This window comes from Schistocerca americana, chromosome 1 (genome assembly GCF_021461395.2).
Source record: "Schistocerca americana isolate TAMUIC-IGC-003095 chromosome 1, iqSchAmer2.1, whole genome shotgun sequence".
NCBI lineage: Eukaryota > Metazoa > Arthropoda > Insecta > Orthoptera > Acrididae > Schistocerca > Schistocerca americana.
Window position 1 is genome coordinate 278213436 of NC_060119.1, and position 288358 is coordinate 278501793.

Here is a 288358-nt window from a genome sequence, read left to right on the forward strand (position 1 = left end):
CATGGGCAATAGTAAAAGCACCTACGTCATACACCAACTTCACTGTCACCACTGCACAACTTTCCATTTCGGAATGACCATTACAAAAACTTGACAATCTGAATGAATAGTCATTGCCAAATTGCCTACTACACCACCTACCTGTTGTGAATGCTGCAAATATAATGTGGCTTACTTCAATGGCTAATTGACAATCCATGCAAACAGAGCACCCCCTCCCCCCCCCCCCCCCCCCCAAAAAAAAGCAACCTTTTAGAACAGCAAAAGTGAAAACTCTCTGTAACATATTTGATTAATCCTTGTGACTCCTATTCCTCAATCTTTGATAATCCTGGCTCTACATTTTTCTTACAGTTTTATCACCTAATTTCACACTCCTGCCTTACACTAATCTCATATCCAACATTTTTTTGCTGCCCCTCAATTCATATATACCTTTCTTTCCACATTTCTTTCTCTTACTTTGGATCCTACACCTCCCCCTGTACTTCTCTCTCAGTATTTCTCACAGTGGTCCTCTACCCTGGCCCCCATCATGCTGAACCCTGATTCCCATTATGCTGAGTAAGTGCTTGAAAACTTCCCTGCATGCATTTACATGTCTACAACAGCATGAACATTACTAACTCCTTCACCACCTGTTCATCTCAGTCCCCATGCTCTTTCAGCATCCCTGGTACCCACGCCAACCATTTTCACTACCCACAGCAGTCAGGCTACTGCAGTACAGAAGACAACAATGCATGTTTGTGACTTAATACCTGGATGGTACTAATTTTCCCAATCCATTTTCATTTTTAATTAATGAATTAATCCATCTTATGTTAGCTCTGTTCATATGTAAGTCAGTTGCTGTCAGGTTATTTATTTGTTTAGTATTTGACTGCGAGTAACTCCAAGAGGTACAGTATACGACAGGTCAGTGGTAGTCATCTTGGTGCCTACTGTCCACTAGTGTGCATTCCAGCTTTCATGGTGGGCGGTTGCCTGTAGGGGTTATAAAAATATTTTAATCAGGTTTTCATAAAATTTTGATATAGAAATTTGGTAAGGAATTATTGTTGTACGCTTTGACTTGCTCTAACTTTGTTTCCGAAATTTTATGAAGTAAAGTTACTTCCCAACTTTATGAACCACCATTAGTGTGAAATCAGTGGTCACTAAAAAATGTTACTACTAATAGAGATATGAAAGTGGCCAATAAGTAGAAAAGGTTGACTACTCCCATTACAGGTTAATCGTACATATGGCAAACATTAATGATGTCATTAACAGACAAATCTCCAAGTGCCAAAGCTGTCCACCAGCCTAATGCTGGTTTTTCAGGTCACTTTGAAATGCCCTGCAGACAAATTTAGGTCTCTACCATAGTTTTCATACGTGTATGAAGTTAATGGGCCTGTTACAGTTTGCCACACTATTTGGTCGGATTCATAAGCTATGGGGAATACGGAAGCAATTGGGTCAAGATTACATCATCTCAGCTGGTTCACTGTTCTTGCCAGAGTTTTTTAATATTATATTTATTATTAGTGATTTTGACAAAGTTTTCAGGAAGATGGCAAGCCTTCATTCAGTTGATACTACCTCTTTAGTGTGAACAGTAAGTTGTCTTTTTTATGGTAACAAAATACGTTGACCATTCCAATGTTGTATACTGGCTGTGCTGGTAGTTGACTAGACCCTATTATGTTCTGATGCAGTAAAAAATGTTTTGTTTTTTTACAAAATATTGTAAGTGAAAGTTGCTGCTCAGCACTATATATGATTTTAGGAGCATTTGGTTTTTGTAGTATGCGTGACAATGCCACTACTCAAAATGGTCAGTGCAGACAGGTGGCAGGTTGGTCGATTTGGGGGGGGGAGGGGACAAAACAGTGAGATCATTGGTCCCATCGGATTAGAGAAGGATGGGAAAGAAAATTGGCTGTGCCCTTTCAAAGGAACCATCCCGGCATTTGCTTTAAGTGATTTAGGGAAATCACTGAAAACTTAAGTGAAGTTAGTCGGGTGTGGGTTTGAACCATCAACCTCCTGAATGTGCTCCAGTGTGCTAACCATTGCGACAGCTTGCTCGGTACAGACCAGTGGCGACCCGACAACAACGGAGGATCAGAACCCCGCGAGTGGAATGAACTCGCCATGCTAATCAAACCAGACTAAGTGTAACATCTGAACCCTTGTAGATAGGTCCTTAACAATACTCTCAGCACGCCTCCCGTGTGGGTGGCTAACAACTGAACACACAACAACTCTCAACACAGGCACAAGACTAGGTCCATGGTGATTGAGCTCCATAGGAGCAATGGCCTGCTCTTCTTACTGCAGCTCGCAAGTAGACATCTCTGTCAGCAAGTATGTCCATATGACACAACACCTGAGTCCTCCATGGCAGGTTTCTGAACCAATTGACTGTTCTGCATATGCGAGCTCATCTGCCTTCGCTCAGGATGACTACTGGTAGGGATATTAAATCCCACCCTCCTGAAAAGGTCACAGAGAGCTGAAAATAGCCAGACTTGCACTGTGTTCTCTGGCCCAGAACTGGAGAGAGCACTGGAGAATCCGGCAGTGGACCAACCACCAAAAGAGGCAGCACCGATGCCCCTGGCAATGCTTGAAGGGTGGAAGGACACAGAGGCTGCAGTAGTGATGGGTCCACTGGTGGCAGTGGTGATGAGCCACCTCCATAAACAAAGGGGAAGGCATCAGGTCAAAATCCTTGGGCTCCACCTTGGCAGGCAGAGACACAAGCCACACTGGGGCCTGAGGCTGCAGGGGACAGGAGGACAGTGAAGGGTGTGGAGGGGGTGAGAATGGTGAGGCACACAGCTGCCAATGGGAGCCCACTCTTGGAACAATGCTGCAATCAACCCTATCGCTCAGCTGACTGGAAAGCCACAGTGGAGCCACTCCAACAGGTCACAGGTCATGGTGCAACTGAGTCACCTGCTACCCACTGACATCCACCACAAACAACTGCTGACCTATGTGGCCCACTATGGCACCCGGCAGCCACCCCAGCTGCTGAACAGAGGACTGGGCCCAAATGGCAGCCGAAGGAGGAAAATGTGGTGGGCCATGGTGGTCCATGGCATACGACTCAGGGTGCAACAAACCCAGGAGACACTGCAGCTGGTGCCCATGCAAACATTCCTCTGGACTGCACACTTTGATCGGTATCACCCAGTACATAGCCAGAAAACTTGACAATGCACTGTCATGGGAAGGTACAGGTATGGACATTTTCATCTGGGTATCGAACGTACCCACAAAGCATATCACATCTGAGTTACATGCAGGGCAGTAGTAGATGCTGAATACCACTGTGGACGCAAAAGCCCTAGAACTTCAGTGACACAAATTGCCTACTGTTATTGGATACAAGGGTCCTAGGGGATCCCTCAATGGCAAAAATAAGTGACAACACATGAATGGTGGCAGTTGATAATGTACAGACCACAACAATTACATGGTGCTGAAAAATGGACCCACTAAATCAATGTGAACCCTGTCCCCAGAGTGCTCCGAGACTGGCCAAGGAGAGAACTGGCGTGGTAGTGTGACCTGGTTGTGTGCACAAGTCCTGCAAGACTATACCAGGTGTTTGAAGTTACAATCGATTGCCAGCCAGTAGACGTGACATTGCGCCATGCCTTCATCTGAGTCAAACTCCAGAGCGACACATGCAACAGCTGGAGAAGGCGAGGACATAAAGGCAAGGGACAACCACTCAGCAGCATTGCTCCTCTGTGGTAAGCATGAGGACCCCCTGTGCAATGTTGAGTCTAGCATGTAGCAGAAAAAAATGTGCGCCATATTGGATCTGCAACCAAAGAGACATGCTCTGACCAAACCACCAGGACCACTGAAATGATTTTCCAGGTAAACGTGTCAGCAGCTATAGTGGTCATGACCTCTTGTGCTCTCAATGGAAAATCTGACACGATTTGCTGCAAGGCAAGATCCAACACAAATATGAGAGCCTCCTGCTGGTCAAACTCTGTATTGGGCCCCATTGGTAGCCACAAAAATGCATCAGAACTGGCTTGCTGGGTGGTGGAGCAGTAACAAATACCATAAGACTATTACTGAGAAAGAGGGCCCATCAGTGCAACCAGTGGGCTGGACCATCTGGCAGCTTGGATCGAGGTCCAAACAAGGAAATCTATAGCTTGTGGTCAGTGATAAGAAGGAACCTCACCCGATACAGAAAGATGTAAAACTTTTTAACCCTGCAAATAATAGCTAGCACCCCCTCCTTTCGCCCTGGTGAGTAGTTCCACTGTACAGCCAAAAGCATCATAGATATGCAAGTGTCATACAGGGATGCATCACAGGCCATGGTCAAAGATTTTCCTGGTGTAAAGGAAGCCAGACAGGTGACAGAGCACAAATGCTGCTTGAGAGACTGAAAAGCATGTTGACAGTCCGCAGACTAGACAAACTTAACACACTTCTGGTGAAACCAATTAAGATGCTGGCAGGCGTGCACAGTCCAGGGAATGAACTGAGCATAGCATAACACAAAATTTTTCTAAAAAGACTGGAGCTCCTTCAGGTTCTAGTGTGCCAGTAGGTTGACAATGGCCTTGATGTGGTCATCTGTAGTGACACAAGAGGGAATGTTTTGAATCGACTGCTCCAAATATTGTTCATAAATTTCTATGACAAGATTCCACAAGGCAAGTGATTAAACTGATAAAGTGTAAAGGGGCTTCTGAGGACCAGGAAAGTCTGAAAAAACTGCGTCCAACAACTAGTGTAGGTTAGCATCGTGCAAGTCAATATGGGAAAAATACTGGTCCCCTGACAACTTTACCAACAACTGCAACTGCCACATAATGGGATGCAAATCTTTGGCACATTGAGCATTGACTGTCTGTTTAAAATCACTGCAAATATGCACTGTGTCATCAGGCTTCTGAATTACCACCAAAGGGGTGCCCCACTGACTCGTCAAAATAGGAGAAACTACACCCTGATCCTGCCAACACTAGAACTCAGCCTTTACCTTGTCATGCATGTTAAAGGGAATAGGTGGGGAGGGGGTGACAAAATTTTGGGAGTGCCAGTGACTTAAGAGAAACATGTGCCTTGAAATTTTCTGACCAGCCCAAGGTACTCTCAAATAGTGGGCTGTAGGACTGCAGTAAGGAGTCTGAATTGTGCACAGGAACAGACTGAGGCACTAAATGTACTTTGTCCACAATATGAAAGCTGGAAACAGAAAAGGAGTTAAGCCCAAAGATATTTTGCACCAACACTGAATTAAGCACTAACGATTTAAGTTTCCATTCCACATTCTTGAAATATGTGGAGATGGTGCATTACACTCACAGTGGAATGCACTGTTTACTGTAAGACACAATTTGATGGAGTGGCTGTTGCAACTCCGGCCATCCCAGGATCTCGCACATATCCAAATTAATGAAGCTGACCCATGTGCCCATGTCTGTTTGAAATTAGTCATGCTGCCCATCTGCAATCAACGCCAGCAAAATGCAATGGAATGACAAGTGTGGTGTGTCAGAGGCAGCCCCAGATTGCAGAGAAAACACCGGGGCATCCAACGACTGCCTTCCCACTCGCCAACTGTCACAAACAGTTAACAAGTACCCTATCAGATGGCATACCCAACACGTGGCCTCAACATGGGGGCAATCTTGGCGAGCACGCAGCAAATGACAATCAGTGCAGGACCAGTGGCTTACCCAAAGAGTAGAAGGAGAATTATGCCAAGGATCTAAAACTGGCTGCAGGCAGGAATTATGATGCTGCATGCAACACAAATCCAACGAGCTTGGCGCAAGCAAAGGCAGGCCACACTGGGACACTGTTGCACTGACATCATCAACAGTGGCAACACATGATGGCTCTATGGGAGGCGAGGCCATCTGCGGCTGCTGACTGTGCACACCTAATTGTACCACCTGTGAATCATCAGAAAGGATGTACTGAGCTGCAGCCAAATGCTCATGTGACTCCACAATTTGGGCAATGTCAGCTAAAAATAGGTCAGACAAGGTCAACACCCAAGTATGAACCTCAGGATCAGGAGCTACCCAGGCATTCATGTCCCAAATTAGTGAGTCTGTATAAGAAGTAGCACATTTGGGCCACTCAAAATAGCACTTGCACAAGAGGCCTTGCAAATCAGTGATCCAGGCTGCATATGACTGTCCAGGACACCTAATGTGCTGGTTAAACTGCAATTGCATTGCTACCATATAGGTTTGATGAGCAAAATACTTCATAAGCAACTCACATAGCTCATCAAAGGAAAGCTTCTCAGGCTCAGTGGAGGGCTTCAGACTTCAGACAACTTCATATAAACCTGTACTGCTGGACAACAACAAGGTGGCCGTATCAACCGGATTGACAATATGCCTTACCTGAGAGTGGAACAAGAACTGGTGAATATAATTCTCCCACCTTTCCATAGATCCATCAAAACTAGGAATCGGCATTAGAGATGGCAAAGGCAGAGAAAACACTACCCTGTGTGTTGGTGGCACGGTGCCGGTGAGGCAAGGGTGCGAAGCAAGTCAGCATTCTAGGTTATCAGCACCTGCTCCTGTTGCTGCTGCTACTGCTGCTTTTTCTGTAGGTGCAACTGTTTCTGCAGCATTGCAGAAATGCCAAGTCCAAGGTTGGCCAAAGTGAACACTGCAAAAATGGGGAAAGAAACGAGAAAAAAGAACGGGGGCATCATGAGTAAGAACGTCGTTTATTGCCACTTCAGTACCTGCAGTAGGTGTGACAACAATGCCACTTGATACAGTTGGTACAGGCACCAACAAGCTAGCAACGACCAGGATCAACCGTAAAAGAGAACTCCATGAATGCAATGAACTCTTCGTGCCAATCAAACTATGAGAAGCAGAATGTTCTAACACACATAGATACATTGACGACAATACTCTAAGCAAGTGGCTGGATAACGAGTTAGTGAGTGAGCACACAACAATTCTTGACACAGGTGCAAGGCTAGGTCTGTGGCAGTTGAAATCCACAGGAGCACTGGCCTGCTCTGCTTACTGTCACTCGCAAGTACACACCTTTGTCAGCAGGTCTGGCCATATCATGTGACACATGTGTGCTCCATGGGAGGTTTCTGAACTATTCCCCTACTATGGGCTCTGAGCACTATGGGACTTAACTTCTGAGGTCATCAGTCCCCTAGAACTTAGAACTACTTAAACCTAACTAACCTAAGGACATCACACACATCCATGCCCGAGGCAGGATTCAAACCTGTGATCGTAGCGGTTGCGCGGCTCCAGACTGTAGCGCCTAGAACCGCTCAGTCACTCCGGCCGGCTCCCCTACTATACCCATGCAAGTTCACTTGCCTCCATCAGGCTGTCCACTGGTGGTAATACTGAAGAGAGCAATCTATTTATGTTTGTTGGCTGATTAGGCACACTTTTGTGTTGGATGTAGTAGTATGACATTTGTTTGTCACAAGTAGACATAATTTTTTACATTTCATTTTGGTAGTATGTTGCACACGATGTTCTTCCATTGCTAAAATCAGGCTTAGAGCAACAATGTAGGGTCAGTCTGAGAGTTTTGTTATTTTCTAGGTTTCATTTCCAAGAAAGATCATCAGTAGTGGCACCTACCGTTAGGAATTTTCACAAGTTTAATCATTCTTGGTCTACTAGGTAGCTCACTGGCTCTTCAAATGTTCATTAAGAAACAACCAAGTCGAAATGGGAATGTTTCCACACTAGTATTTATTTGTTTTAGGTACTATTGAATGCAAGTAAGTTTTTGGAACATTCACAGCCATTTTTTTGCCAATTCTTTACTTTTCAAAGCTATAGATAGTTTTCTTTTGGTTTAGTGAACTCAGACATAAGGAGAAAGTCCCCTCAAGACAAAAATTGATTAGGAGATGACACCTGGCTCTCCTAATTTTATTAAATTTTCTGTCAACATTATGACAGAGGTATCAGTTATGTTTCTGTAATACGGTGTTTCATTTTCAGCAAACTTATCTGATATGAATGTTTTATTGTTAGCATTTGACTGAAATGGGCACACAAACAATTAATATAAAACATGGAAGGCAACTGCAATTAAAACTGTCAGCGGTCATTGGACTATGGCCTTCAACCTCCTACAGGGAGTTTTACTTTGGAAACTGTCCAAAGCTGAACAAATCTACACGGTATCAATGACTGTTCCCTGCCAGAAAATCCATGCTATAGTAGCTACAAATAATGATCTTCCCATTAGCCTTACTAACATTCTCCTTACGAAATTATACTAGTATTTCCATTGGTGGCCTGTGGATGGCAAAAACATATTTTTCAGCTTGCAGATACACTACTGTCATGCAGCATTCCAAATGTCTGTTCAGTACAACACTCATTAACATCCAAAGTGTTATAGAAGTTATCTGACACTGTCAGGGTAGGAGAAAGTAAAATTATAAAAATTTTAAGAACTTTCTATAAAAATTTTTAAAAACCCTCAAAAATTTTCTATATTTTGCCTCAATCGCATTTACGTTAAAATTTTTTTTGCAAAGTGATGACCATCTTCAGATCTGAGAAGAGGCAAACCAAAGTAAAACTGCCTTAAGTAACAAAGATACATAAAAATTGCTATTGGCTTATTTTAAACATTTTTCAGGGAATTAAATACCACATGCAGTATTATAAATGCACTTGCAGTGTGCAACACAGTTGCATTATCCGTAACATACTTATTTTAAATCTTCAGGCAAAATCTGCTATGTACAGCCTAAAATGAACATAAAGACAAACATATTATATACTGGCAAACAAATAAGAACAACAGATAAGAATAAGAGATAATCATTTAAAGGGAGCACTAGTTCATTGAACAAACCATGTTATTTGTGACGCCAGTTGACAGAAAAAGCCTGTACAGTGTCATAAAAATTTTTATGCACTGAAATGTCTTTATATTTAAAAACAAAGATGATGTGACTTACCATACGAAAGCGCTGGCAGGTCGATAGAAACACAAACAATATGTTGCCGCCAAAACACGTTAAAGGTTGGAGAAATTCGGGAAAATTTCGAAAAAACTACATGTAAATGTATTAAAAGGAAATGTCTATATAATTATTTTTGTTACAATTAGTCACTGCAAGCACAGGCTTGCCTATGAAAAGGAAGAAGCAAGTCACAAATGTATACTTTTATTAAATAGCACATGAAACTAAGATGATTGACTTCAAGTACAGCTTACATAGTGTGTTTCACTACAAATGTTTCACTATACTGAATAATAGTATTAGTTTTATGCAGTGTTAACTACAAGCAAACATTTGTAACTTGCTTCTTCCTTTTCAAAGGCAAATCTCTGCTTGCAATTAGTGACTGTATTGAAAATTATTATATAGACATCTCAAATCATAAAAATTTTTATGGCCCTGAACAGGTTTTTTTGTTTCAATATCTGTCATAGATAGTATGCTACAGTCAATAACCTAGACTTTTCTCTAAATAATCATCTCTTATTCTTATTTGTTTGTTTTTTATAATCTGCTTAAAATGCAACACCGAAGTCAGATTTTTGTGAGGCACTTTGTCCTTCTTTTTAGTAGTTCTATGTTAATAAGATATTTGCTTGTAACCATAAAGCCACATCTGTTCAATTTATGCGAGTCCCAAGCAACACTCTGATACGCATAACAAATATGCTTGTATTTCATTTTTGAGAACTGTTGCAGTCTTTTCATGTAAGTATTTCCTTAATGCTTGGTGGGATGTATTAAATACGTAATGGAAGTTGTAGGCCAAAATATTACATGAACCCTCAACTTTCACAAAATTATGTTCTTCCTCTAGCTCTCTCTCTGCTGAGAATTAATCATGTCACATTACTGAACCCTGCACTTGGATTAAAAATAGTAGTTACTTGCAAATCTTCACTAGTTCTGACTGTGGCCTCCTAGGATGCTACCTAACAGCATGATCTTCTTGGTCTTCTTCCTTGTCACCTTCCTCATCTTACCGTATTTACTCGAATCTAAGCCGCACCTGAAAAATGAGACTCTAAATCAAGGAAAAAAAAATTTCCCAAATCTAAGCCGCACCTGAAATTTGAGACTCAAAATTCAAGGGGAGAGAAAAGTCTTAGACCACACCTCAAAATCAAAACAAAGTTGGTCCATTGTAACATGAGACACAATTTAGGTCGAATGGATGAAGATACAGCTACAGTAGTTTGGTTCGAGTCGTAATCTTAACAGCTAAGCTTTACCAAGTAGCCATTGCTATGCGTCAGGCACTCCATCTGTATTTATACGGGTACCCTTCCTTTTCAAGGTGCTTCGTCTGATTTGAATCGATTGCTTATTTTGATTTGATCTGTTAAGTGTCGTTCTCTTTGTTATAGGTGTTTACGTCACTCTAAGCTGAAAACACATTATGGAACTGTGTCATGCATTGTTTGTCACATTCTGATAATGAGTGTTTACGACCTGTTGCCACTTGCAGCATGGCTATCTTTTGTGCATGCTACCGCTGCTTAAAAAAAAAAGAAAAAAAAAAGAGGAATTGTCTCATAAGCGAAACAATGGCAAGAGACTGCTATTTGTTGTTACTTACACTGCTGCTTTCTTTGATAATGATCAACAAGAAACAAATAATAGACTGCATATGATAGAAGATGTTCTGAATGAGAGTTTAGCGAAAATTTTTCTCTGTTTGAAAATCTTTGCAGACGCCTCTTTAGTACATTACATTCTGCACAGAAATTAGAGTCATCTTAGATTTAAAAATCTAGTCAGTTGCCATGCTTCATTTCTGACTGCATCACTATTCAGCATAAGAATAACACGAATATAAACATGACACGATATGTATATTCTGCGTTTGCTGTTGTCTCACTCTAGTTTCGTAGTTTATTAGGCAGACAGGATTTAAATGAGATAGCAGCAAACACAAAAGAATACATGGCATAATGTTTACATTCTTCTACCTTTTCTTTTAATTTATTTACTGACGCAGAGGTTTTGGTGCCAGTATTTATCTTTGTGCCTGCAAAGCATGCCTGTGTAGCGGCATATATATTCGACGGCAGAAGTTAGTTGTGACAGCACCTACCAACATTTTTCAGACCTTACGCTTACTTTGCACTCGATTCTAAGCCACAGGCGGTTTTTTGGATTACAAATACTGGAAAAAAAGTGCGGCTTAGATTCGAGTAAATATGGTACTTTGTAATGAACACCTTGTACTATCAAAGTGCTTTGGATTTTGTCAGGTTTTCTGTCAGATTCTTTTCTGTCACCAAAGCAATGAACCTACTGGAGCTAATATAAGTAACTAGACTTGCAGTATTCCTGAATGTATTCAGTGGCTTGAAAAATTTAACCCCAGTCCAGTCATTTGACTGACTCCAAAAATTGCTCTTCAAACTGCAGCTTGAAAATGTTTTAACACTGGAACTTCTTGGCAGATTACAATATAATAGACAAGAAATCTTAATATATAATTATTGACTAACAGAGACTTTTTGTACGTGAAACATGAAAATACTAAAAAATAAATATATTTACACTTCTCAATGACTTATTTACATTACACATACTTAATATTCAAAATTTTCTGGAAATATACAAAATTTATGCATTTGTTACATAAAACTTATATAATTTCATCAATGGATAGTTTATCACTGTGTTTTCTCTTCACTGGTTTTCCTTTAAAGGCACTTATCTTCTTCTTTTTGCTATCCTTCCTCTTTAACTGCTTTTTAATTCTTCGTTTTGCAGCCTTCTGTGGTTCTGTCACAGCCTGAGACAAACCGAATAAAATATATGTTAACTGATTGTACACCTGATTCAGAATATTAAAATGTCATACAGTGTGCATGGCTTACCTCTTGAGCTCTGATTTTTTTCCTGTCAGCTCGACGTGCAGTTAGTGACATCTGAAGCTTTGTAAAATGATGAGTGTATTCATCTGTACCCACTTTCTTCTTAATTATATCTGCTACTTCTTTAGCTAGGCGACGTAGTTCAGAATTTGAATCATCAGAACTTGTTAGCACACGGACCAGAGGGGGAAGAAGATGATGCAAGTACAACGGAAGCTTTTCTTTCCCCAGATCGACTGCCACAGCTCCAATCCATTTGAAAACAGCCTTTTGCTAGAACATTAAAGGTTTAAGATGGTATATTTTAACAAGTTAACAGGTTAAAACGTCTATATTACATTTCAAACAATGGAATGTAACAATACGAGAGAAGAAAGGAAAGTTGCGACTCACCATATAGCGGACTTGCTGAGCGATAGGCACAATAAAAAGATTCACCCAATCATAGCTTTCGGCCATTAAGGCCTTTGTCAGCAGTACACACACACACACACACACACACACACACACACACACACACACACACACTCATGCAAGTGCAACTTGCAAACACATCTGCAGTCTCAGAGAGCTGAAACTACACTGAGTTCAGTTACATTGTTAAAAAAAGGAGCAGAAAATCACTTACCAGTGTAGTGGATTGTGGTGAATGTATTATCTCATTATTTAAAATTCTTCTCATTCGCCGAATCATCCATACAAGAGATAATTTTGATTTATATTGTTCCTCATCATCTGACATCTGTTGCTCTGAACCAAATACTACGACTTCTGGAACATCTTCTTCCTCTAAATATTTTAGGACCCTCGCCAAATAAACCAAATCTTTAACCACCTGTGAATGTCAGACACACCATTCAGATTATGTAATTTATGAACACAGCTTTATTCATATAGACATTTAGGGAGAAAGATTCATGATTTGTCTGAAAAATCGCAATTCTAAAGAAAACTTGTTTAACCCAGAAAGGTAAGGGTAATCTCAAGGAATTCCTCAAGATTTTACAAATTCTTACATAGATATACTGAATAAGTTTGTTTCTGCTTTGAGGAGTAATTGCTTGAGAGGTCAACACAATGAGCTGAGCTGGTATATTGTTCACTCAGTCATAGATGGTGCACCTCAACATTGGCACACTCTATGATTTGAAGGCCTCTACTTCTTTTGTTTCCAGTACAGGCTCAGACCACCTATCATTTGTTTCTCCAGCCTATATCCCTATCCCATTCAGTCTGCAGTCTGCTTTCATACTGTATTGTAGTCAATTAGTGTTTCTTAAAAATTATGAAATGCCATGAACAAATGTCTTTTGGTTAATGAAAAAAAGCTTGTTATTTAAGCTGTAGAGAGTGGAATTTTGAAGAAAAAAAGGATGTTGCAAAACAGTCTGCTCTTTTATCATCTACAATGTCAGATTTCAAAAAACAAAGATCGTCTTACTGGCTGTGCCTCAGGCAAAGAAAGAAAAAGATGACACCAGGATGAAATTCTCTGTCTCGAGGAGTGCTCATTGCTCACTCAAGTGGATAAATCAGTGTAGAGGACAAAACACTTCTGTGGATGATTTCATGTTGAAGGAAAAGGTCAAGTCATAGTATTAAAAAAGGTCACATCATCATGTTAAAAGTAATCTGTGAAGGGAATGTCAGCAAGGCCAATTCCCTTTATATTGAATGGAGTGATGAACTAAAACAGCTTCTGAATGGCTACAACCCATACAACATATTCAACACAGAAGAAATCAGACCTTTTTATAAATATCTTCCTGATTGCACATTAGGAATCAAGAACAAAAAGGGTCTTGGAGGAAAACTAAGCAAGGACAGAATAGCTGTCCTTCTATCCATCCCATGGATGGTTCTCAGAAGTTGAAACCACTCATAGTAGGGACAACTGAGAAACAACACTGTTTCAAGTGAATAAAATCACTTCTCTCAACTTATCACTCAAACACAAAATCATGAATGACGACATAATTGTTTAATGAATGGCTGACCTTGGTTAATAGTGCTATGAAAAAGGGGATATGCAAAATTTTACTGTTTTTGAAGAACTGGATTGTACGTAACAATCAACTACCATTAGATCATGTCAAACTGACATAAAGAATGCCGTCGTTGGATAAGGGCGTAGTACAAAATTTTAAAACTCTCCACAGCAAAGAAATTCTTTCACTGGTGCTGCTTAGCACTGAAAAATGTGAGAAGGTAAATATAACAGTTTTGACTTCTATAACCATGACTGATGGAAAAATGTCAGCCCTAGCACTCTTTATAACTGCTTCAGAAAGTGCAGGTTTGTAATGCAAAGAGAAAATGTGGAACAGCCATCATAGTTGTGAGAATTAACAAATTTAGTCACATGGAAACTTCTACCTAGCTGTGGTGAGTTAACCTTTGAGGATTTCACTGATGTTGATCGTATCAGTTCCATGGTGTTCTAATTGACGCCGAAATGTTGATCCATCAAGATGAGGACAAGAAAGACAGGGAAGAACAAGCACTAGCTCCAGTTGCATTTAGCAAGGCAAGGTCAGCTGTCCATATACTACACTCCTGCAACATCAGAATGAAACAAGTGGTGACTTCTTCTCACAAGGGAAACTCTCATCACACCCTCCTCAGATTTAGTGGTAAGATGGCTCGGTGGGTAGCCCGCCAGAAACTAAACACAGATCAAGCATGAAAACAGGAAGGAGGCACACTTAACTGTGAATAAATAAATAAATAAATAAATAAATAAATAAAATAAAATAAAACAGTGAACAGTCCAAGCTTAACAAGTGCAATAACAAGAAACAGAATGGCATTGTGGTTAAGTGGCCATGGCGTTTGACTGTAAAACAGACGAGCCACATTCAAAACTCCCTTGTGCCATTTATTTTTTTTAATTTTATTTTTTTATTTTTTTTACAATATTATGAGAACTGTCCATATGGTCACTGAAATTTTCTTCTTTCTGTAGTCTTGGCGCCAATGGCCTTGCTGCAGTGGTAACACCGGTTCCCGTCAGATCACCGAAGTTAAGCGCTGTCAGGCTGGGCTAGCACTTGGATGGGTAACTATCCGATCTGCCGAGCGGTGTTGGCAAGTGGGGTGCGCTCGGCCCTTGTGAGGCGAACTGAGGAGAGCTACTTGATTGAAAAGTAGCGGCTCCCGTCTAGGAAACTGACATACAGTCGAGAGAGCAGTGTGCTGACCACATGCCCCTCCATATCCGCATCCAGTGATGCCTATGGGCTGAGGATGACATGGCGGCCGATTGGTACCATTGGGCCTTCATGGCCTGTTCGGGAGGAGTTTAGTTCAGTTAGTAGTCTTGACCACTGTCATACCATACATTGGTTATAGAATGTGTCATGTGCTAAGAATACATTACCATCACAAGTAAATATGATGAATAGTGAGAGCAGGTGAGATACCACACAGATGCGACAGAAATGAAAACAACAAATAAACGGGTGTGAACTATGTTACAACAAAGGAATTCAAGAGTCGAAACTTTCAAAATCAAACACACCTTCAAAAACGTTAGAAACATCTATTTTGACAGAGCACAGAAAAACTATGTGATTGGGAAACTGTTGCATTCATTTTTGCAGCTTATGTGACAAACTATTATGTTTTCATCATTTTCTTGGGAGTGATGATATTCACATTCATATGAACACCTAAACTGAGCAAGGAGACACGTCTCACTCACTCACCAGTCATACAAACTAGGTGTGTCAATTTCTATCATACAACACACACACTGTTACTAATGCCGTGTACGACACACTAGACATGTTTTCCGGTGGAAGATTTGGTTGACTTGTCGCCATGTCATCAAATGTTTGCAGTTCCCATTTGAAAGCCACTTCCTTTTGCCTAATAATAGAGTAGTTGTGCAGAATAAACTGTCATTATAGGTCCCCACTTTATACCTCGCTGTTGCAAACAGATGTTACATCATGACACAGACCATAGACACAAATTTGAGCACAGCAAACAGTGGAGGGGGGAGGGGGGAGGAGGAGGAGGGGGAGGAGAGGAATAGGTGGGAGGAAGGTTTGATCATGGCTCGCCTGCTTGGCAGTCCAACACCACTGCCACTTAACTATGATGCGTTGCTGTTGTACACTACTCTATATTGCACTTTTTGTCCTTGCACCATTCCCTGTTTCTATTTTGCTTCTTTTCACATTCAGTACACCTTCTTCCCATTTTCATGCTTGATGTGTGTTCAGATTTTCATGGTTTGTCCACTGGGGCCTCTTACCACTAAATCTGAGGGGGTTGCAATGGGGAGTTTCCCTTGTAGCTCACATTACCATTAAAAATTAGCTGGACAATGTTAGATGGAAGTAATTCACTCAAAAGAAAGTCACTACAGTCACTGACTATTTTCCAAAATGACATGTAATGTTTTCACTGGTTTGTGTTTCTTATACTGTATGTATGTACTGTAAGTATACATGCATGTCTTATATTGCACATTATTAAAATAAGGATGAATGTCTACATGTACGTACTACAATTTACTTTCAATCAAAGTCTAGGGTACTTGAATTTTTTTCTCCACCCCTCTCGATTATTTGAACTTTCTCCCTGGTCCCTTGAGTTTCAAATTATCAAGAGTCAGCTATACATATATATTTTAGGATGCATGTACTGTTGATCAAGCACTGAATATTCATCTTCTATAAACAAGTAGTAACTTCCTGACTTTATCATAGTTTCATGTTTTAAACAAAGTAAAGTATGACTATAAGGCAATGAGTGTCCATTTTAAGTGAGGTTCATAATTGTTCCAACAGGTTATTAGAATTGGACATAATAAATGCAATTTCAAATATATGTCTGTAAAGATTTGTCATACAAGTAAAATCATTACACATTAGTTCAGCATGATACAGAAGAATCATGGTAACAACACCCTTCCCAAAGGTAGTGAAAAGTTAACAACTTACAGAATTATTGTTAACAACATGAAAAACTATTGCTACATTTTCACTGTTTATGTGTGTAGCTGTCTTAAAACTTCCTTTTTGTAATAAAGCATGCTATGTTTACTCACAGTTCTCAGATAATTGAAATAATCATGTCAAAGAAATTCACAAAACTTTTCAGATGTGTCTAACAATAAAACACAGTAACTTTTAAATGAACTGATGATTCTGCTAAGTGTATACCTGTTCAACAAAGTCATCTGATATTTCAACAGGTTGCAGTTGGGCAGACAGATCCAATATTAGGGATCTAAGTTTTCCAGAATTGTTCAGGAAACCACAGCCATTATAATTTCCCTCATCACTGTTAGTCTTTTTACATACATGAAAGGCCAATCTTTGTGGGTCAAGTGAACCAAAGACAAAGCCCAGGAACTGTGCTGCCCCCAGACGGACCCACTCATGCTCATGTGATAGCAGCAACTTTGCATTTTCTGAAAAGTGAAAATACATGTATATACAACTATAGAATACAAGACAACTCATAAAACTAGAAAGAGCAATGTTATTTCAGAATATAAGTGCTACCACAAAAACAAATCAGTTAAAATAACTATCTGAAATAGATTACAAGAGCTATTAAATTTACATACACATGGACTGGCAGAATGCACAATTCCAAGCACAGGAAATAACAAAATAGGAATTAAAAACAGTAGGCCCACTACTATCTTTTGGAACAATGGATTCCTTGCTCAGGGTGAAACAGAGAAAGTAACAATGAACTAAGGAAGGGTCTGCCTTCTGCAAGTACACAAATTACTGTTTTGTTTTATTACCCAACCATGTTTCACCACAGATGGGGCATCCTCAGTGGGCTTTTTTTATTTTCCTAAAATATATACATACAGGTTATTTTTAAGTTAACGAACATAATACATCAGATTTTGTTGTGTGTGCACTTTACCTTTTATATTTTACGTTGTGTGTGTGTCCTGTGGTTCCCAACTAAAATCAGCCACAGGACTAAATTAGTACACCATGTCATCTATAAACACGAGGACTGTTAGAAAATCATCTGAATTGAATTTTTTTATTAATTATCCAACCTTTAAAATGTATGTTCTGGTAAAACTCTTGGCATATGCCTGTTTTTGGCTTTACTATTGTAGTACTTTGCTACTCCTTAGCTGTAACAAGTTTGTTTTTATGTACCAAGTGGGCTTTTGTATAGGCTAGCTGAGATGAACCTGTGGACACTGATAAAAGTTCTGTGTGGCTTGGATATGGCGAACTACACAAAATGTTCAATTTTCTAACATCTCTCCTGTTTGCAGATGACAAGGCGTACTAATTTAGCACTGTGGCTGGTTTTGGTTGGCAGCAATAGGACACAAACAGTGTAAAATGCAAGGTAAAGTACAAATACAATTTAAATGATAATGAAATCTGATGTATCATATTCCTTAACCTAAAAATAACCTGCTTGCACGTTTTTCAGGAAAATAATAAAAAACCCACTGAGGAAGCCACAACTGTGGTGAAACAAGGTTGGTTGATAAAACAAAACAATTTGTGCACTTGCAAAAAGGTGGAATCATCTTTAGTTCATTATTATTTTTCTGCAAGCACAGGAACTGAGCTCTAAACTCCAATGTGACAGAGAGAAAGTAGTCTGGTGAAATGAGAGATAGATAGCGGCAGATCACTCGGAACTCAAGTTATGAGGGACCCCATGAGGTATAAAGTAAAAATGTGCACAAAGTTAAGTGGAAGTACGAGGTCAAAGACAGTACATTATAAGTACAATAGAAACATGAGTTCAGAAATACGAGAAACAGTTATAGTAAGACATGAAGATGGATAGAGAAGAAAAGAAAATTACAGGTGGAAAGAACAATATAAATAATGTATAGCAAATAGGGTGTAACTGGGGGAGGTGGTAGGAACTTACAGGACGAAAACATAAAAGGAAAGAGGGTGGAGGACTAACGTAAGTTGATTTATTGTAGGTGTCAGGATGAAAGTGTATGTGGGGGAACAGGTTACCATTTTCAGAATTCTAGACACTGACTGTCTGGGAGATGATCCAAATGACTCATGGGACTTAACAAGCACTCATCTTTCTTGAAATGAGAATTAAGTGGGACTATAGCATGATTTCCTCAGTAAACCACAACTCATTAACAAGGGTGTCCCCTCAATAAAACTCCATTTCAGTTCTTAAAAGAAAGATATAATTCTGCAACAAATTACAGTACCTGCAAAACCTTCAACTTCATACTTCCAATTGTTGCTCTTTAGGAAAGATGGACAATGCTCACATATCTTTAGGAGGGTCTGAAGTACTTGAAAAAGCAGGTGATCATTCCTTATTTCCTTCTGTTCCTTCTTAGTTTCACTATTAGCATCTGATGCTGCAGGAACAACGCGAACAAATCTACCTGGTCGATTATCTTCAAAACCTCTACCAAACTGCTGTAACAGAACTGGCAGCACTACTTGAAAACGGGTTTCAAATTCTTGCTTTTCAGCTTGAACAAATAAGCCACAAAGCTGTGCAGCCAGCTGTCGATGTTTCACCTGAAATAGAAATATGCACTGTACATAACCGAAGTAATTTACAACTCAAGATACAAAAAGACTCATAGATCACACAAAAACTAGAATTTCATTAAGTCATGTAGCAGGCTGGTGGTGAATTGTCACCATACTCTGGAGCAGCCTCATGACTGTGTGTTTTGATGCTTACAAAAGGCAAGGTAATCTCTGTTGAAGATACATTTGGAAACTGTTGCTTAGTTGACAAGTGGAGCAAAGGATGCAATGTGTGTAGCTCTGCTTGCAAAGTGACCAGTGATGTGAAAGATCCTACCCTTTAACACTAAATGCACATTGCTCTGAGTAAATGTAGCTTGAAACTACTGTTCAGGTGTTGGCGACGGCCACACAGTCTCGCTTAAGTCCTCATAAAGATATTAATCAAAATAACATTCAAATTTATGGCCTGAGATGGTTGTCAAAATTATTTAGTAGAAATTGCAGACATACATTTTAACATAAAACTGTTAACTTTTTTCAATTTTCACTGCTGTTATGGAGAATAACAGGGACTAATACAAAAAGTATAGCATCACTAAATCTCTTGCAAAAATTCCATAAAGAATAACTAAAATACAAAGTGCAAACAGGGTATCTGATAAAAATTTAAGCCCGATGTCACTTAAGCAAACACAGCTAAGCATCTACGGAGACCACCAAAATAAGCCAGAGTCCCAAACCCTATCGCTTGTGAAAATTTAAGTCTCTATAACTCATATGTGGAATTTTTGAAGTTTCTGAATCTGTACTAACTGAAAATTGATTACCTTTGAATCGTAGATGTGATTGACTCGATGTACAAAGTAACATAGGTTCTGTGCCCAGTAACTGCCCAAGACAAATAGCTACATCATGCCCACTGTAGCCCTTTGCATCCACAATAGTTGTTATCAACAGTCGAAGCTGATTTATTTACACCTTAGAAACACAAAATCTTAATTTTAACCCAAAAGTCTGACCTGAAATTTGCTCATACCATCAATTGTGCTTTCTGGCAGTGATCAAAATGATGTTAACTGACAAAGAATACTGCACTATTTTAGATCAAATTAATTAATCAAGCAACAAAATTCCTCATTATGTGGGCAAATTAGGCATATAAATGTTATAACTTGCTCAAGTGTGATGCAAGAATCCAAAATGTCTCTGCACTGAATGCTACATAGTGGTATAGGAATTTCTCTACACTGCATTATTTAAATTCATCATTATCAGCCACTTGACATCCACTATGGGATAACGATCTTCTCTGACTTTTCCACACATCCACACTGCTGCTAAATGTTTGGCCCATCTACCATCCATTTAGCTGGCAACATGTCCCAACAGCTTCTGTTTCATTTTCTCTACAATTCAGTCTGATTCATGATTCATATGTTAGTTCTCCTGTCTATCCCAATAATTCCCACCACTTACAGAGCTGCCCTTAGTTTCATTTCCTTTCTTTTCATTTATTTTCCTGGCCATTCACTTATTTAGAATGCAAAAACTCATTACCTGGTTAGTTGACTTTAATGTTAAGTTGTAATAATTTACTTGAGTGTTAACTGAACATTCTTAATTTTATTGTAATCGATTTGCTGTGCTACTTTTGAACTTGCTCCATTAAGATCATAATTTGGATGTTGAAGTTCATCTGCACCATAGGAAAAGTGTATGGTGTCAACGTAAGTGGTTCGGATAGTTTCCATTAACATGTATCATTCTTCTTTTCCTGTTTAATGAGCCAAAAACTTCCTCAGTGGCTGCTGGGATAGTTTAGGTGACACACAATCTCTATGACTGACTTCATTTTCAGCACTGAAATTCTCACTATCCTGATGAAATATAAGGAAAGCTGCTGTATTAGCCTTTGTGCTCCTGAGTAAACTAAAAAATGTTGACATGATGCCTTGTTCGTCAAGGGTTGTCTAGTACAGATTTTGTTGAAACCAAATTATAAGCTTTGACAAAATATATGAATTCAAGGCAAAACATTGTAAAAGTTAGTTAAAATGATTTGTACATAAAATTATACATGTGTCCAACTACTGTATAAAGAAACAGTAATGTGCCATATTCATATGCTGTCTTATGCCATCACTCATCTTTTGCTCACACGTCACAATGTGTCATGAGATGCACATCGTCACAATTAATCAATTACTGCAGTTTAGCAGTTTTCAGAATTTACTTAATCAGTGTGTAGATATTCTATACGTAAGATGTCTTTTGAGGGCTCTCCTGTAGGGCTGCTGAATGACACATTGTTCTGAGACTGGCATGTTGAGAAGAAAAGTTATATCAATATTACTGAATTTCAATTAATCGAGTGTTCTGGCACTTGTAGTATCAGTACAATCAATATTTCCAATTAAATTATCTATTTTCTGAGCCTTAAAACAGTGAAGCTGTTTTTATTGTGACATGTGTAGGGGTAAAACTTCAGCACACATGCAGAACCAATTAAATGCCATTGCTATACATTACATTCAGATCTACAATACTGAAATGTAGACAGAGTATACATCTACAACTACAAAAGTTCAGACTTAACATATGTACACTGAAAATTATATTTTAAGAAAAATATGCAAAATGAAAGATGTTACCTAATCACATAAGATGGTGGAACTAATGACAGAAGTATGTTTGAAAAACATAGTCATGGCATTACTTACACGAAGATTACTGGCAGCGCACTGAAACGTAAATGTGTGTGATATGATATAGAACAGGACATGCAAATAAACTTAAGTTGTACTCTTAGGTCCTAACCTGACTACTACAGTGAACAGTTTTTTTATGAACTAATATCCCAACAAATTCCATTTAGTTCATTATTTTCCACACACTATCTGTGATGATCTGAAACTAGTTTGTACATCATCTGGAATAGGTTCAATCACAGATTTTGTATACTGTTGCCAACTTTCCTTCCACCTTCCTCCTGGACTAATACTGAAGTTTGCCCTATTTAGGTGATATATCCTATACTTATTTACTTTCTAGTTCCCCAAGCCTCTGTTCGATTACTACCATTGTATGAGACCCCTTAATCATCAGTTAGCTAATCACTGGAAAATCCTCCGACCACATTGTGTTACAAACTGGTCTGATATTCACTTGTTTGTTCCCTTAACAACAGCTCCTGTCATTAATGCCTGGCCCTTACTAACTGCTGAGTGTTCTTATACCATCACCTCATCCCTCCACAGGTACTAGGCACTCAACCATTGTACTGACACTGATCAGCCAAAAATTATGATCAGTTGCTTAATACAGTGCTGGTGCACCTCTGGAATGAAATACAGCGATGATTCTGCATGGCATGGATTCAACAAATCTTTGGCAGGTTTCCGGATGCATGGGGGAAACAGATATCTACACACAGCTCCTTAAATTATGGGCCAGTGGATTGTGGATAAGGAACTGGCACTCAATAGTGCCACAGCTGGGTTCCGTTGGGTAGCACAGAAATACAGGGTGGTCCATTGACCCGATTCTATGCAAAAGTTTGTGAATGGTACTGTCAGGTTGCCCAGAGAGTTTTCCAAAACAAGCAGACCTCAAACTCCATATTCATTTTGTGATGCAACATCGTCTCAATGCAAAAAATGACATCTTAACATCGGATCTAAGATGACTCTGAATGCCTGGTCACTGTTGCAGCCCTGCTCCAACTCTGCATCCTCCAGCTACTGCAACCCTCACACTGGGGGTGGAGCATTTGAAGACATTAGCTCAGTTGCATTTAAAGACCTAGAACTGACACCATAATGAACATGTGTGCCATTCCTGTTATAACTGCTCCCTGAATCAGGTGGTCCCAGCACAGAATTTTTCACCATGACCATGCTTGGACCAACCCTGGGAGAGAATGAATGTTGATTTTGGCCAGGTCATTCCCGGGAGATATTGTGGTTTCTTGTGGTAGACACTCTATCTAGCTTCCACTTTGTGGCCCAAATGTCATTATATACCACTCATGCTACCATTCATGCCCTGTTCACAAATTTTACAATCGAGAGAGTGCACCACACATTCGTGTCTGGCAATAGTCTGGAGTATACATTGTCCCAAATCAAGGTCTTTTGTTGCCATGACACTGAAAACTTAGCCACCACCCTCTTCCAATTGGCCTTCAAATTTGCAGCTCAGCAGATGGTCAGGACATTCAAAACTCATATGCACAAAGCCTTTCTGACGAGGTCGGCCAAGGAAGCACTACACAGCCTCCTCACCACGTATGGGTCTACAATCATCAATGGGACCAGTCAGGCCAAAATATTGCATGGGCACACACATCAAACACTGTTAGGCATCCTGTATCCTATGCAGTGTGCTAAGCCAAAGTATATGTACGCCTATGTGCAGGATACCTGTTCTGAATGTGCATGTTTAGGTGTTCCTGTGATGGCCCAAGAGGTCATCATAGGCTATAGGAGAGTATCAGCTGTTCAGCATCACAACTGGTTAAAAGCTCATGACCCTGCACTGAAACCACCTCTGGATGCAACTAGTTTCACGAGCAGCAGCATCGCTGTCTCCGTTTCCAACCAAGGGACTGGCACCTATGTAACCACTCACTGTGCCAAAAGCTGTAACTCTGGGTTGCTCCCTAACTGGTACAAACTACGCTCCCATTACCCCTCTCATACTTGTGCAGATGTATGGACTATAGTTTGGGAGCTTATGGACACAAAACTACTCCCACCACCAGGCCTTTCTGAGACCCTATCATATCACACTAGACGGGGGGCGAGTGTCTGCTGGGGGCTGAAGCACACAATAACCCTGGGTTCGGTGTGAGGCAGCGGTGGGGTGGGTGGACTGCTGTAGCCTGTTGTGGGGTTGTGTACCACTGCGGCTACAGTGGAGACGAAGCCTCTCCATCGTTTCTAGGTCCCCAGTTCAATACAATCCCTGCAATATGTCCTACACTCATGTAACCTTCCTGGCCTCAAGCTTTGCTAGTCTGTCCCCGTCCTACCTCCACCCCTTCCTGCTACCATTCTAGCCTCACACATGCATTCTGTCTCCCAGACTCCCCTCCATAGTTCTTTCCCTCTCTCTGCTTCACTTCTGTCCCCAACAAAGCTCTCCTGATACTGCACCTAGCAGCCCACCATTCTGTCCCTGTCATGTCCCTGCACACTCCTTCAGGTAGCATTACAGCATCTTCCTCCACTCCTTTTTTGCTGTCTCTCTCCTCCCTGATCACACTTACTCTGTTGCCCACTACCCACCCCAACTGAGATTGCTACTCAACTCTGTGGATCTACAGCGTCCCGAGATGCATATAGACAGTCATTTTTCCCTCCCTCTATTTGCAAGTGGGACATGAAAGGAAATGACTTGTCATGGTACAGGGTACCCTCCACCATGCACCGTACAGTGGCCTGCAGAGTATTTACGTAGACGTGGATGATAATGGCTATATGTGTGTGAATTGTGCATGTATGAATATGTATGTGTGTGTGTGTGTGTGTGTGTGTGTGTGTGTGTGTGTGTGTGTGTGTGTGTGTTTCTCTCATTTCATTGACACCATTCCAAAGTTCATATATTCCAAAAGACCACTTTTAAATGTGCCTGTCTGCTGCTCAATACAATCTATAAGTGATGAACAGCAATCTATCCTGATTCACATAGTCGTTCCATTCCAGATTTACCACTGTCTGAATATGTTACTGTGAGTCAGGCATGGTTCCATCACTGAATGCCATAAGTGAATCAGCACTCACAGCCTATGTTCTTGGACCAAAGAGGAAAAGTCAGTTTCATCTGCTGGAAAAATTAAGGGCAGTGCTATCGGAAATGCCAAAAAGACCTTTCAGAAGGTCAGTGCACCTGCCCACAACTGTGCTTTGGCAAGGGATAAAACTGAGGAATTTGATGCTGCTCTATAGGTTCGGTGGGCAATGGCCTTGGATACACCGGTTCCCGTGAGATCACCGAAGTTAAGTGCTGTCGCGTGCGGCCGGCACTTGGATACCCATCCAGGCCGCCATGCGGTGTTGCCATTTCTTGGGGAGCACTCAGCCTCGTGATGCCAATTGAGGAGCTACTTGACTGAATAGTAGCGGCTCCGGTCAAAGAAAACCATCGTAACGACCAGGAGAGCGGTGTGCTGACCACAAGCCCCTCCTATCCGCATCCTCAACTGAGGCTGACACGGTGGTCGGATGTTCCCGATGGGTCACTTGTGGCCTGAAGACGGAGTGCTACAGGTTTGGCACCTTCTTTCATTTATTAGTGCATCTTAAGAAATTCATGGCTGTAAAAGCGTTTTGAGTCAAATGAAGAGGTTATGGCGACAACAGATGGGTATTTTGCAAACCTAAAATCGCAGTAAAGGGTCGGAAGCTGTTAGCTGGAAGACAGTTACACAAAGGGAACTTACCCAAAAGACAACTACACAAATAAAATTATGATCTAAAGCACATAGTTGTTTCATATAATGCAAGCTTTCATGCCCAGTATCTGCATTACTGTTTATACTTCTTCTATGAGCATAAGACTCATCTTCCTGTGCTGGAGACATTACCAGAGTCTTTAATAATTCAGGAAGTAGTTACAGTCTCAAACAGGCTAAGAGTTGGTGCTGTTGTTTTATTTAGCACTATGGTTCACAAATTATCTATTTCAGTCCAGCTCCTTTTCTGCTGAAGTTGCTTTTGTGCTTTTGAATTTCTGTGGCCTTTCTCTGTACATCATTGCAAAGTAATGATTAAATACTGGTAAAACCACAGTGTCAGAGAAATGAATTTGGTGTTCACTGGTTCCAACACATGATCTGCTACTGTTGATTTATCTATCTTACCCTCGCAACAAGTGTTCTTGTGTTCCTTAAGATGGGTGTTATTACTTCTTTTTAGTTCATATGTATCCTTGACCACAAGTGCAAGGGATTTTATGTAGTTCTGCTGTGCCAAGCAGTGGGTGTAGACCCTTCACTGTGTTCAAATATTAGCACACCTTTCTGGTTGGTTTAAACACTGTATCACTACTATGTTTTCAGAATGCCTTGGAAGGTGGTCAAGCCCCTAGCCTGGTTCAGGTTCATTGATGATATCTTCACAATCTAGACCCAGGGCCAAACCCTCATTCCTTCACAAACACCTTCCCTCCCATCCAATTCGCCTTCTCTTCAAGCCAATGTGCCACCTTTCTAAATGCTGACCACCTTTCTGATGGCTTCATCCACCCCCCTGTTCACATTAAAGCCACCAACCACCAACACTACCTGCATTCTGACAGCTGTCATCCCTTTCGCACCACAAAATCCTTCCCATACAGTGTGACTATCTGGGAACAGTGTATCTGTAGTGACAAGAACTCCCTTGCCCGGAACGCTGATGGTTTCACCAAGGCCTTCACAGACAGACACTATCCATCAGAACAGACTTCCCATGCCATTTCCCCTCACACCTCCACACCTCCCACCACCCCCAAGAACTAGCCACAAAGGAGTGCCCCCTTCATCATCCAATACCAACCCTGACTGGAACAACTGAACCACATACTTCGCCAGAGCTATGATTATCTATCATCATGCTCTGAAATGAGGGACATCCTACCCGAGATCCTTCCCACCCATCCTACCATGATGTTCCATCACCCACCCAACCTCCTATCCCAATCCCAATCCCTTTCCACATGGAGCATATCCCTGTGGAAGACCCAGGTGCAAAACCTGCCCAATCCATCCAACCAGCACTTTCTACTCCAGTCCTATCACAGGTTTATCCAACCCCATCAGTGGCCAGAACACCTGTGGAAGCAGCCATGTCATCTATCAGCTCTGTTGCAATCATTGCACTGGTTTTTATATTGATGTAACTACCATCCCTCTGTCCACCAGAATGAAAGACCACCACCAAACTGCAGCCGCAGCAAAGTAGACAATCCTGTGGCATAACATGCAGCTGAACATAACACACTTGATTTCAATGGCTGCTTCACTACCTGAGCCATTTGCATCTTCCCCTCCACCACCAGCTTTTCTGAGCTGCACACACGGGATTTATCCTCACAACACATTCTCGCTCCCATAATTATCCCATTCCCACACCTATTCCCATCTACTAAACTGTTTGTTTGCCACACGCTGTCAATGCACCTGCCCCATCTTTTCCTGCTACTCTCCTTTTTTAGGTTCTGTTTTCTCAAACTCCCATACCCACAACCCTCTGAAGCTATGTCTTTTGGTGAGTCCCTGCACACTCCGTCAGAAAGCAATCATCTTCCCTCACCTGTACACTGCTATCCCTTCCCTACCCCCTCCACCCGAGCTGCTGGAGTTGGTGGTCATGTATGCTTGTGTGAATGAATGGTGTGTGTTTCTCTTTTTCTGATGAGGGCTGTGGCCAAAAGCTTATGTGTAATTGTCTTTTTATTTTGCCTGTCAGCAACTTTCCCTTTCATTCATCCTTATTTGTTGGAAGCTCTAATCTTTTTATAGTGTAGTGCCCTATTTATCTCTTTATCAGAGTAGCCCTTTCTTCTGAAGGCAGCTCTTAAATGATCTAGATCATTCTCTAAGTATAGTGGTTTATAGATACTTTTAGCCTTGTCCATCAACATTTTGGTAATTCTTATTTTCTGTCTGGGATGGTGATTGGAATTCTTATGACAGTATGTAACCATGTAAGTGGGCTTTCTGTAGACTTCATGTCCTAAAGCTACACCAGATATGAAAAAAGGGTGAGATGAAAGTGTTGCAACATTTGAATTCTGATAAAGACATTCTATTACTTCAGCAGACAAAAGGAAACGCTAAGGTTGTAATGACGAAAGAAGAGCACCACAGTAAAATTTGGGATTTGTTACAACCAGGAAGATACAGAAATCTTAAGGTAAAAATTGCAACTTCTGTGCTTGGGATGTTGTGTCGCTGTTAACTACAGTTCCTCTTAATGAGGTAATCTCACAGCTGGAAAGTACTTTTGCAAATGATATGTTAGATCTGTTTAAACATTGTCTCATAGTAACTCACTTTCAATGGGACAAGAAATTAATTCTATGACCAAACTGAAGGTACAGCTATGGGGAACCCACTCAGCACAATTTTCTGAATTTTTACACAGAAAAGTTTGAAGCAGCAGCCATTTATATGACAAAAAATAAACACTCATAATCGTTTCGGTACATGGATGATACTTTCATTATGTGGGTTCATGGAGATAAAGAACTCTCAGAATTTCTAAATTTTTTGAATAATATTAATTCTAATATAATGTTCACTATGGACAAGTAGAAAGAACGTCAATTTTACTTTTGGATGTACAGACACTTAGAAAACCTGACATAAATTTAGGGCATTATGTTTACAGAATGCCCACCCACAAGGACAGATACCTTCACAAAAATTCCAACCAGTATCCCAAGCAGGAAAGAGGAGATACAAAAGCATTGGTGAAGAATGAGAATGAGACAGAGTTCAGTCTATTAAGAGCTGCCTTCAGAAGAAACAGCTACTGTGGCAAAGAGATAAATATGACACTATAGCCTAAAAGGTTTAGAGTTTCTAATGAGAAAAACCAACTAAACAGAAAGTGTTCCTCACATCTGTAAATACTGCCACTCATAGCATCATCGGAGTACTCTGAAAACATGGTTTAAAACCAACTAGCAAGGTGTGCAAATATTTGAACACTGCAATCCCTAGCACTTGCAGTCAAGTATACATACGAACTACAAAAAGAAACATTAACACCCACCTTACAGAACACAAGAGCAATCATCATCTGGGTAAGATGGGTAAATCAGCAGTAACAGATCATACGCTGGGACCAGGGAAGAACCACCAAATTTGTTTCTCAGACACTATAGTTTCAGCAAAATCTAATCATTATTTTGCTAGTATGTACAGAAAGGCCACAGAAATTTGAAAGCACCAAAACAGCTTCAACAGAAAAGGAGGAGGACTGAAATTAGACAAGCTGTTGTGGGTCTCAGTGCTAATAAAACATTCAGCGCCAACTCTTCCCCACAACAAGCCCCATTATGTATGTCGGTGTGACATCGCAATCTTAGGCAATGGTCTAATGATGTCACAAACTGACCATTGTGTGCATACATATGCTGTACTAATTTGAGGCTGTAACTGCTTTCTGAGTCATTACAGCCTCTGATGACATCTCCAGGCACTGGAATACAAAATGTCTTGGACAAAGACCTTATGCCCATAAAACAAATACCAGCAATAACACAGTCTTCTGTTGGAAGTTCACGAAGTTTTCTTCTTGTCCATGTACATTTCACACAAAAAATGATGTCACTTATTATGTGGCCATGGATAAGCATGCTTGTCTGTCCTATACCCTAAGGTTTTTGCAGAAAGAACTGCCACATTTAAAAGCTGACAGATAAGCTACCTTTCTTTTGTACATTCAAAATATATCCTTCAGAATATCATCTTTAAAGTAACCATTACTTTCTCTCTCACAGATTTGAGTATACAAAAGACGTTTAAGTCAAATGGAATTGCTGGCTAGTGGTGTGTGTGAAATGGTTCAGCTATGTAACTATTCATCCACAATAGCATCCACTCTTTGTGTGGTATGGATACTTTTCTTAGGTGTAATTAATTGATGTAGACAGTTCTGATGATGAAGTTTAGAAGATAGTCCAGGTGTAATAAAATGTTACTGGGTTTATAGTCATGTTAATCCAAAGTGTGTGTGGATACACTGCCAATTCTTGTGGCAAGAAGTCTGAGATGATATTGTTGCGTGAACACACCACAAGGGTCTTGATTTTTAAAATATTCTACTTGTTTGAATGTTTACATTATAATGTTAAGAGATGGATATAATGGAGAGGACATATTGTGACTGTTACTTTCCCCGATTTTTGATTTCTTTCTTTCAGTTTTAACCAGCTGCAAAATTTCTTTACATGGATAAATATGCTGTCATGCAGCCACTAATTATGATATATAATTAAACAGTTACTGTCAAGTTGAGACAGAATTGTTCGGTATGATGAAATCATTACTGTGATACGTAGAATAAGGCAACAACATTCAACATTAGCTGTGTGACCTTCATTAATTATTAAAGGAATTTGCTTCAAAATATATTACAAAGTGAATGCAAGTGCTGACTTTCTTGAAGAATCATTCAGTTCAGAATCTAAAGGAGACTACCAATATAAACTGAATAACTTCGTACAAGCTATGAAATGTAGGGGCGTATAAAATATTACCAAGATAAGATCTGCATATCAATCAAATGGTAGTTCTTAGGATGACATCTGTAGTTGCTTTGAATATAAGTTTGCAAGATTTAAGAGTTTAAAGTACAGAATACGAATTCAAACAATGGAAAATCCAGGCTGGGATGTAACAACATTATGGAGAAGGAAAGTAGGCACTCACCATACAGCATCTTTGTTATAGAATAAGGATTCACTTATTTTTTCCATTACACCCTTTCTATCAGAATGTTATTTTGTTACACATTATTGGGAAAGAATGAATATTTATTATTCAACACTAATAGATTTTTTTTTTTTTTTTTTTTTTTGTTACAGTAGTCTGCAATTGATAGCAATCAAACTCTGTATGAAAAAGTAATGCAAACAGTTGGCTTGGACACTGGTGCATAACAGATGCAGTTCCATGAATTACTGTTTGCACGTAACAAAACAGAACAATGTAAAGGACAGATTCCTACTCACCATACAGAGGACGACTTGAGTCACAGGTACACAGAATGGTAAAGACATGATGAACATTTCTAGCACTCTTTTTCATTGTGCCTGTCTGTGAGTCAATTTCTCTTCCATGTGGTGAGTAGCAATCTGTCCTTTCCAAATTGTTGTTACGTTAGAAAATAGAGTAATGAGGTTAAAGAGAAGTATAATTTAACACATGTAAAGCTCAAATTTCATGTTTTGCAGGACTGTATTTTGGCACATATTCAGCTGTTTATAAGACTTTAGAATTTATCAATTACCTTATCACCTTCTTATGTGTACTAGCACACCTTAACATACTGCTTCTTTAAAAACATATAATTTAGGCCTTCAAATTATGGATTCATTACATATGCAGGTTGTTATTTTGAACAGTAACAGTCACTAAAAACTCCATATTACTATTATATATCAAAATATATAGTATATCTAAAAAGAAAGATGATGAAACTTACCAAACAAAAGCGCTGGCAGGTCGATAGACACACAAACAAACACAAACATACACACAAAATTCTAGCTTTCGCAACCAATGGTTGCCTCGTCAGGAAAGAGGGAAGGAGAAGGAAAGACAAAAGGATATGGGTTTTAAGGGAGAGGGTAAGGAGTCATTCCAATCCCGGGAGCGGAAAGACTTACCTTAGGGGGAAAAAAGGACAGGTATACACTCGCACACACACACATATCCATCCACACATACACAGACACAAGCAGACATAGTATCAATAAGGTGCATGTAACACTGTAATGCCAAAGGTTTCTCTGCTGATTTTGATGCCAAAATTCAATCTTATTTACTACAAACAGATGCTACAGAATATAAAAAGTTTGTTAGAAGTATTTAAAAATACTGTGTGTGCACTTTTAACCAAGAAAATTAGAAACATGACTGAACCAGATATTACAAAAGAAGCATGAAACAGAGATGGGAAAACATACCTTTGGTTCCTGAAGCCACACCATGACTATTTCAAAGAGACTATTACGACCACTCTTTCCTAAACGTTCCAGTATTGTCTTGATACATTTTGCAACCATTTTCCTACAGTCTGGTGACTCATCATTTACGAGTTGTGGACTAACAGATATAAAAAACAGTGCACCATGTTCTTCCAGCATCTCCTGCAGGATAAAAACATTTGTATGTAAATGAACGAAGTAGTACTTCACAAGACAATACATCATTAAAATTATGTAACAAAAGTACTTAATGTAAGCTGATGTTTAAAAACCTATGACAGATGTCCATAGAAATTTTTGTCTGTCATTACTGTGAAATACAAAATTTTAATTATGTAAGAATGGGCAGAATGTCTAGAAATTGTGAGTATGAAAGTTTCAATCAGGTCTGGAAGGGCTCTTAGAGAGCCTAAAGGTTTAGGCAATTGCTCAAAAAGGGAGCAAATCTGATTTCAAGTACTGCACAGAAAAAATTTCTAATTGTGATGACATATTCATTACATAACATGATCAGCATATCTGAATGGTTGACAGTGCAATCATTTCACATAACTGCATCTTCAATGATTTCATACCTAATGATCAATTTATTTCATTTCAGTGCATTTAATTCAATTCATTCCTAGTAGTTGGATATTTCATAAGTCCTATACAGCCCTTGTCTCGGTAGCTCAGTGGTTAAGTCTCAGACTATTTTATTTATTTGTTTATTTAACAAGTTCTGTGGGATTATGTGAGCCAAAGCTCCTTGACCATGAAACATGACAGTACAAAGTTTATCGAATGCTGCTTACAAAATCTGTACACAAAAGAATTTAAAACAATGTGAGGAAGTGTATGAATACACAAAATATTGCAGAGAAAAGTTCTCAACTACTGCAAGGAAGTCTGTACAGAATACCAGAAGTGTGTCAGAATGAAACTTTTCAACTTAGGTTTGCATACTTTTCTAGTTCTTCCAGGAGCCTTTTAAAAATGAAACATGTTAAATAGTGCACATTTTTATCATGAAAAGGAAAGTTGCTACTCACCACGTAGTGGAGATGCTGAGTCACGGCAGGCATGAAAAAAAGACTGTAACAAATATAGCTTTCGGCCAGTAAGCCCTTCATCAAAATTCGACGACACACACACACACACACACACACACACACACACACACACACACATACAGATGACTGCAGTCTACAGGCAACTGAGGCCACACTACCAGCAGCAGAGCCATTGCATGATGGGAGCAGTGACTGGGAGGGGTAAGGAGGAGGCTGGGACGGGAAGGGGAAGGGGAAGGGGAAGGGATAGTAGAGAAGCAGTGGCAGATAGTGATGTGCTGCTGGGGAGTGCACAGGGATGAGGTCGATATAGAGGGTGGGGCAGCTATGTGGAGTTGGGAGGTTAGACAGAGGGCAGCAGAGAGGTGGTTAGAGGGGGATGTGGAAAAGGAGAGAAGTAAAAAGACTGGGTGTGATGGAAGGACAAGGGCTGTGTAGTGTTAGAATGGGAACAGAGAAGGGGCTGGGTGGGAAAGGAAAATGACTAATGAAGGTTGATGCCAGGAGGGTTATGGGAATGTAGGATATATTGTAGGGAAACCTCCCACCTGCTTAATTCAGAAAAGCTGGCATTGGTGAGAAGGATCCATATGGCACAGGCTGTGAAGCAGTTGCTAAAATGAAGGATGTAATGTTTGGCAGCGTGCTCAGCAACAGGGTGGTCCACTTGTTTCCTGGCCACAGTTTGCTGGTGGCCATTCATGCGGATAGACAGCTTGTTGGTTGTCATGCCCACATAGAATACAGTACAGTGGTTGCAGCTTAGTTTGTAGATCACATGACTGGTTTCCCAGGTGGCCCTGCCTTTGATGGGATAGGTAATGTTTGTGACCAGACTGGAGTAGGTTGCATGGGAGAATGTACACGACAAGTCTTGCATCTAGGTCTATTACAGGGGTATGAGCCATGGGGTAAGGGGCTGGGAATAGGCGACTCAGCATCACTGCTATATGGTGAATTGCTACTTTCCTTTTCACAATATTGTTACATTCCATCCTGGATTTTCCATTGTTTGCTTAAGAGAGTGGTACGTACATGCATATCCTTCCTCCATTTAGTTTTCACTGAATGAATATTGCAGTTTCTTCTGAATGGGTCAATATTGGCAACAACAAATCTCATGATGGAATACATGTACAGGGATGACAGAGTTAGAACTCCGAGGCATCTCATAAATCACATACACAAAAACGAAACATCCTGGCACACAGTTTTAATCTGCCAGGAAGTTTCATATCAGCGCACACTCCGCTGCAGAGTGAAAATCTCATTCTGGACACATACACAAAGTTCATGAATTAACACCGCAGGTCAGTCTGACCACCATTTTCTGGGTACAGAATATACTGGACAGAGCTGTTCAAAAATATAGCACTTTATGAGATAATAGAGTGAAAGAAAGCAAAGTACACAAGCCATCATTTTCAGTGTCAGAGACAGTGGAGACCATTCTTACACTGAAGATGGCAGCAATCAGTTTCTGCAAAATAGTTTGAATGTTATGTTTCCAAGAAAGCCTTTCATCTACCCACATCTCTAATAATTTAAAATGGCCATCTTCACTGACTCTTCAGTCACTAAAATTTCACTATTACAAGAGTTTTGTGTCAGAAATTGCATTTTGTTGCCTTTTGGCATTAACTTGCTAATTTGTTCTGTGAAAACTACGAGCTGGTTTTACTGCCCACCCTGTCAGCAACATTCACGTTATGTTCCACCTCTCCCATAACAAGACCTGTTGAACTATCAGTCTTTCCTTCTCATCCTGTTGGGTAAGTCTCCCCTGACATAGGGTTCTGGGTGACTTTTCTGAACTGTACCCCTTTCCCTAAACCTCTCCAGTCCTTTTTCTTCACCCCTCTCCCTTCCCCTACAACTCTTCTGTCAGGAGAAGGAACCACTGGCTATGGAAGCTTGTTAATGTTAAATCCTTTTGTATGTGTGTTCCCCTGCCACCACTTGATGAGTAGATTTTTTATGTATCCATTTACATTATATTATCAATAACTGATTATTTTCATTGCTATAACAATACCTGGGTAATCTACAAAAAAAAATTTTGGATCATGTCTTTCATTCGGTGGCATCCCTGTTGTGCTTTACATGACCTCAGGCGGCTTCAAATCACTTCCCCATTTGTTGACCGAAGTACAATATTCTGCTTTCTACTTTTCGTGTATGAACTGAAGCATCGTTCGGCATTTTTCCTAATCACGTAATGTTCCAACTAATGCACAGATATTGGATGCTCCACACAACTTGATGATTTTGTTAAATCAATTATCATTTAGCCCTGACAGTGCCTGTTCATACAGTCCTTAACCAACACCAACTCCATCCCCACCCCTGTGAAATTATTTCCACATGCCAAGTGGGAGAACCTTTGTGAGAAATGTTCAGAAATCATCAGTGAAAACTGTGACTGAAATTTGGGTCAGGCCTGGAGATTTGCTCATATAGCCCAAATGATTAAGGTGACTGCTCACAAAAAGCAGAAAATCTTGATAAAGCCAAATTTCAATTGTCACAACATATTTATTACAAATAATAGCATTTCTAAATGGGAAGAGGTTAGTTTTGAGTTGTCAACAAATTTCATTGTTCCTTTCTTTGATAATTCTGTGGATAACTTCCTCACCCCTTACTTTATCAGTCCACCTTATTTTCAACATTCTTCTGTAGCATTGCATTTAAAATGCTTCAATTCTCTTCTGTTCCAGTTTTCTCACAGTCCATGACTCACTACCATACCGTGATACAATATATTCTAGAGAATTTCTTCCACTAGTTAAGGCCTATGTTTGATGTTAGTAAAATATCTTGGGCAGGAATGCCCTTTTTGCCTGTGCTAGTTGCCTTTTATGTCCTCCTTGCTTCACATGTCTTAAGTTATTTTGCTTCTGAGGCAGCATAATTCCTTAACTTCGTCTATTTCATTGTCATCAGTTTTGATGTTAAGTTTCTCACTATTCTCATTTCTGCTACTCTCATTACTTTTGTCTTCAGTTTATTCTCAATCCTAATTCTGTACTCATTAGACTGTTCATTCCATTCAACAGTTTCTGTAGTTCTTCTTCACCTCCACTAACAATAGCAATGTCGTCAACAAATTTATTTTAAACCTACTCTTGAACCCCCCTTCGTCATTGCTTCTTTAAAGCATAGATTGAACGGCAGGGGTGAAAGACTGCATTCCTGGCTGCTTACACCCTTTTTAATCTGAGAACTTAGTTCTTATTGCTCCCTCTCAGTTCTTGTACATATTGTATATTAGCAGTCTATCCATATAGCTTACTCCTATTTTCTCCAAATTTTTAACATCTTGCGCTACTTTCTATTGTGAAACACTTTTTCTGGGTTGATGAATCCCATGAATGTGTCTTGATTTTTCTTCAGTCTTGCTTCCATAATTAAGTGCAACATTAGGACTGCCTCTCTAGTGCCATTATCTTTCCTATAGCTACACTGACAATCATCTAAGAGATCTTCAATTTTTTTCTGTTCCATTTTTCTGTATATTGTCAGCAATGTGGATGGATTCTACACTGATTTTGTGATAGTTCACACACTTTTCAGTGCTTGCTATCTTTGGAATTATGTGATCAATGTGTTTTAGAAAGTCTGAAGGTATGTCCTGAGTCTTATAGACTCTATTTGAGTAATTGTTTGAGTGCCACCTCCCACAACAATTTTAGAAACTCTGATGGGATGTTATCTCTATCCCTTTTGCCTTATTTGATCTTAAGCTTTCCTAAACTTTTTTAAATTCTTACTTTAATACTGGACTCCTCCCTCTTCCATATTGACTCCAATTTCTTCTTCTATCACACCATCAGACAATTCCTCGATCTCATGGAGTACTCATTGTATCTACCTGCTCTCTTTCCAGTGCATTCTTAATGTTGCCAATCTTGCTTTTAATTTCAACAAATTTTGTTTCGTCTTTCCTCAATGCTGAGTCAGTCATTCTGATGATCATTTGTTTTTCAATTTTTCACATTTTGCCTGCAGGCATTTTGCCTTGGCTTCTCTGGATTTATATTTCTATATGTTTCGCTCCTAAGTGATTTATTTTGCTGCATTCTTGTCTTCCTCAGAACATTTTTAAACTTCCTTCTTTAACCCAAGGTTTCTTCACAGTTACCTTCCTAGCACTTATGTTTGTCTTTCCAACATCTGTGATTGTTCTTTTAAGAGATGCCCACTTCTCTTCAATTGAACTGCCTACTGTAGTATCCCCTTTCTGCTTTCCCTTCTTTGCTTAGCAGGGAAAGCAGACAGGTGGAAGGAGTATATAGAGGGTCTATACAAGGGCGATGTACTTGAGGACAATATTATGGAAATGGAAGAGGATGTAGATGAAGATGAAATGGGAGATATAGTACTGCGTGAAGAGTTTGACAGAGCACTGAAAGACCTGAGTCGAAACACAGCCCCGGGAGTAAACAACATTCCATTACAACTACTGACAGCCTAGGGAGAGCCAGTCCTGACGAAACTCTACCATCTGGTGAGCAAGATGTATGAAACAGGCGAAATACCCTCAGACTTCAAGAAGAATATAATAATTCCAACCCCAAAGAAAGCAGATGTTGACAGATGTGAAAATTACCGAACAATCAGTTTAATAAGCCACAGCTGCAAAATACTAACACAAATTCTTTACAGACGAATGGAAAAACTAGTAGAAGCCGACCTCGAGGAAGATCAGTTTGGATTCCATAGAAATATTGGAACACATGAGGCAATAGTGACCCTACGACTTATCTTAGAAGCTAGATTAAGGAAAGGCAAACCTACGTTTCTAGCATTTGTAGACTTAGAGAAAGCTTTTGACAATGTTGACTGGAATACGCTCTTTCAAATTCTGAGGGTGGCAGGGGTAAAATACAGGGAGCGAAAGGCTATTTACAATTTGTACAGAAACCAGATGGCAGTTATAAGACTCGAGGGACATGAAAGGGAAGCAGTGGTTGGGAAGGGAGTGAGACAGGGTTGTAGCCTATCCCCGATTTTATTCAATCTGTATATTGAGCAAGCAGTGAAGGAAACAAAAGAAAAATTCGGAATAGGTATTAAAATCCATGGAGAAGAAATAAAAACTTTGAGGTTCGCCGATGACATTGTAATTCTGTCAGAGACAGCAAAGGACTTGGAAGAGCAGTTGAATGGAATGGATAGTGTCTTGAAAGGAGGGTATAAGATGAACATCAACAAAAGCAAAACGAGGATAATGGAATGTAGTCAAATTAAATCGGGTGATGCTGAGGGAATTAGATTAGGAAATGAGACACTTAAAGTAGTAAAGGAATTTTGCTATTTGGGGAGCAAAATAACTGATGATGGTCGAAGTCGAGAGGATATAAAATGTAGACTGGCAATGGCAAGGAAAGCGTTTCTGAAGAAGAGAAATTTGTTAACATCGAGTATAGTTTATTTAAGTGTCAGGAAGTCATTTCTGAAAGTATTTGTATGGAGTGTAGCCATGTATGGAAGTGAAACATGAAAGATAAATAGTTTGGACAAGAAGAGAATAGAAGCCTTTGAAATGTGGTGCTACAGAAGAATGCTGAAGATTAGATGGGTAGATCACATAACTAATGAGGAAGTATTGAACAGGATTGGGGAGAAGTGAAGTTTGTGGCACAACTTGACAAGCAGAAGGGACCGGTTGGTAGGACATGTGTTGAGACATCAAGGGATCACAAATTTAGCATTGGAGGGCAGCGTGGAGGGTAAAAATCATAGAGGGAGACCAAGAGATGAATATGCCAAGCAGATTCAGAAGGATGTAGGTTGCAGTAGGTACTGGGAGATGAAGAAGCTTGCACAGGATAGAGTAGCATGGAAAGCTGCATCAAACCAGTCTCAGGACTGAAGACCACAACAACAACAACAACAACAACAACTGTAGTATCCCTTACCGTAATATCCACATCTTCAGTGAACTTCAAATGCTTCTCATCCTTCCTCAGTACTTCAGTATACCACTTCCTTCCACTCTGATTCTCCCATATGATTCTCTTTTAAACTTCAGTTTCCTCCCTTTCGTTACTATATTATGATCTGAGTCTGTATCTGCTCCTGGGCACACCTAACAATGCAATATCCGAATTTGGAATCTCCAGGCCTTTTCCATGTATACCTCCTCCTCTTATGATTCCTAAACAGAGTATTCTCTACTACTAAGTGAAACTTATTGAAGAACTGAATTAATCTCTCTCATTCCAGCTGCCAATCCCACATTCCCTCATAACTCCTTCCCCTGCAACTACTTTCAGGTCCCCAATGATTATTAGATTTTCATCACCTTTTACATACTGAATTACCCGTTCAGTATCCTCATAAAACTTTCTCTAGCTCTTCTTCTTCTGGATACAGCATCAGCATGTATACTTTAACTACTTTTGTCAGAGTTGATTGGTTTTTGAAGCTGGTAAGAACAACACTGTCACTGACCTGTTTGCAGTACCTCACCCTCTGCCCGACCTTCCTATTCATAACAACTCCTGCTTCAATTATACTAATTTCTGCTGCAGTTGATATCATCCTATAGTCATCTGACCAGAAATCCTCGTCTTCTTTCCATTTCACTTCACTGACCTTCACTATACCTAGATTGAGCCTCAAGCAATCCTCACATGGAAAATGTTTATATTGGTAAAGTATGCCAGACACAGTGTATGTTATGGTTGCTGCATGTTCTGACATGAGGGGCTGCATCTCATGGAATGTGTTTTTCATCAACCACAATCTCTAGTGGCAGTTCTCAGCTGCATCTGGTACACAAATCACACCTTCTACTTACTAAAGTTGATACATGTAAAATAGCTGCATTAACTCTGTTAGCAACTTTGAAGAAGAGTGGAGAAAATCGCAAAGAAGATTCTGGACTCATCGACAGTTTCAACAGTGAACTGCAGAGTTTGCATGCAAAGGTCTGTATTGACATACTAACCACAAATACCACAGCACTGTACACACACAACAATGTGAGCACATCAGCAGCATTTTAGAGTTCCTCTAGAAATGAACTACTGCATAGGTGAACACACAAGTTATTTCATGCCTAAGAATCAGATCTTTCCTGTAGCTTTTAGTAGGATTTAGACTTTGATGAAAGCAACATGTCACTTTGAATTCACCTAAATAAATTAGTGTTCTTTCAAAGTTATTCTTCTATAATACCTGCATTCCTCCATATATTCATCACTACAACAACACAAGGAAAGGATGAATCTATAGGTGATACTACTCTACTCCATCATCCATCACTGGGAACAACAGTAATAATTTCTTCTTTCCGTTTCATGACCCATCTTCGATAATTTCATGTACAATTTGTTCCGTGTATGATAGCAATCTGAATATTTTGTATGAAGATTAAAGACTGTGTACCTGTAGTACACACACTGTCTGTGACTGCGGCACAGTTCCCACTCTTCAGTCTGACAGCCAGTCAAAGGGTTTCTTAAACCCATGACTGCTCGCATACAAAGTTATTTCAATGTACAGTGGTTACAGGCAGTTTACCATTACATTCACAACATCTCTCTTAACAGCACTTCGAAATAACCATAGCAAGTGGATAACTGAGGTTAACATCACTCCTATTTTACTAATCTGAATCAGATTCGGCACTTGTGACACACACACACACACACACACACACACACACACACACACACACACACACACACAAAGCACGTAAGAATGCTAGTTGCCGTACGTTCTTTATTAACAGAACTGGAAGAAAGATGGCACTGATACTGTGTGTATCTGTTTTTCCTTTTAGGGTAATAGTGACATCTTAGACTTTCTCTTGTTTCACTTTCTCTTGTTTCACTTCCTCATTGTGTGGTAAGTAAGTTGTGGATATCCACAAAACCTTATATTTTCTCCTGCAAGTGGTGTGGTGTACTAGGAATTGACTTAAGTTTTGTCATGTGTACTTTTGTAAACGAGTAACAAATCTCCTCCTTGGCCTTAAGCCACTTGTATTCAACTTGTACAATATTTGAGAATATATTGCTCTGATGTTCATGAGGTTGAAAAACAGCATAAGTCACTATTACTTATTCTATAAACAAATATTACGATTGCAGATGATCAACAACATCTATGCCTAATTTTGTGCCTGTAGAATGTAAGCACTCCAAGTTTATTCACTTCACCATTTTCAGCATCTATACTCATGTCACTGAGCGTGGTAATACTAGAAGTTAATTCTCTCTCTTTTTCCTGTTTGGAACATATGAGAAAAGGAGGCAGTTATTACTTGGTTTCCCTCCCAATGCAAAAATGTTGTGATCAACTGGCCTATCCTTTATTGTCAGAATTTCTTTTGGAATTTCTCTCCTAAACCTCCACAGACTACTTACTACTGTGGGTTGATGATTAGTGTACGATTTGTTAACAACTGGTATCGATATAAAATAGATGTCCATCATCACGTTTCTGCCTGTATTGTCATTGGGTCGAATTCCTGGTAATCTCATCTCCTGGATCATTAGGTACTTGAAATGGACCAGTGGGCTATTTCCATACTTAGGTGTAAACAATTCTACCTTCACAGAGTGCATATACTTTTATACTGAATTTTGTGGGCTTGTTTGGAGCATACTGCCTGAATCTGAAACATCCAGGAATGCTTCCATCATCTCGTCTATTTTTGTCAATGCTCCTGCACATCCACAAGTTCATCAAATATATAATTTTCTTATTCTGCACTCCCATAGACTAGTAACTGTCAAATTCACAGTTCTTGGAGAAGACAGTCAAACCTCCATTTGCTTATCGACACAATAAAAAAAATCTGGTGCAGTCTTATCAGTGGCTCATACACCATCGGATTGAGGTACTGTGACTTTTATATACCTGTGAGGTATAAAACACCAAGAAAAGCAGATAATTCTTCAAAATCTGTACATGGATAGTCTCAAGTACTTCAGGAATATGCTGCTGCCATTCCGTCTATTTCTTTTTTTTTGTGCATTTTACAATGCAATTAATTACACTCTATGGGAAAAATAGTTGCAGCAATTTCAGAACTGTTTTCAAATTTTGGCTTCCCCTTTACACCTTGAAGCTGTGTCCACAATAGTCTGATGATCAATTTTTGCTGGAGGCACTTTAATACTTGAACTACTTTGTTTTTCCATCCAAATTTTATATATATCATGATTTGTATAACTTCCAGAATTGCCATCGGACTGCTCTATTGCTGTATCGAACTCTCCACCCTCAGACTGGGTGTCAGTATTTGAAGACAAACCATTTATGCGCATATTCTCGTCTAGCGCTTCCCCCAGCCACATCAACAGCTGTTTGTCTGACAAGATTCCTTTACTCAGTCTTGCCTCACTGGCCTGAGACAGTGAACATGAGTTGTGGTGTGTGTGTGTGTGGGGGGGGGGGGGGGGGGGGGTTTGTCGGGCGGGTGGGTTGGTGGGTATGTGGTCTATTTTAGAAGAAGGCTTTTTGGGCAAAAGTTCACTTGTTAGCACTATTTCTGTTGTGCCTGTCTGCGACACAGTATTTCCATTATACGGTGAGTGGCAACATCACTTTATGTTCTTGGTGTTCACCACTGTTTCACTCAATATGTAAAAGCCAATAAGAATGCTTATAAATGACCTAATATACACAGAGTACATCCAGCAGGGGGGGAGGGGGGGGGGGGGAATCACATGTTACTAGCACAAAGAAACAGACTAAAATAAAAGCATAGTGATGATGCAGGAATATGCAAGAAACTGTTCATAATAACTCCCATAAAAGAGAGAAATCTGACAATGTGCACTCTTTCAAACAAAGCTGGCATTAGCAAGCTTTACTTGTGTTTGACTGATGAAAGACTTATGGACAGCAAGTACAGATATCAAAGAAAGCATTCATAGATCAACACTTCAATATCTTAAAGATATTGAAATATTTCAGTGAAATCATGAATGTTATATTTTTTCTCAAGTACAAGTGATGACAGGTTAATTTCCATTCACTTCAATGTGCAACTGTCTGCAATTGAGATTTCTTTAACTGGCTGAGGCCTAAGTCTTGATTTTTTTAAATAGAAGTTACGAAATAAACCATGTAAATGTAAAAAATTCCTGTTGATCAGTGTTACTATAGTATTTCTTCTGCAAGAAACTTTCAAGGGAAGATGTCCTTTTGGGGAACTCTGTGGAAGTTTACCATTCTGTTACAAGACCACAAATGCAATAAAATTTCTTTAGGCAACCCCCAAAACCAGATAATAAAGGTTTCTGAATATTTTTCGTTGATGTCAGAACACTAGTGATGTATTGGGAACAGGGGCATATATATTAATTTCAATTCACTGACTCAGTGATTGCTGTACTTTCAACTCTTGTATTTCACGTAATTTAAAATCAGTGAGGTTTTTTGTTTGTGAATGTAATTCATGTGGAGAGAAGTTTCAAAGTCAGAATCTCTAATTGTTTTTATCATAGGTGAAGTTAAAAACGTATGCATGCAGACTGAAGCAACTAGTGAAAATTTGTACCAAGACTGGGATTCAAACCTGGCAGGCTAGGATTTGAATTTGAGTCTCTTACTCACTATGCGGGCGTGCTAACCACTATGCCAAGCTTGCACAGTGCCTTTGCACAACTGCACGGACTACCCTAGCACGTCTCCTTCCTCAGTCCAAATTCCCGTTCACACTTCAGCCCATTTGGTATTCCCCCTAATCTCGAATAGCATTGCAGAGGCTTTCCAACTGTACTGGAATAGCACCTCAACATCAACAAAATGAGGAACAATGCCACAAACCCTGACATAGGTGTTTGAATCAAATGAAACTGTATACTTGTGTGATCGCTCTTGTTCGGGAAAGTTCTCTCTGTCAGCTGTTGCACTATCAAAGAGAATATGTATCAAATTGGATGTATCACGGACGTTGGAATGACAAATTTTTTTAACATATATACACTGTCATATAATTAATAAAGTAGTGGATATGTAGTATGTATGTAGACTGAATCAACAAATGAAAATTTGTACCTAGACTGGGATTCTAAACCAGGACTCCTGCTCACTAGGCAGATGCACTAACCAATGCACCACCTGGCAAAGTGCACAATGGGGGATGCTGCCTGAAGTCCAGGCAAATACGGTTCCGGTCACCACATTTGATTAAAGCACCTATGCCTGGGCTTCAGGCAGGATCCCCCATTTTGTTTGGTGCTGAGGTGCTATCCAACACATTTGGAGAGCCTCTGCAATGCTGTTTGAGTTTAGTGGGGATACCAAGGGGGCTGAGGTATGAAAGGAAATTTGGATTGAGGAGTGACACATGCTAGTATAGTCAGTGAAGTTTTGCAAAGCCACTGTGCCAGGGTAGCTTAGTGGTTACCCCATCTGAATAGTGAGCAGGAGAACCAGTTTCAAATCTGGCCTTGGTATAAATTTCCAGTCATTGCTCCAGTCTGCATATCTCCATCATAGATGCTTGACACTTGGAAAGGTCTCTGGAACCACATAGTTTCATTTGAAGTTAAAAATGTCTTTTTTAAATTTTGTTTTTGGTGTCATTGTTTATTTTGTGCTGGTCGTTTTATTTTAGAGACTTATCACTGTAATGTCATCTTTTCTATGTGGCTATGCATGGTTAATAATTTATTTTTTGTGTGATAACAGGGTGTATATGTATATGCAGACAAGGATAAAACAATCCCGAATTTTTCCCAGTTAAAAACACACTTTCTCCCGGGTGAAAACACTCTTTTTTTGTGTTAAGTGACAGAACTGTAAAACTTATCAATTCTTTGAAGGGTTATGGTTTTATAGAAGAGCTTAGAATTTCCCAGCACTTTATAAAACGAAACTCAGGGTGAAAAAAACACTTTTCGGAAGATCTTTGATGTGCAACAACATGTACACTGCATATTTTCGTATTAACGAAAGTATAAATTCAAAATCTACCAAACACCGCATGTTACTCTCCGAAGCATTTAAATCAAGATTGTGATGCGCTTTTGTATGTCAATCGTACCTCATGTCATGCGATCTCGCCAGCCAATGACAGCGGATATTCAGAGCAGAGATGTAGTCAGCAAATAGCAACATCACTGTTAAGTAGCACGAACACACAAACAGGAAAAGTTCATGGTTTCAATTAATATACATAGTGTTGCTATAAGAAAAGCAAAGCTTTCACATATAATATTAGTCTCTAACGTTAATAAGCTGCAAGAGAAGCTAAGATTTCACATATAATGTTTATCTTTCTTGCGCGAGTTACACTTTACGATATATCACACAAATGTGCATGTAAAATTTTTTTGAACAACTACATAAATGTCTGCTCTTCTGGGTTTGAAATTCTTCTAAATCACTCGTCATCAAAGAGTTGATTTTTAAATGAGAGTTGAACGCTCTGAGATATAAGAAATTCATCGTACATTCTCACACATAGTTGAATTTGTGTAAATGGAAATTTACTTTGAAAATAACGCTTTTCAAATCACCATTCGCAATATTTTGCCACGACCTGTTAGAAATAGGTTTGTTTCAGCAGTTGCCAGGGAGCGCCAGATAACAGGTGCCACCGCGATTGCGCAGCTACGATGACGTAGGAAGCCCGGATTGTTTGTACGTGTAAAACATTACAAGTTCTTACATTATGTCATAAAAGAAATAAGACATCATAGGATACTCCAAGAGCATTGTAATTTCGTGAACAATACTAACGTGCACATTTAAGGTGCATACTTAAAGTGCACACTCGTATGTCCAGATGCCCAATGAAGTGGGCCTCGACCTGATATTAAGCTTCTCAGATTGGTTTTTGGGATGTAAATTTTCTTGGGGTACCAGTACTGTATTATCCCATGTTTTATTCTTTATAATGGCATAATGCCATATGTGCTAGAAGATGAAAACATGCACTTGAAATGCAGCGAACAGTTGAAACTAGTTAATAGTGTGGCATTAAACACTTTGTTTCAAATACATTGACCACCTCAGTGGAAAAGATTAATAAAAGCCAAATTTCTTTAGCAAACCGACAAAAATAACTTCATTGTTCTGTGCAAGGCGATTAATGCTTGACTTGACAGGAAATAAAATAAAAACTGAAACTAATAACATATTTTAGCCTTCTGTAATTAAGTGAACGTATTTTAATTCACTTGATAGCTCCCAGCCACAGAAATCTGTTTTGTTTTCATTTGACGTGAGAGCAGTAAACGAAGAGGACACAGCAAAATCACTAAATGTAAACATGGGTCACGTGGAGACTACCCACTTCCCCACTATAACTCACACTGCTCTGCGCATCAGTCCCGGATCTATGATATTTCCGAACCAGGGTAATATTAGATAGTGGTGCCCCCCCCCCCCCCTTGAGCGTTTGACATAGCACGTCAAAACTTTTAAAAAATCCAATTTCCAAAAATATATTCATTTTGTAGCGCATATCTTTCTGAAGAGTCTGATACATAAAATATATGTGTTTGAGGAAATGCAAGACATGTTATTTGGTCTTAAGTATGCTACAGTGCAGTGTCACGCCTCTTTACATAGCATTCCTCTAACGCACGTCACTGTATTTCGCTCTGTGGAACTGAAATGTGTACATTTTGTAAAGGATGCCATCAAACTATATTCAGGACAGTTGAAATTAAAATTTCCTGTGGTGCCTCTCCTGCTCCCAGTCGGCCAGCCTGACATCCTGCCCCTCCTTTTTCTTTTTTTTTTTAAATACTGAACGGGATTATTTGTAATTGGGAGAACAATAACTCTTCAGAAAATTTGCACTCTTTATTGCCTATTAGCTAATAACTTGCTGTTTTGTGTGATATAAAATTAGGTACAAGATACATAAAACCAGTAAAGACAATCAAGACAGTACACATTTCTTCAATCCTTAGCTCCTAGAATTTTTTTCTCTCTAGTTTTGTTACAGCTTTACATGGAAAGCTTTCCTTTCTGCAAATGGGTCTATTACCTCCTCTAAGTTTGTCAAACATTTTGCTACATGAAAAATCGAAATGTCGTTGTCTAATACTGAAAAAGCTGTTAGTACAAAACTTATTCGCCGGTTAACTTCACTAACCCAAGACATGTTTGGTTTCTCGATCTGATTATGTCTATTTTGTCACTGTCTGTTAGATAAAACAAAATAGGCCTTTCTAATATTGCAGAAATTGTAACACACACCAAATAAACAAGACTGTTTTGGCACAAGTGGTCATTTTTATAACACGAAAGAATATAATTCACTAAGCACCGATATCAAATGCCTATTAGGCCTACTACAAGCAAAAAGCTTTATGTTAGGAAATAGTTTCACATTTCATTCATTTGCTCCAGTTTCTCAAGCATGAGATCGAAAAGTAGTAGTACAAAATTTTATATAAATTTGAAATTGTCATTTTCTTCCACAATTTTTTGTGATGTCCCCATTTCTTCTCCTTCCTCGTTCTAACAAACAATCTTGTCACCAGTAATTCTGTAACTATTCCTGACATTGTAAAAACTTATTTGCCGGTTAACTTCACTAACCCTGCCAGAATCACCGGTTTGGTTACCCCGCGATTATTCTCCTGCCAGGCACTGTTTCATGTTGATGCAATGGGTTTTACACACTACTTCCAGAATGGAACTTACGCAGGTGCTAGCCAGGGACTGTAAAACTGGCCCTTACTAGTGTAGCGATCTGGCCAAAAATTTTCTGCCAAAATTTCGTTTTCTTCAACACACTGAGAAGACAATACGTAATCTTTCTTACCAGTTATTCCTGTTAGTCATTTAATTCCACTCTCGTAGTCTGAATCTATGGATTTCGCTAGTAATTATAACAACGCTGATCACCCACAAACCCAACCAACCACATAATCAGACAGTGATTGGCATTCATCCGTTCACTTTACTCCGCTCAGCTCATATAGCCCTGTCACCCTTTATCTGCAGGAAAGTTTATTTCTAGATGCGACGAGGATTCCCTTGACAGAGACATCCTGTACACTATGCATCATTCAAAAATCGACTATCAACTTATCATTAATTCAGAAGTGTTCAAAAATGTTCAGAAACCAACTGGGATGCGTTTCAAAATCATATGAATAAATTATCAACCAACGTGCACTGTCGGTTTGCATTAGTATGAATGATATGCACTCTGGAATGTTGTGAGACTTGTATCCACAATGTTTCTAAATTTGAATAACCTGTCTTCTTTGTTGATGGCTGAGTTGTCACTAAAATGAAGCATTCTCAAAATTAAAATAAAACCGTCTCTGGACACAGTTTTGCCAAAAAATGGCACGTTCAACGCCTTCCTGGACCAACAGTCACTAATTTTCAACTTTCCCACACAAGCCATAAGCAGACAAATAGCAATGAGACCAGAGGGTTCCTCAGATACCATTTCTTTTCATCTTGACAATGAGACTGCACTGATTCTGGAGGGATTTTGCCTTGGTGTATAAACAAAATCGATTGGTTTCATCTGCAATAGACTTCAAACTAAAAACAAAGGAAAAATGACAGAATGCTGGGATTTTGACCCAATTCACATTTGTGTCCTACAGCTGAATCATCAAAAGCATACACAAATGGACAAAAATCATTTTTCTTCCAGCCAAATATCTCACTAAAATGTGCTCCTTCGATAAACAATTCATTCTCTTCACAGAAACTTCAGATTCTGAAGAACTTTAATTTATTGTAGAGACAGACAGATGTGTTGTGCCAGCTGATATAATTGGCTCAGGACAGGTACTTTGAGATTCTCTCAAAGAGTCATCACTGTCAAAAAGTTCATTCTTAGTCACTTCTAGGTAGAATGTCCATGATTTCTTCCTCTGTCCAACTGTGACAGCATCCCATATTCACAGTCAAGAACAAAATCTAAACAACTACACAAATAAGATTGCTGCAGCAAATGCACACACAAGCTAAATGTTGGAAAGCTACTGAGCACACAAGACGGAAATACGGAAACTTCACCGCTCCACCTGGCCACTAAGTACCTTGTGCATTAATGAGTCTGGAGGCCACAGAGACCCAAGCAGCTTGCTCAGTGACACTTGAGGAACAAAATGAGACATTCATTAGTCAGAAACTCATTGCCTTATAAGATGACAATGCTATGAAGGTAAATTATACTGATGTAATATTTTTTGCAACATTCAAAGTTACTAAGGGTCTTTAATATTATGATGTTTCAAAATCAAAGAATAATCAATAAATCAATATTGCAGTCAGAGAAGGAGCGCCTACTTAGCAGCCACTGAAGAGGAAGAACCGTGGAGAAATGACAGACACACAAATTAAAATGCAAAGTTACATTCTCATTCTGATTTAAGGGGGAAAAAAACCATAAGAAAGAGACAAAAAGAAGAAACAGAAATTATACAATGTACCATTGCTGAAGGGGAATAAAAGTAGCTGTGAGATACAAGGTGCATAAAAGGATGTAAAAAAATTACAATGCATCACTAACTATACAGATTCTTTTTTCCAGATGTCTTTCTCTCTCAATAAAATCCCAGTAAAAATGCAGAATTCTATGTCATAAGCTCCCACAACTGCTAAGTGTTTCCTTAGCACAATGGCAGCATTTCCATTCCAGATGAATCTGAGTAAGTTATATAATTACGGTGAACATGCAAGTTGACAAGCATACCTTATTTACTAGAATCTAAGCTGCACCTGAAAAATGAGACTTGAAATCGAGGAAAAAAATTTTCCCGAATCTAAGCCGCAACTGAAATTTGAGACTCGAAATTCAAGGGGAGAGAAAAGTTTTAGAACGCCCCTCCAAATCGAAACAAAGTTGGTCCATTGTAACATGAGACATAATTGAGGTCGAATGGATGAAGATACAGCTACAGTACTTTGGTTCAAGTCGTAAGCTTAGCAGTTAAGCTTTACCAAGTAGCCATTGCTATGTGTCAGGCACTCTGTCCATATTTATACGGGTACCCTTCCTTTTTCATGTGCTTCGTCTGATTTGAATCAATTGCTTATTTTGCTTTGATCTGACGAGTGCCATTCTCTTTGTTATATGTGTTTATGTCTCTCTAAGCTGAAAATGCATTATTGTACTGTCATGCATTGTTTGTCGCATTCTGATAATGAGTGTTTACGACTTGTCACCGCTCGCGGTATGGCTTGTTTTTGTGTGCGCTACTGCGGCTTACAATTTTAAAAAAATTGTCTCATAAGCGAAACAACGGCAAGAGACTGCTATTTGTTGTTACTTACACTGCTGCTTTCTTTGATAATGATCAACAAGAACCAAATAATAGACTGCGTATGATAGAAAATGTTCTGAATGAGAGTTTAGTGAAAATTTTTCTCTGTTTGAAAATCTTTGCAGACGCTTCTTTAGTACATTACATTCTGCACAGAAATTAGAGTCATCTTACATTTAAAAATCTAGTCAGTTGCCGTGCTTCATTTCTGACTGTATCACTATTCAGCATAAGAATAATACGAATATAAACATGACATGATATGTATATTTTTCCCTGTTTGCTGTTGTCTCACTCTAGTTTCATAGTTTATTAGGCAGACAGGATTTAAATGAGATAGCAGCAAACACGAAAGAATACATGGAATAATGTTTACATTCTTCTACCTTTTCTTTTAATTTATTTACTGATGCATAGGTTTTGGCACCAGTATTTATCTTTGTGCCTGCAAAGCATGCCTGTGTAGCGCTACATATATTCGACGGCAGAAGTTAGTTGTGGCGGCACCTACCAACATTTTTCAGAACTTATGCTTACTTTGCACTCGATTCTAAGCCACAGGCGGTTTTTTGGATTACAAAAACCGGAAAAAAGTGCGGCTTAGATTCGAGTAAATACAGTAAATAAATTAATAGACAATCATTCAATTCTTGCACACATTGTCAAACAAAGACAATAAATGATATATTATCCATAAATGATAAGTATTTAGAATGAAATAGTAGTATTGGTCTCAAAAGATCACCCACACAAGCTTCCTATTTTAGAATAAGCACATGTGACTTTTTAATGAGTTTAGCCTAGAGAAGGCTTTACCATTATGATTCACAGCACATAGCTGCTCTTTTCAGAAACCCTCATTAACTGGCTGAACTATTCCAACCCATGGAAAAAAATATGATGATACATAGACAGCGAAAATGAATTTTTCATTGAGTACTATTAGGCACCCTTTCAAGAGCTTACACAGTATCTTAAAACAAAGAAAAATAGCATTTTGGTCTTACCTGTGGAAATGATGTTACAATCATTTCTAACATTTCCAGAGCAGACTCACGCCCAGACTGGATTGGATATCTCAGTTGTGCAAAACAGAATGACAAGTGGTGATCAAGCTTCTTTCCCAATGGGTAATGCATAATGTACTGATGAAAAACCTAAGACAAAATTAGTATACTAAACAAGGGCCACATGAAAGGAGAACCATATTAATAAAGAATTTTTTTAACAGTTCTTAGTAAAACATGTGTTTCAGGTAAAGTGTAGCACATAGTTAGTTTTGATATCAACGAAATTTTGTTTTTGTCTAATTGATGTGTCCTGAAAAATAAGTCAAACTGATTTGCAGAATAGTTTTGTTAATGTGGCTTGTAATGTATGTTTCACTTGAATGGGTAAATTGGAGCAGCACACGATCATAACATTGTGTGTATTGCATGGTTTTATCTCCTAAATAATTCATTGAAATCTGGTGAAAGTTTATAATGAACACAAAATAAGTCTTACTTTTCTGAAATAGAGGTCCACGACAATCCAACATAGATTAACTCAGAACTAGTATCAGAGGAACGTTTTTTTCAAAATGTTGAGAAAGTTCACAATATGGATTAAATTTAATGAAATGGGTATAGTTAAAGGCATATCAGAAGAAATAGTACACTGCATTTTATATGATGAATTAACAGTAAGAGGGATTCATGCACATTTGCTGAATGGCAGCCATAAGCAAAAATGAGTATAACATTTTTTTTTAGCAATGTTTCGAACAGATTCAAATGAATTCATTTCATTAAAACAATGAACAAAAGAATCTACCTACAAAGATGTTTTGGTAGTGGGCACAACTTGTAGATTTTATGAACAGATTGTTGAAACATTCATATTATTAAGTGGACTTGGCAGTTTTAAGTCACATGAAAATGTTAAGGTAGCCACTGCAGTTCAGTTTTCAAAAACAAATTTCAGGGAAGTATATATATTCAACTGGGAAAAAAACAATTTAACTTGCAAGCAGTCATAATTGTGTAAACATGAATTGCATTCCAACTAGTGTAGTCCAGTAACAACAGCTACAATAATAATAACAACAATAACATTGCATAGGAATTCGCAGACTGTTTTATGATTTTTGATTACAATGTCAACTGATCAATAATTTTCACATCAAAAGTTCTGACATTTCCAAATGGTCAATATTGCAAGTGTTCATAGATTATTATAAATTATTTATGTTTATGAATATTTCAGGACGGAAACACGGAATGAAATAAGGACGACCAACTACCCCCCCCCCCCCCCCCTCTGAAGCCAGGTAACAGGTGATGCACAATCAGAAAATCACACTAGCTTGTACCTTTTCTTCATTGTAAACACACACACACACACACACACACACACAGACAACTTCTGCAGATCAGAAGCAAAAGAATAAAAGCGTGGTAGCTGTTGTGGCTATCTGACCTGTAAAAGTATCGATCTGGCAACTAGCATTCAGCAGGTGAGTGGTTGCCATCTACATCTACACAGATACTCTGCAAGCCACCTTACGGTGTGTGGCAAAGGGTGCCCTGTGCCACTGCTAGTCATTTCCTTTCTTGTTCCATTCACAAACAGAGCAAGGAAAAAAACAACCACATATCAGCCCTACTTTTTTTGTATCTTATCTTTGCAGTCCATACATGCAGTGTATGTTGGTGGCAGTAGAATCATGTGGCAGTCAGCTTCAAATGCCAGTTCTCTAAATTTTCTCAACAGTGTTTCTCAAAAAGAACATCGCCTTCCCTCCAGGGATTCCCGATTTGAGTTCCCAAAGCACCTCCATAACAATTATGTGTTGTTCGAACCTGTCGGTAACATATCAAACAGCCTGCCTCTGAATTGCTTTGATATCTTCCTTCAATTGACCTGGCACAGATCCCAAACACTCAAGCAGTACTCAAGAACAGATCGCACCTGTGTCATACATGTGGTCCCTTTTACAGGTGAATCACTTTTTCCTAAAATTCTCCGAATAGACCATAGTTGACCATTCGCCTTCCCTACCACAGTTCTCACATGCTCATTCCATTTCATATCACTTTGCAACATTACACCAAGATATTTAAATGACTCATCCACATTGACTTACATTCTCCCAAATTTGGAGCTAGCTGCCATTCATCGCACCAACTAGAAATTTTGTCTAAGTCATCTTGTATCTTTCTACAGTCACTCAACTTTGACACCTTACCGTACACCACAGCATCATCAGCAAACAACCACAGATTGATGCCCATCCTGTCTGCCAAATCATTTATATATATACAGAACAAAATCAGTCCTATCACATTTCCATGGAAAACTCCTGACGATTCTCTTGACTCTCATGAACACTTGCTGTCAAGGACAACATACTGGGTTCTATTAATTAAAAAGTCTTTGAGCCACTCACATATCTGTGAGCTTGTTCCATATGCCCGTACCTTCATTAACAACCTGCAATGGGTCACCATGTCAAATGCTTTCAGGGAATCTAGAAATATGGAATCTGCCTGTTGCCCTTCATCCATAGTTCCCAGTATATGATGTGAGAAAAGGGCAGCCCGAGTTTCACACGAGCTATGCTTTCTAATACCACGTTGATTCATGGACATCAGCTTATCAGTCTCAAAAAAGTTTAATATATATGCAAACTTATAATATATTCAAGGATTCTTTACTCACTCATTGTCTTCTGTTCACACTTTAAAAATTTTTTTTTCATAATGTCTTCACTGATGTCTGAGACTGCCAAGAGCATTAAATTTCACCCACCGTATTTCGGTTTTAACATGATGGTGTTTTCTGACCTACTGTTGTTAAGGCAGAACAAACACATTGGAGTCAAGCAAGTAATGAAATATTTACGATGAACAACAAATTTAATTATAAACTATGGCGTTGTCTCTAACCAGGTGACAGGAAAATGTTTTTAGCAAGTCCTTATAATGGCTGAAAACGCAGCCTCACTACTGTGAAGCAATAAGTCACTGACACTATATTCTGAAAGACACAGTCCTATGGTGCACTTGGATACTCAACAAATTGTACTGACTTTAAAGTGGCAATTTATCTTTGTTCTAGGCACTATAATTATTAAGTTCTTGATCTAACCTTCCAATTTAACTATTTCGTGGGTGCACTTTATGTAGCAACTCAGTGAAGATAATTTTTTTATTATCCTATGAGAATTGTAATCGACTAACAATGTTTATTTTTTGATAATTTCATTTTTGCGATTTAGGACCAAAACATCTGATACACATCACAATAACATACGTGTGTGTGTGTGTGATCCCACAACAAACAGAAACTGATAGTTGTAGCAGTTTTCATATACCTGGTGCAGTGTACTAGCGCAACATGTCAGGTATAGACAGAGGTGGTAAGACATATTCCCAAAATTATTGGGATATCCCTAATTTGGCGGTAAGTATGCTTTACAAGGATCACAACTGACAGATCAATTTTGTGGTAAGTACACTTCCTAAGCTCCTTCCAGAAACTACTCTGATGGTAAGCATACTTCCCAACAACCATTAAAATACTGTTGTTTGGTGGGATATATAATTCCCACAGTCATGAAGGCTATTATACACTGAAGAGCCAAAGAAACTGGTACAACTGCCTAATATTGTGTAGGGCCCCTGAGAGCATGCAGAAGTGCTGCAACACGACGTGGCATGGACTCGACTAATGTCTGAAGTAGAGCTGGAGGGAACTGACACACTGAATCCTACAGGGCTGTCCATACATCCGTAAGAATACGAGGGGGTGGAGATCTCTTCTGAACAGCACGCTGCAAGGCATCCCATATATGCTCAATAATGTTCATGTCTGGGGAGTTTGGCGCTCAGCAGAAGTGTTTAAACTCAGAAGAATGTTCCTGGAGCCACACAGTAGCAATTCTCAATGTGCAGGGTGTCGCATTGTTGTGCTGGAATTGGCCAAGTCCATCTGAATGCACAATGGACACAAATGGATATGTCATCTGTCAGAGTCATATCTAGCCATATCAGTGGTCCCCTATCTCTCCACCAGCACATGCCCAACGCCATTAAAGAGCCTCCACCAGCTTGAACAGTCCCTTCCGACATTCTGGGTCCATGGATTCATGAGGTTGTCTCCATGCCCGTGTGCGTCCATCTGCTTGATACAATCTGAAACAAGACTCATTAGAGCAGGCAACATGTTTCCAGTCAACAACAGTTCAATGTTGGTGTTGATGGGCCCAGGTGAGGCGTAAAGCTTTGTGTCGTGCAATGATTAAGGGTATATGAGTGGGCCGAAAGCCCATATCAAAGATGTTTCATTGAATGGTTGGCATGCTGACACTTGTTGACGGTCTAGCATTGAAATCTGCAGCAATTTGTGGAAGGGTTGCACTTCTCTCACATTGAACAATTCTCTCCAGTCATTGATGGTCCTGTTCTTGCAGGATCTTTTTCTGGTCGCAGCAATGTTGGAGATTTGATATTTTACCAGAGCCCTCATATTCACAGTACACTCATGAAATGGTTGTACAAAAAATCCCCACTTCATCGGTACCTCGGAGATGCTGAGTCCCATTGCTTAAGTATTGATTATAACACCATGTTCAGATTCACTTAAATCTTGATAATCTGCCATTTTAGCAACAGTAACCGATCTAATAACTGCGCCAGACACTTGTTGCCTTATATAGGCATTGCCAACCCCAGCACCAATACTGCCTTTTTACGTATCTCTGTATCTATACCAGTTGCTTTGGTGCTTCAGTGTGTTTCTCAACAAACAGAAACTACAGCTGGTGCAGCAGACTGCCACTTGATGCCAGGAGCGTACAGAAGTGGTAAAACATATTCCCTCAAATGCTGTAAAGAAATACATTTAGTAGGAAGTATACCACCACGGCCCACAAAAGGGTTAAAGCCGCATTTAATGGGAAAGACAGAATACACTGGTTTCTGCGGCATGCTTCGTTTATGTAGTTGACATTACACAGTTAATTTGTAAGAGGTATCATCTTTATTGTGGAATGAGTTCATTTTACAGGAGATTTAACATATTTTCCATTTAAATATGATTGCACACTGTCCATTCATAGATGAGTGTTTATTAGAGTAGAACTAACTTAGTTCAATAACACAGGTCTCAGAATAAAAATTCTCTACAGAATAAGTAATATTTTCAGCCTGCTTTCAAATATAGCTCTGGCCCTGCCAAATATTTTATCTCATTACAGAAGAAATGACAGCGAGTCATGAACAGCCAAGTGCACAGACTATTACCATAACTGCAATGTGTTTATGGCCTGTAATAAGCTCACAGAAAGTAATTTAAGTGATTTGCTCCCAATTGGTACTTAATGCTCAATCCTAATTCACACAGTTGCCATTACAAATGGCACTGACATAGAGCTTAAGAAAATAAGCCTGTATTTAGGAAGATAAAGATTTAGGTCCACAATTTACCAATTTATAGTTTCCTCAATTCACTTGATGTAGATGCAGAGTAGTCCCTTCTGTGTGACTGTATCTTTAGTAACCCTGCTAGACCTGGAAATGAAAGATATGAATGAATTGGTGTGTGTCACCTCTCCCATGTCCTGTGAGAGTGCTTGTTGCGAGGGCACTATTGATATTGCCAATGGGGGTCCCTTCTTCAGTTGATGTTATCCAACCTGCCTCTGAATGTGGACTTCGACTGCCATGACTTTTTACTGTATGCATACTGTTATGAATTTTGAACTTTGAGTTTCCAACACTGCTGAGCTTAAACCCTCCTCTGACTATGGCAGATATACTTACCAGTATTGTATTGTATTGAACTAGGGACCTAGAAACAACAAACAGGCTTCATCCCCGCCGTAGCCCTCAGTGGTTCACAACTCCACAACAGGCTAAAGCAGTCTACTCACCCCACCTCCACCCCACACCGAACCGACGGTTATTGTGTGGTTCAGCCCCCAGCAGACCCCCCCCCCCCCCCCCCCCCCCCCCCCCCCCCCGGGAACATCTCGCACTAGATGAGTGTAACCCCAATGTTTGGTAGAGTAATTATGGTGTACACATACGTGCAGAAAGTGTGTGTGCAGCAATCGTCGACATAGTGTAACTGAGGTGGAATACAGGGAAGCAGCCCACATTCATGGAGGCAGACTGAAAACTGCCTTCAAAACCATTCACTGACTGGCCGGCATATCAGATCTCGACAGTAGTCTGCCGGGCAGATTCGTACCGGGGACCAGCACGCCTTCCCGCCCGGAAAGCAGTGTGTTAGACTGCACGGCTAACCAGGCGGGCTATTACTTACCAGTAACTGATTTCTTTCCTGCATTTACGGGAATACATTGTACCAGAATACATTGTACCACTTGTGTATGCTCCAGTCATCTAGTGGTAGTCTACTGCAGTTTCTGTTCATTTCTTTTAGGGCCATGGAAAGTATGCTTACCCCAATTTAGTGGTTTTTACAAAGCTTATTAGCAGGTATATAAAAATAGTGCTGCAACAATCTGTCTGGTGTGTGAGATCACAACTGCTGTCACGGTGGGGGAGGGGGGGGGGGGGTTGGATGAGCTTCGTTTCTACAGTGGGAAATACACTTACCAACGTAACAAAATAGTTCACAAAGGTGCCTTGGTATACACATACCACCACACTTTTTGGTCCAACTAGTTCACTACTGTAACAGTAACAGGCACTGCCAACTATTCCAGCATTTCCACTATTTAATAAGGCTCAAGACAACTGGGAAGTATGTCAAAGACTTCTCACACTGCATTTTCAGGCAAGTAAGATTAAATGTCCAAATCATCAAAGGGGCTTCTTGTTGTCTATGAATCTTCAGTTATATTGTTTGGCTCAGAAGTTAGCTCTGTTGTCTGATCCCTGATGTTACAGTTGTGTGACATTCTATTTATTATCTGAGCATTTTTCCCATAAAGTGGATAGCTGGAAAGCTAGCAATTCTTGCAACATCAGAAGTCGGATGGTGTAAGTTATGTACTAGGATTTGTAAGGACTGAGTTTAAAATGTAAATTTACATGTGAGTGGCAAATCATAAGTGGAAACTTTAATACATGATTTAGTGATTCACTTAGCCCCAGATAAGGAGGTCCACACACAATCTTTTAAGAGAGTCTGACCCCTCCCCGGCTGAAGTCTTGCAAATTGCGTGTGTAGTTGAAATACTGCAAATGGTACAACAAACTTCTTCACCAGACTTTCACATTTGTGGCCCAGAGCTGTAGCTCCTGTATGAGTCTTTACAGCAGTAAACAAGTTCAGTTCAGTGGTGGCAACCAGGCCACATTATCCACAACTCTGGACTACTATCAGGTGATATTTGTGGCAATAATCTTTATTTCCAAGTTCCCAGGACTGCTTCTTCTTGAATCCCAGATGAGAACATCCACATTATGAGGGTGAGTTGTGTCACATTTTGGAAGTATGCCATAGGATGGCAAGCACCACACAGTGGCCCCAGCTGTTTCAAATTAATAACATTTCAAGCACTGATCAGGTGATGGCTCTGCATAAAATTTTATTACAGGAAACACTGCAAGATATTCCAGTGGGATTCACTATTACTAGTGGTCAGGAGACTTTAAGCAAATCATTAATGCTCAAGCTGATACTGATTCTTATCCCATGCCTTGTTCAGGTGAACTCTTTTCTAAACTTTCAGGAGGTAAACTATTCTAAAAAACTGATATCTTTGAGACATATTTCACTGGCTCATGGAACATGCTGTTCAGATTGTATCAATATAATAGGATGCCTTTTGGCAAGCCTGTCACACCATCTATATTCCTGAAAAATTCTTGAACAGGCTTTAGCAAAGATTCCATACTGTGTAGCCTATCTCAATGATATGCTGGTCATAAAGCGTAAGAACACTTGTCCTATCTCTGTCTTGCTTTTGTGATACTTACACAAAGTGGTCATAAGTGCAACTCTTCCAAACGTTCAATCTTTCAGCCAGCAGTTACTTATTTAGGTTACATCCCCAGTGAAAGGACCTTTGACTCACCACACATGCACAAAAGCCAATCAGAATATGCCTGTGCCTAAATCCATCATGGGCCTTCAGTAATTTCTTGGAAAAGTGAATTACTATGTACAATTTATTCTTCACACAGCCTCCATAGCAAATCCATTAAAATGTCTCTGTAAGAAGCGAGTCTCTTTACACTGATCCGAAGAATGCCACTATGCTTTTCAGAAATTAAAATTGGCTCTTCAATCAACACTCTGCCTTGTGACTTACAAGCCCAAGTTGCTATTTGTATTGGTAACAGATGCATCCCCAAATGGTGTCGGTGTAGTTCTCTCACATAAGTTAAATGTTTGTACCAAGAGGTAAATTGCATTTATATCAAAGACACTATCTCCAGCTCAGAGGCATTATTCTCAGATTGAGGAGGAAATGTTGGGCATCACCTTTGGCGCTCATTAATTTCATATTATTTGTACGGTTGCAAAGTTCATTTAGAACTGACCATAAATCACTCTTGACAGATTTTGAACCCAATGATAAATTATCAGAGGGTACTGTGCATTAGCTTCATTGAGGGGCTCTCTATTGGATGAATTTCTAATATTCCAGACCACTATCACATTGCCACTTAGCATTCTAACACGAACGTGCTTGTCTCACCTTCCAGCAGATCCAAAACCTGAATTTCACCACCAGAAAACAGTCTGTTTTCAATTAATCAACTGGCGCAATCCCTCAACAAGTTTCCTATGAATTCCTGTACATGGTTAAAGGGTCTAAGCACGATCCACTTATTCAATAGGTCCTGCAATATTTTCAGCCAGATTGGTCTCCCAAGCTCTCAGGTGCAGATCCACTGGCAGCAAAGTGTGATGTTCCTTACAAAAGATGATGAATGACACTGGATAGTGGTGCCATCCTCCCTGTAATGTCAGATGCTTCAACTGATACGTCAATCCCATTGGAAAATATTCAGGATGAAGCAACTGCCACACAATTACATCTCACGGCCTTTTATGGATGACAATGTGAAACAGGAGTTGCAACTGTCTGCCACTTGCCAGGCAGACCAGCTGGTCTCATCCCAGTTTTTCCCACCATGGTCAGCATCGACACAGCTGTGAAGTCATGTTCATTTTGACTTTGCAGGACCTTTCTTAGGATTTACATGGTTAAGCATTGTGACTCTTTTTTTCTGCTCCCTGTATGTCATCTGTCTCCCACAGACAACAATGGCAGCCACAGTGGAAGCCTAGGAGCAGATCTTCACAACAGATGGTACATTCCACATGCTGATGGCAGATCCTTAACTGACAGTGAGCAATTTAAATAGGTTTTACATCAACAATGAATTTAAACACCTTTTTCTCAGGCTCAAATGGGCTGTCAGAAAAGCTGGTTCACGCTTTCAAAGTGCAAATGCTAAAATCGACTTCATTGCTAAACACACCTTCCTCACTTCTTCCAGGTCCACACTTGTCAATGGTTGAAGCCCAGCAAAGGTCTTTCATGGGCAACCCTCACAGGATATTTCTGAATCTCCCTTTTCCACTCAAAGAATATGAAGCAGATCCAGCTACACCATTTTGTGTGGGTGCTCCAGTACAGGCAAGTACTTTTAGGCAAAATACAGGGCGGATCTGGGGGATTTGTGGTGGAACAACAGGGGAGCCAGGTGGCTACAACACATAGGATGCTTGCCAGCACCTCAACCAACTCCGGCAGGGCACCATGGTCAGTGGCCTCCATCACTGCACCATATCCACCATCACATCATCATAGCTCCCTGGATCATAAAGGATGGCCACCTGTTCCTTCATCCCCTTGAGCTACAGACACTCCCATGGACACTGATCTCACTTCATCGATAGTTGAATCACTGGATCATGTGTGCCCTACAGAAATGTCTCTGCTCACAGAAGTCTCTGGATCAACACCTGAAACTCTGGATTCAGCACAAACATCACTCGTGATCCCAGACATATTACAGGAGCTTTCAATCTTGACACTGTTCAGCTCCGGGTCATTACTGCTGCATTGTTCTCCCACGGATGCAGGCAGGTTTATGCCCTATATGATGGTTCAAGGAGGGGGGGGGGGGGGGATTTAGTAACTCCAGCAGGTGTGCAAATGGAAGCTATGGATGTATTGATGCTTGCACTGAGGGCACTGCTGATATTGGCAGTCAGTCACGTGAATTTCCATAGTGGGCAAATATAAGCCCACCCAGAAGTGGTCTCTTCCTCAGTTGCTGTTATCTAAAGCACCTCTACCTGTGGATTCGCAACTGCCACGACTGTTTTCTGTGTGTGTAGTGCAGCTAATTGTAAACTCTTGGTTTTTACCACCATTAGGATTAATGGAATTTTGATTACTAAATACGTGCTTATTGGCTAAGAAGTGCTTGGATTGTATTCAACTTAGTCCAGAATTCTCTCATATTAATTTCAGTTGGGACTCAGATGAATTTTACTGTTTGGTCTGTGGACTAATAGACAATTTTAATTTGTTGTAGCAGAAGTTACTTGTATTTAATTCAAAAGTAAGGGTTAAAAACTATCCAAATTCTTCCTACATCTTTTACCTGCTGAAATGTTGATCAATCAATAACAGAATTCATGTAAAAAAGACATTAAGTTCAAACAATCGTTTAAATCACCAAGAGCACTGGTTTTGGAATGAAAATGCAAAAATGGAGTCTCATTCAGACAGAACTGACCCTGAGACACTCACTGTTTTAACCTATCTATTACAGCAAGTGGTTTTAATGAAAAGTCTTAAGTAAATAATTGCTTTGCAGTATGTTACACTTCATATTGTACAGTATGGAAAGCTCTGGCAGAAAGTAAATAATTTAGGAGTATAGGTAACAACTCATTGAAAGCAGAGGCTTTGAGTCATTGACAAGTACACTAAAGACTGAAGTTTTCTGTCTTATTTGTGTACCTGTTGACAGTTCAATGCCTCTATTATGCGATGAGTGATAACTTAAACTCATAAATCACTTACACTTCATATTGTGTGTGTGTGTGTATGTGTGTGTGTGTGTGTGTGTTTTTCCGCAAGAAGAAAATGACTAGGACACTTCACAAAATATTTCTGGGATTGGGTCCACACAAAAATTCTATGGTACTGCATACCACAATTCTGTTACATCATTGCCACATCCTAGGAGCAAATTGTTACAAAGGATATATTTCACGTGTACTCCTAGCAGAACATCTTAAAAGTAGTATTAACTCATATGGGCAGAAACAAACAAAATAGGTAATGAAAATGGCAGTACTTGGAATCAAATACATTAAATCACACTTTATTTCTCACCTGTCTTGCCTGCATCCGTACGTGGGAATGTTCAGATGTTATACTAAGAGCAGCAACTTTCTGCATTACTTCTGGAATTTCAGACACAATGAAACGGCGTACCAGAATTGCTCTCAACAATCCAAATGCTGTTGCCTGTCGCTGATAATCATGCATATCCTTTTCTGCGTACAGTAACAAAGCTTTCAGCTGGTCAGAACTCAAGATATTTTGTTCCACGTCACGAACCAGCACTGTCACTGCCTGAAAAGAAATTACATGATAAACACTATGTTTCCTCAAATCAATTGTAATTGTTTCTTAAAAAATATTTTTATCAACATGTTAAGAGGGAACAAAGTCAATGAATTCTCAAGCTACACTGTGTTCACTCCATATAAAGTATCAGATAGAAACTGCCGTATTCCACTACTAGTGCACGTAAGTGTGAGTGCGCCATGTCTGGATCACCATGCATGTACGCTTGATTCGGCTGCCAACTGTATCAGCGTGGGCCAATGGCTGCAGGCCACGTACACGAGGTGTGCATGTGGCATGGTTGCCATTTGTACCGTTTTTATTATTAGACTGCAAAACCAGGCTAAAAAATTCCTAGTTCATAAAGCTGAACAGACCTTTATAATCCCTGAAAATTGTCACTGGAATTTTCATCTTCTTCTTCTTCCTTCTCATCATCATCCTCTTCGTATATGTCTTCACTACAATTGAGAGCATTACTTATGTCACACTTCTTGAGAGATTTAACAATAATGTCTTCTCTCACTCTAGACCTTGACTGTTTTATCCACTGATGCAATTGTTTGATTGTAGATCGTTTTAAAGCTCCCTTCAGCATCAAGTCATGTTGGGTTTCATCCACCATTGATTTGTTCCATTCCTCTCTCATATACACTCTAAAACACTCTAAATGGTTCATTTATTGAGACATCAACAGGTTGCAACTGTGAAGTAAGCCCTCCCAGAATGACAGCAAGCTCTGTATTTCTCTGTCTCAATTTCTCTTTCACAGAATTTTTCAAATGACTACTAAACTGATCTAGCACAAGGAGAGAAATCTTTTTCAATAAAGCATGTTTCCTTCTCTCCCATACTCTTTTAATCCATAATTTCATACCAGCCTCATCCATCCAACCTTTATCATGTACATGAACAATAACACCTGGCGGTATTTATGAAGGCTTTGGCACTCTTTTGCACTTGAAAATGATCACTGGATTAAATTTAGTGCCATCAGCACAACATGAAAGGACAAAGACATAGTGTATTTTTTCATGTTCACTTGTTTCTACAGTTACAGTTTTAGCACCTTTCATGGGAAGAGTTCTGGTACTCGTCACACCAACACAGAGGAGTTTCGTATATATTCGGTATTTGGCTTACCTCCACATTGGTTTTCTTTTGATGTTGAATAATAAAGTAATGGAAACATAATATTTTCTCTTCATACTCTTGTGGCATTTTCTGAGATATTTTGGTTCACATGCTAAGTCCATGATGCTTCATAAACCTGCTTCATCAACTCCATCCTCAAAGTCTGTTAAGTTCCACTGTAGCACTAGCTTTTGAGTGCGTATTTGAATCATTTTTGTCTTCATTCCAATGCCATTTTGATGGTGTCATTGAATCCATTTCAATACGTCATCATCTAGTTTGGCCATTTTTATACAGTCCTCTATTTGCACGTTTAGTCTTCCTCATTTTTTTTCAATTCTTGCCCTCCAATTGTGAATGGTTTTTCTGTTGGTGGAGAGCTGAAATGCCACTCAGCAGCTTGTTTCCATGTTCTTCTGCATTTACTATTACTTTCAATTTATAGCCCGCATTATATGAATACTTTTTATTTTTTCCATTATGAAACTAGCAACTAACAAAAAAATTGTACCGTTACCGATAACATAAATCACTTTCAATTCAAGTTCACTGGCACTGTAGACTGCAATGAAGCATCATAGGCCTGACAGTGTTCTGGGTTTGTGATGGTGGGGCAGGAGGGAGACAGTGTTAGCAAGCTTGTGAATCCCCACAACTCAAGGTCATCACATCGGTGCACTGCTGCTGCCAGGTGAATTCAATGTTGTCAGACAGAGATAGGTTTCTCATGGCATCAGTAGCCATAGACTGTGGTCATGTGTGCGTGAGTTGTATTTGCGTGCGTGCGCACGCGTGTGTGTTTTAGACAAAGGCCTTGTTTGCCAAAAGCTAATGTCCTGACAGTCTTTTTGTTGTGCCTATCTGTGACTCAGAATCTCTGCTATGTGGTGAGTAGCAAGGACAACATCAACTACAATCGCAGTGGGCATGGGATCTACAAGACTGGACCATGGATTAAACTGTCAGGAAGTTTCATATCAGCACACATTCTAGTACAGATTGAAAATTCATTCTGGAAGCATTCCCCCAGGCTGTGGCTAAGTCATGTTTTCACAACATTGTTTCTTTCAGGAGTGTTAGTTTTGCAGGATAGCTTCTGTGAAGTTTAGAATGTAGGAGATGAGGTACTTGCGAAAGTAAGGCTGTGAGGGCAGGTTGTGAGTTATTTTTGGGTAGTTCAGTTGTTAGAGCACTTGCCCGTGAAAAGTAAAGGGCCCAAGTTTGAGTCTTGGTCCAGCACACAGTTTTAATCTATCAGAGTTTCATATGAGAGCTGCTCCACTGCAGAGTGAAAATTAATTCTGGAGGCTTTACAGTTTTTACAGGCTTTCAACAGAGAAGACCCCACAATTTGTATACAGAACAAGACCTCTAATCCCTTAGCTAAATTAAAATTGTGGTATATGACCAGAGGTGAATGTGTTTAGAACACTCAACAGTAAAATAATTTGTCTCTCATTTTTACACATTTCTTCACAAAACTTAGCTTATTTCTTTAGCATCTAGCATCCTCTCTTGTCTTGCTGTATCATTTAGCAGCTATTTTGTTTTTCATAATCAGCAGCATCTTCTTTCCTCTTCCAAGACAGCATTTCAAACTACCTTTTTTTGACAACATCAATCAGTATAGACTCCATGTAGATAACATCATCATCATCATTTAAGACTGATTATGCCTTTCAGCGTTCAGTCTGGAGCATAGCCCCCTTATAAAATTCCTCCATGATCCCCTGTTCAGTGCTAACACTGGTGTCTCTTCTCATGTTAAACCTATTACTTCAAAATCATTCTTAACCGAATCCAGGTACCTTCTCCTTGGTCTGCCCTGACTCCTCCTAACCTCTACTGCTGAACCCATGAGTCTCTTGGGTAACCTTGGTTCTCCCATGCGTGTAACATGACCCCACCATCTAAGCCTGTTCGCCCTGACTGCTACATCTATAGAGTTCATTCCCAGTTTTTCTTTGATTTCCTCATTGTGGACACCCTCCTGCCATTGTTCCCATCTACTAGTACCTGCAATCATCCTAGCTACTTTCATATCCGTAACCTCAACCTTGTTGATAAGGTAACCTGAATCCACCCAGTTTTCGCTCCCATACAACAAAGTTGGTCGAAAGATTGAACGGTGCGCAGATAACTTAGTCTTGGTACTGACTTCCTTCTTGCACAAGAGAGTAGATCGTAGCAGAGTGCTCACTGCATTAGCTTTGCTACACCTCGCTTCCAGTTCTTTCACTATGTTGCCATCCTGTGAGAATATGCATCCTAAGTACTTGAAACCGTCCACCTGTTCTAACTTTGTTCCTCCTATTTGGCACTCAATCCGTTTATATTTCTTTCCCACTGACATTACTTTCGTTTTGGAGATGCTAATCTTCATATCATAGTCCTTCCATTTCTGATCTAGCTCTGAAATATTACTTTGCAAATTTTCAATCGAATCTGCCATCACAACTAAGTCATCCGCATATGCAAGACTGCTTATTTTGTGTTCACATATCTTAATCTCACCCAGCCAGCCTATTGTTTTCAACATATGATCCATAAATAATATGAACAACAGTGGAGACAGGTTGCAGCCTTGTTTTACCCCTGAAACTACTCTGAACCATGAACTCAATTTATCGTCAACTCTAACTGCTGCCTGACTATCCATGTAAAGACCTTTAATTGCTTGCAAAAGTTTGCCTCCTATTCCATAATCTTGTAGAACAGACAATAACTTCCTCCTTGGAACCTGGTCATATGCCTTTTCTAGATCTATAAAGCATAGATACAATTCCCTGTTCCACTCATAACACTTCTCCATTATTTGCCGTAAGCTAAAGATCCGGTCCTGACAACCTCTAAGAGGCCTAAACCCACACTGATTTTCATCCAATTGGTCCTCAACTAATACTCGCACTTTCCTTTCAACAATACCTGAGAAGATTTTACCCACAACGCTGATTAGAGAGATACCTCTGTAGTTGTTACAATCTTTTCTGTTTCCATGTTTAAAGATTGGTGTGATTATTGCTTTTGTCCAGTCTGATGGAACCTGTCCCGACTCCCAGGCCATTTCAATTATCCTGTGTAGCCATTTAAGACCTGACATTCCACTGTATTTGATGAGTTCCGACTTAATTTCATCCACCCCAGCTGCTTTATTGCACTGCAATCTATTGACCATTTTCTCCACTTCCTCAAATGTGATCCTATTTCCATCATCATTCCTTTCCCATTCTACCTCGAAATCTGAAACATTGCTGATCGTATTTTCACCTACATTGAGCAACTCTTCAAAATATTCCCTCCATCTGCCCAAGGGATCCACAGGATTCACCAGCAGTTTTCCTGACCTGTCCAAAATACTTGTCATTTCCTTCTTACCTCCCTTTCGAAGACTGCTAATTACACTCCAGAATGGTTTTCCAGCAGCTTGACCCATAGTCTCCAACCTGTTTCCAAAGTCTTCCCAAGATTTCTTCTTGGATGCTGCAATTATCTGTTTGGCTTTGTTTCTTTCTTCAACATAACTTTCTCTGTCTACCTGAGTTCTAGTATGTAGCCATTTTTGATACGCCTTCTTTTTCCTTTTACAGGCTGCCTTGACTGTGCTATTCCACCAAGCTGTTTGCTTCATCCTACTTTTACACACTACTGTTCCAAGACATTCTTTAGCCACTTCTAGTACTGTGTCCCTGTACCTTGTCCATTCCTTTTCCAATGACTGTAATTGACTACATTCAACTAACTGGTACCTTTCTGAGATCGCTGTTATGTACTTGTGCCTGATTTCCTTATCCTGAAGTTTCTCCACTCTTATCCTCCTACATATGGACCTGACCTCCTGCACTTTCGGCCTCACAATCCCAATTTCACTGCAGATTAAATAATGATCAGTGTCATCAAAGAATCCCCTGAATACACGTGTGTCCCTCACAGCCTTCCTGAATTCCTGATCTGTTATTATATAGTCAATGACTGATCTGGTTCCCCTGCCTTCCCAAGTATACCGGTGAATATTCTTATGTTTAAAAAAGGAGTTTGTGATTACTAAGCCCATACTGGCACAGAAATCCAAGAGTTGTTTCCCGTTCCTGTTGGCCTCCATATCCTCTCCAAATTTACCCATAACCTTTTCATACCCTTCTGTTCGATTTCCAATCCTGGCATTAAAATCACCCATGAGCAGAACACTGTCCTTGTCCTTTACTCTAACAACTACATCACTGAGTGCCTCATATAAGCTATCCATCTTATCTTGATCTGTCCCTTCACAATGCGAATATACTGACACAATCCTAATTTTCTTGCTAGACACTGTCAAATCTATCCACATCAGTCGTTCGTTTACATACCTTACTGCAACTACGCTGGGTTCCATTTCTTTCCTGATGTAAAGCCCTACACCCCATTGTGATATTCCTGCTTTGACTCCTGACAGGTAGACCTTGTATTCTCCCACTTCCTCTTCTTTCTCACCCCTTACCCGAATGTCACTAACAGCTAAAACGTCCAGCCCCATCTTACTTGCAGCCTCTGCCAGCTCTACTTTCTTCCCAGAGTAGCCCCCATTGATATTAATAGCTCCCCATCTCATTACCATTTGTTTGCCAAGTCGTATCTTAGGAGTCCCTGGTTTGTCAGTTAGAGGTGGGACTCCGTCACCTCCAAAGGTCTTTTGCTCTGATTGTTGCCAGCACCATATTTAAAGTACCAGGGAAGCAGGTTGCTAGCCTTACTTGCCCTGAGTCCCATTGAGTTTTACCCCTAACGGTTGAGGGACTAACCGGTGGATTTGGTAGTCTTTGCCGTATGAGCACAAAGGTGACCACGACTCAGAATATGTCCGAGATGCTCAGCCTTATTCCAAAGTAACTGGTATCCCGACTGTCGGGACCACTTACTTGGCCTCTCATACGTTGCCCGTGGTTCATGAACTAGGACATGACTACAGGAACCCATCAGCATAATTAATTCTTATCTATCAATATTTATCTCTGTAAATTCCAAAGGGTTAGATGAGGTGAGGTACATACGATTAAAGAAAACAAGAAGTGAGTGCTCAGATCACAGATCGTTCAGAAGTAATGGATAGAATCAACTCTTGTTATGAGTAGGTTATTTTACCCAAAATTCTAACCAAATCACTCAGAGTTGATTTCAAGTATTCAGCCAATCTATGTGACATCATAGTTATAATCATGCAGAATTCCTCCCAAGCATCCTTCTGTATGGCTCATACATTTTGTGCGATAGGCTATTTTCCTATGTTAAAAATATGGTTTGGGTTGTTGTTATTCTCATTCACTGTAACATTCAGATAGCATTTATGGTCAATATTCTCATAAAATATCTGTTTTTTATGTAATTAAAGCTTAAAAATTATTATATATCAAAATTTGGTCACATGATTGAGAATGCTGTGTTACTGGCTGAAGCTAAGGTGATGTCATAGACTAGAGTAAGACAAAGCTATATATGTATCATAGGAGTTGTGAGGTCTTTACATACATTTTTGCAAAAAGTTTAGTTATTTAGTGAGGGAAATCTCAATTACAACTTTCAAGTAATAACAGAAAGGAATTTTGCGAATGCTGATAATGGAAACCTTACGGAAGTTGATGTGTTTATGGTCCACCCATTTAGAGCAGCAATATTTGCAACAATGGACATTCTTTTCACTGCTCCCTAAAACATCATTAAACTCACTTAAAACTAAGGAACTGTAGAACCTTTGCAGATGGATCCTTATATTATAACTAGATTGTCAGCTATCATTCATGAGCTACGACCAAAAACATGATAAAATTGTTCTTGGCAAATCTTAGTGCTGATTTTCTCTATAGAAGACACTCAGCAGAAAAATACTATGAGCAGGCACTCAGTGGTGCAACAGGTAGTGCATTTGACTGTGGATAAAGAGGTCACATGTTTGAATACTGGAAGGGTTTTATATTTTTAAAAGTTTTATACGAAATACAAAAAGAGCATTAGCAAGAACTGTAGTATTTGTTTCAATGGTGGGATGTATTATATATAGCTTCACATTAATCTTAGTCTGAGAAATGGACACCAGAGGATAAATGAATTTACTCTGCAGACAAACAATTCACTTTTTTGGAAAGCATTGCTAGCAGTGAAGATACCACCATATGCCCACAGTACAATGAGGTTTAGGACGATGAGATTCTCTATACGGAGAGATATAAAGCACATACAACATGCTACTAACACAAACAAAAGGGCTGTGATGTGTGCATAAGCTAATGTCAGTGTCTGAAGCAGTCTTACTCCATCTTTATGTAAGATGATGAAACTTCGAAAGTTTAAGAAATAAGGATCCTAGCTCTACAATACAAAGATAAAAAAACATTGTTTCTAATAAAGCAAAACGTGTGGTCACATTAACTAGAAAATATCTTTTAGCATGTCATTATCATCATCATCATTTTTCCAACTCCAGTTCCCCCGGTGTTGTGTATAAGCACTTGCCATATCAAGTGAGTCGTGCTTCGGTAGCTCAGATGGTAGAGCACTTGCCTGTGAAAGGCAAAGGTCCCGAGTTCGAGTCTCGGTTGGGCACACAGTTTTAATCTGCCAGGAAGTTTCATATCAGCGCACACTCCGCTGCAGAGTGAAAATCTCATTCTGGAAACTTGCCATATCGTTCTGTCTTCATAGATCTTTTGTTTCAGGACAGCTTCCGATTTGTGTCCTTTCTCCTCCACATCTGATTTTACAGTCTCTATCCAGTGTTTTCTTGGTCTTCCCCATGGTCTTCTTCCTACAAGGCTCAGGTTGAAATACCTTTCGGCAGGTCTTTGGCTGTTCATTCTCATTATGTGCCCATACAACTGAAGCTCGCATTTCTTTATGACACTGCTAACAGGAACATCAATACCAACTACTTTTCTGTTCACCTCATTTCTGATTTTGTCCTTTCTAGTTATTTGATGCATAGTCTTAATGAATTTCATTTCTGTTGCCTGAATTCTTTGAGGTCTTTGTTTAGTAGGGTACATGTTTTTTAAACCATTTGTTAGGATGGTACAAAATATAATTTTTCATAATGTGGGGCCACAGTCATAATATATTTCGTTAAAGTCAGTACCACCATTAGACTGTTTTTTATTTGCCGTGTTACATTTACACGATCATAATTTCGACTTTAAAGTGCCATTATCAAGTGTTTTAATGTTATACAGTGCCTAAGATGGCATACTGTCGTATTTAAAATACTCTATTGTCTCCTGATCGTGTAAATGTAACACGGAAAATAAAAAACAGTCTAATGGCAGTACTGACTTTAAGGTGGTACAAAATAGTGTTGTCATTCGAGATCATGCTTCATAGGTACTTGAAATGTGAAACAGATTCTTATTTGGCTCCTTCTACACTCCTGGAAATTGAAATAAGAACACCGTGAATTCATTGTCCCAGGAAGGGAAAACTTTATTGACACATTCCTGGGGTCAGATACATCACATGATCACACTGACAGAACCACAGGCACATAGACACAGGCAACAGAGCATGCACGATGTCGGCACTAGTACAGTGTATATCCACCTTTCGCAGCAATGCAGGCTGCTATTCTCCCATGGAGATGATCGTAGAGATGCTGGATGTAGTCCTGTGGAACGGCTTGCCATGCCATTTCCACCTGGCGCCTCAGTTGGACCAGCGTTCGTACTGGACGTGCAGACCGCGTGAGACGACGCTTCATCCAGTCCCAAACATGCTCAATGGGGGACAGATCCGGAGATCTTGCTGGCCAGGGTAGTTGACTTACACCTTCTAGAGCACGTTGGGTGGCACGGGATACATGCGGATGTGCATTGTCCTGTTGGAACAGCAAGTTCCCTTGCCGGTCTAGGAATGGTAGAACGATGGGTTCGATGACGGTTTGGATGTACCGTGCACTATTCAGTGTCCCCTCGACGATCACCAGTGGTGTACGGCCAGTGTAGGAGATCGCTCCCCACACCATGATGCCGGGTGTTGGCCCTGTGTGCCTCGGTCGTATGCAGTCCTGATTGTGGCGCTCACCTGCACGGCGCCAAACACGCATACAACCATCATTGGCACCAAGGCAGAAGCGACTCTCATCGCTGAAGACGACACGTCTCCATTCGTCCCTCCATTCACGCCTGTCGCGACACCACTGGAGGCGGGCTGCACGATGTTGGGGCGTGAGCAGAAGACGGCCTAACGGTGTGCGGGACCGTAGCCCAGCTTCATGGAGACGATTGCGAATGGTCCTCGCCGATACCCCAGGAGCAACAGTGTCCCTAATTTGCTGGGAAGTGGCGGTGCGGTCCCCTACGGCACTGCGTAGGATCCTACGGTCTTGGTGTGCATCCGTGCGTCGCTGCGGTCCGGTCCGGTCCCAGGTCGACGGGCACATGCACCTTCCGCCGACCACTGGCGACAACATCGATGTACTGTGGAGACCTCACGCCCCACGTGTTGAGCAATTCGGCGGTATGTCCACCCGGCCTCCCGCATGCCCACTATACGCCCTCGCTCAAAGTCCGTCAACTGCACATACGGTTCACGTCCACGCTGTCGCGGCATGCTACCAGTGTTAAAGACTGCGATGGAGCTCCGTATGCCACGGCAAACTGGCTGACACTGACGGCGGCGGTGCACAAATGCTGCACAGCTAGCGCCATTCGACGGCCAACACCGCGGTTCCTGGTGTGTCCGCTGTGCCGTGCGTGTGATCATTGCTTGTACAGCCCTCTCGCAGTGTCCGGAGCAAGTATGGTGGGTCTGACACACCGGTGTCAATGTGTTCTTTTTTCCATTTCCAGGAGTGTAGAAATATATTTGAGGCTGTCCCTTGCCTGTTGATGGTCATTTCTACTGTTTTGTTTTACTTATTTTTAGTCTGAAATTTTTGAATATGTTGTTCCAATATTTAAGGTTCTTCTGTGCTTCAGCTTCTGTCTCTCCCCATACTATCAAATCATCAGCAAAAACCAGGGCATCTGGTTCACTGTCTATTTTCTTGGTAGATTTTATGATCTTGTTTAATACTATTACAAACAGGAGTGGTGACAAGGCACTTCCTTGTTCGAAACCTCTCTCTGTCTCAATGCATTCTGATCATCCGTTGCCTATCTGGACACAGCTGTAACACTTTTGGTACAGCATCTTGACTTTGTCGATTAGGCACTTTGGCAACTTTAGGTCTTCCAAACATTCAAATAGATATTTCGAGGAACACTGTCATACGCTTTTTCAATGTCCACAAACCAAATCACAAGATTTGTTCCATATTCCCAGTACTTTTCTGTCAACATTCTTACTGCAAAAATAAGATCCACAGTACCTTGGTCTTTCCTGAATCGATGTTGTTCTCCATCGAGTGAAGGTTCTACTATCTTTCTGATTCTCATTTCTATGATCTTTTCTAGCAGCTTCAAAGTGTGTGATAGCAGCATGATACCTCTGTAATTTCCACATTTTTGTCGATTGCCTTTTTTGAACAGAGGGATGATGACTCCTTTACTCCAGGCTTCGGGGATTTTGTTTTCTTTCCAAACCACTGATAATACTCTATATAGCCAATTTAAGCCTAATATACCAGCTGCCTTTATCATGTCTGAGCTGGGACCATCAAAGCCTGTCGCCCTTCCTTTCCGCATGCTCTAAAATGCTGTTTCTACTTCACGCCGTGTTGATTGGTGTCCGTTAGTTTGGATTTCTTTAATTACTCAACAGTCATTTATGGTTGTGTTCTCCCTTCTCTATTTAGCAGCATGCTGAAATACTTTTTCATTTCATCCCTGATGCCTTCCTCTGTTCATATTAGGTTACAGTCATCTGTTTCCAGGGCAAGGATATTTACATATTCATTTAGTTTGCTCTTTTGTACTTTGAGTAGTAATTTCCTACTTACCTGACAGTCTTCCTCCACCCTTTTAGTAGAGTCTCCCCAGAATTTTTCCTTTTCTTCCTGGATCAGTCTTTTTACAGCTAGTTTCTTTTTCCAGTATTCTTGAGCTAGATGTTCAGTTGCTAATTCATTTTGTCTATCATCTGTTTCCTATCTTTTACTGCTGTCTTTACCCAATCATTCCACCAAGGTGTTTCCTTCTCTTTTGGTATGGCACTCGTTTTCCCACAGAGGTCTGCAGCTTCTCTAACAAGGATTTCTTTGAATAAGGACCAGTCTTCTTCTATTCCCCTTTTCTCAGTTTTGGGTAACATGGCTGCTATTTGTGCTTTATACTTTCTATTCTTTTCCATGTCCTTCAACAACAAGTTTTAATCTTTGGCATTCCCTTTTGTTTAAATTTTGGCACCTGAACATCTTTTAGGTCAGTAGTTAATAGCCGGTGTTCGCTATCTAGGCACTCACTAGGTGTGACTTGAACATCCGTAACAAACTGACCAGCTTTTCTATCAGTGATGATGAAGTCTATCACAGTCTTGAGCTAACCACCCCAGCATCATGTTTTTCCATGTAATGTGTGCAAACAGTGATTGCAAATGTAAAACATGTGAAAACAGCAAGGAAAACACAAAAACGTTCTATTTCTGATCGGTGTGGTGAAATTTTTCAATTGTGGTTTGGTTTTCATATGAGAGGGCTGTCAAATCATTTTATAAATAAGTTAAAATAGTCTTTCAGGTTTGATTCGACCCAGTGATCTATGGACATCATCTTATAAAACTCGATGGTCTACCGCTCTATCAACTGAGTTACTGAATAATTTATGTAAAGTTGGGTAAAATGACAATCTTCACTACGAGTTTAATTTCGTTGAATGATGCTATCCTTCCGTGCAACAGTAGGAAAGCATATCTCAGAGGTAAATTGACAGCTTCAAAGTGAAACACATTTTCAATTAATTTGGGGAACATGTGTATCGATGTAAAGGCATTTTGCCAGTACAGTGCAACAACATTTTATGCATCTTATCATTCTCTGGAACACTCAAAAACAAATTTCAGGAGTTTTTGTAGATGTATTTGTACACTGTGGTACGAGGTGCTATCCAAAATTTTCAGGACTGGTGCAGCCATTCGATGAAAACCTTACCTTTGGACTAATGGTCACCATCACTCTCAAAGTAGTTCCCATCCACACGTACACACCGGTCCCAGTGCTTCTGCCACTGGTCAAATGTTTTCTGGAAGTACTGCTCTTTGAGGGTGTTTATCACCGCCAGCAATGCTTCTTGAATTCTCTCTAGAGTGTTGAACTGACGGCCTTTCAACTAGAGTTTCAGTTTTGGGAATAGCGCAAAGTCGCAAGGTGCCAAATCTGGTGAGTACAGTGGGTGGGGTACAACCGCCATGTTGTTTATTGCCAAAAGGATCCTGATGAGCAAGGACATGTGACAGGGCGCATTGTCGTGATGCAGCAGCCAGTTCCCTTGACGCCAAAGTTCAGACTGTTGTTGCCACACATTTTCATGTAGCCGTCGCAAAACGTCACAGTAGTATGCGGAATTCACTGTTTGGTTGGGCGGGATGAATTCTTTGTGCACAATTATGAATTCTTTGTGCACAATTCCCTTGGTGTCGAAGAAAACGATGATCACGCTCTTCCCTTTGCTCTTCACCTATCTTTATTTTTTGGGTATTGGAGAGCCCAGGCTCTTCCACTGGGACAACTGTTGCTTCATATCTGGGTCATAACCATAAACCCAGCTCTCGTCACTGGTGATAACCCGTGACAAGAAGGTTGGATCATCACAGATGCGGTCTGACAAAGGTCCGCGCACACTTCGACACGCTGTGCCTTATGATTGGCAGTCAAAATCCTTGACACAAATTCTGCGGCGACACGATGCAAGCCCAATTCATCAGTCAACATTCGTTGACATGTCCTATAACCAATACCCACTTCATTCGCAAGGTCTTGAATGGTTCGACGTCAATCTGCACGAACCAATTGTTGAAGTTTGGCAACAATGTCTGGTGTTGTCCGGCTAACGGTCCTTCCAGTGTAAGCATCATCTTCGACGTCTGTACGGCCGGCCCTGAGCCGAACATGCCTCTCAAACACATGCATACGGCTCATGCTCTGCCCCCAAACATTTGTTGAATCATTGCAAGGGTCTCCGTAGCACTTTTCCCGAAATTCACACAGAATTTGATACACACGTGCTGTTCTGTTCACGGATCCATCTTAAAATCGCCATACACCAAACACACAGTATTACGGAAATCACTGTGGACACACAACATGTCCTCCCAGCTGAATGCCAGTCCGCACACTGACTCATCAGATATGCAGCTCTTGCCACCTAGTCGTGCGAAGTTCTACTACTCCTACTTTCCATATGGCAGCACCAGTTCTGAAAATTTTGGATTCCACCTCGTACTACACATCGTTTGTATGTAACCCATTTTCCAAAATGTAAATTCCAAAACAAGACATCAGTGTCAATTAGCATTATGACAATAGGAGCAGCAAGATAGCCAGTGACGTCACAAGACTCTAATGGAGCATTTTAGTGGGCTTTCAAATTATTTGAATTTCATTTCCATTTCTATAAAAGAATACTGAAAATCAAGAGGAGAAAAGCATATTAAGAGCATAAAATAACAGAATTAATCATTTAAGACAATTTTCTGAAAACTGTCAAATACCCTATTGTAATACAGATAAGATCCTTCAGAAAGCTTTTTGAATAAGTGAGAAAAATGCTAACACCAACAAATCAACGTGAAACATTAGCATATAACACAGTTTAAAACAAAAAACTGGTGCCAACTTTATGCTTCATCTTTAAAAATAAAATTCTGGGTAAAGTTCTGCAAGTCATACAATGTCAGAGGTAATACTATAAAATCTTGCCAGAAAGACACGGTGGAAGGTAAACAAGTAATTTTACGAAAAGAAAATATTATAAATGGAAAATATACACACAGTATAAAGTAATAAACAGAATGTATTCTACTACAATAGAAAATCTGTCGAGAGACACATAAGAAAGCTGCATTACCTTCAGAGGTAGTGATGAGTGACAATTTTTGGAAGCAGGAATAATCAAAGAAAATTCTGAAAAAAAGTTTATTTTTATATTTCTAATTTTATATGTGGAGGATAATCTCAGGATCACAAATGAGAACCAAAAAGAGCCCCGGCTTCTCCTACAGTTGTGGTGGTGGTGGTGGTGGTGGTGGTGGTGGTGGTGGTGGTTGTTAGTGTTTAACGTCCCGTCGACAACGAGGTCATTAGAGACGGAGCACAAGCTGGGGTTAGGGTAGAATTGGGAAGGAAATCGGCCGTGCCCTTTCAAAGGAACCATCCCGGCATTTGCCTGAAACGATTTAGGGAAATCACGGAAAACCTAAATCAGGATGGCCGGAGACGGGATTGAACCGTCGTCCCACAGTTGTGTTTTTTGTTCACTGTCACAGCCTGAAGTTGTGCAAGTAAACTTTGCCCTCTTATTATAGTAAGCTGACACTACCACCCACTGTCAATAGACTTACTATAGATGTTGCTACAGAAAACATTAATGTCATAATTCATCTTGATTATCCGAAGTGTACTTCTGTTACAGGCAATACACAGACACAAAATTTAAGTGCTTTGTTTAAGAATATGCTAGCACAGTGATTTTATGACCTTGTAGTCAAAATATAAGTTAACTAAACAGGCAACATAAAACTTACCTTAAATGCTGCTGCTACTAAGTCATAATTATCTCCTTTGCTTATTCCCGAAACTGCATACTTATGAAGAATAGTAAAAATTGATGTAGTCAATTCTTTCCCATAAGTTTTAATACTAGGCAGATCCATTTTAAGGATCCAAGACAAACACTGAAGAGCTTGTGTGCTTCTCTGTGAAAATAAAAATGAAATTTTTATCAAAAAATGGGAGAATTAAAAAAAGGCATTTTGTCAATATTCATTATATGCTTAGCAGTATTGGTTTGCCATTTCAGAAGTGTGTGCTTGAATGTAATCTGCATAAAGCATTGTTACTTATTAGAAGGAGTATAAACATAATATGTGCTATCATGACAGGACAGCCCATCGACTGGAGGTGACTATTTTGTAGACTTCACAGACTTCCATCGTGCTGAGATGGATGCATACTGTTGTGCAACTCTTCAATGTAATTCAGTTATCTTAAAGACCAAATTGCTTTGATTTGATATTGAAATGGAAACACGAAGAAATACGCACATGATCATTGGACACCATTATTCACTGAAACAGAAGCTGGCAATTTTGCACCATTTCAAAGTCCCTGGTTGGGCAGGAAGTGTGGGAAATTCAGATAAGTGGATTGAGCTTACAATTTTCTGTCTCCAGTACAATTTTTTGATACATTTTGCCTAAAACTGACTGATGTGTTTTGAATGCATAGGAATAAAACATTAAAATTAATAATAGTGAATTATACATAAAAGTGGCTTCAGATCCAGTAGGATACAACTGGATTTCTTTTTTAAGAAAAGGGAATGCTGTGATTCATAAATAATTACGATTTCTGCGTAAGGAGAAAAAAAAATTCTTTCGTCCTTTATATTTCAAAACAATCACTACACATCTTACTTCAATTTGACATAAATAGTACAGCTGTCTCCACCCTGAAAATCTTTCCACAGATGAAAGAAAAAATAGCTAAAACTATTAAAGGACCATCCAGGGACTGATATAATAATTTGTAATATGGTGCTTAACTAATGATTTATTGAGTGGTACCATTTTGGTGCAATTACACATACTATTCTGATATAACTAAACATAATTTATCTCCTGATTACAGACACAACAGCATTCTCGAAGAAAATGCCTGTTTAGGAAGCACATAAAGTATGCCACAGCAAACAGTATGGAAGTACTATCCTGCTTTTTCATCAAATGAATGACTATTCTAGTTTCTCATAGCCTCCTTGGACAGTACTGGAAATATTCATTTAGAGCACACTAGCTGGTGACTCTGCATCTGCCAGTTTGCTCTACTACAGAAAGTGGCTGTCTCTTCAAAGCCCTCTAAGTAGTCTTTGACTTGCTCAGTGCACCCAACGGAGGTATCACAGTTAGTAGGAGAAGGCACATTAGTCACAAACTCTGATGTACTTTTCACTTAATTCTAAATGGCTGTATTATTAGTACATAGGGTATTTCCAATTTCCTCTTTCAAATGTCTTAAATTTGTAGAGAATTCCGCACAGGTAATGATCTGAACTGTATACCATGTCGAAATATGAACTCCTCCCCCCCCCCCCCCCCAACTTGCTTTTTATGGAGGGGAGATTTCTTATATCAAACAACAGTTACTCAGTATTACTGGTAACATGTGAAAGAGAAGTTAATATTCTTCTTTTTAAATATGTCTGTCTCTTTCCACAGTCTCTATCTATTTCGAAGCTTTCACATTTGTGTCAGTGTTGTGTACATCTGCCTGCATTCTAACTACTGGTATTCACAGGTTCATGTGAATAATCCTCACTCTACAGCAAAGTGTGTGCAGTTATGAAAACTGCCTGACAGATGAGACCTGTGTAGCAGAACCTGGACTCTTGTCTTTCACAGGCAATGCTCTTATAAACTGAGTTATTCAGGGATAATCATGACCTGGCTTCACAGCAACAATTTGGCCACCAATTTTTGTACCTTCCAAAATTTTTTATCTTCCAAAATTTACAGAAGCCCTGCTGCATACCTACCACGATTAGCTTTCCAGGGAGGAAGAGATGATTGTTTGGGCTCAATGTTGTACTATCAAACTGGTTTTAAAAGGTGAAACTCATTGGCGTTACTAACTCTTCATAAAATCATGGATGCCCAGATACAAAACTGCTGAACTGACGAAAACATAAGAGCACACAGACACTGGGCTGAAACTTTATCATATCACTGGCATTTCAAACTGATAGAACTGATCTAGGCTTGAAATAAATGCTCGTAGTTGAAGCACTTATCCATTGAACCATTGGCAAGTTTCCTCTGAGATCTGTACTAAAGCTGCCAATCACACATGGCATCTATAATACTAACCAACTATTTTCGGGTAAGGAATCCAGACCCAGTTATAGGATGCTTACCTAATGGTTTCCTGGAGACAACAAAAATTTGATTTTCAATATGTCATATAAACAGTCACCTAATTCAAAGTGACATAATCTACTCAATGAGAGACAAAATCTTACTGAAAGGTTCAACACTGTAGGATAATTACTGGTATTACAGTTATAAACTGTATATATATCTTGAGGCAATGTCATGCACCACTTGCAAATATCAAGATTATATTCATTCAGTATCTGAGAATGAGAGCATGAAGTGACTTGCAACAAACTTACACACAATTTCAAACCTTCACTAATTGATATCACAGAAAACACAGCAGAATTAAGGTGTTTTTTGGTAATTTGGTGGAAGTACCGATCATTTCACTAAACAATGACAGTGGAACTTCAATCCAATGTGATATTACTTAGAGTGATGTTGGAGGTAATGTGTCAATATGGATGCAGAAATCGTACAAAGGCCGATTCATCTGTATAACTGGAATGTGCTGTTTACAGCTGAGATTCCTCTACAACAAAATTTTATCTGTTTAAAATAAATCTCATACACAACTGGAAATGTAATTTTGTCAATAAAGTGGTAATGTCCTTGGACAGTTACTCTTCTTTCGCTCAATGTGTATATTTTAGAGAAGTATATTTTAGATAGATTTTCTTACATTCATTAACAAAGAAAAAATTACTTCACATTTATTTCAGCTGAAAATAAGCAGGGTGGATAGGATATGTAATAACAATTAACTATAAACCTAGCAGCCCATCACTCACAATGAAACTGAGGATGTGAAACTGAGGATGTGAAACTGAGGATGCATCTACTTACTTTTGTAAAAAGCAGCTCTTGCATGCATACAAGGAGTGTTACACATTCACTTCACTCAAATTACTTTGTTTAAAATTTAGGGAAACTAAACTGCAGAACTTTAGGATGTGAAGATAATTTTGTGAGATTAGCAGAGGAGTTAATAAGGGCAAATGGAATACTTCAGGATTCTTAAAGTGTGAAAAAAATAATGAGAATCGAACAGAATTAAGATCAGGGGATGTTGTACTACAGAGTAGGGAGGAAACTCAATTTAGAGTTCAATGGGAACAAGAAAAGTAAACACAACATTACATGTACAGGAGGAATCACTGACAGACTTGTTTTACTAAAATACTGGAAATAATTTAAGACCATACACCAAACATGATAGAACCTAAAGAAGTCATTGGGGAAAGAGATACATTACTAGAAGTGCTAAAGAAGAAAATTGATTTGGTAAGGAACAAATAGAATTAAAAAGGAAACTGACTATAATCTATCAGACAATAAAAAAACTATAAAGATGTGGCAAACCTAAATTTTTTTGAATTGCAAATTACCACAGACTTGTAAGAAACAGATTAAAAGTAAGTACAAAGCTAGAAATAAAGAGACACACCAAGAAAAAAGTGAGAAATGTATCACTCATTCAGTTATTTAAACAAGATTCATGTGTTTATTTACATATACAAGCCAACTTCAGAACTTTCCTTTATGTAAGATCGCTTCTGCCACATAGGTCCGATTTTATAGATTCTAGCCTTCTACGGTTCATGTTGTTTTTGGATAGTTTTCATTGTGTCAGTTCTGTGTATTGTGATACATTGCATTTTTTTGGAACATTTACATGTACCACAAAAATCTCATACTATATCGTTAATTGTGAACTTAATTTGTGCCTTTTAGAAACTTTTGACCACAGTAGCCTTGTTGAACACCAATAATTCCCTAATTTCATTATACATTTACATAAAAAGGTATATTTTTGAAAATTTTCAGATGCTTGCAAATGTACGTTTTCAAGAATTTCTGTAAGTAGTGAGTGTTGTGGCTAGCCTATTTCATAGTAAATAGGCATTTTTGAATTACAATTATTGTTAATAACTAACTTAATCATGTCACATTAGTTTTCTCTTTTAACAGAGTTGTATATTGTCCACAATAATCATAAGTTAACACTATTGTCAAATTTCTTAGTGATATAACCTGGAAAACAATTCAAAGTAACTGTAAATTTTGTACCACACTTTTCTGTTGTTATAGTATGTACCTATGTACCTCATTTTGACTGTTAATCACTGCAGTTCTAAAAGGCCGCTGGTAATGTTTGTAGCATATCAGACCCATAAATTAAAGAGAATCAGCAAACTTAAAAGTTATTTGTTTACCATTCTGTAAAATATTGCACCAGCCATAATGCAGTCACACTGTGTGAGCTTTTCCCTGGGAGGAGACAATTAATTTTTGTTTGTAAGCAACTGGAAATCGCCCTGACTACTGCCAAGCACATGGTATCTGCTGAAAATGGGTGTGTTGGGAGGGCTACTGAGTGTCATATACCACAGATACCAAAGGTACCACAAATACCAGCCTCTTCTGTGGATACTGTCTCTTCTGAAGGAAATACAGGATCTATCACTACATGTCCACATAACTGTAAGTGGTGTGTCAATAGTACATCTCGGTATCCTCTACAGAGGAGACAGGTGCCTGGGAAAACTCATGCTGTTACAACCATCTCCAGTTTCGAGATATTGCCTTCCACTGAAATAGAGCCAGTAAGGCTCACTTCATCTGTTGTGAAAAGTGCTGAGTCCTGTGCCAAGGGAGGCAAACACAGAAGGGTAGAGATCTATTAACCATCAGCAATTTAAATGTGCAACAACTGATGGCACCACTTTGGGAAATGGCAGCAATGGACGGGAAGGAACATCATGAGCACTCAATGTGTAGCCGGAGTCTACATTCAACATGTTGAAGAGGCTATTTGGGCAGCCACTGAGGCAACAGGGCATAACCAACTGCAGTAAGTGATGAACATTGGGACAAATGATGCCTGCACCCTCGGCTCTAAGGTCATAATTGGATCATTCCAGTGGCTGGCAGAGAAGGTTGAGAATACGAGCTTTGCTCACAGAGATTCAAGGAAGTTCACAATCAGTAACATTGTCCCTAGGACAGATCATAGCACCCTGGTTCTCAGCTGAGTGGAGCTCTTGAACTAGAGACTGCAAAGGTTCTGTGACAATGTAGGCTGGTACTTTTTGGACTAGCACTATAGAGTTGAGAAACTGTAGGATCCCCAAAAATTGGTCGATGTGCGTTATACATCAGAGAGGTAGATGACAGTGTGTGGGATGCACATATAGGTTTTTTCGATTAAGCAACTCTCCATCCTGTCTGGAGATAATTACAGCTGTACAAGACCACAAAGTATCAGTGTAAGATTCAAAGAAATGTCTCCTACAGACAAGAATATCAAGATCATTTGCAATAAAGTGCCAGAGCTTGAAGTGCTCCTAACATCAGTGAAGCTCACAAATTACTAGTTGCAGAAAGGATGGTTAAAACTCACACTGATTGCAGAGAGATTTTTGAGGAAAATTTACACATGTATTGAAACAATATGCTAATGGGAAATGGAGATGGTGTTTTTGTTGCAGGAAAAACAAACTCAAATCTACTGAGGTAGAAACTGAAGCTGCATGTGAGATTGTTTGGCCAAGGCTCAGTACCAGGGATATGCATAAAATTGTACTTGAGAAAATGCATGACGCAAACCTGTATTAATCTTTTGTTATAATTGCTAATGGTTTTGGCAAAATACTATCTTCTTAGAATGAACAAAACTAACAAAACTGACATGTCATAATGCATGCTGACATGGAAAGTCAAACAAACACACCTGACCTATTTGAGGATGTCCAAATTGAAACTGGCATCAGGAACCATGAGACAGTTGCAGTAACAATGATTATCAAAGTACAAAGGGAAACTAAAACAAGTAGAACTTTTAGCTAAGGACAGAGGCTCCCAGAGGACCTACAGCTCATGGTTGACCATGCAATGAGTAGATATGTACCCAGTAGAACAGTCCATGATGGGAGGGATCCTCCATGATATAAAGTGACTGTAAAGAAATTCCTAAGCGAACAGAGGCTACTGTATAACAGGTTTGGAAAAAACTGAGGGCTACTGATGGAGAGACACTGAATGAAACAAATTTGGCTGTCAACAGGGCAATGTGTGAAGCCTTCAACGACTACTTTAGCAGAATATTGTTGAAAGATCTTCCATGAAACCCAAACAAATTCTGGTCAGATGTCAAGGCTATAAGTGGTACCCAAGTTAGCATCCAGTTACTTGCAGATGAGACAGGAACTGAAACTGGGGATAGCACAGCAAAAGCACAGGTATTTAACTCCACTTTCAAATGTTCTTTTATATAGGGAAACCCAGGAGTACTGCCCCAGTTTAATTACTGTCTCACTGAAAAGGTAAGTGACACAGATATTAGTGCCAATGGCATTAGAAACAGCACAAATCATTAATATAGAATGAGGCTCCAGTGCCAGATGGAATCCCTATCATATTCTAAATGGAATTTGAAGCTAGCCCGTCTTTTAACTATAGTCTATTGCAGAACTGTAAACCAAAAGCCATTTCTAGTAGATGGAAGAAAGCTCAGATCACATCCATCTACAAGAAGGGTAGCAGAAGTGATCCATGAAACTACCTCCCAATGTGCTTAACATTCACTTGCTGCAGAAACGTAGAAAATATTCTGAGCTCTAATGTAATGAGGTATCTCAAACACAATGAACATGTCACTTAGCACCGATTTCAAAAGCATGCGATTTCCTCGCATGGCATACTGAAAGCTGTGGATCAGAACAGACAGATAGATACACAAACTGGTGCTTACTTGGTAATAAATATACAACCAGTCGCTTTTTTACGATTTATTCAATCATGAAAATGTTTTCAAGGCACTATAGACTCATCTTCAGATGGAGGTGTCACAGAAACATTATCTTGTGGACCAAATTTCCGTAATTTCCACCAGCAACACCAGCAATGCACCTAGCTACACTTGGTCCACAAGATAATATTTCTGTAACACCTCCATCTGAAGACGAGCCTGCAGTGGCTCGAGGACATGTTCATGGTTGAATAAATCATAGAAAAGCAACAGGTTGCATATTTATTACCAAATAAATGCCAGTTTAAATCACAGTCGCAGTTCGTCATCCACAATGGATATACTGAAAGGTAGATACATATTTCTTTATTTCTGAAAAGCATTTGACTCAGTGCCACACCTATGCTTACTATCAAAAGTATGATTGTATGGGTTATCAAGCAAAATTTGTGACTAAATTGAAGATTTTTTGGAAGGGAGGATGTGGCAAGTTTTCTCGGGTGGAGAATCATTGACTAACTTCAGGTGTGTACCAGGGTAGTGTGATGGGTCCCTCGCTGTTCAAGTTATGTATTAACGACCTTGTTGGCAATAATAGTAGCAGCCACAGACTTCTTTCAGCAATAATAGTAGTAAGTACAGACTTATTTCGGATGGTTTTGTTATGTATAATCAACTACAGTTCAAAAGAAAGAGCACAAGTACTGATTCAGATCTTGATAAGATTTTAAATTGGTTCCAAGATTGGAAACTTGCTTTAAATGCTCAGAAAGGTACAATTGTACTTTTCACAAAATGAAAAAAAATGTAGTACACTATGATTATAATATTAATGAGTCACAGGTGGAATTAGTAAACTCATACAAATACCTTGCTGTGAGAAAGCTTTTGACAATGTTGACTGGAATACACTCATTCAAATTCTAAAGGTGGCAGGGGTAAAATACAGGGAGCGAAAGGCTATTTACAATTTGTACAGAAACCAGATGGCAGTTACAAGAGTCGAGGGGTATGAAAGGGAAGCAGTGGTTGGGAAGGGAGTGAGACAGGGTTGTAGCCTGTCCCCGATGTTATTCAATCTGTATACTGAGCAAGCAGTAAAGGAAACAAAAGAAAAATTTGGAGTAGGTATTAAAGTCCATGGAGAAGAAATAAAAACTTTGAGGTTCGCCGATGACATTGTAATTCTGTCAGAGACAGCAAAGGACTTGGAAGAGGAGTTGAAAGGAATGGACAGTGTCTTGAAAGGAGGATATAAGATGAACATCAACAAAAGCAAAACGAGGATAATGGAATGTAGTCAAATTATCTCGGGGAATTAGGTTTGGAAATGAGACACTTAAAGAAGTAAAGGAGTTTTGCTATTTGGGGAGCAAAATAACTGATGATGGTCAAAGTAGAGGGGATATAAAATGTATACTGGCAATGCCAAGGAAAGCGTTTCTGAAGAAGAAAAATTTGTTAACATCGAGTATAGATTTAAGCACCAGAAAGTCGTTTCTGGAAGTATTTGTATGGAGCGTAGCCATGTATGGAAGTGAAACGTGGACGATAAATAGTGTAGACAAGAAGAGAATAGAAGCTTTTGAAATGTGGTGCTACAGAAGAATGCTGAAGATTAGATGGGTAGATCACATAACTAATGATGAAGTATTGAATAGAATTGGGGAGAAGAGGAGCTTGTGGCACAACTTGACTAGAAGAAGGGACCGGTTGACAGGGCATGTTCTGAGGCATCAAGGGATCACAAATTTAGCATTGGAGGGCAGCGTGGAGGGTAAAAATTGTATAGGGAGACCAAGAGATGGATACACTAAGCAGAATCAGAAGGATGTAGGTTGCAGTAAGTACTGGGAGATGAAGAAGGTTGCACAGGATAGAGTAGCATGGAGAGCTGCATCAAACCAGTCTCAGGACTGAAGACAACAACAACAACAACAACAACAACAACAAGACTCTGTAGAGGTATAAAATGGTATGAACGCGTAGGCTCAGACATAAGTAAAGCAGATGGCAAACTGCAGTTCATTGGTAGAATACTAGGGAAATGCAATCAATCTATAAAGAGGCTTCATACAAAACCTCATGCGACTAATCCTAGAATACTGTCAGGTGTGTGGGACACATTCCAAATAAGACTAATACGGGACAGTGAATGGATACAAAGAATGGCAGGATTGTTCGACTCATGGTAGTGTCACAAAGAAGCTGAATGAACTAAATAGACAAACACTTCAAGACAGCTGAAACTATTCCATGCAAACCTCATTAGAAAGTTTCTGGAACCAACTTTTGTGATGAATCTAGGAATACATTACAGTCGCCTACATATCACTCCCACAGGCATTCCAAACACAAGATTGGACTAATTATAGCTTTGAAGCAACCATTTTTCATGATCCATATGAGAATGGAGTGGGAGGAAGTCCTAATAGCTAGTATAAAGGAAAGTATTTTCAGTCATGCAGTTCACATTGATTTTCAGAGTATAGATGTAGATGTATAACAGTGTGCAGCACTTAAATCTGGGCAAATTTCAGTTTCAATTTCCTCCCATATCGTAGTTCCACCAGAGGTCACGACTGGTGTTCTAGAAAGCCATAGGCATTTAGTAAACAGTCATAACCTCAAAATGACCAAGATGTCATGCCAAGTGTGGAGTACAACCGAAGAGCTGCGATTATCAAAAGTCTTTATGCTGGGCATTCACCCTCTGAAATAGTTCGATTCTTTGTGTACCAGCGATCAACCACTTGCAATATTGTGGCCAAGTATAATGCTTTGGAGAGGTCTGTGGGAAGGTTCCACTAACCTGGCGAGGAAATCTCATTCAAGGAAACATGTCACAAACTGCAGCAGTCATTGAAAAGGTTCAGGTGCTGATTTTAGAGGACCCAGGTAAATTGCTGGGAATTGGCATCAGTACTGAAATTCAGCGAGCAAAGAATGTGGTGGATGCCAGAGGACAACCTCATATGATCCATTTAGTACAAAACTGGCTCTTGGAAAACGTTGACATGTTATAGTCAAATGAGTTCTGACCCCCGAACAGCCCAGATTTGAATCCCCTTGACTACTATGTTTGCAGGGTAGTTGAAAGAGTTACCAATAAGAAGAGGCACCCTAATGTCGCATCTCTATTCACAACTATCGATGCAACATTCACAAATATGGACAGCACTATTTTAAAGAGTGTGTGTGATTGCTTGAGGATAAGATTGAAGACAGTTATTGTGGCTGGAATGGCTTACATCGAGTAATGTTACTCTTCAAAGATATCACTAGTTATATGTAAAGGGATTTTCATTTTCATTTGTATTTTGTTTCGATAAATTTGTGTTGAGGAAAAGAAGTTTCCATTTGTCTGGATTTAAGTGCCGCACCCTGTAGGGAGGGGAGGATTTGGGGAGGGGGGGGGGGGGGGGGAGGGAATTACTGGGTTTTCATCAGGCAACAAGCTGTCTTTAGAAGTAAATTATAGCACTATAGACCACAAGCAAATTTTGAATGAAGTCATAAAATGGAGCAATGAATGGTTCAAATGGCTCTGAGCACTATGGGACTTAACATCTTAGGTCATCAGTCCCCTAGAACTTAGAACTACTTAAACCTAACTAACCTAAGGACATCACACACATCCATGCCCAAGGCAGGATTCGAACCTGCGACTGTAGCAGTCCCGCGGTTCCGGACTGCAGCGCCTAGAACCGCACAGCCACCGCGGCCGGCTTTGGAGCAATGAGTATGGATGACTTTTCTGCCTGGGATTCATAGACTTTTGAGAAGCCTTTGACCCAGTTGGAACAATGTGTACTGACAGCCCTTGAGAAATAAGTCAATGAGGCCATCTAAGTGAATGTACCAAAGCATACATAGGTCAATGTGGCAGTTTTTTTATACTTCACCAGGACAATGACAAATTTACAACTGACAGAAGAGTTATGCAGTCATCAGCAAAACTATTCTCAGCACCCATAGGGGGAGTTTTCATGTTGCTAAACTGGGAACACAAATAGAGAGAATATGTAAGTGGAATATACCTGATTCACCTTCACTTTGGTACTGACATTTTGATTGCCTCTAGTGCAGATAATCACCATCTAATGTATGAAATTAATACAAAATGTCTGAAAAAGTAGGAATAAAAATGAATAATAAAAACATAAAACAAGGTTCAATTTCAAATAATGGAATGATGTAAATACTGGAAATGTTTGAAGCTTTTTATGGAGGAAAATATAGTTTTATTTTAGCACCGAATGAAGGAAGCAATGTATGTGTGATTTGTAACTTGTCACACACACACACACACACACACACACACACACACACACACATACACATGCGCGTGCGCGCAAAAATGGACACAATTGTAGGGAAAACGAATGACAGACTAGGATTCACTGGTAGAATACTAGGGAAGTATGATCACTCTACTCCTGCAAACAATGCTACAATATTGCTCACTCGCTCGCTCACTCACTCACTCACGTACGTGCGTGGCTGAGTGTGTGTGTGTGTGTGTGTGTGTGTGTGTGTGTGTGTGTGTGTTACTCCTGAAATATTTCTGCCAAAAGTTTCCTTACTGTATTTAACAGTAACTTTCAGGACGCCAGTAGCCATGTTTCTTAATGAAATAATGGATTCAAGAGGAGACGGAAGAGACTGGAAAACGATCTGAAGTAATAGCTAGAAGAAAATTGGAAAACATCAAGCAATTTCTGTCCATTCACACAGAAGTTTTCATCAGCCACAAAATTGGCAATGCAACTTAAAAATGTATGACACCAGGTATAATCATTATAGTTGTAAAAATGATGTGGTATGAAATAGGCATCATTATCATAACATAAGTACAAACATTTATGAACTGAGACTAATTGATTACAGAATAGAGATTTTGCTGAAGACTTGCATTAACAACACTTCACGGAAATTCCTGTATGGGAAAATAAACTGCTTGACAACTGTTAAGGAATATAAACATTGTTCGATAGAAATAACCACAGGCAATAATTTACAACATGAAACATAGTACATAAGTAATAGAGGCAGAGTGGTATACTTATAATGAAAAATGGTACAGATTTCACCACAAAGAAGGACAACAGACATAAATAACTTTTCTCCCAGTATAAAAGTTAATATTGGATTATCAGTAAGGAATACATCCTCCTCAAGCATTAATGTACATTTTGCACCTGTTGTTCATGCTGGCTACCAAACAGTTACTGAGTCTTTGGGGGATATTATCCCACTGCTCTCCAAAGGCGGTTTTTAGTTCTTGCACGGCTCAGGGAGAAGGAGCACTTTAAGAAACATGTCTGCCAAAAGCATCACATGCATGGTCCACAGGGTTTGGTCAGGGCAGTAGGAAAGCCACTTCATAAGTTCAATATCTTCACTTTCCATTGTGTCCGAGACCACAGCAGTCCTGTGTGGATAGATACTGTCATCTACAAACAGAAAGTTGGGACCTACCGCACCCCTTAACAGATGGACATGATTCAGGTTAATCTCCTTGCAGTATCACTATGCTGCAATGGCACCTTGCACAAAGACATGCACTGGTGTTTGGCTATTGTGCATAATGCCTACCACCACCATAACACACAGGCTATACTGATGACATTCATGAACATTCTGTGCTGATGAATGTATGTACCTACCCCCCCCCCCCCCCCCCCCCATCTTCACACTAACTGGTGGTCAGAATGCCTTGTCGCAGTGAAGCAGGATTCGTTGGCGACTGGTACCACTGTTGCTGACCCCAAACAACACAGTTCCCACACCAAAAGACTTTCTTGACAATGGTGCGGCTGAAATGGGATGCATTTAACATGCTTCTGAGCATACAAACCAGCCTGATTTAATCACCACAAAATGGTACTGGCAGAGACACATGTATTGGTAGCAGTTGAAAGATCTGCAGCAATGTGGTGGTCCGTCTATAACGACTGCCATTCTTTCACATATAATTTCCACCTTCACTGGCCTTTTTTAATCCCATGATGACACTTTTTGATGCATTCACTAGTGTGGCCACATTAGCGACATTTTGACTAGTTTTGAGCCATCAAACTGCTCATCCACAATCATAAGCACTAAAATGATGTCTTGCAGACATGCTGCCATACCAGATGGAATGTTTCACTAATTGGTTTCACAACAGCCTTTGTCAAACACCGTACTGCATGAACTGTCAAATGCTTATGGAGCATGTGTGCACAGGCTTTGGTGTAGTTAAAACTTCCTCCGATCTACCTCTTCTTTTACTAAAATTGGTTGGGCATTCCATAGCAATTGCTGAATGTTCCATGGCAACTAACAGTTGTTTTGAAACAACTAACAGTTGTCCCTGAGCAAGTGACAGTTTTCCTTAGCAGATGACCATTGTTCTGTAGCAAGTGTCAGCTGTTCCTTAGCAACTGCCAAGCAGTGTACATAAAACAAGGGAAAAGCAACCACTTACCTACAGAGGACTTATCTGTGGTGCACAGAAATGTATAATATAAAACAGTTAACATTAGCTTTCGAGCTCTCGCTCTTTTTCTTGTGAGAGTACTCATATTACACACACAACCACCCACACGTACATGCTCATGGCAGTAGTGTGTCTATGAATTTTTTTCCTGTATTTGACTTTAAGAAATTCTGAACTATGTTTTCCTTTGCATGTAAAGGGCTCATATAATCCATACATGAGTTTTACATAACTTTAGTCGACACTGGAAAATTTTAGGCATAATACAAACAATGAAAGCTCCGGTTATGAAGTCATTCTTCTTCAGAATACACATACACATTGTTTTGGTGCTGTGATAGTAAGCTCTTGTTTATGTGGCTATCTACTTCCCAATACCTCCAGTACATATAAGTCATTATCTTTGCTCAGTCCACTGTTTGGTAACTAATATACAAACTTTTATTTCACTCAAGAGAAATAATACAAATATTGTCGAGAGTTATTTATGGAAAATGATATGTGTGAGCAGTCAACCAACATGGAAACATGATGAAATTTACTGTTGTAGATATTTAAAATATTTATTACCTTGACATGCTGAGATCTCAAACAGTCATGTAAAATAGAAACCATAGGATCCAAAAATTGCTTATAATATTGTGACTTCAGCCTCTCCTTTTTTAGAAGTATATGAAACAGTCTAAGACCAAACTCTACCAGCACGTGGGCATTAGCTTGTGATGAAGTCTTTGCTTTCACATTTGTAGCCCCAGACCGGCTTCTAGGTGCTTCAGGAATTAAAAATGAATCTGGCCTCTGAATTGATAATTTTTCTTTCTCAGTTTCAAAAATTTCTTCCTTCTTTAGCTCAGGTGACAGCTCAGGAATTGACTGTGATGTGACTCCATACACAAATATAACGAGAGATTCAGCAGAGACGAAATTATTTTCTGATAATCCTATTGCAACTTGTCGCAAGCACTCAGAAACCTTGTTCACAATTTTGTGATTATGTGATTGAACCAATACCTGTAACAAAGTACATATATTTATAAGCATGAAAAGAACCTAAAGTAACAAATGTGCACAACAGAGAACAAGAAAGTATTTTAACACTTTGGAGACCAGCCACTTAGAAGAATACTGGACCTAGTAAACTGGCCATTTATGCTGTTTTTTAAAGCATTACTGGCACATACATGTTTGATGTATCTTCAAGAGTAATACCCAGTAAAAAAGGGCCATGCTTCGATATTTATTTTTCATATTTACTTTAATTGTTTGACACATTAAAATCTTAAAATAATCATGACATGAGGTATATTTAACCGCCCAAGGAAAAAGTGCTGGTTGAGTTATTGAGAAATTTCTTCCTCATGAGTTCCAAAATTTCTTGCTCACTCAACAAATATGACATTTGTCACAGAGCCCCAGAAAGCTGCAAAACATAACAAGTACCCACACAGAATTAGAATCAATGTGATCACATTGGCTCAGCCATCCACAATAGCAGTCATTATGTCCACTAAAGTCTCTTCTGAAATAATTCTAGAAACTGACAACAGATGGTAGTATCAAACAAGGGGCAACCTGTGAGATGTCCTTACATTGTTCTCATATGAAAATGAGTCCCGCATCGAGAAAATCATGGTCCGACCTATATTTTGGTGTAAAGTCTTTCTAACACAAAATTGTAGCCTGAGCTATGCTTTAGCTTGGTGTCCACAGTGTTAAAAACATTTAAATAACTAATGCAATCATATTTACCTCTTTAAGGGGCAACAACAGATCAGTGAGACATTTTTCACTTATACACTGCGACACAATATGAAACATATCATAACTTTTAGTAGACTTCGCCTCGAAAAACCTTGCAGTAATCTGTGAAACAGATTTTTCCTCTGCAGAAGCTCCAAACAAATCCAATTTGCAAAGCTGGGAAAAAGAAAACCATTATTAGAGAAACAACAAACAGACTGGAAGTTAAATACAGATTATAAAGGTTGGAATATTCACTAAAGTACTACATGCTCTGAAGAAAAAAAAGTCCTCATTAGTTTTACTATTGTTATTGACAATCTCTAAATGACATTGCTATGAATTCAATAACTGTGAATGAATGATAAATATGTTAACTTATATTTACAGCTATGCTGGGTTTATATTATTATTATTTTTTCTTTCCTTTCTCAGACGTTATGTCTGGTTAAAAATGGAAAGTGACGCGGACCTTGACCAAGCATGAGTTCCTTTTAACTGTACGGTATATGTTACATTGCATTTAGGAACTTTCGGGTAATTGAACATGTATCAATAATTACAGATTTCTGTAGTTGTATATATACGTTTGGATGTAGCTGTGTTGCGTTGATGTGCTGGTGGATATTGTGTGGTATGATTCCTGTAGTTGATAGTATAATTGGTATAATGTCAACTTTATTCTGATGCCACATGTCCTTGACTTCCTCAGCCAATTGGATGTATTTCTCAATTTTTTCTCCTGTTTTCTTCTGTATATTTGTTGTATTGGGTATGGATATTTCGATTAGTTGTGTTAATTTCTTCTTTTTATTGGTGAGTATGATGTCAGGTTTGTTATGTGGTGTTGTTTTACCTGTTATAATGCTTCTGTTCCAGTATTATTATTATTAGATTTTTATTTTTATTAACTGTTCTGCAGACTATCTCAAGTAATGTAGTTAAAAATAAGGACATGAAAGTTTAAAATTGATGCTTGATACCTCAAGTATGGACTGAAGACAGTTATCTACATCGCCAGCCCGGAACATATCTTTCATTACAACAAGTACTGAATGAACAGTGTAAACAAGGACATGCACTTGAAATCCTTTTGTGAGAAGTGATGACATTTCAGATAGTAAGACACTGAGGTAGGATGGTCCAAGTGTCACCATGATCTTCTGGAGAATTTCTCTTGCAATACGACGCACACTGTCCATACGAGACTTCAGGAAAGTGCACAGTCTCATAAAAATCCTGTACAACAATCATAAAAAAAAGTGTTACATTATCAAGAATACCACATAGCAACATTTACTTATTTGGGCAACAGATGAGGCTATCAAGTAAAAAAAAAAAAAACCTTTATGGCTTTGGGAACACGATATTATTTCAAGTCTGAGACCTGGAACATGAACTAACTTTTCTATTGCTTAAATGGTGAATTAATTTAGTTACTAAAACTGCCACTAGGAGGGAAGTAGATTGTTGCTGGACCTCCTTGGTTCACTTCAAAGCTATAAATTATTGTAACCGACTAAATACAGAGACCTTTTTATTGGACATGAAGTACACATCAAATGAATAAAGCCAAAACAAGAAGAAACTATTCAATTTTGCCTGCTGCTTTAAAAAAAGTGTGTGTGTGTGTGTGTGTGTGTGTGTGTGTGAGTGAGAGAGAGAGAGAGAGAGAGAGAGAGAGAGAGAGAGAGTGTGTGAGTGAGTGATTACTAAAACATTACATCCAATTCTTCTTTCCTTCCTTCTTTCTCTAGGAGGAGGAGGAGGAGGAGGAGGAGGAGGAGGAGGAGGATAGGGGGGGGGGGGGGGGGGAAGGGAAATGGCAGCAAGAGAGGGGAAGAAAACCAATGTGCACTCCGTGTGCATACCGGGGGGAGTCATTCCAGATGTGGAAAGGGTCCTTCCGGATGCAATGAAGGGTACAGGGTGCTCCCATCTGCAGGTGGTCGCTCATGTCGGCACCAATGATGTGTGTCGCTATGGATCGGAGGAAATCCTCTCTGGCATCCGGCGGCTATATGATTTGGTGAAGACTGCCAGTCTCGCTAGCGGGATGAAAGCAGAGCTCACCATCTGCAGCATCGTCGACAGGACTGACTGCGGACCTTTGGTACAGAGCCGAGTGGAGGGTCTGAATCAGAGGCTGAGACGGTTCTGCGACCGTGTGGGCTGCAGATTCCTCGACTTGCGCCATAGGGTGGTGGGGTTTTGGGTTCCGCTGGATAGGTCAGGAGTCCACTACACGCAACAAGCGGCTACACGGGTAGCAGGGGTTGTGGGGCGTGGGCTGGGCGGTTTTTTAGGTTAGATGGCCTTGGGCAAGTACAGAAAGGGCAACAGCCTCAACGGGTGCGGGGCAAAGTCAGGACATGAGGGGACCAAGCAGCAATTGGTATTGTAATTGTCAACTGTCGAAGCTGCGTTGGTAAAGTACCAGAACTTCAAGCGCTGATAGAAAGCACCGAAGCTGAAATCGTTATAGGCACAGAAAGCTGGCTTAAGCCAGAGATAAATTCTGCCGAAATTTTTACAAAGGTACAGACGGTGTTTAGAAAGGATAGATTGCATGCAACCGGTGGTGGAGTGTTCGTCGCTGTTAGTAGTAGTTTATCCTGTAGTGAAGTAGAAGTGGCTAGTTCCTGTGAATTATTATGGGTGGAGGTTACACTCAACAACCGAACTAGGTTAATAATTGGCTCCTTTTACAGACCTCCCGACTCAGCAGCATTAGTGGCAAAACAACTGAGAGAAAATTTGGAATACATTTCACATAAATTTTCTCAGCATGTTATAGTCTTAGGTGGAGATTTCAATTTACCAGATATAGACTGGGACACTCAGATGTTTAGGACGGGTGGTAGGGACAGAGCATCGAGTGACATTATACTGGGTGCACTATCCGAAAATTACCTCGAGCAATTAAACAGAGAACCGACTCGTGGAGATAACATCTTGGACCTACTGATAACAAACAGACCCGAACTTTTCGACTCTGTATGTACAGAACAGGGAATCAGTGATCATAAGGCCGTTGCAGCATCCCTGAATATGGAAGTTAATAGGAATATAAAAAAAGGGAGGAAGGTTTATCTGTTTAGCAAGAGTAATAGGAGGCAGATTTCAGACTATCTAACAGATCAAAACGAAAATTTCTGTTCCGACACTGACAATGTTGAGTGTTTATGGAAAAAGTTCAAGGCAATCGTAAAATGCGTTTTAGACAGGTACGTGCCGAGTAAAACTGTGAGGGACGGGAAAAACCCACCGTGGTACAACAACAAAGTTAGGAAACTACTGCGAAAGCAAAGAGAGCTCCACTCCAAGTTTAAACGCAGCCAAGACCTCTCAGACAAACAGAAGCTAAACGATGTCAAAGTTAGCGTAAGGAGGGCTATGCGTGAAGTGTTCAGTGAATTCGAAAGTAAAATTCTATGTACCGACTTGACAGAAAATCCTAGGAAGTTCTGGTCTTACGTTAAATCAGTAAGTGGCTCGAAACAGCATATCCAGACACTACGGGATGATGATGGCATTGAAACAGAGGATGACACGCTTAAAGCTGAAATACTAAACACCTTTTTCCAAAGCTGTTTCACAGAGGAAGACCGCACTGCAGTTCCTTCTCTAAATCCTCGCACAAACGAAAAAATGGCTGACATCGAAATAAGTGTCCAAGGAATAGAAAAGCAACTGGAATCACTCAATAGAGGAAATTCCACTGGACCTGACGGGATACCAATTCGATTCTACACAGAGTACGCGAAAGAACTTGCCCCCCCTTCTAACAGCCGTGTACCGCAAGTCTCTAGAGGAACGGAGGGTTCCAAATGATTGGAAAAGAGCACAGATAGTCCCAGTCTTCAAGAAGGGTCGTCGAGCAGATGCGCAAAACTATAGACCTATATCTCTGATGTCGATCTGTTGTAGAATTTTAGAACATGTTTTTTGCTCGAGTATCATGTCGTTTTTGGAAACCCAGAATCTACTATGTAGGAATCAACATGGATTCCGGAAACAGTGATCGTGTGAGACCCAACTCGCTTTATTTGTTCATGAGACCCAGAAAATATTAGATACAGGCTCCCAGGTAGATGCTATTTTTCTTGACTTCCGGAAGGCGTTCGATACAGTTCCGCACTGTCGCCTGATAAACAAAGTAAGAGCCTACGGAATATCAGACCAGCTGTGTGGCTGGATTGAAGAGTTTTTAGCAAACAGAACACAGCATGTTGTTATCAATGGAGAGACGTCTACAGACGTTAAAGTAACCTCTGGCGTGCCACAGGGGAGTGTTATGGGGCCATTGCTTTTCACAATATATACAAATGACCTAGTAGATAGTGTCGGAAGTTCCATGCGGCTTTTCGCGGATGATGCTGTAGTATACAGAGAAGTTGCAGCATTAGAAAATTGTAGCGAAATGCAGGAAGATCTGAAGCGGATAGGCACTTGGTGCAGGGAGTGGCAACTGACCCTTAACATAGAAAAATGTAATGTATTGCGAATACATAGAAAGAAGGATCCTTTATTGTATGATTATATGATAGTGGAACAAACACTGGTAGCAGTTACTTCTGTAAAATATCTGGGAGTATGCGTGCGGAACGATTTGAAGTGGAACGATCATATAAAATTAATTGTTGGTAAGGCGGGGTACCAGGTTGAGATTCATTGGGAGAGTGCTTAGAAAATGTAGTCCATCAACAAAGGAGGTGGCTTACAAAACACTCGTTCAACCTATACTTGAGTATTGCTCATCAGTGTGGGATCCGTACCAGATCGGTCTGACGGAGGAGATAGAGAAGATCCAAAGAAGAGCGGCGCGTTTCGTCACAGGGTTATTTGGTAACCGTGATAGCGTTACGGAGATGTTTAATAAACTCAAGTGGCAGACTCTGCAAGAGAGGCGCTCTGCATCGCGGTGTAGCTTGCTCACCAGGTTTCGAGAGGGTGCGTTTCTGGATGAGGTATCGAATATATTGCTTCCCCCTACTTATACCTCCCGAGGAGATCACAAATGTAAAATTAGAGAGATTAGAGCGCGCACGGAGGCTTTCAGACAGTCGTTCTTCCCGCGAACCATACGCGACTGGAACAGGAAAGGGAGGTAATGACAGTGGCACGTAAAGTGCCCTCCGCCACACACCGTTGGGTGGCTTGCGGAGTATAAATGTAGATGTAGATGTACATCAACCAACCAGTCAGAGGAAGGGGAGAAGGAAAAAAGGGGCAATGATTATAAAGAATCTGTCACAATTGCAAATAGAAATCAGATGTTGACCTACGTTTCGGCGCGGATAACCATGCCTTCTTCGGAACAAACTAAAACTGCAAACTGCCTAAAGAAGCATGGTCCAACATTAATACAGAATGCCCAAAAGTGCAAAAGAGTCACATAAAATGTAAAATAAACAGTACGTGTGTACCATGTCAATACCTGTACTTAGCTCAAACATCAGAAGCGTGCTTCCTCACCCCAGCCAACGTTCGGTGGGCCGCGGGATCTCAGAGCTCTGAGAGCTTCTGATGTTTGAGCCAAGTGCAGCTGTTGACATGGTTATCCGTGCCGAAACCTAGGTCAACATCCGGTTTCTTTTTGCAATTGAGGCGAATTCTTTATAATCATTAAAGTATTCACAATTGCTGACGCACTAAAATGTTAAAAGTTCTCAAAAAAAGGGGTGTTGTTGCATAACCCATAGAGACACAAAACTTCTTTTGAAACCAAAAACAACAGACCAGATGACACAATTCACATTGGCAACACTTACGGGAAAAGCATAAACCATTTACATTATAGCATTCCGGTAATGTGAAACCACACACACACTGTATGATTACATAGGTAATCTGAAAATTACAGATGTCAGTGGCTGACAGGTAGTGCAGTGCAAACCACATCATAAATGCTACAACATTAATCTACCACCGTTTGATTATCTCTGTATAAGCCAAGATGAGAACCAGTGAAGATATCTACCAGTATCTTACATGTATTAAAATATATGACAAAACAAGAAATGTTGGCACATGGGAGACTTGGATCATCATACACTTTCTGAATATGAAAAAGTCTAATTCTGGTTGAGTTGCAGACAGGTACAATGAAAAGACTGTTACACACTGAGCTTTCAGATAAAGCCTTCTTTAGAAAAGAAAAGGAAAAACACACACACACACATTCACACACAAGCAAGCACATCGTACGCTACATGACTGCTCTCTTCAGCTGCTGAAGTCAGAATGCAATCCCAGCTCTTTGCCACAAGGATTATATTCCTGTGGAGTACCAGGCCCACCAAGACTTGCCTAATCCAACCACCCAGCTTCTTTCTATTCCAGTCCTGTCACAGGATTATTCTACCTCATCAGTGGGTGGGGCACCTGTGAAAGCAGCCACATCATATATCAGCTGTGCTGTAATCATTTCGCTGCTCTTTGAATTGGTATGACTACCAATCAGCTGTCTACCAGAATGTATGGGCACCGTCAAACTGTGGCCAAGAGCAAAGTGGACCACCCTGCGGCACAACAAGCAGCTGAACATAACATGCTTCATTTCAATGGCTGCTTCATAATCTGCGATATCCGGATCCCCTATCACCTTCTCCAGATTCATATCCCCTATTCTCAATGTACTCTGCTCTCTAACAATAGCACTGGTCTTTTCCTCCCTCTGCTGCTGTCCTTCGAACACCCCACCCCCCACCCCAACCTCCCTTTCCACCATAGCTTGCTGATACCATGCCAGGCAACCTTGTCTGGCCACCATCTAGTCCCCTGCACGCTCCATTAGGTGTGTTATGCAGTGCTGACTCTTCTCCCCAGACCTCTACCCTGTTACCTCTCCCCGTTCCCATCCCAAGCCAGACTTCTACTTTGACTCAACACCATTGCATTCTGCATTCAGCAGACACAGAGAACAGTCATGTATGCATGAGGTGTGCTTGCTTGTGTGACTGTGTAAGTGTGTTTTTTTCTTTTGAAGAAGGCTTTGGCCAAGAGCTCAGGGTGTAACAGTCTTTTCATTCTGCCTGTCTGCAACTCAATGTGTCATGTTTATGGTTAGTAGCAATCTACTATTTTCACACGGTTTAAAAAGAATGGTTATTTTTTGAAACATCTAGGAAATGATTCATAATGCTCAGTAGAGAAAGAGGTCTAATGCACAATATGTGAAACAATAAGGTTAGTTGAGCACCACTGGTGATTTGAAGTAGTAACAGAAATATTCAAGACAGCAGACATTACACCTCAAATGATTTGTGTAGCTCTTTTCCTGCAATTTTTTCATGATATTGACAGTCTATGTTATCGACATAAATAAATAAATAAATAAAAAGAAATAAAATCGAAAAATGTGGCAGCAACATACCTTTCATTTTGAAAGTGATGACAGAACAAAAAGCTGGGATTCATTTTAAAGTAACTTATACATACGACGACGATTGTAACATGCAATTTTTATGAGGTATGTGTTTTGTACCTTAGACAGGAAAATTCTACTAAATCACACATTGCCTCATGTCCTTAAAAAAGCTTTAACTCAGAACACTAGACATGAGAGAGACTATGTCAAGTAACTGCAGCATATTGCAGAGTAATAAGAGTTGTCAGAAACAATGTAGGCATAATGACCACAGACAATAGTTAGATATACTCTAAACTGAAGAGACAAACAACACATTTTGAGTTAACTATCTATATGAAACACTGAACCAGCTCAATCCATCTGATATCTATAAGTTAATCAGAATAATATAGCCAGATGATTAAGATGCAAGTGTGCGATAAAACACTAGCATCAAAGTCAAGACCACAACAAAAGTACTGAAGCACCTGTTACAAGCCAAATAGCCAGGAAGTTACAGAAACTTGTTGGTAATTGAGTATTATGACATAAGAGCATTTCAGTACTGAAGATATGTTAGCAACTCACTTGTGTAACAGATGAAAAAGAAATATGAGAATTTGTTATATGGTGATAAGTTTGGCTTTAACAAAGGTAAAAGCACCAGAAAGGCAGTTCTGGCATTGTGTTTGATAATGAAAGCAAGAAGTGTTCACACATTTTTGTCAACCTAGAAAAAAGATTCAACAACATAAAATGGTGCAACATGTTTGAAATTGAGGTTGGATTCCATTGGAAATCACATGCTCAGCGACCGCAATATTAGTATTGTAAACAAGAAAATTGGCAGCATCGATCATAAGAGATTCAAAATCATTTATTACAGCAAATTGATTTCAGTCACTGTGCGACCATCTTCAGCGAAAATATTAAAGTCTTGAAGACTCATGTAATAAAAGCACATTTATAACTTCAAAATACTTAGTATGTACTGTTTCTCATCTATTATAAAACATAATATTGTGGTGTTAAAAGTGAATGCAACACAGATATAATTATAAAATATCATTAAAATTATAAAAAATCTTTCTATAAATAGTAGATACATAAGCTACTGATGGAAAGTCCACATTGGCCTGAGTGGCTGTAGATAGCGATTTTGTGTGTGTGGGTGTGTGTGTGTGGGGGGGGGGGGGGGGGGGGGGGGGGAGGGGGGAGGGGGGGGGGAGGTGTGGTTGCTTATGTGAATGTCTCAGTGTATTACTTTTCTGAAGAAGGCTTTGGCTGAAAGCTCTTGCATACAGTCTTTTCATCACGCCTGCAACTTGCAACTCAGCATGTCATCTTTACAGAGCACAGCAATCTGTCTTTTTCAAGATATATAACCTGAAACATCAGTACTATAAAATCTAGACCATCTCTTAGTCCTTTTTTTCAAACTTAGAGAGAGAGAGAGAGAGAGAGAGAGAGAGAGAGAGAGAGAGAGAGAGAGAGATGGGGGAGGTGTGTTATATTTGGTTCTGGCAGAAGCAACAGTCTGGACCCTCAAGGCAGAATTCTGGAAACCCTACTCTCTCTCCATTGGGCCTCAATACCTCAACTACTGTGCCAATTCAATTGGTCATTTCTGTCAACTGCAGTCATGGAGATAACACTCAAAATCATAATCATTCCAAGAGCTATATTTATCAGTGAAACCTAAAATTTTGCAGTCATTATGATCAAACAGTTGAATGTTTTCCAGCAGAATCACAGACATTTTAAACCAAGACAGTATAGGAAATGCGGAGAACAAAATCTTTCTCTGCACAAGTGACAGGGTGCCAGATGCAACTAGTGAGACACATCCAACACAAGCCTGGATGTTGGATACTACTTGGAAAGGAGTTGAGGAGGACAGGGCAGAGGGATCAGAAAAATGTGTCAAATATAACTGTTTAAACAGTGTCTCAGAAATTTGTTACTTTCTGTCATGATAAGCCTGCATACAAGCCTGTAATAAAGGCAGATGGTCAGGACTTTTTGCACAGTGGTTTTTTGCATTGGACCATATGATGGTGATGACTGCAGATAGCAACACTAAATCAGAATAAAAAATTATAACCTCTCTGCTTCCTGCATGTTGTATATGGTACATGGAACTGGTGACTTTTATCTGCATACAGAAACCATCTAATGTCAAAGATATCAGCACCAATACTTTCCTCACGTTTCACAAGGTGCCATTACCAACTGCAACAAGTTTGAGTTCTCTGTGTCGCCAATTGTGTGTAACAGAAATTTTATACAGATAAACACATTTTCTACAAGTGGAACTGAAGAGAATAGACAATATCTACTGCCTTTGGACATGAAATAGAATGACACTAAGGGTCATACTAGCTGGTACTACCTTGGCTAGGAATTTACACAGATACATTTATCCCAGACAATGCACAAGCAGAGAGAGACAGTTTCAGAAGCTGAACAATATTCACCACTATTTTACTTTGTTCTTGTTCGGCACTGAAAACTTTCTTATATGGCAAGTAGTGATCTGTCACTGTACCAATAAAATATCTTCCACCAAAAATTTTCCATTATTGTAAATATTTCTTGTTAGTCCTTCAATACAATACTGGAAAGTCCTGGGTGGAACACACACAGAAGCAGAAGCATGGGGAAAACCACACACCCTATGGTTGACAGCGTGCTCAACAAATATGTAAGTTGTTAATAAGCTTTCTCTGAGCTAAGAAATGACACACACACACACACACACACACACACACACACACACACACACACACACACACAGGGAGGGAGGGAGGGAGGGAGGGAGGGAGGGAGGGAGAGTGTCCAACATTGTCCCGGTGCTGCTGCTTCAATTGGGTTGGGACGATGTAGCCCTGTGTGTGTGTGTGTGTGTGTTTGATCTAATGACTTATTTGACAGGTAGAAAGGAGAATGAAGTTGAATGACAATAACACTGAGCAATTCCAGTTTTTTGTTTCTTCTTGTCTAGGGCACTGCTAAAACTGATAATGTTAACTGTAGAGTATAAAGCTTATTTATACTCAAATTCTTTATGTAACTCTGAAGCTCACATTTTACTTCAATAACAACATTTTACTTGTTGCTCATCAATTTCACAACTATGGCCATTGATATGAAAAGTTGTGTAAACTACAAGTAACTGGAATCACAAATAAATCTATTATTCTAACTTCCATACTATGCAAACGAATACAAGCCTTACTATAATAAATACCCTGGTAAATGTTGATCAAGCACATGTTGAGGAAGTTTCTGTAGAAGTTTGACAGATGCCAAGGCTACTGGAACACGTAAGACGTCCTCCTCATCTTGGTCTGGACCAGTTTGTCGTCGATTTAGTTTATGTAAAGTATCTGCTACTGATCGCTGCCCAATTGTCCGTTGTAACTGTGGAAGCAGGCTGTTGGTAATTGTGCTGACCACTCGTGATGCTGCTGACTTTGGAAGTTTTGCTTCTTGGTCAACAGCAAATGTCTTATTTTCTGGTATTCCAGTTTCAAGTTCCATCTGTTCATTTTCACAACTATCCAGCAATGTATCCAAGTCCTTCTCCATTACAACTTCATCCGTTTTCTCTGTAATTGGAAAAATTTCACCAATTCTTTTAAAATGTAATAATTCACATATGAAAGTAAAACATGTTATATACACATGATAAGCAAATGTAATGTAAGAAAAACCTAAGGTACAGAACAGGGGGGAAGAGAGATATCAAAGACAAATGAAAGTGTGTTAAAAATAGTAAAAATTAAAATTTTCACGCTCAAATAATTTCAAGGAAAAAAACCCACTCTCTTCTCCATTACTCACTGCTAGCTCTCGCACTTGCCCAAACAATTTTTCTTAAAAACTAGGAGATTATTGAGGTCCTGTTACACATACTCACAGCATGACAGCTATAAAAGTTTCATTCACATATTACAATTTTTTATGAACTGAATTTACACTGTGATCTGGCTCTGAACTTTAATAAATCATTTAAACAATTTTAGCAACTAGCCCTAAGCTAAAGTATTTTCCGTGAGAACGGCACTCAAGTTTTGGAATTCATTTATTTGTTTTTGCTTCTTGTTACTAACTATCAGTTCATTAATGTTCCACTAATGTCTTCCCATTCTTTCTGAATGGTGATAAGGCAACCAAATGTAGGGGTGGCACAGGACCTGGCAGCTCTCTTCAGTTCATTATGAAGATATCATTTGCATAGAGCAAATACACAGTCCTGTCACATTAATATGGTCACTTGTCAAAAGCTTGCAAAATCACCTTTTGCAGTGCGGACATGCAGGAAGGGTGTCAGTGAGGTTCTGGAAGGTATGGCAGGGATGTGGAGCTATGCCAACTCCAGAGCCATTGTCAGCTGCAATAGGTTTCTCCGTTGAGAATCCATGGTGCAAACAATCTGACTGAGGGGGGCCCACAGATGCTCACCTGGGTTTAAATCTGGGGAGTTTGGCAGCCAGCAGAATACGGTAAACTCATCCTCGTGCGCTTCAAACCATGCACGTACACTGCAAGTTGTGTGACATGTTTCATTATCATGCTGGTAGATGCTATTTTGACGAGGAAAAAACAAACTGTACATAGGGGTGGGCATGGTCCCCAAGGATAGACACATATTTGTTTCCATAATAGTGAGATCGCCTAGGGAATGTCGCAAAAGTATTCCCCAACCATAACACTCCCTTAGGATTGGACCCTTTTGATGATTGTTGCAGAACCATACATGCCAATGCCTGTTTACCCAGTGTAGCACAAATGTGATTCACCTGAAAAGACCATCTGACACTACTCAATGGACATCCAGTTATTGCACTGGCATGCAAATTCCAGCCTTTGTTGCCAAAGAACAGCAGTCAGCATGGATGAATGAACCAGGTGCCTGCTGTTGAGACCCATATGCACCAGAATTAGCTGAACAGTCATTAAGGAGACACCCTTGGTAGCCTCCTTGGTTTATGTGGGTGCACTACAGTTGCCACAGTGCTGGTTTTGTATAGCATCATTTTGCATGCACAGTATATTTTAACCACTTCTGCACTGCAACAACTGCACTGTTTGCTGTGTCTCCTCAACAGCCTAAACATATCCTCCACTGCTAGTGCCGCCATTTGCAGTCTGTGTGCGATTATTGCATGTTGATGCCGAACATAGGTGGCAGTCACATTAATGTGAATAGACTATGTACGCACAGTAGATTTTTGTGCTTATTTAAATGTATTAAATTTATTTTCATGAAAGTCTCTCATGACCTTCTCAACTGCTACATTAGACTTCTTGCCTTAACTCTGTGACCATCTAGAAACTTTTAATCACTTCATTGCTTAATTTTCCTCAGCCTCTCTTTCTCTCTTATTTCAACAAATCACAGAAATGAAAAAAATTACACTGGAGCTACTACTTATAAGTATTTTGCACACTGATTTTAGAGCATTCTATCAGTATAGTTCAAATACTCATACAACTGAGATTTTGTGTCTGAGCATGTATAGCTGAAGAAGTGGTGGTGTCAACTCAGCTCTGGATCTATGTTACTTCTGAACTGGGGCAAAAAATAGTGACAGCCCCCCCCCCCCTCCCCCCTTCCATCCTTGAGCATTTGAAATAAAACATCAGAAATTTTTGCAAAATTGATTTTTCAAAAATTATTTCATTTTGTAGTGCATATCTTTTTGAGAGAAGTTTGATACACAAAAGTTTGAGGAAATGTAAAATACGTTATTTGATCTTAAGTGAACCAAAGTGCAGTGCACCATGCCCCTTCTTCTATTAAATGTGGCTGTGTTTCACTCTGTCAAATTCAAATTTGTTTGTGGTAAGGGTCTATGAGACCAAACTACTGAGGTCATTGGTCCCTAGGCTTATACACTAATTAAACTAACTTAGGCTAAGGACAATATGCACACCCATGCCCAAGGGAGGACTCGAACCTCCCATGGGGGCAGCCACGTGGACTGTGACAAGACGCCTCAGACTACGCGGCTAGCTCGAGTGGCCCTGTCGAATTCAAACATGTATATTTTATAATGGAAGCCATGAAACCTATATTCATGACAGCAGAAATGAAAATGTCCTGTGGATCCTCTCCTGCTCCCAGTCAGCCAGTCATTTGTCCTACCCACTGTTAACAAAAACTCACAATTAATAGTGGGTAGGATTATTTGTAACAGGGAGAATTAGAACTCTTCACAAAATTTGCTCTCTTAATTGCCTATAAGCAAATAACTTTTTCTTTTGTGTGGCATAAAATTAAATATAGGAAACATAAAACAAGTAAAGGCAACAGACAAGCAAGACAGTACACATTTCTTCAAAGGTCACAGCATTTTTCCTCTCTAATCTCACTACACTTTTACACAGCTTGCTTTCCTTTCTGTCAAATAATCTATTATGTCATTAAAGTTCATCAAACGTTTTGCTACATGAAAAATCAAAATATCACTGTCTAACACCGAAAAAGCTGTTAATAGTACCAAAGACTGGATTGGTTTGTCGATTTGATTATGTCTACTTTGTCACCGTCTGCCAAATAAAATGAAATTCGCATTTCTAATATTGCAGCAATTGTAACACATGCCAAATAGGCAAGGCTGTTTTGGTACAAGTGGTCATTTTTATCTACATCATTTACATAAATGCCAATGGCCTTGCCGTAGTGGTAACACCAGTTCCTGTCAGATCACCGAAGTTAAGTGCTTTTGGGCTGGGCTAGCACTTGGATGGGTGACCATCCAGTCTGCTGAGTGCTGTTGGCAAGTGGGGTTCACTCAGCCCTTGTTAGGCAAACTGAGGAGATCCTTGATTAAAAGTAGCAGCTCCAGTCTCGTAAACTGACAATGGCCAGGAGAGCCGTATGCTGACCACATGACCCTCCGTATCCGCATCCAGTGACGTCTGCAGGCCGAGGATGAGACGGCAGCCGGTCAGTACTGTTGGGCCTTCCAAGGCCTGTTCGGATGGAGTTTAATTCATTTACATAAATAATATGACAGAATATCCTATTAGGCCTGCTACAAGCAAAAAGTTTTATGTTAGGAAATAGTTTCACAATGCATTCATACACTCCAGTTTCTCAAGAATGACATCGAAAAGTAGTAGTACGAGATTCATGTATAAATTTGGAATCATCATATTCTTCCATATCATTTTTGTGTGATGTCCCTATTTCTTCTCCTTCTTCGTTCTAACAAACAATCTTGTCATCACTAATTGTGCAACTACTCCTGCCATGTCAAAATTCCATTTTCTTGGATACACCAAGAAGATTGATATGTAATCTTTGTTACTCATTATTCCTGTTAGTTGTTTCTTTTCACACTGGTAGTCTGAATCTAAGGAATTAGCTAATAATTATAATAACGCTGATCATTTGCACACCCAGTCAATCACAGAAACAAACAGCATCTGGCATTCACCCGTTTGGGCTTATTTGGCTCAGCTCATATAGCCCCATATCCTTTTGTCTGCGGGAAAGTTTTTTATTTCTTGATGTGAAGGGGATTCCCCTGGCAGAGACATCATGTACACTATGCACACATCCAAAAATCAACTTAGAATGTGTTCAAAAATGTTCAAAAACTGGCAGCGATGTGTTTCAAAATCATATGAATAATTGGATGTTAGACACTTGGTGAAATAAAGTTTTTTCTTTCAAGAATACGAACTCGGCGCCCCCTGAAATTGCCACCTGGGGCAGATACACCGGTTTCCCGTTGTACAATTACAGTATCTACCTCAGATCACAGTAATGTTCCATCAGCAATCATAAAAAAGAATACATGCACCATGAAAGAACATGAAAAGACAAAAAATGAAATGATCGTAAGGCACTGTTGGCCGGGATGTCCCATGCGGGGGAGTTCCGCCACCGTAGTGTAAGTCCTTTTTAGTTTACCCCACTGCGGCGACTTGCAAGTCAATGATGATGAAATAATGATGATAGACACACAACACTCAGTCATCTCGAGGCAGAGAAAATCCCTGACCCCGACGAGAATCGAACCTGGGGCCCCATGCACGGGAAGCGAGAACGCTACCTCAAGACCACAAGCTGCGGACATGTCTTTTCATTACTCATTACATCCAGTAATGAAAAGACAAAGCAATGGCAACAGTTCCTAAAACTCCTAAATTATAGATTCATCCCATGGAACATATGAACAACAGATTACACCCAAATATCCTGCTGACCACTACAAGGGCTAGTGGCTCTGTGCAGCTTAATTTATGGGCATGTACTCTTTCTGGTGGCCATCAAAAGAACATTACAGTGACCCGGCTATGTACACTATTCATAAAGTGCAATGAATTGTTTGCATTCAAAATGGAGCTATAATATTCTGAAACTGGTCTGCATAATAAGCATGTTTAGTATAAGTATGAAGAAATTTTTTCCCTTATAAAATGGAAGACTGCAACTGTAGATTCAGTGCATTTCACCATAATCGGAAAAAACCCTCAGGAGAACGATAGACAAGCTTTTTCTGAACCCCAAAATTCTTCAAGGTCCTAATTAAACTGTTGCTAAGGATGATGTTTTCCTTCTGAAGGTCTACCAGAAATTTGTGTACAGTTTACTCCCAATTATTCAGGGTAATGTGGGGGAGAAGGTGCACAAATAATTGAGATATTTTCAAACATGTATTCTTTGTTTGATAAATTAACCAAATTCCATGCACAGATGTTGTAAGCGGCATTTCAAATTGTTGTTGCAAAAATAATGCTGTCATATTGAAACCCACCCTGGCCCATATAACCTAGAAGAGTATAAACACTCTGCAATGTGGTACAATGACTGACATAGTCACTGCCTTCTTCCCCATTTTCACAATCATTTTCCTCTTCTCTGTTTTATTGTGAAGCAGCAATCCCAATTTTGGGATGACATTTATACTGGAACTGGGTTCACATGTATCGATCTTTAGCCATTCATTCAAGTTTTCTTTGCTGAAATCTTCAAAACCATTTAAACCCATTGCCATATTAATTATTTGTGCAGCTGTTATTTCTTCATCACTGAAACCTTGAAAATCAATTTCTTCTATAGCTGGAAGAATTTTCCTCCATGATTGAACTAGCGTATGTGGCTTGAGTTCCTGCCTGGCATCAGAAATCCTGTGCATGGCACCTAGAATAGTCAACTTCTTCCGGAATGCCACCAAATCATCCTCATCATCTAATGTTCTCAGTAGACCAGTCCAGTAATACCATTTACTGATGTGATTCTGCCTTGGCCACTGGCTGTACAATGGCAGTCACATTACAAGGTAAAAACTTAGTCACGATGAGATCATCATCAGATAAGATAACCCTCTCATCGAGATGTGAAGGGGTGTTACCAAGCAATAGAAAAGCCTTCTATAGCAATCCTTTTTCTTCTAGATATCATCAAACTTGTGTACAAAGTGTGTATGGAACTAATTTTTGAAAACTTCTCTATCCATACATGCTCCTTTTCAGCTGTAATAATGCACAGGGAGATCGTTAGCTGTTATATCGTCGAGTGTTCAGGTTGTCTCTGATTTTCAATCATTAGTAGTTTTACATTGTAGTTCCCAGAAGCATTAGCGGTGCACAAAATTGTAATATATTCTTTAGACAACTCATGTCCAAGGAGCATAAATTTCCCTCTTAAAAGCAGGAGTTCTGGTCGATAGACATTTCCAATACAGACCACTTTTGTCTGAATTTATAATTTTGGTTTCCACAAACATCTGCAATTCTTCCCGGAAGTAATCAACTGCTTCAACATTTGAACTAAGTCGCTCTCTTTGCATAGTAAGTTCACAAGTCCTGTGAAGCTGTTTGAGTTCATTTAGCTATCCGGGTGAGGCATTAAATTCTCCCTCAAACTCTAGAGCTCCATGAAAAAATTTAGCTGTTTCAGCTACCATCGCTTTTGAAACAACACCTTCTGCTTGTTTTTGGCTACACCACTGCAAAAGAGCAGTGGTTCTAGTTATGCACCATCTGCATGAAGAGATCTACATTTGGTCAAATAGATACTGCAAAAGAGCAGTATCTGATTGATCAAATGTAGATCTCTTCATGCTTTTTTGTGCTGATGGTCCATAACTAGAATCGAGTTTCCTGACAGAACCTTGCATTTTCTGCTTATTCTTTTTAATGACCCAATCAGTCTGCATTCCAATACCATACTAAGTACTTAGTTTCGCAGCCATTTCCCTCTTCTGAAATCTTTCAATTAATTCTAATTTTTGTTTTAATGTCAACTGACGTTCCTTTCATTCATAAATCATCTCTTTTACAAATTTCTTTTAACTCGCTTCATACACACATGCCGATTAACATAAGAAAACTTAATGTGTTTTCAATTTACATGGAACAGGCTGGCCAATAACAATGGAAATAGTGCTCTGTTGTCAAGTGGCTGTCACTTAAAATAATGGAAATGGCACTTATTGTCATGCAACAGGTTGTTAATTGCTGTTTCCTAGAGAAAAATATTGCACACCTTCTTTTTAATTTTTAAATTTTTAGATGCGTGTATAACCTGCAAACTAGATGAGCTGCACATGAATAATTGGGAGTACACTGAACTTGCAGATTATATTCGTATCCTCCAATTATTTCTGCTACAGGGGGTTCAGTTGGTCTAGAAGGAATTCTGAGAAGATCTTGTGGCAAATGTGAGAAGAATAGAGGCACATGCGTGTTAAATACGCTATTTTCCCATTCTTGTGTATGGGACAGTTCACTGTTACTTTATATTCGTGCTGTAATATTAGTTCTACACAAACTCTTTGCTTTTATAAATTTGTAATATTTGTTCTACATAAACTCTTTGATTGATTTTATAAATTTGCAAAGACAGGCTTTCCTCTTCAGCACCATATATCTCTGCCAGAATTCCATAAATACAGAGTTTGAATTTCTTTAAAGAGGATCAAATACTATTTCTGAAGACTACAAGACTGAAATGGGCTGTACTTGTATGAAGAATGACATATCAATAGTGGCTGAAAATAGCAATGGATATGGTTTCATCAGGGAAGAGACCAGTAGGCAGACTTAGGTAAGGAAGGAAGTAGGGGGTTGGATCTGGGAGAAAGACAGTGGCAATGTTCAGACAAGGGGATGGCAAGATCATTAAGGATAGACCAGAAACTTAGATGGGGAAATGACGGGTAAGGAAATCAACCCAGTCCTTTTCAAAGGAGCGATCCCAGTATTTCCCATAAAGGAAAACCTAAATCTGGATGGCCATTCAGGGGTTCGAACCTGAGTCTAAATCTAAGCATTGTGCCACCTCACTCTGTGACTGGAGAAGAAAACTGAGTTGAGGTAAGGGTAAGGGTAAGGTATGGGGACTAGTGAAGGTCTAGGTCACGGGGATTGCGAGAATGGAGGATATGCTGGAGAGACAGTTATAACCAAAATAGTTTGGGTACCCTTGGCATTTCCAGATTTGGTATTCTAAAGAGAAATAATCAGAAGTTAGAAAATTGTTCCAAAGGATTGGAATGGAGGTGGTGGACTTGCTAACAGGACACTGAGAAAGTTGGAGTTTCATAGTAACAAGATCATGCGCATGGAAGATGTCTGTGTACAGGGATTTGCCATTCATTGTGAAAAGCAAAAATTCTGTTTGTTATGGGAAAGGAACTATGAAAAGGCACTATCAAGAATTATCATTGTCTTGGATGTAAAAAGAGAGACTAGATAATTGGCTGAAGGTTCAGGTTGACAGTTTTCTATGGAAGTACTGTAACCAGCCACAATGGAACGACTAGGTGGGAGACAAGGGGATAAGGGTTTGCGGAGCTCGAGGAGTAGGTAAAAGGTAGGTCTCTAACGGACTGCCAGAATGAAGAGGAAGACAGATTCAGGAAACAAGTTTTGGAATGGGCCTAATGTTTTGAGAGGCTGAAGGAGGTAATGTTCGACTTCTGTAAGTGGTCAAAATGATAATGTTTATAACTAGTGGTGGCAGAAATATGGTAATGACTCTCAGCTAAATACTCACTGTGATTTGTGACCATGGTGGTAGATCCCTTCCCAGCAGTAAGAACCATGCCAAGAGTGGTCTAAGGGTAATGAACAGCTATTTGCTCCATAGCTCTGATTTTGGATTCAGAGGGAAGAGTTTTGAGGAAGAAAGGTAAAGTGGGACTGGAGATGAGGTGTTACTGGAAGGTTACAAAAGACTGCTGGGTTGAAGTGGTGACAGATCACAATTGGCACTATTTAACAAAAGGCTCTACCTCTCGGCTGTCTATGGTCAGTTTGGAGGATGGCAAAGAAATGCTTCCACTAAAGTGAACAAGTAAACAAAAGCACACCCTTTATTCACTAGTGCGACATGATTAAACTTCGGTCTGGGGTCAAAGGCAAGATGTTTTTGTGCATTGAGGCTCCTTCAGGAGTCAAGTTAAGAAAGATAGGCTGCCAACTGTGTTGAGAGTCTGCAAAGTGTGCTTAGGGGCAGTTTGATTTATGGTGGTTGTACAAAATTTTTGGTATGTTATAGGTAACTCAATATGGCAGGTTCTGGGTTTAAAAGAAATTGAGGATACTTTGACGAGAGAGTCTTCAATGTACAGAGGTACTCCCAAATGGAAATAAGACATTAAGTAACTGAGATAGTTTCCTTAGATGCACCTGGGTACATTGTTCAGGGTAACAGAAATATGATGTAGGATATTATTTTCACAGTATAAATGATCTGAGATAGGATGGTGTGATTATGCAAGACCGGAGGAATCAGAAAAGGTAAAACTCTTTATGAAAGGACAAGTGTTAACCATAAATACTGGTGTTAATGGTAAGTCAGTTGTAAGGGACACCAAATATTAGTCAGGCTTTCATAAATACAGAACTGGATTGTTGTGATAGCATCACAAAGTTTTCTGAATGGATGAAGTTACAATGAGCAACTTCATGGTTGGATTTGCAGTAATAAAATGCAGCAAAGAGGATAGCAAATGAAAATTCAATAATGAGAAGAGTTTTAATAAGAATTAACTATAACAACAATAGGTAGAGAAAGTGTTTACATTGTTAATATAGTTAAGATGACCAAAAAGGAGAAATCAAAGACTTGTCTAAAACATGCACTCGAAAAGCAATCATATAGAAACATACACAGTTGAGTAGTTGTGTTTCACACAGTGATATGGAGTAAAAGATAAAATAAAAATAAATAAAAGGAACAAGAAAGAAATCTTAGTGATGAAATGTGGCTGTATGAACAGGGGGCTGCAGTATGGCAGCTGCTGGAGTAACTGTTACACTAGGGGACATTAAAACTGTGCAACACTGGTTCATAAGAAGATGTGTAGGATGAAGGTAAGCTAGAGGAGATAAAAGTAAGGAATTAAGAAGGTACAAAGAATGCACGATTTGAGTCTACATAAGAAAAGAAAGATTTTTACTTTTGACGTGCCAACACATCATTCATGTCATATGTTGTACCTCTGGAGATTTAATGGAAAGATATTGTGTGCATCTACTACAAGATGTTTATAGTAACCTCTACGAAAATCTGATGATGGTAACATACTTTTACCAAAACCGGTCACCCACAATACAGTGCTTTATGTGGTCTTGGCTAAGAAATCTGAAAGATAGTACTAAATGAATGGAAAAATGAATACTTCTACATCTACCTCCATACTCTGTGAACCACTGTGAAGTGCACAGCAGAGGGTACAGGGAACATCCCACTGCACCTATTACTAGCGCTTTCCCCTGTTCCATTCATATGTGGAGTGCAGAAAAAATTGTTTAAAGCTCCCCATGTGTGCTGTAATTAATCTAATCTTATCCTCATGATCCCTGTGGAAGTGATACGTAGGGTCTGTAGTATATTAGTGTATTCCTAGAATCATTATATAATGCCAGTTCTTGAAACTGTGTCAGTAGAATTTTTGGGGATGGTTTCCACCTTTCTTCAAGAGTCTGTCAGTTCACTTCTTTCAACATATCAGTGACACTCACCCAGGAATTAAACAGACCTGCGACCATTCATGCTCCCTTGTCTGTATATGTTCAATACCACTCGCTAGTCCTATTTGGTGCAGGTCCCACACACTTAAGTAATATTCTAGGTTTGGTCACACAAGTAATTTGTAAGCAATCTCTTTGTCGACTGATTGTGTTTCTGTAGTATTCAATCAACAAATCAAAGCCTGCTACCTCTCTTACCCATGACTGAGCCTATGTGATCGTTACACTTCATGTCCCAACTAAATGTTGCAACCAAGTATTTGTATGGGTTTACAGATTCCAGCTATGACTAACTATCCACAATTTCACATTTTTGAACATTTCAAGAAATTTGTAAATCACTGCACCACTTTGAAATCTTATCAAGCTCTCACTGAATATTTGTACAGATCTGTTTAGACTGTACTTCACTGTAGATAACCGCATCATCCGTACAAAATCTGAGGTTACTATTAACATTGCCTGCAAGATCACTAACATCCAGCATGAACAGCAAGGGACCCAACACACTTCCCCAGGGTACACCCAAAACAACTATTACATCTGTTGATGACTATCCATTCAAAATAATATGCTGTGGCCTCCTACCAAGAAATCCTCAATCCCATCGCATATTTTGTCTGATACCCTATAACATCGTACTTTTGATAATACACTCCTGGAAATGGAAAAAAGAACACATTGACACCGGTGTGTCAGACCCACCATACTTGCTTCGGACACTGCGAGAGGGCTGTACAAGCAATGATCACACGCACGGCACAGCGGACACACCAGGAACCGCGGTGTTGGCCGTCGAATGGCGCTAGCTGCGCAGCATTTGTGCACCGCCGCCGTCAGTGTCAGCCAGTTTGCCGTGGCATACGGAGCTCCATCGCAGTCTTTAACACTGGTAGCATGCCGCGACCGCGTGGACGTGAACCGTATGTGCAGTTGACGGACTTTGAGCGAGGGCGTATAGTGGGCATGCGGGAGGCCGGGTGGACGTACCGTCGAATTGCTCAACACGTGGGGCGTGAGGTCTCCACAGTACATCGATGTTGTCGCCAGTGGTCGGCGGAAGGTGCATGTGCCCGTCGACCTGGGACCGGACCGGACCGCAGCGACGCACGGATGCACACCAAGACCGTAGGATCCTACGCAGTGCCGTAGGGGACCGCACCGCCACTTCCCAGCAAATTAGGGACACTGTTGCTCCTGGGGTATCGGCGAGGACCATTCGCAACCATCTCCATGAAGCTGGGCTACGGTCCCGCACACCGTTAGGCCGTCTTCCGCTCACGCCCCAACATCGTGCAGCCTGCCTCCAGTGGTGTCGCGACAGGCGTGAATGGAGGGACGAATGGAGACGTGTCGTCTTCAGCGATGAGAGTCGCTTCTGCCTTGGTGCCAATGATGGTCGTATGCGTGTTTGGCGCCGTGCAGGTGAGCGCCACAATCAGGACTGCATACGACCGAGGCACACAGGGCCAACACCCGGCATCATGGTGTGGGGAGCGATCTCCTACACTGGCCGTACACCACTGGTGATCGTCGAGGGGACACTGAATAGTGCACGGTACATCCAAACCGTCATCGAACCCATCGTTCTACCATTCCTAGACCGGCAAGGGAACTTGCTGTTCCAACAGGACAATGCACATCCGCATGTATCCCGTGCCACCCAACGTGCTCTAGAAGGTGTAAGTCAACTACCCTGGCCAGCAAGATCTCCGGATCTGTCCCCCATTGAGCATGTTTGGGACTGGATGAAACGTCGTCTCACGCGGTCTGCACGTCCAGCACGAACGCTGGTCCAACTGAGGCGCCAGGTGGAAATGGCATGGCAAGCCGTTCCACAGGACTACATCCAGCATCTCTACGATCGTCTCCATGGGAGAATAGCAGCCTGCATTGCTGCGAAAGGTGGATATACACTGTACTAGTGCCGACATCGTGCATGCTCTGTTGCCTGTGTCTATGTGCCTGTGGTTCTGTCAGTGTGATCATGTGATGTATCTGACCCCAGGAATGTGTCAATAAAGTTTCCCCTTCCTGGGACAATGAATTCACGGTGTTCTTATTTCAATTTCCAGGAGTGTATATACAAAGGAGTGGTACTGAGTCACAGGCTTTTCGGAAGTCAAGAAATACTGCATCTACCTGATTACCCTGGCTTTTAGGATGTCATGACAGAAAAGTGTGAGTTGGATTTCACACATTTTGTGAATCCATACTGGTTGGCATGGAGGAGGTCATTATGTTCGAGATACCTCATTATGTTTGAGCTCAGATATATCTTCAAAGATTCTACAAGAAATGGATGGATGCAAGACTGGAAGAGAGCAAAATTGGCAAGATATTTCAATAACACAAATATCTTTATGTTGTTACATGTTAATGTGCTGCGAATCACTCCGTTACAGGTGAGTAGTTCCTGTTCTTGCCCTTGGGCTTGCCACAGTGGTAACACCAGATCCTGTCAGATTAGTAAAGTGGGGTGCTGTCAGGCTCCGGTAGCACTTGGATGGGTGACTGTCCAGGTTTGCCGAGCACTGCTGGCAAGCAGGGTGCATTCAGCCCTTGTGAGGCCAACTGAGGAGCTACTTGATCAACAAGTTGCAGTTCTGGCCTCACAAAAACTGACAATGGCTGGGAGAGAGAAGTGCTGACCACTCATCCCTTCACATATGCATCCAATGATGCCTATTGGCTGAGGATGACATGGTGGTCAGTTGGTACTTTTGGGTCTTCTGAGGCCTGTTTAGATGGAGTTTATAGAGTTCCCTTTCTTCACTTTTGTTTGTTGTTCTTTTTATTGACAGGATACAAATGACAAACAATTGCTTCATCAGCTCTACAGAATAAGCATTGAAAATAAAATCTGCCCCTACGTAATTGGGGCAAACTACTGTTGGTGGACAGAATTCCAGTATCTCTGTTGGTAAACTGCCACGTGTAGTTCCACGTAACTTAGCTTGCATCATATTCAGCCATCACATCAATTCATACTTTTTAATCCTCCAGACTGTACGGTTTAGCAGTCACCACGATCATGTACACTTCTTAGATCTCCCTCCACTCACATGCACAACAGTAAATCTCAACTGTTTAATAAATTCACAGAAGTTGAAACTACTGCTTTAGTTGTAAATTTATTTTACTATCATGACCCGTTTTGGGCTCTCATAAGCCCCTCCTCAGGTGTCGCAACTGTGCTGTGGCCCCCTAGCAAACTGCGCCTAGTACATGTCCACCACGGCGCTCGGGGAGCCACAGCAGAGTTGCGACAGCTGAGGATGGGCTTATGAGAGCCCAAAACCGGTTGTGATAGTAAAAGAAATTTACAACTGAAGTGGTATTTTCAACCTCTGGTATAATGCTCAGTTGCGCATATTCTTGCAACAGGATTGTTCGTTCATAGAAATAGTTGTGTACAGTGGCACCAATTTATAACTTACACATTATGAGACATGAAGGGAACAGCAGTCTATAAAACTATATTTAATTAAAATTTTCTCTCTTAAGCTAAAAACTAATATTTAAACACAACCTTCATCAGATGACTGGTGTTCCGAATGAATAACACTGTCTTTCTCAGCCTCCTCATGACCTGCCGTTAGCATTATTTTGTCCTTTTCATCACTTGCTGCACCTTCTGCTGCATTTTCAAGGCTGCTCATTTTCACATCATTTCCTGCATTGTTCACAGCTCTGTCAAGATTAAAATGGAAAGCATCCAGAATTGCTATGATGATTCGCACCAGCTGTCTTTGGAATTCAGCAGATACACGCATCTTTCCAAGATAAAACCTAAGTACAGTCTCATACTGGTGCCAAGGAAGAAGACGACAAACCATGCCAACTGCCTGAAATGCAAAGTATGATTAGAGAAAATATTCACACAATCATAGAATCAAAAGTATTCTGCAAATCAAGTACCTGAATTGCAGCATCAACAAGACTATTTTTGTTGGCAAACTTTTCTGAACAAAGAAAAAGCGATGCACATGGAAGAATAAAATGAGTCAATGTCCGAGGAGTTGGTGGTTTTACAAGGCCTTTTGCCACCTCACAGAACCTGAAATAAAGCAGATAAAAGGCAGATAATTACAATATTTGCAAAATATTGAATGCTACCTGCTAACACTGCACAACACATAAAGTAATCACTTACTTCAGTAAAGCTCTTGCTTTCCTGTGACTCTGCAAATGAACTATATTTTCAAAGAAGTCCACTTCTGGATCTGTCTTGCTGCTTAGCTTGGAGAGGTCTCGTAAAACTGGATGTAATTCTTCACACTGCCTAGCCTAAAATTAATTACAACACTTAGTATGGCTGAGGCGGTAATTGTTTTTTGAACCAGCATTCAAATGAGGAACAAAGTTTTCTATTCCATTGTAATGTTGTATATTCTTGACTGAACACAGAAAACAATAATTCAAATTGCTTCTTGTTCTTTAAAATAGGTCCAGTTCCAAGCCTAAGTACAATATACAGAAGCCTTTCTGGTAATGCATAACACAAACTCTGCTTCTGAGAGATTAATTTTCGAAGAGGGCATGGAAAATTTATGTTATAAAACTGATCTTTGTGCCATACGTCTCAGAAATTAATACAAGATTCCAAAATTCTGAGAGGAATACAAAGAAAAAAAGTAAAGATAATCTCTCTCCATATAGTGGACACAGTGAGTGTAAAGAGGCATATTAATGTGAACTGAAATATTGTAATGAGTAGAGTCAAATAGGAGATGGGAGGGGGAGTGAGTGGTAAAGGTACAGGAAGGGCAAGCCTCAAGAAAAAGGATAATATGGGAAAGGACAATGGTCCCAGAGAGAGCTCTGCACCCTGATATGCACAGAGATAGTAGCTTGTTACACATAGTGAAAACTGGTGTGAGGTTATAAGGGGCAGGGAGGATAGAAGGAGTTTTAGAATACAAGAAAAGGGAGACCACCCAAAGAAAAGTGTGGATGAAGATTTATGAAAATATGAGGCAAACTAATATTAGAGTCAAAGTGTTGTAATGAAGGGTACGAAGGTGATGTAAGGAAAGAAAAGTGAAAGAGGTGGGAATGGAGGAGGATGCTGGTGCAGGACAGCATGTACAAACATTTTTGCCCAGGGATATGGCAGAACTGAAGGAAGTACAGTCCCACCTATCCAATTCAGAGACGCTGGTATTAAGGAGGGGGTGGATGGGGCCAGGGGTGGGAGGGGGGGGGGGGGGGTGTCGTTATGATATGGATTGTGATGTATCCATTAAGTACAGCACGGGTGACTTCAAAGCACTGTCAATGTATAACTGGAACTGTCTGAGAAGTGTAAACTCCTGCAATTCTGTCAGATGTCTCAGTAGATCAATCGATATAATTATGCATATGCTCGGTGAGGTTGCTAGGTGTGGCACAGAAGGATACATCTGCCAGGACAAGGTCGTGTGGCATAACATCCATGGCAGATTTAAGGTTTGCTGTAGACCATCATGATCTCATCTGTCGCACCCAGCCAATGTTTATAGCATGCTCTCCAGAGTACCAAATGACAACAACGCTGCACTATGTGGTTTCCCCTGGACTATTTGCACTATGTTGGTATTTACCATCAACAGTTGGGTAGCACATGGACTTGCTTCTCTGCCTAATTCAGTACTGTCTTTGCTCACTATTCAACTGACAATTGTGTTTTCAGTGAACAAATGGACAACGTAGGGTGCACTGAGTGTGATTTGTATTTGAGTGCTTCCCAGCCGAACCTACAAAGTGTTCTCCTGCACTAACAAGAGATTTATTTAAAAAACTTCCGAAGTACTGTACTGGTCACCTCTAGAAGTGCTTTGTTTTGTATATTTCCAGAAAAGTAATAGAGTATTGCTTTCTGTGATTTATTTGTACAGAACCTAAACAATGGTTTCTCATAATACAGCAGATGGGCTGAGTAGCAGATATGCATATAAACAAAACTTGAAAATGGTGACTCAGACATAAATTTCCAGCTGTACATTGGCAATTCACATATTCTTCATGGGGCACAAAAAGATTTAAATAATCTCACAGGTGTGAAATAGTATCAAGCATGTTTTTGCTAACTTACAATACACTCCATAAGATTCTAAAAAAATACATATAGTTTCAATTTTGCACAAGTTTGTTCTTTTAAAATATATGGTTGATGTATTTTTGAGGACATTTCCTATACTAAAGTGTGTACCTGCAGAATTTTAGTGCATAAGCCTGGCATTTTTAACCTATATGAACGCATATTTTGAATGTTTTAAAGCATACCTTAAGGCCCTCTAATAATGAGATTTAAAGAATCTGCAAAAAATTAAATATCAGATAGTTGTCTCATTAATCTACATTTGATGTTACAGTACAGAATGCAGATTACCTCTTAGAAGTATTTTCATTATTAGGGAAATGGAGGGAAACTCAACAGCCTGATAAATTTAGTATAGCTACTCTGCCAATGGTGCATAATTTTCCATAAATCGTAAATGACCTGCTCCACTGAACTTTACAGTTCCCGTATTTCATTGTTCGTCTTCCAGTCTCTCTCTTAGTACTAGTGAGTGGACACAGCTAGGAAATATCTGTGATCACACAAAGATCACAGGCAACCATTTAAGCAGCAGAAAGGCATTTTGTAATACGTTGCGACTAACAGATTTCAATCAATAGTTCTCAGAATAAGCATTCCTCGTAGGTGTATTAATTAGAAACAATTCATTATGACAATTACTAGAAATGTAGGTCATGATTGGAAATTAAAGGGAACTAACAGTTTTGCAGAAATCATTAATAATAAAGGAATTCGGCTGTATCGAAACTTATGCGAGTTAACCAATATAGAAGGAGAGAGGGGCTCGCACACTTACTAAGTTAAGGGCATGTAAGGAATAAAAATTTAAAAAAAGCAGGTAAGCTGATAAAAACAGTTGACAAATAATAATTATATTTACCAATTCTCCAAGTAAGCATAATGATTCATGTCTAACTACTTCATTAAAATCTTTTATCCCCTGCCTAATCAAGTTTAGGAGGGTGTCACTGATGAGAAATTCTCTTTCTGCAGAGATGTCTGAATGTTTGTGACACATAACAGGTGCCAAATTTCGTAGGCAGTATCCAGCACTATCTCTAAGAGACATGTCCTTTTCCTGCAACAAAAAGAAAGTAATTGATAAAGAACAAAGAAGCACAGCCACTGTGAATAAAAATTGAATAGTTTTAATGAAAAGTGTTACTGATACAGCACTGCATTAAGGTTTTTGGTTATCAGTATATTTAATTTCTGTTTTGTTTATTGATCTTATAGGAAGTAAAGCATATGATAATCATGGGGAAATGTAAAAACCTAATATAAACTAACTCAAAGTACTGAAGAGGAGTTTTTTAATTGCAGTAGTACATTTGTTCATTCATTCATACTCTGTGTTACATAAATCTTATCAGGGCAGGGGGCCTTTATGGGTATTGTATGAGGTAACCATTGCACATTACTGGAAGCCTTCCTTGCAGACCAAAATCTTTGCAGTCTTTCTCTGGTAGCCTTTCTTCTTCCCTCTGTTCATCTGCATTTCTCTTTTCGTTTATCATGGAAATCTATAAAGTTGCCTAGGCCTGGTCTGAGATGTCTCTTCAGTTTAATCCAACCTGTTCATGATCCCTTCTCTCATACATGAACCAATTGTCAGAAGCCTTAGGGCTTCTGTCAAGTATCTTGAAAATGTTTTGTCAGTCTCTTCTCATTCATCCTCAACAAAGGCCTTTTTCTAACCGATTCTCTGAATCTTCCATTTTCCTTCTACAGTTCTTCCTTTCCTCATAATCTATACTGTCCCTCTACAATCTTTGGAACCATTATATTATTAATTATGGGAATTACTTACTAACACATTATAAATGCAGGTATATTAGCAGGAAAGCAGTGGATTACAAAAAAAGTCATTACCCTTCCTCTTACATTACTTAGCTGCTGTTTTTACGAACTACTTCATACTAAGAATTTATACATCTCTACTGACTACTACAGAGAACATCATAAACTGTCAATACACAGTCAAAGATAAAACCTTTTTTAATATGAACATTAGTGTTTACCTGAAATTGCACACTCTGAGTCTAAATATTATGATTAATTACAAGGATAGAACTTAAGTACTATTTTCTTTTCTTTTTTAATATCTAGAGATTTCCAATTTCCTGCCTGATGTCTGCTGGTAACATGTTAAAACCTTTTGTACTGGACTGTAAAGCTGAATTCTGATTCCTAGACAGGGATGCAAAAGCTACATCTAAATTATTTTCATTTCTAGTATTGTGGGTGCATTTCACAGTTACCCTAAATTCACTCATGACATTGATCACAAATACCAAAAGGGGGTAAATATACTGGCACATATTTGTAAAAATACCAAGGTCCCAGAAGACACATCTACGTATTCTTAAGTTATTGACTTTTTCTCAACATTCTTACTGCACATTTCTCTAGCATAAACACGTTTTTTTTTTTTTTTTAGCGGAAGATTACACCAAAGGACAGTATCAAGTAAAGGTTTGCAAAGTACATTAGCAATCACACTGACAGGTCAAGAATATGCACAACAGGCAGAATTTAGTTTCTTGGTTAAATTAGCCATGTATTGGTGCTCTGGCAATCAGGTATTTATGTTAGAATTTTCATGTTAATTACCCCAGTTTGTAGCATCATGAGAAGGGGAGAGGGAGAAGATAAAAAATAATAATTTTACTGCCCATACAAAGGTTGTTATAATTAGCTCATAAAAAATAACCTCTTATTGTTATCTGGGTACTCACTATTTGTATTTACAAATTAACTAACTTACTGATTTTAAGATGTGGAAACAGTTGTGAATTATCATCACACCAAAGTCAAGGTTGATTTTCCCTTCAGATAACATTTCTTTGACTCTTTTAAAACCATCAAGACGCCTGTTGAAATCTGGTTGTTCAATCCATCTGGCATCCCATGCATTTATTTCCATTAAAAGTTGAGCATTAATAACCACATCACTTTTCTGTTCCTTTAAATCTCTTTCTGCAATAGCCATTACCAAATCACAGAGAAGTTTTCGTGGAGCGGTAGCAGAGACTGTACCAAATAATGGTGCTAATGACCTACAATATAAGCATGATCATTATGCTGTTAATTATAATACAAATAATTTTTAAAAACTCATATTTAAATGCATGAAACATTTCTTATTTTGCAGACAACTTTTTTGATTTTAAAACATCCACACTATATTAATATAATTTTAAGGTCCTTGACAATTTAAAATTAAAAGGCAAATCAAACATTTAGAATTTATATTTATTTTCTCTATACCACAAACTTCATAATTTCAGGTGGATTAAACTGTTTCCTTCACATCACAAGCAAAGAGCAGATAATTATAGTACAAAGTGAGTTGGTGCAGAATATACCCAATGTTATAGTTTCAAAATGTCAGGCTATTACACAATTTGAGCCTATATAGTGACAATTTTAATATGAGATCTTATTTTTTTTCTTTCCTTTATTTTTTTTTCTAAGAATACACGTATAAGCATACTGACAATGTGTTTACAACTTCCTCTAACTTCATGAATAAGATATAACTGGAAGGAATAATGAAAATTATTTGATATTTGTTAAGATCTTCACAGTGATGAAAACCTTAATTGGACAATATATTTTGGTGCTGCTCAAACAACTTTTTTCAGCAACTTCTGCTCTTTCTATAAAATCTAATTTTGGAAACAAATAAATCATCATTATAACATAGTTAACTCCTGAATGTCTTATAGCATAATTTTAATGAGGAACTCATTAATTAGAAAGGAAGCCTTGATTGCACAAGAGTGAACATTGAAAGAAGTACACTGTGTTCACACATAATCATCTTGTGGACACTTTTCGGAAAACATTAGGCATTTTAACACTGCTGTTCTTCACAGTTGCTACATTCACAAAACATATTCTTCATAAATAATTCATTACAATTTGAGAAAAATATTTTTGTCCTCAGTTAAAACACTATAAGGGAAAGAAAGACCTATCTCAATCATTACTAAAACTATCTGTGGCTCCAAAAGACAATTATAAAAATCATTGAACATTTATCCACACAGCATAAAATTGTAAAATATGATTCCTTGCCAGTCTCAGGTCATACTCTTGGGTGTTAAATATGTAAAAGCTAGTATTCAGTGGAAGGGGGCTTTATCCAGCCTGGAGCCAATGAGACAGTCTCTCTTTAATCCGTCTAAGTGTTTTGTGGTCAGAGCCTTTTAGACTGACTTAAGGAGTAGTGATTTTCCTGTGACAGCTGGTGTTGTACAGAACTTGTTAGGAATAAGGAGTGCTACTGGTGTGAGAAGGGAATGATCAGTGAGGATGCTAAAGCTGACTGTGTGATATGTTTAAAGATTTTTGCCAGCTGTCAGTAGCTCTCATGATTGAAGAGTAGGCCACCAGCCTTTCCAGATGGAAGAGGCAGTCATGTGCCCTCTGGAATAAAGATGTTTAACATTTCTGAAGTCAGTAGTTAGGGAACCTCATTTAACAAGGCTATTTTCAAATGCAAAAAAAAGGATGTGTTGCTATGTGCAAGTGTTGAATTCTGATATGTAATTTACCAGTTTTCTACACAAGCATTGAATTTCAGTGAGTGATCACTTCCTTGATAAGCAGAAGCTTCATGTCACATCATGAAGCCATTAGCTAACCAGAGGTGGGGGTTTTAACGAAAAAGGTGGACTTGGTGAGATCTAATTGAAGCCAATAAATTAATTTTGTTTCTGCAGAAGCAATAAGTATGGTGTTTCTGTGTGGCTTTTGATGTATTTACTTTGAGCTATTATCCAGTAAGGCTTAGTGCCTATAGGCAGAATTTGTTTTCTAGTACAGTAGTGGGATTCAGAACATTTCTGAACATTTATGTAGCTACAGGGCATTAATCAGTGTGCTGCATTTTGGTCATGGCTGCGAGTATGAATTTGTACAAAATTACAGCCTCTCTGAGGACAAGATTAAGAAATGTTTCAAAATGTCTGACAGACACCAAAGCAAATTTCAAATCTACCATGAAATCATTTCTCTTGTACAACTCCTTCTATTCCATAAACAAATTTCAAATTAAAAAACTGGAAGCATGTGAGTCTGTCTTTCTTTTACTGCTTCTTTTTTTAATTATCAGTTATTATATGAGTAGTATGAAAGACTAACATATTAATTGTTATTAATATTTAACTGGTGTGTCATATAGTAACTTTTAAATAGCCACCTTGTAGCCATACCCATAATCAAAATGGGTACATGGCCAGCAAACTGGCTTGGTCCACATTTACGGAAAAAGTAATTTTAAAAGTCTATAGTAATCAACTTGTGATTATGAACATTTATTGACAAAAATAATTTAAAAATTATTAATAGTTTTTTACTTTGCAGTCTGCAAAATGTATTACCTTGTGATGACAAGTGTGCAAGCACCAAATGCATGAGTTTAATATTTCTGGAGGTTTATCATGAAATACAAGATAATTTGCCACTTTGCTGCATATCAGTCGCAACATAACTACTTCAGTCAAAAATGAATGAACATGTATATGCTTCACAAGTGATGAGTAGTGGACAAAGCAAAGCTATCTGTCAGAGTCTCCACGTCGATGTCATAAAGAGTACAAAGAAAAAATACCATCTTCAACAAACAACAAACCTGAGGTATTTCAATGGGTATGCAATGTTCTTGACAAGATTAGTAATAGTTGTGAAAAGTTGAATCACAGTTTCTTCAGATGCAGATGCTTTTCTGTTAAGTGTGGGTAATAACAGTTGCAGCAAGAGCTCACTCGTTGATGGGTCATGCACCAGCTCTGATACTCTTGCAAGCACTTCTAAATCACGGTGACCAAGGCCTGCTTTTGATGATGACAGCTTGCGCTTCAAATGTTCTAGTATTGCTGGAACATGTGGCAACAGCAGGCCACTCCCATAGTTCACTGTTAACAAAGCACAGTATTAACTTTAAAATGGATTTCATGTGTTGCTGTTTAAATATTATATCATCAAACCTTCATAATGTTACTTAAAACAATGCCCATACCAAACAACTGTATGTAAAGATTGACAAAGATGAAGGACAAAGTGCCTGCTGTTCTGTGTCAAATTAGGGACTTATGAATATAATAATGAAGAAACACTAAATTAATGCCTTTTTTATGCATTCATCTACAGATAAGTTGCTTAGCATTAGCTGAATACAGAAGGGGTGGATCTACATTTTCTGGGTGATTTCTAAAGCTCACTTCAACTTACCAACATTTCAAAGATAGAAGTTTATCACATGCATTTGACTGCGTATTCAAGTTTACCATAGGCATTCGATTGCATATTCTATCTGTTGGGAAACATCTACTTTATTTTGTTGTTGTTGAAAAACATTGTGGTGGTATTGAATGATTGTAGCTGGTGTATGCTTGAATACACATGAAGAGACAGTGTTGTTGCAGTTCAGTGGTCATTTAAATGGCAGGCTGGAAGTTGCATTTCTTACCAACAATTTAAAAAGGTGTACAAATAATTTAGTCACACATTGCACTTGCCACCAAGAAAAAGAAAGATTTGAAATCCAAGTGTAATTTTGATAGTCGAGAAAGTGACGAAGGTTCTTACAGATCACAACAAAATCACTGTGGACAGCAAGTGGGCAGTTACAGCTACCTGCATCCACAGAGATAAAGATTCCATTGAAGAACTGCCACTGGATCTTGTAAACCTAAAAAGATACATAAACTGCAAACCCAATCATACTGTGGGAGTGTGGGAGTAGCCAGTGTTGCATGCTTCGTTTACGCCATTCCAGTGCAGCGGACATTAGATATAAGTTTCTACTCTTTGACTGTTAGCTCAGTTAGTTGTCTTTTCCAAGTTGGAAAAATAAAGTATTTTATGCAAATCTGTATGTGGGTTTACTTTGTTGCCTACATAATTGGTGATACCAGAAAAAATAAGAAGAACTCTCGCAACTTAATATTGTGCGGCAGTTTCACCAAAGATGGAAGCAGCTAACAAAATTCTGCAAGCAACAAACGACGAGATATGATGGCTAAAGCAAGAGATTCGGCTTTTGGAGTTTGCAATGCTGCAGAATGATAGCAAAATTGAATTCATGAATTTGCAAACTCCAGTAGTAGCAGCCACATCACGAGCATACTCACATGCCGAAGATTTTTCATGCACGAACATGCTGTTGCCGTTGCAGTTCAGAGCACCTCCATTCAGACCTACACAACCAGATGTTTGGTTTGCAATTATAGAGAATATCTTTGAGTAACAACACGTTACTGAAGACCACGAAAAATTCAATCTCGCAATAGCAACCTGAATCAGAGGGCAACAACAATAGTCTCTGATATGGTCATACATCTGCTGCTCCAACAATCGTACACCACACTTAAAATGGCGTTGATCGCTTGCTGCATGAAATTACCTGAACAGCGACTTTCCCTGGAAAAACACAGGGACAGAAGGCCATCTGAATTTTGGAGCCATTTATGCACTATAGTCGACACAACCATGATGTCCAATGAATTGTTACTGCATGTCTGGTGACAGCAGCTTCCTCACCAAATTCAACTGATGTTGATTGCGTACGGAGCACAGTCTCTCAACAAGCAACTGCAAATAGCTGACAGAGCTTTCACTACTCTACAGTCGACACTCGTAGCATCCGTAGCAACGTCATCTGCCACCTCTGCAACGGAGCCAATAATGACTCATCGGTATGGTTAGAAGAACTGAAGTTAAGCTACGCAGCCACAGGCTACAGACAAAAACCAGGCATTACTGAGGGGATCACGAAACTGCAAGATGCGATGGAAAATATGGCTACTCGGCTGCATAAGTTGGAGCTGCAGACGTCCACCAGGTCCACCAGGTCCACCAGTAACAAGAAGAGGTCACACTCCAAACTGGATTAAGCTCACACCGACAATTTTTACTGGTATCACTGACGATTCGGGCTCAAGCTAAGAGATGCACAAAACCTTGTGGATACCCAAATGGCAAGGGCAGCCTGCTCTAGGCATCACGGGCGGCAGCACTCACAAACGGCACCATATACGAATGATGTAGGCAGCAACACGTACAGTCAAGGTAAGGCACTTGAAGGCTTCCTGTATGCTATACCTTTATGCCACTTTGCATCATCCTGGGGATATAAGCTAACAATGCACAGATTACAAAGGATTGATAGACTCTCAGGCCATAACTTCCTGATAGGCACCGGCTCGGAAGTGAGTACCTTGCCGGCTACGAGCTTTGTTAAGAAGGACACGTGGGAGCCTTTGAAACTGACAGCAGTTAACAACCCAAGTATAAACACGTATGGTTATAAAGAGCTCATGATAGATATTGGTTTATCTACTCGTTACAAGTGGAATTTAGTAGTAGCAAATATTTTACAGCCGATCTTAGGTGCAGATTTCTTGTCTCATTTTGCACTCAGAGTGGACTTGGCAAATAACTCTCTTACAGGGCCATGATAAAAGGTTTTTGGTGCAGTGTGGCAGAGGCTGTTTTAGGAGTAGTCAGTAGCTCAGCTATACAGTCCCCCCAACAAGAAGCCATAAAAACTCCAGCAGTTAAACATAATACAGTGATTATATACGCACCACACCAGGTCTGCCTCTATCAAGACTCATCCACAGATTAGTCCCACAGCGATTAGCGGAGACAAAAAGCGATAATAGAGGAGATGCTCCAGGCTGGGGTAATTAGAAGGTCTGACAGTTCTTGTGCATCCCCTCTCCATCTAGTGCGCAAGAAAGATGGCACATGGCGTCCCTGTGGTGACTACCGCCAACTGAACATGAGAACAATCTTGGACAAGTACCCCATACCACACATTAAAGAGTTTATCTACGCTATAGCGGGTGCGAAAGTATTCTCAGTACTGGATTGTCATAAGGCACACAATCAGAGTCCTGTGGCTCCAGCTAACGTGGCAAAGACAGTGGTGATCACACCCTTTAGGCTATTTGAATTTCTGTTTATGCCATTCGGACTCAAAAATGCGGCCCAATCCTGGCAAAAATTCATTGATGAAGTGCTCTACGAATTACCTTTCTGTTATGCATATCTAGATGATATTTTGGTATTCTCAAAGGATATGTAACCACTACTGACTACAAACAACTTAGGCGTTATCTTGTCATGGTAAATTTTTACCAGCATCATTTACCAATTACCACTGAAACACAGGCACCGCTTACGAATGCACTGGATAGCAACAATACCACAGGTAAGCGAAATGACCAAAGGCTTTTGGCGATTTACAAAGAAACTTAGAGGATGCAGGATACTCGCACACCCCATACCTGCAACACTGTTGAGTATTGTAATAGATGCCAGCCAGGTCGCAACTGGTGCAGCCTTGCAAGAACAAGTCAAAGGGCAGTGGGAACCTCTTTGTTTCCTCTGAAAGAAGCTGCAACTCCGACAGAAAAAATGGAGTGCATATGAAAGAGAGTTGTTGAAGTCAGGCCAGTAACAATTTTCACATATATTGAAACCAGGCCAGTAACAATTTTCACTGATCATAAACCTACAGTGTCAGCTTTCAGCAACATCAACAATAAGTGCTCGCCAAGGCAGTTCCAGCACATAGAGCTTTTCAGTCAATTCACCATGGATATAAGGCACATCAGAGGTGTGGAGAATCTGGTTGCACATTACTTTTCTCATGTTTGTGGTGTGACCAGCACAATTATGAAGAACTCACGACATTGCAGGAAATTGATCTGGATCTACAGAAGTTATTGATGGACCACACAACAGGGTTACACTTAAAACCGATACTCATGCACAGGATGAAGTTATAGTGTAATATATCATGGTAGAAGCCGTGCCCATACATTACACAATGATTTCGTAAAGCAGAATTTGACAGTGTTCATGGCCTGGTGCACCCAGGGGCAAATCCAACAATCAAGTTACTGACAGCACATTTCGTCTGGCCATCAATTAAAAAGGATGCCAGGGAATGGACTTGCGCATGCCTACAATGTCAGCACTGCAGAATAGGGCGACACATTCACACGGAAATTGGGAATTTCACAGGATCACCTGGAAGATTTGCCCATGTCCATCTAGACTTAATGGGTCAACTTCCAGTTTCTGATGGCTATAAATACTTGTTAACAGTGGTAGACAGATGCTTGAGATGGGCGGAGGTCATTCCAATTACTGACATAGCGGCAGAAATGGTTGCAAAGGCGTCTGTCTCTCAATGGTTAGCTTGGTTTGGGTGCCCCCTTCATATCACAACAGATTAAGGCCACCAGTCAGAGTTTAGTCTGTTCAATGAGCTAGCTAATTTATGTGGGTTCTAGCACCACCATACAACAAGTTATCATCCAGCGAGCAATGGTATGGTGGAGAGGTGGCGCCGGATGTAGAAGGCAGCTCTCATGTGTCATCAGAGAAGCTGGACAGAAGCATTTCCATTGGTTCTCCTTGGATTATGGACCACATACAACATGGACATCAGTGCCTCAGTGGCGGAATTGGTGTATGGGGAACCACTGAGAATCCCGGCAGATTACCTAACTGCTGTCTCATCACCAATGCCAATAAACCTCTCATCACTGATATGTGAAATCCGTGAGTGTGTGGAGACAATGAGAAGATCTATGGTATCTAGACGCGGTAAGCGACCAGTTTTTTGTGCATAAGGCATTGGGAGATTGTACACGTGTCATGCTCTGCATAGATTCAGTCAGAGCACCACTACAACCTTCATATACTGGACCTTACTGAATCATATGACACAACACCCATACTATGGACATCTCACAGAATGACAAAACTATTAGTGTGTCCATAGAGAGGGTAAAACCAGCATGGATCTTACCAGAACTGGAGTATGATGACACTCAACAGGATGAGAAGGACCGAAGTTTGGAACTCACTACGCATGATATGGCTGAAGAACCCGTGGCAAGAGAACATGGAACCACAAGGAACCACAACGCAAGAGCCCACACCAGCTTCCTCATCCCCGCAGCAACAAGTAGTCCGTATGAGAGCTGGGAGACAAGTCAAGTTTAAGTACCCATTTATCCCGGGTGCTCTGCACTTTGGGGGGGGGGGGGGGGGGGGGGGCTGTGTGGTGACGTGAGAGTTGCCAGTGATGCATGCTTTGTTTACTCCACGCAAGTGCAGTGGACATTATATAAAAGTTTTTACTCTTTGACTGTTGTTAGTACACTTAGTTGTCTTTTCCGAGTTGAAAAAATAAAGCATTTTGTGCAAAGCTGCATGTGGGTTTAATTTGTTGCCTACAATCCAATAAAAAGAATGGCATTTTTAGAGAATTTGATGACCATTACTGATCAGGATGAGGGCTTGCTAAATTAATACGTATAAGTCCTGCAAGGTTGCACCATCAAGAGGGCACTGAGCTACTAGCCTTCACCAAGAGTGGTCCACCAGTTGGCTCTGTAAAACATATTATGCAGGGACAGATGTAAATGTAATGTATTGCGAATACATAGAGAAGGATCCTTTATTGTATGATTATATGATAGCAGAACTAACACTGGTAGCAGTTACTTCTGTAAAATATCTGGGAGTATGCATATTGAACGATTTGAAGTGGAATGATTATATAAAATTAATTGTTGGTAAGACGGGTGCCAGGTTGAGATTCATTGGGAGAGTCCTTAGAAAATGTAGTCCATCAACAAAGGAGGTGGCTTACAAAACACTCGTTCGACCTATACTTGAATATTGCTCATCAGTGTGGGATCCGTGCCAGGTCGGGTTGATGGAGGAGATAGAGAAGATCCAAAGAAGAGCAGCGCGTTTTGTCACAGGGTTATTTGGTAAGCGTGATAGCGTTACGGAGCTGTTTAGCAAACTCAAGTGGCAGACTCTGCAAGAGAGGTGCTCTGCATCACGGTGTAGCTTGCTGTCCAGGATTCGTGAGGGTGCGTTTCTGCATGAGGTATCGAATATATTGCTTCCCCCTACTTATACCTCCCGAGGAGATCACAAATGAAAATTAGAGAGATCCGAGTGCTTACGGAGGCTTTCCGGCAGTTGTTCTTCCCGCAAACCATACACGACTGGAACAGAAAGGGAGGTAATGACAGTGGCACGTAAAGTGCCCTCCGCCACACACTGTTGGGTGGCTTGCAGAGTACAAATGTAGATGTAGATGTAGACTGTCTGTGATATAAAGGACATACCTGACATGCAGAAGACTGATCCCTAGTTGACCAGGGCTGATATATTGCCTTCAGACTCTGACTGTCTACTATGACTTCTGCTTATGCACTTGTACTATACCTGGTTTACATTCTGGCCTGGGTTTTAATTGCACACTACTGATGATCACATATGGACTATTTTTCTGAAAACTAGGATTTTACTATGTGCATATGTGAGTGGCTGTTTTATCTAATAAACATTACACGTTCCAAGCTACCACACAACTGACATGTCATTTATCTGGAAAAATAAATAGTTACAATCTGCAGAAAGTGAGGCTTCATTGGAATCAAACTAACACAGGAAACATGAGTGTGAAATATTGAAACATTGGTCAATGACACAACTTGTAGTGGTGGGGGAGGGTTAGGACACTTAAATTAACCCTTGCTGGGTTAATGTATAGCTCACACATCAGCCACAACAACAGTTTCTGAACAATGCTGTCCTGCTTATTTCTCAGTGTGGTATTTCATCCTGTAGGTTTCATTGTGGTGAAAGTTTATATCTCTCCATATCCAGTGACAATGCTAAAATTGAGATGTTGAATTGTCACAATGATTTAAACCACCACATCGGACATGCTAGAGGAGGTCTGATATGAGTGAGATATCTATTATTATTATTATTATTATTGTTGTTATTACTCACGGGGCTCACATCATCATGTAAATCAGGTGTGTGGAGGGGGAAAAAAAATCAAATTTTCCTTATTGAGATGGTAGAAGATTGTGTAATCCGTGTTAGTAATAGTACAGCCTCATGTAATTACCTAGTGAGTCCTTCCACATACCCCAAACTTTATAATAAGAACTTTGTTCATTTAGGAGACAAAAGTACATTATGCAACACTTTGCATACAAGACATCCAAAAATTTTGTGAAAGATACAGATCCTGCAACTTGAAGAGCGTCAAAATGACAAACGTGGATAGTTTGTTTCTCTTTGAAGAATTGTTTCTTAATTTACTCTGCATATTAATGTAAGAACAGCAGTTCTCAAATACTAAATACAAGTGTTCCAGTTACTTTGAAATCACAGCAAACTTTCAAATGAATGAAGTCCCAAGTTCACTTCAATGGCTGACAGTGACTGAAGGGAAGAAAGAGGATTGTGGCTTAATGTACTGTTGATGATGAGGTCATTAAAAGAGACACACAATATTTGATTAGGGAATGGAATCATTCATGTCCTTTTCAAAGGAATCAGCCCAGCATTTGCATTAACCAATTTAAGCAAATCACAGAAAACAAAAACTGCGCTGAAACTTCCTGGAACATTAAAACTGCATGCTGGATTGGAACCAGAACTTGGGATCTCTGCCTCTAATGGCACATTAAAACTGCATGCTGTATTGGAACTTGAACTTGGGATCTCTGCCTCTAATGGACAAGTGCTCTACCAACTGAGCCACCACAGCAGAACTCACAATCTATCCTCAGAGCCTTACTTTCGCCAGAACCTGATCTCCTACCTTCAAAACTTTACAGAAGTTCTCCTGCTATACTTGTGGGACTGGCACTCCCAGAAGAAAGGACATTGCAAAGAAATGGCTTAGCTAAAGGCTGGGGTTGGTTTCCAAAATGAATTTTTATCCTACAATGGAGTGTGTGGACAGGGATTTTAACCACTGTCCTCCCAAATGCAAGTCCACTGTCTTAAACACCACACCATTTCACACAACATGAATGACAATAGAGAAAAATAAACTCTGCTGTTGCTGTCTGCCTTAGATGCATGTCAATGGATTGGAGCAAAGACATTCTCAAAACTTTTAGAGTGACTTCTACAATCAGTGCAGATTAAGATGAGATCACATGCTACAAGCTGTTTAAATAAAGTGATAGTCATCTGTGAATTTCCACTTTCAAACCTAGATTTTGCAAAATGAGTGCTTAACAAAAATGGGCACATAAAATGCTGTTTCATCACAAAATTTTACACACATATAAAATTCTTACATGATAATTGTGAAACAACATCCTCATCTAATGGAAGCACAAAATTGACTTGCAATGGAGGCACAAATTTTCCTCCTTCTTCTGCAGTTTTTGTGTTGTCTTCTTGTTGCTTTTGATGATCTTGTAACGTTAACAAATTCTCCACTATTTCTATGATTCCGCTCCGTACAGAACTGTGTGTCTTTTCTCCAAGCAGGAGCTTCATAATATATGGTAATGGACTTACATCTGGATTGCCTCTTAAGTGTTTTGCAAACAGCACAAAATACCTGAAAATAGAAAAAGAAATCTTAAAGGTTTAAAAGTTTTTTTGGTTACATAGAAGAAAAATTTAATGATAATCTGTCTAAACATAACTTTTGAAACTGCAGCTATCATATGCCACCTTTTCATAATGTTGGACCACTGTTCATGCAGTGTAATTTTTATTCAATTACACATACAATATTAAATAAAAAGTACATGAACACCTAACTAGAAGTTAAGTGATACATTTCCTTACACCTGAGGGAAGTTCAGACCAATGAAAATGATACCTTACTGTTACTGGCGTAGTAATGATAATCTTTCAGATCACTTGTTGAGGTAGGATTCTTATTTCACATAAACCTAACCAAACAATTTACAGTCATATTTATGAGAGTGCTATATAACTAATTTATTCACATGTGTTGCTAAAAGCTGCTGGTATGGTCACAGTATTATATCAAGTCCTACGTCGCCAACCCTATAGCCCCTTCCACCATGAACATTGGGCCGCTTGTTAACACTGCTGCTGTGGCTGCAGGAACTACCGCGGCTGTCACTGTGGCTCCTTCCGCGTTAGTCATCAGCCTTGTCCCCGCAGGCTAACTCAAAGTCGTTACAGCTATTGCTGTAGTGACCTCTTCTGTGACCATCCCTGCATTCTGCGAGCTGTCCCCACTGACCCCTCTGATCCCACTGTGTTCCTCCGGTGCTGGGTGCATTTCCATGCCTCAGTCTCAGCCTCTACTTGTGCCTTTCCTGTTGCCATCTACTGCCGACCGCAGCTATTCCCTAAGCAATCTTCTGGTTCTGCTTTCTTTGGCACCATTTTCATTGTTCATCCCCTGATTGACCTATTGTCTCATTCCAGTTTGCTCTGCTAGGTGCTCGGAGGCTCCTTCCCTGCCTGCTGCACTTATCTGCAATGGTTCCACCATCTCCATTAAGGAATGTGAAGTTGGTATCTGTTCTTTCGGACATTTCCGAAAGAACGGATACCATCTTCTTATAGATAAGGCTAACCGACTAATGATCTTCAGTGTGGATGCACTCATACTGCCTGAACTCTTGTGGGAATTGATAGATTGACTGCTGCGAGTAATGAGTATAGTGGGCAGAGGCACCACAAATGTAGTGTGTGGACAGTAAGTTGGGAACGTGGGTCTCACGGGGAGCATGCCAGAGATAAGTCCCCGCAATCACACTATCCTCTGTGTCCTCGGTGGCTCAGATGGATAGAGCGTCTGCCATGTAAGGAGGAGATACCGGGTTTGTGTCCCAGTTGGGACACACATTTTCAACTATCCCCATTGATATTTATCAATGCCTTTAAGCAGCTAAAGGTCTGGATTCCATTGTATTTTCATATCCTTTAAGAGTGAATGGGTGTAGTATATGCAAGGCTGGCCCCTGTATATTCAGACACCTAGTTTATGGACATGCTTTGTGGGACAGGCATTACCTCAGGCAATTGTTTATCAACAGATGGCTGCACTGTTTACCACCAGGCCTCCTCTGGCTACCACAGTCTCTGGTAGTGCATGCTGCACCACTAAATTGTGTACAGATCGCAGTAAACAGTGCTGCAGTAACAGGAGACCTACTTGTTTCTGCACAGTTGTATATCCACATAATTGTGCACCTGCGTTTTTCCAGTGAGTACTTTGGTCACCGTTGAGTGCCTCAAAGGCCAGTTCAACTCCGGCCTCCACACGGATCGCCAACCATGCCATGAGACAATGCTTGGAACCCTGACGCCTGCCAGCGCAGTAACTCAACTGACAGTGCTGTCTTGCACCTTCACCATGCCCCCAGACAGTGCTGTGTGACCACCGGCCTGGAAGGGCCTGCTTCCATAGCTCATCACCTCTACCAAGGATTGGGACTTTGTACTCAGGCTCACACACTTCATACCACTACGGGAGATCATTTCCATCATAATCTTCAATTGTCACAGGAGGATATTTTCCATCTTATTTCATGTGCGAATTTTGTCCTCGAATTGTACTGTGTTTATTTCATGCTCAATAAACAATGTTACTTCAAGTGTGCTAATCAGTCACTACCAAAGTACATTTACTAAATAAATATTCTGCATTTTATGAGGGATAAACTTACCTGGCATTGTGACTCCAAGTTATAAATAATTCAAGAAGTGCTGTTGGGCTATGGACTCCCTCTGTTGGTAAACGTTCTAATGATGGCCAAACAAACACATCAAATACAGTATCGATTTCAGTTGGAGACCATATGAACTCATCAAATTGTGAGAAAAAGCGAATAAGAGCTGCTGTGCAACTATTACGAAGAGTACGAAGGGCAGGAATGTATGCAGGAAATATCTGAAATTAAAAAAAAAAAAAAAAACAGGTGATACTGAAAGAATTACAATGATAAAACAATCATACTTTACTGTTGTAGTTTTTATGAAATGTAGCAAAATCTGGAATTTTTCTCATTCCCATGTGAAAATATTATAAATCTGAGTGTAGCAGTTTACTAATGTTAGTTACTAATAGCTCCTGAAAGCCAAAAATGTATACTGATTTTTTTCTCAATTCTGAGAATCATGTATAACTTGGAATGACAATTGATATCTCACATAAAGAACTATGGCTCTAGATGTGACTAAACAAACTAGATTTCAGTAACAGATTTAATGGGTGATGTAAATTTTACCAACAATTTTGCACAACCTATCATAAAAAAAGAATGGCATATTTTTGGGATATCTTTCACATGGTGCCCAAACTACATATTTTCATAACACACAAATGTAAATACAAAAACAACAGATACAGCACTTAAAAAATAAATAAACTGAAAACATGTAAATCAAGATGGTGTCTGGTACCTTCCAACGTAACCTAATCCCTGGCCAATGCGACAGGTCACGCCGTCACCACAAACTACACCACAAAATAGTAAAAATAATATTGAATAAGTATTTAAATGAACATTCCAATGTTCTGCTTTTCTGCCAGAAATATATTAGCATGATTTCATGTATCCTGTGCTGCGGCTGGCTGCTTAATGTTGATTTGTGTGTTTACGTAGCTAAAGTGCCGTATTTGGTGATTTTTGTATTTATACTTGTGCACCACAAAAAGATGCACTTTAACTGGTGTAACACATTATAAAGATCTCTCCAAACCACATCATTTTTGGTTCAATGTGTTGCACAAAAATATCTTGAAACCTGATGTCGCTGGATAAAACATTCACTGTATTCCAAGTTAAAAGTGAAGATTGTGTCATTACTGTGGGAAAATGAATTAGAAGTGATTAAACTCATTATTTATTTAGTAATATGAAGGGATGAATATTTCAAAAAGAATTGTTGGAAACATTAAATACACTGGGTTTCTCCTTCAAAAAAGAGTAAAAGCTCTTAAGGTCACATCCACATATTAAATCTGTGCTCACAGCTATATTTCTCATTTCAGTCAAGGGAGGATTATAAACTCTATTAATGCTGACAAGGCAAAGAGTATATTATATGTACCTAAAATAGCAGATCTCAGTTGTGTAAGATGTTCTGAAGGGATACAAAACCTTTCATAATTTAGTGGAAAAGCAACTTTCCATGTCAGCAGGACATGTGGACATGAAATGTCTGGTGTTGTGCTGAAGGCAGTGTGTCTTCCGTGTTCAAAATTTAGACTCCGGGCATCTGTTTTCACACTATAGCGAAGTACTGATGGATCAGTGACAGTGAGTCTCAAAAGAGAACTTTGAAATTCTTCTGTAGAACTTTATACTGTGTATGGCTGCAAAGTTACTTTTTCTTTGATTGATATTGTTTAATGGCTTCAATATAAATGATTTCATTTTAAAAAGTGTAAATAAAATATTTGGTGCCAAGAAATATAACTTTATTATGGTATAACTGCATTTTGGTGAGTGGACTCCTAAATTATTTACAGTTCAATGTGATCGACAGGTATATTTTAATTTTCAACATACCATTGAAAAACAATGAAATAAAATAAAAATAGGAGCATACAATACACAAGAAATAAGTCAGAAACAAATACCAAAATCACCAAAAATAATTGTAAAATTGGAAAAAAAATCAGAATTGTCCATGGGTAACAGCGAAATTGGCAAAAAATAACATTGACACTGGCAAAAAACAACATTGAAACTGGAAAAATAATATGGAAATTGGCCATAAAATAAAATGATTTTGTTCTGCCCTACAAGTAAATAGCTGAAGAGCTGTAACATCTGAAAGCCAAGGTTGTGTAGTTAAGGAGTGGAATGGCTGCCAACTTAAAAAAAACTAATAACAAATCAATAATGAAATTTAAAACAAATGTAACAATAATGGATATTTCTGGATGGAATAATACATAAAATAAAGGAAAGGCAACCACTCACCTATAGTGGAGTGATGTGTGGTTCACAGATGCACACAACACAAAACACTACTCGCATTAGCTTTTGAGCTTTTGGTCCAACAAGGACAAAATGAATAACATTTACTATGTATAATGTACACTTTGATTCTCTGATAATTATTATTTACATCACGAAAGACTTGCATTGCTTACAAAACCAAAATATAGGTTTCAGTTTTGTTCAGTTTAGTGTGTGATTATTCTGACTGATTCAGCATTTATATTTACATAGCTTCATCTCTACTAAGCCCTCCAGCTTCCAGTATTCATCCTATTTTTACTTTCCCTCTTTAACACAGGAGGAACCTCAGGTTTCACAAGTCAACAATTCCATTACATTTTCCATAATACTGTATTACATACAGGTACCGGTATGCATTATTTGAGAAACTGAAGCTGTCTGATAATAGTGTTTAACACAAATTTACTGAGAACAACATGTATACACTGATACATACCATTTCTCTCCTCTCTAACAATCCCTTAACTATGGCACCAACACACAGTATTACTCTTAATACATATGGTAACAGCTGTTGTCCCATAAGTGATCCAAATTTGTCTAACACTACACCCAAAAGATTGACTGAGCTTTGTAGTTGTTTTGGATTAGGTGCACATTCCAAATTTAGTGATTTATCGATAGTAGTAATCATTTCAGTAGTGTCATCTGAAAAAATACACAGTTTTATTTCACCAATATTGTAAACAATTAAACAAATGTTTAAAGTGGAATTCTGAATGTATAGTTCTTTATAAATAATACAAAAAATATGAAAGTCACACATTCTTACATTCTAATATGAGAAGAAAATATTTCATAATATAAGTTTGTGTACAGTATCAAAATACAATACAAACATGAAAGTCTTGGACAACAAGATTTTACACACCAGGGGGAAAAACCCTATGGTTTTACTACTTATTTGTGAAAATGTCAGCAATTGAAATGTTTCAAGGAGTAAAAACTGAAAGGGTTTTTATTGAACATCACTATGAGTGGATGAGGAAGTATCTATGAAATGTACGAGGGTAGGTCAATTATTATCTGCAATTTAGTTATATTTTTGTTTATTCTGGTAGTACAGTCATTTTACTTTGATGACGTATGTTTTGTTTATTTGTTGTTGTATCTTTGTAATTTTCAAGCTGCTAATTTAGTTTCATTATCATTGTCGTGCTGTTAATCACGGCTGTCCGCTATCTATTTGCATTAAAAAAGAGCAACATTCAGTGATCCGTTTTTTGTGGTCGGTAGGCGTATCAGGGGCCAAAATTCATCGAAGACTTTCGGTACAGTAAGGGAACAGTGTTCTGCCACAATGGAGTGTCTACAAATGGATTGAAAAATTACGAAATGGTCGCACAAGAGTTACGCACAATGAAGGAGCTGGACAACCGTTTACCACAACAAATGAAGAATCCATTGAGCGTTCACGTGAAATGATTCTCTTAGACAGATGATTAACTATTGATGAAGTGGCACATCGCCTGCAAATTAGTCATAGTTCTGCCTATGAAATCATCCACAACAGACTTGGGTTTTATAAAGTTTGTGCAAGATGGGTCCCAAAACAACTCACACAGTTTCATAAACAAACGTGCTTGGACATCTGCAAAAAAAATTTGGATTGTTATGGTAACGAAGGGGACAACTTCTTAGACAGGATCATTACTGGTGACGAAATATAGATCCATCATTACGAGCCAGGGAGTAAATGGCAGAGTATGGAATGGAAACATCCAAATTCGCCGCGCAAGAAAAAGTTCAAGACCCAACTGCTTGCAGGAAAACCAATGCTTACAGTTTTTTGGGACACACAAGGTCCAGTACTCAAACATTATGGGGAAAGGGGTACAACAATAACAGTATACGTTACAGTGAGATGCTTACTGCCAGGCTGAAGCCTGCAATTCAAAGCAAACATCGAAGATTGCTGTCAAAAGGTGTTGTGTTGTTGCACAACAATGCTCGTTCACATACAGCTGGCCACACTGCTGAAACACTCCAGAAACTCAAATTTGAAGTACTGGATCATCCTCCATACAGCCCCGATCTTGCCCCTTCTGACCATCACTTGTTTGGTCCACCCAAACAGCCATTAAGGGGTCGTCGATTTGCCTCGGACGAAGCAGTGAAAGAAGTGGTGCATTCCTAGCTCGCAGCTCAACTGAGAACCTTCTTTTATGAGGGCATCAGGAAGCTTGTACAACGATGGTCCAAGTGTGTTGAAACACAAGGACTATGTCAAAAGATGATGTTCTTGTAAGTTTCCTATTTGATTACAATCAAATTTTATAACTACTTTGCGGATAATAATTGACATACCCTTGTACTTTAAGCATTTACAGACCTGGCCATCAGTTAAGGTCATACATGACCTTAAAGAAAATATTCATGTTCACCAGCCTTTGATTTTTATTAAATTGGGGAATGCTATGCCAGAATGAAACCAAAATTTGCAATGGAAATTTCTTTCAACACTACTGTTACCTATTTGTTCACTAATCGAAATGTGAGTATGCACTTATCCTGCCCCATTATGATTCATTCCCATATGACTTAAGACTTAATTTTCACTATTTCATCTTTCCTAGTTTAATTGTTATTGTGGTGAGAAATGAACAGATAGATATCATAGATGGATAGATACACACTAGACTCTCGCTAATCCGGCCCTTAGTAGTCCGGCCTCTCAGTATCCCGGCGCACATCCAAACCACGTGCACAATAACATTTATGACATCAAAAAGGAAACAGATGTTATTCAACAGAACTCAGGACAAATGGATAGCGAGTTGGGAAAACAGAAGGTTATGCGAAAGAGTGAGAATGAAGAACTGGACACAGCTGTTTATAGATGGCTCATACAACAATGCAGTTAAGGAATTCCAGTCAGTGGCCCAATTATAAAGGAAAGAGCAGCTGCATTTAACAAACAACTTGGTGGTAGTAACTTGTTTGCAGTGAGTGTAGGTCGGCTATCAAACTGGAAAAACATGGCATTCAGCAGCTGACAGTCACCGGGGAAAATTGCTCAGCTAACGATAAGGATACTGACGAGTTTGTATACAGGGTAAGGAAGATAATAGAGGAGGAAGATTTAACTGCTGATGCCTTGTATAATGGTGATGAAACAGGACTCTTTTACAAGAAGCTTCCTTCAAAAACATTAGCTGCCAAGAATGAGAAGGAAGCTCGTGGTTACAAGCTACGGAAACAGTGCGTAACATTAATGGCGTGTTGTAATGCAAATGGGAATCATCAACTACCGATTATGGTGATCGGAAAATTCAAACATCCACATTGTTTTCAACACAATGACAGAAATACTCTACCTGTGCAGTATTGTGCTCAGAAGAAAGTGTGGATGGATAGACAAATACTCTCTTGGTGGTTCCATGAAACATTTGTACCAGCAGTGAGAAAAGAGCTAAAGAAGAAAGCACTTCCACTGAAAGCTATCCTTATAACTGACAATGCTCCCAGTCATCCTTCGGATGTTTTTCTGAAGTCTGGTGGTATACAAGCATTTTCTCTCACACCCAACATGACAGCACTAATTCAGCCCATGACCAGGGAATTTTGGAATCAATTAAACTTCATTATCGGCATCCACTTCTCGTCTCCTTGCTGAACTAAAGTGAAAACGACTCTATCGAAACTATGGTGATGACTTGGAAAGCAATTAACATACATGATGATGTTTTCCAAGCAGCCAAAGCATGTGATAAAGAGGAGAGCGCTACCATAATGAAGACCTGGGGAAAATTGTGGTCATCCATTGATGATTTAGGAACCAGGTTTTAAATTGTAAGATATTTCCAGGGGCAGATGTGGACTCTGACCACAATCTATTGGTTATGAACTGTAGATTAAAACTGAATAAACTGCAAAAACGTGAGAATTTAAGGAGATGGGACCTGGATAAACTGAAAGAACCAGAGGTTGTACAAAGTTTCAGGGAGAGCATAAGGGAAAAACTGACAGGAATGGGGGAAAGAAATACAGTAGAAGAAGAATGGGTAGCTCTGACGGATGAACTAGTGAAGGCAGCAGAGGATCAAGTAGGTAAAAAGACGAGGGCTAGTAGAAATCCTTGGGTAAAAGAAGAAATATTGAATTTAATCGATGAAAGGCGAAAATATAAAAAATGCAGTAAATGAAGCAGGCAAAAAGGAATACAAACGTCTCAAAAATGAGACTGACAGGAAGTGCAAAATGGCTAAGCAGGGATGGCTAGAGGACAAATGTAAGGATGTAGAGGCTTATCTCACTAGGGCAAGATAGATACTGCCTACAGGAAAAATAAAGAGACCTTTGGAGAAAAGGGAGCCACTTGTATGAATATCAAGAGCTCAGATGGAAACCCGGTTCTAAGCAAAGAAGGGAAAGCAGAAAGGTGGAAGGAGTATATAGAGGGTCTATACAAGGGCGATGTACTTGAGGACTATATTATGGAAATGGAAGAGGATGTAGATGAATATGAAATGGGAGATACGATATTGCGTGAGGAGTCTGACAGAGCACTGAAGACCTGAGTCGATACAAGGCCCCGAGAGTAGACAACATTCCATTAGAACTACTGACGGCCTTGGGAGAGCCAGTCCTGACAAAATTCTACCATCTGGTGAGCAAGATGTATGAGACAGGCAAAATTCCCTCAGACTTCAAGAAGAATATAATAATTCCAACCCCAAAGAAAGCAGATGTTGACAGATGTGAAAATTACCGAACTATCAGTTTAATAAGTCACGGATGCCAAATACTAATGCGAATTCTTTACAGACAAAGGGAAAAACTGGTAGAAGCTGACCTTGGGGAAGATCAGTTTGCATTCCGTAGAAATATTGGAACAAGTGAGGCAATACTGACCCTACAACTTATCTTAGAAAATAGATTAAGGAAAGGCAAACCTACATTTCTAGCATTTGTAGACTTGGAGAAAGCTTTTGACAATGTTGACTGGAATACTCTCTTTCAAATTCTGAAGGTGGCAGGGGTAAAATACAGGGAGCAATAAGCTATTTACAATTTGTACAGAAACCAGATGCCAGTTATAAGAGTCGAGGGACATGAAAGGGAAGCAGTGGTTGGGAAGGGAGTGAGACAGGGTTGTAGCCTGTCCCCGATGTTATTCAATCAGTATATTGAGCAAGCAGTAAAGGACACAAAAGAAAAATTCGGAGTAGGTATTAAAATCCATGCCGATGACATTGTAATTCTGTCAGAGACAGCAAAGGACTTGGAAGAACAGTTGAACGGAATGGACAGTGTCTTGAAAGGGGGATATAAGATGAAAATCAACAAAATCAAAACGAGGATAATGGAATGTAGTTGAATTAAGTCGGGTGATGCTGAGGGAATTAGACTAGGAAATGAGACACTTAAAGTAGTAAAGGAGTTTTGCTATTTGAGGACCAAAATAACTGATGATGGTCAAGGTAGAGAGGATACAAAATGTAGACTGGCAATGGCAAGGAAAGCGTTTCTGAAGAAGAGAAATTTGTTAACATCGAGTACAGATTTAAGCCTCAGGAAGTCGTTTCTGGAAGTATTTGTATGGAGTGTAGCCATGTATGGAAGTGAAACATGGACGATAAATAGTTTGGACAAGAAGAGAATAGAAGCTTTCGAAATTTGGTGCTACATAAGAATGCTGAAGATTAGATGGGTAGATCACATAAACTAATGAGGAGGTATAATTCTGGTAAACATTTTTGGAATACAGTGATCAATAGATTATTATATTTTGACTAAAGTTCAGTCTTGATCACACCATTTATGTTTCAATGATGTAGGTAACCGGTTTCGGTTATTTTTACATAACCATCATCAGACCTGTGGATTAATTTTAGGAAATACTAGAAACCAATCTTTAAATAAAATGAAAGTGTCTAATGACGTCAAAATTTAACAAGATAAAATACAATTAATTATACCCATGGCTCCCTTAGGATGGTAGGCGGAGCTCTCCTCAGCTGCTACGAAGTCAACTGATGGTTGTGAGTGCTGAGCACGAGCTTAAATATGCAGAGGCTCCACCTACTTCCTGTTACATTACTTCACAACTGCCAATCAGCGTTCATGATATGACGCTATCGTCAAAGTATAAAAGTAGGAAATACACTAATAACATAAATTGATTCATTTAAAATGTCTGATTAACAGATAGTTAGTAAGTGTACAGCTTATTTATATTTTAGATAAAAATAGTAAACTACGATGTGTAATAGTTGTGCCCTCTATGGGCACAATACAAAAATATGACTAAAGACAAAATAATCGAATTTATAGAACTGCTTGAATGCACTTTAGATTACAATTATTTCTCTTTTAATACTAAAATCTATTGTCAGAAAGATGGCTTAGCAATGGGCAATTCTTTGGCTGGGACAGTTGCAGACATTTTCGTGAACCACTATGAGACGCAATTCCTGAAAAATAACCCTGATATCGCAAATAAAATCATATATTACAAGCGATACATAGATGATACACTATTGCTTTATAATGGTTCAAAGGATGAAATTGAGAAGCTTGCTATAAAATTAAACTCTATGCATCCGAAGTTACAATTTACGGTTGAGCATGAAAATCGAAAATCTATTAACTACCTAGATCTCACTATAACTAATACCAATGGGAAACATTTCTTCACCATATACAGGAAACCTACAACTAATGATGTTATTATTAATGCCACATCATGTCATCCTGACAAATATAAAAAAGCATTTTTTATGTCTATGATACACCGAATACTAAATTACCGCTAGAAGCTAATGAGATCAAAAAGGAAATGACCATCTTAAAACAAATTGCAAAAACTAACTCTTTCGACACACGACAGGTAGATATCATTTTTAATAAAGTGCAACAATCACAAAGTACTCCACTAATAGGTAATCCAAAATATATGAAGATGACATATATGGGAAACATATCAGATAGAATTACTAATTTATTCAAAAATTCTGGAATAACAATAGCATTTACAACTGACAATACTTTACAACAAAAATTAAGACATACTGTAAGTAAAGATAGTGGAAAATTTACCAGATCAGGAGTGTACAAGATCCAATGCAGAGACTGTGAGAAAATATACATCGGCCAAGCAGGTCGAAATTTTGCAGTAAGGTACAAAGAACATACGCCGGGTACCTCACGAACAAAGTCTGTATTCGGCCATCATATAGCATTCAATAATCATGCTGAGAGGACAGTAGAGCAGAATTTACAAGTTCTTCATTATGCAAATAAAGGCTTACTTATGAACATCTTAGAAGAAATCGAGAGATATGCTCATTTGAAAACCAAATCATCAATGCTGCTCAATGAACAATTAGATTTTCGCGAAAAATATTTTTACGACCTCTTTGACGAAATTTTATAATAAAAGCACCTACTCTTTTGTTTTAAAATATAAGAGTAGTTATACCCATGGCAAAAGCTATGTATGTAAAATATGCTGTACAACATATAAAAAATTTTATTAAATTGAAATTAATTATTATAAAAACTATTAGATCGATGAGTTCTAAAAATTTTATCAGCGGTCTCATCAGTTATTCAGACATACATAATGCGGAACGTACTCTTGGCTGCTACCCTACTGCTATAAAGAATAGTGCTATGAAAACTACAGTTAAAGTAAGACGATCTGCAACATCCAACAAAGATGCAATTGTGATGTAGGCGACTCGGTATAACCGATATATACCACAACTCCAAGGACTTTCACATCTTTGATGTAAATGACACTGTAATAGTATTAAGGTTGCCCATAGAGGGCACAACTATTACACATCGTAGTTTACTATTTTTATCTAAAATATAAATAAGCTGTACACATACTAACTATCTGTTAATCAGACATTTTAAATGAATCAATTTTATGTTATTAGCGTATTTCCTACTTTTATACTTTGACGATAGCGTCACATCATGAACGCTGATTGGCAGTTGTGAAGCAATGTGACAGGAAGTAGGCGGAGCCTCTGCATATTTAAGCTCGTGCTCAGCACTCACAACCATCAGTTGACTTCGTAGCAGCTGAGGAGAGCTTCGCCTACCATCCTAAGGGAGCCATGGGTATAATTAATTTTATTTTATCTTGTTAAATTTTGATGTCATTAGACACTTTCATTTTATTTAATGATTGGTTTCCAGTATTTCCTAAAATTAATCCACAGGTCTGATGATGGTTATGTAAAAATAACCAAAACCGGTTACCTACATCATTGAAACATAAATGGTGTGATCAAGACTGAACTTTAGTCAAAATATAATGAGGAGGTATTGATTAGAATTGGGGAGAAGAGGAGTTTGTGCCACAACCTGACAAGAAGAAGGGACCAGTTGGTAGGACATGTTCTGAGCCATCAAGGAATCACCAGTTTAGTATTGGAGGGCAGTGTGGAGGTACTGGGAGATGAAGAAGCTTGCACAGGATAGGGTAGCATGGAGAGCTGCATCAAACCAGTCTCAGGACTGAAGACCACAACAACAACAACAACAACAACAACAACCACTGATGCCGAGTTGGATCAAGCAGTGAGTGCCAGTGATGAGCCAGTCAATTTGGAATTATCAATTACTTTGTACACTGACATGTTCCACAACCTTCCAGGAGAAGAAACTGATGAAGAAGATGTTACTAAGTGGCTGAATGAGGAAAATTGTGATACAGACCAAATCTTAACAGGTAAATAAATAATTAAAAGCGTGCAAGAAAGTAATGATGAAAGTGATGAAGAAGAGGACACAGGAACAGAGAGCATGAAGATTTCTCACACTGCTGGTGGTGAAGCTGCTGAGGTCTTCCTGGAGTGCATTATGCAACAACCAGATACATGCAGTACTGATGTAATGCTTGTAAAGGGGTTGTGTGATAAAGCATGGGACCGTCACTTATCATCATTGTGACAGTTAAAAATTAGGAACATGTTTCATAGTGCGTGATACGACTGTATAATTATGTACAGCACACACTTAAGGACTAAGTTTGAAAATTAATGTATTTTTGGATTTAATAAAGTGTATCTTCTATGTTTCAAAATTGTATCGTTCAGTTTAATGAAGTACAGTACACTATATCCCCTATGTTTTCAAAATAAATAAAAAACAAAATAAATGAATAAAATGAATTTCAGACACTCAATAATCCGGCACTTTCACTAATCCGGCACCTATATGTATCAGGAATGGCCGGATTAGCGAGCGTCTAGTGTACATACATAGATACAGAGAGAGAGAGAGAGAGAGAGAGAGAGAGAGAGAGAGAGAGAGAATAAGTTTCCCATGTTTATCAAAATGTGTCACCTGCTATACTACTGAAGGTGCTTCTGGCATGCACACACACAAAGACAATTTACTTAAAGTAGGTGAAAATAACAAAAGTACAATAGTAAAGAAACAAATAAATTGCAAATTACAGGATTCAAAAGAGTTTTCTTCACCTTTTAGGTGGTCCATTAAATTTTTGAAAGCCATTTGCACAAATATCATCAGTTCGTTCTCATGACAGCCAGCCAGAAACCTCAAAACTAAAGATCGACGTAGCTGTGCTGCTGCTTTGCCTGTAGATTTTGAACCAGTTTTTGTCAGCATTTTACTGTAGACTATCCTGGAATACAATTTGTTAATGAAGAAAAGGTTATTATTACACTGAGAGTTAGAAACACTGTAGGTGCATTTCTGTTTCGGTAATAATCAAGCAGCTATGCTGCTGTAATAAGTTCTGCTGAAATAGTATATTTACACTTTTACATTTTCCATTGTTAATGGTTTGTTCACTAGATGAACTGTTTATAGATATCTGTATGACTTACCTCATAATTATAGGTATAAGTTTCTCACGGTGTTCAGTTTGAATTACGTCACTTTCTTTGTCAATGCGAAACATAGTTATTTCGCTTTTGAACGTTTTATCATCTAACAAGTTGAACAAATTAGGCCTAGAACAAAAAAGGTGTCATTTTGTTCTGACAGGCAGTTGATGTATTCCACATGATAAAGAAAAAATTATAGTACTTACTGGTATGGAAGAAGAAACTTGTGTTTATATGTAAGCAAGCAGCTGAGTGCCAGCTTCTGGACATCATTATTTTTGTGCATCAGCAGATCATAATACAACTTACTTAACTCTGATTCTCTAAAAATTGCTTTTGGATTCCGAAGTTTTGCAAAGACACTCATATGTGCAGCAAGAGTCCTGTGACAAAGGTAGTGGACTTAATAAATATTACAATGTATTTCCACATAACGCAAAGTTAGTTAAAAACTATCTGCCTACATTAGACTTTATTAAAATTCTAATGATTCTAATACATAATAAATGGAGAACATTGCATATGTTTCAATATTTAACCTGAGAACAATTGGGTAGCATCACCTAAGACAGTCACTATTTCAACAATGTAGGAAAAGACAGATTGCTACTTACTGTACAGAAGACACATTAAGTTTCAGACAGACACAATTAAAAGACACTTGCATGGAGCTTTCGGCCACAGCTTCATTTGCAAGAGAGAAACATACACCATTCATACACACAAGCAAGAATACCTCATGCACACGACTGCTAACTCCAGCATCTCGGGCCAGGATGCAACTATCACATGGGATGCAAGCAGCAATATGGAGGGGGCAGGGAAGGGGAAGGGGAAGGGGATAGTAGTGTACAGGAGGGCTGAGTGACGAACACTGTCTAGTGGAGTGTGCAGGGAATAGAATGCCAACAGGTGCAGCATCTGGAAATTGTGGGGCAAGGAGGTGATATCCCTTCCCCTTCCGGATTATTGCTTGCATCCCAAGTGGTAGTTGCATTCCGGCCTGAGATTCTGGAGTTGGTGGTCATGTGTGCATGAAGTTTGCGTGTATGAATGGCATGTACTCCTCTTTTCCAAATGAAGGCTGTGTTCGAAAGCTTACTGTAAGTGTCTTTTAATTGTGCCTGTCTGCAACTTGTCTTCTTTACAGTAAGTAGCAATCTGTCTTTTCCTACATTGTTGATATTCCTACATGGAGTTTCCATTGTTTGAAAATCACAATTTGACAGGAAAACTACCCACCACAGTCAATACAGTTCATGCCATGAGAATCAACTTTTCTTATGCATATAAGTACTTACTGAGTCTTCTGATAAAAGCTTAAATTATAACTTTTCTCATGACAATAAGTGCTTACTGATTTTAAGTCTTAGGTTACTGTGGCTTTAAAATACAGTTACCTCACAAACTCTTTAGCAGTCATTGTTCTTTCTTTTGGAAAAGTTATTTCTTGATGAACCACAGCTTCTTCTGGTTCTTCTTCACTGTCACCTGAGCTTTCATTCTCATTTGTCAGTGTATCTGTCTGCAACGCTGTATCTTTTCTTTTAATATTCACAGTTTTTGCTTCCTGTACATTTGTTCTAAAAAATTCATCCCTGGAGACAAATAAATAGTGTGTTACAAGTCAGTAATTGCAGGTATTATGTAGAAAAACTGATACATTATTTTTTCTGTAGAATTTATTATGGATAGTCACAATGTATATTTTTCATTCGCTTATTTTCAATTCAGTACAACAAAACTACCTTATTAATAAATTGAGCATAAATTATTGCATGTCTCTCTCTCTCTCTCTCTCTCTCTCTCTCTCTCTCCCCCTCCCCCCCCCCCCCCCCCCCCCGCCTCCTCCATCTCTCCTTTGGCTCCATCTTCACTCCATTCTGTTTGTCTACTTGTATGACTACGACAACTGTTTTATCTAAACTTTTCCCTTTATTCTTTATTCTACACTTTCAAATTCACTATTTGATTCCCTTCTAATTTCTACCATAAAGTCCTATTCTCCTCTTTATGATACAAAGTTACTACTGTACACACTTTTCAATGAGGTCTCCAGCTGTGTACTATAGTTTGCACCTCATTCATTTACTTCTTTGATTTATGATGTGCATAATAAGTGCATGAAGTTTTCAGCTTTGTTCAATAACTTGAGTTGTTGCAGAATCTGAATTTCAACATGGTAATTAAATTGCTTTCAGCTGTTATCATCAATTTTATACCGTGTGTCCCACTAAGCCTTACAGCAGACAACAAAAAGTATTCACACATGATCCTCAGACTGTTGCCTTTATCTGGTCTCTAGATGAACAGTATACCCCACTGGGTCCATAAGATATCCCTATCTCTGATACTAACAGTAGATGCACTGCAACTCAGAATCTAACCTTTAATAAATCCCCAGAAAATCATTTGTGATAAAAGATATATAATCAGAATTGTAATAAAAATTAGTTACTGGAATTATTCAAACCAGTCTTTTAACAGCCATATAAACATGGGAAAAAACCTGTATAATTTCTTCTTGTAACATAATAAAGAAGCCATTAAATGTAAAAAGCAATAACGTATATTATATTAATTATATTGTTTGTCTGAGTTACCATGTACTCCAATAAAAGAGTATAAACACAATATTAAGTTTTCATTCAGTCCCCAACGAATACCATTTGAGTCCAAAATTCAATTATATTGGTAATTGAAGTACGGGGGCAGGAGTGATTACTGACCAATGAGATTCCAAAAATGTGCTTTAGATGCAACTTATGCAATAAATAGATCCTTTGAAGCTTTGAACACGGCACTAACAGTAATAAAACTATTCCATGAAAAATGAAATCTATCAAGTTCAATGCTTACATAATATCAGATTAGAACTGAGGACGCTTTTACAGATATAACCCCATAAGAAACTTCGAGAACACTCCAAGGGAGTGTTGTAGCACTGTTAGTGTTCATAATATTCAAACCATCTGGCGAATAACATGGGAAACTGTGTGAAACTACTAGCAGATACAGTTGTACATATGAAACCTAGAAATGCTAGAAAATTGTAGAAAAATGAAGGAAGACCTGCAAAGAGTCAGCACTTGATCCAGGAACAAGCAACTGACCCTCAACATAAATAAATGAAATGTACTGCGCATTAACAAGTGGGAATACCCATTGTCGTTAGATTGCACGATAGTTGATAAACACAAATGGTAACTACTGTTTTACTTATAAGAGTATGCATCCATAGTTATTGGAAGAATCCTAAAGAAATGTAATTCACCTATAACAGAGGTAGCATACAAGACTCTCAATTGATCATTTCTCGAGTACTGCTCATCAGTGTAGGAACCTTGTCAGGTAGGATTAATAAAGAAGATAGAGGAGATAAAAATAATGTTTTGTCGCAGATTCATTTAGTGAGTGCAAAAGTGTCACAGAAATGTTCATCCAGCTCCAGTGACAGACACAGACAGAGCACGTCAAGCTCCACTGACAGTCTTCTTAACAGTGCACTATTTGCGAATGGAACATGAATTAGAGGGACTCGGGGAGGGGGGGGGGGGGGGGGCGGGGGATGACAGTAGAGCACAAAGTACATTCTACCACATATCGTTACATGGCTTGTGAATATACATGTAGATGTGGAATTTCAACTGTTCCATTCTCTTAGTGCTTCATATATGCTCTCTCTCTCTCTCTCTCTCTCCCCCCCCCCCCCCTTTCTCTCTCCACAATATTTTCAAATCCAAGGTTGAAGCATTCCTTGTGGTACACTACTCACTTCTGTATAGTAATTCCCTGGAGTAGCTAAGAATTTTTCTTTGGAATGTGTTGTTTATTTATATACTCTGTCATAATTTTTTGGTGTTTAATTCTTTTGTTTGTAAATTTTCAAATCAGCATTCTGTAATATGTACTGATTTGGTAGCACTGGCTTGCATGGTCCTACATAACTTGAAAAATAAATAAATAAAGCCATAAGTTTCACAGCTTTTGCCTTTAGTATTCTGACAGTTGTAGTGCATTTGTTTAAGTTCTGATGTGACCACAATATTCCAGGCCAAACAAAGAACAGTTACATGAGCATAACAAATTTGGTATTAAAAAAAAATAAAACAACGAACACTAATACTTTGCCACGTAGTGAAGTCTCCTTTTCTTATACAAATGAATTTACAACAATACAGCTGCTTTCACTAAAAATTAATTCTGTTATTACTGTAGAAGTAAAAAATGTGCTTTAGGGTACAAAAATAAGGAAACCACTTACTCCACGAAAGATAAGAAAATTGGAGATACTTCCTTATTTTTTACTTCACATATTTCTGGGAATTCTGCAAATGTTTTCCAAAGCAAAATGCGGTAATTTACATAATCAGGCTTATCATTCATCTCATTCAGAGACACATATGACAACTGCAGAAATTCATCTGAAATAAAAAGAATATTTTAAGGCCATCATTATAATTAACCTTAGACAATAATAACACAGCTTACAGCAAACATTAAAAAATTATTCAACTATAGTAAGTGAAAATGCAAAAGTGTACTATGATGAGTGTAATTTTTTCAAGAGATATTGGCTGAGGAAACATTTGGTACAAATACCACTGTGGAACAAAGAAACATTGATTTGTTTAGGGCATTCTGCAAGAACAGAGGATGTTAAGACCTGATATACTGGATCTGGAGCATTTTTCACCTGATCAGTATAGTTTATGAATCAACATACTGATGCAGAAATTCCACATAAGGAAAAAATCACAAATTATGAGTATCTGCATACTGACACCAAGTTTCCCCTTGGGCCTGAATGGACAGGGGAAGTGTAAAATTTGTGGCTACAATTGTATGTGGATGATCAAAATGCGGCACAAACAAAAAGTATAGTGTCATACATATAAGGGTCATAATGTGGAACATGCTAAGATAATGTAGTTAGATAGACAAAAACTCTACTCACCAACTAGTGGTGGAACTCACAGATAAAAGAACGTTATAATTAGGCAACCTTTCAGAGCCAGTGGCAGAAGGGTTGAAGGGGAACGAAGAGGGGTGAAAGAATAGGACTGGAGAGATCTAGGAAAATAAGTGTAGTTCGGAAAAGTCACCCAGAACCACGGGTCAAGGGAGACTTACTGGATAAGATAAGAAGGAAAGACTGATTGTTGGAGACTGCACGGGACAGTATCTGAAAACCTGGGAGATTAAAGGGGAAAGACAAGGTAGTATGCAAACAGAGATTACTGATAAAACAGTGTACAATTTAATAAGAGTGTAAAGCTAAGAACACTGTATGTGACTGAGGCAGGAGGGGGATGGCGAAAAATAGACAGGTAAGAAAATGAAAGATGTAGAAAATTAAACAGGGTGAAAAAAGGAGTAGTTACTGTGAAGAAATGCTGAGATGGAAGAAATTAACGTAAATTAAGGCCAGGTGGATGGTGAGAACCAAGGACATGTTTAGCGCTAGTTCCCAACTGTGGTGTTCTGAGAAACTAGTGTCCGGGGGGGAAGAATCCAGATGGGGTGTGTGATGAAACAGGCAATGAGGTCTTTACTGTCATGTTGTAGAGCATGCTCTGCAAAAGGATATTGTGCATTGCCAGTATACACCCTCTGCGTAAGCCCATTCATCCTAGCTGAGAATTTGATGGTGGTCATGTCAATGTAAAAGACCAAACACCATTTGCATAACAGCTGGTATATGACCTGTGTTGTGTAAACATTGTTCGCCCTGTTCCATTGGCATGACTAACACCAAATTATCAGTTATGATGAATGAGCGTAGGCAGAGGATGTATAATGGCAACACACAATATCCAGTTGCAGAGCATGCTCTACAAAATGGCGATTGTTACCCTTCCCCTGGAACTAGTTTCTCAGAATTCCACAGGTGGGAATTAGTGCTAAACCTGTCCTTGGTTCACCCATCTGGCTTAATTTACATTTACTCTTATTAATTTGTACACAATGGTTCAGCAGTAATCTCTGTCTTGCATATTACCCTGTCTACCTCCTTTAAGCTCTCAGGTTTTCAGATCTCATCCGGTGCAGACCACAACAATCAGTCTTTGTTTCTCATCCGGTCCGATAAGTCTCCCCTGACACGCAGTTCTGGGTGACTTTTACGAAATCTACCCCTCTTTCCTAGACCTCTCCAGTTATTTTCCTTCACCCCTCTTCCTTCCTTTTCAACTCTTCTGCCTGAAGTAGGAGCCACTGGCTCCAAAAGCTTGCTTAATTATAATCTTTTATGTGTGTTTTCTGCCACTGCTTGGTGAGTAGATTTTTTTATTGATCTAATTAATATTATATTGTCAAAAATCGATTGTTTTCATTGGAATACACAAAGAGGAATATGAGGGTGGGTAACATCTCACTAATAGGAGAGCTGTTGATGGTTTGATGTTATTGTACTGGGTGTTTCAGAAGAAACAGGAAGTATTTTTGGATGTGGTATTATAGACTAATTTTAATAAAGCATTTCATATAACATGTATTCAACTTGATTGTTTATGAGATACAGCTGGTTACAGATATGAATTCTCATTTTGCATGTTGGTAGTCCCGTTGCTATGGATTTATTTATTGTTAGTCATTTTTGTTTGGAAGTTCAAGTTGTGAAGCTGATTTGAGTTTACTGAATTGAACTTAAGTTCTTTGAATTTTTCGACATAATTTCAATTTAATTGTGGTATTTGTTGGTTGGTTGGTTTTTTGGGGAAGGAGACCAGACAGCGTGGTCATCGGTCTCATCGGATTAGGGAAGGATTGGGAAGGAAGTCGGCCGTGCCCTTTCAGAGGAACCATCCCGGCATTTGCCTGGAGTGATTTAGGGAAATCACGGAAAACCTAAATCAGGATGGCCGGACGCGGGATTGAACCGTCGTCCTCCCGAATGCGAGTCCAATGTCTAACCACTGCGCCACCCCGCTCGGTGTGGTATTTGTGTATGGGGGATTGTAATGGAAACAATGCTGCTTGTAAGGAATATGGTAAATGATTTCCTACTTGTAAGAGTACCACACTGAAGAGTGTTTACTTACACTTCCCCTAAAATTGCGAGAGGCTGGGGCAGTGCCCAGCACTCATTTTTCATCTGAATGTGCAAATAAACAGAGTGTGGATGAAGTAGGCAAGATTATTCAGTTGGTACAATGCAGTCCTTCAATAAACACATGCAAAATTTCTACACATATCGGTATTCTACATGCAAGAATAAGGCAGATATTACACATGTATGGCATCTAGCATTATCATTTCAACACCTTCAAGAACACTGGAGGCAATACTGACCTTACGACTTATCTTAGAAGAAAGATTAAGGAAAGGCAAACCTACGTTTCTAGCATTTGTAGACTTAGAGAAAGCTTTTGACAATATTGACTGGAATACTCTCTTTCAAATTCTAAAGGTGGCAGGGGTAAAATACAGGGAGCGAAAGGCTATTTACAATTTGTACAGAAACCAGATGGCAGTTATAAGAGTCGAGGGACATGAAAGGGAAGCAGTGGTTGGGAAGGGAGTAAGACAGGGTTGTAGCCTCTCCCCGGTGTTGTTCAATCTGTATATTGAGCAAGCAGTAAAGGAAACAAAAGAAAAATTCGGAGTAGGTATTAAAATTCATGGAGAAGAAATAAAAACTTTGAGGTTCGCAGATGACATTGTAATTCTGTCAGAGACAGCAAAGGACTTGGAAGAGCAGTTGAATGGAATGGACAGTGTCTTGAAAGGAGGATATAAGATGAACATCAACAAAAGCAAAACAAGGATAATGGAATGTAGTCTAATTAAGTCGGGTGATGCTGAGGGAATTAGATTAGGAAATGAGGCACTTAAAGTAGTAAAGGAGTTTTGCTATTTGGGGAGCAAAATAACTGATGATGGTCGAAGTAGAGAGGATATAAAATGTAGGCTGGCAATGGCAAGGAAAGCGTTTCTGAAGAAGAGAAATTTGTTAACATCCAGTATTGATTTAAGTGTCAGGAAGTCATTTCTGAAAGTATTTGTATGGAGTGTAGCCATGTATGGAAGCGAAACATGGACGATAAATAGTTTGGACAAGAAGAGAATAGAAGCTTTCGAAATGTGGTGCTACAGAAGAATGCTGAAGATTAGATGGGTAGATCACATAACTAATGAGGAAGGATTGAATAGGATTGGGGAGAAGAGAAGTTTGTGGCGCAACTTGACCAGAAGAAGGGATCGGTTGGTAGGACATGTTCTGAGGCATCAAGGGATCACCAATTTAGTATTGGAGGGCAGCGTGGAGGGTAAAAATCGTAGAGGGAGACCAAGAGATGAATACACTAAGCAGATTCAGAAGGATGTAGGTTGCAGTAGGTACTGGGAGATGAAAAAGCTTGCACAGGATAGAGTAGCATGGAGAGCTGCATCAAACCAGTCTCAGGACTGAAGACCACAACAACAACAACCTTCAAGAAAACAGATGAAGACAAATGACTGGGTGTTTGTTACTGGCTACTTATAAACTGCCGAGTGAGCCTATTAATAGGGCTTACTGATGAAGCCACTTTCATCTACGATGGTACAAGTAACACTCGTAGGTCACACTGGAGATCTGACGAAAACTTGTATGCCTTTGTGGAGACACATTTTGAAGAATACTTCTCCGTAATGTGTGGTGTGGTATGATGGACAGTCAGTTCTTTGGCTCTGTTGTGTAACAGCATCGTCTCACAGACTTCATTATCTAGGTATTCTTCCAGCAGTATTAGAAGAGGTCTGTTATGCTACAAGGATGAGTCTGTTTTCCAGCATGATGGGGCCTCTCCATATTGTAGTCATCAGATGACACATCACCTAAATCTAACATTCTCTGGAAGAGGAATTGGGCCAAGTAGACATGTTTCTTGACCACCACAGTCCCAAAATCTTACCCACTTTGGATTTTTGCCTGTAGTGATGGCTGAAACGTGCAGATAACTAAAAACAAGTACACACAGGAGATAAACTGATCATTCAGATTATGATCAGTGCTGCTCTCACAAACAAATACCAAGAGAACCTCAGAAGAACTACACAAAGTGTTGTCATGAGAATTCAAAAGAGTATTGAAGTATGAAAGGGAATTTATGTAAACTAAATATTAACTTAATCATTTGCCTTTGCTTAACACGTTCTGAAAGTACATATTTGGGTTATCTTTTAACAGCCGTATCTCTGTGTAATGAATAAAAGCTGGACCCATGGTTGGTTGATTGATTTGGGGGACGGGATGAAACAGCGAGGTCATTGGTCCCATCGTTAGAGGGAAGGATGGGGTAGGAAGTCGGCCGTGCCCTCTCAAAGGAACCATCCCGGCATTTACCTGAAATGATTTAGGGAAACCACGGTAAACCTAAATTAGAACAGCCGGATGCAGGTTTGAACCACCATGCTCCCGAATGCGAGTCTAGTGTGCTAACCACTGCACCATCTTGCTTGGTTGGACCCATGTCATAAGGAACATTTTACTCGAATTAGTCTATAATACCACATTCTAAGATATTTACTATTCCTGCTGAAACACCGTGTAAATTCAGGATTTTTGTGAAACCACATGACGTGGAAGGACAAACGAGGATTCTTAGACATGAAATGAAATTATAGTATGGCATTACTGGCCAGCAGATTCCATCTGAGATAGTTCAGCTGCCTAGTGCAAGTCTTTCTATTTGACACTACTTTGGCAACTTGTGCATCAATGATGATGAGATGAAATGATGAGGGCAACACAGACACCCACTCCCCGAGCACAAAAAATCTCCAACCAGCTTGGAATCGAAACCAGGACCCTTGGGTCTCGAGGCAGCAATGCTAACCACTAGATTACAAGATGCAGACTCTCAAAAATTACAGATTTACTGATCATTGTGTTTTATCTTAGAATGAGTGTGCTCCCTGCTACCCTTGGATAAGCAGCTGCCAGCAGCAAGTCGTATACTCTTAGCTCACTTATTTGTTACATGGTTTAATTCTTAATGTCTTTGCATGTTTTTGGATACTAGCATAGTTTAATTCACAAATTTCAGGCGTATTATAGTATTTGAGAGTCGTAGCATCGCGTTTTAGCACCTGAATAGTGTAAAATCGCATAGTCTCCTTCTGCCGCCGAGCAGTGTGTAGCAGTGTGCAAGTAGCAGCATTACTGCACTTACTAGGCAATCTTGTATTTTAATAACCGTTTAAATTTTGTGTCGATTTGTTTGTGCTCTCTGTAGATTAGTTCAGACGTTCTTTGCACAAAAGCAATTAGCATGGATACGGACTGCGACTGCTGTGTTCGGATGTGGGCTGAGCTGGCATCCCTTTGCTTCCAGCTTCAGGCAGTGTTGGCTTCAGTCACAAAGCTTGAGGCTGTTGCTAATGGGTATCACTGTGGGGGTCCGGACGGGGGTTTGTCAGGGACGGCCAGCTCGTCCCACACATCCCCTGATCGAACTTCGGCTACGGCTGCCTGGGATACTGCCCACATTGAGGCTGACCCCTCACCCGTGGTAGAGTGGGAAGTCGTCTTGAGGTGTGGCAGGAGGCGAAAGACATTCCAGAGGGCTCAACGGAAGGCATCTCCAGTTTGTCTGACGAACTGGTTTCAGGCTCTGTCTCCAGCTGATACTGATCTTCAGCCAGACATGGCTACTTATCCTGTTCCAGAGGTTGCCCCTCAGTCTGCAAGATCCGGGCGGTCACAGAGAGTGGGCGTACTGGTTGTTAGGAGCTCCAACGTCAGGCACGTAAAGGGGCGCCTTAGGGATATGGCTGCAATGGAGGGGAAGAAAACCAATGTGCATTCTGTGTGCATACCAAGGGGGGTCATTCCAGACGTAGAAAGGGTCCTTCCAGATGCCATGAAAGGTACAGGGTGCACTAATCTGCAGGTGGTCACTCATGTCGGCACCAATGATGTGTGTCGCTATGGATCAGAGGAAATCCTCTATGGTTTCCAGCGGCTATCTGATTTGGTGAAGACTGCCAGTCTTGCTAGCGGAATGAAAGCAGAACTCACTATCTACATCGTCGACAGGACTGACTGCGGACCTTTGGTACAGAGCCGAGTGGAGGGCCCGAATCAGAGGCTGAGACAGTTCTGCGACCGTGTAGGCTGCAGATTCCTCAACTTGCACCATAGGGTGGTGGGGTTTTGGGTTCCGCTGGATAGGTCAGGAGTCCACTACACACAGCAGGTGGCTAGACGGGTAGCAGGGGTTGTGTGGCGTCGACTGGACAGTTTTTTAGGTTAGATGGCCTCGGGCAAGTACAGAAAGGGCAACAGCCTCAAAGGGTGCGGGGCAAAGTCAGGACATGCGGGGACCAAGCAGCAGTCGGTATTGCAATTGTAAACTGTCGAAGCTGCGTTGGTAAAGTACCAGAACTTCAAGTGCTGATGGAAAGCACCAAAGCTGAAATCGTTATGGGTACGGAAAGCTGGCTGAAGCCAGAGATAAATTCTGCTGAAATTTTTACAAAGGCACAGACGGTGTTTAAAAAGGATAGATTGCATGCAACCGGTGGTGGCGTGTTTGTCGCTCTTAGTAGTAGTTTATCCTGTAATGAAATAGAAGTGGATAGTTTCTGTGAATTATTATGGGTGGAGGTAATACTCAACAACCGAGCAAGGGTAATAATTGGCTCCTTTTACCGACCTCTCGACCCAGCAGCATTAGTGGCAGAACAACTGAGAGAAAATCTGGAATACATTTCACATAAATTTCCTCAGCATGTTATAGTCTTAGGTGGAGACTTCAATTTACCAGATATAGGCTGCGACACTCAGATGTTTAGGACGGGTGGTAGGGACAGAGCATCGAGTGACATTATACTGAGTGCACTATCTGAAAATTACCTTGAGCAATTAAACAGAGAACCGACTCGTGGAGATAACATCTTGGACCTACTGATAACAAACAGACCCGAACTTTTCGACTCTGTAAGCACAGAACAGAGAATCCGTGATCATAAGGCTGTTGCAGCATCCCTGAATATGGAAGTAAATAGGATTATAAAAAAAAGGAGGAACGTTTATCTGTTTAGGAAGAGTAATAGGATGCAGATTTCAGACTACCTAACAGATCAAAACAAAAATTTCTGTTCTGACACTGACAATGTTGAGTGTTTATGGAAAAAGTTCAAGGCAATCATGAAATGCGTTTTAGACAGGTACGTGCCGAGTAAAACTGTGAGGGATGGGAAAAACCCACCGTGGTTCAACAACAAAATTAAGAAACTACTGCGAAAGCAAAGAGAGCTTCACTGCAAGTTTAAATGCAGCCAAAACCTCTCAGGCAAACAGAAGCTAAACGATGTCAAAGTTAGCATAAGGAGGGCTATGCGTGAAGCATTCAGTGAATTCGAAAGTAAATTTCTATATACCGACTTGACAGAAAATCCTAGGAAGTTCTGGTCTTATGTTAAATCAGTAAGTGGATCGAAACAGCATATCCAGACACTCTGGGATGATGATGGCATTGAAACAGAGGATGACACGCTTAAAGCTGAAATACTAAACACCTTTTTCCAAAGCTGTTAAACAGAGGAAGACCGCACTGCAGTTCCTTCTCTAAGTCACCGCACAAACGAAAAAATGGCTGACATCAAAATAAAAGTCCAAAGAATAGAAAAGCAACTGAAATCACTCAACAGAGGAAAGTCCACCGGACCTGACGGGATACCAATTCAATTTTACACAGAGTATGCGAAAGAACTTACTCCCTTCTAACAGCCATGTACTGCAAGTCTATAGAGGAACGGAAGGTTCCAAATGATTAGAAAAGAGCACAGGTAGTACCAGTTTTCAAGAAGGGTCATCGAGCAGATGTGCAAAACTATAGGCCTATATCTCTGACATCGATCTGATGTAGAAATATAGAACATGTTTTTTGCTCGCGTATCATGCCATTTCTGGAAACCCAGAATCTACTATGTAGGAATCAACATCGATTCGGGAAACAGCGATCGCGTGAGATCCAACTCGCTTTATTTGTTCACGAGACACATAAAATATTAGATACAGGCTTCCAGGTAGATGCCATTTTCCTTGACTTCTAGAAGGCATTCAATACAGTTCCGCACTGTCGCCTGATAAACAAAGTAAGAGCCTACGGAATATCAGACCAGCTGTGTGGCTAGATTGAAGAGTTTTGAGCAAACAGAACACAGCATGTTGTTCTCAATGCAGAGACGTCTACAGACATTAAAGTAACCTCTGGCGTGCCACAGGGGAGTGTTATGGGACCATTGCTTTTCACAATATATATAAATGACCTAGTAGATAGTGTCGGAAGTTCCATGCGGCTTTTTGTGGATGATGCCGTAGTATACAGAGAAGTTGCAGCATTAGAAAATTGCAGCGAAATGCAGGAAGATCTTCAGCGGATAGACCTTGTAGTCCTGTGAAACTGTCAGAAAAAAGTCTGTACGTTGCAAAAGGTGGGGTAGAAGATTTTATTTTTTTTAACTCGTTCATATTGTTGGAAAGGTTAGAAAACCAAGTTTTGCCAACAAAATTTCTCTTGGGAAAACTTTCTGCAGTCCAAAAACTTCAAAAATTTCGGACTTTTTTCAGTTTTTTCAAAATATCTCAGTTTCATTTGCTCCTATCGCTTTGATGTCTATTTTCTTTTTTAAAGAGCACAAAATTCTCTACAAATTTGATTTTTACCATTTTTTTCAACTCCCAATATCTAAGGCACTACAGCGCGTCAAAAAATACCAATTTTTCAAATTTCGTGCAAAGTGGCAAATTACCTAATTTTTGAACATTGTTATTTCAGTTTCTATTTGTGTGGTATAAACATGTTACTCGTCATGTTATTCATTGGAATTTACCATCTCACTCTGCTGCAGGGCCAGGACAAACAGCATCATATTCAGTAACTACGAACACATTCACGTCGGATTGCGTGAAGTTTATTTGTGTTACGATATGTAATACAATTGCATGCAGGTGCCGTACATTTTCTACAGTTGATTGACGTTAATGATCAGTTATAAGAAAAAGTATGTAGGAATTGTTCTTGATGGTAACATCTGTCATTTCAAGAACCAAAGACTTTGGAAGTTTTGTCATTGTAGGAGAAGATGTTGACCTGCCTGTGCTCATGACCGGTTTGGAGCAAGGCATTGAAAACTTATTTTTCTTAAAGCCAGGAAGAGGAAATGCAGAAGACAAGTGGTTTTCCACTCACCTTACAAGTTTGACAGTGAATATATTCTGTTCACTCACGCCTTTAGCGGATGTGATACAAAATCCGCTTTTTTTGGTCAAGGAAAAAAAGTGCTGCAATATTGTTGCGAAAAATGAACACCTAACCTCAGTGCTTTGCATGTTCAATAACCTGCATGCTACCCGTAAAGAAATAATAACAGCAACAAAACTGGTTACTATCGCATTGTATAGTGGAGGTGTCAGCAGTTCCCACACACTAGACCATTTGCAGTACCAGCTATTCGCCAAGTCTGCCACAAAAAGCAAACTGAATCTTGCACGGTTGCCACCTACACTAGATGCTGCACAACATCATTCGTTGCGGACTTACCAACAAGTCCAAAGTTGGATGGGAAACTGGAAACCTCCTGAGAAATGGGGCTGTAATCACAGTGACCACGGTCCAATACCCGTTATAATGAGCCAAGGTCCAGCACCTGAAGCACTTCTTCACATTGTTTCATGCTCATGCAAGCTGAACTGTGCCAGAGCGTGCTCCTTCAGAAAAGCTGGTTTGAAGTGTTCTTCAATTTGCAAGAAATGTATTGGGGTCAACTGTGAAAACGTGCCAAAATTTTTGTATGAAGACAGTGAAGAAGATGTTATGGAGGATGTTGAGGAAACCGCTGACGAAATCAACGAACTTGCTGAGGCTGACTCGCTGTTTAAAGAAGAGGTCAATCTGGGATCAACTCTAGGTACAGACCCTGAATCCGTAACTCAAGGTATTTCTGGTGACACTGAGGTACCTGGCCCATCAAAACGTTGGAAGTGATGCTCATATCTGTCTCAAGTGCGCTAATGTGCGATATTACAAGTATTACACACCCAGAACTGTCAACATTTTTTAGTAACTGACAATGCATTTTAATTGTAATAAAGCTACTTATTTTTAATGTCAACTGTGTGGCTTTTATACACAAGAATAATTACCTATCTTATTAGGTTGCCTATTGCAGCTAATAATAGTTCAGTTTCCTGAGACAATTTTTTTTTTTTTTTTTTTTTTGTGTGTGTGTGTGTGTGTGTGTGTGTGTGTGTGTGTGTGTGTGTCCCTTAATGATGTATTTTTATATTTATAGTTTTACAAATACCAGGGCTGAGGTGGCCCATAGTGAACTTCAGGTAGTGATGTAAGATAAGAATCACAATAGTTGGGTGCCCAGCAATCCTCATGTTGCATACAGAGAAATTGAACACTTGAAAGTGAGGTGGTAAATTCCAACATATAACATGATGTATAATGTATTTATACTACATAAACAGAAACTGAAAAAATAGTGTTCAAAAATAAGGTATCTTGCCATTATGCTCAAAATTTGAAAAATTGGTATTTTTTGAGGCGCTGTAGCGACTTAGATATTGGGAGTGGAAAAAAATGGCAAGAATCAAATTTGTAGAGAATTTTGTGCTCTTTAAAAAAGAAAATAGACGTTATAGCGATAGGAGCAAACAAAACTGAGATATTTTGAAAAAAAAAAAAAAAAAAAAAAAAAAACGGAAAAAAGGCCAAAATTTTCCAAGTTTTTTGACTGCAGAAAGTTTTCCCAAGCGAAATTTTGTTGGCAAAACTCGGTTTTCTAATATTTCCAACCATATGAACGAGTTGAAAAAATAAACTCTTCTACCCCACCTCTTGCAAGGTATTTGACTGGACTATTGGTGCAGGGAGTGGCAACTGACCCTTAACATAGACAAATGTAATGTATTGCGAATAAATAGAAAGAAGGAGCCTTTATTGTATGATTATATGATAGCAGAACAAACACTGGTAGCAGTTACTTCTGTAAAATATCTGGGAGTATGCATATGGAACGATTTGAAGTGGAATGATCATATAAAATTAATTGTTGGTAAGGCGGGTGTCAGGTTGAGATTCATTGGGAGAGTCCTTAGAAATGTAGTCTATCAACAAAGGAGGTGGCTTACAAAACACGCATTCAACCTATACTTGAGTATTGCTCATCAGTGTGGGATCCGTACCAAATCGGGTTGACGGAGGAGGTAGAGAAGATCCAAAGAAGAGCAGCGCGTTTTGTCACAGGGTTATTTGGTAAGCGTGATAGCGTTACGGAGATGTTGAGCAAACTCAAGTGGCACTCCCTGCAAGAGAGGCGCTCTGCATCGTGGTGTAGCTTGCTGTCCAGGTTTCGAGAGGGTGCGTTTCTGGATGAGGTATCAAATATATTGCTTCCCCCTACTTATACTTCCCAAGGAGATCATGAATGTAAAATTAGAGCGGCGCGCACGGAGGCTTTCTGGCAGTCGTTCTTCCTGTGAACCATACGTGACTGGAACAGGAAAGGGAGGTAATGACAGTGGCATGTAAAGTGCCCTCCGCCACACACCGTTGGGTGGCTTGCGGAGTATAAATGTGGATGTAGATGAGTTGACTAGTGTCAAATTTCATTTCATTGTTTCATGGCAAATGATTCCACTTAAAAAGTTAACTCACTTTTGAACAAAGAGCAGCTTTCAGTTAAATCTTCAGTCTTCATGGGAGCTTTTATGTGAACTGCAGCCAATCTTAACTGGTCACCAAAGACAGACCAGAAGTCTGAAAGTTGCATTCCTCGAGCATACGAAGAAATCAACTTGCCAGTTGGTTCCCACAAAAGTTGAAAATTTATATACAATGTGCCAAGCAGGTGGTGTAGTGGAACCTGAAAAAACACACATTCTGTAGAAATACAACTGAATAAAAGGTTATAATTAAAGGTGGGGGAGGGGGGCTTGTGGCACTTTACATTCAAAAAATATAAAATGTTGCAGGATTTGAGAAGTGATGACAAATTAGTTTGTAATTTACTAATAGTTGTGCAGTTAATGCTTGATACCTGCAAATATAATAATAGCACCAAAATTTTCAATTTCAATTCACTCTTTACTTACTCTTTAATAATAAAGCAAAATAACTTACATTTAATAACTTCCTGCCATTAATGAAGTGATAAATAAGAGGGTCATTCAATGAGTAATGCAACACTTTTTTTTCCTTGGCCAATTTCGTTTGAAAAATGTGGACTTCATTGTGGGACGTCGTGGAATATTACTGCTTCAGCCCCTACAGTTTTACAAAGTTCCGATAGGTGGCGATGCTATACGTAACCTTCAAAATGGTGTCTATAATAGAGGTGTGTTCCAAGCAGAGAGCTGTAACTGAGTTTCGTAGGAACCTGCAGAATGTCACATGGCTGTGAACTAAAGCACAAAGAGTCATCGGCTGATGTGTCCGTCATAACTGCAACAAGGTCAAGCACATATGTTCAATTTACCGCATGCTGGCTGTCCACACACAGATGTGACTCCTACAATGTTGAAATGTGATGTGTCTCTCATTCAAGGTGATCAACGGATCACAATCAAACACTTCGCTGTTCAGCTGGATGCCACTGTTGGTAGTGCTGACACACTCATCCACCAGCTGGAGTACTAAATGGCGTGTGCCTGCTGGGTTCCTTGAAGTATGACAGAAGACTATCAAAAGTGACAAAGGACCATCTGTGTGGAATTGCTTGTGCATTACAAGGCTGATCATGACAGTTTTTTGTTGAAAATTGTTGGCTCTGATGTTGACCAGTGGAGTGGTACCATGTAGGCATACAGGCTCCTCAATTACGGTGGTATAAGGCTGTCGCACTGAATTGAGATTATTTTGAAAGGTAGGGTTTTGTAGCCAAAAGAGTGGGGAATAATCTGGCATATTCGAACCCTGAATAAAACTAACCCGCTTTCAGGAAAAAAAAAAAGTGTTGCATTACGAACTGAACATCCCTCATACCACGCTTTAATTGCATCTCATTTAGTTGCTTGAGTGTATACATGTACAATGAAACATTTTTAGGGCTACCCTTATGTATTATGCATAGAAAATAACATTTTATGCAATTGTAATTTTTATTTCTATCTGCATAATAAAATAGGCATTTGTCAATTTTACAAATCTGGAATTTAAATGATACTTCTAGCACCTAAACTATGTGGCAATTTTTACCGACAATGAGTCAATTTTAGCTAAAATAATTCGATATACTGTTTTATTTAAGTACAGTTCACTTAGCTTTTATCTGGTTTTGACTTTATGTTAGTCATCTTCAGACATATTCGGTGTCATCAGATCAGTTGGACCAGCATCTGGTGGCCAGTTGTGTTACACACTCAAAGGCTTCTGGCCAACTCCAATGCTGATGCAAATCCAGATTCTAACTTAGGGCAAAATGACAATTTTGCAGCTCAGTGAGAGCCTGTTTTCTACTACAGGATCAGTTTCCAGTAACTCTAATGAACCCACTACATTGCAGATGCAACAGCATAGATCTACACTAGGTTGCATATACATGCTAATACTGCAGGGCCCTAACGCCTCGCTATGACTGTAAGGGTCAGGGAGGTGGGAGGAGAAGCCCATATGCACTTAGTTCATATCAACTGTTTCACAAACATTCATTCTATGTAACAAATATAATTACAATGATTTCCTTTGACAGAAATATTATGTACACTAGTTAATTTGAAACATGATACTTCATTGATTTCACAACTGCTTTGAGATTTGACTCAAGTTTTGTCCTACACAAGAGCAAAACTGCCCGAATTGTTATTCCTAAAGTGGTTCCTACTTTTTGATTTTTTAATGTTTGTTCTGGAAAAAGCTTGTTCAGATATACAATAAGTTGACTCAAGGAGGCTAGTTAACACATTTTAGTACTTTATCTATCAATAACTTTTAATTCTTTCATTGACACAACAGAAATTCAACGGAATTTAATTCACAATATTTCATCATTTTGCTTGTTGAAAAGTTACAGCTGAACATCTGGTGAATATTGTAGCAAAATGGTTGCTAAATAAATGTAGCAATGGCTTTTTCTTGTGAAAATCAGAAAAATGAGCCTTAAAGGCTGCTTTAAGTAATCAACTTTTTCATCACACATACTCTTAGAGATGACTTTAAATTTTTCTGAGACTTTCTTGTAGCTAGGAAAGTGTACATAATTACTTGAATTCAGCTGGGTTTGAAATAGATTGAAATTGTTATTGTTGTGGTCTTCAGTCCAAAGATTGGTTTGCTGCAGCTCCCCATGTTACTCTATCCTGTGCAAACCTTTTCATCTCTGAGTAACTACTGGAACCTACGTACCTCAAATGAATCTACTTACTGTATTCATCTCTTGGTCTCCCTCTACAATTTTTACCCTCCACAGTGCCCTCCTATACTAAACTGGTGATCCCTTGATGCCTCAGAACATGTGTTACCAAACGATCTCTTCTTCTAGACAAGTTGTGGCACAAATTCCTCAACTCCCCCAATTCTATTCAGTACCTCCTCTTTAGTTACTTGATCTCCCCGTCTAATCTTCAGCATTCTTCTGTAGCACCACATTTCTAAAGCTTCTATTCTCTTCTTATCTAAACTATTTATCGTCCATGTTTCACTTCCATACATGGTTACACTCCATACAAATACTTTCAGAAACAACTTCCTGACACTTAAGTAAACTATACTCGATGTCAACAAATTTCTCTTCTTCAGAAATGCTTTCCTTCCCATTGCCAGTCTACATTTTATATCCTCTCTACTTCGACCATCATCAGTTATTTTGCTCCCCAAATAGCAAAACTCCTTTACTACTTTAAGTGTCTCATTTCCTAATCTAATTCTCTCAGCATCACCTGATTTAATTATACTACATTCCATTATCCTTGTTCTGCTTTTGTTGATGTTCATCTTGTATCCTCCTTTCAAAACAGTGTCCATTCTGTTCAGCTGCTCTTCCAGGTCCTTTGCTGTCTCTGACAGAATTACAATGTCATCAGCAAACCTCAAAGTTTTTATTTCTTCTTCATGGATTTTAATTCCTACTCCAAATTTTTCTCTAGTTTCCTTTACTGCTTGCTCAATGTATAGACTGAATAACATCTGGGATAGGCTACAAGCCTGTCTCACTTCCTTCCCAATCACAGCTTCCCTTTTATGCCCCTCAACTCTTATAACTGCCATCTGGTTTCTGTACAAATTGTAAATAGACTTTCACTTCCTGTATTTGACCCCTGCCACCTTCAGAATTTGAAAGAGCGTATTCCAGACAACATTGTCAAAAGCTTTCTATAAGTCCACAAATGCTAGAAACATAGTTTTGCCTTTCCTTAATCTAGCTTCTAAGATAAGTTTTAGGGTCAGTATTGCCTCACATGTTCCAACATTTCTACAGAATCCTAATTGATCTTCCCCAAGGTCGGGCTCTACCAGGTCTAAATTACAAGGAAAAAATGTGATGTGGCTATAAAGTTGAGTAATCAATTGTTTTCTGTCTTGAAGCAACAAATTTAATGTTTTTAAGTAATGAGCAGTCAAAATTTTGAGTCACATAACCAACCTGAATTTTTTAATTCACAGATAATTTTTATGGTGACATCTGAAGAACTAAGTTCCATGTCAAAGTTGATACCTCAAGATGGAACCACAAGTATGGACAGCTGATGCCTCACGCAGAAGCGAATGAGAAATGTTGGATAGACATGATGTCAATGATTCATCAAAAACCACTGCATAGTATGAAAATTTCTTTGAGAAATTTTTTAACTGATCCTTTATATTTGCCACCATTGCAGTAATTCTCCTCTGCCTTAACTGAATTTTATTCAAAAAATTTAACTGATTTTGGGCACATTTTTTTAGAAGCTATCTTGAATCAATTTTTGACAAAATCTTTGTCTGTAAATAGCTGACAGCTGTTTGCAACAAGGTGAGAGGTTTCAAAACTTATTTCTGTTGCAATTTCAGAATTTTTAACAAGTTTTCTGACATCACTTGCTGACATGCCAATCTTTGTTTCAAGGAAGAAAATTTCTGTTTATGTAGTCTTTCTTATGGCTTAAATAATGCAGAAAGTAGTCTTTTGCAGTTCTCTTTAATTTGTATTACTCTGGGGTGGCTGCAAAACTTCCACAAATATGGCAAATGAAATTATACAACAACTGCACAAAAAATATTTTTTAGTCCAGCTATCATGAAACTGCCAATTCTTATCCCGTAATTTGTGTTTCCTTTTTGTTACACTTTATTCATTCTATGTTTAATTTCAGACCTTGAAATGGAGACAGTGTAGCTTCACAATGTCTATGAAGAACAAACAAAAATGTTTGAATACTAAAATACGATTACAGTATAAAATTTTCTTATATTACTGGTGACTGAAGATCATGAAAGTAAATGCTTACAGGTGCACAAGAACTTAATGATTACCTTCAATGTAAAAAGTTCAACACACTAATGAGTATGTTGATAAAGCTCACCGACGAAATGAATATACTGTGAAATATACAAAACACTAACTGCTAAACAATGTCATTCCCTGCAGACCCACAAGCTGTTCTCATTGCTCTGACTGCCTTCTTGTGCAAGTGTGCAAATTGTAAAATAATGTGCTGTGAGACAAGTTACTACTCTCAACTGGGATTCCCCTGCCCCAATTACAGCTAGAACGGCATGGCTAAAATGAACTAATGTTTATGAGGGCCTACCCTTTTTCTTCTATAAGGAAATAAAAGATGGGTAAAAAGAGGTTACAAGAGCAAACGGTGAGGAGTGGGCTGCTTGGAGTGCATTTGTAGTCATGAGAAATTTCCACCTTTCCAGCCTCAGAACGCGGTACTCATTCACAGTTATGGCAGTGAGTCCAGGTGAGTGAGTGGAACTGTTTTCAGTCCCAAGGAACAATGAAGGAAATGTGAAAGATTAGAGCTTCATGGCCCATTGTGGATGAGGTAATTAGCAATGGAACAGAAGCAAACATAGGTCAAGTATGGGGAAGGAAAAAATGCCATGTTATTTTTCAAGGAATCTTCTCAGCCAGAACTTAAATTGGGACAGTCAAGTGTGGATTAAAACCTATTTATCTAAAATATGATTCCAGTCATTTAACAATACTCATACACAATAACTATGCCTCTCTGATATATCACTAAACAACATCCTATAATTGCACAATGTGTGAGTTAGCTAGGGAAACTAAAAACAGTGGCTAGAACTCAATGACACTTCCACAGTCCACTCAACTAAACCAGATAAAGAGAAGAAGCATGACAGCAAAGAAGACATGATTGGAAAAAACAACTTTTACTGAAGTCTCTGACATGGATTGCCACCACATAGTAACACATAAATAGCCAGTTTCAGTTACGTGTCCTCCACTGTAGACCCTGGGATAAAACCATTGCTACCTTTCCCAGACTGTTCTACACATAATCTTAAACATCTTTATTTTCTGACACAGTTACAATTATATTTTCATATAACTGTTTCCACCCCCTCAGGCAGTCATCATCAGATTCACATGCTACACAGGAGGACCATGCACTGAGAGAGAATGCATGGTTCTCTTGTGCAGCACTAGATCTGGAGACGGAAAATAAAAACCATTTTAACAATGTAGCAACACCATTTCCAGGTAGTAAAAACACCATACTTTACACCACTGTTGCCCCCATAAAATAAGTTTGGTTCCATTGCACCAAACATGTACATATACTAACTGTTTGTAGCTCATGAAGTGCATGCAAAATACACAATGACTATGCAATTGAACCATTACGGAACACTGAGACAGGAAACCCTCAAAAGTGACTAATTAACGCGTAGATTATGGGAAAAATAACAACATTTCAAGCAGATACAGGTGCATTGGCTTCCCTGACAATTTAAAGCACATTTTGACTCTCTGTACACTCGTAACAGTAAAGCTATAAGTGGACAGTTAATACACATAAGAGGGGAAATTCATGTAGAACTCCTATATAAATGGTTGACAAGGAAACAGCCATTCATTATTGAATCTTGTGATGCAGATGATATATTTGGTGTGCACATCGTCTGCACCATCTGATTTACAATTATTGAAACAGTTAATCTGAATTCAAATGCAGCTTTTCGCTCTTATTAACTTGTGCACAGGTATTTCAGTAGTGATCTCTGTCTTGCATTTACCCTGTCTTCCACCTTTAAACTCTCAGGTTTTCAAATCTCTTATGGTGCAGTCCCCAACAATCAGTCTTTCCTTCTCATCCCGCCCGGTAAGTCTCCCCTGACCTGCGGTTCTGGATAACTTTACCAAAATCTACCCCTTTTTCCTAGATCTCTCCAGTCCTTTTCTTTCACCCCTCTTTCTTCCTCTTCACCCTTCTGCCTGAAGAAGGAGCCACTGGCTCCGACAGCTCACCTAATTATACTCTTTTATAAGTGTGTTTTGCTGCCACATGGTGAATGTATTTCTTTATATGTCCAATTACCTTACAAACATTTACTAGTATTATTTGGCTCTCGGTCATCAATGCTGAATAAAACAGCACAGCACTTACGAAGGTGGGCTTTATTTGTGTCATACTACAGTCATCAGATCATTTACAAGTCAATATCAAACCACGCCAACACAGACACCATTTTCAGAATATCAGCAGACCCCGTTCTTGATTTAGATCAGCAGGAAGACATCTTATTTCAAATTGACTCATGTGCATTCCATGTGTTGGAAGACTTTCCAATCGTTGCCTCTGTACTTGCACGAAAAAACATGGAAAGATGTCATACTACGTGAAGTAATAAAAAGGACACTGTCTGTGTGAGCACAATGTCTATCATCCCTGATGAAATCATCATCAAGGGCATACTTTGCATTGAACATCACCTTATGCCCCAAGATGGAGTCCTGTTGCCAGAGTTGAACATGACACCAACTGAGTGTTAATTCAACACAAACTTCAGTCCAAGGTTTCATTACTGCTCCTTATGAGTCACTGAGGTACCACCTGTATGAAAATTCTGGCTCAAAGCAATGTTTACTGACCAACAATCAATAAGGCCAGTATTACACTATCATATTTCTTTGTGAAAGTTGATATGTTGAATATTCATGTCAAAGAAATTTGATGGTGTAATACGGAACTTTGTCAAATCTCACCTGTCGTCAGTTCAATATGATCAAAACTAGGGCCTCGCTGCAGATTTGATCATAAAAGTCGCTTGTCTTCTGTTCACTGCAGTGTGAAATGTTACTATTTGGAGCGCTAGCATCGCTACAGTGCTCTGTCACCAGTAGTGTGCTTGTAAACATGGCTGTGAAGTTTAATTTGTGTGTGCCGTCAACTACAAAATTAATAGAAATGTATAAATCTGACGAGGCGCTTTACAACGTGTGGCACCCTGAGTACAAAAATAGATTAAGGAGACTGGAGAGCTAGAAAACAACTGCGGAGATCATTAGTTGTGAGATACGGCCCGGGTCCACGGCTGATGACATAAAAAGAAAAGTGATGGTCTCCGCTCAAGCTACTTTCACGAGAAAGCAAAAAGGACGTATCTACATAAAACTGTCTATTTTTGTACTCAGGATGCCTCATATTGTAAAGTGCCTCAACAGCTTCAAACATTTCTATTAATTTTGTAGTTGTGGGACACAAAATGTAATTATTACTTTGATCTAAAATAAAAATAGTTCTTAATTCACATAAAATGTATTGAACATTTATTTACTTTCAGATATTGGCCTTTAGTGCTTTATAAAGTGCTTCACACATTTCAGGTATTATTTTAGTTAATTTGCACTGTAGTATTCAAGTGCTGTACTGTAAGCTAGAGTACCTCTTTCCTGCAGCAAGAAATCAAAGTGTTATTGTGAGCCCGTCTTCTACAGATATAGCAGTGAGTATTGTGCTTTGTGATATGCTGAGACACTTCACTGAACTGAAACGTATGCTCATCCATTCTTAAGTAATTTATGTATGACTTGACGTCCTCCACTTTTGTTGAATGCTTTTATCGTCCTGTCCTAAAACCCCCAGCTTCACCCAGATATATTTCTACTTTTTTCTCCCACTTCTCTTCCAAATGCACACACACAGTGCAATTGTGGTACATGCAATTGCTGTGCATAAGACTAAGGTTCTCTGTAGAGACTGAAGGCTTCCAGGAAATGTCAGCACCAGAAGCAACTCCTATTCTGACAGTATATAACATCATCTGACTACTCATTACAACCAGTGAATTTGATCACCATCACATCAGTGCGCCATGCAGTCACTGACACAATGCTAATCAACTGGACACTGATACCACAATTTGCACTACTACCATCACTGGCTAGAGCAGAAGCAGTTCCAGCAGATATTTTCACAATATATATAAATGACCTAGTAGATAGTGTCGGAAGTTCCATGCGGCTTTTCGCGGATGATGCTGTAGTATACAGAGAAGTTGCAGCATTAGAAAATTGTAGCGAAATGCAGGAAGATCTGCAGCGGATAGGCACTTGGGGCATGGAGTGGCAGGAGCCTTTATTGTATGATTATATGATAGCAGAACAAACACTGGTAGCAGTTACTTCTGTAAAATATCTGGGAGTATGCGTGCGGAACGATTTGCAGTGGGATGATCATATAAAATTAATTGTCGGTACGGCGGGTACCAGGTTGAGATTCATTGGGAGAGTCCTTAGAAAATGTAGTCCATCAACAAAGGAGGTGGCTTACAAAACACTCATTCGACCTACACTTAAGTATTGCTCATCAGTGTGGGATCTGTACCAGATCGGGTTGACGGAGGAGATAGAGAAGATCCAAAGAAGAGCGGCGTGTTTCGTCACAGAGCTATTTGGCAACCGTGATGGCGTTACGGAGATGTTTAGCAAACTCAAGTGGCAGACTCTGCAAGAGAGGCGCTCTGCATCGCGGTGTAGCTTGCTCGCCAGGTTTCGAGAGAGTGCGTTTCTGGATGAGGTATCGAATATATTGCTTCCCCCTACTTATACCTCCCGAGGAGATCACGAATGTAAAATTAGAGAGATTCGAGTGCGCACAGAGGCTTTCAGACAGTCGTTCTTCCCGCAAACCATACCCTACTGGAACAAGAAAGGGAGGTAATGACAGTGGCACGTAAAGTGCCCTCCGCCACACAACGTTGGGTGGCTTGCGGAGTATAAATGTAGATGTAGATCCTGTATTTGTCACTTTTGGCAGTGAGTTAGCAGCTTTCCCTACAAATGGTACAGCAGAACAGGGGGTTTACTGCAAGAGTGGTTCTACAAACAAATGACAAACTCCTAGCTGCTATGTCACATCACATCTTGTCATCCCAGGGTCTCAGGGACAATTTACTGGAGCTGAGCAGGACCACAGCTAGCAGAATCCACTGTGTTCAGTCTTTATGCTCTCTATTTCAGTTCTGACCATCTACTTTTAAATGATCTTGCTTGTGGAACTAGGCTGGTGTGGATTAATATTTTGGTTGGTTTTACATATTTGCTTTGTCTGAGAACTAGTACAAAAAAGGTCTTCCCAATATGTGTACTGTTCTCTGTGTGCATTTTGCTCAACACAAAGTGTTGACCATATGAGACGACCATAGCTGAACCATTACACTCAAAAACCGAATATCTAATGAATTTTTAAGAATAACAAGGTTTTATTTGAAAACGGATTTTTACACATATTATGATTTTCATTTTTAAATGCATTTTATGTATATTATGACCTTTCTTTAATTAATAAGAACTTTTCAATAGCATGTCTGAAGAACAGAAACTAGTTAACATTGAAGGAACTGCTTTCTGAAAGTATTTGTATGGAGTGTAGCAATGTATGAAAGTGAAACATGGACAATAAACAATTCAGACAAAAAGAGAATAGAAGTTTTTGAGATGTGGTGCTACAGAAGAATGCTGAAGATTAGATGAGTAGATCATGTAACTAATGAGGTGGTACTGAACAGAATTGGGGAGAAGAGAAATTTGTGGTACAACCTGACTTCAAGAAGGGATCCATTGGTAGGACACATTCTGAGGCATCAAGGGATCACCAATTTAGTGCTGGAGGGAAGTGTGGGGAGCAAAAATAGTGCTGGAGGGAAGTGTGGGGAGCAAAAATTGTGTAGGGAGGCCTAGAGATGTAACAGTAAGCAGATTCAGAAGGATTTAGGTTCCAGTAGTCACTCAGAGATGAAAAGGCTTGCACAGGATAGAGTAGCATGGGGAGCTGCATCAAACCAGTCTTTGGACTGAATACCACAACAACAACAACAACATATCAGTATTTGATACTGGCCTTCCTGTATTATTCAGTAAAATAAGGCACCAAACATACACACACAAAATATAAAATTTATTAAATAACCAATGTGAATGTTAGTCATATGAAATAATTAGTATGTAAATTTATTACTTCTGAAAATTTTAATAATTTATTACCTTATTAAAGTCACAATTCTGTGACAGAGAAACTCTTGTAGCTTCATATTCCAAATTCTGCATATGTTGCAATTTCTGTCTATAATCTTGAACAGTTGGTGGTATCGACTCTGAAGTGAAACAAAGATGGAAGACGGATGTTGGAACATTGTTATTCAATGTTTCAGACTCTTTTGATTCACTTTCAAATAGAGTAAATATATGGGCTGTAAGGAACCGGACCTGTGAAAGTGTGTTACACACAATTGAGAATTTAAATCTGCACTTAAAAATTAAGACAACTATAGAATGAAATTATTAATTATAACACACACCATACAGAAATAAAGGTAATATGCACTGTTGAACCTACAAGGCTGCATTTTTTTTATTTTCAAAAAGATCTACAAGGTTGCATGTGAAATTCCCAAAGTATTTCATTGGCACAACTGATGTACATTTTCAAGTGTGATGGTTCGTCATTTTTATCAATGAAAACTAGGATTTCACAACAACATCTAGTGTCTCGTCAGAGAGCCATTTCAACAAATAGTCCATTGGGAAAGCCTCAAGCAACACAATTTCAATACTAATATCTTAAAAGTGTTTCCAAAACAATTTTGAATCTGAGTTCAAATCTTGTAATATTTGGATTTTTTTATTTTAATTGTTTATAATAATACAACGAAACACTTCGAAAGAAGTAAAATATCATGACATGCTGAGGAGTCATTCTCTTTTCTAACTGTGCAACCTAACCACAAAAACAATGCCTGCTTACCTTGTGAAATGGTGAAGAAAGATTCCTTTCCAGTTTGTTATGTAATTTTTTCAGGAGTGTAAGACGGACATCATCATCCTTTTTACTAATATTGATTGCAGTTAGATATATGTCAATTGCTCGCAATGCATTTACAAACCTTGGTTTACATGCATATGGTAATAAGTCATCTATTACTTCAAGTTTCAGGATATCTTCCAGCTTGTCTCCTCTCATTATATGTACCATTGTTTCTATAGCAAGACAGATGAAATACAATAGTTGCTCCTCATTTAATATGTTACTCTGTGGAGTGGCAAAGTCTTGAGCATCTCTTGACATTTCTCCTCTTTCTTCCTCTGATACTTCCATGCTGTTGTTGTTAACAGAGCTTTGACACAAAAATTTGAATGCCAAATGAATGAGAGCACTTATAAATTTCTCATCTGTCTTTTGAGGAATCAGATGAGGAAGACAAATCAATGCACAAACACAGTCTTCAAAATGGGAAGCCAATTCTTCAGCTGTTTTAAATTGTAATATGTCAATAACAAAATCACAGAATGTTGCTTTCACAAGTGACTGGCGAGTTTTTAACCTGCAAGAATGAACAGATCATAAGTTTTGAATCTACTTCAATTATACATGGAATATATGTTTAAATCACAATTGTGTTACAAAGGTTAAGCTAGAAAGTGCTGAGATCTTTTCAGTGTCTCATTAATTTTAGATAGAGGCACATTATTGGAAGACCGGTAGAGATGATAGGTAAATGCTAAGTTGTGTGAAATTTATACAGTCATTCAAGTGAACATCACTAACAACCAGTCCACATGGAAAGAAGAACTGTATGGATGCTGCACTGGACACTTTCTGATGGTGGGGAAAAAAAAACCTATGCTGTTCAGCTTTGCCAGTATACAAAAGAGACGATTCCTTCAGATACCACCAAGAAATACATGTCACAATCTCTGCCCTTCCTGTTACATCCATTACAACAATCAGCAATGAAGAATAGAAAAGAACTGACAGAAAGCTCTGTCTCTGGGCAGGCACTACACTGACATCAACTGTAATTATTTCAGTGTCATCTGATATTCATGTTGGGAGTCATACACACAAACACTACATGGAGATAGTAGGAAGTATCACAATATTTACCAAGACTGCAAAGGGGGGAGGGGGGGGAGGGGGGGGGGGGAGGGAGAAAAAAAAAATCTGAAAAAATAATTCCTTCAAAACTGGCTACAGATATAAGACAGATAATTTTCTAATGTGACACTGCTATACTCACAGAGGAATAATACAAGAAAAAAAAAAATCACATGCATATACAGGTCACGTTCATTGCACAAGGATGTTGCCTTCTCATACTACATGGCAGTACATTCTTGGACATGTCTTGATATCTGCTCTCAGGGACCATGGAAACAAGGGCCAAAAACAGTACATGTTCTGAACTACAACCACCACCATGGCATCTCATCAAGTGCACCTCAGGATACCACCACTGCTATCTCATTAACAATGCACCTACGAGGTGCAGCTAATGTGGATCTATTTGCTTCCACCCTACGACGTGGCCGCAAATAGACTGTAATACATTATTCTGCAGCCTAGAGACCACTGCCTACAGAGCCTACCTCAAGCTGCCAGCCGGGCACTGTACTGCTACACTACACTGCAACTTGAGCTCACAAAGCTGTAGTGCCAGTACTTTGGGGCATTTAATGTATTCGCATTGTGTTTGCATTCTTTGACAGCTATCATTCTCAGTGGTCCATCTGGACATAAACTTTCTTTACCTTTTTACAGTTAGTGAACTTGCCTGCCACAATGAATAGTTTTGGTTTGTTATCAGACCACTAAAGTGCTTGAACAGGCACAGCTATATTCACCAACAGAATTTGTCATGACCTTTCTTGAGTTTAACTCAAATAGCAATTTACTACAGAAATGACAAGTATGATTTAGTGATATTGTTAAGAAATGTTTTGTTCCTTGTCTACCTGGGAGCAAGTTCTTGCTTAGAGAGCCCTGGATCAGCCAATTCCAATACCAAAGCATTCTACACCATGTACATATTTCTAACTCTGCGAAGAGCTCAGAATAACATTACATATGAGGACTTACAGACAAAAATTTGTAGCTCTAACACTCAATGCTCCAATAATGAAAGCGTTATAGTAAATTGGACACAGAACAAATCACTTTCAAAAGTTTTTCTATCAACTTAAAACATTTATTCCTCAGCATCACAGAGAAAAGCTACTGAAACTGACTTAAGCAGCATTTGTAACAATACGAGAGAAGGAAAGTTGTACTTACCATACAGCAGAGATGCTGACTCGTGATAGGCACAATAAAAAGATTCACACAATCATAGCTTTCGGCCATTAAGGCCTTTGTCAGCAGTAGACAAACATACAAACACACACACACACACACACACACACACACACACACACACACTTTCACACTCACACAAGCGCAACTTGCACACACTTCTGCAGTCTCAGAGAGCTGAAACTACGCTGCAAGCAGCAGCACCAGGGATGGGAGTGGCGAGTGGGTGGGGCTAAGGAGGAGGCTGTGGCAGGTAGGGGGAGAGATAGTATGGTGGGAGTGGCGGACAGTGAAATGTTGCAGTTTAGACGGAGGGCAGGAGAGAAGGTGCGGAGGGGGGAGGGGGTGAGTAGCAGAAAGGAGAGAAATAAAAATAAAAAGAAGAAATTAAAAGACTGGGAGTGGCAGTGAAATGACAGCTGGGCAGAGCTGGAATGGGAACAGGGAGGGGGCTGGATGGATGAGGACAGTGACTAACGAAGGTTGAGGTCAAGAGGGTTACGGGAACGTAGGATGTATTGCAGGGAAAGTTCCCAACTGTGCAATTCAGAAAAGCTGGTGTGGGTGGGAAGGATCCATATGGCACAGGCTGTGAAGTAGTCATTGAGATGAGGGGTATCATGTTTGGCAGCGTATTCAGCTGCAGGGTGGTCCACTTGTTTTTTGGCCACAGTTTGTCAGTGGCCGTTCATGCGGATAGACAGCTTGTTGGTTGTCATGCCTACATAGAATGCAGCACAGTGGTTGCAGCTTAGCTTGTAAATCACATGACTGGTTTCACAGGTAGCCCTGCCTTAGATGGGATAGGTGATGTTAGTGACCGGACTGGAGTAGGTGGTGGTAGGAGGATGTATGGGACAGGTCTTGCATCTAGGTCTATTACAGGGGTATGAGCCATGAGGTAAGGGATTGGGAGCAGGGGTTGTGTAAGGATGGACGAGTATATTGTGTAGGTTCAGTGGACGGCGAAATACCACGATAGGAGGGGTGGGAAGGATAGTGGGTAGGACATTTCCCATTTCAAGGCATGACGAGAGGTAATCAAAACCCTGGCGGAGAATGTAATTCAGTTGGTCCAGTCCCGGATGGTACTGAGTTACGAGGGGAATGCTCCTCTGTGGCTGGACTGTGGGACTTTGGGAGGTGGTGGGAGACTGGAAAGATAAGGCACAGGAGATTTGTTTTTGTACAAGGATGGGAGGATAATTATGGTCAGTGAAGGCTTCAGTGAGGCCCTCGGTATATTTAGAGAGAGACTGCTCGTCACTGCAGATGCGACGACCATGGGTGGCTAGGCTGTATGGAAGGGACTTCTTGGTATGAAACGGGTGGCAGCTGTCGAAGTGGAGGTATTGCTGGTGGTTAGTAGGTTTGATATGGATGGGGTATCCCTCCCTCCCTCCATGCCCCAGCCTCCTCCTTACCCCCACCCATCTGCCACTCCCTTCATGCACTGATGCTGCTGCTCACAGTGTAGTTTCAGCTTTCTGAGACTGTAGACGTGTATGCAAGTTGCGCTTGTTAAGTGTGTGTGTGCGTGTGTGTATGTGTGTCTACTGCTGACAAAGGCCTTAATGGCCAAAAGCTATGATTGTGTGAATCTTTTTACTGTGCCTATCGTGACTCAGCATCTCCGCTATATGGCGAGTAGCAACTGTCGAAGTATTGTTACATTCCATCCTGGATTTTCCATTGTTTGATTTAAGCAGCATTTGCTGATTACAGATTTTTGATGTGAGATACTTTGATGGCACTGGATTGGGTGCAGCTTTGGATTTAGAAATATTCAGCTGATCAGTGTGAACTTATTTTTGTAAAGCAAGATTAACCCCTTAACACAAACCCCTGAGCTACCTAATTTTTATTATTTTGACAGAAACTTAAAATCTTGAGTATACTAAGGCAACTGAAGAAGAGATTTTCGAAAAAATAAAACTCCATTTATACTCCGGTTGTTTCAGCACTGACAGTTAGATGTTCAGTGGCTGGAGAGCACCTGGTACTACATTTGTAGTTGGGCTGTTGTGTTTTGGTTGTGGAGGTTGTCACTAGATGTCATCTTTACTGTGTGCAGCTTTGGATACTCAACAAAAAAATGTGCACTTTTAGATTCTCTACTTTATTGTTGTTTAGGCAATGATTTCAAAACAGTATTGCTGTAGTGATCCTGATTTGGACATTGAATTTAGCAGCTCAGAAAGTGAAGAAGAATGTGCTGTTACTTCAATAGAGACTGAAAGTGATGACAGTTTGTCAGTTGAGTGACAAGTGCTTGCCAGTGGTATGAGATACATTCATCCACTGTGCTCCAGCAAGTTTCTCCATGATTTATGTTCACAGGAAACCATTGTGAAGCACATGGTTGGACTTCTTAGCTACACAGGAACTAAAAAAAGACTTCAAGTTTCAGGATATTTTAGTCAAAGTCCAATACACAAGTATACTTAGGAATTTATTATTGGCGATCTTCAGAACTTTGTAACTTATTATTTTCAGCTTTAAAAGCCACCTTTAGCTGACTATATGAAATGTCATTTGTTACAGGACATTTTTCATTAATAAAAAAATATTTTTATTTGGAGCATAATTTGAAAAAAATTGTTAAGGGGTAAGAAAATTAATAATTATATGATGAAACCCTGCTCATCAGAATATGAAGTGTATGTGGCTCGTTGTAAAATACCTTCTCTACTAACTCGTTATCTCTCTTCCATGCCTGGTCAAAATGTCTTAGTATACTGTTCTAGTAAGGCAACAGTTCCTTTAAGTCATGGACTGAAAACTTCCTACATGTAGTCATATCTGTCACCAACTACCCCAGTTGTGTACTTGAAAAAAGTTATCTTATCAAGCAGGATGCTGTTAAAGTTTTATTGCATTAACATAAATACAAACACTGAACAGCTTTCTGAGCAGTTGTTTGTCTGTGTCTGTTCTAATGATTTCTTATTCATCTGAACTCATACCTCACTGTACCATGCAAATATTATTTAGTGATTTTCCATAAAAGAGTCCAGGTCATAGGAAATGTAGATTCAAATGTAACATTTTTTTCCCAAGTAGTTACCTTTCAAACTGTGCAAAGTTGAGTGGATACACATGCCACTTTTCCAGATCACAACCAGAAGCACAAAGAGGAGCCTTATATAATAACAGCTGGGTTAAAACATATAAGACTCGGTGACAATCCTCATTTGATGGCAAACAAGAATTACAGTACTGGAGAAGACGCGGTAAAACCAGAGTGTCAAACCCTGAATACGTCATTATCTTGCGAGTGAATTCCAACCACAAAGTGGGACGTGGCACGCCAAGAATCTGAAAATTTGGTATTAATGTGTTGGTTTATGTTGAAAATATTACATATGAATGACAATACAATAAGGAACTATGACATCACTATTTAAAGAAAGGCAACTAGTATAACCATAGCAATTTAAAACTGAAAGTATGTAAAATATTGCTTTCATGCATGAACAACATGCTGACAACTTAGTAACAGTATTTAATGCATTTATAAATCATCCACAACTTAAATAAATGATGATAAATTTGAATTAATATTTGCCAGAAAATGAACAGTGTGTTTTTTGACTCTGCAGTCAAGAATAATTTTTTGTGGGGGGTGAGGGTGGTTATGAGAGTTATGACTGGTAATACAGCAGAATGGGATTGCATATTCAGAATGTATCACTACAATTTTTATTTTAGATTAACTAAAGTTTACAATCCTTATATCAGGTTTTGTATCCCTTTATTACACACAACTTACAGTCTTGATCTCAGTGCATACACTGTACTGATGAAATAACCATTTACTGATTTCAATTGAAATAGTAATGTATTAATGTAATTATTAAATTTCAAAGCACATCACCATTGCCTAAGCATAGACATACACCAGCTATTAGATTTCATGATCAGCATTTTAGCATCTTTTAAAACAGCGTAATGTTGTTGTAATTCATATTTTAGTGTGCGTCATTGTTTATGTAATCAGCACTGCAAATTTATGCACTGCAGTATTAATGGATTGATATAATTACTAACAAGTGTAGAACTTTATGTCAGAACAATGCTTCTTCCATTACTAAATTCATCAAATTAACTTTAATTGTAATTTTGTAGAAAACATGAAACCAACAATGTGAGACTTTGTTCCATACTACTGTAAAGTTATTTAAGGCATTTGCTTGGGACCACATCAGAGGCAGTGTCAAGCATAGTTTTTTAATGTGAAACCTATGTCAACCTGAGGTACAAGTTTTATTTTTTGGAATATATGAAGATTTTCAGTAAAATCAGTGTGTTGTATATGTTTTAATTAGAGTGTCAATTCATTATTTTGATACTGTCTAAGAACATACAGATCAATCTAATGGAAAAATGGATTTCTGTAACTGTTCATACACTCACGAACAGAGTAGTGAATTGCAAGTTAAGGAAATGTGCATGGCTGGCAAATTTCAATTGACAGGACCCTTTCAAAATGTTCAGCCACGTAAAAAAGGAAGCTGCATGTCAAAATAAATCGATTAGTTTTGAACAATATGTGAAATTTAATGAGGCTAAGAATTAGAAAAACTTAACATAAAATGATTAAAAATAAGATGTATTACACTAAACTTAAGAGGGACACAGTTATCAAAGATTTATAGTTTTATTACAGAACACACATTTTTAAGTGACTACGCTTTGTTTTTGATATTTCATCTTCTTCAACTAGAAAATGTGAACAGTTCAAAAATATATGTACACTTCCTCATGTTAAAGCACTTACCTTCAGTAAAAGCAAACTAGCGTGTTCTTGAGAAAGTCTTAGCTGGGAAGAAAGAAGCAAGCATGCCCCTATGTCTAGAACAACTGATAAAACACTATCTGGAAGACTGTGCTTCTCTAAAATATTAATCAGATGTTTTGTTGTCAGTCCTGAATCCACAATAAAGACACCATTTTTGTGCTGAACTAACTGATAAAAAAGTTTCAACAGGTACAGCAAAGCCTTCTCATTGTGCTGACTGCGATCAGTGGACCAAGATGACTGGAAAAACTGCAATGTTTCCTGCACAAACAAATTTATTTCATTGAAGAAATAAAATACAAACATTGTATATATTATTTATTTTGATTACAGTCAGTGGCACATAAATGTTTCACATGCTCTCAAGGGTTGGGGAGGAAAAATTACCTTTGCACAGTACAGTGAATATATTGTACTAATTACATAATATTTGTCATGTAAACATGTTCAATAATTACTGGGATACTCCATAATAAGATGTCTCACCACTTAAAGAGACAACACTCAAAACTGTGTTTCTAGACATATTGTGTTACATACATATACAAGTGTTATAATGGCACTTACTGAGGCTACGGGTTTATATGTGAGAATTGGTAATCTTAACACTTTTAAATATATGAATGCGTAGACATGTATACATATGCTCCAGGACAGGTATGAAACACCTGAAGCATGTGACATAGTGCCGGAAACTAATTAGTAGAAATGAGACACCTTTAACACCAATTCTTGTGGGTTGTTGTTGTTGTTGTTGTTGTTGTTGTTGGTGGTGGTGGTGGGAAAGTGGTGACATCAAAGCATAACAAACACAACAGCAATTTACAAATAAACAGACAACAAGATGGTAATCATATTCCTTACTATCTGGAATAAAATACTGTTGGGATAATTCCTTCCAACACCATAATGGATGGGTTGGGTAGCATGTAAAAACCTAGGGGAAAAAAACTATGTCAGCAGATAAATGTTTCAAGGATTTCTTGCAGTGTAAGGTTTAATGTAAAATCAAGCTTTCAATGCCGGCCGAAGTGGCCGAGCGGTTCTAGGCACTTCAGTCTGGAACCGTGTGACCGCTATGGTCGCAAGTTCGAATCCTGCCTCGGGCAGGGATGTGTGTGATGTCCTTACGTTAGTTAGGTTTAAGTAGTTCTAAGTTCTAGGGGACTGATGACCTCAGTTGTTAAGTCCCGTAGTGCTCAGAGCCATTCAAACCAAGTTTTCAATGACTTCCTCTGTTTTTACTGTCAGGAGTCATCTATAGGCCGTGAGGTACTTTATTTGTCTGGCCAAATCATGTCATAGAGACACCATGAACTAACAAAACTTCCACATGCTACCCTAGATGACAGTCCCAATAACTCCAGTGACAGATGAGATGGGGCAAGGAGGTGGTAACACGGGAAGAAATAAAAAATTACTGATTTAGAGACATATGCAAAGGCTTCACAGTCTTTGGTTGACTGGTTATGGTCCTAATCACATTTCACCTCTACTGGTGGGATAAGAGTGAGTTGGAGATGACGTAAAAATAAATAGGGCAATACCATGTGATCAGCTAGTGGTGACAAGAAAATAAATAATGTTAGTAAATTACGATAGCTTTAATTATATAGCCACAAAAATAAATAAATATATTACTCAAAGTTTCTGCCCTAATTGTGGACTTAAAAAGAAACATGGGCGTGTTACTGTAGATACGAAGATATTAACGCAATCACAAAGATAAATATAAAATATTACAATGCACAGATATTAAGTAAGAGATTGATACTTGTTAGTCACCTACATCCATGTGCGAATAGTTAACCTATGCAACACCTACACCGGATGTTTTTAAACATTATTCAAGACCTGCAAGCAATTAGGTGCACTCGCATTGAGTATTCTTAAAAGTCATTCAAGAACTGTACGCCTCAAATTGGGGCACATGTCATATTTTGCAATGGCAGAAATGGGATATTTTCAAATTTCATAGTATCAGAAAGTGATAGCAACTTGCACTTCAAACATAGTCACAACATGCTGAAAAATGTTGGACAAAACACACTGACCTGAAAGGGAACTAAACTAAAAAAAAGGTGCATTTTTGGCAACAAAATGACCATAATTCACGATAAGGGTAAGAAATTTTCTCCTTGTTTTCATACTATTAACAGACAACTTTTCATTTCATGGCCAGGCTCTACAATTTCATAAAAAAAGTTATTTGACTCACAGTTCAAGTGGTCCTTAACTTCCTACAACACTTACGTTACTGGCACACTGAATGCCATCTGAAAAGTCCACTTTCAGTGACATCTGCCATAAATATTATTCATTGTACACCACATTCCCTCCTTTTTTCAATTTTACTAATGTTATGCAATATATGCAAACAATATACTGTATTTAATAACTCTACGCTATAGTCCGTTTTCATCAACATTCATACTTTATACAGGCAAAAAGTTTTAGCACATATCAGGACACCACATACATGAAGACTGCTACTGGTGACTTAAAATGAAGATATTAGTGTATTCTGCATATATAATGAATTACAGAATTACTTACTGGTGAAACTCTACTCCAACTCTACCCAAAGGGATAAAGTTTTCAGAACACATAAGCATATAAGCATGTTATAAGAATTATATCCATTGTTACTTCTTGAACATCTTGCAGACAGCCCTTCCAAAAACTTGGATTTTTGTCAATTGTTCCAAAATTCATAAATTTTTTTATCTTATTAAATATATTACAACATAAATACTCCTGGAGTAACTGCAGCAAAAATTAGATAACTCAGATTAAAAGTAAATTATGGTACTCACAAATAATGCAGTCCACAAAGTATTTGCTTTCTGTGGGTGGGTTCCACTGGTCAGGGCAGTCATAAAATGAGATAACACATCAAATAACAAGTCCTGTGGTAATGCAGCATTGTTTAATGACTTCATATATAAAGGTAATATTGTTTCGGCACAGCTATGGAACTGGCCAGACACACCTTTAATAACTTCAAACAGCAAACGACCACAACCTGAAACTCCCTGCAAAATAAACTTTCATTTTAGAAATTATTCTAATATCTACAGAAAATTGTGAATCTTTTCTCTCTAGTTACCTCTGGTTTTTCTTGGAGTGTTTTTAAAATTAAAGCAAGGAATCCTGTTTTGTCCTTGACTTTGCGTGCAATAAAAGCAAAACTTTCAGCAGCAAAATTATTTATATAAGGTGGCTTTGAATTTCCAAGAAGAGGAATCAGGCTATCAAAAACTGCATCCACATCTTTTACCAGATATCGCCACAAGAATTTGAATAAGTAAGCCAAACAATTGAATGTCCACTCTAATTGATCAGCATCTTTGCTTGACAGCAAAGGAATTAATTTTTGTAAAATATCCTGATAAAAAGGATAAATCTCTTGACGAAGGTCTTGTGCAAGAGCCACAACCAACCTAAAACAAACAAAAAATTTATTTTTATCACAAAATTTGTAAAATGGTGTTAATTTTCATACATAGGCTAATCTACACAAACACGCACACATATCACATACATACACACCCGTGTACGAACACGTGAGTGCAAGCGTGTGCACACATGCATGCATGCACGTGAGGACGCCCCCGCCCCCAACACACACAGAGCGAGAGAGAGAGAAGAGAGAGAGAGAGAGAGAGGGAGGGAGGAGGGGGGGGGCAGAGGGAGGAGAAGATTTTTATAATTTCTTAATAACGTGATTCACGTTACAAGTCTTACAAGATATGACATGACACCCCCCCCCCCCCCCCCCCCCCCGCCCCTCTGCATGAAACTACAGCAGAGTAAGGGGATATTTACAATGTTAAAGAAATATATCTGTAACAAAACAAGATTATAAGAACAATATGGTGGAGCTCCCAGAGTGTGTGCATTGTATCCAATAATGACATAAGTAAGTATCAGAAATCCATCTAAATGAAATATATTTTTCTTATCATTGTGGATAGGGAAGGTCATGGGGAAAACAAATTTAGGGTGAAATACAAACAAAGATGCATTATGGGCAGAACATAAACAATAGAACAGGTAAAGATAACCATACATGCCTACTTCGTGTTTGAGTTCTAAAGAAGTGTAATATTGTGTTCCCTTTCATATTCACATAGCTGTGCACTGCCCAACTTCCATACACAGTCAGTGATTACTTTTACTTAACCAATTGCTTGATGTACTGTGGAGATGAGTTCTCACTTCCAATGGCTAGAGTTTGTCTAAGAAATGTAAATGTAGGCCTATGCTATCCTCCAATGCAGCTCTGTTCCCCATAATCTTCAGTGTCTTTGATCTTTTCTATTTTGAAGACAAAAATTATGCACATGGGTCTTAGATGCCAGTTCAGCTAAAAATCCTTTTAATGGGAAAACACTTTTAGTCCAGCTGTTAATTTCTCTTTAATGCCTTTGAAGTAAGTGTTTATAGCATCACCACATAAGAGGGATTTTGTGTCTTAAGATTTTGGTTGACTGCCTATATAGGCATTCAAGAAGGAAGGAAGATTAGGGTTTAATGTGCCTTTGACAACTTTGCCACTAGAGACTGGGTGCAAGGTTGGACTGTTTCAAGAAAAGGGAAGGAAGTCAGCTGTGCTCTTGCAAAGGAACCATCTGGGCAGTTCTACATCTACATAAATACTCCGCAAGCTAACATATGGTAAGAGGCAGAGGATACCTTGTTACACTATCAGTCATTTCTTGCTTTGTTCCACTCACAAACAGAGAAAAAAATGACTGTCTACGTCCTTCTGCATGGGCTTTAATTTTTCTGTGGGCCTTACATGAAATGTACATTCATGGCAGTAGGATCCTTCTGCAGTCACCTTCAAATGCCAGTTCTCTAAATTTTCTCAATAGCATTCCTCAAAAAGAATGTCGCCTTCTGTCCAGGGATTCCTGTTTGAGTTCCTGAAGCATTTCCATAATACTTGTGTGTCAACAGAAACTACCGGTAACAAATCTAGCAGCACACCTCTGAGTTGGTTCAATGTCTTCCTTTAATATGACCTGGTGGGGATCCCAAACATTCAAGCAATACTCAAGAATGGGTCGCAGTAGTGTTCTGTACACTGTTTCCTTTACAGGGAAACCATACTTTCCTAAAACTCTCCCAATAAACAAAATTCGACCATTCAGTTTCCCCATTATGATCCTTACATGCTTGCTCCATTATATTTCACTTCGCAACATTACGTCCAGATATTTAATTGGCTTGACTGTGTCAAGTAGCACACTACTAATACTGTATTTGGCATTATGGGATTGTTTTTCCTACTCATCGGCATTAACTTACATTTCTCTACATTTAAATCTATCTACCATTCTCACCCCAACTAGAAATTTTGTCTAAGTCATCTTGTATCCTTCTACAGTCATTCAATGATGACATCTTCCCATACACCACAGCATCATTGGCAAATTTGGTGCTGATCTGTCTGTCAGATCATTTGTGTATATAGATAATAATATTGGTCCTATCACACTTCCCTGGGGCACTCCTCATGATACTCTTCTGTCTGATGAACACTCATCATTGAGGGCAACATACTGGGTCCTATTACTTAAGAAGTCTTCAAGTCACTCACATATCTGGAAACCTATTCCATATGCTAGTACCTTCGTTATCAGTCTGCAGCGGGGTACTACATCAAATGCTTTTTGGAAACCTAGGAATACTAAACCTGCATGTTGTTGTTCATCCATAGCACACAGGATATCGTGTGAGAACAGAGCAAGCTGAGTTTTGCATGAGCGATGCTTTCTAAAACATCGTTGATTTGTGGACAGGAACTTTTATTGTATTTCAACTGAAAATAAGTTCAAGAATTCTGCAGCTAACTAATGTTAAGGATACTGGTCTGTCATTTTGAAGATAAGTTCATTTACCCTTTTTATATATAGGATTCCATAGAAATGTTGGAACATGTGAGGTAATACTGACCCTACGACTTATCTTAGACGAAAGATTAAGGAAAGGCAAACCTACGTTTCTAGCAATTGTAGACTTAGAGAAAGCTTTTGACAATGTTGACTGGAATACTATCTTTCAAATTCTGAAGGTGGCAGGGGTAAAACACAGGGAGCAAAAGGCTATTTACAATTTGTACAGAAATCAGATGGCAGTTATAAGAATCGAGGGACATGAAAGGAAAGCAGTGGTTGGGAAACGAAAGAAAAGTTCGGAGTAGGTATTAAAATCCATGGAGAAGAAATAAAAACTTTGAGGTTCGTCGATGACATTGTAATTCTGTCAGAGACAGCAAAGGACTTGGAAGAGCAGTTGAACGGAATGGACAGTGTTTGAAAGGAGGGTATAAGATGAACACCAACAAGAGCAAAACGAGGATAATGGAATGTAGCTGAATTAAGTCGGGTGATGCTGCGGGAATTAGATTAGGAAATGAGACACTTAAAGTAGTAAAGGAGTTTTGCTATTTGGGGAGCAAAATAACTGATGATGGTCGAAGTAGAGAGGATATAAAATGTAGACTGGCAATGGCAAGGAAAGCGTTTCTGAAGAAGAGAAATTGTTAACATCGAGTATTGATTTAAGTGTCAGGAAGTCATTTCTGAAAGTATTTGCATGGAGTGTAGCCATCTATGGAAGTGAAACATGGACGATAAATAGTTTGGACAAGAAGAGAATAGAAGCTTTCGAAATGTGGTGCTACAGAAGCATGCTGAAGATTAGATGGGTAGATCACATAGAATTGAATAGAATTGGGGAGAAGAGGAGTTTGTGGCACAACTTGACTAGAAGAAGGGATCGGTTGGTAGGACATGTTCTGAGGCATCAAGGGATCACCAATTTAGTACTGGAGGGCAGCATGGAGGGTAAAAATCGTAGAGGGAGACCAAGAGATGAATACACTAAGCAGATTCAGAAGGATGTAGGCTGCAGCAGGTACTGGGAGATGAAGAGGCTTGCACAGAATAGAGTAGCATGGACAGCTGCAACAAACCAATCCCAGGACTGAAGACCACAACAACAAAAAACAACATATATAGGAGTCGCCAGTGCTTTTTTCCAGTCATTTAGAACATTGCCCTGGGTGAGAGAGATTCGCGATACATGCAAGCAACCTAAGGGGCTAATGCCACAGAGCACTCTTTGTGAAACTAAACTGGGATTCCATCCAGACCTGGCAATTTATTTGTTTTCAACTCTTTCATTTGCATCTCTACAACAGGGATACCTATGACAACATCCCCCAATAGGAGTCTCTGCAATGTTCAGATGTTGGTATTTTCGTATGATCCTGAAATATTAGTTGGAGGTGACTTTCACATACCAAACAAAGACTGGGATTTTATGGATACATCCCACGGAATATGAAGAGGCAATCTTGCAAAGTACTTTTGAACACATTTTCTGAAAACTGTCTTGAGCAACTAGTTGAACAGCCCACGTACAATGGAAATATTTTAGACCTTTTAACTGCAAAAACGCCTGACCTTACTGATGGCATCAGTATAAAGACAGAGATTAGTGATCATGATGCCACCATAGCAATGATGGTTACAACAGTTAATAAATCAATTAATAAAATTTCAGCTTACCTTTTGCTATCTTCTATCACCACACCTGATTGTCAACGAGTGACTGGGTAGGACCAGAATTGTCTCAGGTTCTCGGCATGACTGTTTGCTAAGATATGACGACAGAAGTTACTGTATGCTTCGCCCACTGACGCATGAATCTTACTAACTTTTCCCTGCTATCAATTCTGTGTTCTCTTTTGGACCAAGAGTGCAGCAGTCCGCTTCCTCAGCATTTTCTGGATTTTGTTATTAAACCATGGTGAGTTTTTTCTGTTCTTAATCCATTCACATGGCACATACTTCTCCAGAGTATAATTTACAATCCGTTTGAGCATTGCCCGTAAATCCCTCTACTACTGCCATACTGGAACTAATTCACTAAGTGGGATACCAGTAGCTGCTTATCTGCTCTTTCTAGCAAAAAAAATTTCTTAATCTTTTTGACTAATTCATTAACTTTGGTAACCATCATTGCTATGATGACATCATGATCACTAATCTCTGTCTGTTTACTGACACCGTCAATGAGGTCACCGTTTGCAACTAAAAGGTCTAAAACATTTCCATTGCAAGTGGGCTGTTGAATTAGTTGCTCAAGACAGTTTTCTGAAAACATGTTCAAAAGTACTTTGTAACACTGCCTGTCCATATTCGCTGGAATGTGTCCTTAGACATCCCAGTCTATACTCAGTAGGTAAAAGTCACCTCCAACTAATATTGCAGGATCTGTTTATTTCTGCACTACTGAGCATAGGTTTTCTTTCAGACTCTAAAAATGGCCATCATGGAATCGAGTGGCCAGTAAAAACATCCAACAATTAACTTTCGCCTAAACTTGTTAATTACATTCAGATAACTTCACTATCACACTCAAAATTGACCAAATTACACACAATACTTTTGTCAGCTGCAATGAACACTCCCCCCCCCCCCCCCCCAAAGCATCTAATCTCTCTTTCTAATATATGTTCCATGACTCACTAAATATCTCAAACTTTCTACTTCGAGTTTCAGCCAGCTCTCAATCCTGAGAATATGCTGACCACGAAAAATTTCCTGGAGGGCAGAAAATTTGAGAATTTTGTTACAAATGCTTTGACAATTTACTGATAAAATTTTGACAGGTGGAGTGTCTTTAGTCTGAAAGCGATCTGATTTCACTGTCTGTGTGTCGACTGGTGAGTGTTATCAGAGTATCTCAAAGCACCACCTAGCCTAAAAACCCCCAAGTGCCTCCACAAGTATTCTGCTACCCAAGTAGCTGCTTCCTTTGTGTAGTGCACCCCTGACCTATCACGGGCAGTCCAACAAGTCTCCATCCCAAACATACTTTATTTTTTTTATTTTTTTTAAATAACTGGTTTCGATCGCTATGCAATCATCTTATGGTCTTCAAATATTATTGTTTCAAAAGATATTCATTGTGCATGGGAACATCATGCCAAGTTATCGCATTATTGGATAAAATGTAGAACATTATGCACATGTTTTTCAGAAATAAAACATTAACAATCAGCAGAAAGCACATGGTCATGTCCACATACGTAGCACTCACACATGATAGTTAAGTCTTAAAAAACACAATATACAGTAATACGTACAACAGCACATCTGTTTACATTACCTTGACATGTTCCACATCTTTGATGAACCACCTTAGAAGGCGTGTATGGTATAGTTGCAACGTGGACAAGATGCTTTTTGACTCCAAGCGTTTTATTTCTGACAAATCTTCGCATAATGTGATACATATTATTTACTAATATGACAACTTGGCATGAGGTTCCAACTCATAATGAACACCTCTCATTACAACAATTTTTGAATAACAGAAGATGACAGCAAAGCCTGTCGAAACGGGATGTAGAAAATAAAATATGCATTTATCTGATACTGGCTATAGAAGTTTTTCCCCAAACAAACTGTTCTTTCTCCTTTCTCAACATGAGAAATTTCAATGATTTGACTCAGACCCTCCAGTCGGCTCCAAACCAAAGGACTCCAGTCTACTCTGGGAACAATGTTGCAAATTGTGAGCTCTGCTTGTATCCCATGTGCAAGGCCAGCAGCTTTCACCACTTCTACCAGCTACCTGTATGAACTGAGGATAGCCTTAGAACCCAAGCAACAGGCATCAGTGATGCCTACATGAGCCATGACTTGCAGGTGACTGCAGCCTGCATGCTTGATAGCGGATGAGGCCTTCACATCTTGGATGAGGCCTCTGGCAGAAATACCGCGTGCACATTGGCTTTGTTTCTGGCAGTTAACGATATTTCCCTAAGAGGCTGCATAATGCACCTAACACTGGAGCTCCCAATAACTAGCAAATCCTCCCCCCATGTGCCTGCTTGGACCCTGCTGAAGGAGCGACCATTTGTCAATTCACAGGATGAATGGACAAAACCAGATGGCCAGCCCTCCACATTGGCTCTCTGTATCAAACAATGCAAATGCTTCACGGCCCACCACTCACCTTGCGCTGAGGTCGGATCCCCCATGTTGGATCCATAGGAAAGTGCATCGGTAGCAGAGCCCGTGGGTGAAACAAGCTGCCACTGTTACATCCTGAGGCATCAACCAGAAGATGGCTGACCATAGCAGTTTGCGAACTGTGGCTAGTTCCTCCTGCGTCCACACACAGCATGTGCACTTTCTATCCATCTCAGCACCACTAATAACATGTAGACAAGCTAAATATGTAACTTGCTACTCTGCAGGTATGTAGCATGTGAGAGTTGGAACCTAACTGGAGCTGTTAAGGCGAAATCATGGAAAACCTGAATCTACATAGCCAGATGCGGATTTGAACTGTCATCCTTCCAAATGCTAACCACTGCGCCACCTTGTTCGGTAGATATTTAAGAGTTTTTGACAAACATTAAAGTCTTGTGACATCTTGCTTTGGTGAACAATCTTCTGTATAATTAATGAAAATTCTGTTTTCCAGCAGTTCTCAATGTATCATACTGTTTGACGATAATACATAATTTCACAAATTGCCGGCTGCCAAAAGGTCACTCAAAATTGTTTCTGTCAGTTTGTCAAGTTCAAAACTGCTTTAAATGAGGAGTACCTGTTTTGTGCAAGGTTTATCAGGTCAGAAACTAGTTTGTTGAGATATCTGATGGGGATCTATAGCAGATGTCATCTGTTCAATGAACGTGTCTCAAATATCGTACATACATGGCTCAACAACAAGCTGGGTGGTAACTTGAGCACTGGAAGCATGTACCTAATCCACATGATGCCTACGGTGAGCAAGAGAGAGGGCAAATAAACTTTGCACTGTTTGATGGGAATTACTGAAGGCGACTGACACCACCGCAACTAATGACACAACTGTTTGGGAGACTTTCATAACAAAGTTGAATGCATGTGTATGTGCATAGGCTGCAAAGTTGCAGTGTGTGTAGGCTCAGTGGTCTATCAATATGCCTCCCACGGTACTGTCACACAGCTAACTACCATGTTTCCTTTGCTGCATGAAAGGGTGCACACATCTGTTAGATTGCATTCAGTGAGTGCCTACATGAAAGTAAGTGAGGGGAAAAAGTGCTGCACATTCGACTTTGACACACGTATGAAGTGCTCTAATGGTTACCCTAAGGTTCAGATGAATTTTTTTATTTACTTCCAACAAGCCAACTACTCTGTGTCATCTGGAATGTTGCAAAGACTCCCACAGCTGTTAAACAGTTGAAGGATTCAGTCTCACACTGCCACCCCAAAGCTCTAATTAGTTCAGTCAAGTTCTGCAGCTTTCTCTTTCTTCCCCCTCTGTCAATGTCTTTCCACACTGTTGAGGTAAGAAAAATAACGTTAAGTATAGATGATTCTTACTCCTGGTGTTTGTTTATTTTTGTTGTTCTGTTTTTTTTTTTTTCCTTGAAACCTCACATTATCATCTATAGCTGACTAGCTGATAGACTGTGTCATCTCTTATTACTTTCAAATGTGTGAAACAGCCGAGGTTGTTACCCTATATTTCTTTATTAATTACAGTACCTGTTTTACCACTTGTAGATACATTTGCTTCCTTCTGCAGCTTTTCTCCATCTTTGTACCAGTTCATCTATCAGCACTTTTAAAACACTTATAGTGCATTTAAAATTAGTTGTGACTTTTGACGTTTGGCACACAGGAGGGCACATTACGCCATTGCCTAGGTAACACTAATGGCGAGCTGGCTTTCCCTACCACGCCACCAGCGGTTCAGTTGGTAAAGCGCCCCTGCTGCCACGCTGTGGATAAACACTACCACGTTATGCCACGCATTAGATGCACCTACGTTCATTAGCTCTCCTTGTAAAGTAATATTTTCTTGTGCTGAAGTGTTCTGCAGTAATCACATATTGAACTAGTGTTTTGTGTTGGCGTCACTTTGATAAAAACAGTGCAGCGCATCTGAACATGAGATTTTCAATAAAAGTGGTCATCCAACAACACATTCACCAGCTGTGAAGATAATGTTGTTCTGTATAATATTCCTCCAAATTCGACAATAATAAAGGACAACGTGCCATACCATTTCAACCTGATGGATAGAGCTTCAACAATGCATGAAGGAAAGTGAATATTTTGCTCTGGGTACAAAGAAATGTTCCATTGGATAAAAGTGAACATAACTTGTGAAAGGCGCAGTTAACGGAACTTTTGTACAAGCCAAAAACTCCATGCTGCCAGGTCAACAAACTGGCTGATGCTAAATGAAATGGCATAGTTTAATCAGGCTTCCTTTATATCATGCTCATTTAAATTCCACTGAGAATATATGAGCCTAGGTGAAGATGGATTATGACAAGTTTTGAATAATACGTAATTTCTCTTGTGCCATGTCTAAACACAGCAGAGTTTACAAATATTCAGCTCACTACCAGTCTATTGCAGTTGAAATTGTGACAGAATCCTAAAACAGTGTGTTATTAAACTAACAACTGAGGGCAAGACATGTCAACAGGTACGAGAAAGCCCATTCTCAGTTTTAAAATAAACTTGTATCTCCTTCACTTATACTGTTTCAAAACCCACAGCAAATCTTGTTTCATCAGCTATTGATGGTTCTTAAATGTTACATTATTTCATTTGAAAAACTGTGGCTGTTTGAATTTCAGGTTAGATATAGAAATTTTGCATGTCACTTATATGGCAAAATACTCTCCTCTTTGCGTGGTATCATTTTCCAAAAACTTGTTTCGATATCACAGACCATTTATGAGATATGAGGGATTTATAAAATTTTTACTTTGGCTTTTTCACTGGCGCGCGTGTTTGTGACAGCGCCGTTAACATACATTCCATTTTCTCGACAGTGGAGATAGATAGAGGTATTCTTCTAAGTTTAAAGAATAATTCAATATGTTATCTAAATTTCAGCTACATATGATCTAACATGCATCAAAGGCAAATTCATGGATATCCATATTTTTCACTACAAGCTCTTAAGAATTTCGCGCAGTAGTTTCCCTAACATCGAAATATCACATTGACCATAACCATTAACGAAATGATAGGCAGTTCATCACGAAGCTGATGAATAAAGCTACAAGATGTGCGATAATCAGAGTTTATTCACTAATAGTCTCTTTAAAATCATTTGAGAAAGATTGCAAATAGGCCGACTTGCTGTTCACATAGTCAAGTGAGCTTGATGGGGCCCACTTTAAGCACACACTGGCAACTACGCTACCACCAGTTGCTGTGTACTGAACTGTCAAAAGTCGCAACTAATTTTAAATGCACTATAACGTATCTTCATCTTAGATACTCTCCTTACATGCTCTCATATATGTAGCTATCAGCCTACAATCTACACTTGCCTGTTCATCATATTTTCAGTTAGTTTTTTTGATGTTGTTCCTTTTCGTCTTCTCTTAGAAACTGTTACAGGTTTGTTGGTGGAACACACATGAAATATGACAGGCTGCTGATATGTGTGGGCAACTGATTCTCAGGCCGACATTATGCAGCTGTTGGCAATAATGTGTGTTTAGCTGAATAATCCCCATGTCTTTCCCGTCATAAAAGGGAGTTCTAAACCATTTGAAGTTGATTATGTGATGGATATCCCAAATGTCACACAGGATCTAGGAGCAGAAGAAGAATTTAGCTGAATGATTACCTGAATCCATATAAGTGAATGGCCCTCTTTGGAAGACAGATGATATTTGTTCTCACAAAACCCATTCAGTAAATTGATACAATCGTATTTAAGGACGACACTATAACATTTATAGTGCTTCAGCTGCGCATCCCTCATAGTGATCATGAAGCTAATATCAGAAAGATTAATACTTAGGCATGTACACAATAATTTACCCTTGTGCCACATGCAATGGATTATATAGAAAGTTGTAATATTGGTATGAAGTACTTTCTGCCAAACACTGTGCTTTATGTGAGAGTGACACTGATGTGGTTAGTGAGGTCAACGTTCTCAGTGTTGCATTCCGCTTGATTTGAAATATGGTGTTTGTCAATGGTGTCCCATGAACAGGACACCGCAGGACACAATAACAAGGAGAAATGCCTACTGCCCTGACACCAGCTGTGTGCATGTCACCCTGTGTATTGTCAGCAGGATCCCACTGGCTAATCACTGCCCAATCACCATCCTTAATTAAAGCCTCTCTGGGGCAGCTAACTCAGAGTTCCTCTGTCAATAAGTATATTTCTCAGCTCACAACTACCAGGATTTTATTTACGATGGGTTTTGCAATCCTTCTGAACTTTCTGTGCGGACACATTTGTTATAACATCAAGCTGAACACATATATTTCAAAATGACACAACACGTGTAAGTCACTGAGCAAGCTGACAAAGCAAGACATGTGAACACTGTAACATTCAAATGAGCACTGAGTCCAAGTCTAGCGGCCGCTGGCTGGCTGGCCACTTAGGTGGCGTGGCTGCTGCATGGCTGGCAGACAGCGCCGCATGTAGAGGACGCGCATAATTGTGCGGCGGCACTTTGAATGATCGGCGAGTCACAACAACATTACTGGCTGGCTGCATATTTAGCTTAGTATGATGACATGACAGGATATGCTACAAACTGCTTTGTGTGCTCATTAACAAAACTACTATTCCTGAAGGCTTCTAACTTAATAATGCATTATCCAATGGCTTGAAAAGTATATGTGTAGAAAGGTTAATGTTAATCAGACATGTTTCTCTGGGGGTGGTGAGGTCTTGACATCTGATTACTTGAATTACTAATGTGACACTTTCTTAGTGGGTGCAAATGGGAAGGATTTTCATTTTCATCAAACAGTTTGAGAGTATTAACATCGTCACAGAGATGGAATCTGAGAGTCATTGTCTGCAAACTAAAACGTAGGTTTGGTTTCAGACAGTAATAACAGAAGACAGCTAGAGTTCATGTCAGTTCTGGGTCACTGCTGGCAACAAAGTTTCCAGTAAGAATGTATGGGAAGACTGCCAGTGTCACTACAACTTGTTCCAGAAATATATAGGAATTTGGAAGTAAACAGAAATAATCAATATTTGATCTGATAGTAAGAAAACGTGCCGATCAAGTAGATTTAGCTAATTAACATAATAATGTTACATATGAAGATAAACCAAATGGAACAAACGTTTCATAAAATCACTAAAGTATTTTGTGCCAATAAAACAAAATATCTATGTAACAATGGAGGATCTGGGATGGAATACCAACATGAATTAAGACAGATTGCTACACATCACATAGAGGCGGCACAGACTGGAAGATACGCATATTTAAAATACCTAAAATATGACTGTATGACATTATTAAGCTACTGGACTTCACACTTCATCAGATCTAACTGCGCATTCACACACAGCCACTGTCACCTCCAGGCACTGAGGCCCAACTGTGGTGAGTAGTGATCTCAGCTGAGGTGGGTACTGGGGGTATGGAAGAAGCATGAGGTGGGGAGGGATAGCAGGTTAGGGAAGGAGGAAGATTCTGTACTGCTGCCTGTAGCAACATGCAAGGATGTGGCAGGGTCAGGATGGTGGACTGCTAGGTGCAGTATTGAGAGGTTGTGCTGGGAGACGTGATAGTATTCCACTGATCACCAAACTACACAATGTCTTTGTCTGTCACTATGCCACTCCCACTCCCATCACCTTGCCCCATAGTTCATATACCTGTAACAGACCTAAATGCAAGACATATCCCATGCATTTTCCCACTACCTTCTCCTCCTGACATTTTCTGCCCTATCAAAGGCAGCCATGTGGCCTACCAGCTTAACTGTAACCACTATGTGGGATTCTACATGTGTATGACCACCATCAGTTTTGCAAACAAAGTTTTAACAATAATAATATTAATAGTAATAGTAGTAGTAGTAGTAGCAGCAGCAGTAGTAACAACAACAACAACAACAGCATAGTTGCAGACCAAACAAGCTTACTACTTCTGTCTGCTTTGCAATTTAGAAATCCCCTTTATTGCATAGACATGCATTACTGGATTGCTAACACACTTCACTTAATACTGTGCTATGCCATGATCTTTTGAGGTTGGGTAGAAGAAAAAAAAAATTATGTATTCCACAGAAGAGTGCAGTCAGAATAATGTGCTACATTGATAAAGGAAAATCTTGCAGCAGTGTGCACAGTGGAACAGAGATTCCTATGCTTGTGTATCAATACATCTACTCCCTAATGAAATATTTAGTTCACAACAAGAGTTAACGAAAAGCAAAGCATACAATTCACAAGCATAATATTAAAAGTAAAGCTTTCCACATAGTCCATGAATTCATATCTAGAGTTCAGAATGGAGTTTTATAGTGCAAAGATTAATAAAAGGTTGCTGGCTGAGTTCAAGCAGGGAACCGAAAATCCTCAGATACTCAGAAACAAAAATACTTCATTGGCTGCTCTTATATTATAATCATGCATAAAAATGTAAAAATATTATCTGTAGCTTGCCACAACTGATACATGAAATTAATCTCCTCGTATTATATGAGGAGTTACAGTATCAATGCATGTATCCATGTCCATTTGTGAATAATTCTGCCAAGCTGTCAAGTTTGCAACACAGTTTATGAGGTAAATGAATATGTGAAAACTGTTGTCATTTAAGGAGTCTGTCCCTGGACCATTTAGACGGTTTTTTTTTTCCTACCTCCAATGCTGATTTAACATTTTAAAGGCTAACTGTGAACAAAAACCACAGCAGAATTTCCTGCATTACAGGCATCTGCACAGGACAGCTTTTAATACTGTGCCATTGTCTTCTTTTAAACATGTGTGTACTTCACTCAACACACCCTCTATATGGTGAGTAACAATCTATCCCAATACACAATGCTGATGAACCTCTAATTCAGAGGGCAAGATGTAAACTGAGTTGGAACTACAGTTGTTCATGAGAACTGCAATATCCAGAGTGAATAGGCTCAATGAGTCTAAAGTTACAAGATGTGTGCCACAAACAAGTAATTCAGATTTGCAGAGGGATAGCTCACATGCAGTCAGTGCTACGCCAAGATCAGTCAGTGAAGCTTTGTCAAATGAAGGGGAAAAAATATGCAAGTGCCAGTATGTTTAATCAACATCAAATGGGTGGCATATTAGAACCTAAGTACTTTTGAAGGGGCTATAACGATTACTTTAGGAAAAATTACAGTCATTACATGAGAATATGGTTGCTACAGGGCATGCTATTATGGTACTGATGGACATGTGCAAATAATGGATAAAAGAGAGTTGTAAATAGTAAACAATGACATTCTGGACCATGCAACGGGATCACACTACAGGATCTCAGTTCAGTCACTCCTCAGAATATTATCCACGTGACCCTAAAGCACTGTACAGGTTCATTCACAGTGTTTGGGTAGGTTATTTATATTAGGGCAGTCTGAGCAGCACTCACATCATTACAGGATTTTTACAGTATGAGGAGCTACCCACCCTTCCTTGAGGCATCTTCACATGTCCTATTTCAGCAGATCAATGCCTGTCCACGTGTCAAGGAACATGCAAGTCCTTTTCAAAGGACAACTAGTATCACTACTTTTTTCACCTCCATATTTGCTTGAAATGTTACCTACTGCAGATGTTCAAACTAAGTGGGGCAACAATTTGTTCCTCATGATCCTCTGGTGTCCTCTGCTGTCCTCTGCTGGTGCTTTGTAGACTAGCATGCAAGCTGTAAGGTGAGGGATTTTCCAATACAGTCATTTCAAGTCAAAGGGACTGTGATAAACCTTTCGCATTTCTTTTATGTTTTCGTCTTCTTTAAAGGCAAAGAGAAAAGATGAAGCGGTAGCCCATCACAGAACCTATGCCTACCGTCAGGTATTTTTTATTTTCAGTTGTTAAAAAAGAGAGGAGTTTTTCTTGTACCAGTAGGAGGAAGGAAGGATTCGCACCCAGCTAGTGAACGAGTGAGAAGTGTTATTTCAAATAGTACGACAACTACAAGAACTGAAGCCCACCTGTGTACCTTGGAAAATTACGAAGATCCGATAAGCTTAATGGGAACACGGTCAAGACTTCACAGGTGAACACGGCGACCAAACATAGCATTATAAAGAATGGTAAGCACAAATCTACAGCGAAGAAAGAAACTACTTCACCCTGCAAAATAATATGAACTAATACAAACTTATTTCCAGGCATAGCTCAGCTTATTGTGCTTGTCATTCATGCCGAAAAATTAATCTCATTAATTCAATACATTTTAAAAAGTCACGCATTTCAACATTTTATCATCATCTATTACATTATTTTATTATATTATAGGACCAATATTAAAAAGTGTCCCCACTCGACCCTCTCAAAATCTAATGAAATGTGGTGTGAAGGTTCTATATGGTCTTTTATGGTTATATATCAAATTTCAGTCCAGTATCTTCAGTGGTTGAATTTTTAGAGGCTTTTAAAGAGAGGTACACATCACATATGAGGGTGCAAATGTGCCAAGTTTGCTAGGCTTTTTTAAAAATTCTAGCAGACATTCGGTCATTTGCTTAAATATACATAGACAAATTTTTATGCTGAATGACACCATGGCAAAAATTAGGGATTTAGCCACACCTAAATATAGATAAAAGCCTCTAAAGTGGCTAAAACATTTGTCGCACTATTGTGAGAGCCAAGGTCTGACCAACCACTGCTACTTTTCATATGAACCAATCACACCAAAACTTCAAGAGGGTTAGTCCTACCCATGGTGTCTATATGTGGATCAAATTTAATTAACATTGGATGCCTAGGTGAAAAGATATTCATCTGCAAAGTTGGCCAGTTATCTTCATGCAAATTTTAGGGTATTTTTTGGGGACAATATCTCAACTGTGTTTCTTCAATTCTTTTTTTCTTGCCACAGTTGGAAAGAGCACACTTTAAGTTTTCAAAGCTATATCGTTTAATTTCTGGATCTTGGATATTGATGAATAAGCATACCTATCAGAAGTAGGAAAAATGGATTACTGATAATAATGAAAAATTAATACAACTTGAAGTTGTAAATCAAAAAATGTGTGATTGTAGTGCCTTTTAATGGTATAAGATTCTCCTGCAGTTTAGGAAATTAACTATGTTAATAAGATGAGTTTTCACATTATTTTACAGTATAGAACATAAATATAATAAAACCTCAGAAAACGTGCTTGAGATTATAAAATCTAGATGATCATAATGGAATGCTATGTTACTTTTTAACATTTTAACCCTACAATGTATGGTGATGTGCATATGCAACCTCACTCACTTTCCATCAATTGGCAGTTTTCACAGGATCAGTCTTCTGTGTGATGTAATCTTTGGTGTTGATATTGTACAATCTTTGTGTTGAGTATAATCAATAATCACTGTTGTAACTGAAGGTAAGAGCTAAACAACATGTTTTGATGTGCTAATTTGTATATTTTATGAACAAACAAGTCTGAATCTGCTAAGCTTCAAACCAAGATATTCATGAGCTTTCAAAATTGCTTGTTATAGGTTAATAAACTATTACATAAAATGAACCAAGAGACCCTTGCACCCTGCTGTTTTGGTGGATCAGATGGAACTGATTGTCATAAGTCATCACCATTTTATTATGTCAACTACAATCAGTTAAGGAAATGTCACCAGTGGAAAAGGAGCTTCTACAATGTAAGTCTGGGCTTGATTTTACTGAAGATGCCCAATTTTGTCCATATCATAATGCCTCATTGATGAAAAAGTTTCAGTTCCTGCAGACTTGCTGCAACCTGTTTGGTAGAGAAAAACATCTAATCAAGAAAGCTTTAACACCAGTAACTATTGCAATGTCTGATAAGTTGAAGTTACTGACTAATTAAATTTTTAAACCTGGTCAGAAAATTTGTACCAAATGTAGACATGAAGTGACCCAAAAAGAATCATCCCATCAGGATAAGCAAGAAGACATGGACGTTGTTGATGCTTGCCTTACTGCTAATACTTCATTGCCACCACTTGGAGAGTCACCACTATCTTCAACAGATCAGCAAATGGAATTCAGTGGGATACATAAATCGCAAAGTTCTGGAAGCTCAAGGCAACATTACTAAGCTGCTGGTGTGAGACACGTAGATTTGTGCAAATATAAATGGAAGAGTGCCAAAAATGTAAAGATATGGACATCTTAATTGAAGTACGTAAGATTAAGCTTCGGACTTCAAGCAATTGTATCAAATTTCAAATTTTGACATTGGATCGAAATTGTTGGACTACTGAAAAAATTGCCGAAGAATTTGCTGTTTCAACTAAAACTGTTAAGAAGGCTATGAAACTAAAGATAGCAGATGGGATTTTGGCAACAACTACAAACACAAAAGGGAAAAAGCTCAATGTTGAAGTAAAACAAAATCTTCTCACTTTTTTGAAGATGACGAGTTATATCATTTATGTCCCAACAAAAAGGATTGTGTTGCAGTAAGAATAAATGGGGAAAAGATTCACATGCAGAAACATCCTCTTTTACGTAACATGAAAAAATGTTTCACTTCTTATTGTAAGCAGTATGGAAATCGACTGAGCTCCTCAAAATTTTGTGAGCTCAGGCTAAAATGGTGTACTACAGTTGGTGCTTCTGGTTGGTTGGTTTAAAAGAGGTGGAAAGGGACCAAGCTGCTATGTCATTGGTCCCTTGTTCCAAATAAAACAATGCCACAAGGGTGAGAATAATACAAATGAGACTTACAACACAAAACGGAAAGACAGGAAAAACCACAAGAACAACGGAAGGGCAACAAACACTTAAATGGACAAAACAGGATGAGAAAACAGCAGAGATGCAAGAAACAGGGAGAAGAGATTAAAACAAGAAAGCAGGTTACCACGGCTGGCTGACCACGAGAAGAAAAAAGAGAAGCCAGCTACTCTGCAACACATTAAAACCTCCACCCTGAAAGCAATAGGGTGGAGGACACACAGGGACAAAGGACATGTGCTAAAACTTAGATCAAATGATAAAACCCACCCTCATGAATAAAACGTAAAACTAAATCAGCTGATGAGGCATTGTCACATAAAATTAGTGGCAATGAGTGTGGTAACCTAAGATTTCGTCACAGGGCAGTCAAAGTGCACCAGAATACGGGTCAATGTCGACCACGCGCCGCACCGACACTGAGGCGGTTCTTCACAGCGAAGGAGGTAGCCGTGGGTCACCCATGTATGGCCAATGCGCAGCCAGCAGAGAACCACAGAATCCCTGTGAGAGGCCTGCATGGAAGACTTCCACACATATGTAGTCTCCTTAACTGCACGCAGTTTGTTGGGCGTACTGAGATAATGCCATTCCGTCTCCCAAAGCTGAAAAACCTTGCGGCGTAATAATGATCGCAGGTCAGTTGCGAGTATGCTGATCTCCAGAAGCGGTTTCCGGGTAGCCTGTTTCGCCAGCCTGTAAGTAAGTCCATTTCCCGGGATTCCAATGTGTCCTAGGGTCCGCGCAAACACCATCGAACAACTGGACCGTTCCAGGGCATACAGGGACTACTGCATGGTCACTACCAAAAGATGGCGAGGGTAGCACTGGTCGACAGCCGTGTACCGCAAGTCTCTAGAGGAATGGAAGGTTCCAATTGATTGGAAAAGAGCACAGGTAGTTCCAGTTTTCAAGAAGGGTCGTCGAGCAGATGCGCAAAACTATAGGCCTATATCTCTGACATCGATCTGTTGTAGAATTTTAGAACATGTTTTTTTCTCGTGTATCATGACATTTCTGGAAACCCAGAATCTATTCTGTAGGAATCTATTCTGTAGGAATCAACATGGAGTTCGAAAACAGCGATTGTGAGAGACCCAACTCGCTTTATTTGTTCATGAGACCCAGAAAATATTAGATACAGGCTCCCAGGTAGATGCCATTTTCCTTGACTTCCGGAAGGCGATCGATACAGTCGTACACTGTTGCCTGATAAACAAAGTAAGAGCCTACAGAATATAAGACCACTTGCATGGCTGGATTGAAGAGTTTTTAGCAAACAGAACACAGCATGTTGTTCTCAATGGAGAGACGTCTACAGACATTAAAGTAACCTCTGGCGTGCCACAGGAGAATGTTGTGGGACCATTGCTTTTCACAATATATATAAATGACCTAGTAGATAGTGTCGGAAGTTCCATGCGGCTTTTTGTGGATGATGCCATAGTATACAGAGAAGTTGCAGCATTAGAAAATTGCAGTGAAATGCAGGAAGATCTGCAGCGGATAGGCACTTGGTGCAGGGAGTGACAACCGACCCTTAACATAGACAAATGTAATGTATTGCGAATACACAGAAAGAAGGATCCTTTATTGTATGATTATATGATAGTGGAACAAACACTGGTAGCAGTTAATTCTGTAAAATATCCGGGAGTACGCGTACGGAACGATTTGAAGTGGAATGATCATATAAAATTAATTGTTGGTAAGGCGGATGCTAGGTTGAGATTCATTGGGAGAGTCCTTAGAAAATACAGTCCATCAACAAAGGAGGTGGCTTACAAAACACTCATCAGTGTGGGATCCGTACCAGGTCGGGTTGACAGAGGAGATATAGAAGATCCAAAGAAGAGCGGTGCGTTTTGCCACAGGGTTATTTGGTAAGCGTGATAGCATTACGGAGATGTTTAGCAAACTCAAGTGGCAGACTTTGCAACAGAGGCGCTCTGCATCGTGGTGTAGCTTGCTGTCCAGGTTTCGAGAGGGTGCATTTCTGGATGAGGTATCGAATATATTGCTTCCCCCCCCTACTTATACCTCTCGAGGAGATCACGAATGTAAAATTAGAGGGATTCGAGGGCGCATGTAGGCTTTCCGGCAGTCGTTCTCCCCTTGAACCATACGCAAACGCAACTGGAACAGGAAAGGGAGGTAATGCAGTGGCAAGTAAAGTGCCCTCCGCCACACACCGTTGGGTGGCTTGCGGATAAAAATGTAGATGTAGATAGCTCGTAGGCTGCTCACGGAGTCAGTACACAGAAGAAGTGACTCAGCAGGGCATGAGCAGATGTGCTCAAGGGCACAAGGTATGGCCGCCAGCTCTGAAGTCAAAACACTGCAGCCCTCTGGCAAGGAGTGCTCTTCAATATGTTCTCCGTGAACATACGCAAAGCCAACGTGACCATCGGCTATCAAGCTGTCGGTGTAAACCACTTCATGGCTGCCGTACATGTCGAGAATCGAGAGGAAGTGACAGCAGAGAGCCGCAGGGTTAACGGAGTCCTTAGGGCCATGTGAAAGGTCCAGACGAAGCTTCAGCCAAGGTATACACCATGGAGGTGTATGTGAATGGACCTCAAGTAGAGGTGGTAAAAGGAAGGACTCCAGTTCAGACAGAAGGGACCAGACGTGAATCGCAATTGTAAGCCCTCACGTGGGCTGCCGATGCAGGAGATGAACCGCAATGGTTGGGAAAACGAGACAGTAATTCGGATGCTCAGGAGAACTACGAATGCGTGCAACGTAACTGGCCAGCAGTTGTGCACGCCTAACCTTCAATGGAGGGATTCAGGCCTCCACCAGGGTGCTGGTGACCAGACTCGTCCTAAAAGCTCCTGTTGCTAGGAGAATGCCACAGTGGTGCACTGGGTCAAGGAAATGCAAAGCTGGGGACACTGCCGAACCATAAACCAGACTCCCATAAGCAAGGTGGGATTGAACAAGGGCTCTGTGGAGTTGCAGTAGCATAGAGCGATCTGCACCCCAGTTGGTGTTGCTTAGGCAGTGGAGGGTGTTGAGGTGCTGCCAGCACTTCCGCTTCAGTTGACGGAGGTGAGGAAGCCAAGTCAATCGGGCATAGAAAACCATTCCTAAGAATCAATATGTCTCCACTACAGTGAGTGGATCATCATTAAGGTAAAGTTCTGGTTCCGGATAAATGTTACGACGCCGACAGAAGTACATAACACATGACTTTTCTACATCTACATCTACATTTATACTCCGCAAGCCACCCAACAGTGTGCGGCGGAGGGCACTTTACGTGCCACTGTCTTTACCTCCCTTTCCTGTTCCAGTCGCGTATGGTTCGCAGGAAGAACGACTGTCTGAAAGCCTCCGTGCGCGCTCTAATTTCTCTAATTTTACATTCGTGGTCTCCTCGGGAGGTATAAGTAGGGGGAAGCAATATATTCAATACCTCATCCAGAAACGCACTCTCTCGAAACCTGGCGAGCAAGCAACACCGCGATGCAGAGCGCCTCTCTTGCAGAGTCTGCCACTTGAGTTTGTTAAACATCTCCGTAACGCTATCACGGTTACCAAATACCCCTGTGACGAAACGCGCCGCTCTTCTTTGGATCTTCTCTATCTCCTCCGTCAATGAGCAATACTCAAGTATAGGTCGAACGAGTGTTTTGTAAGCCACCTCCTTTGTTGATGGACTACATTTTCTAAGGATTCTCCCAATGAATCTCAACCTGGTACCCGCCTTACCAACAATTAATTTTATATGATCATTCCACTTCAAATCATTCTGCACGCATACTCCCAGATATTTTACAGAAGTAACTGCTACCAGTGTTTGTTCCGCTATCATATAATCATACAATAAAGGATCCTTCTTTCTATGTATTCGCAATACATTACATTTGTCTATGTTAAGGGTCAGTTGCCACTCCCTGCACCAAGTGCCCAACCGCTGCAGATCTTCCTGCATTTCGCTACAATTTTCTAATGCTGCAACTTCTCTGTATACTACAGCATCATCCGCAAAAAGCCGCATGGGACTTCCGACACTATCTACTAGGTCATTTATATATATTGTGAAAAGCAATGGTCCCATAACACTCCCCTGTGGCACGCCAGAGGTTACTTTAACGTCTGTAGACATCTCTCCATTGATAACAACATGCTGTGTTCTGTTTGCTAAAAACTCTTCAATCCAGCCATGCAAGTGGTCTGATATTCCGTAGGCTCTTACTTTGTTTATCAGGCGACAGTGCGGAACTGTATCGAACGCCTTCCGGAAGTCAAGAAAAATAGCATCTACCTGGGAGCCTGTATCTAATATTTTCTGGGTCTCATGAACAAATAAAGCGAGTTGGGTCTCACACGATCGCTGTTTCCGGAATCCATGTTGATTCCTACATAGTAGATTCTGGGTTTCCAAAAACGACACGATACTCGAGCAAAAAACATGTTCTAAAATTCTACAACAGATCGACGTCAGAGATATAGGTCTATAGTTTTGCGCATCTGCTCGACGACCCTTCTTGAAGACTGGGACTACCTGTGCTCTTTTCCAATCATTTGGAACCTTCCGTTCCTCTAGAGACTTGCGGTACACGGCTGTTAGAAGGGGGGCAAGTTCTTTCGCGTACTCTGTGTAGAATCGAATTGGTATCCCATCAGGTCCAGTGGACTTTCCTCTGTTGAGTGATTCCAGTTGGGCTACAGCCCATGACTGCATTTTGTGGATGGCTCCCTGTAGGCACCGCTCAGCAACACCAGTATTGGAGGTGCAGTACGAAATGCAGAGGTTGTCTGCATACAGAGAAGGTGAGATGGACGGCTCTATCGCTACTGCTAGACCGTTAATGGCCACTACAAATAGAGATACATTCAATACTGGACCCTGTGGGATCCCATTCTCCTGGATATTGGGGACACCATGGGAGGCACCAACTTGGACACGGAAAGTACGGAGTGACAGGAAATTTTATGTAAAAGTCGGGAGCAGGCCCTGGAGACTCGACTCATATAACATGGCAAGGATATGATGTCGCCAGGTTGTGTCGTAAGCTTTTCGTACATCAAAAAAGGTACCAACCAGGTGCTGGCGTCTGGAAAAGGCTGTTCGAATGACACACTCGAGGGACACAAGATTATCAGTGGTAGAGTGACCCTGGCAGAAACTTCCTGGCATGGAGCCAGTAGGCCACGTGACTCCAGGACCCAACACAACCGCCGTGTCACCATATGTTCTAGCAGTTTAAAAAGAACTTTGATGAGGCTGATGGGCCAATAGCTATCCACATCAATTGGGTTTTCACCGGGTTTGAGCACTGGAATGATGGTGCTCTCCCGCCTTTGCAATGGAAAGACACCATTGCACCAGATCTGGTTGAAGATGATGAGGAGATGTCACTTGCAGTCAGACGAAAGATGTTTAAGCACCTGACTGTGGATCCGATCTGGTCCAGGGGCTGTGTCGGGGCAAAGTGCAAGGTCGTTGAGGAGCTCCCACTCTGTAAATGGGGCATTATAAGGTTCACTGTGGCGTGTAGTGAACGACAAAACCTTCCCTTCCATCTGCCGTTTGAGGGTGCAAAAGACTGGGGTGTAATTTGCCGACACACGAGGCTCGAGTATAGTGCTCGGCAAACTGCTTGGCAATCACGTTTACGTCAGTAGATGACAAGCCATCGATGTTAACGCCACGGTCACCTGTTGGGGTCTAGTAGCCAAAACCATGTCTGATATTCACCCAGACTTGGGAAGGTGACGGGGTTGCAGCCAATGGTTGAGACGTACCTCTCCCAACACTTCTGTTTCCGTCTTTTTACCAGCTGGTGAATGCGGACACGGAGCTGTTTAAAATCTATTAGGTGCTCTAGGGGAGAGAGCCACTTATGTCACTATACAGCCCGCCTACGCTCATTAATGGCCTCAGCAATTTCCAGCGACCACCAAGGTACTGACTTTCGCCAGGAATACCCTAAGGAACAAGGGATTGCAGTTTCTGCCGCAGAAATGATCTTTCAAGTGACCAGCTCAACCACCACATCTATGGTATCATGTGGGGCAGGTGAAAGCTTCCCTTGTTTAAAGCCCATCTGGGTAAGCATCTATGGGCATGACACTGGAGGAGTGACAGGAAGATGAGGAAGTGGTCACTACCACACAAGTCATCATGGGCTCTCCAGAGTACAGACGAGAGAAGTTCTGAGCTGCAAAGTGATAAATCAATGGCCGAGTAACTACCATGAGGCACACTGAAATGTATGGCGGCCACAGTATTTAGGAGGCAGAGGTCGAGCTGAGACAGTAAATTTTCGATAACTCTACCTCGGCCAGTAAGCACGGTGCTACCCCACAAGGGGTTATGGGCGTTAAAATCTCCCAAAAGTAGGAAAGGTTTAGGGAGCTGATCAGTCAGTGCAGCCAATATGTTCAGGGGTACTGCACCATCTGGAGCGAGATACACATTACAGACAGTTATTTCCTGCGTTGTCCGTATCCTGACAGCCACAGCTTCAAGAGGAGTTTGAAGGGGAACAGGTTCACTACAAACCGAGTTCAGGACATAAACAAAAACTCCACTTGACACTCTATTATATTCGCTGTGGTTCTTATAATATCCCCTATAGCCATGGAGGGTAAGGGTCTGCAGTGCCAGGAACCAGGTTTCCTGGAGGGCAATGCAGAAAGCAGGTGTAAAGCTTAAGAGTTTCCATAGCTCAGCCAGGTGGTGGGAAAAACTGCCACATTTCCACTGGAGGATAACGTTATCATGAGACTGGGAAGGCATGAAACACTCGATGAGGCAGTCTATACCTCAGGGTCACCTGCTGCCACCGGATGAGTACTTGTGCGATCGACATCCATTGTGTCTGAGGGCAAAGCGAGATCTAGGTCCTCAGCGAACACAAAAATCTCCACTTAATCCTCAGACACATAGCTTGTAGGTAGCGGTGGTGTGGGTGCCACTGCAGTGCCTTGGCTCTCGGGGGTCTTTTTCTTTTTTTGGTTTCTCTCATTGTTTCTTAGATTTTTCCGGCTGGGAGGGCTTCAGTGATTCAGTCTCAGTGATTGAGGAGGACCGTGAAGCCCTACGACCAGCTACCTGTGGGTGCTTCAGCCACTGGCAGGTGTCCACTTTGCCACTGGTAGAATACTGGGAAAGGAGTGACCCAAGGGGCCCCTTCCTAGCGAGAGTAGCTGAAGAAGACTTACGCTTCTCCAGTTGAGAATGTGGGACTGGTGTCCCCAATGGTTTGTGGGTTGTTCCTTCCGAAGTTGGTGGTGCAGGAGCAACAGGGAGGGAAGTGCCCCCCACCATCAAGGGGCAGGTATAGTTTTACGGCTCTGAGAGCCAACTGGAATTGGTGGAACTGACGAGGTGATAACCATTCTCGTAATGGCGGTGTAGGAAGATGTCACAGGCACAGGATGTAGGATTTCAAACTTCCTCTTAGCCTCAGTGTAGGTCAGTCGGTCCAGGGTCTTGTATGCCATGATTTTCCTCTCTTTCTGTAAAATCCTGCAGTCTGGCAAGCAAGGTGAATGATGCTCTTCGCAGTTGACAGAGATGGGAGGCGGGGCACATGGTGTATTGGGATGCAAAGCATGTCTACAATCTCAACAGGTGACGCTGGAAGTACAGTGGGAAGACATGTGGCCGATCTTCCAGCACTTAAAGCACTGGATCGGGGGTGGGTTATACGGCTTAAGATCACAGTGGTAGACCATCACCTTGACCTTCTTGGGTAATGTGTCACCCTCAAAGGTCAAGCTGAAGGCACCGGTGGCAACCTAATTATCCCTCGGATCCCAATGGATGCGCCAGACAAAATAAACACCTCACCACTCTAAATTGGCATGCAGCTCATCGTCAGACTGCAAAAGAAGGTCCCTGTGGAAAATAATAACCTGGACGATAGTGAAGCTCTTATGGGGTGTGATAGTAACAGAAACATCCCCCAGCTTGTCACAAGCGAGTAATGCCCGTGACTGAGCAGATGAGGCTGTTTTTATCACGAGTGACGCAGAGTGAATTTTGGACAATCCCTCCACCTCCCCAAACTTGTCCTCTAAATGTTCTACTAAAAACTGAGGCTTCATTGACACAAAGGATTCCCCATCAGATCTCGTACACACTATGCACCAGGGCAAGTAAGATTCGCTACCATCCTTAGCCTGGCATTCTTCCCATGGTGTGGCCAGGGAGGGGAACGACTTTGGGTCATACTTCTGTGCATTAAATTGAGCCCTTAAGCACTTAGAGACTGCTGGTGGTTGACCACCAGCATGAGATAATGTACTACGCTTCATGGCCATTGCCGGGACTCCTGATGCCCCAGGGTGATGGGCATCTACTCCTTGGCATACGTGGGGAGTTAATGGAGCAGGCATCAGCAGAGCGATCCCTGTGTGGTCAGTGGGCTTCAACCAACAGGGTACATGGTGGCCCCACCACAACGGACTGGCTACCGTACTGGATATCAGGTGCAAACAAGTCCATTATCATCATCAGTGCAGAAAACGATATTGCTGCACTGTGGATGGAGGAAAATGCACCCAGGAGTGTGACCTCGCCCAAGAGCTGGAGAATGAGTGGAAGTGCAGATCCAAGTCAACGTCTGCCAAAGGTCTTAGAGCACAATGGACATGATGCACCATTCAGGCGCTCTTCCCCAACTGGCTTGCTCTTTGAGAAAATTTTGAAGAATGGAGGTCAAACCCTATAGGAGACGATCCCATAAAGGCCCAAACTCGTGAGACTCCTTTTAGTCTCCTCTTACGACAGGCAGGAATATACCTCGGGCCTATTCTAACACCTGGACCAGCAGGGGAGTGGTGCTTCTGCATCGTATTCAGTATGTGTATGTGCAATTCATCAAAATGTCAAATTAATGTTGGCTTCAGCAATATCCATCCAAGATGACTACAAGGATTTGATGACAAAAGCTGTATGCAGTTTGGAGTAAAAAGAACGTGTGCTGCAATGTTGTGAGGAATGTCCGGAAAAAATGCAACTAGAGGCTTTTCTTGACGATGCTTTTAAAGACTACGACCCTGAAGAAATAATAGAAAACAAGCAATGGGCCCTTAGTGACAGACATACATTAGAGACATGTCCGAGAACAGCAGAAAATTTCATGGACGCACTAATTCTGAAAATTACTGGCTTAAGAAACTATCACTTTGTTTCAAAACACCAAAGTTTATATCTTAAGCAACTAATAATAAATCTTGCAGAAAATGAATTAGTTATATTGATGGATTTTGCTGAGAATTATTCAGTTTTTGTTCAAGATGCTGTGCAAGGATTTCATTGGGAGAATAGTCATGCCGCATTATATCCATTTGTTGTCTATTTTGGTGAGAAAGAATGTCAGGGTTTTAGCATTTGTATGATTGGCAACTGTCTCTGTCATGGTACCACTGCTGTTCATGCCTTTCAAATAAAGTTAATAGTACATTTAACGGCAAAGATTGAAAGCATTAAAAACATTTATTACTTTAGTGATGATTCAGCTGCTCATTATAAGAATTTCAAAAATTTCATCACTTTATGCCTGCACGAAAAGGATTTTGGCATCACTGCCAAATGAAATGTTTTTGGAACAAGCCACGGTAAATCGCCTTGTGATGACACTGGCGGAATAGCAAAAATGCTAGCAGCTGGTGTTCGTCTGCAGAGGCCCTTAGATAAACAAATATAGACTCCACATGATTTGTTCAAATTCTGTGATAATAGTCGTCCAGACAAAGTTTTTTTCTGTACCAAAAGTAGAGATTGAAAAAATTCAGCTTGGTCAAGAAATGAGGTTTGCCATGGGACATACAATATCTGGAAAAAGAGAAAATCATAAATTTAAGCCAGTTAACTGTAATCAGCTCAGAGTAAGCAGAGTTTCCAATGACAGTGCAGCATTCACAGTTCATGTCTTCGAAGCAGGTGAAGAAATTCCAGCAATCTCAATTGCACATTTACAACCAGGACAATGTATTGTATCTATGCATGTCTGTATGTATGTATGTATATATGACAATTTTTAGTGGGTTGGAAAGTTTCACATGAACAACAAGATGTCCTCATCAGCTTTATGCACCCACACAGTTCTGCTTGTTCCTTCCACTAACCAACTGCTAAAGACACCTGCTGGATTCCTGTGCAACATGTTTTCATGACTTTAGTAGCACCAACAACATCATCATCATCATCATCAGGAAGACAATACAGTTATCTACAATCTGCCATTGGCAAAATTGTAGAACTGTTTAAAACAAAAAATGGAACAGACTATTTTGTATTTTTGTTTTGCAAATTTGCTGTGTTGTGTATTATACTTGCTTTCATGGCATGTGTTATATTAATGTTTGAAATTGATTTATATAATGGAATAAAAAATAAATTATGGGACTTAATGAGCAAAATGTTTCACTTTTCAATCTTCTCGAAGTGCTATAATAACAATTTTTGAAACATATTCTTACTCACCAAAATGCAAGACCCAAAAATTAAAAAATATAGCTTTAAAAGCTTAAAGCACATTTTTTCCAGCTGTGGGAAAAAAAGAGACACAGTTGAGATATTGCCCCCCCCCTCAAAAAAAAAAAAAAATAAATAAATAAATAAAAAAAATAAAATACCCTTATATTTGCAGTAGAAAATTTTGGCCAAATTTGCACATGCATATCTTTTCATCCAAGCAGCCATAAAAAAGGTATCTTTATATATTAAAGCAAATGACCAAATGTTTTCTAGAACTTCTAAAAAAGCCTAGCAAACTTGGCACATTTGCAGCTTCGTAGTACTGCGAAGACAAGTAGCCTCTCTTTAAAAGTCCCTAGAAATTCAGCCACTGAAGATACCGGACTGAAATTTGGTACACAACCATCCAAGACCTTATAGAACCTTCACACCAAATTTCATTAGATTTGGAGCTGGTCGAATGGGGACCCTGGTCCCCTTGACATGGAATGACCCAATAATATACCTAGCCCATCTTTTATTTTCTAATATACAATGTCTAGATATTCTTTAGTTCCCTGGCGCAGTGAAGCATCAACCCGATTTCTACTATCCAACATCTACACTCCACAAGCTCCTGGACAGTAAATGGCACATTGTACTAATATTATCAACTTTTATCCTTGTTCCAAATGCTTATTAAGCAAGAGGACAAAAAACCGTCCATATGTCCCCGTACAGTCTTTAATCTCTCTTATATTATTATCCCTACACAGGATATATGATGGTAGCAGAGTAACTGTCACACAATCTCCATAGAATACAGGTTCTTTAAATTTATTCAACTTAGGGTTTCACTGGAACTACGTCGTCTTTCTTATAAGGCTTCATATTTAAGCATCTATGATGATACGAACAGCACATCTCTGAATTCATTTAATGATTGCTGTCATGCTTACTTAATAAAAATTGCAAACGCTGGACTAATATAACAGAATTGGACCTGTATATAATCTCCTTTACAGAAGCATTGCATTTTTCCAGAATCCTCCCAATAAATCTAAGTCTCCCATTTGCCCTCCCTAAGACTGGTATAACTTGATCATCTCATTCATACCACTGCTTAGAATATTACCTCTAAATGCCTTTATGATCTGATGTGCTCAAAACGTTTACCACTAATCTAATAATAAGATACTATTGGGTCCTTTCTCTTTGTTATAGGCATTACCTTACATTTATTTGAATTTAAAGAGAGTTTCCAATCATTATTAATAAACTAAACTCCATCCAAACATGCCTTGATAGTATCGACCAACCACCATGTTATCCTCAGCCAATAGATGTCACTGAATATGGAGAGGCATGTGGTCAGCACACTGCTCTCCCCACCACTGTCAGTTTTCGTAAATGGAGCCACTACTTCTCCATCAAGTAGCTCCTCAACTGGTCTCACAAGGGCTGAGTACACCCGCTTACAGCGCTCGGCAGACCTGGATGGTCATTCGCCCGAGTGTACATGCACTTAACTTCAGTGATCAGACAAGAACCGGTGTTCCCATTGCAGTAAGGCCATTGGCAAGCAGAAATTCTGTTCATGTCTTTCTGCACCTCCTTACAATTGTCCAGTGATGGTGTCTTCTTGTACATGAAAGAGCATCACCAGCAAACAATCTTATACTGTTGCCATTCCTAGACGAAAAAACTGCTCAAGTATATTGAAAACATTATAGGTCTTATTTGCTCTCTTGTGGCACACCTGAGAATTATTTGCAGTCCAGTACAGAGTACTGGGTTCTACTAGTCAATTATTCCCTGAGCCAATAACATTTTGTGAAGATACTGGGTCGACAGAAGCATCCGATCCAACGCGTCGGCTTTGACTCGTGACGTAAGGCTGTTGTCGTGTGTGACGTCATGACGGCGCGGAGTTTGGTTTGAGTGTGGCTGTCTCCAGTTCTGTTTTATCTTATTTTATTTACTTTTCTGATCTGTTCGTTCTATCTTGTGAGATTTTTTTTAAAATTTAAAAACACTTATTACTTATTTTAATTATCTGTTTCCTCGAATTTCTGTTTTAGTTTATTATATTTATCTTTCTGATCTGTTCGTTCTATCCCGTGAGTTTTTTTTTTTTAAAGACAAAAAACACTAATCAGCTACTGAAGCATCTTTATCTTCTATGGGTTGCAGGGGTTACGACCCCTGGGGAGGCGGGTGGGTATTCATGCATGGCTGTTTTCACTTACACGTTGTAGCTACGCAAGGCGTCTAAATTTGTTTATATTTAGTTTGCCCCCCACCTAAAACACCCCATTTCCCGCGCTTGTCCCGTTAGTGTCATTAGGCTTCTTGTGGAAAGTGTGTGTGTTTGTTTTTGTTTCCGCCATATTTGTGATGTCATGGGTCAAAGCAGACGGGTGGGATCGGACGCTTCCATATTTCCACGATACTTCATAAGGTCATATCTTGATAAGCAGTCAAAAGTGTGAGACAGACAGAATCTGCCTGCTCACTTTCACATATATTAGTGTGTGTTACAAACAGCTCTTCAACATCTCCCAAGCTGTTACACACACACAGAGGAAAAAGAGAGAGAGAGAGAGAGAGAGAGAGAGAGAGAGAGAGAGAGAGAGAGAGCAAAGCAATCTGTAGGATTATCAAACAAGTCAGTTAGACTTAGCAGAAAGAGGATCCCAGCAATATCCGTTACTGAAATTGTACAATGCTGAACTTCAATGTTTATTTACTAATACCTGTAGCAAACATAAGAATAAATAACAAAATATTAAATTCAGATGCCCTAGATATACACCTACTTGAGCAGACAATAATTTCAACCTACAGCCAGTAAACATATTGCAAAAGTACCATTATAAACCAGTAACTGAACTGATTTAGCGAAATAACAGGCATGCCAAAACTGAATGACTGGAAAGGGCGTTTGTTCCCCACTCCTTTTAAATAAGTCTAGTATATTAACAAGCATACCATCCAGCTCAATAACACATAGGCTAAAGAACTACTGTGGTTTGTAACAGTTACTTCTCTCTTTTGATGTGTAAATGGGCCCATTAAAAATATCAGAGTGCTGCAGAAGGATGAATCCAGCAAGGGGCAATGTATGCACAGCCATCTGTCATGAAAACACAACTATTTCATCATTCACCACAAAACTAACATGTAACACAAGTTGTAAGTAGCAACCCCATCCCTGCTCAGCTCCTTGCAGCACTCTTAATTCTTCAAGGCGGTGTGATTAAAAGAACAGAGTATGTGTAGAAGTAGATAAAGTCAGATTTTATGTGTGTGTACTACCTTAACTTGACTTCTCCTTTGATGGTGACATACTGTGTATGTATTGGTATACCATTTTAAATAAGCCTGTTGTTATGTGTGGATTTGTCTGTCTCTGTCACACAAATTCTCCTGCTGACATCTTACAGCTATAGCAGGTATAGGATCTGTGCCTTCTAACTATTCCTGACTGTGTAAAGGAAGTTTTTTACAGGTGCTTTTGTTGTAAATATTGCACCTACTAGTGCCACTCATCTGCTGTGACTCATGACACCATCAAAACAGCACTCATATATGTAAAATACACACCATAACTGTTATTTTAATTACTCTCATAACATCAAATTGACTGGCTTTGCAAAGTCACAACCTAATATTCAACTTCCAAACCAACGTTGACTGTGGATACACGACAGATCAGGCTACCATCATACCCTACATTCAAAAAAGTAACACAGAAGCAAAACAAGTATTCTCAGTGTTCTGTTTTACTTCACTTCGCACATTAATGTAATCACATGTCATATCAAATTACTTCATCATGGGTCAAAGCTGCGTTCTTGTATCAGTAGGTTCAACCACCCGTTTTGTTCATTACTGGATTGCTTTCAACGTTTTGGTGACTTAAACAAAAATACATGGATACAGTGGCATACAATAAACTGTACTGTTCATTTTGACATGCACATTCACCACAGGAGTCAAAGTGATCAATCCTGATTCAATGTTCATAATCATCTGTCATATACAAAAGTATAATTAAATTAAAAATTAGCTATTCATTGGATCGTATGTCTACCATAGCTCTGAAGAAGTAAAAATAAAACTACGGTTTCAGTAACCTAATTGAAGATAAATATGTTTGATATACATTTATAACAACTCAAATATACTACGCTAATAATGTTACATTATGACAACACTACTGTTACTTTAAGCTAATGCAGAGAAAGAAGTATGTGATATGGTCACTTACTCCAAAATAGGTTGTAATGACAGCGGATCCTTTGCTGCAAGGTGTTTCAAGATTACTGCAACAATCACTTCTTTTTGATTTAAAATAAGCGGTAACGTTTGAACATTCGGGAGCTCCCTTTTAAAGTTATCATAACTATCGGTCAGGTTTAAAACATTCCATTTTTGAAGACACTGGTGCATGTATGTGTCATCCTCATCAGCATCCTCAAACTTATGCCTGACGCGGTGGAATACATCAATGTCAATATTTGCTATGCGCTCCGAAAATGGCTGGAACTGCACAGAAATAACTTCAGCACACGTGTACCGTAAATATGATACATTTAAATATTATATTACAAATGGTAGGTCAGTATAAAGCTGCTAAATGTAGACAACTTTCAGTGCTTCTCAACATTACAAATAAAGTATAAATAAACATTTTACTGTTGTGTCAAGGGAAGAGCAAATAAACACACTTAATGATGTATGAACATTAGAGAGCCTCATAATGAACTGGTGTGCATTATGATTATTTTCTGCTAATGCTACTGCGTTCTTAATTTCAGTTAGAATCAGCACGCAGACCTTAAATGTGTTGCGTTCCTTGTGTCTCGTGGGCTTATTCTTCATTTTACAATCTCTAGTACAGCAAATAACACAAATCTGAAAAATGCACGCTTTTCTAATACAATAAGGAACTAAGAAACTACACAACACTACGTATACACTGAACCACCACCGACCACATGGTCTTCACGAAATAAACAAACCAAAGATAAACGTAAACATTATGTCAATTGCTTCGAGCATAGATCTTAGTATCTATGGTCGAAATTGTCAAAAAACAAGTGAACACCTATGGTAGAAGCTAAGCTTGATTCGATAGTTAAATTCGTGGTTTCCGATGTGCATCTACATTTATCCTGTGGAAAGCATTCGTTAAGTGTATGGAAGATGGTACTTTGCTTTGCCCCATGCAATAGGGTTTCTTTCATAGCATTCGCCTATAGCGCGTGGGAAGAATGATTGCATAAAGGCCTCTGTGCATGCTGTAATTAGTCAGATTTTGTCTTTACTGTTCCTACGAGAGTGATACGTAAGTCATTATACCGTATTCCTAAATTACTCAATGAATACTGGTTCTTGAAACTTTGTAAAAATAAATTCACTAGAAAGTTAGCGTCTATGTTCAATTGTGGTCCAGTCCAGAGTTTTCAGATTGTGCGTGAAGCTCTCCCGTGGGTCAAACAAACCCACAGCGGTATAAATTCTCTGTCTTCTGTTCCATCGGCTATTGTGGCTTTCATTACAACAATGTGTAGTTGATAAAGATATCTCTATCCTCAAGCAAATCGAAGTGACCAAGGATATAAAACACTCGATGTTAGGAACTGCTTGATTATGACACCGGTAAAGAAACAAAAAATGTGAGATCATAATAAGACAGCCCATAATAGTGATACTAATGGTACAACTAAAAATAAATTTACAGCTCTAACCCACAGTGGCCTGATGTCAGAAACAATAGAGCAATGTTTCCGAAAGATGGACATTCGGATTGGTACGCAGACAACCAATTCGCTAGGAAGTGCTTACGACACCGAATAGATCCAAAACATAATAAGTTCAACAAATCAGGTGTCTACAAGATCCATTGGGATGACTGTGACAGTTAGGCCTAGTACTTACATACTGTCCAGATGGCCGCTCTTGTAAAATCTGCTGCAGGTAATACATCTATTCTCAAGAACAGCGTTTGTCAGGCACGTTGTCACTGGAAAACATACTCTGTAGGATATTGAACATGGGTTAGAAATATCACATTACTCAGTGAAGGGAAGAAAGCTTGTTCTACTCGAAGCACTGGAGTTCTGTAAGGGGAAGGCCACGATATGGTCTTGAACAAACAAATGGAGTTCAACCAGAATTTTTTTATTTTTAATTTTCGAAGAAAATCTGTGGAGTTCAGTACTAGTTACTGATATTCAGTCAATCGCACTTCGTCTGGACCTAAGGTAGTGAGCACACCACCATCATCTGCCATCTAGCCACGTTTGTCCCCAATTCTGACAATGGAACTACTTCTCCTTCTTGGGAGGTGGCACCCTTTGTGTTCACAATTTACATGAGACAATTAAAACATGATGATTGGTTTTGGTTGAGTACAACAATCATCTAAAGATCTGTAAACGAGCAGAAAAAGAAATCCCCTCAAAATATACAGTTTAAAAATATTACAGCCAACACAATATACTGTATATATCAGGAGAGCCTAGTCCATTCGTAAAATGAACATGCATCACAATCAGCTTTAAAGCATTGCATAGATAATAATATACTGCTTTCAAGATAACCTACCACTCAAATCGTAGATACAGGTGAATCTCTACTGAACAGTTTCAGTAGTGAATATCATGCAAATATTGATGACGAAAAACATAATCAAGGGCAAGCCATATAGTAACCCTGTAGAAATAAACAACTACCTTACCAACAAAAACATTGTACATGAATTCAACTACTCTTGAAATTTTAATGTAACAGGAGACACTATGAAAGACTGGGAAACTATCCAATATGACAACATGCCACATATAGAAGACATATCCTTTGTAATTTTCAAATGACATGATTACATTAAAATACTAGTGTAACAATAAAAATATAAACACATATCATAATCTTGCGAGACTTAAGTAGGAAAGATGGAGCAATTGCATAAGCAAAATTGCATTAATCATCCATTACTTGCATTTGTAAAACAGATAATACGGCAAGAGAGCTTTATGCAATAGCAAAAAGAATTAAAAATTGTTGAACACCTGTAAACCAGTATGTAGTAATATTAAGAACTGAGTCTCTGTTAACAACAGTCTAAAAAATAAGGAGAAAACCATACCCAGATTGATGTGAGCATAATATATTATAATATAGAAAATACCATCAGTGCTGACAGAAAGAAAAGGAAAGCTGTCCAGCCAGACAGTTAAGACATCCCCATTCTAAGAATAAATGAACTATGTAAGGAGTTGCACTGGCCTGACAGAAATAATCAACAAGACTGAAATGTGGTACGTGAGTACACGAATTTACACCAAGTGAGATGAACAAATCATGAATTTTAACATACATACAAGTGAACATAGTGTGACTGATAAATAATAAGGAAGTTAATTTTTTCCTATTAAAATATCATATAGCATGTATTACAAAAAATATGACTATAAATTAAATCTACATAAAATAAAAAGAAAGCTATATGTATAATGTAAGACACCCACATGGTCTATAGATAGAGGTAACTGGATTTACAAGCGTTTCTCTTCAGACGTAATCTATATTGGAACACAAAGGGTGCCACCTCCCAAGAAGGAGAAGTAGTTCCATTGTCAGAATTGGGGACAAACGTGGCTAGATGTCAGATGGCGGTGGTGTGCTCACAACCTTAGGTCCAGAAGAAGTGCGATTGACTAAATATCAGTAACTAGTACTGAACTCCACAGATTTTCTTCGAAAATTAAAAAAAAAATCTGGTTGAACTCCATTTGTTCGTTCAAGATCATATCAGGGCCTTCCCCATTGAGAACTCCAGTGCTTCGAGTAGAACAAGCTTTCCTCCCTTCAATGAGTAATGCAGTATTTCTAACCCATGTTCAATATCCTACAGAGTATGTTTTTCAGAGACAATGCACATGACAAAAGCTGTTCTTGAGAATAAATATGTTCCCTCCAGCAAATTTTTCTGGTACTATGTTGCAAATGCTTTGCCGGCAACCACTAGGATTCCAATAGTCTCGCCTGTGGGGGATGGGGGCGGCATTCCTTTGGAGCTTTCAGCTGTTGTCATGTGGATTGAGTGGAGAATCACTTAATCCATAAAAATAAATCTTGCGCTTGCTGCACACAGAGTCAGCTACATTGGTAGCAGTCTCTGATGTGTAATTCAAGTGTGAGCCATCCAGGGGGGCACTGCAATGGTCAACACTATGGTGCAAGTGCAGGAAGTCACATCCAGCTTGTCAGAGAACCTACAGAGTTTCCGGTTCAGTCCTCCCACTCAACTCAGAACCAAGACGCCATGACCCGTTCTGGGGACAATAACGCAAATTTTGAGCTGCAGTGAAGTTCAGTCTTCTCTAACAGTCACAGGAATGATTCATGTATGACCCTAGTGCCCAGACGAAAGGTCTTGTTTATTCCATTATGCACCACAATCTCCAGTTGGTTGCATCATGTTATCTCAGTGGCTGTGGGAATAACCTTTTCAACTTCTTGAATGAGGCCCCAAGAGTAAACAATCAGTGTACACAGTGTCCCTTCCTTCCCCTTGCTGCCATTACCCTGGCACCATTATTTTCCCTAAATTTATTTGAGTGGCTGGTGATTAATAGACCCCTACCCACTATCTTCCAGGGTGTGTTATGCGCCAGTTAGCGACTTGTTGAAGTTGTGAGAAAGTTTCCAACGTCCACTGCTTAAAGCGAGTTGCAGTATTTTTATGCTTAGCTAATTTCCATATAAAAGTTGTTCCTAAATTCGCTGAAGTCATAAAACGCATCGCACAGTGATGTAATTCCAGTGGTCTTTGGATTGTAAGACAGGATTTGTAAGATTAAAAGATTTACTGACCACTGGTCCTGTTCTAAATTTCCTGCACTACAAAAAGTAATTTATACTTTCAGGCCATACCAATAATCTTGTCTTGGCCTGCGTTCTGAATCAAAAAGTGGATGGAAAAGAATATTCATTAGCACATAAAACAAGACAATTCAATAAGGCAGACAAAAATTATTCAACTAAAGAAAAGGAAAGGCTATCACTAATACCTAGCGTTTTTTCCACTGTTAATCATATAGATGACGCTTTAACGTAATAACTGATCATGTGCATCGAATTGGGTAATGGGACTTGAAGATCTGACTAGTTACTTAACCAAATGGACATTAAGACTAAGCAAATTTGATTCCAAAGTGGTACATCAATCAGATAAAACACATGGATATGTGTATGGTCTAAGTCGGAAAATACATGTTGTGAAATACACCAATGTAGTTAGAGAAGAATGGCAGTAAGCACAAGTTGCTGACCCATATTTTTGAAGCAATCACAGTTCATCATTGAAGAAGGTGTGCTGTATAAAATAAACAATGAGCAGTTTGCAGCTAGTAGTACCAGCAAAATTATGTATTGGGTGTTGTGGCAACTTTATGATTCAACTTTCGCCTGACACAGTGGCCACTGAGCTACAGAATGCAGAATCACAAAAAAACCACTGGTGGAAGACATGTAAGTAAAAAGTCGATCAATATAACAAAAATTTTATTCCATGCTTGCAGGTATTGGAACTCATTCATAAAAAATTGCATAACAGTTATTCACAATCTTAGATAAATCATTTTAGATGATAGCATAGACATAATGGGACCATTCTCTCAAAAACAGCAGGGAACCACTGCGCACTTCTTATGTTTTGTGTCCATGATCACCAGATGCAGTGCCACAAACAACAGTTAAACAATGGATACTGTAGTTTGGAAAACTTGACATAGTTTAATGTATCAAGGCACGAATTTCATTTCAGACTTAATAAATCAGTTGTGTCAAACATCACGCATTAAACTATTCAGCACTAGTGTGTTACACATGCAGGCAAACAGATCAACTGAGAGAGTCCACAGGACAATACAGAAAATGTTGAATTACTGCATCAGTAGTCACCATAACAACTGGGTTGCCCTACTCCCTTATGTAGTAGTGGCATACAACTCAAAGATCTACGAGAGTACCGGCTTATCCCCATTATGAGGCTGTTTTTCGCCAAATATTACATGTCCTTTTGAGCTGCACCAGTACTGTCCAGGAAAATATGTGTCATCATTTCGAAATTTTTGAAAAATATTAAAAAGTATTTGGTGCCAAGATTAAAATATGAACACTAAGACCCATAATAAAAAAGCAACAATAACAAAGTATCATGTTGGACAATGCGTGATACTAACTAACCCATATGTGCCAAAAGGGAAAACAAAAAAACCGGCTCAGTTTATCAAAAAACCTTCCAAATAACAGGAATGACTTCATGTGTTAACATTAAATTGCAACTGCCACCACACATCATTGCAGTGCACAGAGGTCATATCTCACCTGTTTGAAGGAACCCCAGTGGAGCTGTCTTCATTACTGATAGCACCTCCAGAAGGGGGAAGAAGAGTCACAGACTGAAAAGGAAAGACAGTGGCAACTAACTGAAACAGATTATACCTACATTTATCTGGTCCATTCCTATGCACTTCAGTCGTGAATGGGGATGATAGGCTAATACAGGATTTCCTCTTCCTTCTCAAGGTATATCCACAAAGAAGTGGCATACTATTTATGCAACATGCAGACATATTAATCTCAGATCACCAGTGGACCCAAAGAATGGAACATGGAAAACAGAATTTAGAAGTTGGAAGACACCGTTAACAAACTGCAATTCGTGATGAAAAATCAGGCAAGGTCGAACAATACACAAGGCGAATATCAATTACTGGGATCAACTTTTGCATGGAAACAGAGGCAACTACACCTAACTACAGACCCAGTTCTGCAAGTCTGTTGGAAAAGGGGCTAGCTAGATACAGGTGGTAAAACCTGAAAACATTTTTCAATACAACTGATGCAGAGGACATGGAAAAGGTCAAAAAGCAAGAACAAGCGAATGTAGAAGACACCCAGAGAACCATAGATCTACTCACTACACAGCTCGACAGTCTTGAAGATGACAGAGCAAATAACACTAAACAACTATGCTTCTTGGGCACCGCCCCACATTGGGAAATTGGAAGGTGGCCTTTTCCAGTGTTGTTCTCTGATTATAATTGTACATATTATCAATGTTTCATTGTCAAAAACAGTTATTTGAAGTATTGTGAAATAATATTCTTGCCAATTATTGAAAATAATTTTGTAAACATTGTGAGTAGATACATTAGGAATGTGAGGGACTTTGCAGTTGTGTAGAATGCAAAGATATTGCCTGAATGGTACTAGTGTCTGTGGTACATGGGGGAGTGAATAGAGAGTCACAAATCAGTAGTGAAAACTGTCAGTTGGGGAGCATTTGTGAGATTGTGCAAAAATAAGTGTATTTAAACTGAACAGTGTCATACCATACAGCAAGGTTTAGTGGATGTGCAGGGCATGGAAATATATGGGCCACAGTACAAGAAGTGGTTTAAAGAAGATTATAAAAATAAAAGTACTGTGTAGTCAAATATATTTTAAATTTATCCATGAATGAAAGAAGAGCCTTGCGTAAATGGTTGTTGTTGACAAATCACTAGATTGTGCCAATTCCAGACACAGCTCAATATAAGACTGTGACATTACAGATACTTAGAAATGTAGAAGACATGCCAGTGTCATAGAATTATTTTACTGAACAATACAATAGAGAGTTCAAACTTTCATTCTTATCTTGTCTTAATGAATTTCCCATCTCATTATTGACAACAGCAGATTTTTTGCTGTCACTACAACAACTGAATGTTGCTCAATTAAAGGAGAAAGAAATCTTCATATAAAATTAATGAATGTGCCATATACTAAAATTTCAGTTTTTCTCCTTCACTGAAAAGATCAATGTTGCCAAGTTATTGATATCATTAACCAGTTTTGTAGTTTGACTAAGATCATTATCTCACTGAAAATAAAGTTCAGCAAGTAAGTGTATCATTTTTACTGGCAAACTACATTGAAATTTTACATGCTAATGTAAAAGTGTCATTCTATCACGGTGTATTTATTGATTTTTTATGTCGATCTTGGATTTTGTACTTTCACCATTGTCTTTTGCTAGTTGCTGTTAATTTCAGTCATCTTAAGATTTATTATTGTGTTTCCCGAATTTTGATCAGTAGTAAGAGATAATTCATAAAACCTAAAAACAATGAACATTATGATCACTAATATTGTTCAATCAACAGGCCTACCACATTATATGTTGCTATTAGTAAATTATTTTTTATCTTGTATGATTCTAAAGTGTTCAATGTAATGATAGTAGACTTTCAGAGATTTAGTAATCACCTGCATTTCCATTGAGCTCCTGTATGTGCACTGAACATTATAACTTGCTTATTTTTACATAATTACATAATTCCTAACACAACAAAAAATATTTAATTTTAGAATTTCTGTCCATAAACAGGCAGATGACCATTTTATTTGATTTAATGATGATAGTTTCAAGAAACTTAAGTTTCATAATTAGTAACAAACATGACTAACTAGTCAAAGTGATCAACCTAATTACACAGTTTTCGTTTCAAGGCATTATCAGTGGCATAGACACTTGCCTTATAACATTTAGTAGTAAACTTGTCTGAATTCTTTTAGTTCATGTTCTTTGGAACTGATGCCTTAACTGAAATTCAGATACACTTTAATCACAGTCTATTACTAATAATTATGAGTGGGTTGCAATGTGACATCTCTATTCCAAACTTCTGACTACCATCCACCATTACATAAATTGAAAGGAGAGGTGGGAGAAAGGAAAGGAAAGGGAAGTAACTGATAATATCAGCTACATCATGACTTTATGCTGAATCTCTCCACCATCAATGGAACCATCACCCTAAGTAATACCCATACTTTAATTTACATATCCCATTTATCCTTTGAGGTCCTATTCACTGTGAACTTGAACTATCTGAAAGATAGTTTGGACATGGCCCTCCTTGCCTCCCTAGATCAGATGTTAGCTGCGTGTAGTGGCCATATGTTAGTGGAACTGATAACCATAGGAACCACAGCCTCAGCAGTTTGCATAATTCTAGTCAGAATATGTATTTATTATTACCAATTCCAGTGTAAGGTTGCCCATGTTACATCCCTGTCAAACTTCAACCCTCAGATAAACACCAAAGTCTTGACTGATATAGGACAGTGCACATTATGAACTAAAAACTCAGTGTTTGTGACAAGCACTTGGGAAACAATGAAAAAAGTGTAAATAGTGCAAAAGAACAGACCACTGAAAGAACATTTCACCACTAGGAGTGCTCACAGAATTCAAGTAGGAGGACACAAATAGTATGTAAATGTTATATTACAGTGCTTCAGTTGCAGCCCATTTTCAAACAGGAGTTTTCCAGCAAAATTTAGCTAAGGAGGGAAGAATATAATGAACCAAATGGTGCTGGTAGCTACACCATTTTCGCAAGAGTGACTGCGACAATCAGTGACCCCATGTTGATGAAGCACCCTCCCATTCTGTGACAAGCTAATTCTGTGAGGCCATGGCTGGGTCTGTGGACACTAACCACCCTTTGAGAAAGTAGTTCGAGACACAGAGGAATGTTGCAGTAATACTTCTTCTGTATGATCAGATCCAGACAGCAGTATTTATACCCCAACCCCCTCCCACGGGTCAGGCAATTATCACCAGGCAGCTGGGATATATTGTGATGGTCATCCTGTGTCCGACACTGCTATGAGGATGATGCAGCTGCCACCACCATGACCTGGCCTTGAACCCTGGATTGCTGCCTGACTGCCTGGCACTTACCCACTGCAGCTGCCACCACTGTGACCAGGCCTCGAACCCTAAACTGCTGCCTGACTCCCCAAACACTTGACTGCCACTGTAGGTCCACTCACCAGGATCCAATTTCCTTCAAATGATCCAGATTTGATACTGAGGACCCCCCCCCCCCCCAGTCCTGCATTGCTGGGGCTTACATGGGCTGCTGTAGCTGTAAAACATTTAGTATGTAGTTCAGGCCATTGGGTCGCCCTGCCGACTTCTCCGTGACAACGACAGGCAATGTAGCCAGGTCAGCACACAGGCTGATTACTCAGTGCAAATGCAGCAGCTGTTGCTATCGGTAGTTGCTCCTGCTCACAGGACCCGTGCTGTGGCGATGATGTACTGAAAGATGATGTGTCGGTGTATTTGTCGACCTTACCGAGGTTCCAGAGGTTAACACTCGTAGGTCCAAAGACTAAATTAATGTAAAAAATAAACAATAAATGGCAGATCAGGATTTGGTAATGATGAGGAATAGGCTGAAGTTTAAGAGACTAAGCAGGGAAAATCCATTTCCAAAGAAGTGGGTTACAGACATTCTAAGGAATGAAGAAACATGCCTGAAGTTCTCTAAGGCTATAGATACTGCGATAATGAATAGCTCAGTAGGCAGCTCAGTTGAAGAGGAATGGACATCTCTAAAAGCGGCAATCACAGACGTTGGAGAGAAAAACTTAGGTATGAGGAAAGGTAGCTGCAAAGAAATGTGGGCTTTCAAATAACTATGCACCCTACGACTCAGAGTTGAAATATTAACAGTTTTGGCTGGTTTCGTTGTCTAGGGGCTGGGATATGCAGTTGCTGCATTACAGGCCAAATACTGCTGAGTCTACAATATACGATACGATTACACACATGAATCGAATGGTTAAAGGTTTCTATCAGTCGACCATTGCGAATTATGAAAGTAACATATAAATTTATAAATGAAAGATTGCTATCAAATAAAATCTGCAGGTACTATCTTAACGACTTTAAATGATGAGTACAATAGAAGAAGTACTTTTGAGAATGCGGTATATTTCTGCAAAACACTTATTGGTGTCGATGGTCCAGCAATTGAATAAAATATAAGTTGAATAAAAGGGAAACAATAGATTCCTAGTTCACGTAATTAGTTGTGATCAACAACACAGCTCGTGAGATGTTCACTTCTAAATGCACACAATGTCTTCACTGTAGAAGCCACGGAAATCTCACAAGTGAACAAGTTGGCACTCCAAAGTATTTCTATCTGCCACAACCACGCGCAAACTGCTCCACGCTCTCCTCTCCAAGTCTCCGCCGTGACCGAGCGTCCGTCGCGCCATCACGTCCAGCACTTCTGTGTCCTGTGCCGTACTCTCCCGTACTCCCTTCCATTCACTTCATTAGTTGCCTCCCTTAGTAACGAGTGCTGTGATTGGCTAGACCGCTCCCTCCATGTCTCCAAGCTAACGTAAACTCACAAACATAAAACACTTTCGAAATACTGGATTTACATTTAAATAACTTGTAATTAAATAAATATTCCTACGGCTAGAGCATAAACACGCTCTAACACACATTATTAGATACATAAACAAATTAAATAAACATATATCAAAGGAATAAAACAAAAGGTAGGCCAGTAGGCTAGTGTCCCTGTGCTTTCTATAATACTAAATATTTAACTAATTTCATCATGAATAGTACTGGGAGATCAAAAAGTCAGTATAAATTTGAAAACTGAATCAATCACAGAATAATGTAGATAGAGAGGTGCAAATTGACACACATGCTTGGAATGACATAGCGTTTTATTAGAACCAAAAAAATACAAACGTTCAAAAAATGTCCGACAGATGGCGCTTCATCTGATCAGAATAGCAATAATTAGCATAACAAAGTAAGACAAAGCAAAGATGATGTTCTTTACAGGAAATGCTCAATATATCCATCATTCTTCAACAATAGCTGTAATCGCGGAATAATGTTGTGAACAGCACTGTAAAGCATGTCAGGAGTTATGGTGAGGCATTGGCGTCGGATGTTGTCTTTCAGCATCCCTGGAGATGTCGGTCGATCACGATAGACTTGCGACTTCAGGTAACCCCAAAGCCAATAATCGCACGGACTGAGGTCTGGAGACCTGGGAGGCCAACCATGACGAAAGTGGCGCCTGAGCACACGATCATCACTAAACAACGCGCGCAAGAGATCTTTCACGCATCTAGCAATATGGTTTTTTTTTTGTTCTAATAAAACCTCATGTCATTCCAAACATGTGTGTCAGTTTTTACCTCTCTATCTACATTATTCCGTGATTTATTAAGTTTTCAAATTTATACTGACTTTTTGATAACCCGGTATATATCGGATATAAACAAAGACATTCCAAGGAATGAAGAGACATGCCTGATGTTCTCTAAGGCTATAGATGCTGCGATAATGAACAGCACAGTAGGCAGCTCAGTTGAATAGGAATGGACGTCTCTAAAAGCGGCAATCACAGAAGTTGGAGAGAAAAGCTTAGGTATGAGGAAAGGTAGCTGCAAAGAAACCATAGGTAGGAGAAGAAATACTTCAGACGACCAACGAAAGAAGAAAGTCAAAAATGTTCAGGGAAGTTCATGAATACAGAAATACAAGTCAGTTAGGATCAAATAAATCGGAAGTGCGGGGAAAAATTGCTACATGAAAAATCTGAAAAAATCGAAAAAGAAACAATTGTCAGAAGGTCTCAGCATATACGAGGGTAAGTCAATTATTATCCACAGTTTAGTTATGTTTTTGGTTATTCTGGTAGTAGTGTCATTTTACATTGATGACGCATGCTTTGTTTATTTGTTGTTCTATCTTTGCAATTTTCAAGTGCTAATTTAGTTTAGTTATCGCTGCCGTGCTCTTAATCATGTCTGCTCCGCTGTCTATTTGCACCAAAGAAGCCGGACGACCGTTTACTGCCACAAATGAAGAATCCATTGAGTGTTCAAGTGAAATGATTCTCTTAGACAGACGATTAACTATTGAAGAAGTGGCACATCATCTGCAAATTAGTCACAGATCTGCCTACGAAATCATTCACAACAGACTTGGGTTTCATAAAGTATGAGCAAGACGGATCCCAAACAACTCACACAGTTGCATAAACAAACAAGCTTGGTCATCTGCAAAAAACATTTGGATTGTTATGGTAACGAAGAGGACAACTTCTTAGATGGGATCATTACTGGTGACGAAACATCGATCCATCATTATGAGCTGGAGAGTAAATGGCAGAGTATGGAATGGAAATATCCAAATTCGCCGTGCAAGAAAAAGTTCAAGACCCAACTGTCTGCAGGAAAACTGGTGCTTACCGTTTTTTTGGACGCAGAAGGTGCAGTACTGGAACACTATGGGGAAAGGGGCACAACAATAAACAGTGTAGGTTACAATTCGAAGCAAACACTGAGGATTGCTGTCAAAAGGAGGTGTGTTGTTGCACTACAATGCCCATCTGCATACTGCTGCCCACACTGCTGAAACTCTCCAGAAACTCAGTTGTGAAGTACTGGATTATCCTTCATATAGTCCCGATCCTGCCCCTTCTATCATTTGTTTGGTCCACTCAAAAAGGCAATAAGGAGCCGTCGATTTGTCTTGGACGAAGCAGTGAAAGAAGCGGTGCATTCCTGGCTCGCAGCTCAACCGAGAACCTTCTTTTATAGGGCATCAGGAAGCTTGCACAACGATGGACCAAATGCGTTGAAATGCAAGGAGACTATGTCGAAAAATGATGTTCTTGTAAGTTTCCTTTTTCATTGCAATAAAATTTTATAACTACTTTGCGGCTGATAATTGACTTACCCTCATAGAAAAGTCACTTCCTGTGAAATTAAAAGCAAGAGCGGTAACATGAAGAGTGTAATGGGAGTTCCACTCTTAAATGCAGAGGAGAGAACAGATAGGTGGAATGAGCACATTGAGGACCTCTATGAGGGGGAGGACTTATCTGGTGATGTGATAGAAGAAACAGAAGTCGATAGGAAAGAGATAAGGGATCCAGTTTTAGAAGAGCTTTGGAAGGCTTACAATCAAATAACACAGTGGGGTTACATAACATTCCATCATAATTTGTAAAATAACAGGTGGAAGCGGCAACAAAACGATTATTCACGTTGGTTGTGGAATGTGTGAGACTGGCAATGTATAAAAACCATCCACACAATTTCCAAGATTGCAAGGGGCGACAAATGGAAGAATTATAGCGAAATCAGCTTACTGGTGAGCATCCAAGTTGCTGACAAAAATAGTATACAGAGGAATGGAAAAGAATTAGAGGATGTGTTAGATGACTATCAGTGTGGCTTTATGAAAGGTAAAGGCACTGCTGAAGAATAATCAAGGCGCATTCATAGGATCTGTCGACCTGAAGAAAGAGTTCGACAATGTAAACTGGTGCCAGATGTTTGAAATCCCGAGAAAAGTAGGGGCAAGCCATAGGGAAAGATGGATAGTATAAAATATGCACTAGAACCAAGAGAGAACAATAAGAGTGGAAGACCAAAATCAAAGTGCATGGGTTAAAAAGGGTGGAGACAGGGATTTAGTATTTCACACCTGCTGTTCAATCTATACATCGAAGAAGCAATGACGGAAATAAAAGAAAGGTTCAAGAGTGGGAATAAAATTCAAGGTGAAGGATATCATTGACATTGCTACCCTCATTGAAAGTGAAGAAAAATTACAGGATTAGTTGAATGGAATGAACAGTCCAATGAGTACAGAATATGGATTGAGAGTAAATCGAAGAGAGACGACGAAAGCAATGAGAAGTGGCAGAAACGAGAACAGCAACAAACTTAATATCATAGCTAGTGATAATGGAGTAGATGATGTTAAAAATTCTGCTACCTAAGCGGAAAAATAACCCATAATGGAAGGAGCAAGGAAGAGATAAAGAGCAGACTAACACTGAAAAAGGGGTGTTTCCTGACCAAGAGAATCTACTAGCATCAAACACGGGTCTTAGTGGAAAGTTCTCAGAATGTATGTTTCGAACACAGCATTGTATGTCACTGAGACAATGACTGTGGGGAAACCGGAGCAGAAAATATTAGAATCATTTGAGATGTGGTGCTACAGAAGAGTGTTGAAAATTAGGTAGACTGATAAGGTAAAGAATGAGGAGATTCTCCACAGAATCGGCGAGGAAAGGCATATATATGGGAAACACTGACAAGAAGAAGGGACAGCATGATAGGGCGTGTGTTAAGACATAAGGGAATAAGTTCTGTGGTACTAGAGGGAGCTTTAGAGGGTAAAAACTGTAGAGGAAGATAGAGCTTGGGGTAGAGCCAGCAAATAATTGAGGGCACTGGTTGCACGTGCTGCTCTGAGATGAAAAGGTTGGCGCAGCAGAGGAATTCGTGGTCTGCTACATCACACTTGCCAGAAGACCGATAAGTACCTGTCAGAGAGGTCACAGTTTGTACGAGTGGTAACTGACAGAAAGTCATCAAGTAAAACAGAAGTGACATCCGGTGTTCCCCAACGTAGAGTTTAAGGCCCTTGCTGTTCCTTATCAATGTAAACGATATGGGAGACAATATGAGCAGCCCTCTTAGGTTATTTGCAGATGATGCTGTCGTTTATCGATTAACAAAATCACCAGAAGATCAAAACAAATTGCAAAAGGTTTGGAAAAGATGTCTTTATGATGCGAAAATTGGCAATTGATCCTAAATAACGAAAAGTATGAGGTCATCCATATGAGTGCTAAAAGGAGTCCTTTAAACTTTGGTTACACGATGAATCAGTCAGATCTAAAGGCTGCAAATTCAACTAAATACTTAAGAATTACAATTACGAACATCTTAAATTGGTAGGAGCAATAGAAAATGATGTGGGGAAAGTTAACCAAAGACTGCATTCTACTGACAGGACACTTTGAAAACGTAACAGATCTACTAAGGAGACTGCCTATACTATGGTTGTCCGTTCTCTTTTAGAATACTGCTGTGTGGTGTGGAATCCTTACCTGATAGGATTGATGGATTACATCGAAAAAGTTCAGAGAAGGGCAACGTGTTTTGTATTATCGCGAAATAGCGGAGAGAGTATCACTAAAATGATAGAGGATTTGGGGTGGACATCATTAAAACAGAGGCTTTTGCGCTCTCACAGAATCTTCTCATTAAATTGTAATCACCAACTTTCTCCTCTGAATGCGAAAATATTTTGTTGGAACCGACCTACAAAGGAAGAAACGATCACCATGATAAAAATAAGGGAAATCAGAGTTTGTACAGAAAAATATAGGTGTTTGTTTTTTATGTGTGGTATATGAGATTGGAACAATAGAGAATTCTGAAGGTGGTTCGATGAACCGTCTGCCAGGCACATAAATGTGATTTGCAAAGTGTCCATGTAGATGTAGATGAAGATGAAAAAACAAACGAAAAATAAACAATAAAAAGGCATTTGTATCCTCTGCTGCCTCCTTCTGAGGCTCTTACAACCAATCTCCTATAGAAAATCACTCACCCACGCCAAGCCAACCTGAAACTCACAACATATGGAAATATATAGTTTAAGTGATACAATGTAGTAAACATCTCGTAAAAAATGCATAATTTTAGGGTGATTTCTTCTGCTAAAGTGTTGCATAAGTAATGTCTGAGGACAAACGTGCCACCACAGATATGGCCCAGGTCCCATGTAATAAAGAAGTCAATAACATAGATTATATTTTTCTAGTGCAAAACATGATGTGTTATCTTCTTCTCCCATAAATTATGCTTGGTAAGTTGAAGCATTGCAGAAAAACTTCAAAAAATTTCGTGTGATCATCCTTTTATCCTTGTGCCGCCAGTAGCATAGCCTCAGATTGGCTTAAGATCGAAATGATAGTATATTTACGTATTTTGAAAAATATCATAGTCAGTTTAGGAATCGAAACATTAATGTGGCACTTAATTTGAGAGTCAACAGTCATGTGTTAGGCATCAAGGGCAAATTACACGTTAACTGAACTCTTCCATTAGCTTAAGCCTAAAGAACAGTAACTCAGACTGCCTAATGATTTTGTAAAGTATCATTGCTGGCCTGCAAAGCATAGTATTTTTGCCAACATGAATTTTTTTGTTGTAGGCATAATTAGGTTAGTTTTTCTTCATGGTATCACTTAGCCTTAAAATGAAGTATCAACGGTCTTCTTAATATACTACTTTTAGCACATGTTTTGTTTTATTCTTTTATACCAATTTAGATGTGGGAATAGTAATGCAGCATTTAATTTGAGTCTAAAATATGTTTTAGGTACTAATTTTGGCAGATATTTTAGATGCAGAAGCAACTTTATAACAATTTACATAAACATTGTGTGTGTGTGTGCGTGTGTAATCTGTGTTTCCATATTTGAGGGGTGGAAAAACAGTAAGCTGTACCAGTACTGTTAATATCTTTATGTTTTTGAACATGGCGCAACATTCCGACTGTTGGACACTTTTGCACTTAGCAGCTACATTTTAATAGCTGGTTAAATGATGTACTGAGATTGGCTGTTTCGTTTACATGTCCAGTATATCCCACTGTGACACCAGGGAAAGGAAGGCGAGGCTTGTGTTATTATGATAAAGACATCATGGGTAGGATCGAGCAAGATGGGACAGTAGTTAGCACACTGGACTCACATTCACGAGGATGACTGTTCAAACCTACATTCAGCCATCCTGATTTAGGTTTTCTGTGATTTCCCTAAGTCACTTCAGGCAAACGGCTTCTTTGAAAGGGCATGGTCGATTTCCTTCCCCATACTTCCCTACTCTGATGGGACCAATGACTTTACTGTTTGGTCCCCTCCCTCACATCAAACAATCAACCAACCATGGAAAGGAGGCATAGCTTATGACATCATGTGTAGGGTACTAACCAGCACATGTGACAATACAAATACAAAAAATGTGCAGAAATTAGCTACCATGAATTGTTCATAAATTTAGAAATTCAGCCTTCAGTTGCAAGGTAAAATTTTATTAGTTTATCTAGATTTCGATGCCAATAATGGTATCTTCTTCAAGAACCTATAAATTAATTCATACGGACATATTTTACGCATTGAAATACATTATCAATCTAATGATTTCATAATAAAGAAAATTGTGGCACTTACAAAAATTACATTATTTTTAGGGCCAAACGTTGGCCATGTCACAGAATAAAATTAAAACAGAATAAAGATGCATGTCTGTCAAAACAAAAAACATTAAAACAAACAGATGGAGCTATGCCGGTCAGGAATAAGAGTCACATGTAAAGAACAAGGAAACTAGGTGTCGCGAGCAGTTCCACGGCGAGGCTCGGCCAGACAGATGGTAGCTGTACTACTTTATTCCTCAGTAAGTTCTTAATTAGTACCATAACTGTAAATGTAGTGGAGATCAAGGTGAGCTTCTGAGCATTGCATATTTCATGGTATCTTTTGTGTCCCATGTGGTAGATATGCACACAATAATCAATGATTCCCTGAGTCCAAAGAACGCCAGGACTGGAGGAGGTGAAGGCTTCAAGGGTCATGGCTGATGGCTCATTGTGATTGTTGTTGTGTATCTTCCATGGTGGCTACTGCAGTGGTGCCATTGCATGGTGTAGATATAGGAATTGGGCTCAGCTGGAAGGAGCTGGTGGGCATAGTCGGAGCCGTCTTGCAGTCAGACAGTATCTACATGTACAGCTGGTGAAAGGATTTCTGCATGGCGCCCAGAGAAGATGTGACTCGCAGACACAGTATAGTGCCCACGCTTGCTGTGCCAGTGGTAACGATGTGCATTGCTGGTGGCGAGGCTAGTGCCATCTGCTAGAGGCTGGTTTGTCAACAGGCATACTTATGATGTCGACTCTAATGTTGCCATATAGGTGGTGCATGTGCTGGCTAGTGTAATGTCTCTGGCAGGTAACTCCTGTGGTACTGAAGTACAATCATCCACTGGTCACAGGTGTTGTGCTAATAGCTGTTGTGGCAGGCAAATGGCCAGGATATAATAGTGTCAATATCATGTCAAGTATCTGGAGAGACTTTTGTAGCTTTTTATAATTAATAATGTGTGATGAAATAGAGAGATGACAATTGTTATGCTTTCCTTGTGTGATAAGCGTTGGACAAACTAGACATTACTACAGCATGCTGCTAGAGGAGGCAAACAAAATGCTGCATCTCTGTAGTAAATTGGAGTGCTTACTATAGGCTAGAAAGTTTAACTGACATTTCCAAAAAATAAAGGTATGATATTCAATGTTTTCAGGTACGTGTATGAAGTCATGTTACTCATTCAAATCCCTGTAACAATGTACCCTAGAATGCTGCTAAAGAAGCCAAATGTAAACGATGTAGTCTATCTTCATTCTGGCAGCGGACTGTATTATATTTTTATGGAGATTTAGAGGAGTGCTTCCTAAACTCTGACTGAACATTCGAGAATCCTGGTACTCTGATAGAAGCCTTGTTTATTTTGAAGGGTGATAAAATGTAAAAATGAGAAAAATCTGTTTTATTCAGTGATCACTTCAATTTTGAATCATAACTAATAAGACAGAAATAATCATAAAATTGAAAACATAGTATCGTCCAAATGCTGTAAAAACCACCATATTACTAACAGCTTTTTGTCTAGTACTTATAAACTTCCTGTGGAACACCAGTATTCTGCAGAACACAGTTTGGGAAACCCCGACCTAGAGGCACACTACTGTGCTGTGGTCTGAGGGTTTCATTGTGTACCTGCACTGTAAACATGTACGTCCCAACACTAAAAAAATTATTATGTAACTTTCTTTTATTGCATATGACGATTAAAGTATTCTGACCACCCCTTGATTCTGCACAATCTTCCAGCCAAAGTGATTTGACTTCTGGTGGTACTTACCTGTACACACATTTTAACGTCTGGACTTTTCTCCAAGCATCTTCAGTGGTTACACAGGCTACAAACAAAAGAACGACACTTTCAACTGAGAATTTCATCTACATTTATATTCATACCCTGCAAACCACTGTGAAGTACACTGCAGATGGTGCTTCCCATTGTACCATGCTTAGGGTTTATTCCTGTTTCATTCATATATGGACTGCAGGGAGAACAATTACTTAAATGTCTTAATGTTCACTGCAATTAGTATAATCTTGTGTTCACAGTCACTATGGTAGTGCAATTGGCACTTTTAGTTATATGTTACAGGTTAGTTTGCTTCAATTCCTATAGGGAATTAGTAATTTTTTAGCGCAACAGATAGAAAGATAATCAGCAGACTCAATTCAAAGTTATTTATTCACTGTCCTGTAATATATGGCACGAGCCAAAATGCAGCCCCAGTGTGAATGCTGTTCTCGAACATGGAATGAGTTGGTTGACATTCGTAAGCAGCTGGAAATCGCCCTGACTACTGCCAAACGAATCAGGTATTCCAAGAGCTACCGAGAATCATATACCTGTGGTGCTGGTGCCAAAGGTACCTTAAACCTCAAGTAATATCCTCTCCTGTGGATCCTGTCTTCTCTGCATGAAGTTCAGGATCTGTCATTACTGCGAGTGCGTTTCAGTGGTAGTTCTAGGCGTACTGTACAGGGTGTCTGCGGATAATGGAGCGCTCTGGGTGTTATACTGATCCCCATAAGCAACAGGTTTGAGGTGCTGTCCTTCACTGAAACTGAAACTGAACCAGTGGGAACACTTCACCAGTTTTGAGGAAATCTGTTTTGTCTAATGTCAAGAGGAGGCAAACGCAAAATGGTAGGGGTATATTAATTATAGGCAGTTTAGATGTACGGCAAATGATGGTACCCTGAAGAAAATGGCAACAAGGGACAGGAAAGGACACTATGTGCACTCAGTGTGTATGCCTGGGGGCCTCATTCAACGTGCTGAAGAGGCCATTCTGGCAGCGATTGAGTGAAGAGGGTGCAACCTCTGGCGAAACAAGCACTTTATCTTTTGAGAGACAAAGAGGCAAGCGAGTGTGCTGGGACTTTTCCCAGATCACTGCTACTAGCGCCACATCATCATAATGCAGTTGTGCATAGCATATAAATTATTGCGCCACACTCTACGGATGAATTTAAAAATTAAAATTGCTTTTCCAGACTTTGTGAACATATGTTTCAGTACATTAATGTTTAAATTGTTAACTGTCAGAGTCAATAGATAAATATGTTTCCCTGAACAAATCGTTTTAAATAAAAAAAACATGTGGCACTAAATAAGAAAGCTAGAAAGCCGAAAATTGATCAGAAAGTGAAAATGTATGTCAAAATCTTACAAGTCTCAACTAGACAGGAAAAATATTTTGGTCGAAATCCACGTTTTATGAAAATTTAAAGAGGAAATTAAAGAAGAAAATTCGCATGAATCTTCAGTTTGACACAAAAACATTAACTGTGTGTCCCTATTAAGCTACCTCTAATAGTAGTCAAGTAATTTACTGAAAACTAAATTTGGAACAAAAACTTCCTTATTTGTAATAGGTTAAGAATCATTTATATTATCGATAGAAAGTTTTGATTACAGAACCTGATGAAACTCATTAAATAACGGAGCTATAATAAGTTTCAAAGCTTTAATGCAAATACTGATCAGTACAAAGTCTCTTAAAGATGTACTTCAGAGGTCATGTTCCATTCTAAAAATTCTAGACGGCAAAGTTTAAATACAGGACGCTGCAACTAAGCGCATGTTTATGTGACAAATAGGAAGTGAACTCACGAGGCCTATACATCCTCCTGGATCAGAAGTAATTGTCTGTGTGCCCCCAATAATGTTAACAAAACTACTTGGCAAGTGGTGACATTATTTTCCACTTTTTTGGAGAGTAATTAACTTTAATTATCAAAAGTCAGGGCGAAAGACCATTTAACCATTTAATGGGAATTTTCTGTAAAGGTCGCCTCTGAACTGCTCATAGTGCCGTTTATGATAGAGACATTATTATTATCAGGAATATTACTATGTTGTGTGTGTGAAATTTTCTTAAATATAATTGAATCAGTTAGATCTCAAAACTTTTATTTATTATAGTTCCTGATACCGATCAGTAAACACAGAGTAGAAATGTTTCTTTTCGTAAACAGAAGAAGAATGTGGCCTTGCAGACTGGAAACTATGGTCACTCCATTGGTTTCTCGCTGGCCACAAAAATAGTTTTCAGGCTCTCCTGAAAGAGACGGCGCCACCGTCCGACAAACTCACTTCAGGTCGTGGCGCATGTTGGAACAAATAATACCTGTTGTCTGGGCTCTGAGGTCATATTTGATCCATTCCAGCGTCTGGCAAAGTAGGTTGAAAATATCACAATTCGCAGCAGTGTGCCCATAAGTGATTGTGTGATCTTGGTTCTGAGTCGAGTGGAAGGACTGAACCAAGAACTTAGAAGGTTCTTTGACAAGTTAGACTGTGATTTCCAGGACTTATGCCACAGCAATGAGATCTGTAGGGTCTCCAAATAAGTCAGGTGTGTACTGCACATAAGAAGCTGCTACCAAGGTGGCTGACTGTGTGTGGTTACACACAAGGATTTTTCAGACTAGGCAACTCTACATCTAATCCAGATAATGACAGTTGTAGGAAACACAAAAGTCTCAGTGTAAGAGCGAAAGAAATGCCTCCGACAGGTGAGAGTATCAAAATCCTAGTGGTCAGCTGACACAGCATTTGCACCGAAGTACCAGAGTTCGAAACACTCCTGAATAATAGTGAAGTTCACACAATACAAGACAAAGAAAGGTCGATGAAACCTGAAATTGATAGCACTGAGATTTTTAGGGATAATCTAAGAGTTTTTCGAAACGATAGGCTAATGAGAAATGGAGGTGGGGTATTTGTCACAGTTGACAAGAAACTCAGATCCACTGAGATAGAAATTGAAGCTGCATGTGAGATTGAGTGCACAAGACTCAGTATCAGGGATGGGCATAAAATGGTATTTGGACCCTTCTATCGCCCACCAGACTCGTCTCATGATGTAACTGAAAACTTTAGCAAAAACGTCAGTTTGCTTGTATGTTGATTCCCCAGTCACACTATAGTAATCAGTGGAGACAGTAATTATTCAATAAACAATTGGCAAAATCACAAGACACTCTGTGAAACAATACTAAATGAACAGATAGTTCAGAATCACACTCATGATAGAAATGTAATGGATATAATGGCAAAAAATAGAACTCACCACTTTGAGGATGTCCACATCGAAACTGTGACCATGATGCATTTGTGGCAACAATGATTACAAAAGTATAAAGGACAGCTAAAACAAGCAGAAAGGCATATATATGATCAGTAAACTACAAAAAAATCATTAGTGTCATATCTCGATAAGGAGCTTGAAACTTTCAGCACAGTGCAGCAGTGCATGGAGGAACTGAGTATTAAATTTAAAAGAATAGTTGACCATGCTCTGGATAGATATGTACGCTGTACAACAATTCATAATGGAATGGATCCTCCATAGTATACAGTCACATTACATTACATTAATACTTGTTCCATAGATCATGAATATGATGTTTTGTAATGATGTGGAACATGTCAACACAAGTTTTTTACACAATATAATTTTTTTCTGCTTTATGTCTAAATGTTTATCTATTATTTTTTACAATTACTACTTCATGTCTAAAAATTCAATTACTGAGTGGAATGAGTTGTCATTCAGAAATCCTTTTAATTTGTTATTAAATGCTGCTTGGCTATCTGCCAGACATTTGATGCTATTTTTGTGACAGCAAAATTCATCCCTTTCTGTGCCAAAGTCAAATTTAATCCAAAATAGTGTCATAGCTATGGACTTAGCTATTATTTTGAACTGAGATGAGTTATTAATGACAAATTTCAAAGTGAATGTATGTATTGTGAAGGTACTGTGAGTATACTGCACTTCTTAAATACGTGTTTGCTTGGAGGTCTTGGATGGGCCCCAGATATTATTCTGATCACATGCTTTTGTACAATGCATACTTTTTTCTAAATGATGAAGTATCCCAAAATATGATGCCATATGAAAGCAGTGAATGAAAACAGCCATAGTAACCTAATTTACTACTACGTTTATGACCAAAATTAACAATAATCCTAATGGCATAAGAAGCTGAACCTAAACGTTTCAGCAGATTATGAAAGTGTTTCTTTCAGTTTAATTTATCATCAATGCATACACCCAGAAATTTTTAATATTCTGCCTTAACGACAGACTTCTGTTCAAAGTCTACATTTATCGATGCTGTTGTACTGTTTATTGTGCAGAAAGTATATACTGTGTTTTCTCAAATTTTACTGACAGTCCATTTGGGGAGAGCCACTTAATAATTTTCTGGAAGATTTTATTTACAATTTCCTCAGCTAATTCTTGTTCATTGGGTGTGATTATTACACTTGTATCATCAGCAAAGAGAACTAGCTTTTCATCTTCATGAATATAGAGTGACATGTCGTTAAAGAACAATAAGAGACCCTAGACTGAATCCTGTGGGACGCTGTTCTTGATATGTCTCCAGTTAGAGGACTCTGATGTTTTTTCTGACTATCTCCAAGGTAAATTTTCAACCTTCTGCATTCTTCCAGTTATATATTAATCAAACCATTTGTGCACTGTCCACTCACACCACAATACTTAAGCTTATCTAGAAGTACTTCATGATTCACACAATGAAAATTCTTTGAGAGATCATAAAACATCCCAATGAGTGGTGTTTGGTTATTCAGAGCATTTAATATTTGATCGGTGAAAGCATAAATATCATTTTCTATCGAAGAGATTTTCAAAAACCAAATTGACATTTTGTTAGAACTTCATTTTCACAAATATGTGAAGCTTCTGTTGAATACATTACTTTTTCAAGAATTTTGGACAAAGCTGTCAGAAGTCGGATTGAACAGTAGTTGGTAGCATCAGACATATCCCTTTTCTCTGCGATGGTTTAACAATAACATATTTCAGTTCATCTGGAAAAATGTGCTGTTTCAGTGAGCTACTATGTATGTAGCTTAGAATCCTTCTTACCTGTTTATCAAACTGCATAGGTATTGCCTCTTCCACATAAAGCCTTGCATTTTCCAATGAACAGCTGGATCCTATTTTCTCCACAACACTTAAAAATGATTATTAAAAATATTTTCTACTTCTAACTTTTTGTTAACATACTTTACGTTGAATTTGATAGAAATGCAGTATTCCCGTGTTTTCGATTGCCCTGTTTACCTTTTAACAATATTTCAAATTGTTTTAATTTTGTTACCAATTTAATTTTGATATATCTCAGACATAATGAACATACTTCTGGACTTTTTAATAACTTTTCTTAATACAGTGCAGTAGTTTTTGTAACATTTGAATGCTTCTATATCATTACCCCTTCTACCTATAAGATACATATTCCTTTTCTGTTTACAAGACATTTTTATTCCCTTAGTAATCCATGGCTTTATAGTTGGTTTCTTAGAATTATGTTTCACTACTATCTTAGGGAAACTGTTTTCAAATATTTTCACAAAGGTATCATGAAATAGGATAAATTTTAAACTAACATCAGGTTCCCAGTACATCTCATACCGGTCTAACTGCTGCAAGCTTTCCCCAAAATTTGTAATTGTTAAATCATTAACTGAACACAATATTTTGGAGGACTGTTTTGCATTACTGTATGGAGCTATGACATATAGTGCAACAAGCTGTGGATCACGTTCCGAAAGACCACTCGTAACATGAAACGTTTTATTTGATTAAATTGATCTTGGTCTATAAAAACATTATGTCCTGTACTGGCAGAGTAGGAAAATCAATAAATGATGTCAAATTGAAAGAACCAAGCAATACTTCAAGGCAATGCTTTCTATTAGACTCTTATCAGAAAATCTACAGCGAAATCCCATCTGCTTCCCTCTGACTGACAGATAGCACAACAAAGAATCCAAGTTTTTCAGAAAGAGCTGAAAATTTGAGAATGGGGACCTATACACAGATATAATTATAAAAGTATCATTATTTAGTTTAAGGATACAAGCACATGCTCCTACATGTTTCTCTCCACAAAATTTTTTAGTTTCTAAATTTTTCACACTGAATAATTTTAACATATATGGCACCTCCCCCTCTCTCCACAGTATCTCTACTTACATGTGCTGAAGGCTTATATCTACCTATGCTTACCTTTTCCATATCTGTGACTATATGATGTTTATACAGGCATAGTACATTTTTTCCATCATCAGTTTCTACATCTTATAAACAAACAAGAAGTTCATCTATTTTTCTTAATCCCCAGATAGTCTGATGCAATGTACTAACTGTACTTTTATGAAAATCTTGCGATATACAACCATTATTTTTTGCTGTACTTTTATGAGACTCTTGTGATATTTTAACGTCTCCAGTACCTGCCCATCTGAGATCTTCATTAAGTTTAGTTTAATTCAGTGTTGAATCATTAGACACTGACCTTAGCCTAAAAAAGAGGTACTCCCATGAGTTTCAGTGCCCCCCCCCCCCTTAGAGATTTTGCCATCATCCTTGTCAATTTGCCCTTCCCTTTCCTACTGAGATGCAGACTATGCCTTGGGAAGTCCCACCTACCAAGAACATCGACAGGAACAAACCAAATCTAAGCCTGATAAAGTAGCCACCAAAAGCAGCTGATCTAGCTCCATACTGGCCCTCTTGAGAGAGTTGTTCAATTGGGGCCGACTATACTGCATGAAAGCAGGAGCCAAGCCAACATTCGTATAGTTTGTTGCAGATTCTATTTTTACCAGGTCACACTCAATACTATAGCCCTGAATCCTATCAGTACTGTTTCCTGCTCCACTCACTATCACAATACCACTCTGCTTTGTAAAACCCTTGCACAGTGATCCTACATCCTCTAAAACTTGACTAAAACATGCACTGGGCTTGAAAAAACTTGTGACCTAGTACTGTCGCCTAATTTTTCCTGCAAGATCTGTCCCACACCTCTTCCATGGCTACTGCCTAACAACAGAACTTACCTCCTATTTTCTACTTTTTTTGAAACAGTTGTTTAGCCAGTGAAAGTCTGTCGAGTATTAACTACACTTACAGCTACCTGAGCCTCTTCCTTAGTTAATCGAGGTAGTAAGGTAAATCTATTGTTTGTATCAATGATGAAACTGTCACATACTGTTCTCTTTCTGTGCCCCCTGTTCATTGCTGCCATTTCTCGCCTGTTTTCGCCCTTCTCTCCCACTTAACCTTACCAGTTCCCGCCTAATACTGTCCAGTTCAGGCTTAAGGGATCTAATCTCTCCTTCCTGTGCAGCTATTTTCCTATTCTCTGAACATACTTTGCAACAGCAAGAAAGAGAACCATGTTACTTCCCAAATTCCCATGCCACTACTTTCCCCCAATGTAACCATGTGTCTCAACAGCTGCATAGGACCCCACCCCCTGTCAATCCTCTGGGCCTTGGTTCAATTCCTGGCTGGGTTGGGGAATTTTCTCTGCCCAGGGACTGGCTGTTTTGCTGTCCTCATCATCATCCTATCATCCTCATCGACTGCAGGTCGCAAAGTGACGTCAAAACACCGGCACCTGATGAACGGTCTGCCCAGTGGGGGGCCCTAGCCATACAAATAAATAAATAAATAAACAGGATCCCAGAACTAACTTTCCTAAAGCAACTCAAACACTCATCGTCCAAGGTTGTTTACATGCTTTTTACATAATCTATCTAGGTAATAACTGTAATATTCTATTAACTACAAATCACAGGTGACACTTAAGTTATGTAGAACAGTAACATATGTGTATACAATTATATAGCAACGTAATGCACTTAAAATAACTTTGAAAGTCAGATCCTGTATATCCGAAAAATTAGGCATAAGATCTCCTAAGCTCAATACGGACTTTTGAAAAGAAATAAAACATATAACTTAACACCTTTAATTCCCCGGGTAGATGTGACACCAATAAATATACATGTAACGGAAACAACCTAAATTATTCATTTAACACTTGTGCAAATGTCTTAAATTTGTATGAAAACCTACGTTAAAAGCACCCAGAAACAGGCCCTAAGAATTTTTTTTACCAAGAAATACGTTGAAACAAGTGAAGGCCTCAATATATAAAATGAAATAGGCTCTAATTAATTTTCTTATGGTGTAATATTAACTTAACACTTACTACATAATTAACTACTTATCTTCATGCGCTCAGTGTGTGTGGTCTGTCCCAGGGCTGCCAACATACTGAAAAGAAACTTGTAAAGAAACAGACTACTGTATAATAGGTGTACAACAAAGGATATGACTATAGATAGAGAGACACTGAACGAAACGTTTTGACTGGCAAGAGAGCAATGGGTGAAGCCTTTAATGACTGCTGAAGCATAATGTTGTCAAATGATCTTTCACAAAAACCAAAGAAAGTATGGTCATATGTAAAAGCTGTTAGTGGCACCAAACGTAGTATCCAGTCCCCAACAAATAAGACAGGAACTGAAATTAGGGGTAGCAAATCAAAAGCTGAAATCTTAACTCTGTTTTCAAATGTTCCTTTACAAAGTAAAATCCGGGAGAATTTCCCCATTTTATTCTTCATGCCACTGAAAAGATGACTAAAATGAATATTAGTGTCAGGGGTGTTGAGAAACAGCAGAAATCACAAAAACTGAAGAAAGCTCCAAGGCCCAATGGAATATCTATCAGATTCTAAGCTGCACGTTCAGCTGAGTTATTCTCTCTTCTAACTGTAATCTGTCACAGTCTCCTTAAACAAAAAAACCATTCCTTTTGTTGGAAGAAAGCATCTGAAGGTGAGTTCCTGCGCGTTGCATATTGTATGAGCTATGTGGCAGATATGCACAAGATAATCGATGATTCCCTGAGTCCAGAGAACGCCAGGATCAGAGGAGTTAAAGGCTCCAAGGGTGATGCTGTCATACAGGTGATGCATCTGCCAGCCAGTGTACTATCTATAGCAGATAACTCCTGTGGTACTGGAGCATGACCATTCACTGGTCATGGGTGTTGTGCTAGCAGGTATAGCGGCAGGTAGATGGCAGAATGTAATAGTATCAACATCAAATGAAGTACCTGGAGAGATTTTTGTGACTTTTTCCAATTAGTAATGTGTGAACGAAATAGAGGGACGATGATTGCTATGTTTTCCCTGTGTGATAAGCAGTGGACGTACTAGACAATACTGTAGCATGCTGTTAGAGGAGGCAAAAAAATTTTAATATCTTATTGATAAATTGGAGTGCTTACAATGTGTTTCAAAGTTTTAACTGACATCTCCAAAAAATAAATGTATGATGTGTAATTTTTTCAGGTACATGTCTGAAGTTATGTTACTCAATCAAATTCATGTACCAAGGTACCACAGAATGCTACTAAAGATGCCAAATCCAAATGCTGTAATTCATCTTTATTGTGTTAGTGGAATGTGTTATTTTTTATGGAAACCAAGAGCAGGCCTTCCCAAATCCTCTGACAGAACACTTAAGGAATCCTGGTATTCTGATAGAACACACTTTTTGTTTTGAAGGGTGATAAAATGTTAAAAATGAGAAGAAGCTGTTTTATTCAATAATTAATTCAATAAGGAGTTGGGACTAATAACACAGAAATAATCATAAATTTAAAAACATAGTAGCATCAAAATGTTGCAAAAACCACCATGTTATTAATAGCTTTTAGTGGAGCACTTAAACTTCCTGTGGAACACCAGTATTCTGTAGATCACAGTTTGGAAAACCCCAGCCTAGAGGCGCACTACTGTACTATGGTCTGGGGGTTTCACTGTGTACCTGCACTGTAGAGAGGTACACCCCAACAATAAAAAAGTTATTATGTAACTCTATTTTATTGCAAATGATTATTAAAGTCTTATGACTACCCCTTGATTCTGCACAATATTCCATCCAAAGATATTTGACATCTGGTGGTATTTATCTGTACACATTTTTTAACATTTGAACTTTTCTCCAAACATCTGTAGTGGCTATACAGGCTACAAACAAAAAAATGACACCATGAACTGAGAATTTCATCTATATCGGTATCTGTACCCTGCAAACCATTGTGAAGTGCAGTGCAGAGGGTGGTCCCTACTGTATGATGTTTAAGGTTTATCCCTGTTACATTCATGTATGGGTTACAGGAAGAATGACTTGTTTAAATGTCTTAGTGTGCACTGTGATTGGTATAATCTTGTCTTTACTGCCACTATGATAGCACTGCATAGGGGATTGTAGCATATTCATTGGTTCCTCTCTTAATAATGACTTGTTAAACTTTGTGAGCCTTGTGGGATAGCTTTCCATGAACCAATCAGTGGATTTCCTACGTCTACATCTACGAGATTACTCTGCCATTCACAATAAAGTGCCTGGCAGAGGGTCCAAGGAACCACCTTCAGGCTGTCTCTCCGCTGTTCCACTCTCGAACGGCACGTGGGAGATACGAGCACTTAAATTTTTCTGTGAGAGCCCTGATTTCTCTTATTTTACCGTCATGATCATTTCTCCCTATGTATGTGGGGTGCCAACAGAATGTTTTCGCATTCAGAGGAGAAAACTGGTGATTAAAATTTTCGTTGGAAGATCTCGTTGTTACGAAAAACGCGTTTGTTTTAATGATTACCACTCCAATTCATGGATAATGTCTGTGACACTATCTCCCCTGTAGCATTCATTGATTGAAAACTATTATATTTATTGTTGTTATGTATTAATTATTCAGTTTTGTAAGACTACTGTCATTCAATATGTAGACATTTTGCTACACTATATTTGCTTAGTGCTCATGGTGTGATATGGGAAAGATTCTGAGTACAGGTTTGATGGACTATGGCGTTACGTATGATTATACTAAATGATGTTACTATGTAGCAAAAAATATGAAGATATCTTAAATAATGAGTTTTGTTAACGTCTTTGTTACTGACTGATGACATTATATGTAAGTGAAAGGTTCTAAGCTGAGTATTTTGGTTAGATCACGACTATGGGAGGACCAGTTTAATTTTTTGTTAGCACAGATGCCAGAAACATCAATAAATTTCTGGTAGAAGCTGCAAAAAGGATCGAGCACCAGAAAGATTGAAATATCTCTAATTTATCGTATGTGTGTAGAGAAAGGTAAGAAAAGAGTAATTAACTAACAGGGGCACATCTTAATTCTGCAAGTAATCTACAAAACATTTTATAAGCTCTTGAATTCAGTTAAGACCAACAGTTCGAGTATTGAATTTGAGATTATAAAATTAGCATAAGATGTCATACATTACATGCTAAAATAAAAGTGGAACTTCGAATGAATCATACAAATAGACATTAATAAAGAGATAGTAGAAATTTAAAAGAAGCATGCAGCTCAATAAACAGACACTCATACAACATATAATGGAAAACATGATTTTTTCGATGAAAAGACTCACTGGTTTCAAGTTCTGCTTAAACTCTAAGGCAAATTACCTGTTAGTTCTAATATAAAAACATAGAAAAGGAAAGGAAACAAGGGTTTAACGTCCTGTCTAGATGAGCTCATTATAAATGGAGCACAGTCCCAGAAAGGACAAGTATAGATTGACATATTCAAAGGAACTACGCCAGTATTCAAATTAAGTGATTCAGGGAACAGTCGCAAACCTAAATCTGGATGGCCTGATTGAGTCTTAAGCACTGCTCCTCATGAATGCTTCTCCCACTGTGCCACCACTCCGTGTGAATTAGGGAAGATAATGGGCTAGGTCTATTCCTGTTGAAATGTCCTGTGCAAATGCTTACCAATGACAGGAGGAGACATTCTGGGGAATACAGAATTAACAAGTCATACTGAATTATTAGTCGATAGATTTTGGATTAGTTTATATTAGTTTACAAAACACAAGCACAACTTAATCAGAACATATTTCATGAAAAAGATGGAATATTTACAGAATGAGGTAAAGTGTAGCCCCAAGGACATTTGACATAATAAAAGTGTCTGGAACATGTAAGCAGAAAAATTCTGAACTTAAATATATATATATATTTCTCTTCCACACCAAGAAACCAGATATAGTTGCTTTTAATTGACATACAGTTGTAGCAGTGATGTAGCATACTCTGCAAGATGGAGAAAGAGTCCTATTAGCAGCTGGTGACCTTAATGAGAAAAGGCTGTACAGAAGTCTAAAACATATCATGATGTTAAGTCATCTCCCCAGTACATCGTCATCTACATGATAGTTCTACAATTCAAACTTAGGTGGTTGGCTGAAGGTGCAAGATATCACTTTCGTTATATTTATCGTCTAACTTCATAGCACCACATAAAATACACATAAATCCTTCGATTCTGGTTATTGTATCATGATGGTCATTACTCAAAAAGTCAGTAGGAAGAAACTTTTTTGTGTTCTTGCAGACAATGTTGATGAGTAAAATTATACCACTGTGAAAAACGTGTTTGTTTAAATGATTCCTATGCTAACTCACTTATCATATCCATGACAATCGCTGCCATATATTGTAACACAAAGAGAGTTGCCCTTCTTTATTCTTGTACGACGTCTTGTGTCAATCCCCGTGTAAGGATCTCATACTGTGCAGTACACTAGTGGAAGACTGGCAAGTGTAACGCAAACAGCATTTGAAGTGAATTTGTTGCACCTTCTAAGTATTCTGGTAATAAAACACAGTATTCGGTTCACATTCCTACAGAATTGTCTGCATTACTGTTTCAGAATAAGTAGTTCCTAACTGCAGTGCCTAGATATGCAGCTAAATTGACTACCTCTAAATCTGTGTCATTTATCAAATGACAGAAATTACACGGAATTACTATGAAGGACCTCATATATTTACTGTTCAAGGTTAATTGCCAATTTTCAAATCACTCACATTTCAAAATCATTATGTAATTCGTTCTGGTTTTCTTTTGACGTCACTGGAGAGTAAATGACGCCATTGCTTACAAACAAGTTAAGTGAAATTAATTTTTATAGCCAACATCAGACTAATTAATATTTATTATTGACGACCGATTTCGGCTGTTGAAACTGCATCTTCTGATTCGTAGCACCATGTATTTACATAGAATGCATCTGTCATCATGTTTTGTGAAAAGTTTATCGTCTGACATTAGAAGTAGTGAAATGGAAATTGTACATTTTCATACTTTCAAAAAAATGTGCAGTTGTTATACACTCCTGGAAATTGAAATAAGAACACCGTGAATTCATTGTCCCAGGAAGGGGAAACTTTACTGACACATTCCTGGGGTCAGATACATCACATGATCACACTGAACCACAGGCACATAGACACAGGCAACAGTGCATGCACAATGTCGGCACTAGTACAGTGTATATCCACCTTTCGCAGCAATGCAGGCTGCTATTCTCCCATGGAGACGATCGTAGAGATGCTGGATGCAGTCCTGTGGAACGGCTTGCCATGCCATTTCCACCTGGCGCCTCAGTTTGACCAGCGTTCGTGCTGGACGTGCAGACCGCGTGAGACGACGCTTCATCCAGTCCCAAACATGCTCAATGGGGGACAGATCCGGAGATCTTGCTGGCCAGGGTAGTTGACTTACACCTTCTAGAGCACGTTGGGTGGCACGGGATACATGCGGACGTGCATTGTCCTGTTGGAACAGCAAGTTCCCTTGCCGGTCTAGGAATGGTATAACGATGGGTTCGATGACGGTTTGGATGTACCGTGCACTATTCAGTGTCCCCTCGACGATCACCAGTGGTGTACGGCCAGTGTAGGAGATCGCTCCCCACACCATGATGCCGGGTGTTGGCCCTGTGTGCCTCGGTCGTATGCAGTCCTGATTGTGGCGCTCACCTGCACGGCGCCAAACACGCATACGACCATCATTGGCACCAAGGCAGAAGCGACTCTCATCGCTGAAGACGACACGTCTCCATTCGTCCCTCCATTCACGCCTGTCGCGACACCACTGGAAGCGGGCTGCACGATGTTGGGGCGTGAGCGGAAGACGGCCTAACGGTGTGCGGGACCGTAGCCCAGCTTCATGGAGACGGTTGCGAATGGTCCTCGCCGATACCCCAGGAGCAACAGTGTCCCTAATTTGCTGGGAAGTGGCGGTGCGGTCCCCTACGGCACTGCGTAGAATCCTACGGTCTTGGCGTGCATCCGTGCGTCGCTGCGGTCCGGTCCCAGATCGACGGGCACGTGCACCTTCCGCCGACCACTGGCGACAACATCGATGTACTGTGGAGACCTCACGCCCCACGTGTTGAGCAATACGGCGGTACGTCCACCCGGCCTCCCGCATGCCCACTATACGCCCTCGCTCAAAGTCCGTCAACTGCACATACGGTTCACGTCCACGCTGTCGCGGCATGCTACCAGTGTTAAAGACTGCGATGGAGCTCCGTATGCCACGGCAAACTGGCTGACACTGACGGTGGCGGTGCACAAATGCTGCGCAGCTAGCGCCATTCGACGGCCAACACCGCGGTTCCTGGTGTGTCCGCTGTGCCGTGCGTGTGATCATTGCTTGTACAGCCCTCTCGCAGTGTCCGGAGCAAGTATGGTGGGTCTGACACACCGGTGTCAATGTGTTCTTTTTTCCATTTCCAGGAGTGTATAATGATAGATGTGTTCTACGTAAATGTATTATCTTATAGACCAGAAGATGGCAGTTTAAACTGTCGAAACCGGCCGTCAATAATAAATATTAATGAATGCGATCTTGGTTATACCTAGTTTTTTTCACATTGAATATGGTTCGCTCCTTCCATTTTTTCAATATTGTTGTTGTTGTTGTTGTGGTCTTCAGTCCTGAGACTGGTTTTATGCAGCTCTCCATGCTAATCTATCCTGTACAAGCTTCTTCATCTCCCAGTACCTACTGCAACCTACAACCTTCTGAATCTGCTTGGTGTATTCATCTCTTGGTCTCCCTCTACGATTTTTACCCTCCACGCTGCCCTCCAATACTAAATTGGTGATCCCTTGATGCCTCAGAACATGTCTTACCAACCGATCCCTTCTTCTAGTCAAGTTGTGCCACAAACTTCTCTTCTCCCCAATCCTATTCAACACCTCCTCATTAGTTATGTGATCTACCCATCTAATCTTCAGCATTCTTCTGTAGCACCACATTTCGAAAGCTTCTATTCTCTTCTTGTCTAAACTATTTATCGTCCATGTTTCACTTCCATACATGGCTACACTCCATACAAATACTTTCAGAAACGACTTCCTGGTGCTTAAATCTATACTCGATGTTAACAAATTTCTCATCTTCAGAACCGCTTTCCTTGCCATTGCCAGTCTACATTTTATATCCTCTCTACTTCGACCATCATCAGTTATTTTGCTCCCCAAATATAAGAAACTTGAATTTAAATGTTCTGCTCATATTATTTCTTAAATAATGTGTATGGATCAAATACAGAAAAAGGCCCTTTCATTCTCTCCTGACGAATGTGAGATGTAAGTTTACTTTCATTTCGTAAGTTCCTGCCAATTACTACGTATATGACTATTCTGACAGTAATTCGGGTATCATGGTGCAAAGCTGAGACGATTTTTCGTAGGCACATAATTTGGTAAGAAGCCAGTTGATAGGAATGGTGTCAAAAGCCTTGTGGAAATCTAGGAATATAGAATCAACTCCAATTCATCTGTCGATAACGTGCATTATGAACTAGTTGTGTATCATATCAACGATATTTTCTGAACATGTGATATAAGTTAGATAATTACTGCTACAAAACGACATAAAACAGTGAATGAACACAGTAAGAGAGCAGTGTCACTGATCAGAACATAACAAGAATTGTGATAGCAGCAGTACAAATCAATAGCCAATCTACTGCTGGAATGGCATTGTGAAGAAATTGTTGGTAATTTGGTTCCATAACAAGTCTCCCAATAAATGCTGCAGATTACAGTTGTGTAAGCCATAGGTTCCATGTGTTAGTCAAAGGTAACAGGTTGCTGCCTCTCATAACAGAGACAGTAGAGGAAGACAATGTAGGACAACATTCAATCAGCAGGACTATCTCAGGTTGCTAACACATCATGCTGCTGAGATATCACATAGGCTGGACGATGAGACAAATTTGAACATGTCACTATGTACAAAAAAGCTAGTCATCGAAAACACCTGATATATCCCAATCAGAACTGACTTTAATTAAATAAACGATATCAAAAATTCAAAGTACTAGGATAAGTGCTCCACATTAGTATGTCAGGAACAGAAGAAAGTGTTGGAAACTAGAAACATTTTATAAACAGGTTTGTTAGAGACCATTATCAGTTTCAAATCCGTTGTTAACGTGCTGGAATTGTTTTAGTGTTACAACATGTTTCAGTGTATGAGCTCATCTTCAGGGAAAAATATAAATATAAAAATATTTAGCTTGAACACAAATAAATCTTAATGTAGTAATTTTTTAGAAAGGATTTTCACTTTACAGCAGATTGTGCACTAATTTCAAACTTTTTGGCGGATTAAAACTGTGTGTCACATTGGGATTCGAACTTGCGAACTTTGTCCATGAAAGGCTAAGATCCTGGGTTCGAAGCCCTGTTTGATACACAATTTTAATCTGTCAGGAAATTTCAAATCAGTGAACACACTGCTGCAGAATGAAAATTCATTCTGTAAACAATGCCCAAGGCCGCAGCTGAGCCATTTCTCCATTAGATCATTTCTTCTATGGGTGCAAGTTCTGCAAGGTATGGAAAGAACTTATGCAAAGTTTGGGATGTATGAGTGCAGTGCTGGCGGATATGAATCTGTGAGGATGGACAATAAGACATGCATAGCACTTTCTGCCATGGCATGAGTTGTACATTTTTTGTGAAGAAAGAGGTGCGTAACTTAGTAGAATAGATGTAGGCGAGGCCATGGGTGAGGATACTCTAGGTCAAATAGTGGAGACTATGAATACCATGAATCTGCTGTTTATTGCTAGATAGCAATACGACAGAGAATGTGTGTACGGCACAGAAGCTCATAATGGTCTAGTGCAAAGAGTGTCCTGTGGCAGAGCTGTGGTGCTGGCCGAAGAGTTTCTTTGTGCTGCATCAAGTGTTCGCTGCATGGCTACCACAGATTGGGAATGCGAAGCCCAGGAGGGGAGGTGGGTGAATAGCGCTGCTGCAGACCTCATCTTTGTGCAGGTGAGCATGACCAGCTGTGCTGTGGCTGGCTACCTAGACCTTAGCACAGCTGAACTGTTTCTCACTGTGTTGAGTAAGTGGAGAATACAAGATTGGTAACAGTCAAAAAATATGGTGTTGCGTGATGTGATGTCGTAGTTGATGAAGTCATCTGAAACGGGAGTGAAAGTCATGGTGGGCGAGTGGTTGAGACTGACGTAAGGAAGGAGGCGATGGTGTCATAAAGAAGAGCACGTGTCTTACTCTGGTGGTGAATGCTGGAGCTGAGGGTGTTTTTAGCAGCTGTGGCCGTAAGAACCTCGTCTGCTGAAAATGTGGGAGCGATGGAATCAGGATCGGCATCCGATGAAAGTCTATATCGTTGGGAGAATCTTCCTGGGAGTTTGCCCAAGGCAATGTGTTGCTCATCTTGTTTTCGATGGTTTACACAAAGTTTGCATCGTCATCACCGATGATAAGTGGCAACTGAGGCAGTTTTGTGTGACCTTCCTCGGCCATTTGATTTGGCATGACAGTATACAGCCTACACAACAATGGCCTGAACTCAGCTATACCTGCCTCAGTATGATAAATTTTTATTGTAAACACTGTCTAATGTAGTTACCTCCCAGGCACCTCCTATAACTGCATTAGCAGGCAAGCACACCTCTGGCAAAAAGGACATTAACTGGACCCTGCAGATGCAACAAGCTTTTGAAAAAATAAAAGACTATCGCTCTCAGGTTACAGCGCTGGCACACCCATTATCAGTGGATTATTCACTGACCATCTGACGATCATCTTTGTTGCAAGGGACTCTGTGCTGTTCTCCAGCATTCAGTAGCATGCATGCAGCAGCCATTGCATTTCTTTTCCAAACTTGAGGGACTCCCAGTATAAGTGGTTGGCCTATGATAGTAAATGGTTGGCAGTTTATGAAGCAATACAGTACTTTAAAGACGTCATTGAGATCAGACCTTTGACAGTCTATATGGAACATTGCAGTTTAGTGGATTCTGTTCGCAACCCAGCTAAAGATTGTTGGTCATGGCGCTTCCTCCATTTGGACTACATCGCGGAGTTTACAACAGACGTCCGACATCTTCACAACAAGGACAATGTCAAAGATTTCCTTTCATGGATCAATGGCTCCTCAGTAAATATTGGTTTTGACAAACTTGCAACAACGCAACTTGAGTACACACAACTGAATGAACTACCATATGAAAACGTAAAAGGATTACACATCAAACAGTGCAGTGTTGCTTACTCTTCATCACATTTCTTAATTGTATATCACAAAGCCACCTTCATCTGCTAATACCACTCACTATGAGGCGAGTGATTACCGATAAATTATATGGGTATTACAGCCTGGGATCCAACCTGCAATGAAGCTTGTCAGTCATACTGCTCCGTATGGCCAAATGTAAATCTTGGATGCAAGTACATAGTGCTTGACAAAGCTCTAAAATAGGATGGCAACACAACTGTTGACCTATCCTTAAGGGCCATTTTCAGCTTGTCCACATAAGACCTCATTGGACCTGAAAGGAGTATACTTGTATGTGGTACCAGAATAAGATAAGAATATTAATAAATTAAAATGAAACTAGTGCACTATAAACGGTTAATGTCTCTGATAGGCTCGATAATGCAGATCGCTGGACGTCCAGTCGTAGGTAGCTGTCTGTGAGGGAAAGACGATTGAATAGGCAGTTTCTGTGGTGTGCTGTGTGAAGCCACCAAGAGTTATGTTAATGCAGGTATGTCAGTATTGTTGAACATGGAAGTAGAAGTCTTCAGGCAAATAAGGCAAAGATGTTCAATAATTATGATTTCCGTTTTTTGCCAGTGCGTTAGTATAAATGAGTTGGCTGATAATTTGTAATTGTTGAGTAACCCAAAATGAACATAAACCCTTTTGATAAAGAGGCTAGTTAAATATTTCATTTTGAATGATTTTAAGACTTGTTACAGAGCTATGTGTAATTTGATGATTTTCGTTTATGTTGGGTTAATGAAGTTAGGTAATATTGCTGTTTAAATCTCATTTTTTGTGAATCAACTGTTTAGGTAATACTTGCTGTTTAAATATCATATTTTGTGAATCAACTGTGAGTAATGTAACTGCAATTGCCATATGTTTTTGAAAAGACAAACTTAACTTGCAATATAATTTTGCTAAAAAAACTGAGTGTTAGTAATTCACCATAATCAGTTCCGCCTCCCAGCCCAGGTCATATATTTTATAAAGAAGTTTTCTTAAATGTACTCGTTTATCAGCCATAAGAATTTCATGTGCATTTTAGGTATTATGGTCAGCATTGCACATTGCTGAGCCTGTAGATTTTTGTGAGAGACCAGAATATATCGAGTTACTCCGTTGCTCCTTTTAAGGTAAGACAATTTAATTTATTTGTTCTGTGAACGGGGCCTTAGGATTCAGTGCTTAAGGGGGTGAATGTGTTTTGCAGTGACTGTATTTCTTTATTGGTACTGGGAGTTGCATTGCCCAACGATTCGTAAAGTTTTACTAACAATAAGACAGAGTAAGCACACCACTTGCACTTACAACGGGCAACGTGACAATTCGAGTTCTGTATCCATTCCACATATCAGACTTCATTTAATGTAATCGTAATCTTTCTTTTATAAAAGAACGTTACTTCTATTTTCTTACTTTTTTTCAAAAGAACGTTACACTTGGAGACAGCTCTGCCGGTCGTTCGCTTTGTAAATTCTTTGATACTGAAATAGTCAGATAAGTATATTGTGTTCTCTCAACCACTCTGTAGCGATAATAGTAGTTAGAGTTTTTGGCGAAACGCAGTTTACCAACTTGTATAAAATTTTTCCACATTTCATCGGCATTCTTATACTCCGCCTTGTTTTTTCATTGAGTTGAGTCTTGAAATTTTATTTTCGGACTCGCACCATGTATGTGATTTTAGATACCGCGTAAAACTGTTAAGGTTCCGGCGCGTAATATTACAAATAAAGAAATCTAAATCGACTATTGTCCGATTATTGACAACAATGTTGAGAATGATAGTAACCACTCTACGGTGCAACAGTTAACAAAGCACCACAGTAGAGATGGGCAAACTGAAACACTTAACTGTTTCGAAACAAATGAAACGGTACAATGTAATGTTTCGATACGCTGTTTCGAAACAGTGAAACAGTTTGTGTTTTGTAATCTAATAAACCTACACATTTTATCATCTTGAATGTCTACTGTATAAGTATGTCCATATAAACACAAATGAGGTGCGAGAGCACTAATCATTTCGCAGAAAGTATGAAACTATCACTTGAGCGTCTCGGCAGTTTCGTATTTCCTGCAGCAAATGCGCTGCTTTTGTGTTGTGTGACTTTCATACTTTTCAATTGGCTGAGGACAGCCATAGCTGAAGACAGAAGAACCACCACGAACGGAACTGGAGATAGGAGCAAACTGCAGAAACAGCGGATATGCTACTGGGATTCCCACATTCCGTTACTATGGGTAATATACCCATCCCGCTAATTTCCATGTACACAAAGGGAATCATTGTGGACAATAGGCACAGTGACTATAGACTCACAAAAAACGCCAAATAATTCGAATAAATAACAAAATATAACAGAAAAAATTTTGTCTTTCAAGGTGTTTCGAACCGTTACTATAAAGTCACCATGCTTCCCAGCCCTTCCCATTCACAATTGCAATATCAGTGATATGTCAAACAGATTGCTTGCAATTATACCTAGATCAAATTTATGTATATGTCTAAAAACTGTCACTCTACGCTTTTTTTAATTCAAAATGTTGTAGGGTTACTTGCGTTTCATAATACGATTACTGTACATGAAACGAGAAGCGTATGTTATAAAAAAAGTGTAATTTAATCGAATGATTTTCACATATTTATTATTTTGAATGTGAATAGTATGTGTTGTTTTATTGTTCGGTTAGTGTTTATAAAGCAGATGTTACGCCATTTCGTAATAGGACAGTCATCTAGAAACTAAGCTTTATTTTCGGATATCTTAAGCTTCATGCTATTCCTTGTCAGAAAGATTTCGACACTTTTGAAAGTGTTTCATGAAGTGTTATACTGTGTTTCAGTATCTGTGCCGAGCCCGAATCTCGTACGACACAGAGCGGAATGAAACATCACTGTTTCGATACAATTAGTCCGTTCCAAGCGCAAGTGGACTGAAACAACCTTATTTTGAAACAACGATACAGTTTCTGTGTCTGGCTCGAGATCGAATCTGGTGCGGTTATCCGAGACAGGAGCGGAATGAAACACCACTGTTTCGAAACTGAACCACAGCCGTTCCAAAACACTGAAACAGTTCCACGTATCGATACACTGTATCGAAACATAGAAACAGTGGCCAAGTCTACACCACAGAAAACAGGAGTTCCGTTTCCAAAATTAATGAACAAATTGCTGACACTACAATTTCACCCACTGATTTGACTGGTAATCAGATGGTAGATTCGGGTACTGCCGACGCCGCTGATCTCTTTGTGGCTGATGTGCACAATTCAAAACTTGATTTTTAACGAGGTCAGTGATTTGCTTACTTTTCATACAATTAATCAGATTTCCAATAGTATGTCAGAGGAAACAATAGTGCAAAGTGCTCAGCCTGTTGTTGGAAACCCGTTGGATTTTATTAGCGGTAATTGTGCGGCTAATGCAACAAACGAAATGTCCATGGTTGTAGATGATGTCTCCACAACGCAAACACAACACAGGTGACACCCGATGCATTGAAAAGAATACGGAAGCGACGCTTCAGAATCTCAAGCTAATGAACACTCAGTTCAACGAACAATTTTCCAGTTTACGAGAAATACAGGTTGATACCACCACTCAGTTCAATGAACGATTTAATAAAAATGAACAATTCCATCATACGAGAAATACAAGTTGACACCACCAATCAGTTCAATGAACAATGAACAATTTTCCACCATACGTGACGAGCTTAAATCGTACACAGAAACGACATAACTGTTTCAGACTGGTAGATACAGATATTAAGGCCAGTGGAAGACGTGTTTGCAATAAAATTGAAGCGATAGCCAGCCAATGCACAGACAGTACCAAACCCCCGAGAGATGACATTAATGCTTTTAAGATACCAATGTAGTGAAACTTATAATAAGCTTACAGATGAAATCCAATCAGTTAATGACAGAATAGATCAACAAAACAATCGGTTAGATGCACGTCTTAATGTTCACAGTGTGACCCCTGTGAAACAGCATTAAATTGTCAGTTTTTTCTCCAACGCTGCCATTAGCGACAGCAGTTTGATAATCTCGGAAAGCATTAATAAACCAACTGTACCTACCAACTCTGATAACAAAACTAAGTTTCCCACGACAGAAATTTCATTACATTGCATTGATACTAACTTAGCACCGTCTGCAGTGACCCATGCAGTCCGAAACAGTTAATAGTGAAGTTATCAAGCTCCATATTAAGCATGATGACACTAACAGCAAAGAAGTTTTCTGTCAACCCAAAAGTGATGCACACAACGCCGCTTTTTGTCGTAAAAACCTTCCGTTCACGCCACAGCTTCCCGCTTCGTCGTATGCAAACACTTCTGTTTCTGTCAACCTTTGTGCTGATAAATGCTATTTCCCAACGATCGATTTGCAAACCAAATTCATACAGCAAAATCAAACCTCAACAAATTACTATTGCAGGGTGTATACGACCCGGGAGATCCGAAAAAAACCCTGAAGTTTTTCATCCGGGAGAAAACCGGGAAAACCCCGAAAATTTTTTAGAATTCCGGGAATTTTTCATTGTTTTAGTTTTCAGTTAAATTTTTGTAATTTTGACTGGTAAGAACCGATACTCTAACAAAAGATATTACTGTATCCTGCTACTGCAGAATAATACTTCAACAATAAAACATAAACGAGAGAAAAAAATTAAAATAACTTAAATTGCAAAGGAAACGCGCTATATACAATAACGACACACAGTGCTCATGCAAGCGTCTGCCAACAGCAAAATGTGTCAAAGGCTTTAGGAAGACTATGCAATGCTTCATAACAACAAATTGCCTCCGATGAGCGCGAAGCCACAACTGTTTACATTAAATTCGTTCTAGGAGTTACGAGCGGGCTCATGCGCATGCGCAGTTGAGTCGCATTTGGGCAGTAGATTCTCCCGCTTCTGGCTACAGGAATGTGGCTATTGGCTGTGCAAGCAGTCGCAGCAAGCAGCTAGATGCTACTGGGAAAAGGGGGCGCCAAATTCATATTCTTGAGGGAAAAAAAAGTTGTTTCACGAAGCGCCTAGCATCCAGCGCACGTTTGTCTATCGGTTATTCATATGATTTTGAAACGCTTTCCTGTTGCTTTTTGAACATTTTTGAACTCATTTGAAGTTGATTTTTGAATGAATCATAAGTTAATTTTTGAAAGCGTGCATACGTGACATCTCTGTCAGGAGAATCGTCGTCGCATCTAGAAATAAACTTCCTGCAGACAAAAGGGGACGAGGCTGTACGAGCTGAGCGGAGTAAAGCCGAACGGATGAATGCCAATCGCTGTCTGATTATGTTGTTGATTGGGTTTGCGAATGATCAGCGTTTTTATAATTACTAGCGAAATCCATGGATTCAGACTACCAGAATGGAAATGAACGACTGACAGGAATAACAGGTGTACCCAAGAAAATGAAATTTAGACAGAAAATTTTTGGCCAGGTGGCTACACTAGTGAGGACCAGTTGTACAGTCCCCAGCTTAAGTTCTATTCTGGAAGTAACGCGGAAAACGTGTTCCACGAACAAGTAATAACGCCTAAGGGGAAAACAATCGCGGGATTCTAGCAGGGTTAGTGAAATTAATCAGCGAACTAATTTTGACAATGGTAGGAATAGCTGCAGAATTGGTGATGACAAGATTGTTAGAACGAGGAAGGAGAAGAAACGGGGACATCACGCAAATTATCGAAGAATAAGACGATTCCAAATTTATATAAAAATTTCTTAATACTACTTTTCGATCTCCTGCTTGAGAAGCTGGTGCGTATGAATGAAATGTGAAAGGATTTCCTAACATAAAGCTTTTCGCTTGTAGTAGGCGTGATTGGCACTTCGTGAATTATATTCTGACGTGTTATAAAAATGACCATTTTTGCCAAAACAGTCTCGTTTATTTGGTGTGTCTTACAAAATTACTCCAATATTATAAAGGCCTATTTTGTTTTATCTAGCAGGCAGTGACAAAATAGACGTAATCAGACCGAGAAACCACACCAGTGTTGGGTATTATTTGTGTTGACAGCTTTTTCAGTATTAGATAACGATATTTCGATTTTTCATGTAGCGAAACGTTTGACGAGTTTTGATGAGGCAACAGATTCTTTCGCAGAAAGGAAAGCACGCCATGTAAAGCTGTAGCAAGATTAGAGAGAAAAAATGCTAGGAGCTCTTTTCTTTATTGGTTTTATGTATCCTATATTTAATTTTATGTCTTTTTTTAAAAACAGGGGCAGGATGTCAAACCGGCCGACTGGGAGCAGAAGAGGCACCACAGGACATTTCAATTTCCACTGTCCTGAATATAGTTTGATGGCATCCATTACAAAATATACACGTTTCAGTTCCACAGAGCGAAATACAGTGACGTGCGATAAAAGAATGCTTTATGAAGAGGCGTGGCACTGCACTTGGCACACTTAAGACCAAATAACATGTCTTACATTTCCTCGAACTCATATGTTTTATGTTTCAGACCTTTCAGAAAGATGTGTGCTACAAGATAAACATATTTAGCCCGCATCTCGTGGTCGTGCGGTAGCGTTCTCGCTTCCCACGCCCGGGTTCGATTCCCGGCGGGGTCAGGGATTTTCTCTGCCTCGTGATGGCTGGGTGTTGTGTGCTGTCCTTAGGTTAGTTAGGTTTAAGTAGTTCTAAGTTCTAGGGGACTGATGACCTAAGATGTTAAGTCCCATAGTGCTCAGAGCCATTTGAACCATTTAAACATATTTTTGAAAATTCGATTTTTTGTTGTATTGACCCGGTTCGCAACTATCGTAGATCCGAGGCTGATGCGCAGAGCAGTCTGAGATATAGTGGGTAGTCTCCACATTTACATGTAGCGATTTTGCTGTTTCCCCTTCGTTTACTCTCACGTCAAATGAAAACAAAACAGATATCTGTGGCCCGTAGCTATCAAGTAAATTAAAATACATTGACATAATTACGGAAGGCTAAAATATGTCATTAATTTCAGATTTTATTTTATTTCCACCTTTCTGACTGTCAAGCATTAATAGCCTTTCAGAACAATGAAGTTATTTTTGTATGTTTTCTAAAGAAATTTGACTTATTAACCTTTTCCGCAGAGGCAGTCAATGTATTTGAAACGAAATGTTTAATTCCACAGTACTGGCTAGTTTCAACTGTCGCTGCATTTCAAGTGCACGTTTTCATCTTATAGCACGTATGGCATTATGCCATTATAAGGAACCAAACATGATATAATACAGTACTGGTGCTCCAAGAAAATTTACATCCCGAAAACCACACTGAAAAGCTTAATATCAGGTCGAGGTCTACTTCATTGGGAATCCGGACATACGAATGTGCACATTTCAGTATGGTTCACGAAATTCGATGCTCTGGGAGTATCCTCTGATGTCTTGCTTCTTTTATGACATAATTTATGTTTTTTTAATGTTTTACATGTACGTACATACGGGCTTCCTGCGTCATGGTAGCTGCGCAAGCGCGGTGTTGCCAGTTATCTGCGCTCTGGCAACTGCTGAAACGAACCTATTTGTAACAGGTCGCGGGAAAATATTGCGAATGGTGGTTTGAAAAGCGTTACTTTCAAAGTAAATATCCTTTTACGTAAGTTGAACTATGTGCGAGAATGTACCATGAATTTCTTAATCACAGAGCGTTTGAATTTCATTTAAAAATCAGCTCTTTGATGACAAGTCATTTAGAAGAATTTCGAACCCTGAAGATCAGACATTTATGTCACTATTAAAAATTATGCTGGCGCATTTGTGTGATATATCTTAAAGTGTAACACGCGCAAAAAAGATCAACATTATATGCGAAATCCTACTTTCTCTTGAAGCTTATTAACGTTAGAACCCAATATCATATTTGAAAGCTTTGCTTTCCTTGTAGCAACACTATGTATATTAATTTAAACTATTAACTTTACCTGTTCGTGTGTTCGTGCTACGTAACAGTGATGTTACTGTTGGCTGACTACATCACGTGTCCTACGCTTTGAATATCCGCTGTCATCGGCTGCCGAGATCACTGGCTTACAGAAACGCATCGCAGTCTCGATTTAAATGATTCGGAAAGTAATATGCAGTGTTTGGTGGAATTCCAATGTATACTGACGTAATACGAAAATACACAACGTACAGTCGTGCTCAAAAATGTCCGGACGACTTAAATTGTATTTCGCCTCATTCGCATGCAACCCACATAACGCAGCTGTCTAGCAGGTCCTCTAATCGCTCCCCGGTACAGTCGTTTGACTATTAAAAATGGCTCCAACAAGTCACCACTAGAAAACTCGGCTCTGTATCGCAATAATTCAAGATGTAAAGTAATACCACGATACTACAAATATCAGGGAACACCTTATCACAGATAAGACTGTCCTTGAGGCTTGTAAGCTCACATTTATTGCAATAAATGACATACCTGAAATGTTACCACTCAATATTACGTCAGATAGGTAATGCACGTAGTAAGTTCGTCGTATTCATGATTTCCTCTCCAAAGTAACAAAGCGTACTTGTTATTTAACACAAAATGATATTAAAACTTTAAGTTATTCACGAGCAGCTAATTGAGAATATATATGAACTTCAAATGACAAGACGAACCGTGTCGTTCTGCATTTGGATACAAACCCAGGTCATGGAGACTAACATTTCGTGACTGACGGAAACTAACAGTCATTCCTGACTAGGCATACAGAGAGTGATATATCTCGATTTTAGACAGTATCAGTTAGCAGATATCAACTTTAAATTACATAACGTAAACTTTTTTAACGTACGCGAATTCCTACCCAACATCTATTGTACCTGTTAACGAACTACGAGTAATGTTAAATATTGCTTCTTCACAAGTAACTTACTTGAAATGCCGTGATGTAGAGCTTTGTGTTGGACAGGGATTCGAAACCAGAACCTAATCGGATTGTTATCGAAGCACAATCAACTGTGACATATCGGATTTTCTCGGCAGTAGCTAGATGTTTTAACTGAAATGACGAGACGAAACATTAATTTTTTCCTTCCCAGGACTCCAACCCGGAACATATCGCTGTTATATATTAGAAAAATAGTTCAAATGGCTCTGAGCACTATGGGACTTAACTTCTAAGGTCATCAGTCCCTAGAACTTAGAACTACTTCAACCTAACTAACGTAAGGACATCACACACATCCATGCCCGAGGCAGGATTCGAACCTGCGACCGTAGCGGTCGCGCGGTTCCAGACTGTAGCGCCTTTAACCGCTTGGCCACCACGGCCGGCTATATATTGGAGAAAACGAACGTTAAATATGGGTTTGTTACATCAGCAGCGACATGTGAGCATGTTTGAACTAGAAATAATATGACGAAGAGTTCAATGCTGACCGGGAATCGAACCCCACACATACCATTGTTGACTACACACAAAGAGACGTCAGCTACAGAATTTTTTTCTCCACCAGCTGCTCGGAATAATATCCTTGAACTTAGAGTGATCTCTCAAATAGTTCTGTGTCTCACTGGGAGTCAAAAACGTCAGATATCGTTAGTATTGACAACGAATGAAAATGCATTGAAAATCAAAATTATTATCCATCAGCAGATAGGTGTTCTCATGCTTGAGCTTGATAATACGTAATGAAAACTTTACTGCCAGGCCAGCATTCGAACCCACTCACGCGCAATATGTGGAGATGTTGAGGAATCCGCAGTTTTGAACAAACAACAAATTGTAGTCGAGCTGTATTGTCACGAAGGGATCAAATTCCACGTTAAGGGCAGACTGAGTTGCATTCCAAGTTCAGAACCAATTTTATCGACATACAGAAGCTAAATAAAAGATGGCATAAGGGTCCTGTGACCCTACATAGCGTTTGTTTCGTCACCATAAATAAATAACTAGTATAAGAAAGGTTACTGGTGACAGAGTTCCCACATTTCGCCACTCCTGACTTTATTGTGGTCCAACCTAGCGACTACTTGGTGCAGAAGGAATATCATGTTTAATGTGAATTTCAGACCACAATGCCATTATACCTTCTTCACTTGGCGTAGCCAGAAGAGAATCTGTCTCTCTCTATTAAAAATCATGGGCAGAAGTTGGAATCGAACACAGACTATCCTCGTAGGAACCTATCATCAATCCAACAGACCACCAAATCATCTTCTGTGTGACTCATTTTTCTTTCATAACACCGTTGCGGCACACTCGATGAGAATTCTGACACACTGGGTCCCTGTAGTGGTTTGCAGCATGTTCAGTACATTCATTTACTTGGTTGACTGAATCGCCATGAACTAGCTTCCTCGGCTACCCAGTGCATACATTAGACTCTGTTTTGTAATCACCAAAATAGAATCATGTAACTGCCACCGCCACGGAACTGCCAACAGTGTAGGATGCAAAAAATTTAAGAGGAAGTGTTCCTTTCCATTTGAGCAACTCTATTGCGCTATCTGTTTGTTGAAAACGTCGTGCAGTGCAAAAGAAAAGCTGTATCTGTCTGTCTCTCAGAAGCACTGTGGAATGCGGAAGTTCTGGAGGAACTATTGTTGGCTTCTGGAGGTGCTGTAGCTGCATGACAACTAGTAGCGTCATGGTAAGTGTCACACACCATAGATAAGATGTCGCGAGTTCCATTTCATTCACTGCTACATTTTTTACAACGCAATTCCGCTGTCTGCTGAAGTTACCAATTTAATGGAACTTTGAGCATAATTACCTTCACTTCTCAACACAAAATTGCCGCATGTGGAAAAAGGGCTAACTTCTGCGACATTTTGCTCTTTTCAGGTTTAATAGACTGCCAGGCAGCAGATGCATCTCGAAGCTTTTGTATTATGTATGGGGAGAGCGCATCGTGCCAAAATAGTCAGAAAAGTATTTTCTATATCAGCTGTCGTCTGGTAGTGGCATTTTATTCTTCTTCAAACCTTGTTTGACAGCTTTAACTCAGAACAAGGTTTCTACATGCATGTAATCTATAAACTGCATGTCCAATGTCAGACTGTTATAGATCACATCAGAGAATTCGCATGTATCGTTGATGATTAATTTCTCTCTCATGTTTAGTATTGTTTTAACAACACTTAAGGAAACCTTACGAAAATTGTGCACTGTATTAAAAGAAATGAAATAAAACTACCCACGATAACCTTACGACCAAAGTCTGTTTTGATAAAACTGAGTATCTGTACACAAGCGTGCCTCTATTGGCACGAATTAGTAAAATACTACTGACTTCGATTTCGATTGGGTCTGTGTCTAATTAGTATGCTGTGTCATACTCAACAGGTGTGCAAATGTGGCAATTCATAAATAAAGTTATGTATTCCTAGGGACCCAAAATTTGCTTGTCACCAGCAGAACGAGGCGTTACCTGTTGTGCAGCATTGTGAGTTATTCAACATTGCACTATTAGCTGAAAGTATTTTCTTGCGACTTCCCTATCGATATTTGATCTGACTGCTTGTAGCTCTTTCACAGAAGGGATAAAAACGTTTTATTCAGCGAGACTGGAACCGCGAACCATAAAAGACGCGTTTTCAGAGGTCAGCACGTCACCACAGAGCTAGCTCTTACGAGGCCAATAGAGTCTAGAACTCGTAAACCGCTATTTAAAGGCCGAGTTTAGTTACGATTTACACATGCAACGACTTTCCTGGGCTGAAAACCGTAAATTTACAATCTTTTGTTACACCTGAAGCGATAATAACTCAGATTATTCCATGGAAATGACAGGAAAAATCAAGTGAACTTTGAGGCTTAATTCCGTGCACACCAGGAAGTAACTCGTCGATCTCAGAGTTGCCAAATATACCTTGCCTTGTTGCCAAATCTCAGTTACAGTACTACGAGGAAGAAGACGAACCGATGTGATCCTACAGTGGGCTGGGAAGTGACCACAGCTGGCCTTTCAAAGACGCGGCTGCGACGGCCTGGAATACGTAATGCTCCTGATTCGTATTTCTGTAACCAGGTTTAGGGACTGGAGCGTAGTTACTAATAATACTCAGAACTTACTGCAAACTAAGCATCATAAATCAGTAACTATCATAGTTGTTTTTATATTTCTTTCGTAACTGTACTCAAACCTAAGAAACTCATTCACGGACGTTTTCGTGCCTCGCCGATAGTCGAGCACACCAAAGAAAGAAAAATAAAAAAAAATGTGTGTGTGTGTGTGACAGAGAGAGAGAGAGAGAGAGAGAGAGAGAGAGAGAGAGAGAGAGAGAGAAATAAAGATAAAGAAGAATGAGAGAGAGGGTAAAAAATTGTTGTAAAGAAATTGAATACCGGTATGTAAGGAAATTTTCATTAAAATAATACTTTTCACATCATTACGAAGTGTCGTATTCATGATCTATGCAACAAATATTAATCCAATCTAATCTAATCAATCATATTGCTGACTAGCCGTGAAGAGTCATGAATTTTCGCTAAAATCAGTAACCAAATCTAAACTAGAAAATAAAAGACGACAGTTTTTCTAATAAACCGGGACTCCTATCAAGACCCTTTCATCCCTGTTAACTAACCACGAAAGATATCTGATATACCTCCATTCAGAAGTAACAAAGTGTATATGCACTTAAAGATGAAGTGCATGATGTGAAGTTCTGTGATGGAGGTACGAACCCAACACGTAATCACATTGTTAACTAGGTAAAATCAAATGTTACGTATCGGTTTATCTTACCAGTTGCTAGGTGTTAGAATCTAAAATTAAGGATACAAATTTTTGTGCCTGAGCTTCTATCGTTCTTCTTTATCTTCCACGAATATAGCTTAAGTATCAATTGCTTACTCACCAACAGTAAGATGTGTGCGAGTTTGACCAGAAATTGTTGGGAACACATGAACAGACATTAAAAATACACGTTAATTTTCACTAGCAGGTCAGTGTGCACATGATAGGGCTTGAAATGAAATTATGAATATTTTTGTGCTGGATCAGGAATCGGACCCACATACTCACCTTTGGAGCTGACCTAGAGAAGATTGCAGTCTTGGAAAAAGAAACGAAATGATTGAACTATCTTGTTCCGAGAGATTCAGATCCTCGAAAGAGAAGATACGAATTCCAATCATAGTCGAGCACCAAATTTTTCAACGTCTCTAGTTCAATCAAGTACAAGTAAAATAAGAGCGCTGTTCCTTTAAATGGCTATCGGTTCATCAAATAAAATAAAATTTTGTAATGTAAGTAAGTGTACTGGCGACAGTATTTCTGTTTGCAGTGACGTCTGCCTACGTCATTTCCCGAAGCAAACCGGCTCTGTCCAGTTGGGAATGAAGGAAAGTGATGTTTAATGCGGATTCTGGATTACAACGTCTTTCTCTTGAGATTACCAGAGGTAAAGTAAATCTGTTTGTACCTCTTAAAAGTAAATACTTGTACCCACGCATTGCACTTGTGATAATTCGTTCCACCGGACCACATTTCCCATCCCCAGGAGTGTGCTGTAACGGATGATGTGCTTAGCCTACAAAATTAGTCGTGGTGGAAAAAATGCGAGTCTATTAAATGGTTAAGTAGAAGGAAGCTTCTGACGCGGAGATTATGCTATTCTCACATCAGCACTATGTAAGACTTTTCTAGGCATCATAGCCTCGATGTGAAGCCATTTTGAAATTTTCACTAATTCAGGAAATATCTTAGTTCGAGAAAATCCACTGTGACGTTTGAAGTTACCGGATAATTCAATTATTACCGTACTTATTACTAACATTTTCTTCATACTGCTGCTGGAAAACATGTGCTTGAAGATCATTTAATGCCTTTTGGTCATTATGGAAGTATTTGCCGAAGAACAGTTTCTTTCCCTGTCTACGGAATCCTTTTCATGTTAATATCAAACTTCAGCAATTACTCGTAGATTACATTAAAAATAAAGTAATTGATGAAGACGTTACTTGATAACAAAAACGCGCTGCCTTTCTTCATTTACTTGCGGGTAGAAATGGCTGTAGAATAGTGCCAAACCAAAAGCCGAGTGATCTTACTGCCTTCCGAAATACGTCGCAGTCAGTTCTTCCATATGATTTGGTCGACGTGACCTGTTTCAAGTTGAGTATGACAGAGAATGTTTTAGAAAATCAATTGTATTCCTTTGAAATTAACAGAAAGATTTTCATTCTAAGCTATCCAAGTTCAAAATTTTCGGAATATTAGTTCAAATATAATATTCGCTTCTATAATGTAGGAAGGTATTTCACAGTTGCAAAACCCGCATCCGACTCATTGTCCTTACACTTAGTCGCTGACCATAAATTCTAGCTCAGAGTGACACCAGTTTAAGTAACCTAATGTAGCGAAGACTGTTTCCCAGTGATCTTTCTCATCGGAAAATGTACAATTCACTCATTGGGCTCCATTAGTGCACTGTAACAGTAATTTCTGTGTGTATTGTAACACCTCCGTTTTATTTTTCCCGACCCGATCGGATCTGATAGCAGCCCAAATAATTATTAATTAATGTGACCGTGTACCTAATGGGGTTGGCAATCGGAATTGACTGCTACGGAGTTGTTACATTCCATTTTGTCCTTCTCAAATGCTGTAACAATGAAATGTCTGGTAACAAGAAGAACAACAACACAGCTTCACTAATCAAGAACCTATATTTGTCTCAAAAACACAAAAAGAAGGAGACAGCCACTGCCTTCGTCATACATATTTAATAACGGCTAATCTCAGCACAGGCTTCTTCGTTATTCATAATCGTCACACGCAAATTCAATCACTGTAATCCAACACTGCAATCCAAACGATGCCGGCGCGGTAGACGCGAAACCAAAAATCTCGGCACAGAAATATCACTGATCACTCTCGTAATTATACTTCTTCACTTTCCCGTATTATTCTAACACAAAGGGGTTAAACCGCGGCGATGGCCACTCCCTCTGTCGGTAAAACCTTGCATTACAGCAACAGGCCTCCACACGGCTCGGCCCGCAACGTGGGACTGACTCAACTCTCACTCGCTCTCGCAACACGACACTATCGATTGTTTGCCCTATCGACCTATGCCGAGTGCAAACCTATAGTAAGGGCCTACGAACCCCCTTACAGTATGCAATGCATACGGATTGTAGAATTCAGTGGTGCTCTCTCTTTCACTTCTGTATACAATATGACTGACCTAAACGGGCCCTTTATCATTACAGGCCCTGGGCGGTGCAACATCATACTGACAACAGTAATGTGCTTATACTGACCACCTCATTGTTCGCTTTACCTGATTTTCTAATCATTTAAATAAAACAACATGACCTTCCAGTGGGAGACATTGTGTCCCCCTTTTCCTCGTGTGAAATTTGTCAGTAAGCTTTTTGCCTTCCAACCAGCGAAATGTGGCAGAGTACGGCCGGTAAACAATTCACAAACCACGATCTAGTGCCGTTAAGACGATTTCTTTAAACAGTGGCGTAGCTGAAGGAATTTAGTTTCTTCTTAAATCGTCTTATGCAGCAACGTTCACAGATATCTCAAATAGGAAAAGCTCTTTATCCAGGTACGAAGGTTGTAAAACAAACTTCCCACAGTTTGTGTCAGGTTGATCTTTTCGTCTGACAGCACTGCGTAAGTATTTTGTCTAAGAGGTATCACAAGTAGTGTTGCTGTAGCTGTGGGAATCATTGGTTGAAAACGAGTTTAACACCAGTGGGTACAGCACTGCTAAATATTCAAAATGATTATCAACCTAAGTCTGAGTTCATCCACAAACTGAGGCATATTTATAATATTGTAGCTTGACTGTGTATCGTTGTCTTCCTTGTGTGGGCATCGGCAGGTGTTTGCACACAAGTATACCATACAATGATGGCTTTCAGAAAATAAAGGCGAAACGTGTATGACACTAAAATTGTGTTTTATTCAGTTGCTGTCAGACGGCCCATAAGTAAAATGTATCAATATACCGTAATACAACATATTGTGTCGGGCTACAAAGAGAATTTGATGTGTAAAAATTTTCTCCTGATATTGGGTCTCTAGGAATACATAACTTTATTTATGAAATGACACATTTGCATACCTGTTGAGTATTACACAGCATACCAATTAAACACAGCCCCAATCGAAAACAAAGTGAGTAGTATTTTACTAATTCGTGCCGATAGAGGCACGTTTGTGTACAGATACTCAGTTTTATCAAAACAGACTTTGGTCGTAAGGTTATCGTGGGTAGTTTTATTTCATTTCTTTTAATACAGTGCACAATTTTCGTAAGATTTCCTTAAGTGTTGTTAAAACAATACTAAACATGAGAGAGAAATTAATCATCAACGATACATGCGAATTCTCTGATGTGATCTATAACAGTCTGACATTGGACATGCAGTTTATTGATTACATGCATGTAGAAACCTTGTTCTGAGTTAAAGCTGTCAAACAAGGTTTGAAGAAGAATAAAATGCCACTACCAGACGACAGCTGATATAGAAAATACTTTTCTGACTATTTTGGCACGATGCGCTCTCCCCATACATAATACAAAAGCTTCGAGATGCATCTGCTGCCTGGCAGTCTATTAAACCTGAAAAGAGCAAAATGTCGCAGAAGTTAGCCCTTTTTCCACATGCGGCTATTTTGTGTTGAGAAGTGAAGGTAATTATGCTCAAAGTTCCATTAAATTGGTAACTTCAGCAGACAGCGGAATTGCGTTGGATAAAATGTAGCAGCGAATGAAATGGAACTCGCAACATCTTATCTATGGTGTGTGACACCATAACGCTACTAGCTGTCATGCAGCTACAGCACCTCCAGAAGCCAACAATAGTTCCTCCAGAACTTCCGCATTCCACAGTGCTGTGAGATAAATGCATATGGCCGGATCTAGACCTCTGAGTGACAGACAGTTACAGCTTTTCTTTTGCACTGCACGACGTTTTCAACAAACAGATAGCGCAATAGAGTTGCTCAAATGGAAAGGAACACTTCCTCTTTAAATTTCTGTATCCTCCACTGTTGGCTGTTCTGTGTAGGTGGCAGTTTCATGATTTTATTTCGGTAATTACAAAACAGAGTCTAATGTATGCACTGGGTAGCCGAAGCAGCTAGTTCATGGCGATACGGTCATCCAAGTAAATGAATGTACTGAACATGCAGCAAACCACCACAGGGAGCCAGTGTGTCAGAATTCTCATCGAGTGTGCCGCAACGGTATTATGAAAGAAAAATGAGTCACACAGAAGATGATTTGGTGGTCTGTTGGATTGATGAGAGGTTCCTATGATGATGGTCTGGGTTAGCCGTTAGGTTGCATCACAATAAAGTCAGGAGTGGCGAAATGTGGGAACTCTGTCACCAGTAACCTTTCTTATACTAGTTATTTATTTATGGTGACGAAACAAACGCTATGTAGGGTCACAGGACCCTTATGCCATCTTTTATTTAGCTTCTGTATGTCGATAAAATTGGTTCTGAACTTGGAATGCAACTCAGTCTGCCCTTAACGTGGAATTTGATCCCTTCGTGACAATACAGCTCGACTACAATTTGTTGTTTGTTCAAAACTGCGGATTCCTCAACATCTCCACATATTGCGCGTGAGTGGGTTCGAATGCTGGCCTGGCAGTAAAGTTTTCATTACGTATTATCAAGCTCAAGCATGAGAACACCTATCTGCTGATGGATAATAATTTTGATTTTCAATGCATTTTCATTCGTTGTCAATACTAACGATATCTGACGTTTTTGACTCCCAGTGAGACACAGAACTATTTGAGAGATCACTCTAAGTTCAAGGATATTATTCCGAGCAGCTGGTGGAGAAAAAAATTCTGTAGCTGACGTCTCTTTGTGTGTAGTCAACAATGGTATGTGTGGGGTTCGATTCCCGGTCAGCATTGAACTCTTCGTCATATTATTTCTAGTTCAAACATGCTCACATGTCGCTGCTGATGTAACAAACCCATATTTAACGTTCGTTTTCTCCAATATATAGCCGGCCGTGGTGGCCAAGCGGTTAAAGGCGCTACAGTCTGGAACCGCGCGACCGCTACGGTCGCAGGTTCGAATCCTGCCTCGGGCATGGATGTGTGTGATGTCCTTACGTTAGTTAGGTTGAAGTAGTTCTAAGTTCTAGGGACTGATGACCTTAGAAGTTAAGTCCCATAGTGCTCAGAGCCATTTGAACTATTTTTCTAATATATAACAGCGATATGTTCCGGGTTGGAGTCCTGGGAAGGAAAAAATTAATGTTTCGTCTCGTCATTTCAGTTAAAACATCTAGCTACTGCCGAGAAAATCCGATATGTCACAGTTGATTGTGCTTCGATAACAATCCGATTAGGTTCTGGTTTCGAATCCCTGTCCAACACAAAGCTCTACATCACGGCATTTCAAGTAAGTTACTTGTGAAGAAGCAATATTTAACATTACTCGTAGTTCGTTAACTGGGACAATAGATGCTGGGTAGTAATTCGCGTCTGTTAAAAATGTTTACGTTATGTAATTTAAAGTTGATATTTGCTAACTGATACTGTCTAAAATCGAGGTATATCACTCTCTGTATGCCTAGTCAGGAATGACTGTTAGTTTCCGTCAGTTACGAAATGTTAGTCTGCATGACCTGGGTTTGAATCCAAATGCAGAACGAGATGGTTCGTCGTGTCATTTGAAGTTCTTACATATTCTCAACTAGCTGCTCGTGAATAACTTAAATTTTTAATATCATTTTGTGTTATATAACAAGTGCGGTTTGTTACTTTGAAGAGGAAATCATGAATACGACGAACTTACTACGTGCATTACCTATCTGACGTAATAATGAGAGTGGTAACATTTCAGGTATGTCATTTATTGCAATAAATGTGAGCTTACAAGCCTTAAGGACAATCTTATCTGTGATAAAGTGTTCCCTGATATTTGTAGTATCGTGGTATTACTTTACATCTTGAATTATTGCGATACAGAGGCGAGTTTTCTGGTGGTGACTTGTTGGAGCCATTTTCAATGGTCAAACGACTGTACCAAGGAGCGTTATGTGGGTTGCATGAGATTCAGGCGAAATGCAATTCAGGTCGTTCGGATACTTTTGAGCACGACTGTGCATGTTGCTGTACATAGAAGATATTTCCGAAACGTGTCTTTTTCTCTGTGTTTCGTTTTCTAAAGTGCGGGCAAATTCTACGCCCGTCTACAGTATAAAACCATAACCATTCAAGGGACTGATAAGGGAATAAATACTGTCACTTAACACCGAAAAAGCGTGTTTTCACCCGGGAGAAAGTGTATTTTTAACCGGGAAATCAGGGAAAAATCCGGGAATTTTTCTTCCTTGTTCGCGTATGCACCCTGTATTATTTCCCTCAGATTAATAATGCGAAAACAATCAAACATCAGACATTCAGTCTCAACAAAGAACAGAGTCTGTTTCCTTCCGTGACGCATACTATAAATAGTACACTGTCACTACGTCACAACGCTAAATCATTTGAAGACCAAGACGATTTCCCTCACACTGAATGTTTGAATTGTGCAACTAGTACTGCGCAAAAGCAAACTACGTATACCTCTCACAGCCTATTCTGAAACGCAAAATTTTTCTAACAGTACTACTGTTCGATCTACTATTGCTACGGATTCTTGTGAAATCACGCATTATATCGCCATCCCATTTATTTCTTGCCTAGTTTTATATAGCATAAACATCAAAGCCGAGAAGGTATCAGAAAATATCATTTACCTGTAACTTTATATGGCACTTAGAGGCCTATGCATAATTCACAATAAGAATGTGTAACTCGGGCATGGCTTTCTAAAGGAACAAGATAGCAGTATAAATGCACGGCTGTGTATGGCCTGTACGAATACCTATTAGATGAATAGAATCATAGAATCAAAGTATCGTACCAAGGTGCAAAGCAACTACGTATAATCATGAAAACCTAGGCAGAACCCAACATTAACAGCTGCAAGAAAACGATGTCCATTACTATAGAAAATAAAACACAGCAACTTCGTGGAAGTCGCATTCAGCATTCCAGCACGGATGCAGATGTTATTTTGAACAGAGGTTTATGAGCAACGATAAGCCAGCTCAGTCTGACATCTCAGCCCGTAACAATGGTGATCACAACAGTTCGAATTTATGTCAACAGTCCACTTCTAACGAACAATGTATTCACTCTGATTAATTTAGAGAACTGCAGTTGACAGCAGCTTTCATAAAAAAAATTATCTTCTGGCACAGTTGACCTCACATTATCAAGCAACATTTCTGATGTTTCAGATAAAATCTGTGAAACCGTTCAGAGTAATACTTTCAGCACCTGTACAGGAAAGGCTAAGCAGCAAGATTATCCCTGCCTGGCACGTCGTCACCCAATGAAATGCTGAATAGTCAAGGAATCGTGGAAACAAGGTACCAATAGAGTTTGTATAAGTATGGGAAATGCGTCAGGTAAAAAGATCTGTGTTGCTTCATATTATTATGTACACTCATATATGAATCAGAATAAGCATATATAAAAGCTGGCAATATATATATATACGCACACCTGTAAAAAGTTTTTGCAGTTAGCAGAGTTTCTGGAAAATAGCAAAAAAGTTTATACCAAGCTGAACGGTGAAAACCAACATTACCATCAAACGAACTGTGCTCCACTTATGGAAAATGCAATGTAGTAGTTATTAATCAAAGAACATTCTGTCACTTTTTAGTTATTGAGGTCAGCAATTATTTCTCTGTAAAACTTGGCCACTTTGAGAAACAAATATGATGTTTGTAACATTTTATAGCTACGAAGATCATGTATATAGAAAGGCATCTCGGCGCCTCTGACTGACTTTTTTTCTATTCAATTGTTTTAGTTATTAGGATTTGCATGTATTCTAAGTACAAAGCCACCTGGAGCCATTCAATTCTTGATTGTCCTGTTACATTTCTTATGTAATTATGTAGTTATAGCACAATATTGTATATACAAGGCCACTGTGAGCCACAGTAAAATGTTATGAACCAGTGATGTTCTGTGTAATGTTTGGTTATTCTGTGTCTAATTGGCAGCCCGATGCCACGCTTATTGACGTTATCTTATTCAGAGCTCACCTCCAACTTTGACTATTCGCTCTGATGTAAAGCATTGTTGCTTCATCCGCTCTGTAATTTCATTAGGATACTGAACTTTTTCCGATCAGATAAATTACTCGAAGTTGGCATTGGTAGAAATGGTCATTTTCCACTATGTTACCTCTGCTACTTTTTTGTAACTTCAATTATCCAGTCTCCTACCTCTGTTCATGGTATTGGAGCAATTTACTTCTGTTATTCATACTTCAATATAAGTGAATATATGATGTTAGGATCTCAGAAGAATTTCTACTATGAAGAGCTGTGATGAAGATGGTCATCACGTTACTGATATTACGGTAGTAGCCAACTACGGTTGTTGCCAATCTGTTGCTAAGTACCTCTTGTGTCTCTGCACATGACTGAGGAAAATAATATGGAGTTCTGAGGTCTTGGTACACTGATGCAATCCACATGGGTCACTGTTAGTTGTTGAACCTGCACAAAAAAAGATACGGACTTTATGATGCGGTCACTTCAACATGCTCCTAGGCTTCAGCCACGGCTCTTCCTTTCCCTTGCCCAATCCTATACCATTATGTTGACAATCAGGATTGTATACTGATTCTGCTTTACATGATTTATTTACCAGCGACCTTGCTTACGAGACAATTTACTCAGATTATAGCCAGGTTATGATTAATAGTAGTGCATCTGAGAACTATCAATTCTTTCAAGTTTAATGATAGAGTTAATCACACATTTGTTGCACAAGGTACTTCCAAATGCGTGCCAAATTAGTTAAACCCCACTGGAGGGTTGTGAAAGAAATGTACTGGGGCACAGTTGTATCTGGTACCAGAATAAGATAAGAATATTAATAAATTAAAATGAAACTAATATACTATAAACGATTAATGTCTCTGATAGGCTCGATAATGCGGATCGCTGGCTGTGCGCGACCACAAAGCCAAAGATACTGCTTTGGTGGAGTAAGAGAGCGCTGGGCGCACAGTTGTAGCTAGCTGTCTGTGAGGGAAAGACGATGGAGTAGGCAGTTTATGTGGTGTGCTGTGTGAAGCCACGAAGAGTTACATTAGTGTAGGTATGCCAATATTGTTGAACATGAAACCAGAAGTCTTCAGCCAAATAAGGCAAATATGTTCAATAATTATGATTTCTGTTTTTGCCAGCGTGCTAGTATAAATGAGTTGGCTGACAATTTATAATTGTTGAGTAGCCCCAAAATAAACGTAAACGATTTTCGTCAAATATTTCATTTGTTAAGATTTGTTAACAGAGATATGTGTAATTTGATGATTTTCATTTATGTTGGATTAATGAAGTTAGGTAATACTTGCTGTTTAAATCTCATTTTTTTGTGAATCAACTGTAACATAACTGCAATTGTCAGGTGTTTTTGAAAAGTCAAACTTAAATTTGCAATATAATTTTGCTAAAAAAACATGAGTGCTAGTAATTCACTGTAATCTGTACTGCCTCCCAGTCTAGGTCATATATTTTATAAAGAAGCTGAATTTTCTTAAATGTTCTCGTTTATCAGCAAAAAGAATTTCATGTGTATTTCAAGTTATTCCCGGCATTGCACACTGATGAGCCTGTAGCTAGCATTCATAATTTTTCTGAGAGACGAGAATATATCGCGTTACTCCATTTCTGCTTTAGAGGTAAGACAATTTAATTTATTTGTTATGTAAACAGGGCCTTAGGTTTCAGTATTTAAGGGGGTGAATGTATTTTGCAGTGACTGTATTTCTTTATTGGTACTGGGAGTTGCATTGCCCAGTCAGTTCGTAAAGTTTTACTAACGATAAGACAGAGTAAGCACACCACTTGCACTTACAACAGGCAACACAACTCGAGTTCTGTACCCATTCGACAAATCAGACTTCATTCAACGTAATTGTAATCTTTCTCTTTCTTTTATAAAAGAATGTTACTTCTCTTTCTTTTATAAAAGAACGTTACAAACACTTCCCCGATTCATATGGTCATCAGTACATGCGATCGACAGAGTACAAGGCTACACCAATTTTGCACATCACTGCCGAGCCCAGCGCAAATGCTTTTGTCAATCTATGGATTTCCCATTACGGCTGGCGAAATTTTTCTCGGGGAACACTATTGAGAAAATTTATAGAAGCGGCGTTTGAAGCTGACGGCAGAACGATTTAGTTGGCTCAGTATACATTGCGCTTAAGGACTGAACCGTAAAATTACCACTGGTTCACCAAAGGTTATTAATCTCAGTCAATACACGAAATGTAAAGTGGAAGTAGGTGCCAAGGAATAACTGGTGAAATTACACACAATTTTCAATAATACCTTTTATTCAAATTTGGTGCAAGACCTTACATTTTTTTTAAAAAAAGACCAACAATCATTTAACAAATAAGTCACATTTTTCGATAGGAAAGGACTTTTAAATTATTAAATTAGTATAAAAAATTTCACGCCAGTAAAAGGCAAGTACAGGCAAGCAATTTAACGTATACAACGCGACGCTGTATAATATTTCAAGCTCAGCTAAATTACAGGTGAATTTCACTCCATTCATTAAATGGCGCAGAATCTAACTTGTATGCAACATATAAAGACAATCCTGTTTACAAAAGTTCTCAAAATAGAAAAACCAAAACGCATGAGTCATGCACCCGTGGGAACACTCACAGTTAATAACATTATTTCCAAAGTATATAAAAACAAATTTTACAATTTTTTGCCAGTTAACTTTCGGCAAACACACAAGCTCGCCAGGTAGGACTTGCGATCTTTTACCACATTTCTACCCGTAATGAAATGGTAAACTTTTGCAGGGCAAGAAAACACACTAATAACCAACTACCTGTATAAAACACATAAGCACGTTGAGTAAAAGCCTTAAAAGGTTTTGAATTGAAAAAAAACACGACAGTTTTTGCTGACTAGAAACAATATAAAAAAACCACTACGGCGTACATTAACAATCTTTCTTGATTATTGCCAAATATACATAAACACAAATTTACGTGAATTACAGCTTCCAGAAGAGCAGGAATTCGTTATGTAATTGACTAGTTCTTACCACGAGGAAAAAGGAATTTTTCTTCTTTCTTAGAGTACCTTTTACACGTGAGTCTAGTAATACTAGTTATGGCAGGCGAGAGAATGGATCAGGTCTTAGTGCCTTGCATTTTAAACAGACAGCCATTGGTGCCGTAGACTTTCACAGACATGGCAGAGGCTAGCAGTCGAATAAACCCGTAGGTAAGCTGGGAGGGGAAAGAAGCAATCCGAACCACAGATTTACTCAGACTCCCCCTCCTCAAAAGGGGACAAACGGACCACCCTTTCTAATATTACAACCTTTCCGCGGGTGGGCAGGCGAGAATGAATGGCGGGAAACCCCCCCCCCCCCCCCAAAAAAAATACGGCTGGTATAATTAACAAGAATAAGTAATTTGAATTCAGTTAAACTTCATAAAATCTGTTAACAATCAATACTCAACTTCTGGTGCGTTACGACTCCCAGGACTGAACCAACGCAGCACCTCCAAATGCTCTGCCGAGCCGCCCGCTGCCAGCCGTTTCAACGGACGCGGGAAGGCGCGCCGTTTCGCAGAACCTCCTCGCCGGTCGACAACATACGGCCGAACTGCAGATAGGCCCCTTGCGGACCCACGCTCAGGAAGATTTCTTTCGCGGCGAGCAGTTAACGCCCCATACCAAGGAGCCGCTGCTCGCTTCGCTTACGCTGATGCCGCGGTCTGCGTGCTGTCCCTCTAGCACCGGCAGAGAAGTCGCTTCTTGATTCCCCGACTGCCAACTCCAACAGAGCCCATACAGCCACTTCTTAAACAGCCCACTTTTCCCCTTTCCTGCTAGAGGGAGACACCGAAGCCTTCAATTGCGACAACGGCGCCACCGCCAGAAACGGGTGGGGGGTGGGGGGGCGGGGGGGGGGGGGCGGGGGGCGACTGCTTCACGCTACGCGCTGCGGCGCGCTTTTCAAAGCTAACTTTACTGCGGCTCAAGGACCATGAAGATAAGGCATGAGAAATTAGGGCTCATACGTAGGCGTATGGATAGTCGTTTTTCCCTCGTTCTCTTTGCGAGTGGAACAGGAAAGGAAATGACTAGTAGTAGTTCGGGGTATCCTCCGCCACGCGCCGTAAGGTGGATTGCCGGAGTATCGATGTATATGTAGATGTACTTCTATTGATTTGGAATATGGGCGCTTCTTGTGTCACAATTAAAAGCTATCCAACAGTCTTCTAAGCGGCTGTAAGGCACACTGTTATTGCCAACTGCACAACACAAAAATTTATAATATCACGTTCATGTAATTGGATAGTTATACGAATCTTATCATCGAATGTCTTTGTCGAATACTAAAAAGCAGAATATATAAGATTCTGTTGAAGCCAGTCATGTACCTAATACCAGTCTGACAATAAAATGAAATAGGTTCAGACAAAACGTATTTAGTGAATCGTTTAGCAACACAATTTAGTGATCTTAATATATTAAAATATACAGGATGACAATTACTTAATTATCTGAAAAAAACGTAAATTTGTTAAAAACTACGCCTTGTACACACTTCATTTAACATGTAAACCTCATTATAAATATTCGGATTTAGGTTATGACATGTTCGATATGCCTGGCGTCATTGGCGATGATGTGGCGCAGACGAATAGCGAAATTCTGCATGACCCGCTGAAGTGTCGGAACATCGTGGCTGTCGATGACCTCCTGAATGGCTGTTTTCAGCTCATCAATGATTTAGGGGTTATTGCTGTACACCCTGTCTTTAATATATCCTCAGAAAAAGGAGTCGCATGTGTTCAGATCCAGAAAATATGGCGGTCAGTCGAGGCCCATGCCAGTGGCCTCTGGGTACCCCAGAGCCAGAATGTGGTCCCCAAAGTGCTCTTCCAGAACTTCACTTTCCTGCCTCGATGGGGTTGAGCTCTGTCTTGCAAGAACCACATATTGTCGAAATCAGGGTCACTTTGGATATTGGGAATGAAATCATCTTCCGAAATCTTCACATATGTTTTGACCGTCACCCAACGTGCCATCAAGGAGTATTGCATGGATTCCGTGACAGGACATTGCATACCACATAGGCACCCGTTCAGGGTGAAGAGGGTTCTCGATCCCGAAATGTGGAATCTCAGTCTCCCAAATGCCCCAATGTTGCTTATTGATGAACCCACCCGAATGATAGTGGGCTTCGTCACGAAACCAAATCATAATGCTCATACTTATTCCCATCACGCCCTATGGCCACCGTGCAGTTTTAATTTCTCATTGCAAACCGCTCATAAGTAATGACGATTTCATTTCATATAATTCAGTAATTGTCGCCCTGTGTATTAGATGGTCAAGTAGCTTTATTTTCACAAACGCACCCACTATTGGCTCACTGCTGGACTTGTGCTTTAGAGATCAGAAGCAGTTTGAGCTCATTCTGATCTATCTTAGTAATTATCTCTGTTTCTTGTCGATCGGCAACATAGCTCACTGGACAGATGATACGGCAATTTTACTACTACGTGGAGCAGAAGTCCCCTTAGTATCTGAGATTTTCTTTGTGCAGTTGACTTCCCAAATCGAAAGCTATGTCAGGGTCTTTAATCGGTATCCAATAAAAAGAATCAAGAATGTATAATATTCCTTCTAGTTTTGTTTTAGTAGATAAGGATTCTCGTAAATGACTGGATTCCAGATTGTGCCTCTTTTATAACATAAACCTGATGCTACTTTTGTAGTGTCCTGCGGTCGGCAGGAAAGAATTAACAGTCACTTTGAACACGCTTTATTATAATTAAAGAAAACACCGTCTTGGCATACATGAAGTTTTAAACGCAAGAACAAGAAAACCCCACAACTCTTGTGGTGGTAAATCAGAAACAGAAACAAGACAATCGAACAAAATACTGACCAAAATCTACTCTACAAAGTACAATGTGCTACCTCAAAGCTACGGCGAGTATATACATTGCTAGGGTCGGCGCAAGTACTGGCAGGAGCTGTACCTAGCGGTGGGTAAACACTGCCGGTCTGATGGTCTAGGCGTGCTTATAAAGCCAGGACGGCGGAATGCTACATGAGTCATATGAGTTATGATAGGTGGAACACTGTCAAATGTTGTCTGCCGAAGTAGTTCCGTGTTTATTTGGAAAGTCTGTTATTGTTTATGGCCGCTGGCGATGCTTCTCTCCGCTCTCCTGAAAGAGGGTCGGCAACCCATCTTGCATGTCGGCTGTGCGGGCCCTCTAATTAATAAGGAGCCGCTACGACAACTTTAGGTTGTTGTCAGTGTGGAGAAAATGTCTTTCGAGTTTTCAATTGCAGTTTTCTAAATAGACACTGTATGATACATGCAAATCCCTTCTTGTTTCAGTTTCAGTTTTAAGCACTTCTTCCACCACGTCCGGGATAAGCATTGCCGACAGATACATTGCTCGATCTACCTTGGCTTCACGGATTATCTTTCAGCACACAATCCACTGCAGTCACCACTTGATCACCAGTAAAATAGTGTCTTGACCCACATTAACGTTTAAGAGCCACCCTAAACTAGGTGCCACTGGACTCAATTATTGGTGTGGCAAGAAACATAGGCAATACGAAGGGAATGGCAAGACGATCTGAAGAAAAGGAGCTAAAGCTTGGTAGATCGACGGAATGTCCAATAATAATCTTGTCCATTATGTCACATGAAATTCAGGTACACCACAGTTAACATTTCGCATCCATTGGACCAAGCTATTTGCAGAGTTTTTCATTTACTTGTTTTTGTTTCTACCCGTCCCATCGTTAATACTGTGTTACTGCAGGGTATTCAGCATAAGAGTGAACGAAGTAGAGTGTTTACTGAACAGAAATAATGAATCGTCAATCTTATTTATACATGGTGATGTTACCTATAATGTGAGGCTGACCTAACAAAAGGGTGAGTAACATCAGAGGTGAGAAGTGGCAGACAGTAGCGATAAAAGCAAAGAGGATATTCCTGGTCAAAAGAAATCTATTGGTATAAAAAATCGCCCTCAATTTGAGGAGCGAGTTTATGAGATTGTATGTATGGAGCACTGAATTGTAGGGATAATGGACTGTGAGGGAAACTGAGGAGAAGACAATCAAAGCGTCTCAAATGTGGTGCTATAGAAGAAATAAAAACATTGGTTGGAGTGACACGATAAGAAAGGTAGAAGTTCTGCGAGGACATGTGTTAAGGCATCAAGGAATAATATTCATTGTACTTGAGGAGCTGTAGAGGGTAGAAGGTGTAGGAGAAGACAGAAACTGGAATATATCCAACAAGTAATTGAGGTTATTGGATAAAAGAGCAGCTATGAGAAAAAGAGGCTACCACAGGAGAGGAATTAGTGGTGAGCCACATCAAACCAGTCAAAAGACTAATGACGCAAAAAACGCGAAAAATTTAATTTTTTCCATTTTTAAAGCTACCTAGCATACTACGCACTCGTATTGACCGGCTCGAGTTCATCGTCTTGTGCTAACAAATGCTGGCTTTTATACAACCGTTGAATGACTGAAAGATCCATCACCGGAACAACTGACGTCAGTGAGCTTTACGATCGCTGATCCCATCTGACTTGCAAAAATATGCAACTGCCGTTTATTGCCAGCCGCGTCACCTGTTGCATAAAGATCAGCTGCCGACGGCGTCATGTGTGATATGCACGGCATGACATCTTCGCCAGTAAACGATGGCGAGAAGGGGATATAGCATCATCGTAAGCTAGACACACGAGCTCTATTAAGATGCGGCATGTTAACGCTGCAGCATAGCCAAGACACAAAATAATGAGCCAGAGCCATTTTTCACTTTCTCGTGAACTGAAAATGTCTCTGTCTCCTATAATTCCATTGTTGTGAAACAATATTGCACACATTCGAGTCCTATTACCTCCATTGTTTTACTTGCTAGTAGTGTAGTGAATTACTGTTTCACTGTATCAAAATTTAGAACTGTATTTTTTAGTTTAGAATACTAATTACAGCATCGAAAACGATTTAAAAACAAGACTGCCATTCTTTGCTTGATTAAACACGATCACAGCAGCTGGAGTATTACTTTTCGTCATATTTTGACGTAGGAGTTTGGCTGTGGGAGACCAATATAAGGGAATACGTTCCAACTAAACCAACGTTTGAGCCCGGAAGCAGAGTCGGAAACCACATGCATCTTCTATCAAGTGCATCACTAAGTACCCGAAGCCATGTTGTGCCCCTTCTTGAGGTGAAACACTCTTCATGGCCATATGAATGGGTGAAAATCGTAATGGTATAAGTAACACAGAGTTTGTGGTTAGGAAAACGACATTAAACATTTCAGTGTTTATATAAAGCCACAGGTTATACAAAATGAAACAAAAGATTTATGCAAAGTTTTACTCTTGAGGGACGTATATATGACAAGTATGTGAAGGTCCTTGGTGTAAGGCGTCATAGTTTAAAATATCCATAAAGTTCACCTGTATCACTATGATTTCAAAATGTCTTCATAAAATGTCACTTGTATCACTGTGTCTTTACAGAATAAACTCTTTCTTCTTACTCGCTTTCATTCAATTCACCACTATTACAGTTGTCAGGATAGTATTCTTCATCACCTGGCTGTGCAGTGTACTGTGGAAAGTGTGAAAGATGATGCTGACCTTTGCCACGACCACGTGCAGGACCACAAGGGCGCCCACGACGTCCTAGTTGGTTTTCTGGTGAGCTCTGAATCGATGTTAGTCTTATAGAAGTTGTGGTACACTGGAGGAATAAACTGTGACAACGACGTCAAGTCATCAATTTTTGCTTGCCTTAAATGTACTGGTCCATGTCGAAGTAGTGGAAGCTTCAGTTTCTTACATTGCCAAATAACCGTAGGCCTTCGTATATGACATGAATTTAAACTTGATATTGCTACGCATTCCTAAAAAAGAGGGTTTTTGGCAGTCGGAAAGATAGGCAGGAAGACAGACACGTTTTTACCAACTGAGGTATGGAGTCCCTAAAAATTAAAAAAAAATCCCTGAATACTATAAAAACATCTCCAGCTGTATACCGCAAAGACTGCCCTACTTAATAAGTTCAACAACAAGTGACCCAATGAAGCACAGATGATTATTGAAACTTAGTGTTTTGAATAGTAGGGTATATCAGTGAAGGGTCAGTGCCATTTTCATCTCAGTCTGCATTGTTGCCCGATCTATCAAAAGGTCTAAGGTCAAAGGCCAACCCTTCCCTTCCTCCATGCCCCTACCGACGTATTTGAAAAAAATTGCAGAAGTAAGCCCATCCGGTTCCAAGTGCGTAGCAATATAAGCACGAACAACGTCACCCTATTACTATTAGCTATAGCACAATTTAAACAAATACTTGCAACCACAGGCAAGCTCCTTCAATGGAAATACGGGAATCCAACCCAATCTTCATGAATCTTAAGCCGACGGACTTGTCCACGGTAAAATGACAGCGACGTATGATGAGCACACCAGACTTTATAGGTACCAGGCTAATCAGCACAGAACAACACATAAATATAAAGAACAACTACAGAAAAACTAACAACATCTTACCAAATG

The 288358-nt window shown here is 39.5% G+C and overlaps 1 protein-coding gene across 1 annotated transcript; it reads right to left on the reverse strand.

The window, feature by feature from the left end:
- Nucleotides 1-11525: 11525 nt before the first annotated feature.
- LOC124625459 (small subunit processome component 20 homolog) lies at nt 11526-220413 on the reverse strand. The gene is made up of 36 exons (XM_047149176.1): nt 220369-220413; nt 219800-220077; nt 187474-187807; nt 187181-187399; nt 184344-184625; nt 182631-182881; nt 177239-177815; nt 176479-176700; nt 165699-165906; nt 153305-153464; nt 150441-150638; nt 149247-149423; nt 149041-149166; nt 148669-148835; nt 139662-139873; nt 136919-137142; nt 134555-134823; nt 126037-126319; nt 123163-123454; nt 121276-121473; nt 118488-118621; nt 118253-118391; nt 117864-118179; nt 103578-103938; nt 93957-94212; nt 92983-93150; nt 91804-92244; nt 77651-77821; nt 62645-62887; nt 51327-51476; nt 32022-32204; nt 19061-19382; nt 17043-17293; nt 12497-12703; nt 11872-12141; nt 11526-11786 (listed from the first exon to the last, which is right to left on the reverse strand). The coding sequence occupies exons 1-36, from the start codon at nt 220411-220413 to the stop codon at nt 11637-11639; spliced, it is 8484 nt and encodes a 2827-aa protein (XP_047005132.1). The 3' UTR covers nt 11526-11636.
- Nucleotides 220414-288358: the final 67945 nt, after the last annotated feature.

What these genes read in the sequence shown, in the direction of transcription:
- LOC124625459 (XM_047149176.1), bottom strand. Translation starts at nt 220,413, where the DNA reads ATGAAGAATAAGCCCACGAGACACAAGGAACGCAACACATTTAAG. An exon ending in GTTTCCACATCTTAAAATCA is followed by an intron (nt 121,474 to 123,162) that starts GTAAGTTAGTTA and finishes TTTTTGTTGCAG; the next exon opens with GAAAAGGACATGTCTCTTAG. An exon ending in TGAGATCTCAGCATGTCAAG is followed by an intron (nt 77,822 to 91,803) that starts GTAATAAATATT and finishes TTATTTTCACAG; the next exon opens with AGAAGCACACAAGCTCTTCA.